Genomic DNA, 243,793 nt, shown 5'->3' on the forward strand with positions numbered 1-243,793 from the left:
AGTTGCATGTGCTGTGATTACACTAAAGTGGCTAATGCGAAGCGTGTCACAATCAAGTTCTAGAATTACTGTGAATGTAGTTCATAAATTCTGACTGACTGATGGATTTATCGTTTGTCTTAATTCACTTTTTTAAATGACATAAATTTAAAAAATACACAATTTACTGATGGTTAATCTGGAGCACCCCATAGTGCTGATTATATGGTAATTAACAAATAGACCAAGCTAAAATGATAACAATTATTATTTTAAATGAAAGATAAACTGTAAAAAAACAGTTTTCAGAAAAATTAAGAAACAGTGAGATGGATCACTCTTTAAAATGATATTTTGGGACTCCAGTGAACCACTCCAATTATCCACAAATGGTGACTGCATGGAACAGTCAAGCCGTTCAAAGAAAACGCCTCTTAAACAGCGGATGTGTCTCGCCTTAAAGTCTTTGTTTGTGGCTGAAATTGGACATTTGCTTTTGTGTGCCGTGCACTGCAGCATGCATAATCTAATTTTCCATCAAGAACCACACACACACACACACACACATGCAAAGAGTTGGTGTCATGGCCCTGAAACTGGTGAACCAGGCTCTCTTCAGATTTTCTTATAATTAAAATGGACTAATGGACAATTAGTTTGCTCTAATTTCTTGGACAGCACTGGTCCTCCAGTCACCTTTGAACCTCAGGGCTTGACACCAGCCTGACCAGCTCTGTTAAATGTAAAGCCGCCTGTGTTAGGGTCACCCCAGTGAAGAGTGGCAGCGCTTTATCAAACCTTTGATTTGCTAAACACTTTAATGCATTCATTCTATCATTGTTTGCCTTTTATATTACAGATATGCAGGTTTGCAAACCTTTGAATTGTAGTGTTAAAGAATTCTTTTTGTTTAACTGTGAAATGAATCATGTTTCCAGTCTAAAAGACGTGCTCAAATGTAGAGAAACTGAAAAAAACCTTCACCCAGAATCTTTCCTAATTTATTCTTCATTTTGCTTTTAATTATGCAAAGACCCAGATGAGATCCCGCAGCTGTCTTTGGTGTTAACCTTCACCCTGCAGAGGTTAAATCCAAGACTCGGGAGCAGGTAGCTTTTCTGCAGCCCATTTAATTCAGCTGTTTTATGCTTGAGAAAATTTTATTTTTAGCCTTATTATGGTCTTCACGTCAGCTCGTGTGTCCCATTATAAACCGATTTTAACTTGTTTATCGTATCATTCATTAAAAATGAAACCTACCTAACTCTGTGTGTTACATGAATCTGAAAGATGTGGCTTCGGCTCTTCATTTATTTGAAGCACTGTCCCACAAAGCGCACAAAAAAAATGCTCGTTAAATTTTCATTCGCCTTAAATCTTTGTCATTCTTCAGTGGAACCTTCTCATGCTGGTAGCCTTTCAAAAGACCCATTGAATAAATACAATAATGTATGTTCATGACGTCTGACGTTCAGTCTTTACGGTCACAGCACACAAACACAAAGCCAGTGGACCAGAAACAACGAGCATTGAACGACAAATTGAAGTAATCAGCGCCGTTTGTCGCACACGATTGTTTTAAATGCTTTTGAGGGAGATGATCTCAATTAAAAACAGCCCTGAGAGCGTTGGGTTAAGCACTACCTCCCTAAATATAAAACTTAATGGACAGGTTTGTCCTTGAATTTAGTCATAAACACATGATGTTGGATCAATTTAAGCAATGTTATTAGCATTTGTGTAACCCTTGGTCATCGCACCATGTCCTTTTAAGAAAACTATGAAATTATTTGCTGTTTCACAGATGTTGTTATCGCTGTTTCTGAGCTACAGCATATTCTGAGAAGGCAGGACCACATCTGGACAGCAGCTGCAGCATCAGGACTTCCGTTTTTCTTCATCACAGGGCACATGTGATGAAGGAATTCAGGGAATCCCACTTATATTCTTTTTAATGAAGTCAGCAACTCTGAAGCTCTGCTTCAAGATGCTCCAAGCCATGAGAACCAAATATTAAAATCAAATATTTACTTATACAGCTGCCAATCAAAGGGTTTTTCCTGTACGTTTTTAATTTTTAGGGTCCATACCGACAGTTCCTCTATGTGCTAACTCTTACTTGTGGATTACTTATTTTTCTATAATCACACTACAAAATACAAACTGTTTCTTGGTGTTGTCGGCATGTGCACATATATACATTTCTAATAGATATGGAAATATTGCAGCGAAATGTGTAAATAGGTAAATAGGACACTGAAACATTGAATAACAGCTGAAAGAGCTACATATTTTGTAGAAAAAGACAAAAATAAAAAATAAAAGTAGCTTGACGCAAGTCTTAGGAAAGTGCAACTTTAAAGACTCACACCAAAAATTGTAATTTGTTTTTTTTTATAATGTTCTTTTGGAATTTACTGATGATGGAGGATATTTATGATTAAAATCAAGCTCTAATTAATAATTTCTGAGTTTTGTTTTTGTTCAGGATTTAGTTTCCATTCCCATCCCTGTTCCGAACAGGGATGGGAATGGGGGCGGGGTTGCAACACCACAACTCGGAGGCTAATTTCTAATGAACTCCTGCTGCTCTGCAGAAACTACGCCTAGAAAACAAATCAGGTTTTTAGATTTGGGCTAAAAATGCCAAGATCATAATTAAAAGGCGTCAAAGAATGCTTTTGAAATAGTTAAAAATACAATTATGACAAAAATTTGTCAAAAGTGACGAAATTTATTAGCAAAATATGTGCAAATGTCGTATTTTTAAAGCTTCACTCTGTATTAGAGTAAATAAATTGCTGGGTTTTAATTCAAAGAGTTATAAAATACATAAATTGAAGTAATCTCATTTGTTTTTGTTGAGCCATGTAGTAAAATTTAAAGAAAGATGCACATTTGGTTACAAAAAGGACCAGAAGAACTTGCTTAATTGTCCTCAATATGACCCAGTAAACGTTTATTTTACCTAAAGAAAAAGTGCCTTCAACCCCAACAAATGCAAAAAAAAAGCAAGAAGTCATGTTAGAATTAATAACTGAGCCTGTATTGTCATTTCTACAAGGATAAATACAACAAAACTGTATTTAGGACGGCTTCTTTGGATGGAAAACATATCCAAACATGACATGATGGTCCATGATGTTTTTTTTAGACTCTTCAATCCTGTGCAAAAACAGGAATAAATCAACTCCCTGGAAGCCTGTTTTTGTGCTGTACTGCATCATAGTTATTGTGTACCAGCAGGACGTGTGGCTCATGTGTGCAGCGGACTCAAGTGGGTGGGACTTGTCAGTTGGAAAACCAAGAAGATGATATGTTTTTCTTGCATTTGTAATAACAGTGTCTATTTTTAACATAGGGCAAGATATATATCCCTGTTCCAACCAGGTTTTCTGCAGAACTTTGTGTTTTTGTGTAAAATAACTGAATTTTTGTGAAGGCTCAAATTGATTTGACAGTTCTTTGTGTCTGGAGTACAGAACTTAGAAAACCCACTTTTGAATGTCTATGTGCAAGAATAAAACTCAATGATAGAAATGTCACACACAAAATGTCCAAATCTGCATAAAAATATAATGAAAACATAACGAAAAAGGAACAAAAGAATGTATTTTGCATGCAAACAAAATATGAAAAACCTTAAAGATGCAGAAACTGTTATACAAACTTTGAAAACCGTTTCAATTTCATAGACATGTTTTACTAACAGTATTCTTGATCACTCTGGCTTCAATTTTTTTCTTATTACATTCACCAAATTCACTTTGGAAGTTGAAGCTTCATCGTGGACCCTTTTTCAATTTCTACCAAAGCTTTTCGATCAGTTTGACCATTTGTAAGCCACTGACATTTTTTGACTTCTTCAAAAGAGAGTTTTCCCACTTTTTACCCAATGGCAAGATGGATTAAAATTGTGTTATCACTAAATATTTTTTTGCAATTTTGTGTTCCAGCAGTGTGTCCAAGCACCCATATTGTTGTCTACTTAATTACAACTCCAAATTCCAGTGTCCAGTGGAAATTTCCTGGAAGTCTGTAAGAAAACTAGTCTCCATTGATGCATTTGACTGTATATGAGGACTGGAGCGAGTGAAAGTCACCCATAGACAATGACTTACTCTAACCAAATGATTCAGCAGTAATTGGTCCGACTTCCTTTGGGAACCACTTTCTCCTTTAGGAGTCTGTTGGAAGTATACAACACTAAAAATCAGGCTTAGACAATCTGTCAATAAAACCTTTCGTTTAACGTTGGATCACATACTTTTATTGAGGCGTCTGATCAGTCAGCTTGTATAACTTGTGCTACAGAAAAAATATCTTGGAAACAAAATTAGGATTATCAAGACCATGTTGAAAAAAACGTTACCAGAGCGAGAAAGGGTACTCTGGCCAATAGAATAACTGAGTAACATGCGGTTATTTCTCTGTAGAAGTCTATGGGAGTTTGGCTTCTTGGAGCCAGCAGATACTTCCTGTTTGGAACGCTAAAGGGGGAGGGGGGGGGGCATCGCTCAGTCCAGTTCTTATACACAGTCAATGATCGCTGCTCAGAAGATTGACGATTGTAATCCACAATAAAACACAATGCATTGCATTTGAAAAATGTATCATCTAAAAAGAAATTTTTATGTTTCTTTTATTTAAATAAAAAAACATCAGATCAGACAATCAGAACACAGTGGATTCATAAAAAAGTCTTTGCAAAATATTCACATTTATTACAGCAAATGAGTGACATCACATTTGCTGTTTAATGTGTCTGAATTGCATTGAAACCCAGGAAAGTTAATAGTTCAGCACTATATATATATCAAACAGTACATTTTGCACTTATTGGACGGATAAAAAATTGGTCATCCTTGAAAACACTTGGAAAAGTGAAAAACGTTGTGGTCTTTATGTGAAATTTTACCAGATGTATCACATATGAACCACGTTAAAACCATGACAGTTATACAAATGAACCACGCAAAGAACACGTACATCGACATGAAAGCCATAATTTCAATTTTATGTATGCCGTGTTCGAGATATAACATGCGTGAAAAGTCCGTTAGACATACGTGAAGCAGTCATGGAGAGCCACAAATTTGCATCCCGCCAAAGTCGAGCACAATTTGTATGTAATAATTACGTATAAACTATGTAAAATACACGTAAACTGTGTAATTCATAGCCCAAGTGTCCAACAGTCTGCTGTTTCCTGATGTTCAAACCCATAACTTTAATAACTGTAAGGTTCTTGTGCTGTTGCTTCTTCTGTATTTATCAGTAAAAATCAAAAGTTTTAGATGGATATAAGTAGATTTAATAGTTAAGAACATCTTTGATACTTTTCTGAGCACTAACTTAGTTCTACAAAAGTGTACTAATCTTTACTTTATCCCAACTTAAAAAGAATTTCACCTCCTTTTTAGAAAAAAAAAAGTAAAAGACAACAATCCTGATTGAGGGATCAAATAATCAACAGTAAGTGAGGAGAGCTAACAGATGATTGCTTTCAGCACAGAAAGTTAACGCTTAGATGTTGTTACTCTACGTTTAAATTACTTTTAAAAGTTCAGAATCGGCAGACAACAGAATTCACAGTGAACTAAAACTAAACTTAGAATTTCACATTGGAAAAATTTGGGGTTAATTGTCTTTGTATTCTAATATTTTGAATTTCTGAACTAAAAAAAGTGCAAATAAAAGTTTAAAATTGGAGTGAAACAGAATTCCAGAGTTAACTAAAACTAAAAATGAAACAGAGATCCATGTGAAAACTTCCCCACACAAGTGTGCTGCCCTGTGGCCCCCCACCCTCCCTCTGCAGCTGTGGACATGCATTTATGCGTGTTCAGTTTGGACAGCCAGGCTTACATCCTATGTGAGTTCTGAGAAGCAGCCAGGGTGTTTGGACTGACAGCTGATTGCACTACGGTTTAATCTTGTTAGGGATTTTCAAAAGTGCTGCGTCCACTCAGATGTGGAGATAGGAGCCTTTGTGTGCAAAATTTCAACGCTCCCAAAAAGGGGGACAAAGCGCTCCCCTGGTGATGTCATTTCACTGTCAGCACACAGGCCCTTGTTGGAGGGAAGAGGCCAGGACAGGACATACTGTGACCACCGTCCCACCCCGTGCCCTCTAGCATAACCTCCGCTCCTCATCCCCCACAGAACTAAGTCCTGAATCAAAATGTGAGCTGCTCAAATACAGAATCTAGGACCAAAATCCCCTAAACTGCACCCAGAACACCGGTTTCAGCAAATGATGCGGATGTATATCCGTTTTCTTCAGTTATGCGCTCTCCAGCAAGCTACCGGTCATATTCAATTACCATCAGTGTCATGAGAGAGCAGCTGTCTGTTTGGATACGATCCTCGAACTCCTATATTTATCAGAGGAATCTTTTATCCATGCAGAGCTGACAGCACGTCCACACGTCACCCTCCATACACTGCTTGTGTTGTGTTACTGTCTTGCATGGACTTGGTGGTTGTTTCATTTCTCTGTTAAGACTGAATGTTCTGTGCAGAAACATTTCTCCACTAGGGAATATATTTCTAAATAAAATAAATGGGATATGAGAAAAAGTATATTATCTGCACCTCTGGATGTAAACTGAAAAAAATGGAGTTTAAAAAAAAAGATTCCCTCTTTAATCATCTTTTGATTTATTTTGAAAGTGTTTTTGGCCAAACTCAATCAACCTGTGTTGTTTTTTAGGACATAGTTTCTGCAGAGCGGCAGTAGTTCAGTAGAAATTCACCTCTGAGTTGTGGGTGGGACTGCTGGAATGGAATAAGCCTTCCCTCTTTTCTCATCATTGCTTTGCTTAAACTCTCTCCCGCTAGCGTACAGCCCCTCCCACCCTCAACTTAACATTAGCAGCGTAATGTAAATGGGAGGCAATGTTGGAGCTTTCCAGCTGTACAGTTTTGGTCCAGATTCCAGCTCAGACGAGGAAAACTTAGATGTTCATGGCTCTGTTTGTGAATAATGGAGGGGGAGCAGGAAGCTTGTGGCCCAGTAACTGTAGCAACAACGTCACTGCCACAGGCTGTTTTCAACAGCTTTTTTTCCACCTGATCCAATACGATTAGAATAAAGCAACACTCAAACACAATTTGAATCTTAATTTTCTCCATACATGTCCTCCATCGTAGAAAAACACGACACAAAAACACGTTAAAAAGGCCAAAAACATGATTTTCATTGGAGTGGGTCTTTAAAGAAAGCAACCTACATACTGTAAAGTCACTGAGAAGCCCTTTGGATGTCCTGCAACATGTGGCATCGGTTCACCCTAATAATGTTTTAGCTTAACATATGCTGGGAGCAATTTTAAAGTCAGAATACAAACATAAATTAGCCTATTCACCCTATGGCGTTGACGTTCTTTGAACTGCCGTTACTCTTTCACCGTCAACTCAATTAATGTAATTCCAACAGATTCTAAGGTGCTCTGATATAGAACACTTTACTAAAGAATCTGTCAAAATTGTAGAAATCGTGTTATGATCAAAGAGTTACAACAAATGGTGCATACTTGTATAGCGCTTTACTACCTTCCTTGAAGGCCCAAAGTACTCTACAGTCACAGTTCCATGGCCTTCCCATGTATGAGCAGGTTCTCTCTGTGCATTCCAGGTTCCTCCCACAGTCCAAAAACATGCTTTGTAGGTTAATGGGTGAATCTAAAGTGCCCCTAGATGTGCATGTAAGTGTGTTGCCCTGCAACAGATCTGTTCGTGGTGGACCCTGCCTTCCCCCAACACTAGCTGTGATAGGCTCCAGCAACCCCGTGATCTGGAAAAGGATTCAGCGGATTCCAAATATGGATGGATGGATGGTTTGAGTGTCGTCACCTAAAGACTGTTATTTACTACTTCAATTGTAGATTCAGTTATTTACAATGTCAGCATCTAAAAGCGTAAATAATACTTGGAGAAATTAGCTGAAAGAGCAGCGTTTATTGACCATTTACCTAAAAGAAGATTGCTTTGCTATATTGCTTTAACTTTACTATCAGTGGAGTTACCAACATGCGTCAGTGCCTAAGTCATGACAAGATTCTGCCTTCAGAATAGATCAGCATGACTTTTGGATAAGAAAACAAAGCCTAAATCAAATACTGGCAGCAATGAATCTATTTAAGCTATATTTTGTTAAGTTTGAGTTATTGAATTTAAGATGTGACTAAATTTGTTTGGAAAGAAGATCCAGGAGTGATTTTTTCCCACTAAAAATCAAAGAAATTAAACTGACTCTGCAGGAATTTAACCAAAACTTCATAATAACTTAAGCCTTTGTTTTGTGAAACTTCTTCTTCCTCCCAGCTCCCAGTGAAGATGTGCAGAATGCACAGATGAAAAACACCACAGTCAACCTGAGACCCGTGGGTTTTTTGATTGAACAGAACTCTTTTAGCCTTTTGCAGCTTTTTTTTAAAGTTGTAACACGAGTTCTATGAACAAAGCTCAAATTCTGCGAAAACACACCTTCATAAATCTTAACTGTTTGTGTGTGCATATATGGAAGAAGATGTGCCCTGACTTAGCAAACAACTCTGCACAACAACCCTCAGTACCGAGAAATAACGTCACTAAAGTCAGACCATTTTTAGAGAGGGAATCTGGAGATGCACCACTGGCTTGAGTTTCAGTCACATATCCAAACAGACACACTCCCACAGAGTCATGCATGAAGGCGTGGACTTCCATCACCCTGTTCCTGTACAGTAGCGTACGTTTCCACGTGTTGTGGGTATTTATGGTCGCACCAACCATTCTTTGCTCCACATGTTTCCTGTTAAAATCTTTCCAAGTTACCATGAATCATTTTATGCCTCGCCACCATAAAGACACAAAGCAGGCAGCAATTTGAAATATCAGCCTTCTCCCCAAACTCTGTTTTTAATCACCCATGATTCATTTTTTCCTTATGCAAACATTGTGTTTTAGCTTGCATTGTTTGTTTATCCGATAAGAATTTTTTTTATCATTCGATGAGGCGATCTATTATCAAACACTTGAATATCTTTGAACCATTTAACAGTTTTCTGTTTTGGCAAGTTTTGCCAATAATCCTAGACCAGGGGTCGGGAACCTTTTTGGCCAAGAGAGCCATAAATGCCACATATTTTGAAATGTAATTTCAAAAGAGCCATACAATAATGTAGCGTCTCTTTCCCACACTGAGGCACTGAGACTTAACCTCTTTTAAGATTCTTTATTCTGGTTACTGCAGACCGCAACAAACGCCGTACAATTAATTCAGCAACTCCTGAATCTCTCCCGCCGAGACGAGAGCGCTTCTCCCAACTTTATATTCCCCTGCTCCCGCTCCGCCCTCCCATTTCCCTTATTCGGCCCATAGCTGAACCCCATTGGTCCAAACTACCTAACAACAGGCTGAGCGACAGAACTGAGAGCCAATCAGATCTCTGCTTGATCGATGCGTTCCATGAACTCCAGAACTTTTAACGCGGCCCAACAGCCATCCAACTCAGTCCGCGACAATTTGTTTAAAACTAAATATACAAATGAATGTGTGCATTTGATTTAATTTCAACATTTTTAAAGTACAATAAGTCTGTAGATTCTTTTTAATAACATTGTTATTCTGTTGCTAATAAATGATGAGTATTTCTCGTGGTAGTTTTGCTGATGGTCTAGTCTGGTTGATACGTGGTGAGTTTCTGCTTCGTGCAGGCGTTGAGACTTTAAACGTCATCGTAGGTACGAATGTTCTGTAGATGTGAGACAGACATGGAACCAAACACACACTCACACGCTGCAGTGAATGACGGGCAGCGGGTTTTACGTTTTTATAATCCCTGCGCGATTCACCTGCTGTCCCCACAACCCCTCACCCCCACCCTCTGCTTTCTCCCTCACACATCCCGTCCCCGCATCTGCGCGCTCTTTCTCAGACACGGGAGCGCGCAGTTTTAGGCACGTCAATTCACAAGTTTCCAGCTGGTACAAACTCTGTGAAATTATAGATAATAGTAACTGAGAGCGCTGGCGCAGATTTCTCTCTCTAAGCACCGCTACTACTGCGCGCCTCTGGCATCGCATCGCGCCCGAGAAGGACTGGTCTAATGAAAAAAAAAACTATAATTAAAGATTTGTCTGCGAGCCACATGTGACCATCAAAAGAGCCATATATGGCTCGCGAGCCATAGGTTCCCGACCCCTGTCCTAGACAGTATGGTAGAGCTGTGAGAACTAAATGAAGATTTTGACCTCAGAATCAGTTCAGATTCAAATTTAATGACTTCTTAAAATTTTGTATTCTATTTTTGAAAAATGTTTACCGTTTAGAATGTCTAAAGAAAACTTTTTAGTGAAAGAAAACTCTATTTTAATTTTGTATTTTCAAAATATGTCTTTATTGCCTCTATTTTTCAAAAATGTTCTCACTAAATAAATGTTTTTCCTTCTATTTTGAATAAAAGGCCTGGTTTTGGTAAATTTTTTTCTTGTCTCATTGTGCCGGCCATTTTTTTGTAGGGATTTTCATGCTAATTTGTATTGTTTTTAACAATTTTTGGATTTTAAAGGAAAATGTGTAAATTAATATTTTTGTTACCAATTTTTAGATATTTTGGGGGGAGGGATATAATGAAATTAGAATTTCTTTGTAAAATGATTCACTTTGATCATATTTGTTTCCAAATTTTTCTATAGCATAAACCAAATCCATACTACACTCTGGGGCCACCCACAGGATTCGAACTGAAACCTGGAGAGGGTGTGGCTTCTTGCCCAGGTCTAACTCCACCCACCTTAAACCTTGAACACCTGAGATGACTTCCGGGCGACATCTAAGTAACACACGCCCTTTGACCTACCGTAACTCCTCGACCTTTCACATGATCAAAGTGAATCAGCTGATTTTGACGTGGAGAAAAGCGGCAATGTGAAACATTGCGCAACGATACAAAGCTAACCTCCGGTGTTAACAACATTACAATCTTGTGCAATTGGACAGGACAAGGTAAACTGAGAATTATGTTTAGTGTCCATCAGTCTATTCCACATCAATATAAATGATTCAATCCTTATAGTGATAAAAGATTAAAAAAAATGTTTATAAGTCTAGTTATACAGTGAAGTTATTTCTTTTAACGTGGGAGTCAATGGGAAACTATTGTCTTTGTAACCAGTCGATAAGGAAGGATCTAATTGACTTGATGCTAATGCATAGAAATATTTACATCACTACAATTACACAGACAAATTTACCTTTAGGTGCAGAATATCTTTGTGAAACCCCGCCCACTTTGACGTAACCGGAGCAGATTGATGGTGATGGTGTCACTTGGAGGTGATAGCAAACTGTTGCTGCAAATATGTCTAGGACTGTTTTTTCACCCTAAAAATTTAGAGACAGCAAGAAAGTAGGACATTTTTAGGATCACTGAGGCAGTTTTTTTTCCACCACAAAGTTTTCTTGTGATGCATCTGGACTAAATGACGACAGAGCGCTTTAACTGGAGGCGTTTATTGACTGTAGACAAACTGATATATTGAGAAACGCGTCACGCTGCCTGAGCTTCTGTTAGCAATAAGGGCTTTTCATTTATATAGAGGGCTTTTGAAGTGGAAAAAAAACACTACCTCTGCTATGTGTTCATTAAAAACGTTATTATACTTTTCCCCTGAAAGTTCATCCTCGGGGCTACTGACTCACAGTTGCTTTAAGCAGGACCCCTGCACTGCAAGCTTACCTTCTACAAAGAGATCCAGCGAGGACAAAGCACACATTTTCCCATAAATACCAGAATTTGGCCCGTTAATGATGCCTGCACAAATGGCCCAACCAAACAAAATAGCCTCAATTGCCGGTTAAATTATTAGAGACAAGCACCACGCTGAGATCAAACGAGCTGCTCTCACTTGTAGCACCTTTTCTGCAGTGAATATGTTGACCCCAGCACCTCGTGTATTTTTCCATGCGGGGCTGAAAAAGAGAGGCCCTGAGGTAAAGAGGAGGCTTGCACACATGCGGTTTCAGGTTTGTAAGATGCTTGTGCAGCCCAATAAATCAGATGATGGGAGACTTTCTGAACATTCGCGGTAGCTGAGAAAATGCCAAATATCTTGAACGAAAAGGAAAGCTGTAGGGGATCAAAACACACGTGACTGGCAGATGTGTGCGCGTCATGTCTGGCCTTGTTCAGCATGTCGCAAAACAAGAACGTAGTCCTAAAAATGTCTACACCTAAGGACAACTTTGGTTATCCACAAACGCTTTCGCAGCATGTCCTGCTTGGCTTTGTTTTCTTTCTTTTTTTAGCTGGGACTGCCATTAAGCCAAGGTGAAGCTGGAGTTTTCATTTTCATTACTAGGTAGCTTTAATGACCAGGTTAAGGGCTTGGAATTCCCACAGCCAGAACATATGAGGAGGATTTAGTTTGGCTCTTTTGTTCCTGACATGAAACGGGACATAAGTCTTGGCCTGAGGCCACAGTTTCCAGAATGCAGGACAGCAGATGTTGTTCTCTACACAATCGTTGTGTTTTTGCTTTTTTTTTTTTAAGTTGATTCTAATGTATTGATGATTGTAAGAGCATTTTTCAATACTATATGTTTGCAAGAGTGCAGGTAAGAGCTAAAGTCACATCTGGAAAATAGTGTCCTTCAATGCATGGATCAATGCGGCGGCAGCAGTGGAGGCAATTAAAGTCGGAAAGAAATACAATGTCGGATAAAAAGTGTGAGAAGCATCTAGAAAAAAAAGTCCCTTTTTGCTTCAAACACAGCTTATTACATCTGGGCAGTCTAGATGAAAAATTTCCAGATTGAAGCGCGTTTTAAAACTGAAGCCAGCTGCAGTTCATTTAGTAACCACTAGGCTTTTGAATATTTTCAGAAAACCAACAAAACAAGCCTCAAACTGACCCAATGTCAACTTCATTTAGATAACAGTTTTCTCTAAAATAACCCATAGTTTACTGTTATGATTGAGGGCAATGTGGGTTTGGGTGTTTTGCTCTTGGACATTGTCAAACCTGGGAATTGAACCCCTACCAACAGATTTGCAGTCAGGCTGCAAACTTATCTGGAAAGAAGTGCTCATTTAAAATCCTGTCAGCATTTTTATTGGGGTAAAACAACAATAAACCATTCCTTAAAAATATACTCTCTCTAAATGGATTTATGTTGACACCAATGTTCCGAAAAAAGCAGCTGTGAAAAACTTTTTGCACCCCCATTTTTCAGGTCAAACTGAATTCTTCCAGCTTTATTATTAGTAATCAATAACATATGTTGTTTACTTTTTTTTTTGGGGGGGGGGGGTGCTTGTTATGCAAAAAGAAAACTTTGAGAATTTGTTTTAATAATGGTAGTAATAACCAAGCTAAAACAAAAGACAAAAAAATCAAACAGAGGAGATTTAATGAGAAACATAATAAAAATGTGCCGGTATGCACTTTCAGAATTTGACTCAACCTCTCTGTGAGTTTTGTAAATGACAGCAGCAAATGTGATCATTAATGTACTAAAATACGCAAAGATGGACCACAAAAGGTTAACTTATAGCTGCATCATACTAAACATGTTAGTAACATGTAATTCTGGTTAAAGCCAAATGTGTTTGATGAAGCAAAAACTGTTTTTCTATGAATTTCAGTTTTCATCTCCTGCCAAGTACATCCATTTATGGCTGATTGCAAAACAAGAACTTTAGGCAGAAAAAAATCTATTTACATGTAACTTTTCTTTAATTCTTTAATATTTCTCTGATTTAATCCTAAGCGATTAGTTATTGCTCTGTGATTAACTATGTGACCCCAAAGAATCATGGGATTGGATCATCCTCTCATTTTTTTAGAAATGATGGGTCGATGTTTCCCCTGGCGAATGAGATCTTTAATCGGTTTCTCTATCTGTTAAATTCTGTTAAATGAAATTATTTTTAGGGGAGTCAGTCATTTCACTTTGATAAGAGCATAAAAAAGGAAAAGCCTCACTCAGGCGAACCCAATGACCCCTCTGAGAATAGGACTGAGTGTGACGTCACCCACAAAAAAGGAAAAGTCAATTCAGTCGCCAGTTTTTGGCGATGTGGCACCATGTTGGAGCCAGACGTCAGTAAGCCGTGTTTGGTCTGGGTCGGTCTGAGTCAATGTTTCTATGGCAACCACTATCACCAATCAGTTCACACCCCTACCACTTTAAAGCGGGCTACTCTAAATCTGTCAATCAAACATTTCAAATGTTGGACATTTAAAAACTTTCACTACAGATGAAATATCACCCAAAAAAAAGGTATCAGAGCAAGAATGGTTATTCTCATAAAAGATTAAAAACTTGGTACGTTAAACTAGGAATGAAGGATGAGCTGAAATTGAAACAAAATAAACTAAAAACCAACTAAGCTAAAAGGCTTTAAAGTCCAATGTTTATATATTATTGGTTTTCAGATTTATACGGTGAAAACAAATGTTTACATTTTTATAAAAACAATTAAAAATTGCTGCAAACAATGATTACTGCTGAAAATGTGTCATTTTTAACTTGTATTTATAATAAAGTAATGCAAGCATAACTAACATTCCAGTTTTGATATAAATATGTTTAATTTATACTTTACCACACCAGGAGCCCTGGTATTGTCTGACTCTCCATTAAAACTCTTTGCACTGCTTTTTGTTATCATCTGCAAGATTCAGTTTTGTTTTCGTCAGGGTTAAGTATTTCTGTGCTCCAACTGCAAGAAAAGAAGACCGTCAAAGCGGTGAAATACTTCAGGGACACTGAAAAAGAAGAACACTTCAGCAGAAAAAGGGCGTGAGGCATAGATGTGTTCCACATCTCCTTCACATCTCCGACCATGCGATGGATCGTGGAGGTAAGCATGTGATTATCAAAGACAGGACGCCAAGAGAGAAAAACGCAGAGGCTTGACCACAGAGCTGCAACCATTCATAAGACTTGGAGGGAAGAAAGAAGCAAGGAGGGGGGAAGATGTTCTTCGAAGAGCTTCCAGATGTGAGGCACATTCAACGTTGTTACCCGAAAAAAATCATCAATACAGTTGTTACATCAAAGCCACTTGAAAAGGCTTCACTGAACATAAAATAACTGTTTCTACAATTTAGCTTACCGGAGACAAATTGCTTGATTGCGCTGTAAACTGTCACGGTGCCTCGGTCTGCCCCGCCCCCTCAGCTCTGCTCCTGACTTCCTCCAGCTGTGACCACTTCATCTCATCAACCTGCCTACTCTTAAGGAGATCCAACCCATTCATCGACGCCAGTTCGTTAACTCCTAACGGTGACTACGCCTGGTCAGCCTGCTCAAGTCCCATGTCTCTGTCCTGCCTTGCTCTCATGTTCTGCCTCTCTGTCTCAGGATTTACCCAAACGAAGGTCACCTGTGTGGAATTCTGCCGTCACTCATCTGCCGTCCTGAACCGAGCTCGGAGTCCTCCAGCCGCGGTGTTCCCTCCAGCCTCGCCACGAGCCACGTCCGGATTCCCTCCTGTCAAAGGATTTATTCTCTTCAACTTTTCCTGTGATTAAACTCACTTACCAAGTTACTTACCCGACTGATCATTCTGAGTTCCAGCATCTGGGTCTGTCTCGCCTGAAAACCATGACAGAACGAACTGGCCAAAACCCAGACCCAGCTGACTCAGATGGTCTACGCTACGCCGTGAGCCAACAAGGAATTATCCTGGGACGCCAAGCTGACGCGCTATCCCAAATAGCATCGGCTCAACAGGAACTTTTTCGGCGCCTCGATGGTATGTCACAAACATTAACAGAAATCACCAGTCAAGCCTCCGCTTCTGCTCCTACAGTTCCGGCCGCGACTTCCGGCAACAACCCCTCTTCCGCCGCCGTCACGACTCCTGAAAATTTCCGTCTCCAACCGGAACCTTTCCACGGCAACACGGAAGCATGCGGGGGCTTTCTCCTCCAGTGCCAGTTACTCTTCCAACAAGCTCCACGATACTACTACTCCGATCACAGTAAGATCACGCTAGTCATCAACTCTCTTCGCAGTAAAGCGCTACAATGGGCTCAGGCTTTCTTAGCCGCCAATCCTATATCATACTTACCTTTTGAACGATTCATTAATGAATTTAAGTTGGTGTTCGATCAGCCCCGTAAGCAAGACGAAGCAGCACGCAAGCTGAGCATATCATAGACTTCCGCATCCTGGCTGTGGAGGCTGGATGGTCGGATCCAGCTCTCCGTGGGGTCTTTTACCAGTCCCTCAACGAAGCTATCAAAGATCATCTATGTACCCAGCCGGAGGCTAACACTTTCGAGGAACTAGCGGCTGCCGCCTTACGCTCCGACATCAGGCTACAGGAACGTAACGGGAGTCGGAGTCATGTGACCAGGAAGACTACTACGCTAACCCCCCTCGTCACTCCCATGGACTGTAACACCACTCTTCGGTCTGATACTCCTCGCACCATCCCAGAAGAGCCTATGCAGATCGGGCATTCAAAAATCACCGCCGAGGAGCGGCTTAGACGTCGCAACGAAGGTGCGTGTTTCTATTGTGGAGAATTAGACCATCAGATTAATCAATGCTCCCGCCGTTTAAACTCCAGAACCCCCCGTTAAGAGACCGGTCGCGGGGGGATTGTCCCACTCATAATAATTTCTTGTTTGTTCCGGTCAAGTTATGCCACGAATCCCGAATTCTTGACTTTCAGGCGCTGGTCGATTCAGGCGCAGAACAGAATTTAATAGATCAGAGTATCGTTGAGCGCTTAGCGTTACCCACTGAACAACTCCCCTCTCCGGTCCATGCTGCTGGGTTGGGGGGACAGCATCTGTCCATTATTTCCCATCGCACCAAGCCGGTTATGCTTATTACCTCGGGGAATCACCGCGAGTTCATTCAGTTCTTTGTCACTCGCACACCCCAGACTCCTGTCGTATTGGGATTCGCGTGGCTTAAACTCCATAATCCTCACCTCGATTGGTGCCGTTTTACTATCAGGGGGTGGAGTGATTTTTGCATGGGTCACTGTCTCCAATCGGCCTTATCCTCCGTTTCCACGCCCTCGAGCAGTGAACCCGAAATTATTGACCTTTCCAATATTCCGGACCTTTATCATGATTTAAAACCCGTGTTCAGTAAATCGAAGGCTTCTTCCTTACCACCGCACAGACCTTATGATTGTGCCATCAACCTTCTCGAGGGCGCCACCCTGCCCAAGGGAAGATTGTTTAACCTTTCGGGTCCCGAAAAGAAAGCTATGGAGCTTTACATTCAGGAAGCCCTAGCTCAGGGTCACATTCGTCCCTCCTCTTCCCCAGCCGGGGCCGGATTTTTCTTCGTCGAGAAGAAAGACAAATCACTCAGACCTTGTATAGATTACCGCGAACTTAACCAAATAACTATTAAAGATAAATATTCTCTCCCACTCATCAGCTCGGTCTTTGATTCCATTCAGGAGGCACGCATATTTTCTAAACTCGACCTTCGCAATGCCTACCACCTCGTGCGTATGAGAGAAGGCGACGAATGGAAAACTGCATTTAATACTCCGCTAGGTCATTTAGAATATCTTGTGATGCCGTTTGGGCTAACCAACGCTCCTGCCACTTTTCAACGCTTGGTCAACGACGTCCTCAGAGATTTTCTAAATCAGTTTGTATTCGTGTATCTAGACGACATTTTGATCTACTCCAAAGATCCCAAGAACCACCAGAACCATGTGCGCCTTGTCCTTCAGAGGTTAGCCGAAAACCAGTTGTTCGTAAAGGCCGAAAAATGCCAGTTCCACACTACCAGCATCCCTTTCCTCGGGTACATTTTTGAAGCTGGCAGTATTCGACCTGATCCTGCCAAGATCACCGCTGTTTCCCAATGGGATTCCCCCACGTCACGTAAAAAGCTTCAGCAATTCCTTGGCTTTGCCAATTTCTATCGCCGTTTTATTCGAAATTACAGTGCTATCGCCGCGCCTCTCACACGTCTCACATCCACTGCTATACCTTTTCTCTGGGACTCCACGGCTCAAGCCGCTTTCAGTAATCTTAAGAAACTGTTTGTATCAGCCCCCATCCTCATTCAACCAGATGTTTCCAGGCAATTTGTGGTGGAGGTTGACGCCTCCGACTCCGGGGTTGGAGCTGTCTTATCCCAACGTGAAGAAACATCCGGAAAGCTAAAACCGTGTGCTTTCTTCTCAAAGAAATTATCTCCGGCGGAACGCAACTATGATGTGGGCAATCGGGAGCTCCTGGCAATAAAACTGGCTCTCGAAGAGTGGCGTCATTGGCTGGAGGGAGCGGCTCAACCTTTCATAGTATGGACAGACCATAAAAATCTGGAATACCTGCGCTCTGCCAAACGGCTCAACTCCCGCCAAGCCCGCTGGTGTTTGTTTTTTGACCGCTTTAACTTCTCCATCACTTACAGACCCGGCAGTAGAAATATCAAACCGGACGCCCTCTCACGCCAATTCTGTGACACCGAACACTCCAAGACTACCACCAGCATTCTTCCTGAAACCTGCATCATCGGCAATCTCATCTGGGACATCGAAACCAAAGTTATTCAGGCGCAAGGTGAGGAACCCGATCACCCCACTCCTCCTAACGGCACTCTCTATGTCCCCGCATCTGTAAGGTCGGCAGTCATCACCTGGGCTCATACCTCTCGCATCGCCTGTCATGGAGGAGTCACTCATACACTCCATCTAATACGAAGACGCTTCTTCTGGCCCTCCATGAATAAGGACGTCAGAGAATACATCGCCGCCTGCTCTACCTGCGCTCGTTCTAAAGCTTCCAACTCTCCACCTTCGGGGTTATTGCAGCCTCTGCCCACGCCGAACCGTCCCTGGTCCCACATCTCCATCGACTTCGTCACGGGCCTTCCCGTGTCTAAGGGTAACTCAGTCATTCTCACCGTAATCGACCGATTCTCCAAGTTTGTCCACTTTATTCCTCTCCCTCAGCTACCCACAGCCACTGAAACAGCAGAGGTCCTGGTAAATCACGTCTTCAGACACCACGGTATCCCTGCAGACATTGTGTCCGACCGCGGACCACAATTCATTTCTCAAGTCTGGAAGGCTTTCTGTTCTGCCTTAAGTGCCACCGTCAGCCTTACTTCTGGGTATCATCCCCAATCGAACGGACAAGCAGAACGGGCCAATCAGGAGCTGGAAGCTGCGCTCCGCTGCCTAGCCGCCCAGAACAACTCTGACTGGTCTAAATACTTGGTCTGGATCGAATACGCCCACAACACACATCCCTCCTCTGCCACGGGTGTGTCACCGTTTGAAGCATCTCTGGGTTATTTACCTCCTCTGTTTCCATCCCATGAACTAGATCTCACCGTTCCATCTGTCCAAGACCACCTTCAACGCTGCCAACTCATTTGGCGCCAGACTCAAGAGGCCCTCCGTCGCTCCAAGGAAGATAACTGCCGTACTGCCAACCGCCACAGGGTGGCAAGCCCCGACTACCAACCGGGCCAGAAAGTATGGTTATCTTCTAAAAATATTCCGATCCAGGCCACGTCCCGCAAGCTGGCTCCACGTTTTATTGGACCTTTCACCATAGATCGCATTATCAACCCCTCATGTGTCCGTCTTCACCTTCCGGCAGCCCTCAAAGTCCATCCGTCCTTTCACGTTTCTCAGATCAAGCCTGTTATGGACAGTGAATTGTGCCCGCCTTCCGCTTCCCCACCACCCGCCCGGCTCATCGACGGCGCTCCGGCGTTTACTGTCAGCCGTGTTTTGGATGTCCGGCGCCGGGGGCGCGGTTATCAGTTCTTGGTGGACTGGGAGGGTTATGGTCCTGAGGAACGATCTTGGATCTCCCGTTCCCTCATTTTGGACCATTCCCTCATTTCCGATTTCTACCGCGCCCACCCGGATCGTCGGCCTCGACCGCCCAGCGGCGGTCGTTAGGGGGGGGTACTGTCACGGTGCCTCGGTCTGCCCCGCCCCCTCAGCTCTGCTCCTGACTTCCTCCAGCTGTGACCACTTCATCTCATCAACCTGCCTACTCTTAAGGAGATCCAACCCATTCATCGACGCCAGTTCGTTAACTCCTAACGGTGACTACGCCTGGTCAGCCTGCTCAAGTCCCATGTCTCTGTCCTGCCTTGCTCTCATGTTCTGCCTCTCTGTCTCAGGATTTACCCAAACGAAGGTCACCTGTGTGGAAGTCTGCCGTCACTCATCTGCCGTCCTGAACCGAGCTCGGAGTCCTCCAGCCGCGGTGTTCCCTCCAGCCTCGCCACGAGCCACGTCCGGATTCCCTCCTGTCAAAGGATTTATTCTCTTCAACTTTTCCTGTGATTAAACTCACTTACCAAGTTACTTACCCGACTGATCATTCTGAGTTCCAGCATCTGGGTCTGTCTCGCCTGAAAACCATGACAGTAAACCAATATATACAATAAAGATTATGCACTCTCATTAAAACTGCATGAGTGGTGGGTGATTATATTGTCCGTGCACCTTTATAGTGTGGATTTATGGAAGGTGATCAGAACACTGAGCCAACGTTTTTTTTTTTTTAACGGCCTCCAGTCTGTCCTTAACGAAGCAGCGCAGCTCTCGGGTTTTAAAAAAGCGCATGGTGACGGTCCCGTCTGTGTCTGTGGTTTGATTTGATGTGGGTGAATGTGTCGGGGGTCACAGCGAGGAGGTCTCCACCCTGCTGGCAGTGGACCCCATTATTACGGAGGACCTCCCTCTGTGTTATTGAGACATGCTAGTCATCTCTATTATGGGATGTAATTAGGTTGTTGTGCTTATTAACTCCTATTATCGCAGGAGTGCTGAAATGTCTGCGTGCTGCTGGTGGAGCCGGCTGCTGTAAATTCATGTTTTATCACTGATGGGAGACGTTTTCTAAAATGTTTAAGAGCTCCATGAGACACTATTACTTATTAGCTTTTCAGTTGGAGATTTGCATTTCAAACAATATTTAAATTACACGCACAGAGGTTAAAAGAAAAGGGTCTGTTGGTCACGAATTCTGCAATATGCCCCACTTAATAAGCTGAGTTTGGTCTGTAATGTAGACGGATGTAAAGAAGAATTCAGGAAATCACACTGCTTGATTTTTAAAGGATTTATTTCATTAATGGTGCAGAAAATATAGTAAAAGTTCACCTCAGTATTTGATAACATTAGTGACAGAAGTCAAAGGTTTCTTGTCGGTCTTCAGCAGGTTTACAAACATTGTAGCTGCTGTTTTGGTCCATTCTTTCATGCAGATCTTCTCAAGAGCTGTGATGTTTTTGGGCTGTTGCTGGAAAACACGGACTTCCAACTCCCTCCACAGATTCTCTATTGGGTTAAGATCCAGAGACTGCCCAGAACACTCCAGAAGCTTGAAATTCTTTTGACATTGATACTTCTTTGGTGTCTATGGTGACATGTTTGGGATCAAAGTCATGCTGGAAGATCCACACATACTTCATCGTCTATGTTCTCACTAAAGGTAGGAGGCTTCTGTCTAAAGTCTCTCCATACATGGACATATTCATTGTTTTCTTAATCCTTTAGATGAAAGCAGCCCCAAACCATGGTGCTTCCACCGCTATGCTATACTGTGGGTTTGGTGTTTATGGGATGTGCAGTAATTAAGCGTCTTTTTTTTTCCAAACATGAGGAGTGGGGTTTATACCAAAGAGTTTCTTTTTAGTCTGACCACATGACCTTCTCTCAATCCTCCTCTGGGTCATCCAGATGGTTTCTGGAGAACCTTTGACATGTTCTGGTTTAAGCAGGAGGACCTTTGGAGATCTGCAGGATTTGAATCTGGGACAATGTGTTACTATAGTAACCTTTGTTACTGTGGTCCCAGCTCTCTTTAAGTCATCGACAAGTTTCCCATGTACGTAGCTCTGGGCTGCTTTCTCACTGGACTCAAGAGCATTTCTTCCACCAAGTGAAATCTTTCATGGAGCTCCAGGTGGAGGGAGACAGTTTTTCTTCCGTTTTCATAAAATTGGTCCAACAATTAATCTCTTCTCATCAAGCTTCTTTTTTTTTATTGTAGATTGGATCATCCTAGTCTTGTTCAGGTGAAGAATCTCGTCCCTAGTGTCCTTTGACAGCTCTTTGGTCTTGGTGGGGTGGAGACAGGTGTCTTCTTTACAGATAACCAATTCAAATAGGTGACAATAATACAGGTACGGTAATAGGTGGAAGACAGAAGAGTTTCTTAAAGAAGAAGAAACAAGTCTGCGAAATTCCTTCTTGGTTGTGGGAGCTAAATATGTATTTATGCACCATCACAGATGATGACTGCTAAATACTTTTTGCTAGCTGTATTTCCTGTGACGCTTACCACTGCTATCAGTTATGGTGTTAATTGTGACATTTGAGTAATGTCACCTTATTGGGATGGAAATTCGTTTGACACTTGGTCAAAGAAGAGGGTGGAGCTCATGATTAGGGGGGGTGATGAGCAGGTGGAAACCTGAACGTCAGTGACTCTGCTCTACAACCCCAGACAAAGGGCTGGAGCCACATTCAGACCTGTTGCAGACCCTTCGCTCTCCTCTACCCACCACTTTGTTGAAATGATGACAGAAGTGCTCCACCGGATCCCGCTGCTGACCGCAGTGGAAGCTGAGGAATGAGGAGCAGGTTGGCAGGTGAGGCGATGAGCCCATGGATCCTCCTGAATGAACTGCCTTCTATCTGGCATCATTCCCAACCTTCTAAAGAGGGAATGTGCAATCATGACATAGCTGGCAAGAGAGTGGTAACCTTAAACAAGCTTCTTATAGGCCACAGCTGTAAAAAATGTATCCATGTCTGTTGAAACCCAATGATGAAGTATTTGACATCTGAGAGGAGACGCTTTTAGTGATTTAACTGGACAAGTAAAAGTTATGAGAGATTTGAAAAAATCCTGAAACAAAAGAGGAAGTGAGAATTTAAGCAGTACGCTTTCATTTGTACTTTTTTTTAATTTCTACAACACAAGACGTTATCTACGGAGCCCGTGTCCTGACATTAAGATATAAAAATACATCTTGTTCCCACAGATTAATATCTTGTTCCCAGAGATTATTATGTCGTTCGCACGAAATACTATTCCGTTCCCACAAGAGACTATTGTGTTCCCTCAAAATATTATTCTGTTCCCTCGAAATGATCAACTCGTGCGAACGCAATAATTATGTCGTTTGAACGCAATAATTAATCCGTTCGAACGCAATAATTATTCACGTCATAAGTCATTCACGCGGATATGCTCTCTGTACGCCGGCAAAACTAAGCCGCTTTCAGCGGTAACTTCCGTGTCTCTGTGACCCATATTCGTTCGAAAAGGGAACATAAAAAACAAAAATGATCACTTTATTACCGTCTCAATGAATATAAGGAAAATATCAAAAGATTTATGATAACTAGGCTGCTTTGTCATACGATAGCTCCTGCTAGGCTACTACTAGCTCCGCCGCAGAGCTCTCTGATGTATGCCGGCATTTGGGCAACTGGCTGGTCTGTTGACAGACAGCTGATATGGTAGTTTAGGGTCGAATAGGAATAATAATATACAGGACTTGTCTTTTATTATCTTTAGCAGTCAGTCGCTTTACATTCGAAGGCTATAAGGATACATGCTAACTGACTAGCCGATCATATCCTGTTATTAATTTACGTCATAGATTTACAGCAGATACCTTCACATTTCTGTCTGTGTGTGTCTCATTACATTGCATTGAAGACACGGAGGATGTTTAGAGAACAGATTTATTTACGCATTCAGAATGGCGTCTTTCAATCCTTGTAGTCGAAGGTGACCCAAGAACTTGGTTTCCCATGGGTCATAGTTCTTGTCATCTCCGTCGAACAGAAGCCGGGACCAGCGGCTTGTATCAGCTGTTCGTCTGCTCATGGTGTCAACTTCCTCACAAAAGTGGAAAACCCACTTTACAGTCTCAGGTGTCTCCTGGGCCCATAACCTGTTAGCAGGTTGGTAACGGTGCGGTGCTGCTGTAACTTGGTGGACTTTTCTGCTCTGCGTTGTGTTCCAGTGAATAAAAGACCACGCTTGGATGCTGAGTCAATCTCTTTTAATCTTGGTTAACAGAAAACAAAAATTCACAATGCTGTCCAGAGTTTCTCCTGTGTTTTTCCCCCTCGGCCAGAGCTCGTAGCAGTCTCAGTGCGCATTCTCATTAGCACCTTCCCCCCACAGCATGTAGAGTAACACAAAAAGAACATGATAAAATGAGAAAACTGCATCGTACCTGGTTAACAGGAAAAAAAATGTAATTAAATAGAAAGCGCCATACTTTAGTGAGACGGAGTCGGAGATTTTAATGACGTCGTATGAAGATTATACTCCCATCAAAAAAGTAATATGGCTGCATCATCAGCAAATGAAAGAGTTCCTGCTTGGAGAAAAAGAACAAAGTAAACACACGAGTTTCTATCACACGCTTCACCAAAGCCTCCATCCACCCGTGATCCACTTTCAGGATGTGAACCAACGCTCTTTTAAGGAAAAAAACAAACAAAACACTTCCGGTGAAGCAGCAGCAACTGGTGATGTGAGGTCGTCAACTGTCAATCAAACTTCAGCTTCAAGGTTCCACTGATGGAGATGAAAGGAGACAGTAGAGCAAGAAGGTGCTGGTTCAAATCCCAGAAAGCACCAGATGGAGGAAAAATGGTGATCGACAAAGTGCTGACTGATGTACAGAATAGTGCGATGGAAGTGACTTGATCTCCAAAGCAGAGAAGCGCTGGTTCAATTCCCCGTCTCAGTTTTGTTGTTTTCGGTTTTTGCCGCTCCTTGACAGTCATCAGCTCAAAGGAACAAAGCAACACAGTTCTGCTGTAGACAGATTAGCACAGTGGGAGTGTCTCTGTCCTTGAAGCAGGAGAGTGCAGGTTCAAGTCCCAGTCAGGGACATCGAGGTGTTCAGTCGCTTCACAATTCAAGCTGCGGCTAGGAGGAGTCAGGACGTTGGGAAAAGGGGGCTTCATCTTTGCCCCCCCTCCCTGAGGAAGGAGGACCAGGAGAAGAGGATCCCAGAAGAAGATGTGCATTTAGATAGATCCATGCAGACATGCAGCTTGGATGTGTGGAGGGTCTGCATACTGTAGATGCAATACAGGTAGAGTAACACCTGGAGGTGTTGGGCAGGTGAGGGATGGTGGAGTAAGTAAAACTTTTATTTATAGACTATTAATTTAATTAACAGCATTATTAGCTTTTATATTTCTACAAATAATTAATAATGTTGTGAGCACCAACTTTCAAGAGTTAGAAAGACAAGATTTAGTAAGTATAGTACCATAATGTAGTGTTTGTACCGTGAAGGTACTATCATGATCTAGTTGCATTAGAAAAATCTACACCCCCCCTCCCTCCTGTTAATAGTTAGTCTAGTTGGTTTAGCCCTCCTGTCGGTTGCTAGTCTTCTAGTTACCTGTCTCACTACCAGTTAGCTGTAGCTCTAATATCAACCTTCATCACCTATCTTATAGCACGGAAGTTGTTGATCTCCTACCAGACTAAAGATGAAGCCACCCCCCCTTCTCAGCATCCCTGACTCTTCCTCACCACAAACATGAGTTGTGATGCAACTAGCCAGGACTTGAACCTGCACTCTTCTGCTTCAAGGACAGAGACACTCCCACTGTGCTAATCTGTCTACAACAGAACTGTGTTGCTTTGTTCCTTTGAGCTGAACACGCTCCACATGTTTCAAAAATCAACAATCAGGTTTAAAGACACAGACTATGACATCTACTTCCTAAGGACCCTTATTCTAACTGGGAATTGAACCAGCACATTCTCACTGGAAGCACAGAGACACTGCCACCACACTACTCTATCTGCATCAGAGCAGGGATTCTGGTCCATGAAGGATCTTCACGCAGAGTCAGCTTTTATAGCGACGGTTTGTTAACGAGTCGGGAATTGAACCAGTCACTCCCACTGCACTATTTAAAGCACCACACAGGTCCAAAAAAATGTCCTTTTTCAGTTTTTAAACTAATTTGGATTTATTACTACATGACAGTTGTTTAACTTACTGGTACATCCTTTTATCCGTTTGTAACGTCACACTTAAAATAAAACAAAGTCAAAGAGATTTCATCATTACACAGAACATTCTTCCAATGCTTTATTTCTGCTTTAGCTATAAAAAATGCCCTTATAAACTTACTTTGTAAAAATTTCAAAACATTTAAGGCACGACAAAATGTCCAAAGCTTTTATCAATTTAGTGTCTATCCATCTTCAGAACCAACTGAATCCTTTTCAGGGCCACATAGTTGCTGGAGCCTATCTCAGCTGTTTTTGGGCAAAGGCAGGATACGCCACGAAAAAACTCCCTTTTATGTTTTTGCTTTCATGTTGATGCTAAATGTGGGTAATTTTGGAGCCAAAGAATGCGCATTTATTTTTGATGCATATTTATATGCATTAAGGGATGAATGCATTGTTTTTGTCTATTATTCAGGATATATACTTATTTATTTACCTTCTGTCATGGTATATTTGGGATGCACGAGCAGCATTCCAAGGAAACGGATATCCAATCTTGGAAACGTTCTGAGGGTATGCACGGATTTCAGGCAGCAACACCAGCTTTACATGTCAAAATGTAAATTGTTTTCGCTATTCTACTCACAAATATCATAATGAAACACTCCAAAACAGTTTTTGGAGGTTAACTGTATATATTTCATACTGAAAGCAGTTTAAAAAACATTTTAGTATCCAGTTGTTCTCAAATAAAACACTTAAATTTTACTTCCGTTCAAAGTTTGTTTTTTTACTTGCTGGTATTTGCATTAAATGACATTCCAAACAACTCCTTTTTTTCCAATTTTATTTGAGATGTATGTACATAATATGCAAAGTTTGCTGAACAATAAGTAAAACTAAAAACAGAAGAATTTATAAGGATATGAAAATTACAGGCAAAAACAGTTGTATTAAAAGAGAAACAATTTTTAGTTTCCTCACAAACCAACAAGGGTTTTGTTTAATTCACACAAAGAATAGAGGATTAACCCCTGAGGACCAGACTGGGTGGACGACCTAGCAGCCCCTCCCTGAAGCTCTTAAATTTTAGTTCAAGTTGGAGACTTGTGTCATAAATAACCGGAAGACAAAAACGATTTTTAGAATGTTCTCTAAAAATTGTGTTAAGAGAAAATGGCCGTCCCTGGTACACATGATGCGCTGTCCCCTAATGGGTTAGTGCGGGGGTCGACAACCTGCGGTTCAGGAGCCGCATGTGGCTCTTTAGCGCCGCCCTAGTGGCTCCCTGGAGCATTTTCAAAAATGTTTGTAAAAAGATGGGGCAGAGAAATATATTTTTTGTTTTCATATGGTTTATGTAGGAGGAAAAACAAGACACAAACATTCTTAACGTTTTCCAATGCTGTAAGAATGTGTAGAATAAATATTACATTTCAACATTCATAGCCTGCGACACACGTTTCTACCAGCAGGGCAGCGCTCTAAGCAGGTGGCTGATGGAAATGAACCACCGTCAGTTCCGTGCATTGCTTTGTAACAATTCACCCTCTACTCTGTAGGGGAACGTCACAACGCCGTTCTACGGCTGGGGCATTAAATATCAAGACAATCTGCTCTCTAATATTACCAAGAAAAAAACTCATTACAGTTTGTTGGTGCTGCTGATCAGTTAGAGGGCCCACAAATTAAATTTCGCTTAGGGCCCCCGGAAGACCAGGGACGGCCCTGGTTACGAGACAACACAACAACAGAGTATCAAAGAAGAAACTCATTGAATTTTAATCTTTGAAATTTGATGGTTTTATTTTTTGTTTTTAATCGAATGTGCTAGTGTTGTGAAATAGGCAGTTTACATTACACAATAAAAGAAAGAATTCAGGATAAATTAAGATTATATTCTATCCCTTGTGCTATCTTGATGGGTCCAGATGACCCCACCCTTACATTGACGTGTTCTCCCTACCATGACAAAGGTGGATAAAGGTGGAGAGGATTTCATGTAATCCATGGACACCTGTGAAGATCACAAATCATTGAAGAAAAAAGGTTTAGTGTACTGTTTCGTGGGGTCCTGATGACCCCACTCCCAACATGCCTTGGAGGCACGTTAACGTTGGGAATGGGGTATTCTGGACCCCACAAGACAGCACAAGGTCTATTCAAGATCACAATCCCTACTATGCCTGGGTGCCACTTTGAAAATCAAGGGACGTCCATGGATTTGAAGAGCAGGTTTGTCTGATATATCAAGGCTGGTCAACCCTGGTCCTCAATAGTCTCATCCCTGCCTGTTTTCCTTCTCTTCATGCACTATTTGATGCTGACGACCTAAATCAGGTGTGTTCAGCCAATCAGGATGTGGAATCACTTGAGTGAGCTAATCAGCAACAAGCTGCTCAGGAAGGACTGGTTGTGGCTCCTGAAAACCAGGGTTGGCCAGTCCTGCTTAGGGTGATGTTTTGTAAGAATTTCAACTGAGCCATAATGCTTCTAACAATATTTGATACAAACCTCAGTAAGAGTTATGTACTTCAAGTACTTTGATATATTTAATTATTAATTATTATTAAGTATCTCTTTCCTGCATTGCCTTCATCCCAAAATGGATCTGACGAAGAGGAAATAAATAGATAAAGCTGTAAAGGAAAATGTAAAAGTTTATCTACATAAAATGGATCATCCTGTCTATTTTATTGCTGTTCTTTCCTGCTCATTTTGTCAACAGTTTTGCATCAATTTGACAAAATATTTTCAATAAAAAACCAACGATAACTTGTTATTGGCTGTTGTTCTTTACTGTTGTCGCATTTGTGCCAAAACTTAAAGATTCTCTCCTGAATGTGTTCTGACCAAAGCCTTTTCAGCTTGATGGAAGCTGCTCGGTGTCTCTTGTTTACATGTTAACCTACAGGATCTCCCTGCAGGCTGTGGGGATTGATGGAGACATCAATGACCACTGAGCCACTCTGAGGTAAATACTGCGCCTCGTGGAGCAAGTCAAGGTTAAATGACTTGTGGCACAGTGGGAGCAGAAGTTGTTGTGTGTGTTTGTGTGGGGGGTATTTGACAACAAGTCTGATGTGTCAGACTACAAGCAGACAGCATCTCCTCACCTCAATGATTTCCTTCTTACTGCAGAATTTCACAATATTTACAAAGCCACACCATTAATAGCAAAAAGTTGCCCCGAACTAAAACGGAGCAGGTTGTGGAACTCTGCTTTCATTGGCTGAAACCATTCAAAGCACCAGTTCAGCTCCACATTGACACATATCTAATCAGTGAAGGTCAAGGCAACACACAGCAGTTCAGGGGAGAATGGTAATGAGTGACTTTAGTGCTGTCAAGGTAGATTCATATTTTTATGCCATATAGTGACCCCACTGTCCAAAGGCTGCATTCATCTGCTCTTGTCAGAGCCTGACATTTCAATCCCACATCAAGATTTTAGTTTTTCCTCAGCTAAGCTCTAAAATAACTCCAAATGGTAAAAAAAAAGGGAAATTAACAGGCATAAATTAGAATTTTTGAAGAAATATGCTGAAATAAAACAATAAAAAATGTTTTAATATTTCAAAATATGTTTAAAATCCTCTTTTTAAAAAGGTGTTTGAAGATAAAACATATTTAAAAACGTCCACATTCTCCAGCAGAAACCATTACAGAATAAAAAAAAAAAACTTCTGAGGGTTCAGAGACTACATAAAGTAAGTATAAAGCTCCAGGCTTTATCTATCTTTTACAGATTGCTTTTTTCAGCCCCACTAAGCAAACACATTTGAAGACGTAAAGATGCCGACAGGGTAACCAAAACCTGCAGGAATGAGCCTCTCCCCAAAGACCACCGCAGACCGATGCCCCCATGCAATCTCCCCGTTCTCTCCCGTCATCCGCCTCGCCGAGCATCTTTAATGGGGCCGCACACAGACTTGAGTGGGCTCCTATTAGGCTGATGGCTTCCAGAGGTGGGATCTCAGCAAGGTAAAAGGGTCAGGAGATGCCTTCAAGTTCTGTAAAAGAAGGGGGGCTGGTGCGTGTTGGGAGGTGATGGATCCGACATCCCGTGTTTCCTGCTGGAATTTTTTGAGTGGAATGTTTGAAGGTTAAAAATAGAGCTGGTTTAGGATTTTTTGACAGCACTTAAGGCTAAAATTGAGCACAAATTTACTTGTTTAAATTTAAATACACTTTTTATTCATCCTTCTTGTTGGGTTAGGCTTTTTCTGCAGTCACAAACATTTCACCGTTTCCTCGGGAGCCCCCCAAGACATTTCATAAAGGGTTGCCAGATGGGACCAATGCAATTCATAGTGTAATACATCATACCAGATTAATCAGATTGGTTATAATTCAGATTCCGTTTGTATTCGTGCCCCTCGTTCCTATGCTTATTAAAAATGCATCAAATATAATTACGTCAAATAAAAAAATAAAAAACACGACACAACCTCAGGTATGTTAAAGAAAGATGTAGATGTTTCAATATCTTCTAATTTAAGACAAAACATCAATTAGTTGTTCATTAGCACATGAGAAATGAGATTTTGTAATTACCAGCATCTTTTGGAAGATCTCAAACATCCAAACAATCATTGAGACATGCAGTGTGTTTGAAAGTTTTACTGGTTGAACTTTAGATCTGTTGACAAAGTAAAATATTGTCAAAATTTACAAAATGTAATAAAATATATAGAAACAAGATATTCATTCATGTTAGTAGTCTAAATTTAGTTTGCGATGATGTGTTGTGGGTTGGAACTCGTTAAATGTCTCAGCTGTTTTATTTTATTTTGGTTTAAAAAAATGAAGGCTACAAAATATTTATCCTTTTTCTGTTTTGTCCAAGAATTTGCTAAAACTGTTTGGGGTTTTCGGTCAAATTTTGAATAAGATTGACATGAACAATTGATTAGAGTAAAATTTCTAAAATTCCTGTTTCCTTTGTTCTCCGTTTTCAAAGTCTCTGCTTTTGTTGTTGTGTTACTGGATTTGGTCATTTGTAATGGGGTTGCTTGTTGTGATTCAGCATTTTGTCATTTGCACTCAGATTTGCTGTTGTGTTTCAGTATTCGTAGTCAATGGCTGAATATTTTGTACGAAGAGCCCAAGATTTGACTTAACAACTTGCGTTGCAATGCAAATAAGTGAGAGTTTTGAACACGGAAGCCCAAAAATACACATATACCTGCGTTTCCAAAGAATTGCATGCATACTGCGCATTCAGCTGGTGGTGTTCACACCGCACAAGCAGGGAGCGAAAGGGGGATTCTTCTTCTTTTGTATTTTTTCTTTTTACTAGCGCTTGTCCACCACGTTACAGTGGGAGGAATTCATTCATTCATTCATTTTCTATTCCGTTTTTCCCTTTCGGGGTCACGGGGCTGCCGGAGTGGCCGGGATAGGCAGTGGGAGGAAACTTGACTGAAATGTCAAAGCGGTGCAAATCCCACAAATCTTGCTCCAGCCTTTTTATTTTCACAGCTCTGAACTTAAAAATGTTTGTCTCTGTGTCATTGTAATCCAACCAGGCACCAAACGTAATGATGAATTTCTCCTTTGTGGTATATCACAAAACACTTCCATGTTTTGAAAAGGACGCTACCCACACGCCACAATCCAATCCAAGTCCCTCATCAGTCCCATCGCTGTGTTGCTGCAATCAAGTGTCAAGAAGTTCAACCTCTTTGAACTTTTAGCGTGTGATCAATGGACGCCCGGATTGTACGTAGAGCAAGCAACCTGACGTAAAAAGTTGCGTAGCGATGCCCGATCACGACTGGTCTATTCTGGTCTACACGCCTTTGCTTAGAGTTTTCATTAGGGGGCGCTTGAACGTGTATTGCCAAGGCCAGTGTGAAAAGTGCATGACATGCGAGTCATATTTGCGTTCTTCCTCAGACTCTTCTGCTCCTTCAGGTGCTGACTGAAAAGGCATTTACTGGGTTTTGATGTAGGATGTGGTTTGCAAAGAAATGAGAGCTTCTTCCAATGGGAGACGGTCTGAAGGATGTGTCACAGACCAGAGGGATGGACAGGATAGTTTAAGCAGGAAGCAGGGAGCAGGTGAACCAAGACAAAAACAAGAAAAGATGAAACTTTAGATGACGATAAATAAGAAACAGCCATTTTAACGTATAGAAAATCCAGTTGAAAACCAAAAATGCTCATGAGACTTAGGTTAAAACTAACAAAAAATTCTTCTGACGTTTCTGAAGTAAATCTATGGCGTGCTTCAAAGATCCGCCTTTATATACAAACCAAAACAAACTATTTAGCTGAAATTTGAACAGTAAATAGCAGATAACAAGGCTACTAGGTCACTTATCGTCATCATTATTTATGAGGAAAGTAATAATTTTAGCTCGAAGGCTCATACCAGATGATTCGATGCTGGCGCCCACATACGGGATTACCCATGGTGCCCGGCAGAAGGTCAAAGCCTGCAAAGAGGCCAGGTCTGAAAGCTGCCTGGGCTCAGCCTAATGACCCACAGCACAATTAACACTCCGCTGCTCAGCAGGTCAGCATGCGGATGCCGAGGTGTTTATTGGATGCTGGCTTGGTTTTCCCTGGCCGAGCTCGACGCATCCCCGCTGATTATCTCCCAGACTGAAGCTGGAGGCGCTCCAGTCTGACACATGCACGGCGCAGCGGCGACGCTGAAGCGGGCTGACACACATAGCAGCACAGAGGGGCCACAGAGAGACCGGAACAGGGATGCCAGAAAGTTTTTTTCATCCTCAATTGATGTGCAGAGAAGAGCAATGATTCACCTTCTCCAAACTTTATATTCAGGTTGTGGCTAATTTACATCTCAAGAGTGCGTCTAATCAGAGCAATTCAATTAACGCTAAAACAGGGTGCATTAAAGCCAAACATCTTCCTTTATGATTCATTACCTCAACCTAAAGCCCAAATGTGAATTGACCTATTTACATAATAAAAACCCTCCATTTTTATGGACCTAATAAAACCGTGGCCTAAGACCACTTTAATAATTAACTATCTGTTTCACTTTAAGATGCTTTTTCTTTTATCGATTCACTGATGGAAAGCAGAGCACGCGTTTGGCAGGGGTGCAGAGGATACCTGCACTCTCATCCGTCCCTGAAGATCTGCCAATCCTGGCTCAGCGTTCGGATCGCCACGAGCGGGGCAGAACAGGCGGGAACTCCCCTCAGATCTGCGCAGCTTGTCTGCCCATGTGTTGATTGGGAAGAAAATAAATGTTCCCGGACAGAAGAAGCAGGTGCGTTTTGTCTCAGCCAGATTTTCAGACTCCCCGTCTCCTAGCAACAACAACAGAAGAGGAGAGTGGCTCCGAAGGCCACTGGTATCTGAGAAATGTCCTTTTGCTGCACGAGACAGTTTTGCTTCAAATGAGGAAAAATTCTATTTGACAAATTCAATTTTACAGTTTCCTGGTTAGCAGGTGGGGCGCCTGTTGGAGCTCATGAGGACAGATGTGGGGACAACGTTTCCCCCCAGCCTGTCCAATTACTCAGCTCATTATGCCTCCACTGCACAGCTTTGAACCAACATACCATCCTCAGTTTGGGGTGGACTTTCTCCGTATATGCAGAGTAAATGCTCACACTGATGGAAGAACAGTTTGCAAAACTGCAGCATTTTTTCATTCATCCATCTTCTAAGCCCGTTTTGTCCCCATCGGGGCCACGGCGATGCCGGAGCCTATTCCGGCCACTCGTGGGCGAAGGTGGGGGAAATCCTGGACAGGTCGCCAGTCTGTCACAGGGCAGAGTTTGTTCATGACTCACAAAATACAAGAACTATGAAAACTCATCAGTATATAAAAAAGAGTAAGCTGAGATGTTGAAGAAAGGAATGATCTTGTAAATACATCAGTGATGTCAGATATTACCCGTCCAATGCAAAAAAAAAAGATTTCGGTGAAACACTTTGACTTCCGAATTGAAGCTCCTTTAAAACTAAAAGTACCTGGAGCTAGAAGCAGTTCACTAAAAAAAAAAAAACTCTAACCACTGCACCATAGGCGTGTACTCACTGGATTGGCAATCGTTGACGTCAACTTTAAGACTCTAAACAGCTAAATGAAGGCTGAAGAGGTGGCGCCACACTGACCGAACTTTCCTCCTTTTACCACAATAAAGTGGAAATGTGGGCGAGGCAAAGAAGGTTTTGGTGACTCCACCCATCTGCCAGGTAAAAAAAGCCCACACAAAAAAAATGTTGAGTTCCAACCAAACAAAACAAAAGATTTAATCCTTTAACACCAGTCTTGGCATTCTTTCCACTAACGTAAATCCTTAACTGTTTGTGCAATAAACGTAACTCCAGCTGATTCTGTTGCAGAGAATATCTAATTCCGGCGACAGCTCTGGCTCTGCTATTCTGGCAATATTTCCGAAAATAACACACGCTCTTAGAACCTCTTTGACTGTTTGCACAATTAACGTAATTCCAATTACTGTAAAGTGTTGCATATCAGCAAAAAGCTGCTTTTCTCTATTAGAATGACTTTAAATACGTGAACGATTTAAGGCTTACGGTGGTCAAAAGATTGTAAACACTGGAGCTAAAGCTCCGGCTTTAGAAGGTTAAGCAAAAAAATCACATCAAAAAATTTTTCAGGTTGCATATACTTTTACTATGGGTGAAAAGTCAGACTTTCAAACAAAGTAATCCTTTTCAAAACCAGACCCTGATGGTCTTCCACTTTCTTATGTAGGACATCTGTGGTCAACATGACCTTTTAGTAACTAGGAAATTGTTTTATTTGCCTGCTCCGTCTATTTGATCATTTTTTGTAAAGGTTCCATATTCAGCCATTACAATAACTGCAGAAAAACAGGCTTCAAATCTCTAAAAGAAAAAAAAGGGAGTGATTTCCTAGTTTTATAAGATCAAACTGTTTGTGCTTCATTTTTTTCTACTGTTTATTTCTTGTCAAATATCGATTTTTACATGCACTAAAACAGTGGTGGACAAAATTGTTGGTACCCCTCAGTTAAAGAAAGTTCCACAATGCTCACTGAAATGACCTGAAAGGTTCAAAAGTAACAATAAATTAAAATTTATTGAAAATTAAATAATCAAAATCAGCCATTACTTTTGAGTTGTTGATTAACAGAATTATTTAAAAAACAAACTAATGAAATAGGGCTAGACAAAAATGATGGTGCCCATAACTTAATATTTTGTTGCACAACCTTTTGAGGCAATTACTGCAATGAAACGGTTTCTGTATTTGTCAATGAGCCTTCTGCACCTGTCCACGGGTATTTTGGCCCCCTCCTCCTGAGCAAACTGCTACAGTTGTCTCAGGTTTGATGGCTGTCTTCTCCAAATGGCATGTTTCAGCTCCTTCCACAGATGTTCAATGGGATTCAGATCTGGGCTCATAGAAGGCCACTTCAGAATAGTCCAACGCTTTTCTCTTAGCTATTCTTGGGGGGTTTCTGGCTGTGTGTTTTGGATCGTTGTCCTGTTGGAAGAACCATGACCTGCGACTGAGACCACCTTGTACCTTGCACAACTTCAAGACACCCTGAGCCAGATGCAGCAAAGCAGCCCCTAAACAGAACGGAGCCTCCTCCATGTTTCACAGTAGGGACAGTGTTCTTTTCGTTGGATGCTTCATTTTTGAGTCTACGAACATAGAACTGATGTGCCTTACCTAAAAGCTCCAGTTTGGTCTCATCTGTCCAAAGGACATTTTCCCAGAAGCTTCGTGGCTTGTCAACATGCATTTTTGCAAATTCCAGTCTGGCTTTTTTATGATTTCCTTTCAACAGTGGTGTCCTCCTTGATCGTCTTTCATGAAGTCCACTCTGGCTCAAACAACGAAGAATGGTGTGATTTGACACTGAAGTACCTTGATCTAGGAGTTCACCTTTAATGTCTTTGGATACTGTTCCAACTATCTGTCTCCTTAATTTGTCATCAATTTTCCTCTTCCGGCCACGTCCAGGGAGGTTGGCTACTGTCCCGTGGGTCTTAAACTTCTGAATAATATGTGCCACTGTGGTCACAGGAACTTCAAGCTGCTTAGAGATGGTTTTATAGCCTTTACCTTTAGCATGTTTGTCTATAATTTTGTTTCTAATGTCCTGGGACAATTCTCTCCTTCACTTTCTGTTGTCCATGTTCAGTGTGGTACACACCTTTTCACCAAACAGCAACGTGACTATTTGTCTCCCTTTAAATAGGCAGACTGACTGATTATGGGTTTGAAAACAGCTGTGATGTCAATTAAAGGACATACCTGAGTTCATCATGACCCTCCGGACCATTAGTTCTCAGTCTTTTATGGAGGCACCATCATTTTTGTCCAGCCCTATTTCATTAGTTTGATTTTTTACATAATTCTGTTAATCAACAACTCAAAAGTAATGGCTGATTTTGATTATTTAATTTTCAATAAATTTTAATTGATTGTTACTTCTGAACGTTTCAAGTCATTTCAATGAGCATTGTGGACTCTCTTTCTTTAACTGAGGGGTACCAACAGTTTTGTCCACCATTGTATGCAGACATGCTATTGTTTCTTTAATTCTAGAACATTATGTACCTGTAACTAAAGTTCAAAGAATTATATCAGGGGATTCAAGGACAACAAAATACTTTTATCAAATTTTGTTGAAATGTATCTATTGATATAAGATCTAAAGGCTATACTAAATAATGCAAGACTGTTTTTTCTTCTGTTTAACAGATGATGTAGTGTTTTTGCACTGATCTTACCAAAACACATAAAAGCTGGTGAAGTCCAGTTCTGTTAAAAAAAGAAAAAAATCCATCAATTACTGATGTGATTAACTGAGACAAACAGCTTTTTGTTTACAAACTAAAAATTAAAAATCATAACAGAAAAGCCATCCACTCAAATAATGTGTGTGTGGACTTTGAAGAAGTTGTGCCAAATAAAGAAACGATGTCAAAAAGTAACATTTGGAGAAATATTAGAATTTTTGTTTAACCTGCAGGGAACACTTTTGGCCAAAAGAAAAAGTTCAATTTATCACATTTACAGCAGAGTTTAGAGTGGATTTTGATCTTGATTCATAATTTAAATGGAAAAGGAATTGAAATACTGATTTATTTGACAAAAATGATGCCAAAAGGTCATTAAGAAAATGCAAAGGCACAATGATTACAACCTTGTGGGAACAGCCCGTGGTTTTGAAGCATTTCAGGCTTATTGAGCGTTGTGGGTTTCTAACAGCACACAGACGAGGCTGTCCATGCACCATGAAATGTTATCCATTGTGATGCCGCCTTTATCACCCAGGCTGGTGCTTGATGTGAGGGCCAGGCTTTCTTTCTCATTGTAGGCCGTCCCAGCAGAGATTAGGGGCCAAGTCTGCTGAATGGAAGCGAGGGGCAGCTCTTTTTTTTTTCCACTATGGATGCTTTCACTCATCGTGAATAAGGGGAAATTCTTGGAAAGGCGCCCCATGACCATTGGAGGAAACACCCAAATCCAGGAGAGCTCCTGAGGGGATCTGTCTTTGACAAACGACTTCTCCCATGCGGGGTGTGGATCAGATGCCAAATAAAAACTTTGGGAGGCGTCTTGCAATGCATGCGCCTGCTTTTATGGTAATGAGAAGTGATGCTGCAGGTGAAAGATGGTGTTTTAAAGGATGTTTGCATGGATGTGAATGTTTCCTGGCAGCAGCTGAAGAAAGAAAAAATGTCTGTAAAACAAACAGTCTTTATGGTTATGACACTTTCTCCTCTCAAAAGGTCAAACATCAAAAAGCTGCTGAATGAATGGCACTGACAGATGCTGTCAATCCTGGTAGGGGGGTATTAGCCGGGAGGAGGGGGTGTTTGGATGTAACGAGACAGCTGAGAGCGCCCGATGTTCTCCTCAACCTGAACAGCTGAGATCATTGGCAGCAGATCTTTCGGGATGTTTTACGAGGAACCCCTCCTGCAAAGAAAACGTGCGCTGAAGCTGCAAGAGAATCTGCGACATTAACCACAGATCGTGACAATTCATTTTTTTTAATAAATCTTACAATTTGAATGACTAAGACAGAAAAATGTGACGATTTGAGCATTCTGCACCACAATCCTGACCCCGGAGCTTCCAGGTTAATCTCAAAAGCACTTCTCTTTCACACCAGGCCCGGCACAGGGGTTAAAGTATGTCCCCCGGGGTGTTTTCTTTTTTTTTTTTTTTGGCCGCTGGTTGCTGTGGTGAAAATAGAGGAGGTCTAGGAAAGGAGCCCTGAAAGACCCCTGTTCCTGGAAAACATTCAACATTCTTGCTGATGTTCTTTAACTAAGCGGAACCCATAAACTTCCACAAAAGCTGACAGAAAGCTTAGCCCAGGAAAAAAAAAAGGATTACAGGCTGAGGGACAGTTGCACTCTAAACAGATGAGGCTCTGAATGGCAGGGAAAGAAAAACAATACCCGACTGTTATCACTGTCCTGCCTGCATTTCACCCAAATTCACAGCAACAGTTTACAGTTGAACAGCAGATATGAAGCGGTCAGGCTATCTGCTGCAGCAAGGACGTTCAGACACGATTAGGCAGGTCGCACGGTTTGGTTTAACTAATTGCAATCAGTTCAGAAAACCGGCCGAGAAGCAACAACCCACAAAAATTCGTTTTCAGTTGACTTTTAAAGTCCCGAGACCAGAAAGCTCCCCATGGCTGAGCATCAGAGGATCCATGGACGCAGTCGAATGATCAAGCTTTCATGTCCATTCTGCAGGTTAAGGGAGTCTTGATGGGAGCACTTTACAGCAAGAAAGCAAGAGATGTTCAATAGTTCCATGTTTTATTAACCCTTGTGCTATCTTAGATGAACCCACTCTTACTTTGTCGTGTTATTCCTACCATGACAAAGGTGGATAAAGGTGGAAAGATTTCATGTAATCCATAGACACCAGTGAAGATCACAAACCATTGAAGAAAAAAGGGTTCAGCGCTCTGTCTGCTGGGGTCCAAATGACCCCACTCCCAGCACAAGGGTTACAGAGCCAGTCCCATCAGCTTTTGATCTATTTTCAAAGCTTTCCTAGTGTTCTTTTAATTATGATTATGTTTTTTTAATCTTTTTTTAACGACATCGTTTTTGCAAACCGGCAGTTCCCCCGCTTCCTGTCACCCATAACTGAGAGCTCTCTGTTTACACACTCTCCTGCTAGCTTGTTGCCCCTCACATTCCCAACCTAACATTAGCGGTGCAACCAGCTAATGTCAATTTCAGTTAGGTTCCAGCTCAGATGAGGAAAACAAGGACATTGTTGTCGTCTACAAGTGGATGCATCAAGCCACGCCAACATCTGGAACCTGCGTATACGGTCTTCACACTGGACTGTTTCCACCCAATGCTAACTCATGCACAATTGGAAGAGGCTTGGTGTAAAAACGCTGCAACTCACAGCTCTATTGCAAAACAAACCGCAATCTTTACTTTCTCCTCCATGGACAACTTTCAGAAGGTTGACACTTCCGTGAATTGAAAAGGACGGCATCATCCATACGTCAATACCAAATCCAAGTCCCTGATTGGTTAATGTTCAGCTGGTTTAACTACTAACGTCTAATTGTCGCGTGTTTTGAACGTCGAGCCTAAAAGAGGACCTAAAAAACTTGCACAGCCATGCATGAACGCAAGAGTTTAGAATGCTCGTTTCACACATTTACATAAACTTTTCATTGAAAATGGTCATCTGAGTCCAACAATAAATGATTTAAAAAAATAAAACACAGAAGGGATTTATATTAATATACTCCTCATGTGTCAGAAAAACCCCTTATCGTTGCAAATAAGCAGTTTCTTCGTCTGCTTCTGATTGTCAACAATTTGAAAGAAGAAATACTCAGAAATTCAATTTTTGAGCCTAATTTTCTTTATTTTCCATCAACAGAAAAATGTCACAAGAAAAACACCAAAAAGACTGTAGTGTATCTTTACGTTAGCAGGAGAAACACACAGTGACTTCGGCTCAGGCTTTCTGCCTCAACACCCAAAGCTGCTTTGCCGATGCGGAGCTTCTCACACCACAGGTAGCGTGGGATGTGAGTGACCTGTGCAGAGCCTCCCTGCACACAAGACCACCCCAACACAATAACTCACAGAGGGTGGAGTCGTGGCTCAATACGATGTGGTCCGTTAGGCCTCCACCTCAGACATGACCTCTGTCAGCCAGGATCGCTCCGCTGAGCCTCCACTCCTTCCTCCAGATAGCGATCTAAGTGGCAACATCTGTTTTTGGAGCTGGATTTACTGAAGTCAGACAGGAGCATGGGGTCCCAGGAGGGTCCTTGTTGGGTCTAAAGGGCGCAGCAGCTTCCACAAGCCATAAAAGCAGGCATGTTGGACATAAATGAGCGCTTCATGGGCTTGAAACGAGGCTTTCACGGGCCGTGAAAAGCAAAACGTTTGATTTTTACTCTGCACCCTCATCAAAAAATATGTTAAAATGATTGTTTAAGAACTGCATTAGTGAATTTAATTAGAAATCCCTCAAATGAAAAACCTATATGCTACATAGGAGGCTGACATTTATTAAAAGAAATTAATGATTAACCTGCATGGAGAAGCTTACAGTGTTTTCCTCGACCTTGTTTTTTTTTTTTCCCGAAGTTGGTGGTGAGGCTGAAGGTGCGAGTTAACCGTCCGTCACCACTCGGATTGTACTGTTGGTTGAAATATTACTGACTCTCAGCTGCCGGTTAATGATTGTGATGCAGCAAAAGGGGAATTTCACAGCAACAACAGAGGCGGTGAAAGAAAATAGGACCTTCGACGTTTAAATTAGACTGTGAGCTTTTTTATTTTAATGTGCAAAAAGCTTCAAATTAACACGAGAATTCTGGAAATTAATTAGGTTTTTTTCTAACCGTGAAGGTATCAATAAGCAGAATTTAGTGAAAGTATTTGTTTATCCCTATTGGAAATTCATGTTAGTTTAGTGTTTTACAGAGTGAGTGAAAAATAGAAAAAAAAGTCTCATCCATCCCTTTCATCCCCATATTTCCATTCAATTTATTCTCCATCCGATCATCCATTGACTCATCCATTCCTTTTTTTGGTCCATCAATCCAAACAACCATCCTATTTTATATCTAACTGTTGTTTTCATCTTCCATCAAACTTCAATAGGCTTGTCCATACTTTTTTCCTTCATTCTTATTCTCCCTATCTATCCATCTATCCAATCAACCACTGTTTTTCCCATTCATTCCTCCATTCATTTTTTTATCAATTTCACCAACAATTGATTTTTTTAATTTAGCGTTTTTTATTGTTTATCATCCTTTATTCCTTTACTCTTATTCCCCTAACCTATCCCTCTATTCTCTAATTTTCCTTTTCTATCCAATAAATTTCCATCTATTCAGTCTTCCATTGCTTTTCCCATTCATTCTTCCATTCTTTTATACGACCATCCGTCCGTTTTTGTTTATTTTGTCATTGCTTATCATCCTTTCTTTCTTCATTCTTGTTTTATCTATCCGTCCATTCATTTTTACTTTATTTCATATTTTCTGTTTATTTTATATCTATGTTTGTCTGTCCAACTGTTCTTCTTTTTCTCATCTATCTGTGTTCCTTCCATAATTCCATAATCCTTAACCCCTTGTGCTATCCTAGGCACTTTACCATTGGGAGTTGGGTCATATAGACCCACTGGTGTCCATGGATTACATGAAATCTTTCCACCTTTATCCACCTTTGTCATGGTAGGGAGAACATGTCAATGGAAGGGTGGGGTCATCTATGATAGCACAAGGGTTACCCGCGTGTCGCCTGGATTTTTATTATTAGTATATATTTACTTGTTTTTATTGTATTCTACTTTCTTTTTATGATTACAAGCTGCTATGGTAACCCACAAATTTCCCATGTGTGGGATCAATAAAGTAATTCTGATTCTGATTTTATTATTTTCATTATTATATTTTATTATTTTATGAAGAAAATCTTATTTTCTTTTAAGGTGGCACTGTTGCTTAGAACTGCACTAAGTATTTGGTCTGTGTCATCATTGCTGCTCTTACCAATCAGTAGTGAGCTTGTTGGAAGTCAACACCCCGACCACTTGAAAGCAAGTTTGGGAGAATCTGTCCATCAAGCATTGTGGACTTGGGGAGCCACTTTTACTGAGGCATCTTATTAGTCAGTTTATAATTTGAATAACTTGCAATGAAGAAAAAAATGACATGAAAAAAATATGAAGATTATCAAGAGCATTTTAAAATAGGTAGCAGAGCAAGAATGGTTTTTCTGACCAGTAGCTGTTTATTTCTCTATAGAAGTCTATGGAATTTTGGCTTTTGGGTACTTCCTGTTTAAAAATAAAGGCAAGAGGGAGGAGTCACTCAGTCCAGGTCTCGTTTACAGTCAATGTCAGTGATGCTAATTTTCTGCAGCTGTCCTAGATTGGACAGTTTGTTGTGATTTGGTTATGGCATGAATAGGCTAAGTTATCAATAATGTATTTTTATCCATCTATACTATCACTCTATTTATCCATTTCCTGTCATTTTCTCTCCATCCATTCTTGCTTTGTTTACCTATTTATTCCTGTTTTTTCTATATTTCTGTTTTCCATCCATTCAGCTTGTTTCCTCTACATAAACTCTTCATCGTTGACCGTTTTTTTATCCATCAACCATTCTTCGTCCATTCCTCCACCCATCTATTGATTCTTCCTCCACCTTCATGTCCTTTCCAACCGCCTGTCCATGTTTTCTAGTTGGATACCTTTAACAGTTTGCTGTTTATGTGTCTTGTGTGTGTACACATGTGTGTGTGTGTTGTGTGTTTTGTCCACTAACAGAAACTGTCGTCTGCTGATGTTGAGCGCCGGACAGAGGGCCACGCCACCGGTCAGGAATGATGCAAGGCTGCAGTGTTTGTGAAACAAAGCTGAGAGTAAACTGTGCCGCTGTTTAGCCTAAGCAGCGGATGAGGTCGACTTTGGTGTTTTGTCTGAAAACAGTCTGCAGCCCGAGATACGTATCTGTGGACTGCAGGAAGTGGGATGAAACCCGGCACCCGCCCAGCCCCAAACACAAATGAACAACAGGCAAACACAAGCAGTCCATGCAGGGAGGTGTGCAGGTGTCACAAGGTAACAAATGGCTCCTCTGTGAACCGCCACCCCTGCTGACGCGGCCTCCGTAAGGCATGGCCGGCGGCGCTCCTGGGACCACGCCACCGGGTAATGAGAGGAGGCGATGGAGCTGGCAGATAAAGGCAGCAAAAAAAAAAAAAACTGATGTGGCAACAGCGTCTGTTAAAGCAAGGGAAGCGTGTTGTTTTCAAAACAGGAGCACAGGTGGCCGCTCAGGAGCGCATGCATGTTCATGCGATCCACCAAACTGTTGACTTTGCTCAACGGCTCACCTTCAGGGCAACAGGTCGACTCTTCTCCCAGCTGCTCTTTCACCTACAAAAACACCATGACGCAACTTTCCAAAAGCCCCACTGCCATCATGTTTTCATGTGTTTTCGAAGCGCTACCTGTGGTCTTTTAATTATGATGATGCCATTTAGTTCATTAGAAATTCACCTTTGAGCTGTGGGCGGGACCCTTTGTTTGTCACTCTCTCCCTCTAGCCCCCACACCCCCAACCTAACATTACCGCTGCAACATAAATATTGGCGCTATCCAGCCGTACAGTTTTGATCCAGATTCCAGCTCAGACAAGAAACCAAGGTGTATTTGTCTGCAAGTGGAAGCGTCAGTATGGAGCGGAGCAGGGAGCTTCAGGCTTCCAGCGTATTTTCTACGTCACAGATATGATCTCTTTCCATCATCTGCCTCTGATTCACAATCATTTACTCATAAATGCAGTTTTAACCTTCATTCTGTTTATAAATGTCCTCCATCATCCGAAATTTGTTGCAACAATATGTTAAAAATGCCAAAAACAGGATTTCTTTTTATTGCATTGGGCCTTAAGGATAAAACAGTAAACTATGGAAAAAAGGTTAGTGAACCTGGCCTGCAATCTCGGCTCAGAAACACCGACCTCTGCTTATCTCTATAAAGTTGCAACTTTATTGTTTAATTTATGACTCAAACAGCTGTAATTGGGAGAAAGCCAGGCTCACAAATTTTATTTTTGTGATGCTTTTTTCCCCTCTTTCAATCTCACAAATGAATGTTTGACTGAAAAGAGCCAGCATATGTGTTGTCCAAATCTTTATTTTGTGTGTTTTTCAAACCAAAGTCTGCACCAAATGCAGTGTTTAGCCGTAGTCTTGGGGGCTTGGAGCAGCAGAGGAGGACAGAGGAGAAGATAAAGGATCTTTTAAAGATGAATGGAAATGATGAGCAAACAAGACAGCGGTTAAATGGAAAAAGACGGGAGGTGAATCTGGCCGATTTCTCTTCAGCGGGGTGTGACGGGGTGTCAGGAATTAAGGGCAAATATTTACTCCCCGCTCTTCTGTCCTCCCATGGAAATTGCTGCTGCTGCTCCCTTGCAGGGATGCGCGGGTCAAGGACGCCCTTGTGAGACCGATCTGTCGTGGATCCAGTGACAGGGGGGTCTGTTGGACTGAAGTGTGAATAAAACATGCAGAGGCATGTTGGTGGTGACGATCGAGGAGGCTCCCTGCATTATTCATGCGTGGCAAGTGAAGATGAGGAGCTGATGGGGGGGGGGCTGAGGTTGTAAAAGAGGAAGCGTTGGAAGGAGGAGGGGGGGAAAGGATGCACACTGCTGGGGCACGTGAACGTGTAAGGGTGTTGGCGGCTCGTCTGGAGGCAACGGCTCTGCAGTCATCATCACCCTGAGGCTGCTCTTTCTCCCTGACAACAAACAGTCTTCCTCAGAGTGAAACTGACACCACAATTTACGGCTTCCACACATTCCCTCCATTGACGCACGTTAAAGGGAAGGATCAGGATGGAGTGCAGCCACATCCAACCGAAAATCAATACCTATTAAAAATCCACATGTGCCTCCTTCCGCCAGGGGATGAAGATGGGATGCATGTCGAGCAGCTCTTCGTGTTTTCCCAACCTCGCTAACCCTAGAGAGAGGTTCTCCCATAAGAGCTGAATCAGTGTTTTCCCTCCGCAGCGCCGAGCAGCAAAATGTGTCCCCGTCAGCAGCCCCTCTCCCAGTCAGGAGGGGAAGCTGACAGACTGCAGCTGCCAGCCAAAGCTGATGCTACTGCTCCACCTGCAGGCTCGCCGCCACATCGAGGCTGTAACGCAGTGGGCGTGGGGGGAACGCAAGTTCTGACACTGGAAAGTTTCCTGCAAAGAAAATGCAGATGAAATCTTCTCGTTTCTTAGGTGTGGACGTGTTTATGGGAGGGGGGTGCAGTGGCTGGTGTCCGTCCCTGCTGCATGTGACACACCCTGCAGAGGAGGTCAGCTCGATGAGGGCTCTGCAATGCAACACAACACAGCAGCTGCAGCCCAGAGCCTCCTTTAACCCCCAATGCTGTGTTGTGTTGCATTGATGAGTATTGAAAAATACAAATTATTTGATAAAATAATGACAGAAAATATGCATCAAACTAGTTTGGCTCCTAAATTACTCTAATTTGAATGCAAAAAAAAAGGTGAGTGATTCTTTGTTTTGGTTTTTTCATCAATGGAAATAAAAGAAAAACGTGTTTAACCCCAAAAATCTGTACATCTTAAAACTAAAATCTCTCCAAAGTAAATACAGAAGATCAAAATAGTATAAACTGCCCTAATGGACGACACCTTGTGTACCTTTCCCCTCAGTGTGTACCTTGTGTACCTTTCCCCTGACCCGCACATTTGGCTTGGCAGAGAGTTTTACGCCTGATGCCCTTCCTGACACAAGCCTGTATTTTATCCGGGCTGGGGACCGGCAAAGGGAGACCCAGACTTGTGGCTATATAGGTAGGCAGCAGCGTGAAGGGTCTTGCCTGAGGACCCACACTGGATTCAGCTCATTCTTTGGATGATTTTCATGCGCCTTTCCCACACGCAGCCCAACTGAGCCATTGTAAGTTACCCCTCTACCGGGGCAATAATCAACCGAGGCAGCCAATAGGAGCTGAATCTGAACTCCTCAAGGAACCACAATAAAACATCTAAATTTTCTCATCTATGTTACCAGAAGATGACTTCTTCATTAGCATGCTGATGGAAACCATTGATTAGCAATAAAACACCCAAAACTCTGCATGGAAAACAAACTGACTCCACTTCTTTAAGTCTGACAGAACAGAATAGATTAAAAAAGTTTTTTTTTTTAAAGAAAATATATTGTCTTCTACAACAAATGCAAACATGAGAGTAGACTAAAAGAGCTTCACTGAACCATGGAGGTCTTCAACTGAAAGGAAAGCTAGAAAACCCCAATGAAATTGTAGCTTTTGTGTTGTTTTTCTGACATAGTTTTAAAGTCGGCTCACAATCCATCACAACAATAAAAAGAGAAAACTTTTAATTCAACTTGGGAAGTTATTGGTTTTTATTTTCTACTTTTGTTGACCAGCATTAGGACAGTATTAATTTGGTCAAGCATGAAGATTAACTGTGACTTTTCATTCTACATAATTGTGAGAATGAAAGCTTATTTTAAGTATAATGTTCAAGCTTTTAATTATTAAAGCTTTGTGTGGAGCTTTTGTGTTTCGTTGTGTCATTTTTCCCGCGTTCACACCAGGTTTCGGTCGTCACAGCTGCCTTCTGTTGTGGCCACACAAGAGTCTATCCTCCATTCGGCTGCAGATCTTCTTGTCTTTACATTTTTATTCATTCATGATCCAGGTTTTTATGTCCAATTAAGCTTTTTCCTGTCATACTTTAGTCTTTTTTTTTTAAAAGAAGTTCCTGCATTTAGATCCTCCAAACAAACAGCGACAGACATGCCACAAAAGACTTGAACGTCAAGACTTTTGCAGACAATTTCTAGATGATCGCTTAAATCATAAACTGAAAGTGATCAATAAACTGCTTTTGCATCCAGATTATCAGCATTGCTTCCAGCATTTTTCGGAATTTTTGAGCCAACACTGGCTCATTGACTGTTGCGACATTCACAAATGCAGATTCCTCTGCAGATTTCAGACACAGTCAGCTTCTCGGACCCGTCGGATGTTACGAAGTGACAGGATGGTCGGACTAAAACCTCATTTGAGAAGACTGTAACCGCAGTTGCACAGTCATCAGGGCGCCATGATTCATAGCCCATGATTTATGGTCAGGCACAAGGCAGAAAACGGTCGACTTCCTTTGAGACCTCCATCTGAGGAAATTGCAACATGCAAAGTGGAAGTGAATTTGGCGCCAACAGTTGTTAACCTGGACGGAACTCAACTTAACTCTGATTTTTTTTTACTTGATTGTAGTATTTTTGCATGTTGTTTTTTTTTTACCAGGTTACATTACAGCTGCACACAAAACAACCTGCAAATAAAGAATAGGTTGATGGTGCAAATCTGTTCTAACGCTGCACAGGGTCCCTGTAGATGTACATTTGTTTTCCAATTCATAAAGATTGCCTGGATGGAACAGTTAAATAAGTTACTCGTGTTCCTGTCTGATTACATTTCAAAAAGAAAAGATTTGTTAGGTGAATTTAAAAGATATTTAAAAAGAGAAAAGAAGAAGAAAAATAGTTCCTTTGATAAAAAGTAGAATCATAGGTAACAACTTAAATACCTTATAAATGGGATAAAAAGTGGCTTTTATTTAATTCTTTTTTTCTGATTTAAGCACTTCTTGTTTTCCAGCTTCTTATAGAAATATCAAATTTTTGTGAGCTGATGGAATGAATGTAATCACATTTTTTATTCCTATAGTAAATAAGAAAATACAAAAACACCAAATAATCTAAAATCATCTAATAATTACTCCTATGATAAAAAGGTTATCTTATTTATTGGTGCTGCAAAAAACTTTAAGAAAAAGGTGTTGGCGTGACCCAAAGTCTTAGGATGCATTAAAAAAAAGATTCTGTGAGCAGAAATTTATCTTTGCATGAATCTTTCATTTCTTTTCTCACTTGTTTGGTGAAAGTCATTGGATCACTAAAGTCATCAGGAATTTTCCTCCAGGGATCATAAATATTTGAGGTGAATTTGATGGCAGCTTGTGGCGGGATCGCTGACATCAGCTGAGGGCAAATTACAGCTGACAGACATCATTGCTGTTGATGGACGTCTGCCGCAGAAGGGGGGCGAAGCGTCAGATCCTCCAGAACTTTGAAAAGCTTTTTTTCTTTGAGGGAAAAGGAGGAACAATGTGACCTTTAACCTTTAAAAAGCAGCTTTAACTACAAAGTGGAGGTCAACCATAAGAAATATTTCAAAGACAACAATAAACCACATCGATGAGAGCGTTACCCATTGATTATGGACTGAGTGACCCCTCGCCATTTTTGTTGCCCCGCTAATAATAGATTGGGAGGGGCTGCGAGCTAGAAAGTATAAACAGAGAACTCTCACGTATAAGTAATGGAACGTTTTTTTGATTCTTCCTAAAATAATTATAATTAAAAAAAAAAAACAACTGAAAAAGCTTTGAAAATAGATGAAAATCAATATTTTAGGTTTTGCTGTTTTAATTAAAATATTCATGTAAATGTTTTTTTTATTTAGAGCCCTATTTTTAATACATTAAAAAATAGAATTGAATTTCCTTGTAATAGTTTTTACAGTTGTTGTTTTTGGATTATAAATGTTCCAGCAGCTCAGAAAATTAAAAACAATTGAGTTCACTGGTTTAGAAAAAGTTTGTCAGAGGAAATAAAACTTTATTTAAAAAAACAACAACACATTTAACACAAAGGGCTACACATGAAAAAAAAACTTTTTCGACTTACAGACCAAAGTAAAAAACAAAGACCTTTTCACACGCCAAAAAAAATGTAAAAAGCACGTTATGCTCACACCCCCACATACAAAATAACATTAAATGGTTATTGAATAAGATGCAAAGTAAAAATCTGGCTTATTATATGACTAAATCTGAGAACTGGACTGACTAAGTGTGACGCCACGCGTAGAAAGTTGTTTACTTCCGGTTCCACCTGAATTAGGTCAAATCGGTCGCCACTTTTTTGTGATGCGGACGCCGCCGTATTGGAACCTGATATCGTCAATAAGCAGTAATTGGCCTGAGTCGGTTTGAGTCGTCATTTCCGTGGCGACCACTCATGCCAATCTGGTGTGAGATTGTTGCAGGAACGCCGCTCTGCTACCAATTAACATCGTAGGCTACACAAAGTCTGCCCATCCGATTTTAGAACGTTTGGCGGGAGACCACCTGGTGTCATTGAGGCATCTGATTGGTCAATTTCTACTTCAGAAAAATTATCATTACTGAGGAAAACCCTCGAGTTAAACCAAAATGTCAAAGGAATAAAATACACAAAAGGAAAAACAGAGATTATTAACCTAATAAACAAATAAATAAAAGTGTAAAAAAAAAAGTATATAAATAATGTAAATATTAAATACTTATATTTCTTGAAGAAAACCGAACTTTCTGAAAAAGTTTTCTGAATTCAATTTACTCAAAATAATAAATGAATTTTAGATTTAATGCATTTATTTGCTTGTTGCACACGTTTAAATGTGTCAAACGTTGACATTGTTTAGTTGGAACGGCTTTCACTGAAGCCCCACTTTCAGCGCCTCTTAGCTCCAGATAAAGCTCTGAAGCTCTGGCCGAGCCGACAGTCCTATCTGCTCAACGGACCCAGATGAGTGCACCCCCCCCCCTCGGATGAGCTCTTTTGGGCGTGAAACGGGATCCTCAATGAGCCGTTGATGTTTTGACACGACTGATTAACTAAGACTTCCCCGATTAAAGCAACGTGCAGGAGGAAGTGGGATCTGGAGGGGGGGGTTGCATCTGTGGCAGGGTGTTTGTATGTGTGTATGGGGGGGGGGGGGGGGGTGGTCTCAGAGGATGCCCGTTGTCTTTCTCAGAAAAGTGAACTTGTCTCCCCCATGAGACAGATGAGCAATGTGTTAGGGTCTTGTGGTTTATGGACAGAAGCAGGTTCTCAGGCTGGGGGGGGGCTTTCGCTGGAATAGAAGAAGAGAAGCCTTTACTTGGAAATAACTGACAGTTGTGCCAGCTCGCTGTGGTGCATATTGTGCTGCGAAAATTGAAGAATAAGGAAAAACACAGGGGGGGGAGGGGGTCTTCCAACAGCTTTGAAACTTAAACCTTTTTTGACAACTTTAAGGTTGGTTTTAAATCAAATCTATGGGATATTAGCAGGAGACGTTCACTGTCATGCTACATTCACACCACACTCCACAACCCGCGCTCAAGCCACCATTTCCACTTAAAGTGGCGGGAGGTTGCTTTTAAAACTCTCACGTTCAGGCGCAGCTGTGCAAGTTTTTACAACCGTTTTCAGGCTCTACGTACAAATTCACAGAAGTACCAGCCGGTTTGTACCTAAACAGAATTCCATGACGCCAAGACTTTCATATGTCACAATAGAGGTGTGGAAGACGAAACCAGATCAGAGCAAGATCTGCACCGCTACAGCAAGCGTCTTCCAACTGTAGGTGTGCTAGTAAACAGTAGCAAAGGAAAAACAAAGAAGAAGCCCCTCCCTGCTTGTCCAGTGTGAACACCATGGGCTAAAAAGGTGCGTTTAAGAATCTGTTTAGTTTTTGAATGCGCGTCACATGCCCGGTGTGTCCCTAGCTTGAGGTGAAACCAGCAGCACAACCGACGCCCTCATCCATGCAAATTCCCACGATGGGGACCTGAGTGTCCCCTAACCGGGGTTGAGAAGATCCCAGTTACGTCCCCCCAATACACACTTTATCCCACTTAGACCATAGTCACTTACAAAAGAGATAAACATTCAGATTTTAATACTTTATTCTTGTTATTTGTCCAGTTTAGATCACATTTTTCACAAAAAGCGGAATATTTGTTCCATGGTGCGGCGCGCACTTAGCAAAGGAAAGCGATATTTATGCTGGGCGTCTCAATGGGTTAAATAAAGCATCAGTGTAACCCTTGTGCTATCTTAGATGACCCCACCCTTACACTGACGTGTTCTCCCTACCATGACAAAGGTGGATAAAGGTGGAAAGATTTCATGTAATCCATGGACACCAGTGAAGATCACAAATCATTGAAGAAAAAAGGTTCAGAGCACTGTCTAGTGGGTCTAGATGACCCAACTCCCAATGTTAAAGTGCCTCGGATAGCACAAGGGTTAGGGGGAAAGTTCCCCACTTACTGCTTGTTTTTAGAGACCAGCACAGTGATAAAGAATATTCTTTTTTAGGTGTGCATTAACCCTGTGCGTCATGTAAGGGTTAATGGCCGACAAAGTGTGCATTATCACTTTTTAACGTACGCCATGGAATGCCTGATCGCGTCGGACGGTTGCTTCCGCGAAGTGCGTTAAAAAGTGATAATGCACACTTCGAAGGCCATTTACCCGCTTATACCATGGTCATTTAAAAAAGAAATAAATATTAACCAGTTTTTAGTCCTTAATTCTTGTTTTTTTTCCGATTTGGATCGCTTTTTTTCACAAATATCTGACTATTTGTTACGTGGTGCAGTCAAGATTCGGCGATATATATATGCTGATCGTCCCGATGGGTTGAATAAAGCATCAGTTTAGAGAGAAAGTTCACCTTTAACTGCTTGTTTTTGTCCAGATGATGAAGCTAAAGGTTGTTTTAGAGAAGCCGGCACAGTGATACAGAAGAGTTGAGTTAGGTGACCGGAACTTCTTTTTGGGGCGTGTGGTTATCACTGTGCATTATCACTTTTTAATGCACACCCAGCAGCCAATCAGAATCAAGTATTCACCCAGACCATGGTCTAAATGTGTTGAATTAGCAGAAGCTTCCCAGTTCTATTACATTACAAAGTCCCCCTGCATTCAAATTGTAGGCAAACCACACCAGAATTCACCTGTAGGCTGATAAACCATGAACCAAAGTGTCCAATTGGAGAGAACTTCAGTGCATAGAAATGCATCCCATAATGCTAAAACCATCCATGGTCACTGTATGTGACACCGCCCACTTTTCCTGCATTTGAATGGTCATTTTCTGTCTCATTGAGTCCTAAAATAAAGAATGGAAAAACAAAAGATACTTTATAAGTAAACCAGAGAACTCTATAAATTACCACAAATGTTTACATTATTTTTCACTGTTCACATTAGAACTCTGCGGGACAAATATTAGGATCTGACAGCATCAGGGTGGATTTCAGCGAGATCCCACTCTCTTCAATCAAATGTTTTGATGCATAAATACAGACGTCAAAGTGTATCTGTGTTCATTCAGCTTCTTTACTGTCTCAGTGAAGCAGCCTGTGAGTAAATAGTATTCAGCAAGTTCCTGCTGCAAACATTTCCCCCTGACTTTACGTAATGAGGATCGTAGCCGCACAGCGTTCTGCAAGCCTCTTAACAAGTTCTTTTTTTTTTTTTAACTTGTCCTGTCCAACAGCTAGGCAGGCAGATGAGAGCTGAGGGCCTCTTGTGTTGGACATATTTTACTTTAACAAGAGGGGTTATTAATCTTCAGACAAACCAAAGGTGTGACTGAACAAACCCCTTTTGTAATTGAGGCCAAACTTTATTAATTTCAACCATGTTTGGAAATCTTTGGTGTTGGACCGGACGGAAAAGGAAAGAAGGGAAGAAGAGGGAGGGATGTTAGAGAGGGGGGGGGGGGGGTGATAGTGAGAGGGGGGTAAGACCATGAAGCAGCATAGATCAGACAGGTTTACTGGTTGTTTATCATTACGGTTCAAATGTAGTACAAAAAGGGCGGGGCCTGTGCACACACACTCAAATGTTATCAACACACCTGCTAGCTGCAAAAATGTCCACATGTCAAAATGTACACAAAACAGATAGTGTTCACGAACGCATACCTATGCCTTTAAACCAACAAGTGTGAAATCTTTCATTCATTCAATCATGCAAACTATTAGTGCAAAGGTGAGCTAACACCTGTGTTCAGGTGAGTGTTTATGTTCTTCTAAAATGGATGGTGGAATGTGAAAAGAAGGAGGAGGAGCACCCAGCCACCCCCACACCCAAACCCCCGCCGCAACAGCAGCGGCAGCCGGAATCCCCCCAACGCCACACGGGAACAGGCAGGGAACAACCGCCCCCCGGGCGACCAAGACCGCCACCCAGGCCAGGGCCAGCAGGACCGCCGCGAGGCCCACAGAGCCAGAGAGCAGGGAGGCACGGAGGGAAAGAGAGCGCCGCCCCAGCCCAGCCAGGAAAGCAGCCCCCCGCCGCGCCGGGAGAGCCCAACGCAGGGCCCCACCGGAGAAGGACGCCCACAGCCCCAGACGAGCACCCCACCACCACCCAGGAGTTCCGGGCATCCCCCCGCCCCAACCCCAGGTATGAGCCAGGACCCCGCAAGGGAGACCCGCTCCGCACTCCAGGCAGCCACCCACCCGGCGGAGCAAGGCAGGGGCCCGCCGCCCCCGCCCAGGAGGGGGGAACCCCGGGGAAAAAAGGGGGCCCACAAGTGGTGTTGTAAATATGGCCCGACCAGGCTCGGCCACTGTTGGAAGTTTGGCGGGGCCCAGCGCTCAGGGGCAAGGACCAGGACCCACCCCCCAGGGACACGAACACCCCCGGCTCAGGTGTAATGTGAACCCCCCCCACAAGCCTCTTAACAAGTTCTACCCAACTTCACTCACTAACAAAGCAGCTGGGATCAGTCAAGTTTATACATTCTTTTCTAAAATTTGTGACCCTTTTAAATCCCTCAAATCCCCTTTGACCTGCAGTTCATGCTTTGCATGTGTGCTCTGATTGTCACGCCATTGCTCTCCTCCTAGATTTGTGTTTTGTTGAGACGTATAACTTACAGGACTGTAATGATTATTAAAATAAAAAAACCCAGCTTCTTTATCATGAAAAAATGTGATAAATGATCAAAAACTGAAGATCACACAAAGAAAAGCGCCCTGCGATGGACTGGCAAACTGGCATACTGTTCTAATCTTTCTAATCTTTCTAGTCACTGTGCTGCTTTTTCCTTTTTCCTATATGTATGTCAACCAGTGCTGTATGCGATGGAGTTGTCAATTTCCATGCGGGAACCTCCCAAATGGATAAATAAAGTTGTCTATCTATCTATCTATCTATCTATCTATCTATCTAAACCCTTGTGCTATCTTAGATGACCCCACCCTTACATTGTCGTGTTCTCCCTACCATGACAAAGGTGGATAAAGGTGCAAAGATTTCATGTAATCCATGGACACCAGTGAGGATCACAAATCATTGAAGAAAAAAGGTTCAGAGCACTGTCTAGTGGGTCTAGATTACCCCACTCCCAATGTTAAAGTGCCTAGGATAGCACAAGGGTTACAATACCCCGCCTTCATCCAACAGTTGCCAGGCAGGTTTCAGCATCACTGAACAAGCAGGTTTGATTGATGGATGGATGCAAACTTCCAATATCCACTAGCAAAGCGATTGAAACAAACCTACAGACGATTTTGAGTTAAATGGAGTCAGATCAGCGATGAGGTTCTGATGTCAGCGTGAAAACCAAACACGCTGCCTCTGAATCTGTAGCTTCCACCATGCACGCGCTTTGAGGAGCAGACAGGATGAACGGGTTTTTGTGTGTCGGATCGGTGCGTTACTTTGTGCTCGGCGTGCATGCCGGATCGTGAACAGCGGCTCTGCTCCTCCCATTCATTCATGAGCAGAGCTGCGCCCTCCCTCCCTGCAGCAGCCGAGGATGCAGAGAGAGGATGCGAGCGCTTCTGCAGCGAGTGGGTCACGCCGGGACACGAGTCATGGCGCGGCGCATGCTCTCCATCATCCTGCTCTCCTTTTTTGTCTTTTCCATCTCCCTTCTGCAAAAGCCACACCCAAAATGAATCCTCTCCATCTCCTCCTTCATCCCGTCGTCCGGATCTGCTGCAGAGGACACACCCATCCTCAGTCTGCTGCCTCTTTGACCCGAGAAGTTCTGCTGCAGTGGCAACGGAGGAGTGGCCTCCTCCTCAAAGTTGGAGGCGAGCAGAGAAAGGACAACCTTTCATGTGTGAGGAGGACATAATTGGACCATAAAAGGTTTTTTGCACAAATCGACGATTGTCAGAAACATCATGATGTCTATTTTAATGAGCCGTTAATTATAGACCGGCTTTTATCTTTCATTTAACTAAATGGGCAAAATGAGAATGGAAGGCTTGAAAGATGAATAAAAGGGCTGTAAATCCTTCCATCATCACTGGTTTGACAAATTGTTATGATTTGCTAATTTTATTGTGGTTTTTATTCAGTTTGCATTATATGAAATACATAAAATCCATGACAGCATATTTACGTCGTTCTGGAAACCGAAAACCAGATTATTTTCACAATTCTGTCTGCGCCTCACAACACCTCACCAGAATTTGATCCCCACCTAGTACCTGTGAAAATAAATGTTTGACACAAAGAATGACCCCACCCTCCAAAAAATGATGACAAAACCATAAAAAAATGATTGAGGTCAAAATTACTTATGGGGCTCAAAAAAAGAAAAAGAAAAAAGTAACCAAAACACTTGTATCAAGGATATCAAAAGGAAGTTTGAAAACGATTATGGGATGGCCACAGGACCTGGCAGTTGGTTATTTTCCCCACAATATGGGAAAAGAAAACTATTTCCACAAAATCTCAAAGGCAACCATGGTGCTGATGAAAGCCTACAACCACAAAGTTTCATTGACCTTTGACCTAAAGAAGAGGTTGCCATTTCGAATAAAAAAAAAGAAAGAAAATTTAGTAGCAGATACAAATTGAAACTCCTCCTAGGGATTTTGATCTATCCCAGCCTCATTGTGAAGCTGTTTGGGAAAAAAAATGTTGGTTTTAAGGTTTGTAGATTTTAAACATGCGTATAGCAAGCTTGCAAAAGTAGCGTTCCAACGTGGCACGCACATTTTTTACCAGAATATTGTGAACGTTTATTTTAACGTTGGTTAAAGCTGAACGAAACCATATAACATACGATCAGGACATATTAGGAATGTGAGCGTGGACAGCAAAATAACTCCGTTACCAAGGAAATCCCAAAATTTACTTTTGCAGATTCTTCCAAAAATAATACAGACCTGTTCGTTACCCCGAGGTGAGCATAAAATAAAATGGTTGCTATGGAGATAAAACCAACAGAAAAGCTGACATCTTAAAAAATATGTTTTTTATTTTTATGAATTCGTCACATGTAGGTCTGACCAGGGGGGCAGAAGGGCAGAGTGAGGGGCCACAGTAGTGTGGTGACCACTGCTGCTACCATGAAGCAAGTTTGTGCCCCCCCCCCTCAGCAAAAAAAAGCATCGTTTCTACAGATCATTTCATGTTTTGAGTTCCTAAAATGGGCGTGATATCCCACAATCTCACACTGAAACATACAGGACACCATGAAAGATTTGCAATCATAGTAAGTGTGGATTTGAGAGGGAGCAGTGAGGAGCGTAATGCTAATTTGAAATTCTGAACATCCTCAGAGGACGGTGTGGTTGTCTGGACGGATCCCAGAACAGGAAGAGGAGCGGGATGCACTTTCTGAGGAGACGGGCATCGTTTAATAATGAATGCAGGCCATGAAGGCCAGTGTCGTCTCTGATCGTGGTCTGATCTGTGTGAATGATGACTCTTTAGTCTAAATGTCCCACCAACAGCAAATGTTTAATTTAAACTTCATTCTTTTCTTTTAAATCTTTGATCAAATTTAAATTTTTGTTTCAAAATAAAAGCATTTCATCTTTCTTAGTGAAAGGTTTACGTCTGCATAAAACCATTGGGATATATTCTAAATTTAATATTCAGATTAAACTTAGATGATGCGTTTGATTTTAACACACAGAAACTCAACTTTATGCACAAACAGGTTTGCGTATCAGAAAACACAAAAAACAAACTTAATTTATCACCATAAAAATAATTTCAAAAAAATGAAAAAAATAAAGTTAAAAGGTAGAACGTGTTCATTTAAACTCAGATATAAAACTAAACCTTTTGGGCTTCTAAAGTTATTTTGATATTTTGATTTGGGTAGCAGCAATTAGCAGCAGCCAAACACAAAAAGATAAATATATACAAATTAAAATCAGCAGTCAAATTTGACCCTGTAGGTTCTTTAGGGTTAGTTCCCTCAATTTCCACTTTGACTTGTTAAAAGTGCTGCAGCTTTCAAAATAAAAGCTCACATCGAGTAAAATTCAAATGAAAAAAAATCCCATCTGCTTTATAAAAATATGTTTAAAAGGTATTGGACTTTAAAACGTTTTTTTTTTTTAGTTGGAAAAAAAAGCTTTTTTCCCCACACATTTTATTTTTGTTTTGAGAAGAAAAACCAGTCGGAGAATAAGAGACCAGAGGCGGCGAGTAGAAAATGAGTTCTCTTTTGTCTCCAGGCCACAACAAACTGCACGTTTTCAGTACAGACTCCAGATTTGAATTTGATTCTGCACACATCACAGTTCAAAGTTTTCAAATGAATGAAAATAATACTACAGAATCAAAGAAAAAAAAAGAAAAAAGACAAACTGCACAAATTAAAACCAGTAAAAAATATAAAAACAGTACTAATTTCATTTGCAAAGTACCGTTTCAATTACACATTTGATAATGCACAACAGATCAGACAAATTAAACCATTCATTTTTTTTAAATAGAAGGAAAAGACATGTTCATCATGCAGAAGACTTAATTAAATAACCAATCAAACAAAAATATATACTTCTATATTTATATATATATATATATATATATCTATATCTCTCTCAAATTTTCAAGTCCGAGCACTCCCATCCCTGAAACAGGGAAAAACAAGACCTATTTAATAACATTGGTGATGCTTTGCTCAACCGTCGCCGTCACGTGGCCTTCTTCTACACACAGCTCAGCAACGTCGGTTTGGCACAGAAAGACGTTCATGATGGCAGTAGCATTTTGCGTAAAAAAAAAAAAAAAAAAAAAAAAAGGGGGGCGGTGCTCTTTTTCTATTAAAATAAAAAGAAAAACAAGAAACTGATGAAAACAGGACATTCCAGAAAGTAACCAAAACTGAATATTCAAATTCTTAAAAACTCCGGGATTGTAACGTTTGGGTTCACGAGACAGCAAGGGGTTCAGGAGGGAGCACCCAGGCTCACCGGCGAAAGGCTGAGGCGCCTGGCAGAGATAAACAGATGGCGGGGAATGGTCCCAGGAACAGTAGCACGACAGACACCTCGTGCACCAGCTGTTCGAAACCTGGGGGCGAGAATACCTGTGGCCGGTTCGGACAATGCTGCAGTTTTTGCTCACCTCGTTGGTGCAGGAGGGCTCAGTCCGTGCATTCTGAGAAGGTGCGACATTGAGCCCTTTCCCCTCGAAAGGATGACCGGTAGGGACTGTGTTCATCACCTGGCCCAAGCCATGGCAATTTGCCAGATCTGGGTCTCTTCAAGAGAGGGGACCGACTTTCAATGATCTATCGCTATGGCTCGACAGGTTATAGCCGAAATGCTCGCCGAGTGTTATAATCAGGCGGAAGCCAGGGATGAATTACTCCGGATGACGGCCGACCCACGAAACTTCGGAAACCTCTAGTGGTTCACGGATGTCATAGGTCTCATGCCAGCCAGTCAGGATGGTGTCATCCAGGCAGCCTAAAATAAAAATACCTGGCAGTGGGCGGACAACATAGATCTCCAGGCTAGAATCACATTCTTCGTGGCAGTGGCAACCTATCCGACCAACCGATCGGCGAGTCGCAGTGTATATGTGCTGCCATTGTCTTGCCGCCAGTCGCAACGGCGACTAATGTCTGCAGAAAGACATCAGCGTGCTGACTGTCCGTGGTACCTTGTACGATGGGCCTATCCCGATGAGTGGGCAGCCGCTCGAGCTGGGCTACTGGCAGTTGGTGGGCGCATCTATGCCGGATTTGCGGGGGATTTAGGGGCAGTTCGTGGCTCGTTGTTGGTGGCGTGGGTTGCCAAAGAACTGCTCGTCTCCAATGGGAACGATACGCTTCGTAAGAGCGGATTACCACATATAATGCCTCCAAGAGTGAGGGGCCTGACATGGATGTTGAGGTCACAGAGGATGAGCATGACGACTTCTCCGGGTTCACTGAGGTTGCAAGAAGGCATCCCAACATGGCATTCCTCTTGCCAGCATGAGAGCACATGCCGATGCGGTCGTGAGAGGACAGGGAGGTGACCAAGTGGACCCAGACAATGAACCCGGCCCATCAGCGGTGGCTCGACCAGCCGCCAGAGGTGAGGGAGAGGATGACGACAGCGACAACTAAATGAAGGATTGTCACCAAGATTTTTGTTCCTAATTGTGGTTTTTCTGTCCAGATAGTTATGAAGAAAAACCAATAAAGTATTCAGTTCATTCCTTTAAAAAAAACAAAAAAAAAAACAGGACATTCTGTGCAGCGACATCAGTCAGGTCAGCGAGTGGCGTTTTCCCCGCAGCAGCCGCAGCGCCGTCTCACTGCAGCATGCTCTTGATCGTCTTGTTTGTAGATTCATCGTTCAGATGCTTGGTTGTGTACCTGCGGAGCATTAAAACATTCAAAATTTAAGCCCTATGTTGCAATTTTAGAGAAAATGGAACGATCACTCATCTGGAAACAGTTTTTTTCTGCTAAAAATGAGAAAAATTTAAAAACCCACTCCAATGAAAACGGGGGTTTGCTGTTCACATGTTCTTGTTTTTTGAAGAAAATGTTAAAAATTCAGCTTAAAATTGCATTTTTGAGTACATCTTTATTCAAATTGTTTTGAATGAGGAGCAGATGGGAAAAGTTTGAACAAGATTTTGGAAAAACAGTTGGACGGGCCACTAGCTCCGCCCCTTTCTGATGCTTCCACCGGCAGACAAACGGACCCATGAACGTCTTTGTTTTCCTCGTCTGAGCTGGAATCTGGGTCTGAACTGTAACGGATGGATGGCTGCAATATCGATCGCCATTTTTGTCACGCCGCTAACGTTAGGTTGGGGGTGTGACGGGCTGTAAGCTAGCGGGGGAGAGAGTGAACAGACAGTCCCCGCCCACAACACTGAGGCAAATTTCCAATAAACCCCTCCCGCTCTGCAGAAACTGTCGTTAAAAAAAATGGCGGATTTTTATTTTTATTTTGGGGGCATTATCATAATTAAATACCACAGAGAGCACAAAATAACTCAAAAGGCGATTGGAGGGGGTCCTGAACTTCAAATCTTCAACGTGAGAATCAACAGTCTTGTCAGTTGAAGTGTCAGAGCGGCTGAACTTAAGCACCAGAGAGAGAGACGAGGTGTCAGATGAAATCAGCCTTGGGAGGGCGAGAAACTAACCTGAGAGCGTTGAGAAGGCCTTCCACACTGTTTGGAGGCTGATCTTTGAGAACTTTGATGCAGCCTTTCATCTGTGGGAGCAGAAACTCCACTTTAGCTTAAAAAACAAACAAACAAGAGCAGCGCAGAGACGTCAACGCACTTACGTCAATTTTAGAGGACTTGGCGAATGCTCCGACAGGATGAACGTAGTCGTACAGGATGATCACCCCCACCATGACCCTGAGGCAGAAGGACACTGTGCTCTCGTTGATGAAGCGGCCGCGGTATTCCCTGACAGGGAGGAGGACGACGGATGAGGCAAAAAGCCGGAAACGTAAAGCTGTGAAGCCGGGCGTCACTTACGGCGTTTCCAACATGACTTTACACACGCTCGCCATCGTGCTTAGGCAGTCTGTCGTGTTCTCGATGGGCAGGTTCTTGTTCTGCAACAGAAAAAAACTGAAAGGTTAAACCTAAAAAACAAAAACATTTCTATAGTTTACAGTTCAATCAATCAATCAATCATCAACTTTGTAAGCGCACATCACCTTAACCCAACTCACAGGTTCATCTGGTGCTTTAATTATTGTTATAAAAGCCCTGAGTGAGAGTTCAAGAGAAAACCCTGCAGACAAACGGACTTTTCTTGAAGTTTCACCTCATCTGCAGAAAGTTTTCTTCACCTGTGGGGTACAGACTTTATGCATCTTCAATTGTTGGATCTTGCAACCGAAATCAAATGCCACTGTATTAAACGGTGAAAACTAAATAACTTCCTCTAAATATGCGTAGGGGTTACGTTCCAAAAATAACCTGCAATAGAAGAAATCTTTATTTTTTACAATATTTATAGAAGTTTTAAGGCTGTAAGACTCCTTATTTCACACTTGATAAACTTTCCTCAGACAGACGTGAACATTTTTTTTAATTTTCAGAGCTTTATAAAAAATTTATTCAGTCAACAGAATGAAAATAAATAATTGCAAGCTGAAAGCAATCTGTACAGGGGACACGGCATGGAGGCAGAACACAATTCACTGGAAAAAAAGAACTTTTTTTAAAATACAAAATTGCACTGAAAAACAAAACCCAACAGTGAAAGATGAACCGCATTATGGTGAGGGACCACGATAAATCTGCAAACTTCTCAGCTGAGTTTCATTTGTGTTTTCGTGCATCACAGCTCCGGAGATCCTACAAGTCTGGACTTTCTTTAGAGATGCACTCAGAGTAAAATGCTGTTCTTGTGGCATTTTTCTCATGATGGAGGGCATATATTAAGAAAATGAAGCTTCAAATGCATTTCTGAGCATTTCTTTATTCAAATTGTGGTGAATCAGGAGCAGACAAAATGCAGTTAGAAAAATATTGCATTTCTGACAGAAAATACGCTGAGCGAGCAGAGCTCTCAGCAACGGGGAGGAGGAGGCGGGCCCGCCCACAACTTGGGTGCAATTGTAATAAACGACTGCCGCTCTGCAGAAACTATGTCCTAGAAAATGAATTATTTTTATTTCAGCTAAAGAAGGCATAACAATAATGAAAAGACTCTTTGAAAATCCATCAAAAGATGATTGGAGTGGGACTTTCTGCTTCACCGGCTGTATCTCCACCCACAGAGGCGGTGGAAGTCTCACCTCCGATACAAACTTGGTTGTGGCGTCGCTCAGCGTCTTCAGCATGGGCGTGGCATCGGCGTAGAACAGAGATATCCGGTTTGCCAGCTCGTTGTTCACTTCATTCTCCAGCTCGGCCTGAACATCATTGGAAGCAGAAAAAGAGAAGGAAAAAAAAACGGCTTTTGTTTAAGAACATGAAGCACGAGTCTGACACGCAGCGAGGCGGCTCTGGCCGAATGACCTTCATCTAAAATTCAGATGAAGACCTTTAGCTGACCCCAGCCTGTTATCAGAACAGCTGCTCGGTGAAAGCGGCTTTATCGAAAATTCGAAAGGATAATGTCATGAAGTAATAAAACAAAGGTCTTCCCCACAGGTAATGTGTGGACTGACAGATATGCGTGGAGCTAAAAGTCATTTCCCGTTTGCATCTCTGAAACAGCTTTGCCATCTGCATGAAAACTATTTCATCAAATGACAGGAAAACACTGATATGAACCGGATCACCGAGCCCCCTGTCCCCCCCGCTTCCCAGCTGACTAACGTCCTGCAGCTTTGCAGCTTCAGACAGGAACACCTGCCGCCTGGCAGAACGCGGCGGCGCCTCATCAAGCCGCTTCTAAATTTAGCTGAGAATTAAAAAAAAAAGAAAGAAAACAAAAACGTTTCCCGTCTTCATGACAGGATAAGAATAATCTGCCCCAGACTTTCAAACCAATTTCCAGTTTAACAAATGACGAGAGAGGAGCTGGGAGACGGGGCGCAGCGTTTCATCTGGGACGTCGGAATGATTCAGCTGTCTGAGCTGCGACTAAACGGCGAGCGACTGATCCAGCTGCAGCGCCGGCGTCTTTCCACTGTGACAGCTCGCCTAATGGCATGTTGATGTCTGAAGAGGAGAAGCTGCTCACAGACTAAGCAGGAGAGCAGCTAAGCCAGCAGCACAAGAGGAGCAAAGATCAGGAATAAAAAGCAGAGAAACCTGAAGTTTAGGTTGAGCCCAGACCAAAAACCTGAAGTCTGATCTTAAGAACACAAACATTTCAGGGTTTTGCTTAATCCAATCCACATGAAAACATACATTTATTATAGTTTGACTTCTCCGTGTTTTAGGGAGGGACATCACAAGCTAATTTATTCCTTTGATTTTTTTTTTCACGAGGAAGCTCAAAAATAGACGCGGCTTCCACCTGGATCTGACACATCCGGGAGGACATGACAGAAACGGGACGAGCAACGCCGACTCTTCCAGTCTGACACTCCGAGTCCCAACAAGAGAACTCCATTAATGTCCAGCTACGGTGATGAACTGTGGTCATTCGGGTCACACGTACGATTTGACAGGACGTCACCATGGAAACACAGTTTCACACATGGACATACAAAGACGCTACACCAAAACAGAGAAATTTGAACTCAGAAAACGCTGCTGCTGCTGCTGCTGCAGGACCGCCGTGCCCGACTCAAAATGCACCACAGGATTTAACATTGAAACGCTCCTGACACCATAATTGCATTCTCTGAAGTGTGAAAAACGTAAAGACCCACTCTAATGCTGCTGGTGCTTCGGTTTCAACATGTTCTTGTGGCATATTTCTGACGACGGAGCACATGTATAGAAAACTATGCTCAACTTTGTATTTCTGGGTATTAATTGAAATGGCTGTGAATCAGGAGCAGACAAAGTGACGCAGATGGGAAAAGTTTGTAGTTGTGACGTAGAAAAATACTCTGGGCAGGCCACAAGCAGGAAGGCATGTAAACCGAGAGCTCTCAGCAACGAGAAAGAGGAAGGGGGCGAGGCTGCGCCGCACCGACGCACAACTCAAGAGACAAAATTCCTAATAAGCTCTACAGAAACTAAAGAGCGACACAGGTTTTTGGATTCCGGCTAAAAAAAAATGCCATAATCATAATTGAAAGACCACCGGAAACGCTCAGACAGTAGATCAAAAGATGATAGAAGAGTAACACAATATGAACATGAGTGTTTGAGAGTCTGTCATGTTGGACCGCATCTGTAGGAATGAACCGGGGGGGGGGCTGTTCCTCACCGGTACGTTGTTGATCCTCATCCGACTCAGGGTTCTCCTGTAGTAGCTGAAGTCATTCTGGATGGCAGGATTTGTCATCTGCTCAAAAACGGATGAATGAATAAAATAAAATGATTAATTCTGGCGTCCACAGAGGGCAACCGCTCCCTGATGTCATTTACACTTTGGACAGAAGGGGTTAAAATCTTCGCTGTGACTTTTTACTAAATGCAAAGCTTTGGTTTTTGGCTTCAGCCAATCAGGGAGCTGCTTCCAAATGATCCTTCCTGCCCGTCACAGTGGAAGCTGCGCTGGCAGCGAGCTAATGATGCGACAGAGGACTGGTACTCAGTCGGTGTCCAGTGTGTCCACCGGCGAGACAGCCGGCTCGGGGGGGCTGCATGGCACACAGACACTAAGTAGGTCAGAAGCCCATGCCTGGGTGCTAAAAGATTGATGAATAGGCCTGGCATGGCACCTTACACCCCCCCCAACCTCTGTGTTTTATCTTGCCAGGCTGGGCGGCGGGCACTAATTGGGTCGTTGTACGGGATTGCCTCAGGGGCTCTGGGTGGGTTTTTATTGTGAGTGGCGTGGAGGAGAACCAGCTGACCCCCGAGTACTTGGTTGTTCACAGACAATACAGAAGGAGCAGAAAGGTCTGATGTTTTCGTCTCTTCTCAGCAGTCTGTGGCTAACATGAGGGCAGAATTACTTCAAGTTTCTTGCAGATCAGCCAATCAGCTCACAGCACCTGCATCATGAGCAAAGCAGTAATTAGAGGTTTCTAATTAAACACTAAAGGCTTCCTTAAAACCCGCACTGAGCTCAATCAGTCTGAGGGCGTCAGTGGCTGGTTGGAGGGACGATAACGGCTGAAAGGCGACTCTCGGGGATTCGCCAAAGAGACGAGCGGTCGTACTTTGAGCTCATCGAAGCGCAGAGTGAAGTCCAGGATCTCGGCGAACTGCTTGGCCAGCGCCTGCTCCCGCTCCAGGTGCTGAGTGGAGTCGCTGTAGGTCTCGCTGGTCAGAGCTCCCAGGAGGCTGTGCAGCGCCGCTTCTGTTACGGGAAAGACAGGTTTGTAGGTGAGGGGCAGAAATGACAACATGATAAAGAGCACGAAGTCGGGTTTAAATAGACAAGTCTGCTTGATCAGATCTGCTGAGCTGTGAACAGTTTTATTCTGTAAAAAGGTCAGAGGACAGAAAAAACGCTCCATTTAGAAAACGTCAGGTAAAAGCGGAAAATGCAGAAATGATTGTCAATTCCGCCTTAAGAATGTGGACGGCTTTAGTTAAAATAATCTGAACTTCCTTTAGGGGATTTAAAGAGGTCTAAGTTGTTGTCAAACCTAAAGCAGTGGTCCCAAAACGCAGAGGAAAAAAAACAAAGAAACTAAAACCTACATTTTTTTCCCCGTATTATTTTCCATTCAGATTCTAAAGGAAATTTTATTTTGGAAAATTACCGGATTCTCTCCACCACGTCCGGTACTTCCTTAAAGCGACTGCACCGAAAGCTAAAACCGAAACTTTTGATGCTAGCAAAGTTAAGAAAATCGAGAGAAAGGGGCAAACTTTCTTTAGGCAGAAACGATCCAGTGAGGAAACAGAAGAAAAACTTTTCAGCTTAAAAAAATAAATAAAAGAAATCTGATTCAATATCCAAATATGGATTCATTGCAACAGTTGTTCCCACAGACCATAATAATAATGCAGAATATCAGCAACCGGTCGTCTAGTGTCAAGAGGATGCTGCTAATAAAGTTGTTCAAAACCTTTTATTTAATGTTTAGAAATTGACCCGTTTTGGTGACTTTTTTGCATTTATCTGTCGCACCTTGAAGGTCAGACGAGCCTAAGGTTGGCGTCTGATTTTTTAGCTTTCAGTTTGACAGCAATGGGTTAAGGGAGGGAAAACAAAAAAACAAAAATCTGACGGCAACACTTCAGCCTGTGAAAATATTGGCTGACATTAAACCGTTATGCGGCCTGAAAAAGGTTGGAGTCTCTGCTCTAAAGAACATCGTCCACAACAAGCAGTAAACAAGAACGGTGCTATTAAGAAATCCGCCAAACAAAGTATTTTTCTATTATAAATATCATTCATTTGATTTGTTACACAGTTAAAGGACTAAAATTTATAAAAACTCACTTTCTGACCAGAAATCAATTCTCTTCAAACTAAAGAAACAGAAAATATTTTTATTTATGGTCTCTAAAGTGAGGAGCGCTGCAGCTGGGTGTGTGAAAATACAGAAAAAAACGGATTTGAATGAAGACGGGGGGCAACTGGGATGCCCAAACTGCCCAGGGGGGGTGAAGGGCCCGGGATACGTGACGGGGGCCTTGTCATTCAGATGCAAATACGACATGGGACTAATTATCTTATTGGCATGGAAATGAACTGGGGTTGGGGGGGGAGTTAGGCATGATCCCATTCAAGCAGGATTACACTCATTGTTTTGACAGCGAGGAAACACGGAGCCTGCGCCATGCCTCCATATGACATACCCATGCAGTCCTAATTAGGCAGGAAGGAGGACCAGCAGGACAAGAAGAAGAGCGTTAGCTGGGAAACGTTCGAGCGCTTTCCAGGCAAAAATAAAACCGTTTCTTGTTGAATCCTAGATTTGAAAGAAAAGCAGCAGAAGTCCAGAGGGAGTTGTATTTATAGACGCAGACGGGGCGTCGAGTTCAGTCTGGGAGGCGGAGGAAGAAGGCAGATGAAACCCAGACAAGACGAGCATCGGATGCAATCAGCTTCAGGGGAGCAAGTGGAGTTGAAATGGATATATTTATATGAATGTTTGGGGGTTCTTGTTAATTACAAACGATGATGCACGCGTCAACGTAACCTCAGAGGCGGGCCGCTTCAGATAAGAGCGAGAGGACTTTCAGGAGAGACGGATGGAGAGCGCTGCGGTAAATTGCTCGCGTCTGCCAGTCAATAATGACTTCCATCTGCTTGGGACAGCATTTGCAGCGAAGCGGCTGATTAAAAATGGCCTTCGTGGCGCAGCGGCCCCCCCACCCACCCACCTCCCCCTCCCCGCCTTCGTCTCAGTCAAAACAGAAGTTAAGATGGAGCGGCTTTCAGGCCGTCAGAAATGAGCCACTCCGGTATGTGGGCGATCGAGGCGGGGGCGGCGAGACGTCCGATCTGATCAGGTCACGGCACGGCAGAGTAGGCGGGCCCGGTTTGGACGGCGGGTCGTTTTGACGTGAAAGACCAGACTTCAGGTTTTTGCCGTTATAACTGAAACAATCCTCCACGTTTGAACTTAACGGACATTTTTATGATCACTGATGCGAGCGTGTCATCACCCTTTAATGCATCCTGCCTACAGAAATACTAAAAAATTTCCATTGATGGCGTTCAATGAAACCGTGCATTAACACACAATCCTACACTTTTCTCTGCATTTGTGACTTTACTTTCGTAACATCATTTTTGTTACAGACATGCGTCTGATAATTACATAAGCTCTTCTTCTTGGTTGTCTTGCTCTGCATGTCGGCCCCCCGCCTCCACGAGGCTTTCGGCTCGGCGTGTGCGAGTCTGGGCGGCGAAGGCCAACATGGCGCCTGAAGCCAAAAGTCAAGGCGGTGAATTGGAGCAGCAGCCAAAGCTGGGAGATGACCTACTTTATTACATAACAGCCATCGCTGCTTCCATTCACTACCTTTCTGTAGCCACGGAGGCGGCGGGGTGAAGGGCTCCTCCCCCCTCCTCAGCTTCAGGGTCATAAGAAGATCAGGGAGCACGTGTCCCCCACCCCCACTCGCCTTAATGCTAATTGAACAAGCCACAAACATTTCTAACATGAGGGTCAGTGCACTGTGCAACGCAAGCTGCAAGTTGAGAAATGCACGGCGAGGAGGGGGGGGGGTGGGGGGTTAGACCTGCTCGTGGGAGATAAAACATGTTCTGTTGATGCGTCACACGGCTGCCAACATATCCAACTGAGCGCTCAATAACGCACAGGCGAGCAATTAAGGTCACGAGTGGGGGGGGGGGTGCATTCAGAAAATACCTTGACCAAAAACTTGAAAAGATCTCCTAACAGACTCCGATTTCAGATTCCCACCGCACACCGTTACAAACCTAATCTCTGGGAGAACTCGTAGAACTTCTTCAGCTTCCACACCAAAGGGACCACCGCTGCCCACGCCAGCTCCTGCAGCGCCTCGTCGCTGGGATTCTGGATCGCCTGCAGGTAAAGAGAGCGCAGCGCCAAGTCTGAAGAACATCCCAGTTGGAGTCAATAGATTAAGTGGATTTTTATGCAAGTTTGGAAAGGTAAAAACTGTAGGAACTCGACCGGACTGGTGACATTAAAGTCTGTTCACGGGTTCTGGGGGGCTAAAAACCAACATGAAGACTTTCATTAACCGGTAAAGCGTACTTTATTATGAATCATTTGTTTTGTTCAAAGCTTTTTAAATACCCAATAGGAACGTTTAGATTGATTCACATAACCTGCAGACATCATGGGTCTGCAGGTGTGCTCGTCTTTCAGGTGTTTGCTCACTCCATACCTCTCTGATCTCCTGGCCGGCTCCTTTGTAGGCCTGCAACTCGTCCAGGATCCCCTCCGAGTCCTTCAGCACGGCGTCCACCTGCCCCCACACCTCTCGCTCTGCGTCCGTGGGCTGTGCATCTGCGAGCAACAACAGTCAGCGGGTTTTACTGCACGGATGAGGGAGAGACTTTTCTAAATCTGTGCGTTTAAAACCCTAATTGCATCTAAAACACAGGATTCACATCAGCCTGTGTGGGCTGCTTCCTAGAAAACGGAAAAAGGTGGAAAAGAACCGTCCTCCAGGGGCTACTGGGGGGCTAAAATTGGATGCTTTATCAACCTAAAAAGGATTTCCTGCATCACAATGTCCCTGGGTTTGTGAAAATGGTACACGGCAGGTTGGAGTTGGGCTCAGAGGTCTTCAGCGCTTTATATTCTGCTGGGATTGATATTCTGTGCACGCTCTGCTGGGGAAAAGGCAGGTGGATGGAAAACTCCAGAAGCTCTGCAGCTGCTGGGAGAAAAGCGGCCTAAATGCTAAACCCGGGCTGCATAATTTAAGGAGAAAACATCTGTGTGATCAATATCAGGGGAGGGAGGAATTACTCTTCAAAGACGACTCACTTTCAAAATCGAGGAAAAAGTTGGGCTCCTGTTCCAAATCTGTGCACGTCAGAACTTTCAGAAGGTTCCCCATGATATGGAACCTGTTGAGAAAGAAGAGGGATTCAATACAGGAGGAGGAAGAGGAGCGCATCCCACAGCAGCTCTGCTTGAGCGCACACCGTGAACTCAGCGGCGCTCCACATGTGCCCAAAGCTCAGAGGCACCAGCGCTCCCCTCGGACCCCACCAGCGTGTGTTTCCTGTGCTCAGCCTCTCACTGCCAGATGTTAAAACCAAAAAGTACCCACACAAAAAAAAAAAAAGAACGAACAATTTTTCTGCTTTAGTAAACTTCTTCCCAGCATTGAAAACCTTCTTACGGGCAGCAGCATGCAAATTCAGCGCTCACCACTTGGAGAGTCGCGGTCTTCACAGAAACAACTCAGATTAAACCTATGAAACTGTCTAGTACACGGGGGAGGGGGGGGGGGGGGGTCAAGACCAGTTCATCGTTTTAAATTGCTCATTCCTGCTGAGCCTAAATGGCAGAAAGCTGCCCGTCAGTCTCAAAAAGCGGACGCAAAGCGTTAAAATTTCAGAGGAATAAGAAAGGAAATGTGTCGAAACGTCACCTTAACAAAAACAAAAGATTCAATGATTTTAAACCTAAAAACTGCACCAAAAAAAAAAAAAAAAAAAGATGTCTGTGATCAATTTTTTATTTTGAATGCATTTAAAATCAAGACATTTTCTAAATTTGAATCAGTAGCTATGTGAAAACATTTGGTCTTAAAGAAAATTTATTTTCGAAACAAAACTTACAATTGGTGTTTGTTATGACAATTGCGCTTTTGGTGTTATGAACATTTTCTTATGACAATTTTCTCATGGAGGACATTTATAAAGAAAATTAAGGTCAAAACTGCGTTTGTGAGCAATGCTGTATGAAAAATAGTGTATTTGTAATGTAGACGAAAACACTGGCCGGGCCGTAAAATCTTTACTCTGCTCTATTCTGATGTATCCACATGATGTACGTCATCTGGCTCAAAACGGCGGCATAGCTCCAATATGGCTCACCATTTCTGATGCACCTGTAACGTTGGGTGGGGAGCAGTAAGCTAGCGAGAGAGGAGACGGGAAGTGAGGGCAGGCTTCCTCTGTGCAAATGTTCCCGCCCACAACTCTGGGGCGAATTTCTCATAAACTCCTGCCACTTAGCAGAAACTATGTCCTACGAAACTACACAGGTTTTTTAGATTTTGGCTAAAAATGGCATAATGATTAAAAGACCACTGGTAAGGTTTAATAACAGATCCAAAGATGATCAGAGTGAATCCTTAATGGAATTAGGTTGAAATTGAATCAAGCTGAATTGTGAATTAACGTCGAATTGATGGCGTCGTTTAGCGGGGACTTGCTCTGGTGGGCAGAGGATGAAAAAATAAAATCATTGTCTAAAAAGACAAAAAAGACAGAAAATAGATTTTTTGTTTTAAAGTGGAAGGTAAAGCCAGAATGTCCTGTTCATTTCCTGTTCTCACATGCTGAGGTTTAAAGGTCTTCCAGCCTTAAGTGCAGATTAGACAAGTCTCAGTATAAACAAAGATTAGGAAGCATAAATGTGGGTGCAGTTTATTTGCACAGCTTTCTGTGCGTACGTTCACGCACAAACTCATGTCGCCCTCAGCCTGAGACGCAGTTTTATCTCTCATCTCTTTAAGCTCCGTTTTCCTGAAAAGCTCAGCCTGTTTGACTGGATTAGCGGACCCGCTTACAGGGCGAAGCGTTCCGAGAGGCGCAACGCTCCGAGAGCTGCTGGCTGCTGACGAAGCAGCAGATCTCACTGGTGCGTGTTTTAGCAGGAAAAGAAAAAAATGCGACAGAACACGGAGCCGCACTTTTCGGCTGCATCAACCGTCATTTTAGGATTTAGGAGTTGTAGAGGAGAACCGCTGCATGTGCAGCTCCAGCATAACCCGAGCTGGAAGTTGCTTCAGGTGAAGTGACGGCCTCCGTGATGCAGCAACTGCTCCAGCGGCCGGAGTCAGCCTCCCTCAGAAGGAAAAGGAAAACAGATGTGAATTGGCAGGAGCTGGGGCGGTTTGAGCGGTGAAACTCCGGTGACGGAGAGGTGAGGAACAGGAGCGCTCCAAACCGACAAGACGAGTTCTGCTGCAGCACTCACCTGGGATGAGTGGCAGGTGTGAAGCCAAAGTGACTGAGGGAACGCAGGAAACGCTGAGAGACGGGGAGCTGCTGTGATAAGGAAAGCACTTGCTCAGCATTTGGCGGCGCAGGGTCATACGGGGTCTTTTTAAAATGCATGAGATGCATGGTGTTAGAGGGGAGGGGTTGGGAGGGAAAGCCGGCAGTGGGTCATGTCCCCGTTTTGTGCACCGACGCTGAGGCTGTAAATATCAAAAGGCTGCATTGAAATAATTGTTTTCATCCCAAATTATTGTGTGCAGTCAGACCCAATGACCACCAGCAGAGACCCACCTGCATGTGGCACCTCGTCTGACAGCCCCCCCTCTAATGCGACCTGAATGTCTGACAGTGCCAACGCTGGCTCCTCACAGGCTGTCAGGAAGCAGCACATGACGCCGCCTCTGAAGGGACGGGAGCCACGTCTGACCTCGCCCTGCTGGAAGACGCGGGCGCCGCCTCCGCCGGTCCTCTGCTGCCACCTTTCAGCCGGGCGCCGGCTGAGCTGGCCCCTGCAGCCGGAGCTCTGACGGCGGCACTGGCACCCTTCGAGGCCGCATTGTTGTTGTTTTTTTTCTAAATGAGGTTATTTTTACGGTTCTGTGTGGCTCCAAAGTCCACCAAGAGGAGATTAAAGCGGGCTTTACCACCATAGGCGTTCCCAAAAGTAATTGGCCCGCAGAGTGGTTGGTTGGTTACAGAAACGTCCAGTTAAAAACTGGCTTTGTGGATTAAACAAACTCTAATGACTGATGAGGTGCTTTGATGGTCGTTTCAGAGAAACTTCAACCGGCTGTTGGGCGATGGAGCAGCAAGTGAAGGACAGCGAGAGGACCGAAGGCGCCCCCTCCCTCAGAGGGAGCAGCAGTGCTGGCATGTCCTGGGCGACAGCCTTGTTGTTGTTTTGAACCCCCCCACTGAGCATCGCGTGCTCCGAGTGAAGGAAGGGGGGGCCGATTCTAGGGGCTGGGGGCAGAATCTGACAAGCTGGAGCCCGCGCAGTGCTCCCATTGGCTGAGCAGATCTACCCCACAGCTCCCTGTATCCATGGAGTCTAAAAAAATTTGGAACCATTGAAAACATTGAAGCAGCCAATCAGCAGAGAGCACCGGGAGAGACGAGAGTACAGTAGTAGTGGGAACTGAGAGCACAGGAATACATTAATACAGATGAGGTAATGTGTGGAAAACAGCGGATTAGTCTGGGAGTGAAGTCAGACAAATGTTTAATTCCCTCCTCAGAGTGCTTAGTGAGGTGCTCTTTGAATAAAAGAGCATTTTCACAACGACCGAATAAAAATGTCCAAAGCATTTATGAAAAAGTAATTTCATGAGATATTTGTTTTGCCGTCACAAAATATAAGTTTGAAACTGTAACACGAAAATGAGCAGAAACCCCTGAAAAGTGCTGCCACGCCCATGCAGCAGCCTGACCTCTTAATGGCACTGACTTTCAGCTCCTCCAAGCTCTTCCCCTCTTTTTAAGTGCACGGAAAGCAGGGCACAGCTGAAACGGAGCACTGCGGCAGGGAAAGGGGCTCGGGGGCTGGGGGCGGGACGCCGCGCGGCAGAGATAGTGCTGACATTCCACTACTCGGCTGCAGCGTGAGGCTCCACGTGTCCTGATGCTTTTACTATGAAGGAAAAAACAACGCCCTCCCCTCCTCAGTCACGGCGGAGCGTCACATGGGCACAGACATGGACAGCGAGCGCTTGCCTCGGGTGTGGAGGGGGATGGGCCAAGACATCAGTCTGTCTGCGCCTGCTTTTAATGTCTGAAATGGCGTTTTAAGCTCCGGCCTCTGACTAAAAATGTCAGGAACGGGAATGCAGGTGTGTGTGCATTTCTAGGAGGAGAGGGATTTGGGGCGGCGCGCTGCAGCACAGCCGCGCACAGCCAGGCAGCTTTAAACTTGACCTAGATTCCCCGGGTGACATGCCACATCGCATTAGCCCACTCGGTCAGAGCCGGACCCGCCGGAGCTCGCTGACACTGTCCTGATTCGACAGCCTGAAAATGGGGGAGCACTTCCCAAATGGGGGTGTCCCGTTTCCTCCACTTCTCCGGTCCTACCCAGTTGACCAAAACCGGCGCAGGGAGGGGGTCTGCTACTTGTTTGTTTATGGGAGTGAACTGGATTTCCTTGAGGCCACGCCCCTTTTACTATTTCACCCGAGTAAACACGAACTAATACCCCCTCACCCAGATTCAAAACAAACCCAGAGGAGGACTGAATCATGGCAACGGGGCAAGAGGGCGTCTCACCTTACTCCTTACTCCAGCTAAAAATACCCCCCCACCCCATGAAAACACCACTGCCGCAATAAAGCCCATCAAAGTTAATGAGCACATGAAGCTGACAGACAGATCAGAGAGGAGGATGAAAGTGGGAGGGAGCGCCTCCTCCTCGGCTAAGCTCCTCTTTTTTGGACGGGCACCTGATGAAAGTTGGAAACCATGGCAACAGGCACATACACAAGCCTGCTAAGATGCTGGCTCCATTGAAACGGGCGCTCTATGGAGAGGCTCCCCGCGCCTCAGTCACACTCACACCAATACAACACTTTATCCCGTCAAGAAGGCATAAAGATGCCGACAGCCTTTAAATGAAACCCATTTGAATTCAACCGAGGAGAAAAGGCGGCAGAAAAGACGCCGCTTAGGCCTGAAAGCTGAGACATTTTTGAGTGAATGGAATCCAAAGATGAACTTTCCAGCAGAGCTGCTCCTCTTTCCTGACATTTACCCCTCCCTGCCCTTGAGAGTCCTCTGCCTGCTTCCTGGAATGTGTGAGGAGATCATTAAGAGGGGCACACTGACTCGCTGTCGTGGCTCCACGGAGCCCCTCCCTGAGGGGAGCTGCCTCCTGAATCCATTCACACACCTCCCCTTCTTCTGCAGCAGCAGCCGCCCTGAGCCATCATGACTTGCATGACCTTCTGACTGATGTGACTCACCAACGTCATCTCCAAACTCGCCTCTTGTTCTCATCAGAACTGGTGAGCATTGAGGTCTGACGGCTGTTTGTGCAGATTGACAGAACCGGGCTCATTTCCTCCTGTCAAGTTCTATTCTGACAGGATTTTTGGGTGGGGCACTGAGGATGTTAGCAGAGATGAACGGTGTCAAATTGAAGGGAGCTTACATTTTCCATTAGCAGGAGATGAGCGCCATCTGGAGGATAAAAACAGCTGTGTGCTTCAGAAAAAGCAAAAATCACTCCTAAAACCTTTGACATTTCCTTTTACAAACTGCTGGAAAAATACAAAATACTAAAAAAGAAAATTTACTGTAAAAATAATATTGAATGTTTCACTGGTGGTAGAATCTCGAATGGTTCAATCTACTTAAAGACCCACTGCAATGAAAATTGCGTTTGCAACATGTTTTTATATCACAACGAAGGCCATATTAAAAAGAAAATTAAGCTCAAAACTGCATCTCTGAATATTTCTTAATTTAAATCATTACCAATCTGGAGCAGAAGAAAAAAAAATGCAAAAGGAAGCGTCAGTGACGTATGTGCATCCACTTGCAGACAACTAGATCCATCTTTGTTTTCCTCGTCTGAGCTGGAAACCGTATAATAAAAAACTGTCTGGATAGCTGCAATATTGCTCACCATTTTTGTTGCACCGGTAATGTTCCGTTGGTGTTCTGAGGGGCTGTAAGCTAGTGGGAGAGCGTGAAAAAGGAAAGATACTCTACGCCAATGGCCCTGCCCAAAACTTAAAGGGACAAATTCCTATTGACCTCCTGCAGCTCTGCAGAATTTATGTCCTAGACATAAACCCGACAAAGTTTTTCTGACGCGTGTCTGAAAGGAGCAGCAGGAAGTCTGAGCTTCTCGCAGAGACCTGCACAGGAAGTCCCAGTGTCAAACCTCCACTCGCATCAATATTGGATAACCCAGAAGAACCTGAGAGCTTTTAGCTGGCATAACAAGGCACTCAGCATATTACATCCACTCAGACATACATCTCAAATTACTTGTTAGCTGGGTGGGGCTGAAAAGCTCAAAGAGTGGGGTCCTGGCACTTTTATTTATTTTAATAGGTACATTTGTTAAAAACATGTTCCATTTCATTGATATTTCATTTTTACAGCAAGTAATTTATTCTACACGTAAGAATGTTCACTGTGAGGATTCACCAGCAGGGGGCAGCATTTACCCAGAAATTAGAGTAAAGTGCAGCCTCACCTCGGAGGATATACAACACCTTCCCCCCCAGTTTAACAAATCTAATTCCTTCTGCATCTATTCATACAGCATTCTGTCTACTTAACTACCCCCCCCCCATTCTCTGCGTGTATAACACAGCTTCAATAGTGTTTCTGTGCACTCCCATGGGGCTGCTCTAAAACAGGACGTCACATTTAATGGCTTTAAGTCTTTTTCAAGAGCTGCGACGGCGGCGCAGCATTCACACGAACCCGCGCACACGCATGCGCTTCCTGCGGGGAAACACCGGCTTAGTCGTCCATGCATGCACCACCTGAGGCTGCGCTGTCAAAGCAGCGCAGCACTCCAGCATCAGCGCATGGCCAATCGCCTGGCAGCTTCGTATCCCGGCAACCGTATCCAAGGAGACGGAGCAAAATGCTAGGATGAACGAACATGCGAGCAACCAGGAAGAGATAGGATGCTGCAATAATGGCTTATGGAAAGGTGGTACTTTGTGTGTGTTTGAAAGCTCTTTTAGATCTCTACACCAGAAAGTGAGGACACTTTCTTTTTTTAAACAAACTCCATGTTCGTTTGAGGCTTTTTGTGTTTGATATTTCATTCAGACATTCTGATGTATTTAGTCGTCTTCTGTCCTGGGCAATCCTTTCTAGCTCCCTTCAGGTGCCAATCGGTTAGACATCAGCCTCCGGGTCTCTTCATGTGCTCCTTGGTCTTCGCTTTCTCTTTTCCACAGTTGCCTGATTTGTTCTTTACCAGTTTACGGCTAGCTTCTTAAGGATTCTTCTTATTGGAATTAATTCCAGTTTATAATCTCTTCATGGACGTTTTTGATGTCCTCTGTGATTCAGCTCTGTACGGCAGGACAGACTTGGTGTTTGGGGTGAATCTTAATTGCGATGAGTGGGGATCTTCAGATGTTGAGGGTGATGAAGGGTTACCAAAGCAGCTTTTTATATCCATTTCTCCCTTTTGGGTCACCCCACTGCCTACATGTGTGAAGGTCTCCCCTTATTCTACCTTGTCTCCTAGCTTCACTGGCTCTGGGCGGGTAGGACCGATCTTCAGGATCTTCTGAGGATGGACACGGATGCCAACTTGGAACGCGAAGGAAGCTAGACTAGACGTGTCGTCCTACACCTGATGCAAAATGTGCGAGAGTAGGGCAAGGTTGTCGGCAAAGTGTAATAAATAATTATTTTGATAAAATGGCACATCAAGCTGTAACAATCTGAAGTCTGAATCGAACAGACTCGAATTCCTTTGATCCAACCAGATAGATCTGTCAGAGAAGTTGTTAATCGAATCGACCTATAAAATTGCTTCAAAACGAAATATAATCGATCTTGGAAGACATCATTTGGATTGAGGTATTGGAGGTTGATTTTACTATAACGTAAAAACGACCAAGTGCATCACAGCGGACAACACACATGTGTGATGCAGCAAAAACTGATCAGTCCATCATCCCAGTTCAATGTGTGGAAACACTTTGAATTTAATAATGTTCCCTTTGGATTCTCTGGATGTGTAAAAACAACAGTGGGCTGAACTTTAGGGAACTAAAATGGGAATGGACATTAATTATGCATCGTTAATTGTTAGTGCTAATTAGAGCACAACTATGCTACCTTCCCATCTCCGTCTTCTGATCGTGTCACATTCTCATCATGAAACACAGCTAACAAAGTTAAAAGCTTATAGCATTTTCCTGGACATTTGTCCAGTCTGAAGTTTACATTTTCAGCACTAAACACACCATGAGGAGCAAACAGAAAGCAGACATTAAATAAAATCAATTAAATTAGAGAAGCAACAGGACAATCCAAGCCACTATGAGACATTCACAATATGAACTTTGACCCACCCAGCCCTTCTGTTGCTCAACAGTCCAACAGACTTTGTGTTCCGTTTGTGCAGAAATAAACTGAACTTGAGAGAACAGGAAGCTAGGAGATCCTTCATTACTCAACTCTCTTTGAAGACCCACAATGCACCTGAACCTGCATTACACATAGACCCACAACAGTTTGATGCACCACAGCCAGACTTCACAAACACGTCTACATCTGTGTAAAAGATTCACTGGTACTCATCTCACTGTGTACATTAGCAGGTAAGGAAGGTCAAATCAAGAAAGAAGATCCATGTTTACGTCAGACTTGATCAATAAAGATTGATTGAACAAAAAGCAAACGGCAGAAGAACCTACCAGCGGTGGAGCTGTAGCGATCAGGAGCAGGGAAACCCGGCCTGGCTGGTGGCTCCCAGTCACAGTCCTCCAGCAGCCGTCAGCCTCTGGAGCAAAAAACAAAAAGTTTTATTTGCAGAACCAAAAAAGCTGCAGGATTGGTCCCCTTTCAAAATAAAACTCAGCAAACATTTAGGTCATCCAAAGATATATAAATAGAAAGTCTTTCCTAAGCCATGATGTCCATGAATCTTTTCAAACAAACTCGACTCAAATATATGTTTAAACAAGCATGGCCACGCAAAAAACACGGCACTTCCTATCGTGCAACACTTCCTTCAATTCACCTCAGGTTTCTACAAGGCTCCCTGCTTCCTCCTGCAAAAACATAAAGCAGCAGAGATGTTTGGATTTCCACTGAAAGAACTAAAAACATGAACAAAAGTAGGAATTTCTGAGGGTACGAGCTCCGTAGACTACCAACGCCGCTTTCCCCTTTGCCAGCCTGCATGCAAATCCTGAGCAGAGGCAGCAGCAGGTCATGCATGAATGTGGTTCGTGCTTTTAGCCGCTGAAACTCCCGAGACCGCAGAAGCGGAGACAGCCCAGGTTAGCTTAAATGACCTGAAGAAAGAACTGAAAGGAGGAAGCTGACAACAAAGCAAGAGGTCGAGGTGCAGGAATGAGATACGTCCTTCTGACATGGAAAATGAGTCAACGAGCACGTTATCAATAGAGATGGAAGGACACAGGTGATACGCTGCAGGTTCAGCTCCCTAAAAGGAAATTATGAGCACACTTTAAAGTTGCACTGTAAAAAACAAACAAAAAACGAATTTTATTTTGAAAAGTGGCAGCACAAAGAACAGTTTTGTCTCATGGGTTTGTATTCCTGTAAGCAAATGCGTTTTCAAATTCTGAGGTTCTAATCAGAAGCTAACAGACTGACTGATGTTCTCTCCACACACATTTACATATTTCCTCAAAAAGTGTCCATCATGTTCACAGTCAGTCCAGGTGTTGCTGATAATGTAAAACATTACCAACTTCTGATGAGTCTGGGGTTTTAACCTTCTTTCTTCTTGATGAAAATAATAATTTTGTCTTTAAGGTGTTTATTAAACTATGGCTTGATCTTGTTTTCCTTTTTTCATTTTAAAGTTTTCCATTTTCAGTTAGGTCCTGGATTTTATAGCTCCATTCGACTGATTTTTTTTCTGATAACGGAGGATGTATTTGCATCAAATTAAGCTTAAATTAGCATCTTTAAGTATTTCTTCAAATCATTGTGAAATAAAAACCGATGCCATTTGAAAAAAAAATGTTCATTTGTGACGTACGACACGACTCTTGTAATGGAAAACTACAGTTTTTTTTTAATTTTGGATTAAAACTGTATCATCATAATTAAAAGATCCCTGGGAACGCTTTAGATTAAAAGAGGATCGGACTTAAGGCAAATACTACATCCATTAATTCTATTTCTAAACCTGCTAAATCCCTCTTGGAGTAACTGGGTTGCTGGAGCCTATCCCAGCTGCTGTAGGGAAAAGGCGGGGTTCACGCTGGACAGTTAGTCGCTTTGTTGCAGGGCCAACTGCTACTGCAGTCACTCCACAGGGAGTGCTTAGCATGTCTTCTGCTGCAGTAAAAATCCAGATGCTGGTTATTAAAGCAAAAGCGGTCCAGCTTTTTGTGATTCACTGCAGCAAACCTGCAAGAAACTTCCGCATGACACCATTCACCATTACTCACGTGTGCTCACTCGTTTAAGCTGCAATTAAGCTCTATGTGTCAGAGAGACACTATGTCTGCCATTGTTGCCGAAGTCTGGCATTGCAGTCACCACTGAGAATTAAAAAAAAAATGAAAATTTTCTAGGAAAAGCTACCACACCACCTTCCCCTTCCCATTGCTGAGAGCTTTCTGTTTACATGCTCTCCCGCTAGCTTACAGCCACTCGCATCCTCAAACTAACTTTTGCAACGCAACAAATATGGGGGTCAGTATCAAAGCTATCCAGACGTACAGTTTAGATCCCGATTCCAGCTCAGATGAGGAAAACAACGACGTACACGGATCTATTTGTGTGTAGGAGGATGCATCAGAATGGAGTGGAGCAGGCCCGCCCTGCAGATTTTTTATGTCACATCTAAGGTCTGCTCTGGATTCACAACAACAATTTGAATAAAGAAATACTCAAATGCAATTTTTAACTCAATTTTCTTTGTACATGTCAATCATAGGAAAGATGATACAATATAAACACATTATTTATTTGTATAATAGTGTTTGTTTAAACAAAAAACGGGTAAAAAGAGATCCTTAAAGATTAAATGATACTTCCTTACATTTGTTATATGTATTCAACATCCTGGTTTCCTGGCTTTTATTAAACCAGCTGGGATGATGAGCCAGGGGGGGGGGGGGGGGGGGGGTCCTGTTGCATAAACAGCAAAGCATGTTAAATCTGACTGCAGGGGGAGGGGGGGGTCATGTGGAGCAAGGGAGGATAAACAGGGCCATTAAGGAATATTTTCAGATTCTGGTTTAATCTACTACATAAATAATCTTCATGCCCTGAAAATGTGGATATTCCAAACACTGCATTCGTCCTCGGATTTTGATTATTTTGTGAGATTTTGGGCTGCAGGGAAAACATTTTGCAAAGAGATCATTTTGGATCTGGGATTAGCTGAGTTACAGGATGAATTAAAAAAAAATATTATTATTATTATTATTAGCTGAACTACATTTCACCACAACATGTCAGACTGACTGATATCTCCTCTGGTTGTGCTGGAATAACAAACTGACCTGATTTCATCAGCAAATCCTTCAACACGTTTCTCTTTAGTTTGGTTTGAACGCAGAAAAACTGGAGGTTGCCGTGACGACCTTCACTCTGTATTATGCACGAGTCTGTGGTGGGACTTTGAACGGAGTTACTGAAACCCACAGAGCGCAGTGGAACCTCGGTGGGGGGGGGGCTCCCACAGATCAGCTGGAGCTGTTCAGGTAGAACGCGTCCACAAAAGACTTGTTAAGGCCTTGTTCTCCACTGCCACGCTCAACGCCGTCACACTCCGCCAGCCAACTACCGCCACCACACTCTGGTACGGAAGTCCGTCATTTAAACATGACGGACAGAAAGGTTAAAGGTCTCTCTAAAGAAAATCTCTTTTCTTTAAGATATCAAACATGTTTTTATCTTCTGCATCTCTTTACCAACAAAACTAAAGATGTTTGATGCAAATTCAAGAAGAAAAAGTATAAAGACGGTGGAATATTTGCACAGAAACCTCTATCACAATAAAATGTAATCAATAATATCAATAATAAGATTAACCTCTAAGAAATGCTTTACATTAGTTCTGAATGGCAGGCAGAAGGTTCTCACCATTTTCTACGTAGTCCACTTTGTAGGACGCTCACCAATTTGGGTGTCCAAATCTACAATTCCTAAATCCAGTTCCCTGAACATTTTCCATTGAACCTGGTAGATCTCGTGATGGAATAGCCATAACCTCAGCTGAGAGACACCACAAGTAGTGACTTATACCCTATAGTAGGAGTGACCAGAGGACCAAGAGGAGCTTCATACCTTGAAGCTGGAGCAATAAGACGCTTCCTGAAGACATTTAAGTTAGCTTCAAGGAGAAATTCTTCCTTATTTTAAGGAAGAAGACGCAATTACTTTACCACCAGGATACATTTGGTGATGAGTAGAACAAGCAGCAAGTCTCCAAACATGTCTGTTAAGAGTGTAGCCTCAGCATAAACAGCGGCAAAGCTTAGCGTTGAGCGACTTGAAGCTCCATGCAAACCACCACATCTCAGTACGATGGACAAAAGCTCCTGAAGGAAAAGTCTTCTACTAGACAGTTGCCGTTAAGGTTTCCTGAGGGGAGGAAACAATCCTCGTTCTACCAAAAACCCCGTCCTCGTGGGGCTGGCGCTGGACTGGACTGAGATGGAGGAGAACTGAAAGTTGAAGCTCGCCAGGCGTCTCATTTACACCCAACAGGAAGTCAAGTGCGACTTTGAGGAGCCCAACCTGTCCGAGGGTTGACGGGTTTCAGTTGCAGTCGACTGAAAAGGGGCACAAAGTGGTGGTCCTGAATGCCTCATCTCTGCCCATTGCTCATCATGTAAATATGATTAAACATATATTAAGAATATTCTAGCTTTAAATCACTAAAAGGTCTGGACTGAAGCCTGGTCCTCCTCACATACGTGTTATCTCAGTTTTATCGGCATGCGTGGATAGAGGTTTGGTGCGGGGGCAGCACAGCAGCAGTCTGCACAAAAACTGAATTCAGAGCATGCTGATTTACCATCTGCAGTAACACTCCGGCTCCGTGTGCCCAACGACATGTGGGCGGCCACATGAGGAACACGCTTCAACACACCAGAGTACAATCATCACCAAGTCGCCTTAAGTAGAAGTATTTTATTTGGAAAAACCAAAGACTTTGCATTATACTAAATCTTTGAAGAACTAAAAGAAAAAAAAAAGTTTTTTTTTCTGAACTTTTTAAAAAAAAACAACCTTTAGTTGTTTGTTTAGCGTTTCTGCAAACATGAGGGAAGATCTTCAGACGTTCTCTGTTTGACCACGCTCAGAGATTTGGAGAAGCCACCGTCACAGCACGGAAGTGAACCAGCAAGCCGAATCCGAGACTGGCATCCAGATTCTTTACCCAACAGCCATCAAAGGTTAAAAACACAAACCATCACAATAGATTTCCTAACTGTGGTTAAAAAACAAACATCTTTCTGCTCAATAGTTCGTCCGCAAGTCATTAAACAGTAGTGCCTCCGTGCAAGACTCGTTTTTGTTCATCGACATTGAAAATGTAAGAAAAATAAATCGTAACACGAAGTCTTTGCAGCAGCTCATCCACACTTTCCTAAAAAAAATAAAAATAAAAAGCAGAAAGTCTCTTGTCTTCATCATGCCAGGGATTCACATGCACTAAACACACACATGAATTCAGATTAATTGCTGTACAAACAGAAACTATATTCAAAATGTATCTTTGGGATTAATCCCAATGAACACAATCAGTAAAATAGTCACATTAAAATGTACATTAAAATGTAATTATTTTAAATAACTACATTTAAAATAAGTAGTAAGATTTTGGAATCAGATTAGTTTTAGCCCACAAGCTGATTTGCTGTGTGACTCTCAGGCAGCACAGTTCAATGTAACGATTATAAAAGTAATGATCAAACTTCAATATCAATTTATTGATGATGCATTTGAACTTTTCAACAACACGACAACAGCGGTTTTTATTGTGATTGTGCTAAATGATCATCCCAAATAATAAATTCATGTTAATTTCATTAAAAGTCCCATTTCGATCATAATTTGAACTCCTCAATTTTTGGAGCTGTCCAGCTGTACACTCTTGAGCATGATGCCAGCTTGGACGCGGAAAACGTAGACATTCATGGATCTAGTTGATGCATCAGAATGGAGCTGAGCAGGAAGCTTGTGGCCCACCCAGCGTATCTTCTTATAAAATGCGTTTTCCTAAAACAGCATAATTTCATCTGCTCCTGATTTACAACAATCTGAATAAAGAAATACTCGGAATTTTCTTTATAAATGTCCTCAAACATCAGAAAAATGCCATAATGTTAAAAAACATAATTTTTGTAGGAGTGGTTTCTATTTTTTTACACTTTCCCGATGCAGGCTTTGTTTTCTTTAACAGCTCAGGGGTGAATAAAACAAGGGGGGGCGAGAACTTTTCTCCATGGAGTGACTCAAGTATGTCATCAAATCACCTCTGATCTGCCAATGAACAAGAGCGGACATGCAGAAGCAATGGAAGGAGGGAAACTGCCTGTTCTGAAGAGACAGACAACCTCCGCCAAGGCCATCATCTCATTCCTGCAGTCAATGTACAGATTTGAAACCGGATTTTTGTCCATACGGAGAAACAAATAGTGAGGTTTATGAAAATATAAATAAAAGCCACATCATATAGGGGGAATCAAACGGATATATTGCTGAGCAGAACAGAGAGGAACTGCATAAACTGCACTAGGACTCAAAGCGATCAATGCAGCTTCTTTCTGCAGAGACAAAGTCAGCAAAACCCGCAAACGCTCAGTTTACTTTAGTAGAACAAACGGCATCTGCAAAGGGAAAAGATCTGCAAACATATGCATAAATTTTCATTTTTGTAGAGATCCAACACTAAGCTTCTATTAAACAAGTCATGTTAATGCGTCCATTTGCTCAAAAACATGGAGCTTTAGACTAAAACGTTTTAGCAACAGAATTAATAGGCAGTTCAGTGACGTTTCCACTGTGGAAAGTACACAACAAAATAAATAAATAAATAAGCATTTGAATGGGAATGAAGCAGAGGAATCGGGCCGGTCCACAACCATCTACAGAGAACGGAGAGGAACCTGAAGAAGACAGCCAAGCCACATAATGCTCAAAGGAGAGATCCCTGAGAACACTCTGCAGACTATATAAGAACTTCTACCCCTGGATCACGATTCAGGACATTTTTAAAGCACAACAGCACTCAGTTGAGAAGACGATCAATAATTAAAGTGTCGACACTCATCCTAACGTGAGCTTTACCATTAGGTCTGAGCTGCACGTCACATTAGTTGGAGGCAGAAAGTGGAAAATTCCACCCCATTGTGGCAGTCCATACAAAAAAAGGCTATTTGTACAGAGTGTGTGGAGTGAGTTTGTCAAATTCATTTTTACTTTCTAAGAAGGGGTCATGCCTGAATGTACCTGCGTGTCTGTGCATGCACCTGAACTCAGATTTAAGAAGAATTTCGCCGCCAAGTTCCTTCATTTAAGCGGAGTTTTGCTGTGAGGAGGAATCGAAATTCACTTTTTGAAAAACACAACAACAGCACATTTCTCTTTTTTGTTTTCAGGTTTGACATAAAAACACCCAAAACAGACAAGTTCATGATGGCAGAACAAGTTTGACCTCGTTTGACTGAAACACCAGCCTGGAGCTGACGTGTTTCCCAATCAAAACAGAGAACACCTAATATGAGACCTTTCTAAAAATATATCGAAAATAAAACAAGAAAAACCAAATGATGCCCAGCTGCCCAGCTGTTGGACAGGACAAGTAAAAAAAAAACAAAAAAAAAAACAAATGATTCATGTTTTCTTCAATTTTAGCAGTTAAGTTTTCCAAAATACAAGTCTGCATTTCTAAAATAAGTACAATATCTCACAGCAAACCCAGGTTAGCGGTACCACATATGGTCAGCCGCAGAAGCCCCTCTTTATTGCTCTCTCTGCTGCAAACATTAAAAGAAAATTAAACCAAAACTGAGCATCCAGAAACTTTTAGACATGTCTGAAAAGGATGAAATAGGAGTAAAAGCTTTAAAAACTTTTAAATCTTTAAAGGCACTTCGAGGACCTTGAGAAACTTCTTTTTCTCCTCAGGGAAGACAATGAGAGCTTTTACAGACTAATTACACAACATGTGGTGTGCAAGTTTGTCTGGGTGTTTCACTTCCACCTTCAGCCTTTTTTTTGCAAAACAACATCAACTTTTTCTTTTAATGGTTCTGTGGCAAAGAAGTAGCTGTAAATAGGAGCTGCATTTACCGGTCCATATTTGACTAAAATGAACAAAAAAGGCATATTTCCAAATGAATAGACTGATGTATTACAAGTCATAAAGCCTGTTTACATGCATACTATGAACAAATGATCATTATCCGATTTAAGTTTTAACTTTCTTCGACAGGATAGTCAAATGAAGTTACTGAAACACTTGGTTTCCTGGTTAAATTTATATCAGTATTAAATATTTTCCCACATTTACTTTTCATCCATTTATTTTTTAGCTTCAAAGATATTCAAAAAAAAAAAAAGAATTACCATGTTTGCAAAAAAGCGAAGCCAAAGATTTGTACTAAATGACCCTACATAGAAAAACAATCTAGGGGACATGCAAAATAATTAAAGTTTAACACTTCAGCCTCTTAAATACATTTTTTTGATTGTTGAATATCTAAAATGCATATAAAAAATATCAGACCTCAATATTTTTTATGATTTTAAAGTCATCTAAACAACCTAAATGGAGAATTTGATGTACTTTGACCTATTTTGCAATTTCTCCCTGGAAAACCCACAGTGATAAATTCTAAATATGTTTTTTACATTTTTTTATTAATGTAATTATTCTTCTATTTCAAAATAAACTAATAATAATTTTAAAATTAACTTTGAAAACCCAGAAAAAATTCGTTCTTGGGTTCTCCAGGGTTAAAAGGAAAAAATATATATATATATTTATATATACACACACACTTTATTATGATAGGGCGGAAGTTTATTTTCCTTCACCCCCAACTACCGAGAAAATAAACTTCCGTCCCTTCATAATAAAGTTCCTTAAAGCCCTTTATTACAGGACCACTATTGTGAAGGATTACAGTCAAATCGTGGCAGCGATCAAAGTACAAACCATCAAAGGCACAGCAGCCCCACACACACCCCAGCTGTCACTGTGTGTGCGTTTCCTCTGATGAAGCATCATTTGCTGCTAATTCAACACGGACAAGTTTGACCCCGTGATGGCACGAAATGAGGGCAAACGCGGCCGCGGGGCGAGCCGCGAGGAGACGGTCAAGTGGGCTCGCGCCTTCGGCCAAAATACAAAAAACGTTATGCTAGCAGTGTAGCCGCTCCGAAGAACGGGAAGTTAATGGTCCCCACGCGCGACAACAAGTTCCACTACACCTAAACGTTTACATTAATTTACTTTTACCCGAACGCCTTTTGACTCGTTTTTGTCCCCTCCGGGGAGGAAAATATCCCTAGTATCAAAATGAAATCTTTGAAGAGCCGGCGAGTGAATAACGGCGACGAGAAGCCGGGAAAGGGCCCAAGGAAAAAGTCGTAATTTGAAATGAATAATAATTTATTTATATGTTTTACCTTGATACTCGTTGAGAAACTGTGGTCTGGACACCACGCTGAAAGCAGCGGCACGGACTCCACGGAGAAGAAAAGCGACGTGCTGCCGTTTCCGGGTTACTTATCTAGCGTCACGGTGGCCGGGAGGACAACTTGGTTTGTTCATCCACAGAGCGCGGGGAGGGGCGGCTCAACCTCTCACACCTTCAGATCTAACGGAAAAGACCCGCCCTTCCCAGCCGGCTCATCCGCAGTCCTCCAACGGTCACCTCTATCAGATTCCTGCTGAAGTGTGCTCTAAAATAATCTTCCCATTGCTGTGGTCAGGATTTATTTACTATGTTAGGACCCTGATACCAAAGCTGGGATTTTTCATCATATCTAGATGAATTTTCAGTATATTAAGTTTATCTTTTTCAAAACATTAGAATATATCATGCAGGAACAATACATTTAATATCCGAATCCGAAATTATCATTTAATAAGAGAATGTTTGAAAAGTAAAACGAATTGTAGAAAAAAAAAATGTCAGCAAATAAATATTGCGACGTAAAACCTACTAGAAAAAGCACTTCTGAGAACAATTTATCTGCATTTTTTGTTACATATTTTTAAAATGTGCAATTTCTATTCATTAAATTCCTGTTTAAGAAAAAAAATTGGTTTAAACAAATATTTGTTTAATTATATACATTAATTGTCAGAGAAAGTTATGGCAACAAAAGATGTATTAATGTGAAAAACCTGTTCAGTTGGTGATTTTTCAGTACAACTTATCATGAAAAGTCAAATATTTAATACATATAATAATATGGAACTAAAAAGTTTATTTTATTTTTGTCATAAAATACACATATTTCAAAATTGTTATGTTTTTATGTGAATTTAAGTCACCTCTGATGCAGAAATTTAAAAGATAATTTAAAAAGAACTTTAAAATGGGAAATTCTATTAATTTTTTAACATTTTTATGTTTTTTTGAACCGTAAAGTCAAAATAGTTTGGGTTTTTCAAAATAACTGAAATATTTCATAAAATGTTGACATTTGAGACAAAACTGTGCTGCTTTTTGTTAAATAATTATATTAACTTAGTAGGGGTTAATTAAAGGGGGGACAAATAGAGACATTTTCACGATGACATACCTCAAAAGGTGGCTCTTTTCAGATGTATGACCGTTTTCATTTTGTCTGATCAGTGTTTGATGAGCACAGAAAATCTACCCATCAGCTCATGTTCAAAGGCTCCAGCGTTTCCACGAAACACCTGTTCGTAACCTGAGATCATTAGAGATCCACAGTAGAGCAAGTGCTGCTCACTGATCAAACATCAAGCTCAACCTTTTCTTTTTCATCTGCCTTCATTCACTACATGAACATTCCTCTTCTTTGCGATTTCATTTTTTTACTGTCTTGGTTTCTGATGAGCGTCAGACCCAAACTAATCAAGTCTCATCAAGCAGCACACCTGTCTTCACTTATCCACAGCCTTTAAAGGAGATCCCAGCTCCCTTACCTGACCATTTGAAAGCACATTTTGGAAAGCTTCAGTTGGTAAGACGTCAGTGGCTCACATTCACCTACAACCATGGCGAAGGAGAAGGTTCACGTCAACGTGGTCGTCATCGGTCACGTTGACAGCGGTAAATCCACCACCACTGGACACCTGGTCTACAAGTGTGGAGGCATTGATCCCAGAAAGCTGGAGAAATTTGAGAAGGCTGCAGCTCAGGTAAGCCAGGAGTACTAATGTGAGCAGCTGGTCGATTTCTGAGCGTGTGACCTGCTTTTACAAGGTTTCTATGTTTTTTACAGTTGGGAAAGAGTTCCTTCAAGTTTGCCTGGGTGCTGGATAAGCTCAAAGCTGAGAGGGAGCGAGGGATCACCATTGATATCTCACTTTTGAAATTTAACACTCAAAAGTACACCATGACTATAATTGATGCTCCAGGGCACAGGGACTTCATCAAGAACATGATAACTGGGACGTCGCAGGTATATGCTTGTCTTATTATTCTTTTGTACTTTAATGTGAAATCTCTAATGGGGTTCCGTTTCAGGCAGATGTGGCCCTCCTGATGGTCTCGGCAGCCAAAGGGGAGTATGAAGCCGGCGTTTCCAGGAGCGGTCAGACCAGAGAGCACGCCCTGCTGGCCTACACGCTGGGGGTTAAGCAAATCATCGTCTGCGTGAACAAGATGGATCTGACCGAGCCCCCTTACAGCCAGAAACGCTATGAGGAAGTGATGCGCGGCGTGAGCGGCTTCCTGAGGAAGATCGGCTACGACACGAATGCCGTGCCCTTCGTTCCAGTTTCTGGATGGACTGGGGAGAACATGATCAGCGTAACCCAGAAGGTCAGGAGGTTTTTAGACTTTAACGCTGTGTTGTAGAGTGGTATCTAAAAACATGGCTGTGCAGATGCCCTGGTACCAAGGCTGGAAAATCAGGCGGAGGGAAGGGCCTTCAACTGGGAAGACTCTTCTTGAAGTTCTGGACTCTATTCAGCCTCCGGTGCGAACAATCAACAAACCTCTACGGCTACCTCTGCAAGACGTCTACAAAATTGGAGGTAAAAACCAGTCCTGTTGCCTAAAGATGTTTTTTTTTTTTTTTTTCCAAAGCTTGTCTCTAGTTGTGTAGGGGCAGCAGAAACTAATGAGTTCTCCCCTTCAGGAGTTGGGACTGTGCCAGTGGGGAAGATTGAAACAGGCGTCCTCAAACCCGGCATGACCTTGGTGTTCTCTCCAGCTAAGCTCACCGCAGAGGTCAAGTCAATTGAGATGCACCACCAGGGCCTGCAGACGGCTCTGCCGGGGCACAACGTCGGGTTCAACATCAAAAACGTGTCAGTCAAGAACCTGCGCCGTGGGGACGTGGCCGGCAACGCCCAACAGGATCCACCTTCAGATGTCCGCAGCTTTGAAGCACAGGTGATCTCTGGGCAATGGGGGAGGGGGTGTTCAGCTCATGCTGGCACCAAACTAACACTGTTACTCTTGAAGGTGATTATCCTGAACCATCCTGGGAAGATCAAGGCGGGATACTCTCCTGTCCTTGACTGCCACACGACACATGTCACATGCCGCTTCACCGAGCTGAAGGAGAAGCTGGACCGGCGCACCGGCAAGAAGCTGGAGGAGCAGCCACAAACCCTGGTGTCTGGAGATGCTGCCACTGTCAAACTGGTTCCCGTGAAGCCCATGTGTGTGGAGAGCTTCTTCACATACCCTCCTTTAGGTAGAGTACAAGACGCACCATCGTGAGTTTTATTATTCCTGGGGTTCATGTTTGCTTTTTGTCTACAGGCCGCTTTGCGGCAAGAGATCTGAAGCAGACAGTTGCTGTAGGAGTCATCAAGTCGGTGGAGAAAGACCAGGGGTCTAAAGCTCAAAAGCTTCAAGTTTGTAAATAAGTGCTCTGTAAATGTATGCTGCGAAAAAGCTTTTTATTTTCCAGTGAATTTCAGTTTGTTTAAAATGTATAATTTGACCAGAAAAGATGCAGCTGGTATATTTCTGTTAATTTAAACAAATAAAAACTGGTTTGGAGAAGGACTTCTGCTTAAATGGATGATTGGGGGGGGGGTGCTCATGGATGATGGACTTAAATAAATCTTATTGAAATAATTTTGACTTTACTCTTCAATGATTATCTTGAATTTGACCTTCTCTAAAATTAAACGAACTTGAGGCTCTCTAAGAAAGTATCTCGCTTCCAAAGTTATAAGTAAAAGGAGTTACTTAACCTGGAAGTATTCTGTAAATGCTACAACTTTGCCCACTTTGAAGATACTCTGGTAAAATATATTAAATCTATCCCCTGAACAAAGGAACAGTTGGCTAAAAATTGAAAGATGGATTGTATAATTTTAAACTTGATCTTTTCCTTTTTAGATCTAAATTGGGAAATGTTAAATTAAGTTTGGATTCCTGTAGACAAAAAGGAACTTGAGGCTCTTAAAATTTACTTTTAGTTCCTGTATTAAAAACCTTAAGGATGGCCTAAGAATTGTGTAAATGCCACAAATGCTATAAAATGTGCCTCTGAAAATCAATCCTGACAATTTTAAACTTGGATTAGATCTTGGATCTTTAAGACTAGAACCCAGACTTTTTTTTTTTTAACTTGAGTTTCACTTGAAAAAGGAATTTGATGCTCTTTAAAGTTGACCTTCCTTTAAAGACTGGAAGTATTTAAATCTTTTTACAAAATGTGCAACTAAAAACCATGTTTTAAAATCCTTATTGACCATAAAGGAACTAATACATCTGTTAAATCTGAACCTTAACTAGAGTTTAAGCTTGAGTTAAAAATGTCAGCTTTTCCAAGAGAAGACTCACTCGTTTAAGTACAGCACTTTAATGATCTGATGGGTTTGTTCCTTAACATGGGAAGGACTGCAAGTCTGTGAAGACCAGGTGAAAACGGGTCAGTTCTCTGCCCTTCATCTAGGAGATGGTTCACAGGTAAACCTTCATGAATCCAGTAACATGGAATGATTAAAAAAAAAAAAAAAATTCAAGCTCAAGGTTGACAAGACACTGAACCGTGAAGAAGTGAAGCTTGTCACACATCAGAAAATCAAGTTATTGCTCGGCTGTCCTCTGGAGTTTCCCATACTTGATAGTGGCTAAAAGAGCAGGATGTGTTTGAAGTCCTGCTTAATAGTGGCTCTTCAAACCCTGAGGTGAGCGTGTTCGAACGCAGCACTTCACTCGATTCCAGTCGTCGTTCCACCATGCACAGGAAGGGTCAGGACCGTGGAGATGAGCTCACACACGAGGCGCACACAGTGAACAGTGCAACGGGGAAATTAGTGACCTATAGTGAACCACGGGCTTTGATATTCCACCACACAGTAGCAGCAGGTTTCTATACGGTAAAACAACCATAATACACACAAAGCAAGCAAGAACAGGGGGAACGCTGAACGGAAATTCTTCATCAGTGGGGAGACTGCTGCCTCTTCAGTCCACTAAAAGGGATGCAAGACACAGATAATGACGTTTCACATTTCCTTTCTCCAGAACTATAAGCTGTCGTCGACTGGAGGGCCGGGAAAACGAGTGCAGGTAGAATCCGACCTGACGCTTAAATGTGACGGGCAGAGAGCAGTGGTACATGTTTTGTACAATCAAACATGTATGTACACTCACACAAATATATTTACATACATATATACACAGGGACACCATAAACATAGACTTTTTAGTTAAGTGCTAGGATTTTTGAGAGTGGCTTGGTCTCAGCCATGCTATGCGGTTAAGATAATACTGGTAGAGGAAAAATACACACATTCTTTGTACAGCATGGATGTCTTCATCCACGTCTTAGACGAGTTTTGCTTCTTTTTTTCTTCAAGACGCTTGTCGTTCGACAAGGGGTGTGATTCTACGATAGGGATTTACAAGATCTCCCGATTCTTGGAGAGACGTAGTGCAAGTCTGTGGCGCCGTCAGTCACTCAGGATGTGCACAAAAGACATGGGGAAGACCCCCTTTCTGTCCGGATGGCCTTCGATGTGCCCGATCTGCAGGGGGGAGGGACAGTTCAAGTCAGTCCAGCGGGTTCTGCTCTTCAGAGTAGAGTGCGGGACGTCCGATCTAAAATAGGGCGACACTCACCCACCACTCCTGATCCTCCTCTCCCGTGACTATGATCACCTCTCCTTCCACAAATGTTAGCTCGTCATCGTTGTCGGCCTGGCAGTCGTAGATCGTCTTCACCCGACGTACTTTATTCTTTCCCTGCAAAAATTACAACCCGCTGTCAGCCCCAAAAATCTATACGTTGCATTTCTGTGAATGTAAACAATAATCCATGCACTGACGGTTTGGGTCAGAGAAGAGGAAAGCAGTGGATTTTATTGCCTTAATTTATCTTTTGGGTTGAGATGTGAGGCAATACATATAAAACTAATTTAACACAGTCATATTTACTGCAGACTCCAGTTCTTTGAACATTACGTCAAGTTAGCAAGATGTGAATTTGGGCAATTCTCACACTTTCGCAAAATATGGGAAATGAAGACTCTGGTTCGAACGACCTTCACAAAGTTTCACTGCAACCACAACCAAGTTTTTGTTAACCTTTGACCTCGGGAAAACGCTGCAATCTTGTATTTAAGAGAGAGAGAAAAAAATCGCCTTTACCAGCTACAAATTTAGGATTTTTTTGCATTTTTCTTTTTACTTGTCCTGTCCAACAACTGAGCAAACCAATGACAGCAGAAGGCCTTTTGTGTTGGACAGGTTTACTGGTACAATAAGGGGTTATGTATCTTCGGATAGCAGGGTGTATTTTTGTATAAACCCCCCCTTTTTTTTTTTTATTAATTATTTTTTTAGGGAAATTTAGGGATTTTGACCTATTGCCTCCTAAGGCTACGGTCACAAATACAACTCCCACTGGGGAGGCTTAGGCAGAATCTTCAAGATTTCATGGCGCCGCTAGATTTTTTGAAAATCCTTGGCGCTGTCCCGAAGGTAGACAGTGGCAGTCAGTCAGGCGAGGATGATGCAAATATGAAATCGGGTGGCAGCCAGATCGCCAGCTCTGATTGGACGACGTGTAGATGTCTCCGGATGGCGGCCTTCCATATCAAGTGCCACCAGCCGCCCGGTAGCCTGGGGCTACGTAAATAGCGGGCCGTCCTGCTGTCACTGGACTGCCATCGTGCGACCTTGAAATGTGCCCAGACGGCCACTGGCCAATGTCAACTTTAGAGAAAAATTGTCCGGCCGGCGTAAAAGTTTTACTTTTTCTTAAAACCTCCCTGGTTACCATGCGGCGTGTGAAAATGCGACTTCCGATTACAAATGCAGCCGCGCGGCCACCAGCCGAGTTTGCTCAAAAACGTGCATTTTGGGATAGGTGACTGAACCATAAGTCTTGGAGCATCATTGGGAAGCTACTTAGTAAAAAAAATGTAGGTCTTAAAGTTTATAATTTTTGAATGAAGTTAGAGTGGCGAGTTTACAAAAGTTGCGTTTCCCTGTTGCTCGCACTTTTTTTGTTTCTTTTTACCAGAATATTGTTAAAATTAATACATGAATTCCTGGCTCAAGCGGAAAACTAGGATATGATATACGACATGAACATATTAGGAATGTGGACGTGGTAAACAAAAAGTCTCAGTTGCTAAGGAAATCCAAAATATTACTATTGTAGACTCTTCTAAAATTTACATAGACGTGTTCGTTACCCCCGGGCGACCCAGATATAAAATGGTTGCTATGGAGATAAAACCAACAGAAAAGCCACTATTTTGAAGGAAAAAAAGTGTGTTTTTGGCTCTGTGCACTGTGGGGATCGTTTATTTTTTATTTAAACTTTAATGTTTGGCATGCTCCTTTCCAGTCGTGAAGATGAGCGGCCTTATATTGCCTTAAATATATTCAAGTATTGTGGTTCTTTTCATGAAAGGGACAAATACACAGAACAGTCAGTCTGTGAGAATTCACAGGTAATGCGAACCTGTTCTGATTGATGGTAGCGATCACAATGTTTTGAAATCAAAAAATAAATAATAAAAACTTGTTTTAATTTTCAAATGTATTATTGGAAACGCAGGCTCATAGGTGTGAAGGATGTGTGGAATTTGAATTTGAATTTGAGGTGTTTCCTGCTTTCAGAGGCCTTACTGTGTTGATCTTCCTGGGGAGGGGAACCGGCATCTCGGCGGTGCTGGGCGACGTCCCGTTGGAGTCCTCTGCAGGCTGCTGAGGTGGGATCACTACGTTTGCCTGCTGATTAGGTGACGGCGAGTCCTGAGGCTGCTGATGGGGCGGAGGGGGCGGCTGCGTTTGAGGCCTGGGTGTGGTGGGCTCTCCAGGAGGTGGCCTGGGGGAGGGTTCGGCCGGTCCAGGCTTCGGGGGCATGTCGGCGAGATGAGGCTTGGGCGGGAGGTCTTTGAGCTGCGGCTTGGGCGGCAGGTCTCCGAGCTGAGGTTTCGGGGGCAGGTCGGAGAGCTGCGGCTTTGGAGGAAGCTCTCCGGGTTTGGGGGGCAGTTCGGACGCCTGCGGTTTTGGGGGCAGGTCGCCCAGCTGAGGCCTCTCTGCCAGCGGAGCCTTCTGCGGGTCTGCTGGGGGGGACTTCTGGAAGACCTCTGGAGGGAGGCTGGGCTTGTCCACAGACGGATGATGGATGGTGTCGATCTTACGCAACGCCACTTAAGAGGAAAGCGGGCAGAAGTGAGATTAATCCCACAGATTAACACTCACAAACATCTGACCAGGATGGTACCTTTCTGAGGTAGTTTGGGAAGAACCCTTGGACCAAGTGTGGACTTTGTGTTGCTTGAAGTAGTGCTGCGAAAATATACATTTTTAATTATATTTAAGGCTCAAAAATCAATAAACACATCATTGGGAGCCTTTGTTGAACATTCAGATGTTGTCGGAGGTTCCCGTACCTTTGCTGCTGAGGAATGCCCTCAAACTTGTTGGAAACGGGAGACATCTTACTGGCCGGCGGAGGCGTGGAGTCGCTCCCTAAAATAATAACCACCACAAACCCGTTACTCAGCACCCAACCACGGCAGCGGGCTGGCAAATGATTAAATGTGAAAGTAAGTCAACATGCTGTGATGATTCAAAATAAACAGAACGATGAGAGCGTCGCCCTCTGGCTGAGCTCTGGGAGCTGCTGCTCAGGACTGTTGGCTTTTTGTGTTAAAGGAATGCGTGGCGGCAGATTTACGTCGATTTTATGCGACTTAAAATCCCTGATTAGTAACATAAACATGTGCAAATGTATGTTTCTAGGAACAGTTCATCTCCTTGTGAAGCTAAATTGAGTCGTTTTCCACTTTGGAATGAACAAATCTTAAATCTTATATTGTCTAAGTTTCAGATAATTGTTCATTTTATTTACATCAAAGATACAGAATTCACTTTGATCGATTTTTTGGCATCAACTTGTCTATATAATTGGCATTAAGATGACATAGTGACACCCATAGGACGAAATTCTTTAATATGGCTCCTACACTACATTATGGAGCCTGTAAAGGGACATTGAAGTGAAAATTTTAGCGTTAAGTTTAGCGTTATCGCGATATCAAGCTGTACTATACAAATATCGCAGAAGTCTGCGAAATTAAGATAAATATAAACCTTAAATGTGCTAAAACTATCTTATAGCAGCTTAAAGTATTTAATGTATCACATAAATCCCTTTATGCATTTGATAAATCGGATGGAGCCCTTTGATGTTAGACGCCCGCCTCCAATCTAGACGAGGGTCATTTGGAGTGTAATTTGTTATGTTGACTTTGATTAAAAAGAAACTGTTGCAGTGAAATGGAAGTGATGCATTTAGATTTTTTTCTATTTGTTTATCTATCGCAAGTTATATCGTCATCGGAATATTGACCACCTATATCGCACGTTTTCCTCATATCGTGCAGCCCTAGAAAATGCTAACAAGTTTTTGGTCTAATTTTATGAAGACTTTACTTCCTGGGGCTGCTGCTCATGTGTGCTTGCGGCTCACCCCCGGATAAGCCCCCTTTACTGTGTGGACTGTGACAGAGAGGGCCGGGTGGGTCAGACAGGGTGCGTTTGTGTCCGGGAGGAGGGGGCGGAGGTCTCTTCTTGGACAGGGTGGAGCTGCCTCCTGTCGTGAGTGTGGAGAGAGGGCCGGATGGGGGAGGAGCTGGAGGAGCGACACATAGGACAGGTGAGGCGGTGAGGTCCAAAACAAACGGAGAAAGTTTCACGTCCAGAGCAGGTAAAGGGGGGAGTGCCGAGGAAGAGGAGTGACAGACAGCAGGAGCAGGGCTTTGTCCGCTGGACGTCTGCCGACGACTTTTGTCATTTATGAAAGATAAGGTGAAAGCAGCTAGCAGAGAGCTCAGCCAGAGAGGTATCAGCTGTGGCTAAGAGTTTACAGCTCAAAGATGGCGGGTCGTCAATCTAAATACATTAAAAAACTGAAATCATCTCAGAAAGACAGCTTCAGGTCTCAATAACACCCCGTCCATCTGAGCTGTAAAGAAGGAAACAACCGAGGGGTAAAGGGGAGAACTTAAACAAGATATTCACTGATGTATGGTCGAGTGCCAGCCAGTGTGGCGTAGTGCGAATGAGAGCCAAGGAATGCCAAGTGAGGAGCTGAAAGAATAGAGAAACAAAAAAAGAGAAAGAAAACAGAGCGAGATGAGGAGTGTGGGAGACAATCTACAAGCATGTCAGTCTCAGAAAGAGCTGCTCCCACACACCGGAAAAATAACAAGATGAGATTCTATCAGTGACAAGTGAAGCAAAAGACAAAAAAGAAAAAGAAAAAAAAGGGGAAACGGTGTGAGGCTGGCCCCCGGGGGGGCCGGCTCCTCGGCACTGAGCTGCGCCAATGCAGAGCCGTGAAGAGTTAGCCTGTCATCCGTGTTTTTATCCACTCTTTTACTGCAGTACAGCTTTGCAACTGGAAGTGGCAGGCCTGCAAAGCTTTAGATTTACACACATAGAAGCAAGAATAAACAGCAACAACAACAACTTTTCTCATCAACAAAGGTTACACGTGCAACCCTCTGCTGCAAAGGTTGTCCATCGCCAGCCTTCCTTTCAGAGAGAAAGTAAATGACCGGCCAGACTGCAGGTTGTTACGCTGAAGGTCACAAATTCACATCCGAGCAGCACGATTCGAACAGATAACAGATTACTGGTTATAAGACATGAACAAGCATTAGTAATGCCTTTATAAGCATCTTATTACCACCTGTAGGACAAAACATCTATAAATGTTCTATAAGCATCTAATATGTTTGTAGAAGATCTACAAATGTTATTACATGTCTTAAAAAATGTCCAATGAAGGCTTATAAACACATTACTAACAGTTGTTAATGTTTTATTAAGACTTTACAAGTAATAAACTTATTTTTAAGCATTATGGTGACACCTATAAGGGATTAAAATCATTTATACTGTCCTATAAATGTTTTATAAATGTTTAAAAACATATTATAAATTCCACATAAAGACTTTAAAAATGCTAATAAATCTCTTTATAAGCATCTTATTACCACCTATAATAAGACCTAAATAATAATTAATGTCTTAATCAATTTCCAATAAAGGTCTACAAACACATTACTAATAAATGTTTATGTCGTATAACTAGATTATTAAGGGATCTTATTATAAAGCGTTGCCACTACACCCAGCATAGTTTCCTTTAAATAAATGTTCATATTTCTGTGCATCTATAACAGAACTCAATCTGTCTGTTTACAACCTCAAAGCTTTCTGAAAATGCAGAAAACGAGGACACCTGTCAGAGCACGGGCACGGACAAATCTGTGCTGGATCTGCCCGAGTGCTTTTTATTTGTGATAGGTCGGAAAACTGCTAAGGTAACTGGGAACTGTGTTTTCTGCGATCGTCTCGGGTGATGGAGGAGTGTTGTCTTTAACCTGAACTGCAGAGTCAGCGCCCTCACTGTGTTCTCTGCGTCCACGCTAATAAAGGCGTATGACCGAATCACAACTGCCCCCTCCGCCCTGCAGCCGTGTTTTCTTTAGTTTGCTATGTAAGCTAGACTGCATTCCGCCGCTGCTGCTAGTGGTAATGGAAGCCGGAGTAAAGTCATTAGAAATCTCTCCTGAAATAATCAAACATGCGCTGCGGTTACATGTGCAGAGTATCAGAATTGAACTGCAAAATAATGGCATCCGATTACAATAAAACGTTTACGTACGCCACACTTTCGGTCGGCATAAATCATCGTGACATGCGCAGAACTCTCTAAAATACCGGAAACGTCCGTAAAATACAATTAATATGAATAAAGTTTAGCTTAAATTACAAAAGGAGTTTATTCAAATATACCTCTGGTATGTCAGAAGACTCATAACCTCTGTTTTAACAGTAAAATGTGTCCAACACAAGAGGCTTTCAGCTCTCATCTGTTTGCTCAGCTGTGGGACAGGACAACTTTAAAAAAAATTAAAAAAAGATTTATTATTGTTATGATTATTATTAAGTGGCTGTTCTCCTATAATTATTTTAATTCTGTGCGGCCGGCCGGTCCTGTTAGCCTCCTCTGGAGCGCCACACCGTCTATGCCTGACTTAAAAGCCAGCGCCATAGTAACCCACAATCGGAATGAACTGTTTACATGCACCACGATCGGATCAACCATCGGCATAACCCCCCTCCTCAATCGGAAGGAAATTCTGATCCGAATGAGTCTGATCGGGGCAGAATATTCCAGACGGCGTGTTTAGATGACGCATTTTTATTCCCATCAGGCGTTTACTCCGATTACTTTTGTCCATGTAACCGCAGCTACTAACAGACGTACTGGTTTCCAGGTGTTCTCCTAACACAAGAGCTTCTCTTTTGCATCTCCCTGTCATCAGCACGTTTGGATCCACCAGACAGTTACTTAAACCGCAGCCGCCCGCTCCTGCACAGCGTGTCTGACCTTTGCCCTGGTTCCTGGGAGGCAGTGGCGGCCCGTCCGCCACGGGGGAGGAGCTGAGGTCGGTGGAGGCGCTGTACATCTGGTTGGTGAAGGCGCTGTAGGACAGGCGCTGCTGCTTGTCCCTCTGGCTGATGAAGCCCGGCAGGGAGAGCTTGTCGTGGGGGGAGAGGCTGGAGGAGTGGCAGAAGCTCTGAGGCCTCGGGGAGCGGTCCTTCTTGATGGGACTGGGCTGGAGGGGACATGAGAGTGATAAGTTGACTCAAAACTAGAACTCTATGAAAAAAGTCCACTTTTATCAACGTGTCGAGTCCAGAGGATGTTTTTTCTGGATCACACCGGCCTCCTCACCAAATTTTACCTCATTGAGGACAAACTCCTTTTGGTATCTACAGAGGACATTTGGGACTTTTCTATTATATCAAATGGGAAGGGGTGGGGCTCTGGGAATTGAAGTTTTTGCTACATTTGTTTTTTCAGAAAGACAACAGATTCTGTGCACAACAGAAAAAAGTTTAGGCTTCTGTTTTGCTAGTTTCCGCTAACATGCCACCGCTCAGGTCTTTACAGAGACAATGGCATCAAGACTCCAAGACTCCATTTTTAAGTTAAGCCTTAAAAAAAAAAAAAAAAAGGAAATCATTTGTATCAGTTCAGATTATATTTAGGAGATTTTAACTAATAATATTCTAAAAAACAAAGTTATCATGAACCCCTTTACGCAGATTGATGCAAAAACGTACTTTAATTTAGCATCTATCTTAAAACCAAAAAGTTAAAATAATTTTTTTTCATAATTGGAAATAAATTCATGTATCAAAGATTTAATATTGTATCAAACAGTTTAGTTTGAAGTTGATTAGGAGATGAAAATGAGCAGAATGCCATGTTGTTTACTTTGATATGAACCCAAATAACAAAATTAAATGTGCTTTTTCTTCCTTTCAACAAATCCCTCTGGAACTACTTAACATTGTATATATATGTTCTATATATCTTAATGATGCATCTATACATAACTAAAAGCACATCACGAACATCTGCCTATCTAAGTTCTCTATCTATGTTTGTTTATCGCTCTGCACCTAAAATCATGTTAAAGTATGTCTTCAATATTCTTCATCTGCAGTTGAGATGGTTAAGCCTTTAGGACATTTAAAAGGAATCTGAAATAAAAGCATAATTGATGCTTTGGTGAAGGAAAATATCATTTTGAATTGCTAGATGAGCTGTGGAATCGGTCATACATATAAAGAAATTTAATTTAAATTTAAACTGTAGCAGACTTAAACTTCTTTCAGAAATCTGATCAGAATAAATCTGTTTTTTTTATACTAAGTTGGTCTATTTGAATTAAATTTAATGATTAACAGCAAGACGAAGTCCTTCACTTTATCAGCTTTTGATTACATTTTTACAAAAATAGGAATTTTCCTTTCAATTAATTGTCACAAAGAGCTCCAATTTTTAGAATGACAGCTCATAAATACTGATTTTGTTTATGAATACACATAAACAAAACATGAATGAAAGACTTTTTTTTTTTTTACAGAAGAAGTGATGATGAGACATTCGTAAAACTGATAACTGCTTTCTGATGACGTATAAAGGCGCTTTCCTCAAAGATCTATCATCTAAAGCGCTCCAGCTTAATTCCTGCAGGACTAGAATAAGCGCCTTCGCTCTAGGAGGCGGGGCTTTCAGAGAACCGCTGATGAGATAGACAAAAGAGCTGCCTCTGTGCCGCTACTTTATACTTTCAAAGTGCTGTATTACTTAAACTAAGTATGGAAATACTTTTACTTTTCTGAAGTCGGAAGGTTTGTTCTTCCTCTGCTTTGAGTGCTTTCTTAAGCAGCCACATCCATTTCATCACATGCAGTGGTAAAGACCTTAAAAACCCAGATTGCATTATACTGTTGTGTGTTAACAGTGTAAGACTGATGCAACGCACAGCTACTGCAGGTTGTGTACCCAACAGCAACAGTCCAACCACAGCTCAGAGTGAGGTTCGCACCTTATCGTCAAGGTCATCGTCGCTCTCGTCCATCTCCTCCAGCCTGAGGCTCCACTCGTACTCCACGTGGATGTGAGGGTTGAACTTCCCCTCTGCAGCCTGCATAAGCTGTCACATGGAAACAAACACGTCAGCACCTCTGCCTGTTTACCGCGTCTAAATCCAAACGTGCAAACACGGAAAACAGCACGGTTTATCAATAACTGTCTAAATGTCAGCTACTGCTTTTATTTCCCTTTAGTTTGCCTGTTTGTTCATGTCTGCATTAATACCAAACATGTGAGTAATCACTTCCACTCTGCCCTCCTCGTCCCCCTGAGGCAGACCCTTCATTGCCATCTAGTGGTCAAAAGACATTCAATAAATGTCTCTTTCAATAAGATTTAAGCTCCATAACCTACAGCTGAATTAACGCTCAATTATTTTGTGTTGTGATTGTTTGGGTCGCTTTGATGTTCCCTTTGGCGGCCGCGGCCAAGCCGCCTGTACTTACTGCCTCCTCGCACTGACTGTTCCTCAGTCGCCTGGCAACATCCAGAGCCGTCTCCCCGTTCTGATTGGCTGGAAGGTGAGGAATCAACAGTTAGCGAGTGACGCGGCACTCAGACAGCTGGGACGGGGAGGACGTGTCACTCACTGATGTCGGAGGCCGGCTTGCCCCTCAGCAGTAACTTGAGGCACTCTGGCTTTTCATACATGCAGCAGTAATGCAGGGCGGTGTTCCCGTACTCCGTCTGTTTATCCAGGTTACCGCTGCAGTGACAAAAAAAATAAGAAATAAGGCCAAACGCTCACTGTAGAAACACAGTCACACAATTCTCTCATTGATCAGAAGCATGAAAACGCAAATTGAACGTGAAAAACAAGCTGCATGTCTGATAATATTCCAAAAAACAGCAGAAAAATGTGCTTTCATTCATGAGGATCCTGCTTCTTCTGGGGCAGATGGAACAGCGGTGGGTAAACAATAGGGGAAAAAAAAGAATAAATCTAAGCAAATGCTTGACCCATTTCTGTTTGCCTTGTGGGAACGTGAACTCGGCTTTCCACACGAAGCCCGACCCCATCTTGCCTTTATACCCCCCCCCCACACACCAATTCTGATGGCTTCTGAAGCCCCAGCGGAGCGCCGGTACCTGTTCTGCACCAGGAAGTCCACCAGGTGCAGCGAGGTGTGATCCGCCGTCCGTACGGAGTAGTGGAGCGCAGTCTCCCCGGCTTCCTGCAGGGGGCCACCAAACACAGCACAGGGATGGTGAGGCGGCGGGCAGCATCCATTCTGTTTTCTGTTGTGTGCGCATGTGTGTGTGTGTGTTTGTGTTTGTGTGTGGGTCTTTCAGCATTTTAACAGGGAACATTCAACAAAATGGCTCCTAAAAATCATACTTCTGATGCACAAAACCGGTCGTTTATGGATTAATGGTCTACAAATATTTTAATCTGGATCCCAATTTATGAAAACCAAATGGAATTGATTGAAGCTTATATTTAAAACAAAATCAATGGATAATTAGATTTATTAAACATTCCAGTAAATATTCTCCACAGGCTTCCCTTAGTCATGCTGTGAATGTTGTATTGAGTTTCACTTTGCTGCAGCTGGGATGCTCTGACAGCAGAAGATCAGATATCGGTGAGTCAGACAGCAGCAGCAGCAGCAGCAGCTCCCCCTGTCACCAAACAATATCCCGGTTTATCCTTTTATTCTGCCGCAGCGCCGTGCGCTTCCTTTTTCATCCCAGGACTTCCATGTTGGAGTTACAAAACCCTGACCCATTTACGTCAGACTAAGTCTGATCTCAGACTAAGGCTGTTTACGCCGCAGCGTCTTCACCCTCCACTGCCTGATATTTAACTTTCGTTTACGCCTAAAGCGGCGCCACAAAAGGAGCAGAGACAAAGAGGGGCGGCGGAGGGGGAGCAGCGCTCCAAAGTAAGAGCAGACACACGAACTGAGTCGTCACAGATGTCGGCGTCCCTGTAAATGCGGGCCGACGATGCTCCGCTCCGTGGCCGAGGTTTTCCGCCTGCCACCACCTGCGGGTGAATTTTCTCGGATGACTCAGAGTTTACCCAACGGCTACGCCCGTTTCTGTCCAGAAACCGGTGGAAATGTGTCGAGTGGGAGAGGCTTGTTGCACATGGAGTGTCAGGATGTGCATGTGGTCTTTAAGAGGCAAATTGTCATGGAAACCAGATTCCAGGCATATTTTCACACTTCCTCCGAGTGATTTCAAGACAGTTTCTTCAGAAATCTTTGGGGGAATCCTTTAAAAGAAAAAGAAGGAAATGCTCCAAACAAGGCTGGTGTTATTTAAAACTCACTCAGTCAGTGGAAAATCAAAGCATAGATTGAGCTCTGTGCTTTTAGAAAAGCTTCTGTCGTTGTGTAATAATGAGTCCTAACTGACAAAAATAAAATAAATGTCTCTTATTGTATTTTTCCTGCTTTTAACACTTCCTTTAAAGTGTTAGGTCTTCAGGAACTGAAGCAAATGTAATTTCACATGACATAGATAACATGTACATAAAAACTTGGGATGTCCCAATCAAAATTTTTTGTCTTTGATCCGATTCGATTTTGATCTGAACCGATGAAAAAAAATGTTAAAAATGTTATAAACTGATCCAGGTTGGTCCTTATTTTTATTCTATACACCTTCTTTTGTTATTTAATACATAAACAGAAAGTGTGTGAAGTAGCTTTTAGTAAAAACGGTGCAACAATTATCTAGAAAATGCAAACTATAAACCAGTAAATAGGTGATGGTCATGTGAGAAAGTTTGTACTATAAGTCTTTTTGATTCTTTATGATGATAGATGAAAAATAGAAGTGATTTTCTTTTTGCTGCAGAACACTATGGTGATAATTAGTCATGTGAGAAAGTTTGGTGACTGAAGCTTTAGGATCCTCAGAACATTTTTGTGATTCATGTCTTCATTAAAAATTAAACGCATAAACCATCTGCCATCATCCCTGTTGTCGCATGAATGTAGCTCTTATCAATTTAATAGTATTGGTTGTTTTTGAGACATTTTGGAAATATGATCGACAGATTTTATCCTTCTTGATAAAAAAGGAACCAAAATGCGATCTTTTTTTCTGTAGAGGTGCCTTTTGTTTAAATCAATGCGAAAAAGCAAAAATCTTTTTTTGTGCACATCTTGCTAACTTTCCGGAGCTGCTTTTCTTAGCCTCCTGCTCAAACTGCTGCACTTTACGGCCATAAAATGTCCTGATCCCTTTCTGACATTTATTTGAAATAACAAGATTGACGTGTGATCAAAATAATGACATAAAAATAAATATGCTGATAAGAAGACAACATCCAATGTCGATCAAGTCAGAAACTACGTGATCGAATCGTGACATCCCAAATAAAAACCCTTAAAGAGATTTATGCATTTCACATCAGATGACAGTGCCATTGTGGGCTGTGTATCAGGGGGGGATGAGCAGGAGTACAGGGGGGTCATCACTGACTTTGTTAGCTGGTGTGAAGTTAACCACCTGCTGCTTAACACCAGCAAGACAAAGGAGCTGATCCTGGACTTCAGGAGGTCCTCACCATCACAGTCACCGGTGAACATCCAGGGTTCAGACATTGAGGTCGTGGACACATTTAAATATCTGGGTGTTCACCTGAACAACAGACTGGACTGGTCCAACAACACGGATGCTCTGTACAGGAGGGGCCAGAGTCGCCTTCACCTGCTGAGGAGACTGAGGTCCTTTGGCGTGTGCAGACAGCTGCTGAGGACCTTTTACGACACTGTGGTGGCCTCAGTGGTCCTTTATGGAATTGTGTGCTGGGCGGGGGGCAGTGCAGGCAGAGACTTGAAGAGGCTTAACAAACTGGTTAGGAGGGCCGGCTCTGTCCTGGGCTGCACACTTGAGTCCATTGAGGAGGTGGCGGACAGGAGGATGTTAGCTAAGCTGACATCCATCATGGATACCCCCTCCCACCCCCTGCACAAAACTGTAGAGGCGCTGACCAGCTCCTTCAGCACAAGACTATTGCACCCTCAGTGTAAGAAGGAGCGCTACCGCAGGTCATTCCTCCCCACAGCCATCAGACTGTACAACACCATGTCAAAGTGACACTCCACGGTCCCAGGGGTGTTTTTCTGTTTAGTCATTGATTCATTTATTTTTGTTGTAGTTGTTGTTTTTCAATTTTAAATTGTTTTTTGTTCCTGAACAGTTGTGTGTTTTTGTGAACTTCATTAGTTATTTCTGTATTTTGAAAAAATTTGTAATGTTTTTTTTACAGTTTACATGTTTTGCAGACCGCATGTTTTTTACACTTTTGCAGCTGTATTTATTTAATATTTATTTCTTTATTTAATAAGAATCTCATTTTTGATAATAATTTTTCATAATAATTTTAGTAATATTTTTAATTATCTAATATAAATGTAATTTGTGATGTCCTTTATTGATGTTATATTATATAAATTATTTCTGAATGTCGTGTTGCTGCCACAGATAAATGAAATTTCCCCATTGTGGGATTAATAAAGTCATCTATCTATCTATCTATCTATTTAAGATATGTCAACAACCCAGACTGTTACGATCATTTTAGCTGACTTAGGTTTTTGTTAAATAAAAAATAAACCTATGAGACAAATATCTGTTTATGAATCATTATATAGATGGACTGAGTGTTGTGTGTGTGCTTTAAACATAAGTGCAAACTTGATTAGGAGCCATTATAATGTCAAGAAGATAGCATCTTTTTTCTTCTATTTATTTTCTAACCAATTTATGAATAATAAATTAAACAGATTTGACATACTTGTTTGTTTTTTTCTCTTGTTTCTATTGCAGAAATTGCTTGAAATAAACAAATCAATCAAATTGCTGTCAGTTTTAGATCAGTTCATTTGTAGAGCAGCATTTTTAAAATGTGAAGCAATAGACTCAAGTGAAAATCCCCTCCGCCCCTTTCTGCGATAAGGTCAAGTCTTGGCGTGAAACGCGCTTTCTGACTCACCGGTCCGGTCTCCGGGAGGGGCTCCATAAGCTCCACCCCCTCTGCATAGACCTGAATCAGAGCCAGCAGGTCTCGAGACTGGACCGCCTCAAACAGCTCGATCATCTTGGCCGACGCGGACGTGCAGGTCTTCCTGGCATACTTGTGGTCCACGTACTTGGTGGTGATGAACTCCTTCCTCACCGTCCTGCAGGAGAGAAGCGTTTTGTTTTTCTTTTCTAACGTTCGTTGGCATCAGACGGTAACGGTGAAACTCAGAGTACTAACATGTCACTGGAGGGGGTGGGCTTCGGTGAAGGAGAGGGGAGGTTTCCCTCCATGATCTCGTTGAAGCTACTGTTCCCAACGTTCTTAGCCAGCTGGAGGACAAACAGGAGATGGAAATAACTCTCCTGTTCCGCCCTTTCGTTGGTTTGGTCTGTCGTGCAACTCACCAAGAGTTCTGAGGTCCCTAACTTGTCGAGCTCCATGGACTGGATTCGGGAAATGTGCACCCCCATCTCCCTGTGGATGCCCGAGCACTCGATGCAGGTGAGGATGCCCAGGTTGGTGGAGAGCCACTTAGGATCTGCAAATACAACAAGAAATTCCTTTTTGGTTGAGTCATTTCCAGATCACAACGTCCTCTTAGGATTTAAAAATAAGTAAAAAAATATTTTGAAACAAGCGACAGAATTGGCCAATAGGGTAAGAACGCTTATTGTTAAGTTTTCTTAAACTAACCTTGTTTGAAAAACTTTCTTAATATGATTATGTTTCTTGTAAGACAAAAAAAGAAACATTTTCTTGAAACTACAGGGGTTGCAAGCCAGTTGCCTCTGTGCCGGTCCCAAGCCCGGATAAATAGAGAGGGTTGCGTCAGGAAGGGCATCCGGCGTAAAAATTGCCAAAATAACCATGCGAATCATCCACACCACTTTAGACATACCGGATCGGTCGAGGCCCGGGTTAACAACGACCGCCACCGATGCTGTTAACCTACAGGGTGTCGGTGGAAATTTGACTACTGTTGGTCGAAGAAAGAGAGGAGGCAGAAGGGTCCGTGGCCAGAGAGAGAAGGGAAAAGGCAGGAACATAGGTTTGAGAATAGGGACTCTTAACGTTGGCACAATGACAGGGAAAGGCAGAGAGCTGGCAGACATGATGGAGAGAAGGAAGGTAGATGTACTGTGTGTGCAGGAGACAAGGTGGAAGGGCAGCAAGGCACGTAGTATTGGAGGAGGATACAAACTGTTCTATCATGGTGTTGATAGGAAGAGAAACGGGGTAGGTGTGATTCTGAAGGGGGAGTTTGTAAACAGTGTTCTAGAGGTGAAAAGAGTCTCAGACAGGATGATGAGCCTAAAGTTAGAAATTGAAGGGGTGATGGTGAATGTAGTCAGTGGGTATGCGCCACAGGTTGGCTGTGAGTTAGAAGTGAAGGAGAGATTCTGGAGTGAGTTGGATGAGGTCATAGAGGGTATCCCCAGAGGAGAGAGAGTTGTTATTGGAGCAGACTTTAATGGGCATGTTGGTGAGGGCAACAGAGGTGATGAGGAGGTGATGGGCAGGTTTGGTGTGAAGGAAAGGAATCTGGAGGGACAGATGGTGGTGGACTTTGCGAAGAGGATGGAAATGGCTGTAGTCAACACTTACTTCCAGAAGAGAGAGGAACATAGAGTGACATACAGAAGTGGAGGTAGGAGTACTCAGGTGGACTACATCCTATGTAGACGAGGTCATTTGAGAGAGGTTAATGACTGCAAGGTGGTGGTAGGAGAGAGTGTAGCCAGACAGCACCGCATGGTGGTGTGTAAGATGACTCTGGAGGTCAGGAAGAAGAAGAGAGGGAAAACAGAAAAGAAGACCAAGTGGTGGAAGCTACAGAATGAAGAAACTTGTGAGGAATTTAGGCAGAAGTTGAGACAGGTCCTGGGTGGTCAGGATGAGCTTCCAGATGACTGGGAAACTACAGCAGAGATTATCAGGGAAACAGGTAGGAAGGTGCTAGGTGTGTCATCTGGAAAGAGGAAAGACGGTAAAGAGACTTGGTGGTGGAATGAGGAAGTACAGGAATGCGTCCAGAGGAAGAGGTTGGCTAAAAGGAAGTGGGATGTAGAAAGGACTGAGGAAGGTAGACAGGAGTACAAGGAAGCGCAGCGTAGAGTGAAGAGAGAGGTGGCAAAGGCCAAACAGAAAGCTTACGATGAGCTTTATGACAGGTTAGACACAAAGGAAGGAGAGAAGGACTTGTACAGGCTAGCCAGACAGAGAGACAGAGATGGGAAGGACGTGCAACAGATAAGGGTGATTAAGGACAGAGATGGAAAGGTGCTAACAACCCAGGAGAGTGTACAGAAAAGATGGAAGGAGTATTTTGAGGAGCTGATGAACGTGGAAAATGACAGGGAAAGAAGGGAGGAAGATGTGGTTGTTGTGGAGCAGGAAGTAGCAGAGATTGGAAAGGATGAGGTTAGGAAGGCTCTGAAAAGGATGAAGAGCGGAAAGGCCGTTGGTCCTGATGACGTACCTGTGGAGGTATGGAAGTGCTTAGGAGAGACAGCAGTGGAATTTCTAACGAGTTTTTTCAATAGGATTCTAGAGAGTGAGAAGATGCCTGAGGAATGGAGGAGAAGCGTTCTGGTTCCGATCTTTAAGAACAAGGGTGACACGCAGAACTGCAGCAACTATAGAGGAATAAAGTTGATGAGCCACACAATGAAGCTGTGGGAAAGAGTAGTGGAAGCCAGGCTTAGGGAAGAGGTGGAGATTTGTGAGCAGCAGTATGGTTTCATGCCCCGTAAGAGCACCACTGATGCCATTTTTGCTTTGAGAATGTTGATGGAAAAGTACAGAGAAGGTCAGAAGGAGCTGCATTGTGTGTTCGTAGATTTAGAGAAGGCGTATGACAGGGTGCCGAGGGAGGAGCTGTGGTACTGTATGAGGTCGTCTGGAGTGGCAGAGAAGTATGTCAGAGTAGTTCAGGACATGTATGAGAGAAGTATGACGGTGGTGAGATGTGCTGTAGGTCAGACAGAGGAGTTCAAGGTGGAAGTGGGACTACACCAAGGATCAGCTTTGAGTCCTTTTTTGTTTGCTATGCTGATGGACAGGCTGACAGACGAGGTAAGACAGGAATCTCCCTGGACAATGATGTTTGCGGATGACATCGTAATTTGCAGTGAGAGTAGAGAGCAGGTGGAGGAACAGCTAGAGAGGTGGAGGTTTGCTCTGGAAAGAAGAGGCATGAAGGTCAGTCGTAGTAAGACAGAATACATGTGTCTGAACGAGAGGGATCAAGGTAGAAGCGTTAGGTTACAGGGGGCTGAGGTGAAGAAGGTGCAGGAGTTTAAGTACTTGGGGTCAACAGTTCAGTGTGATGGGGAGTGTGGAAAAGAGGTGAAGAGGCGAGTGCAGGCAGGTTGGAGCGGGTGGAGGAAAGTGTCAGGAGTGTTGTGTGACAGAAGAGTGTCAGCAAGACTCAAAGGAAAGGTGTACAAGACAGTGGTGAGACCAGCTCTGCTCTATGGGTTAGAGACGGTAGCAGTGAGACAGAGACAAGAGGCTGAGATGGAGGTAGCGGAGATGAAGATGTTGAGGTTCTCCTTAGGAGTGACCAGGTTAGACAGGATAAGGAACGAGTACATCAGAGGGACGGCTCATGTTGCCTGTGTTAGCGACAAAGTCAGAGAAGCCAGACTGAGATGGTTTGGACATGTTCAGAGGAGGGATAGTGGATATATTGGTAGAAGGATGTTGGAGATGGAGCTGCCTGGCAGGAGGGCAAGAGGACGGCCAAAGAGGAGATACATGGATGTCTTGACAGAGGACATGAAGTTGGCTAATGTTAGGGTAGAAGATGTTCATGATAGAGTGAGGTGGAAAAGGATGATTCGCTGTGGCGACCCCTGATGGGAAAAGCCGAAAGAGAAAGAAGAGAGTCTTTTTACTTTCGTAGGAGTTCATTTTTGTCCCAAATGCAGCCGATACACATCCAAGAAAATCCCAAGGTACTGAAGAACCGTCCTTTGAACTAGATAGAACTAGGATTAAATGCCTCAAGTCTTAGTCACTTTTAGGGGTGAAAACCGGCCGTCTGTGGGTGAAAAATGGCCAAATTTGTATGGGGTAAAAAATATCAAGGTCCTAAACCGCTCTGTAAGCCTGTAGTTATAATAAAAGTTGAGCTTTTAAATGAACTTTTCTTCAAATCAACCTAATTCTTTTGACTCTTCATTTTCTGTCAAATATTTTTGCAGCCGGATTAAACCTGGACTTTATATAGGACCAATTAAAATGGGATGTAGATCTTCCTTGAAACATCAAAGAGGCTAACAATCGGATGCTAACTTTAGCCATGACAGATAAATAAAGCAAAATAATATAATACTGTCATAAAACTACTATTTTATAAATACAATATAAATGTAAATCCACTCTGTCCACAACTTTCAAATCAGTGTTGGTGTAACATTAGAGAGTCAATCATGCACAGCAGCTTGGTACATTGGAACAACTATCGCAATAAATCCCTATTTTGAGGAAAACCTCCTAGTTTTTGTTTGTTAATAGCAGATTTCTTTTTCTTTTAATTCAAAGATTCTTCCTCCATGGCTCCTTTCTCCCCAAAGAAACTTTCCAAAGACATTTGGTTTTTTTAATTGTTGGCTCGGGATTTTAATTTAGCGGTCGGAGCAGCCGCTTTAAGAAGGAAGCACACGTGATTTAGACACTCGGGTACCCAAGATGTGGTGGACAGATTATGGTAGTTTTCCAAAATACAACTTCCTCCCCAACAGAAATAATCTATGTTACCCTATTTGCACATAAACTCCCTTCAGAACTGTCAGAATGTCGGTGCTTTTCACGCAGAACTCGCCGCCAAGCAAAGAGCAACAAGAATCATGACGTGAAAAATCAGTGAGTGAAATGAACGCAGTCTAAACCCAGGAGTCAACCTGCCGTAACAGTTTCACTTAAACACACGTTTGGGCCGTCTGGAGCCAAAAGGGGGTTAATGGAAAACACAGGAGGTCAAGCCCCGCATGGACCAGATGGGAACAGGTCAGGAAGAGCTTGTTAAGCACGGCGAGGGAATGTCGGCTGGCCTTCATGTCTGCAGAGACGGGAGCAGGGGTGACCTTTCTAAAAGCACGACGTTCAAATGATGTGATGAGCAAAGGGAACCGCAAGCACCGCAAGAATAAACACCAACGTGACCAGTTACCCCCTCAGGGGTAACAGAGAGTTGTGACTTATGTAAGAAAAAGGATGAAGCCTAAAACCATTGTTTCCTCCCCTTTAGAGCATCAAAATGAGTCGGTGGTAAGTTGGACAGCGGTGTGTGTTTGTTCAGACTGAGCAGTGTGTGAGTGTGTGTGTGTGTGTGTGTCAGAGGGCCTGAATGTCCACAGCCCTCCTGGGTGCTGACTCCTCGCTTCCTAATCTGGGGGAGGATCAGGACGGAGTTTGGTCTTGAATGCTAACAGTACCGACACACATTCACACTCTATCACGGGGTGGGGGGGGCTTTGAAGTGTCAGTTACAGTCTGAGCGGGGGACGGTGAGTTCAGGGCAGCCGGGACGCTGTAAACAAACCCGGACTTGGAGAGGAAGTTTCCTCCGCAGTCAAGTCCCAGAGCGCAGAGGTAAAAGTCGACTAAGCACACGAGCACCGCGGCTCTGCGGACTGCGGCAAAAACACACCTGCAGCTCCGCAGTCGCAGCACACCTCGTTGCCTGGCATGCGCAGCACTTCTTCAATGATGGCTTTAGTCAAGTCCTCTAATCCGTCCTCGCCGCCGCTGCTCTGCTCGCCACGAAACGCCATGTTTAGCGCCTCCTCCTTACTGTTGGTCAGCACTGAGATCCAACTGCAAAAAAGAACCCCTTTTAGGACAAAACATCAATTTCACGCCAAATTAAACAACATCTCAATTCTACACACCCTAAACCTTTCTATTTATTATGTTAATCGCTGCTTTAGGGGTTTTCCTTGTACCTGTAAGTTTATTTCCCCTGACAAGGTCAAACACAGACTTTGGATGATGGGAAACACTGAAGTCATGTTAGACATGCCCCCTTGCAGTTCTCCACGCAGCACAATCTGCTGCAATCTGCCCCGTCATCACCCTCTAACACGTACGTGCAGAAGCTTCTCTGAGGCGCGTCAGCACCTCCTCCAACTCTAGCGTCCTCTATGCCAGCCGAGCAGACGCAGCACATAAACGCATGTTTCTGCGCGTGTGAAGTTCAGGATGAATCAGGTGTAGAACAAAAAAACGCCAAAGTGATTTAGTTTACTAATAGTATGTGATAATCTGCTTTAGTAGGGGAGGGGGCTGAAAAGATGGATTGAAGAAAAATTTTGAGACATGCTAAAGCAGCACTAAAGGACAAAACAAAAAAACAGGAACTTAGTTCAGTCCTTAAAGACCCACGCCAATAAAAATCCTGCTTTGTCCTTGTAGCATTTTTCTGATGATGGAAGACAACACCGGATTTTTGATTTTGGCTAAAAACGGCACAATCATAATAAAAAGGCCACTAAGAATGTTTTAAAAAAAAGATGATTGGAGTTATCAGGTTTAAATGAACCCAGTCATTATTAGCGACCGACATCTAAGGTTAAGAACGCCTGTTAGACGCGGCGTTTATTTGAGGTCGGCGTCCATCAGACACCGGGGCCACTATTGGTAGATATACAGTAGTTTGCTCGTTTTGCTCTGAAACACAGCTGACAAACCCCACAATGGAATTAATTTAGATTCAGGTTTTTGATTAAATACTTTGCAGATTCGAAACCTATTTTGTTGTGAAAATTTCGTTTGTCCCAACTACTGAACTTAACAGATGTGCCACGTTCAACACTGACTGTTAATAATAATTAGTTTTGAATCCAGCTCCACTACTTTCTTATTTTTAACGATCAGTTTTCCGCTTTTGTAATTCGGAGGCATCCCATGATCACATCTGTGCAGAAAATCTTCCATGTGAGCTGGACTCTCATCGCTTGATGGTTTTCCTCAAGGAGGCGGGACAGGAGAATGAGAATCCTCTGGTCTTTAATGAATTGAACTCACATGACAAACTCCTGTTCATCTTCAGCCTGGAAGTGATATGTCCGATTATCTGTTGAGAAGAAAACAAGTAAATCCTTTGTTTTACATTCTATGACAGTAAAATCGGCACCCTGTTCAGGACAACATATGTAAACAAACTTACGGGAGATGAGATCGAAACATTTCCTGTCCTCAGTGCTTGGCTTCACCTGGCAGGTGAGCAGGTTGAGTTTGACGGGCTGCCTGTTGGACTGAAGGCAAACAGGCGTTAGACTCAATTTACAAGAAATTTGTCTTCAAAAAAATCACCTTCAAAGGTTTTTAGGAAATACGGGACAGAACTAAACAATTTATAAAACTAAAAATGAATGCTTTCGGTCTCTATGCATTTGCTTATAGGTGTTTATATGTTTGTTGTATCTGTGAATGTTGGTTTGGGTTTGAGGCTGTGTGATTGCGTATTTGTTTGTGTGTTTGTATGTGTTTGTTTTTGTACTTTTTCATATCTGATTCATTATGTTTGCTTGTATTTGTGTGCCCGTTTGATTGTTTGTTGTGTTTGGGTGATGGATGGAAGGATGGATGGATGGATGGATGGATGGATGGATGGATGGATGGATGGATGGATGGATGGCTGGATGGATGGATGGATGGATGGATGGATGGATGGATGGATGGATGGATGGATGGATGGATGGATGGATGGATGGATGGATGGATGGATGGATGGATGGATGGAAGAACAGATAAATGGATGGACGAATGGTTGGATGGCTAGCATCATGAAAAGGGTTCTTGTCTTTTGCTAGTGTAAACAGTTACGTGGTGGTTGGTCTTGGAGCATAAATCTTTGGCTCATAAATAATGACACAGCATGCTATAGAGTGAGGAAGACCCTACAGGATTGTTGTCGTGTTTATCTGTGTGTGAACCCCACAGAACAAATGTACATGAAGAGAGTAGGGAATGGTTTCAGCCTCGTTGGAGTTTCGCAGTCTGTCTGACAGCAGGTCAGGTGCCGTAACATCATTACCTCCTGAGCTGTGGCTGCAGCTGCTGTAAAGCAGCAGAGGTGCAAACACATCATGTAAAAGACAGGAAGTGATGGCAACACGTCCTCTACGCGCTTCACATGGATGCCCGCCGTGACCCCGCTGAAGAGTCTCTGTTCTCTACAGCTGCAAAAAGGCATCCGTCTCCAAAACACACTTTTATTTATTTCTGATCTATCTCGACCATCACATCTGTGTTGGAGGTCACAGTCAAGAATCTGTGCCGTCTTTTTTTTTTCTCATATCAAATCGTAAATTCCTTAAAAATTCAAAAGCTTTGTTTGTCGTCTTTGGGCATTTTTTCCAGTGACTTCATGAGATTTTAGATCAAGTGGCGGCTTGCTGACATACCAAAAAAAAAAAACAAACTTCAAACTTCAAACAGCCACCATAGGAAATCTGTTCAGGGCATCTAAGATAAAACAACCTATTTTGACGGATAAAATCCAGACGTTTCTGTCAGGAGAGTTAGAAGAGGATCCATTCCAATAACAAACACAACCTGAGAACGTTCGCTTACAGAAAACTATTGAAGGATACTTCAGCAAACTAAGCAACTAAACCACCACTTAGATACTAAGCGGATCTCCCGGCCCCCCCATTAAGCAAATGGACTATGCTTTGGTCTGTAATGATGGATCCAGTTGGCACATGCTCACTGAGCCCTGCATCCAGGCAGAGGCACGCAATAATGAAAGGCTAACGCGCCGAGACGAGCCCCGGAGTCCGGGCTGGCCTGCTGGCAAGGCGCCACGCCAGCTAAAGTCACCTGAAGTTCAGCCGGTACCAAACACGGCAGGAAAAAGTGATCCCATTCATTCCCCAAGTTTTCCCTGGAACTCTAAAGCAAAAGCCCACAAAATGGTTGTAAAACAAACATTTGTTTTAAAATGAACACATAGCCCAATAAAAGAGCAAATGTGGAGCGTAAAAAAACGCAGAGCTGGACCTCCCTGCTGTGTTCCAGCTGGCTAAAAAAAAAAAGCTCTTTCAGCAAAATCAACCCTAAACGCTCATGTAAAGGGAGAACAAACATTTTACCAAGTCATCCAAGAAAACAACTTACAGATGATTGAAGAATACAAACAAATACTTTAACTTTCTGTTAATTTGCTTGTTTTAAGCTCAAAGCTTAAGGTCAGACAATAATTTCACGGACTGTCAGAGGCTGAAGAGGGGGGGTCCGGTTTTTTTAAAACCTCCACTTTTCTTTACTTTTTGAGGGTAAAGTTGATCTTCACCCTCTGTAAAATATATGGAGACGGTTTAACCTGGGTACAAGATTTCATGTAGAAACCATTAAAACAAGATTTTCCCTAAATCCATGACTGTTAAAGTGGACGCTGAAAAAAATCAGCTGTCGACTTCATTCTACTTTTGAGGTGCAACAGATAAGAACAAAAGGTCACTTAAACTATTACAGATGAATCCAGCCTTTAGTAGCAGGATGCTGGGTTTTTAATGTTAGATTGAGAATTTGTGTTGTTTGTTCATCAGCAGCCAAAATAAGAAAATAGAAACAAAAAGAAAACTCCAGAAGCCAAATTTGATTTAGCGGGTTTTAATCCCTATTCTTAACCCAGTTTAAACCCCATGCATGTTGCTAATACGTAATTATATACCTAATTATACGTAACTTAATTTAGCCTCATGTTGAAAGAAAAAAGCACTGAAGAATATTTTTTATATATTATGATTTTTTTACATAATTATCATGAAGTTTGATGTATATTAATTGTCAACTGCATTTACTAATGTGAATAAAATGACGTTTTTTTCCTTCATTTCTAGTGTTAGAGGGGTCTTCCTGGCAACGCTGTGGGGTATTTCTCTGACAATGTCTCTCTTATAATCAGGAGTCAATTATCTGTGATCTAATTACAGATAATGGAGGGATAATTATTTCACGGAAGCACGTCGGATAACTTCATCCGATCTCTTTCATCTGTGTTTAACAAAGTGGCAGAAAATGTGATTTGCATAAATCCTTCCAAAAAATCCTCGTTCGATCTGAACCTTTCCTGGTTATTAGGTCGCCAAATTGGATTTGCCGCTGGAGCTAAACCCTTGTCCGTCCGGTTGCTCTCTTTGCGTTGAAGCTGTGTGGGAGGATGGGATTCGGCGGCGGCGGCGCGCTCGGTGACGGGGATTTTGAGCGCAGCGCCGCACTGCAGGGCAGATGCACTGAGCGGACAAACCGTGTGATGCTGAAGACGAAGGCTCGCACGCCGTGTGAGATGAGTCAGCGGGCTGCAAGGGGAGGGGTGCTGGCAGGGAGGGGGAGCTGTTGCCATGACAACCCATCTATGTCAATTCTGCTCAGCCAGGCTTCCAGATTGGAAAAAAAAAAACCTGACACACAAACTCTCCGGGTGATGTTCACCCTTTGATTGGCTCTTCGGGGTGAGTGCGGACATGTGGTCGTGTGGTGCGCTCACCGTGGCGTGGGAGATGGTGAGGATGCCCCCCTTCACAGAGCACTGCCTCCTCTGCCACACCTTCCTCAGCCTGAGGAAGAAGGGGTTCGTTATGTTTTGCCGTTTAAACTTCAATGCGACCCGTCCTGCAGCGTTCGGCGGCGGCTCACCCGTCACTCTTCTTCATCAGGTAGCCTTTCTTCTCGCAGCCAAACTCCTTGTTTCCCTGCAGCTGGTGCATGCTGTAGCCCCCCTGCTTACTCTGCGAGTCCTGCACAGACGCACGCGTTCTTTAGGGACAGGTTCTGGTCGAAGAAGCTACTTTTGCAAACACATGCAACAGGCACAAACACAGAAAACGCACTATGCACACACACCGGGGGCCTTTACAAGAAAATAACCTAGGGGGAATGCTCTGCAGCACCCCCACAAAGAACTCTACAGTCAACAACTGCATGCTCAACATGCACCAGCACTTACTCTTCTAGACTTGATTCCAGACAAGCAGAAGGAAGGCAGAAGGGGGAGATAAGGGGAAAAGGTGTGAAACATCTGACCCAGGCGAGTGACGAGTGCTACCTGACTGTGTTTAAGTGTCTAAAAGCGGTATCTACGGGTGCATCCTTGCATGCGGTGGAGTGTGTGACCGATGAGTTTTGGAGGTGTGTGGTTGGGGGCAGTGAGCGGTCAGCAGCTAAGCCTACCCACACTCTGGCTCCCAGCATGCCGCAGCTCTGCTGCTGCTGCAGGAAACAAGCTGCAGCTGGGAGGCCGGAGTGCAAGGAACGGTGCAGTGACAACAGATCCGTTTTGCAGGCGATGCCGTTGCTTCAGGTGGGCTCTGACTTTGTGTTTGAATCTAACGGACTTGGATCAGCGTACCTCCTTCTGGTCCAGCTGGAGGGAGGACTTGATCAAGTCTCGCAGGGCGGTCAGCTGCTTCTTCTCCTCATCCTGAGTTTGTTTGATCTGTGAGGAGCAGAGAAACATTCATGTTTTTTGATATGTACATTATATAACACTCCACCAAAATAAGCCCCTATATGCAGTTTTCTGCAGCTTTTCTAACCAAAAACAAAAGTGTCCTTCTTTATTGGTGCTTTAACACAAATATTATAAAAGGTTTGATGATGAAACTATGCCATTAAGCACAAATTCCCACTATGGTGCGCTGCAAACCCTCGCCAAGTATTTTTTATCTAGTTTAAATATCCTATTGATATGAGACAAAACTAACTTACTAGCAACTTTTCAGTAAAATCTAAAGACTCTATGAGACAATTCCGTCTTAAAAACATATTTTTTTAAGCCATATCTGTACTGAAACAAGTTACTGTTTTACCTCACATGTTCTTAAAATAGAAGTTTGGTTTTATGGTTAGTAGTTAAATACAAATAATTTAGGACAAATAAATCTTCAAATGTGTAACTCTATGACTATTGTTTGAAGAAAAAAGAGGAGTTCGATTCTTTTAGCATTTAAAGCAAGATATACTTTGGGCATATAAATATTAAAACTTTAGAGAAACAAAATGCTTATTTTAAGCCATAATATTTGTGAGCAGAATACCTTAACATGAGTGTCTATAGCTCACGTCAAGATTTAATTTTGTCCTCCTTTCACAACCTTTTTGAAGAAATGCTACCAAGACAAATTTTACTAGATTTTTGAACTTATAACAAGGACATTCAAGATATTTTAGCAGGTTTGAAGTTCTTTTAACTTCTTTGTGATGAAGAAGTTTTTGTCACATTAAAAGCGAGGATTCATAGATAAGGAAATCGTGATTAAATTGAGTCAAAATGCTTTTGCTTCATACTCTTGAAAATAGAAAAACCTGATTTTAAGACTCAAAGAAAGTCAAATAGCAGTAGTTTTTGGTTAAGGGTGTTATTGTGAAGTTCATCAAACATTCATAAGTTTTATCATATGTTTGTTCTAAGAATGAGTGCTCGTTTTAGAATTTATGAGGAGCTATTAGGATTAAGATCGTATTACCACTTTGTAAAGATTTTGTTCTAAAATAGTTTATTACGACTGTAATCAATATGGACTTAAATGAATTACATAAAAACTCAAAAATACAAAGCTTGGAACTATTAAAAAGTTCCTAATATTGGGCTATAAACCATTCAGCTTCAAGTAATTTTATCTAACAGTCAGCTTTTTTAGCTTATTTTCCCTTTTGTAAGGCTTGTGTGGAACTCCTTATTTCTAGATTGTGATATCTTATTAAATGATTTCTCGTTAAGTAAAAAAACTTACTGCGAGGATACATAATTGTACTACTTTTTAGCGATTATCTTCTTAAGATTAGCGTTCTTTTCCTCATTTTAGGATACCTCTTGGAGTACAATAATGTTTCCTTTAGGCCTCTTCCTAAAAATCAATCCTATTTAACTCTAAATGATCTCAAAGTTACTGATCAGTGAACTAAAGGTGACAGCCTCCAAGTATTACATCCACCTCCATCGATGGACAAAAACAGGACCAACAGCTCAAGACAAACACCAAACATGGTGGTGGTGGGGGCATAATTGGGTTTGTTTCACTGAGTTCATCGTGAAAAAGGATGGACACCAGATATCTCTGGAGTCCATCTGTCAAACAGCTAAAGCTCGGCTCAAACTGGGTCAACGGAACCTCCATGGCAGCAAATCCGCACCAGATTGGGGGAAAAAGGAACAGACTTTTTGCACATTCCCGGTCAAACTGCAGAACCGAAGGAGAACCGAGCGGTTCCTTTGAATTAACAGATGTCTGTAAATGTCAACGGCCTGGAGCTGGTGTACCGCAGGCTTCCTCCACAACTGCAGGTCGATGCTTCTGGAGGGGGTTCCAAAGCAAACTGGAGCATCTGGTGCCCTTTGTTTTCCCACATCACTTCTGCATTTTGTCTGAGCTGCAAACCAAACAATGCTTTTGAAATGTGTTTGTTTTTTTTAACCCGCTGATCCATGAAAGGGAAAAGTTTGTCAGGTTAGGGATCACGGATCCTTCTGGAAGATGGATTAAAACACAAACCCAAGGACAGATTTTCAGCTCCATGCTTCCTTCTCGCTCCTCCACCTCCACCAGCTGCAGTTATGCAACTTCCTCAATGTTTGACAATCAAAATAAAGTAAAGACAGATGTTCACGCAGGTATCTGACTAATTTTCATCACATCTAATTGACCAATGAAACCTGGTGAGTGGCTAAGTTGGATCAGATTGCAATTTTTGAAAGAAAGCAGAGTGGAGATCTTTTGTCTTGCTCATTTTTTCAGGGTTCTCCCTTTTTTTTCATTTCCAGCAGATTTTAGTTCATGTTGGAGCAGATTAGTCAAGTTTTGAAAATCCCACTAAGATTGTTTTCATGGAACTTTAGATAAAGCCGGCTGTGCTTCCTAAAGGTTTGCCCTGAACAGCAGTTACAGCTCACCAGTCTCTTTACTGCTTGTTCAAGTAGAAATCCTTTTGCTTGGTTTTAGAAAACTAATTTACTTTCACTCACATGGAAAAGTGACGCACAGCTGTTCATTCTTTGTGGCTCAAAGTACCAAAAGAGCAAGAAATATGGATTTCATTGTGCACTTGAGGCCCAAAAACTATCCAAAACATGAGAAAAACTCCAGAAAAAGCAGAGAACTTAATGCATTTTTTTTAAACAATGAAAAAGTAGAAATAACAGACTGTTTTTAAAAAATAAAACGTGAAATTCAAACCAAAAAACATTGACTAAATGTGTACAGAAGGGAATATTTACATTGTAGAGATCAGCTGCCAGCTTCTCAATGTACTGCTTCAGCTTATCTGCTGTCTTCAAGCCATCCTGGAAGAAACTGTGAAACAGAAAGAGAGCCATTATTAACAGAGCCCAGCGGTCTGTCGTTTGGGACGCACTGCTTCAGCGCCACGCGGCCTTTCTGAATGTCGGCCAGCGGTTTCAGTTTAACGGACAGCTCTGCAGGTTCCGGCGCCTCCTGGCACCGAAACGGCGTCTGTCCGAGCCCTCAGCAGATATGCAGGGGTGTTCAGCACATCCTGTGATCCATTACAGATCTGTCAGCGGCACACACCTCCATGAAACTGCAGCCGCTCATCGCCACTAATGACCTCCCACTCTCTCCTCCTCCTCCTGCTCCACGCTCTCCTCTTTCTCGACACAAACATCTCCATGTTTCCTGCATCCCACTCTATCCCTGCATTAGGGATTGAAGTGCTGATGTTGCAGATGGTCTAAGCACACCATGGAAGTGTTTTTATTTATTTATTTGTCACGTTTCGACATCTGACACCATCGGTTTTTATTTCTAAAAAAAACTTAAACTGACACTTTAGCTGCAAACATTACAGTGCGACAGACAGACGCCACCTTGGAGGTCTTTAAACCCAAAAAAGGTCGTCGCCAAATTCCCTCACCACTTAGAAAGGGCGTTCGTCATTTTATCGGGGTGTACAATTCTACAATTCCAAAATCTAGGGCTCTGAAAAATTTCCCAGAAGTCTCTACAAAAAACTAGTGTCCATCAAGGCTCACTAGGTTGGTGAATATAGACCACAATGCATTGTATTCAAAAACTTTCCGACTTTTCATCATCAGAACACAGGTTATGTCCGAATTTCATCACTCCTTTCTAACCCAAAAGACTATATAGTGCTTGTTTATCTGTAGTACCCTGGATTTTAACGTCACACCAATTTTTTTCCTAAACAGCAAATATGCCGTCACCCATTTGTTGAAGTGAAAAACGGAATAAGTATGAGCAATCATTAGGTTATGAATTCTTTGTGTTCTGATGATGAAAACTTGGGTGATTGATAAAAAATACATCAAATCATTTTATCAAACACAACGCATTGCGGTCTATATTTGCCAATCTAGTGAGCATTGATGTATATTCGTTTTTTGCAGAGACTTATATGAAATTTTCCAAGGCACTGGATTTTGGAATAGTACATTCGGACACCCCAACAAAACGGCGAATGCCCTCGGTCGTGCACTGTAGTCTTTTAGGGGTTGTAGTGAGGGAATTCAGACAAAAACAAAGTGAACTTAATCATTTTAAGATGAAGAGAGGAAAAGATGAGGTTTTGTCATAAAAAACGCCCAGGATCAAACTGCACATAAACTGTTTCGTCGTCTCCTCAAGCGGCAGGAGGTCCTGCTTGCTCCTCAGCTCTCTAATGCTTCTTATCCATTCACGCTACAGCCTCGCTGTCCGGCGCTCCCAGGTTGAACAGATTAGCGGGGCACCGCAGTGTTTTGCTACAGTGTTATGACAGGACATAGCAACGCTGGGAGAAAACCCGTCATTCTGTCACGGGCCGTAGTTCTGCCGTTACCCACCAAGCCCAGAGCGGTCAGAACCCATCTGTGCACTGCCCCGTGCACATTTACGAGAGATCCGGGGAAACAAAGTGTTGCTATTGCATGCTGGGAAGTGTAGAATGAGAGAAAGAAACGTGCCGCACATTTGGGTTAGGGGGATTATGGCGGTACTTACTTGCACTGTGCGTGGTAATACTTAATCAGGTTCTGCAGGAGGTCCACTCCTTTCTTGGTCTTGATCTCATTTACTTTGATCAGGTACTGCAAAAGGAGAAGAGTGCAGCCATTAAGCTGCTGTTCAGGACTGCTGGGGGTTTAATGAAGGGAAACCAACCAGCAGCGTCACCCACTCAAGAAAAAGCTTCTACTTTTTCACAGAAAGCCAACATTTGCTTTCCTGACGATGACATGTGAGTGAACGTATCATTCATGAGAAGTTTCAACACTGCAGGAGAGAAGTTTTAACATATCCGTGTGACATTTTTCTGATGATGGATGTCAAATATCAATTTCTGAGTATTTCTTTATGATTTTTTCAATACAAACAACAACAAAACCTCTTCTTTTTTTGCTAGTACACAGGTAACAGTTAGGAAAAACCTTTCAGTTTGCTGCATTGACTGCATCTGAGAACTGACCCCTCCCCCCTGGCGTTCCAAACAGGAAGTACCCACTGTCTCCACAAAATCCCGTAGACTTCTATTGAGACATGAACACTTGTTTTTCTGTCATTCTATTGGTTAGAAGAACCGTTCCTGCGCTGATGCTGTTTATTTCAACGTGTTCTTGACAGTCCTCATTGGTTATAAACTGACCAATCAGGTGCCTCAATAAAAGCATGTGGTGCATACTGGCCCTCCACGTCGAACTTTCAAAACATTTGACAGATTTCATGTAGCCTGCTTTTAAGTGGTAAGGGTGTGGACGTCCAACACTCCTGATTACGGAGAATGGTTACCATAGAAACATGGGCTTGCAACCTCCACTTCTTAGAAAATGGCGACTGAATTGACTTCCTTTCTCTTATCCGATTGGCTCATACTAAGCCGGGTGTGATGTATCAAAACAATAAATAAACACTAAATCCTTCACTTTCTCCACGATTTGGTCAACTGGTGCAACATGCGGTTTGGTTTTTGATGCAAAATTGTTATTTGTGAGGTAAAGAAAAATGCTCCAAACTCTCAGCTACAGCAGGGGGAAGGGGGGCGGGGTTGCTTGATGCCAACAGTCCCACCCACAGAGGCAAACTTCTAATGAACTACCACCACTCTGCAGAAGCTATGTCTTAGAAAAAGACAGGTTTTTTATAACTTTGGATAAAAGCAGCAAAATTGTAATGAAAAGACTACTGGTAGTGCTTTGAAAATAGATCAAAAGATGATCGGAGTGAGTTTTTTTAGGGTGCGTTTTGGATGTCTGATCATTCAAAACAAATATCTTCAGACAGAGCTTCCGTTGAACAAATGGATTCAGGATAATCTTAAAGTAATCCCACAGCAAGCTAATCCACACACGGCTACAAAGAGTCACAGCTAAAGACCACTTTCGGCTCTGCAGTCAAATTTCATCTCGTCTTTGAAGCCGTTTATCCCAGAAGTGCACTCCTCGTTCTGCGCGTGGATGCATGCGAGTTAGCATACACATGAGTGCATGTATGTGTGTTTTCACGCATGTGCGCCCTTCTTTGTCTCCCTCGCAGACGTTGTCGGAAGAGAGATTATCCACATTTTGTCTGGGGGCCCGTGTGGGTTCTGTGTTTTTGGACGGCGGCGCTGCATGCGCCCGCTATGGCCCCCTTTTTAGTGTGAATGAGCATTTTCCCGCTGCTGCTGCTGAAAATAATGCGACCCGCTGAGGCCCTGCCTTTCCACACTCCTCCAACTGGCAGAGCGGGATGAAAAGAGTGAGAGAGTGAGAGCATCCAGTAATCTGCCGGTTGAGTAACATGGCGAGAGTGCGAGAGCGGCGGAGTGCACGCCACAGAGAGAAACGAGGTTAAGTGGGATGAACAGATTGTACCACTGACATCAGAACACACAACTGCAGCCTTTCCCGACGTTAATGACTCGTGATTTAATAATTGTGATTATTCTGATTCTGTGTTAGAATACCTAAATATAACTAATCCTTCCTGACTGGATTAAAATAATTAGTTAAACAAAGATGGGATATGTGTTCAAACACAGTAAAAATAGCTTTGTGTGATTCCTTCACTGAAACATCAATCCTTATGGGCCTGTTATTCATAAAAACCTTCATGTTTAGATGCTGATGGTCCATAAAGTCCTTGTCATGACTATTAGTTTGACACCAGTTTAGGTATGAATGTAATTGCTGCTTCAAGCTCCTGCATTAACCACAGTTTTACTGTAAGACCCACTCCAATGAAAAAGGTGTTCTAAACATGTTCTTCTATGATGAATATGTCCACATTGTACTTCTGAGTACTCCTTTCATTAAAGGGGCTGTGTTCGTCTTTGAGAATAAACTATATCACTATATATTATAATATATTACCTTTGGCACACTAAAGAACCAATTTTTAACGAAATATTAGTTATGTTGCAGCTAATTTCCCTACCAGGAAGTACGACGGCTCGATCTCTGAGGCTCCACCTTTCGCCCATTTCATGACGTCATCCCAGAGTCGGCCTCAGCAGTGCGTCTGCGTTTCACCCACGAAAACAAACAAGGTCCGAACTTTTCCAACGATGGACGCTCATATTGGGCATATAAAAGAAAAGTAAAAAACTGTGTGTGTGTGTGGGGGGGGGGGTGTTAGCCTGGGGGCGGGGCTGGCAGTGGCGACTCCTCCTGGAAGGGGCTGTTCTATTCATAGAGTGGGAGGGGCTGCTGCTGGGAGCACAGGGTTTTAGAGGAATGCTCAGAAATAAATAAGTGGAGATAAAACCACCATGAATTAATATTATAATACACTTAAAAGCTCAAAAAGCTGATTTTGCATGATGTAGGCCCTTTAAAAGACCATTAAAAGATGATCGAATTGGGACTTTAAACAGCTTATTTGTGTTCGGTTGTGTTTTCAGTTTGAGAAACTTCTTACTCCTGATGCGTTCTTTTAAATTGAGTATTTCAGCAGAGACGGAAAGAAAAAACTAAAGCCACAAAGGTGTCTTCTGCTCCTGGACCAGCCAATGCGGCAACACAAAAGTGGAAGCCAGCGCTAATTTGACGTGGGAGCTACAACTCCATCTTTTTTTTTTTTTTTGGCATCAGGCAGCTACTGAAGGCGAGCTGCTAAAACCAGGAAATGTAATTACTGACTGGAAGATACGGTGAGATAATGCTGGACAAAAAATGTTTGTGGAGAAGGTTCAAGCATATGACAATGTTTGAAATGTGAAAACAAAGCAGGAGGAGACGCAGTTCTCCACAAATAGATGGAGAAGAACATGGAGAAGAGTTCAGTCAGTGAGGAATGAGTAGGATGTGCACAAACACCAGTTCAGTTGACAGAACCAAAAACTTCTAGATGTGTAAAAAAATAAAAAAGTGCAAACACCAAAATAAGAGCTCATCATCAGCTACAATGCAAGAAGCTAAGGATTCATGGAAAACATGACAATTATCAGACTTATTAAAAAAGTGCTTCTGTTGGTTAATAGAGTTTTAAAAAAGCTGCTGAAAATTCAAATTTCAGTCATAAGTTTTGTATCTAAACAATGATTGGCTCCAAAAAGCTGCTTCTCTTAAATGCCACAAAAACCAGACCAATTTCATGAAAAAATGCTTCTGATATCAATAATTATGCATTTAAGAAACTCATTTCTGGAGTGAAGCACACTTCACTATAAAGCACACACTTCACGAAGTAACCACTAGGGGCTGGTTCCAAAAACAGACTATTTTATTCTGTTTTTCGTTTTGTTGATCCATTTAATGCACATTCATGAACACCAATCTAGACAGTAATAGCTGTGTGTAAATAAGCCAGAATATAACAATAATGGTAATTTCTTTAGAACTTAGACAGGTTAAAACAAAAACATAATGAGACACTGGATAAGACATTAGATCACAATAAAAGCCTATCAACAAGTCTGTATCCTAGTAGAGGATTTAAAGTCACTGTTTACTCCAGCGGTTTGTTGCTTTGAATCTAAAATGGTCCAACTTGACAACGGTCAAATCAGTCACCAATTTTCCGTGACACGTAGGCCGCCACGTTGGAGCCAGTCCAGCGATTGGTCCGAGTCAATCTGGGTCAACGTTTCTACGGCAACTAATCTGGCCAATTAGGAGTGAGCTTGTTGGAACTCCACCCCCATACCACTAGAAACCGGGCGACACCAAATCTGTCAATCAAACGTTTGGATTGTTCGACTTGAGAACGCCTACTTTTATTGAGGCATCTGATTGGTCAGTTAAAAACTTGAATAAAAATATGAAAAATGTGAGGATTATCAAGAACGTGTTTAAAAAAAAAACATAGAAAAGCAAGAATGGTTATAGGTAATAGCTGTTTATTTATCAATAGAAATGTATGGGATTTTGGCTTCTTGGAACCAGCGGATACTTCCTGTTTGGAACGCCAGTAGGGGGAGGGGTCACTCAGTCCAGTTCTCAGATACAGTCTCAACCAATAGATCACACGACCCGAGATACTTTAGTCACTGATTTATACTGAATTAAGATCTTTTACAACAAGTTCTGAAGGCAATGCGTCTGTGAGACGCTGAATTGGGAGGGTGAACAGTATACACCTGACTAAAAGAAAGCAAAGAAACAAACACGGATGCAGCAGCGTTCCCATCGTTTGCATCCTCCCATCCTTCACAGTTTGCAGAGATGAGAGTTAAAATGTGGGGAAGAAAATGCATCAGCGAAAGCAGGGAGCCTCAGACCAGCGGGGTGTAAACGGAGGCAGTGAATAATTCATACGACTAAAAGCAACGCAGTGACCGTTGGAACATTATGTAATTTGAAAAAAAAAGAAGCCAGGATAAAACAGCGAACGAGGCGTAGGCGGCGCCACCCACCACCAACGGATTTGGCAGAGTGGAGAAATCTCCAACAGTTTGTACTGACTCTCAGGGGAACGCAAAGTTTGCTTTGTTTTACTCCCTTTTCTTTAGAAACAAACATCACAAGACGTTTGGATAAAGTACTTTGACAATGGTTTATGGTAAACTTTTCTCATTGCATTTTCAAAATATGATCAATATGTTAATAAAAACAAACTAAATGGAACATTTTGTTAAACTATATTGAAATAAATTACTTTTGCTATTAATTATTCAGACTTTTTTTCAAATAAAAAATGTCTAAATCTTAAAAAACGAGATGCAGATGGACAGATTTCATAATAGAAATAAGCTTTGAAGTTGATCAGAAAACCAACAATGCGGTTTTGTGGCTCCATCCATGCGGAACATGGCAGTTACGTTCTAAAAATAAAACTTCCAAGTAGTCAGCTTCATTTTTTTACAATAATTATAGATGTTTTAAGGTTGCAAAACCCCTCACTGCACACTTTATACACTTTTGAATGTTTTCGCACATCCCTATCTTGTTTCAACCGTCGAAGTTCAAACCTTCAAAGAAAAATAAGTCCAGTGTTGTAAAAAGAAAACAAAGATCTGATCGAAGATGTGTGCAAACGCAGCACATTCTGAGGAAATTGACGATCAACGGTCTACAGCCAATCAGAATGCGAAACACAATGTGCTGTAAAAAATAAACATAAAATAACATGCAAAGTTGCAAAGAAGGCAGATTTGAAAATATGAATTGCGATGTATACCGTCTGTCCATTCGTTCAATAGAAGCGCTTTTTTTTTTGGATAAAAAATATCTTAAAGGCCCACCTTTTGATGTATTTTAAAAGCGTTCCCAGTGGTCAATGCTGCTTTTAGCCAAAATCATGCAACCTGCGTGGTTATCTAGGACATCGTTTTTGAAGAACAGCAGAAGTTCAGCAGAAATTCATTTTTTGATGTGCTCCTGATTCACGTTTTGAATAAAGAAATACTCAGGAATACAATTTTAAACTTAAATTTCTTTATATGTTTGCTCCATCATTAGAAAAACACCACAAGAACAAGTTGAAAACACAATTTTTAATCATATTGGGTCTTTAATTCTGTCTGCAATTCAACTAGATTACTGCAAAAACCAACGTTTTTTTTTGTTGTTCTTTAACATCAAACATAAATTTCTGTTTCTGTCCCGTTTTTTCTTATCAACCTTAACCCTGGAGAGCCCACAGGGTTAAATGTGGCCACTGTGTTTGTTGTTTTTTGTATATTGATGCTAGCCAAAATGAAAAAAAAAATTAACTTTAAAAGCCCAGAAAATTGCTATCGGGCTCTCCAGAGTTTTGATTTCATTCATCCATTTATAAAGAACTTTCTACCACCATTCAAGGAGGCCTAAAGCGCTAAAGCAAGAATTAAAAACATAATAAAAGTTCAAAGCAGACCCAGTTCAAATGATCTGATACAAAAATCTGATTACAAGTGTTGGACTCCAATGAGTTGCATTGTGATCAGCAGATACAGTTTAAATATAAATTGATAAAACTGTTTTTTAATTGTCGTGTCATCAGCTGTTTAGGTCTTCCACAGAGGGGCGCGTCTCAGACTAACTGATTTACTGTCCTTAAATCCCTAACTCTTCACCCTCTATAGAGCTAAGAGGTGTTTTGAATGAGACACTGACTCTGCAGACAAAAATATCTAATGATAAATACGTGTGTGTCTGATTAACGTGAATATGTTTGCAAACATAACCTGTCTGACCTCACACATCTGGAGTTGAAACAGGCGCCGTTCCTTTTCCATCTCCTCGGCGATCTCGGCCCCGGTGATTTCGGTCCGGATCATCCCGTGCTGCTTGGCGTGCTCCCGCTTCTCCTTTTCGATCTTTGTGCTGCCACGCGAGGAGAAGAAACGTCAGCTCTGTGGCTTTCTCTGCTAAAGTGCATTTGTATTGTGAGCAGTGAACGCCTCGCATGCACCAAAGGGGCTCAGACAATTGCAATTCAGTTCTGTATAACAGGACGGCAGATGCAGTGTGCAATCATCCACTTACAACTTGGCCTCGTAGTCTTTCCATGCTTTGTCAAAGGGCTTCTTTATGTCCTGTGAGACACAGAGGGATGAGACTCAGCAATCAACAACAACAGAAAAAAAGGTCACTGTGGGGACAGTGGTACTCATGAAGTTAGCCTCTGCTCGAGGTCCCGCAGCTGCCTGGACACCACGCCCCTTCTTGAACCTCCAACATTAAGGGTTCACGACCCAGTTCCATGCCAGTCGCCTCAAGCGCAACACAAAGGCAGTGTTTACGCCGACCAGATTTACAGTTTCAAAGGAGCAGCTCCTTTCATCGCAGACAGAGAAGAGACGGACAGGAACACCACGGCGAGGAATCTTACCCCCTTCACGCCTTTCAAGTCCCCCTTCAGGAGCGAGTCCAGGGTGAAGATCACATTGTGGCTGAGACTCTGAAGCTGAAGGAGACCAGGAAACACAAGAAATATGTCATTTTCAGGAAAAGATCAAGTCGGTGAGAATCTAACAGGAAGCTGAAGATGTATACATTTGTCAGAGCTGCTCCTCAGAGCTTGAGGGTTAAAGTTCCTCACTTTATAAAACAGTTCAGTGGTTTTACACCTACCGCGAGTGCGGAGAAAAAAAACCATTCAGAAAAGGAAGTGAAAATACAAAACAACAATAGCTCTGAAGACGGACAATCCCACCAAACAAAGGTCAGCAATGCTTAATGTAGCGCTTAATGATAGTAAACCAACATCTGACAATGCCTGCCATTGAATGCACCGCTTCCCCTTTGTGTGGCGTGCAGGAACCACACAAAATGAAACCAAATGAAGATTTAACTGAGCTCTTTCCATCTGAAATGCATCAGATGGAGCTGAAGCATCTCCACTTCTGCCAACCCGAAAAAAAGACTCAACTTGAAGGACCTTAAACCCGCAACGCAGCAGAGGAGCTAAGTGTCTGTGAAGGGAGGTGAAGGCAAACGTGTGAAAAGATGATGGGCGGCGTGCCAAGGGTGCAAGCTCTTCGCCAACTGAAGAGGGGAACAAGATCCACCCCCTCATGGTGTTTTTCTTTTAACTCCGTGCCGCCAAACAGACAAAACTTTAAAGCTTTAGCGTACGGGTGCTGCGGGTTTTTGGGTTGTCCGGTCCTGTGGAGGGTCGTACAAAGGAACCGTCACACCTTAAACGTCTTCCAGTTTCTTTTGACCTAAAGGGACGTTGTTGCACGTGTGCTACATGTATCGTAAAGTATTTAAAATGATAATGTAAGCTGCACGCACTAATGACCTACGGGTGATGCCGCACTTTAGCCATTAGTAAGGTGCACGAACTGGACCCTTACTGCACATTAAAGGCTGTATGCATGGGTGTGCACCTGACACGTGTCTGTAGGACGCCTATTGGACGTCCACACAATTATCTAATTTCCTCATTTCTATCAGCCAGGCTGCCTGCAGTTACCGCGTGATTATGAGCTCCTTGCGCTGTGCACAGAATTTTGGGGAGGTTGAAAAAATGAAAGAAACCTCAACGGCACGCCTGCGTCTTACCTACTTCATTACGTGTAGTGCAAGTGTTCACTATAACCTTTTGCCTGCGGCGTGCCCCGTGCAGAAAACCTCCAGAAACATTTTCTCTCCATAGGCGGTCCTCAATGTTTTGTGTAGGACACCTGTACTAGTTTGCCCATTTTATGCCTGTATACCCCTTGTCCTATCTTAGATGACCCCCCCCTTACATTGGCGTGTTCTCTCTACCATAACAAAGGTGGTTAAAGGTGGAAAGATTTCATGTAATCCATGGACACCAATGAGGTTCACAAATCATTGAAGAAAAAAGGTTCAAGGCACTGTCTAGTGGGTCTAGATGACCCAACTCCCAACGTTAAAGTGTCTAGGATAGCACAAGGGATACACCAGCTAGCATAGTTACAAAAAAGGCTTGCATCAAACACACAAAAAAGAAAAAATAACACAAACAACATCTGATGTAAGAATTCCTCTGGTTATGAAGTGATTCTACGTTTTATTCTGTTCAAATCACGTATATCTGTGAAAGGAACCAAACTAAATGGATTCTTTGAATGGAAAAATGAACCTTTTAATCAAAAGGTCGTCTTTCTTTGAGCAGCGATCTGGTGCTGTTTGGTATAAACAATTGAGGCGTTACTGTACTGGCTTTTTCCTGCTGTTGGCGGTGTTTTTGAGCTAGTTTTGTTTTGCTAAAAACACCAAATAAGCTCAGAATTCAAAGAGCCTGCTGTTGAAACCAAACAACCTCATGTCTGGAGTCTCTTTTACGTTAGCTAGCGGCTAAAAAACAACAAGGTAACTGTTAACCTTTATACTAAATGTATAATTAAAGCAGTGATGATCGTCTTTTTCTGCTTTATTCGAGTTATCTAGTCTATCCCCATTAAACATCTTTTCTTTTTTATTTCCATTCAAAACCAATTTTTTTTGGTGGTAAGAAATCAAATTTCACATACTAGTAATAAACTGAACACATGTATAAGTCAAAATAAAGACATTTACGTAAAAAATTAACTGAAAACAATATATTTTGCTCAAAAAAAAAAAAAAAGCATCGTGGATTTGATGCATCGATATTTTTTTTTTTTTATGTTGACAGAAGAAGTCAAACACAAAATCTTGCAAAGCCAACAGAGGAATTAGTAGAGCATGTCCTGCAGCTCTGATTGCCCCAGCTTTGCTCAGCAGCTCTAACCGTCAGGATCAGTGGGGTCATTTGCAGCAGCGCTAAGCGTTTAAGCCCCTGTTGTTGTTGGCCAAGTCCACATGGACGCACAGCAGCAGTCGAGGAAGTAAACAACGCTTTTAACAGCCACTAATGTGCTTCTTAAGTGCCCATCTTGCATACCGCCAACATCGGGATCAATCTCTGACTGGCTGACTGCCGCCGAGCTCTATCGGTCCATCTTGGACGCTGCCACCGTCTCTTCTTGCTTTCTCTAACCTCTCTATTCTCAAAGAGAAAGTAAACGGCGAAAGCGGGCCAGACCTGTTAGTGCGATCAGTATGCTTAAGCTGAAAGCACAAAGAGGACATCCAGGGCACGTGCCGCTCATCAATACTCGTTCGTGGTACTTGCACACACCAGCAACCCTCGGGCTGCAACTGTCGATGCACCAAAACCCCCACTGATCTGCTCCAACTGGCAGACCGGGGTCAAAGATGCATTCATTCTCTGAAATCAGACAGGTGGAAGGACACAGAGTGCCAAACATGGGGTCTTAATCAACGATCAGAGTCTCTGGCTCTTCTTCCAACCACCATCCATCACCGGAGACATTCAAACACAGAGGAAACCCACAAGATGCAGAAGAAGGGAACAGAAGCCTCAGAGTGAACCGTACATGCAGTCAGGTTTACCCACCAACTCTGACGACTGCTTTAAAAAAAAAAAAAAAACCTACACTCCACACAGGTACGGCGGCTGATTACAAACGGTCCATGCTCGACCCCTAAACTGAATGTAATCCTAATCTCAGTCTTAAACCCAAATCCCAAACTACTTATGCAAACAGGAGAAAATGGGAATGGGGGTGGGGGGGGGGGGGGGGGTGTGTGAGATGCTGCTGCAGCTTTATTCTTTGATTTTGCTGGGAGTGCTGGGCTCACCAGGTTCTTCAGCAGCGCCGACAGCTCCTTGGTGAGGGAGGAGAACTTGACGAAGGCCGTGCCCAGGTCGGGGTTGTCCCGGCTGATGAAGTTGCTACCAAATTTGTCCAGAGCTTGGGCGTAGTTTTCTTCATTCTGGACGTGATCTGTGGTGAAAATAGAGAAGAAAAGCAACCTCTTGAGTGACTTTATCTGCCCTGAACTCTGTGGTCCATTAAGGCATGCTGCTGGAGTCAAAGACGACACAAAGCAAGCTCGAGAAAGTGAGGAGGAACCAGGGAGGGGCGAGACTTGAAGGCTCTTCAGCTGTGGCTGGCGTGGAGCCTTGATCAATCGTGGCCCAAAGCCACGTCGTCCGTCTCCCGCCTGTTAAAATAGCGTCCCAAAATGCTTCTCCAGCTTTTATGCCTCGTTCTCTGCATTTTCTATTAGTCTTAAGCCCTGAAATATAAAAAAATTAAAAAATTCCCCCTAAATTATCTCATAATCTAAATACAAACTCATGAAATCCTTAGAATGGAAGCAGAAAATGTCAAATATTTATTCTAGAAATGTTGATTTTCTGTATTTTTGACCAAAATGTGGGTTAGTAAATATAATTTTTACTATTTTTAAATGCTTTAAAACATACTCACTAAAATGATAAAAATAAATATGTGTGCTAAAAATGATGCAAGTTAAGAAATGTGAAAACAGCTTAAATTAATCTTTCAAATTGATTCCTGCCATAATGTAATTTATATGTTGCAGTTGCAAAAAGACATATTTATCTTAAAAATGAGTAAAACCCCATGGAGTTGAGATGCTTGCAGTTGTCCAGTGGATTCTCCTCCGTCTTTTCTAACAGAACCGCAGACCTAAAACAAAGGCTCGGCTCCGGTGACATCCATAAAAACCCACATATGGCAGACGTAGGAGAAGCTGCAGTGGAAAGTTCCTCCCTGGGAGTAGGAACATGAGAAAGACAATACCAGACACCTGAAGCCACAGCTGCTGTTTTTTTTACCACATTTTTGGTCACGTGAATTGAAGAAAAACCCGCCATGCAGGCTTTTCAGTCAAACCAGACATCAAATGTGCTCGTCAGTAAAGACGAGGAGGTGTCAGTGTTTAGATTATTACCAGATGTACAGAAATGACCTTTCAAGGAGTTTTATGGGTTTTTTTTCATTTCATCATCAAGTTCATTATATTAAGCTATTTTCTAATATAACTCACAGTCTCTGTATATCTTTAAATTCAGTTGTTGGCTTTCTGTAAAAAGGATTACACAGGGTCTACTTTTATAGAACAATGTCATTTGGATTGTCTCCTCTTCATGACCTGCTTTAAATAAAACTTCCAAGTCATTCCAGTTGTTCAAGATGTCCCATTATTCTGGCAGTAAACCATAAAACCAAGAAGAACTTTTCCACACAAAAAAAACATTATTTTTTTTATTTGTATGGCGCTAAATAAAAAACAGAGTGTAAGGCACCCTGATCTTCTGCTCCAACACAAATATTTGTCAGGAAATGTCTGTTAACACTAGCAACACGTAACGTTAGAAAAATGTAACTTTATTTTTGTATTATAAATTCAAAATACCACAAACGAGGCTTTAATGAACTATAAGAAAACCAGTGGCCAACTATTGGTTCCTACTGGTTTATAGATGCTCGTTCTTGTTTCTTACAGAAAAATATATAATAATAAAAACAAAGATAAATCGAAATCAACTTGAAGAAATTGTGTCTTGTGGGTGAGATGGATGTTTTCTGGAGTTTTCCCTTTGGTTTTGGCAGATTATAAAGTCAGACTTGTTAAAAAAAAAAAACATTTGGTATTTGACCAAAATTTGCTGTAATATAACATCACATTATTTGTAATAAAAAAAAAACAACTTTTTAATTAATTACTCTGTGGGCGGGGCTTTTTTGAGACCATAGGTCTGGTGGAAATATTGAACTGCCTGCTCTAAGTCAGTGTTTTTCAACCAGTGTGCCGCGGCACACTAGTGTGCCGTGGGAGATGGCCAAGTGTGCCGTGGGAAATTGCCCTCATTAACTGATCTAAAAACATTTCCCATCTCCAGGATTTTAGCTCTATGTTCATCCAAACAGGCCCTGATAAAACACTGAGGAGTTAGGAATATAAAAAATCGTAAAATACCTTTTCTTTGCGTTTATTTTATTTTATTAAAGACATTTTGATAAGAATGACGTACCGCGATTCAGCTGCACCTTCGGCTGTATTTTGGAAAAGTCCCGTGTTGGGGGGGTTAATCACATGTCATCGGTCTGACCAATCAGAAGTGCTTAAAGTCTTCACTTCCTTGTCCCGATTTAGCTCGTAAAGTCGCTCAGTTCTAACAGAAATACCAGCTAAAGCTCGTCTTTATCGGTGCAGCTTTCCACAGAATCCGGTATCAGACCGTGGAACAAGTGAACAAAACAATGAAGCTCCGAAAACCGATCTTCGGCCGTTTTATGCACTACATTTCCCATGATGCATTGGGTTGTGAGAGTGACAGCGCAAAAGGAGATCTGTTGTTAAACGTCTTGAAACTAACGAACACACAAACTGTTTTTAAATCTTCTAACTTAACTTTTATTGCATCTTTTAGAAAAAAACAGCTGCAGTTTCCAGCTTTTTCTGTAACAATTATCTCAAAAATGCATGTGAGATTGTGCAGGGGCTGTAGATAAATACAGACTATGAGTTTCTCCTTTTTTTTAATTTTTGGATGCTGGTGTGCCGCGGGATTTTTTTTAAGGTTAAAGTGTGCCGTGGCTCAGAAAAGGTTGAAAAACACTGCTCTAAGTAATACAACGGGTTGTGAAATTATACTTTGATACCAAATACCAAATCATAAAATTGTGTGTTTGATACTCATTCTAATACATATTATCATAAATGTAAACGTGTGACATACGAACTCCTTTTAGTGGTTAAAATATTTAGATACAAGTACAAACAGGATTCATTTTTAAAGCCTAATATCTCAGGATTTAGATAATTGACGGCAAAACAAACGTTTCTTTCTGTAAGTGTACTTACCAGTATAAGTAATTCAATAACTACAATACAGTAAACAATCTACAAAAAAGTATTTTCCTGTAGAAAGTACAACTTTCTTGTTACGCTGAAGATTACTGACAAGAAAACGGGTAAAAGTGACAATACTTTTGTGTGGAATATTTAGTGCAAAGGACTAAATATAACGACTTTTTGAACTAAATGCACTTTTTTCTTTGCATTGGAAGTTGCTATAGTTCTTTTAGCCTTTTTAAATATTATTGACAGTCCATATTAACCATTAAACAAATAAAATGACATGTTTGGGGATGCACAGCGTAGGTTTATGCCAGTATGAGACATTTTCAAAGACGATATTCAAATCTATAATTTTATTTATTAAAACTATAACATTGAATCCAGACAATTCTAATTTCCACCTTTGGTTTTGCCAAATCAGTTTTTAGCAAAAGAATCAAAATCCAGATAGTCTACAATTGGTTCACTTCCAATCTAGTTTATTAAAGATATGATTGTTTTATTGTCCATTAATTCAAACAATCAGTCGTATTCAGATTACATTTTAGCGTTTGGTAACTGCTGTGACCCCCACAAATGTAGATTACTTAAATAATCTTGAGAGGTGCTGGAGCTTTAGGGTTATGTCTGTGTGGAGGCTTATGTTTTAACTGCTCCTGTTTTTCACTGTAGCAATGTGGAGGTTCCTCCTTATAAAACCATTTTCCAAGAACTGTGAGTCAATGTGGGCACCACAAGTAAAACTAAACTAAAGCGCTCACACTCTTTATGGATGCATTGTCACAGAATAATTATATCAGTGAGACTTATTGACATTGTTTTTATATTGAACAACACAAAAAATACATGTAGTTTTGACAATCAGCCGATATTGTCAGGCATCCTGAGTCAAGTTGATAGGATTTGTCCAAAAATTACAAACAAATTACATTTAAATAAGACACAACCCCAAAATGAACTTTTTTTTTTCTTCCAGCCACTGACTTTTCGGATACATTCTTTCCAGCTGTTTTACCCACTTTTCTGTGGAGACCGAGCAAAGATCCCAAACTGTCAAACTGCAGGGAGGAGGCGGCTCTCACAAATATGTTATGGAAATTACTGAGGATTCATGTCACAGCAACCATCAAAACGAACTCGGGTGCTGATTTCAGGAACGGCCCGGGTGCATGTGCTGCACACCGTCTGACCCATAAAAGGCAAGCTCAATGTCACAAAAAACAATCCCCCATTTGGTGGAGGAACTGTAGAAACTGACTAAAGGGCATAAAGAGAAACATCAGAAACATCCAGCTTTACCTAGACCCGAGTTGTAGATCGCCTTCACTGACTTCTTCACCTTCTGAAGAGACGTTCGGTCCTGGTCAAGAGCCTGAGAAGACACACAAAAAACAACCCAGTTAAGGACCGGAAGAGACCAAAATACATTTTTAATGTCTGAAGAAAAAAACATTGACATGTTGAAACAGAAAAACTAATAATAATAACTAATTCATTCAGCTTTATGTGAATGTTCACAAGCTAGAAAGCTCTCAATTGAGTCATTTTTATTGTTAATAATTAAAATAAAGTAACTAAACCAATAGTTGGTTTTTTATCATTTGCTCAAGTGTTTGATAAATAAAGTTTGGTCTCCTTACTTTTCTTTTTGGTTAATATTTAACAAAGAAAACAGGCAAATTAACAATATACAATTCAATGCAATACCATTAGTTGTCCATCATTTATTACCGTAATTTCCGGACTACAAGCCGCTACTTTTTTCCTGCGCTTACAGCCCTGCGGCTTATTCAGTGACGCGTCTAATTTATGGATTTAATTGGCGGCCGCCATGTACGTACTTTCGAACTCAGTGAATAGTTTGAATTCTTTATCTAACACCAAGCACAAGGCATTTATATTCAACACACCTCTAAGCAGCCAAACAGCATGGACTTGACTTCAGGTCTTAGACACTTCAGTCATGGTTCAACAAAATGAAACACGCATGCCCGGCCGCATCCCAAAATCCTTTGATGCCCTTAGACCCAACGTGCACCAGATCGCCGCTACAATATGATGAAGCTTTCAAGTTAAAAGCAATTGTTAAAAGCAGCGTAAAAAAGTCCACCGTCACCAACGGGTTTGGAAAAGCCGGTTTGCTGCGTGACGGAGAGAACAGCGCATGGAGTGAATTTACACTCCATTTACGGTTTCTAAGGAAACCGTAAAAGCGGAAGTTTGCTTTGAAAAACTCACAGCCTCCGTGTGAGTTGGAGACATCTTCTCCTGCTGATTGAGCTGCTGGGCCGATGGCAGTCTGAAGGCTCCCACACGTAACAACGCACCCGCCCCTCATACACAAAACGTACAGTATTAAGTCCGATTGCTTTGCACAGAAACGATTTGCTCCATCCACCGGCGCAATGGGGACGAAGTGCTCCTCCTTGAAGCTGCCCTGGCCAGAGGTGTCGGAGTAGATAGGAAGGGGAGACAAGGAGCGCGCGGGGCGGGAGCGGAGCGCAGAGGCGTCCGCGGAGTGCAGAGGCTTCTGAATTCTGACGCACTCGCCGCACTGAGGCGCGCGTATCACGCTGAGGCGCGCGCTTTTCAGTCGCCGCTGCTTTATTTTACCGGTGTGTTTTTTAACCAGCCCTGTTACTCCCATAACGCTGCCGCGACACAAGCGGAAGGAGAGCTGTACCCGTTCACCCCTCCATGCACTGCTGCTACTTGCTCATTCTTAAACACGTACAACAGAATGGCGAGCCGGGCGTTGGCCCCGCCTTTAGCCCCTAAAGGCCCGTACACACCGGGACGAATATTCGCCAGGCGTTATTCGCCAGCGTTTTTCGCCACGTTTTTTGTGTTCACACCCAGGCGATTTTCGCTGACGATGAGTGGAGCGAACATGCAATTTCATTCCCTGACATTAGATGGCGCTTAATGTAAAACCGAAATACTCCCGTACACAAGGTGGCGCTGCGCAACTTTACGCTTCTTAAAGTCGCTTTTCACTCAGAAGAAGAGAGCAAGTATTTACACGCTTGTCAGAATCAAACAAAGAAAACATGAATATTTCAAGCACCAGTAGCTCCAACTGGTGCTTGGTTCGGGGATGTTTTAGAATGTCCGTCATTATTGCTTCGCGGCTGTGTAGACGCTACTTGGCGTCTATCTTCTTCGCTGGTATGTGTGCTCAGCAAGGCAGTTTTGTTTGAGCGCCCCCAAGTTGTGTTTTACTGTAACTTCAGAAGCTCCAGACACGTGAGCAAAAGCGCCGTTCTCATTGGTCGAGTAGATTTCGACGCGACGCGTCGAAAAAAAAAAACGAACCCGAGGCGTTTTTTTTTTTTGACGCTTTAACGCCTGGCGTTTTTTCGCGTCGGTGTGCACACTCTCATTGGGGCCCTTTGTTTAGTCACGAGGCGTTAAACGTCGGCGAAAATCGCCGGCGAAATTCGTCCCGGTGTGAACAGGCCTTAAGACTCATGGGAAATGTGGAATCGCGGATGTAAATTTCCTCATCATAACTGAAGGATGTAATGTTGATTATATGGTTACTGTTTGTAATTTTATGTATGATACCTAGATTGTCAATAAGTAAAAAAAAAAATGAAATAAAAACACCATAACTGAGGAACTTGTGAACAGAATAGAGGTCCATGCTGTTTGGCAGATGTCGATACACTCAAATACATGAGCCAGAGGCAAAGCTGGCACCACCCACAATGTGCTAATGAATTGCACTCACTCTGGGATGCTGGCCGTGATCTGTCAGGATGACAATATCGCCTAACACATGCGCGGCTTGTACTCTGACGTGGTTTGTGTATGTATAAAACTAATTAAACACGTGAAAATGGGTGGGCTTATAATTGGGTGCGCTTTGTAGTCCGGAATTTACGGTAATTTAACTTGTCCTGTCCAGCAGCTGAGCACTTCGAAGTCCTCTTGTGTTAGACAGATTTTACTGTTACAATAGGGGGTTTATTTGTATTAACTCCTTTTGTATTTGAGGCTACACTTGATAATGTTTGTATACTTTTTGTAGTTGTTCTCGTTGGACAGGATGGAAAAAGTGATTAGAGAAGAAGAGAGTGGGTTTACGCCCTGCTAGAGAAAAATGGTAAATGGCGTGTACTTATGTAGCGCTTTTCTACCTTCTTCGAAGGCCCAAAGCGCTTTACAGTCACAGACCCATTCATCCATGCCGAACACTGGCGCCAACCTATCACCGGAGGCAAGGTGGGGTTCAGTGTCTTGCCCAATGACACTTTGACACATGGCTGAGACGCAAGGCCGGAATTGAACCCGCAGTCTTCAGTTTGGAGGTAGACTGACCTACCACTGCACCACGGTGCACTGTTGACAACTCCATCTAAAACTATGCTGCATTCAAACACCCCTCGTCATTCACACAGCAGAATTCACACAACCGACTAAGCACAGATTTAAAGTAAACATAGTGATGCTTTTGGGACAAGTCGTTGGTTAAACTAAATAGTCCAATCAAAACAGTTAAACACAACAATGAAGTGTCTCTAAAAGTTTGTCTTTATTTCTCTAAATTATGTGTTTCCAGTTTTCTTTTGGCCCTTTCCGTGCACTTGTCGCATACCGGACGATCTGGTTGGATGGTAAATGGTATCTGATTCTGCAGATTTATAAGGAGAAGCTGCAAAATAACAGCATTACAATAACTTCTTGCCCTTTATTTTAGGCTTTTGCGACATCTATTATTGGTTCATTCAATGTATTAAGTTAGTTGTATCCTGCAAAGTGACTAAATTGTGAGTTTGTACATACATGACTTTGAGAATAATTTATTCCAAAACACAGCAAGTGTCCAGTGACTTTAACCACAGGGAATAGAACCATAACTCTGTCATGTTCGCCTACAGTAGATGATAAACATGTGCAAAAACACCACTACACCAAGGTCAGCTGGTGCAAAGCAGAGACACGCACACAACAATGGCCTAATTAAATCTCACATCATAATTAAGCAGTCCTCGGTTTCCGTCTGACAGCTTTACGTGGCTCTTTTCCAATAATGAGAGCGTGAAGGGCCGCTCTGCCAGTGCCCAGGCCTTTGATCGCCTGCACACGGAAGGAGACCCCGCTGCCACACAACCTCTTCTTCCACTTTCGGCTTCTCCCATCAGGGGTCGCCACAGCGAACGAGTCGCATGGTAAATTTGGCAATGTTTTACGCCGGATGCCCTTCCTGACGCAACCTTCTCAAACCGGGCTTGGAACCGGCAGAGGTAGAGAAGGGAACAGGGAGCAGCCCGGAGTCGAACCCGGGTTTCACGGACGGAAGGCGCCGCAAACCAGCACGAGCTAAAGGCCAATGTGAAATAGGCCACCTTTTCCTCAGGAGTTTAATCACAAATTGTTGTTGAATGAATTAGAACTTTTAAACTCTGCCAAGTCATCTACAAGAGAAAAAGACATTATAGGACATAATATTAAATAACCTTGAATTAGATCCACCTGTTTTAAAATACAAACACCTACTATTATAATTACATCTGTGGCATTTTAAACAGGAAAAATAACAAACTACCTCTTTGTTGAATATAAATTCATGGCAGTGCTGCTGCATTAGACAGATGTATCTCATAAACTGGAAGCTGGAAGTCTAAACAGTATTTTTTTATGTACTACACACAATTCTCTACAGCCTGTTTTATTTACAATATAAAGTTTATAGGGTAAATTTGAAAAGCTTAGGCGAACAAACATTTTTATAAGTCCCTGCATATTTATTTACAATAAAAATGATTCTTAATTAATAACCCCCCCTCCCTGCGGGTTTTTGGCTTGTTCTGGTTCACATGGGGTCATAGAGAGGAGCATGTGGGCAGGCGTGTCTGGCAAAATGGAGCATACTACTGTTGGGTAAGTTTAAAGTCAAGTATTCGTATGAGTGTACGTGACCCACACTCATGACGTATGGGTAATGCTATAATACAAGGGGACCTACACCACTCTCTAGTCCAGGGACGGGCAACTCCAGGCCTCGAGGGCCGGTGTGTCTGCATGATTTCCAGATTTCCAAGTTCTACTCATGACTGATTACCTGGTTCAGGTGTGTCCAGCCAATTGGAACATGCCAGAGCAGGGGTATGTTGGAAAACATGAGGCCCGGAATTGCCCATCTCTGCTCTAGTCGTTAGCAAGGTGTGAGTACTGGCTCCTTACTGACCATGTGCAAATGGGCAATACGTAGATGCCCGTAAGGCATCCGTGGGATTGTCTAACTTACTAAATTATAACAGGCTGCATCGCAAGGAAACAATGAACAGCACTAATGAGCTCCTTGTGCAGTCCACACCTGCATCTTACCTACTTAACAATTACTGTACCCATAGGTGTTGTGTAGGCGTTCGCTACAACCTGTCACACGCACCATGGAAAAACTGTGCACGAACACAAGAGCAGTCTTCACATTTCATGCCTGCCACCTGCGCGCCCCAAACAGGTTAGCACAGGTTTAAGGTTTGCCCAATATATGCTATAACACAGGTCTCATTGATAAAGAGAACCAAAAAAAGACAACTGTTTTAGCAAATTTGACAGACAATGTAACTGCTAAAGGCTGGAAAATGATGTTTGTATTCTACAACATCTTAATTCATGCATAAATAAAAGCTAAACTTCCCAACGAAGATGTAACTACCGAGCCAGGTCAACAGAAGAGACCCTACTGTCTTTGAACGGCACCAACAGTCAGCTGTACAAAAAAAGACAAATCCTCCTCCGCCTGAAACAATCGAGACAACTGAGGTAAAAGCCAAACAATAAGATGACCTCCATTCTTTCCCATCAAAGGTTTTTGTGGGCTTTCAGTTCCTGTGTGTGTGTGTGTGTGTGGGGGGGGGGGGGTAGATGAGGGGCCAGAAAGACTCTTCCTAGTTCCTTCGCTCAGCTATCATCCAGCTCAGACAGAAAATGTATTTCAGTCCAAAAAGGGAAAATATGCATAATTTAGTTCACGTCCTCAACACTCAACATGTCGCATTAACACAACAGTTGGGATCTCCAATAAATGGTAAATGGTAAATGGCGTATACTTATATAGCGCCTTTCTTCCTACAAGGACAAAGCGCTTTACAGTCACAGACCCATTCACCCAGTCACACACACATTCACACACACAGTCACACACTGGTGGTCGCTCCGCTGCCAAACACAGGCGCCCGCCTACCACCAGAGGCAAGGTGGGGTTCAGTGTCTTGCCCAAGGACACTTCGACTCATGGGCGTGCAAGGCGGGAATCGAACCTGCAACCTTACGATCATGGGACGACCGCCCTACCGCTGCACCACGGCCGCCCCAATAACAGTTGGCATCTTCACTAATGAAACAACACAACCTCCAAACCAGAGTCTGGTCCAGTTGGAAGTGGTCTCATTCAAAGGTTGTGGTGCTGATTAAGACAAAGAGCACAAACAAATGGTGAGCTGCAGATCGACCTTGTTGAGAGCAGCTGCCTCTTAAGGGTTCTGCATAATTTATTCCGCTGTACTCTGAATTAAATATTCTGCTATGATGTGCACAGGCTTTTGCATATTTTATCCTTTTTCTGATTTAGTCAGAAACCGTTTGATTCTACAAATGTATCTGATGCAGCTTTATTCGTTTAATGGATGGCACGTTAAATCTATTTATTTCTCTATTCTTTAGGCAAAAAAGAAAATCGAGGTCTCTTGGCAGACTCTGAGCAAAGCCTTGGCAACAAGCAAGAATGCCTCACCAAAAGGCCGAGGAGTAGTGAATAGATTTAAAAGAGTTTTTTTTAGTGAGCTCAGTTTCAGCTCTGGGGAATTAAAAAGCACTGCAAAGGCAGAACATATGTGGTCACTTGTCTTTCCACCCCAACAGCAAGTGATACATATATAGATCTAATGTTTAAAAGGAACGTATGGACAAAAGAATTCAGGACATTTTACGTAGGCAGTGTGCTATCCCACTGATAAATACCTACTTTGAAGAGCCATCTGCTCAACAAAAGTGCATGCTTGAACGGCCCAAAAGGAAAGTTTGTCGGAGATGAAGCTAAAGAGGTCAAGGGCAGATGTAGGGGAAGTACAGGGTGGAGACCACAAACGGTGCCTCAGCAAGAACAGATTTCACAAGATCCAGAGTCTGCGAATGTCTCTGAATGTCCACGACGAGAAAAATGAGATGGAAAACATTCAGTTTCAAAATAGCTCAGGACTAAACATCTGAGACAACCGTTCACGCTGATCTTTACGATGCACTTAAATAACAAGCCTTTCAAATTCCTGAAGAAAACAGGTTTTGAATTGATGTTTATGCAAATTTTTGAAAATAAATATAATTCAATAAAGTAAATTAGGCCTGCACAATATACCGCAAATTTATCGTTATCGCAATATCCAGCTCTGCAATATGCATATCGCAAAAGACGGCGAATATCGCAATAAATCGCAAACCCAAAATGTATTAAAAGCATCTTCTAGCAGCTTGAAGCATTTAACGAATCAAATAAATCCCTTTATGCTTTGACAAATCAGATGGACGCCTTCCCATTGTTGACCAATCAGATGGAGGCCTATTATGTTAACCCTGGTCCTGAAGAGCCTCAACCCTGCCTGTTTTCCAGCTCTCCTTAACCAGCTTGCTGTTGATTGGCTGACTCAAGTGATTTCACATCCTGATTGACTGAACACACCTGATTTTGGTTATCATTATCGAGCAGTCTAGGGAGAATTGGAAAACAGACAGGGTTGAGGCTCTTGAGGACCAGGGTTAGCCACCCTGACGTTTGTCCCCCATGTCGATGAGGGTCATTTGGAGTATAATTTTTAAACTGTTGCAATGAAATGGGAATGATGTTTTTGTTTATTTTTCTATTTGTTTATTTACCACAAATTTATCGTTATCGCAATATTGATCACTAATATCGCATATCGCAAGTTTTCCTCATATCGTGCAGCCCTAAAGTAAATTGTTAAATTGAAAATACTACTCAACAAGAACCAAAGCACTGTTCTGTTACAGGCTCATAGAACGTATGGACATCATCTTGTTTTGTCGGAGTTGTCACACATCTATTGTCCCACATCACACCTGAAACCTTCCTCCACATGTCCAACCAAAAAACTGTTTCTTTAATGCTGCTAGGAAAATTGTTTTTTAATTTTTCACATCTTAAGTGTCGTAACCTAAAGATTTTAAGGGGAAAAACTCTACTTTAAAATATTGCTTTAAAATTAAAGTTTTCTAAGAGTTGTTAGACTTGACAGCAATGCAACAATTAAAAAATCTATATCAAAGTAGTCATCACAATCGCTAGTTTGACTGTTCCCTGTCCATGGCTTCACTGAAAACATCTTTTACCATTCATGCCTGAGCACTGGGTCTCATTTTTAGTCTTTACTATGAAGCAACCATGAATTTTAACCCACCCCATTCAAGATTCAAGGTGGATGCTCTACCATAAAGCCACTGAGTTGGTGTGAAGCTACAATACGTGGCACAATAGGTATGTAGTAGCGTTCATTCCTTCTGTCAGCAGTAAGACAAGGCACAGTTTGTCTCATTATCAACATGTGACAGTTTGTGGCCTGTTCATATGATGTATTACCTGTTTTTCCAAAATCCATCCATCTATATTCAGAACCACCTGAATCCCTTTTGGGATCACAGCGATGTACATCCTAATACAGGGTCTATTGCAGGGCACTTTCCAAGTATATTGGGGCAATGTGTTGCAGATTATGAACTATTGCAATGTATTGTTGCACTGTTGACATCATAACGTATTCTGTTATATTTCACATAATAGCAAACTGATTAGTTGACACTGTTGACACTGTTGAGAGAAGCGGAGAAAGACGTTTTGTGCTGGTGTGCAGCACTTTAGGGTAGAAATGGGTGTACGCAATCAACGTAAACCAATTTATTTTGATGTGGATCAAACCGGCTTTTCTCCACGACAAAATCCATTGGAATTACGGAAGAAAAACGATAGAAGAGTTACGGCAGTAGAGCGTGTTTTATTTCATGTCGCCAGTAACATCGCTGGTGTTAAAGGGCTGAATTAATTGTCGGCAGAGCTTAATCAAGAGCAAATTATTCTCCAACAAAAAATAAAATGTGGAATGAAAACAGAAACGACAGAACAGAGTAATTTCCGCTAACAGGACAATCTTGTCTGGTTAGATGCCCTGCTGCATTTTTCCATCACATAGTTCCCTTTTATGCAGCACAACATTAAACACCACATGGAATGTCATTTCAGATGGACTGTTCCATTTATAAGTGCGGTCCTCCAACCAAAGGGTGACCAAACTGACCTAAGAGGTTAATGGAGTTGACTTCCTGGTTTCCAAACACCACACAAACACTCATGCCTGGGAGGTCAGAGCTTAAAGGGATGCTGGCGGCTAAAGTGACAAGGCATGACTGACTGGAGGCTGCCTGTGCTTCACGCTTCCTGCCCGAGGCCTTATCCTCCGCACGCAGTCCTGCCGCTTCCCCTGCAGCCATCCTTTGGCAGGAAGCAGGAAGCATCCAGGCTTGTCAGTGTCCTGTCAGGGTCAGCGGCATTCCGTCTAATGGCACCAACTGCTCTCTACTGACAGCTGCAGAACAAAACAAAAAAAAAAACAACCTTTCTGGCTGTCTTTCCTTGATTTGCTCTTTGAACCAATGCCCTCCCCTTCCCAACATTTGTCATCACTTTGGTGGATGGTAACGCGGTTGCCATGGAGATGCGATCCGACCCCTTTGTGCGTCAGCATTCTTCAGCCCTCCTGTTTGTCAGCAGCTCTTTGGGACTCAGGAGATGCTGCCACAACACAATTTGTGGGAACATCAAATTTCTCTACATGAATAAGACCAACATTAACCAATTCTTTCCAAGAAAAACTAAAAACAAAAAAGACTTCCTATGGTTTTTACTTAGAAAGTCAAAAAAGCCCCTGTGGTTTCTTTTTTTTCAGCCAAAGTGGCAGAAATGAATTTTATTTCTCCTTTGTTTCAGTTCTGCTTTTTTCAACACATATTGACTTCCATTTCCTTTCAAATAACCAAACACATTATTAAGAAGGGGTACACACAATACACACATTTAAAGCTTTCCTTGCTTTATGCTGGATTGACAGAACCATAAAAGACAAATGGGTTTAATCGGTTTGTTTGTTTGTCTGTCTGCTGGTTAAGTCTGTGTGGCATGACTCAGGCAGGAAGGGCGGGGTGCCGTTTTCATTGGCAGAAAACAAATGCACATCCCTTTCTCTGGCCCTGCCACATGACACGCCGTCATTTCTTTTTCATTTATTTATTTCAGCAGGCGAAACCGAGCCGTAACCGGTCCAGAAAACAGTTCAGGTGACCCATTTCCCCTCGGCAGCGCCAGCAGCACCATCGGCTTGAAAATAGTTTGAGTCAACTGCAAAGTGGTTGCAATAAACCACAATATGATGTAGTGTCTTTCACAAGAGGCATGTTAACCAGTGTTTAAAAGAAGAAACGTCCCGAACTTAGAAGCTGCAAAACATTAGTTAGTTTTTAAAGCAAGCTAATAGCAAAACTAAAATGTTGTATTTTGGCAGAAAAACGTTAAGTATTTTGCCCTAAAAAAGCTCAGTAAACTAACTTTTGTCATTTCTGTACGCCCTTTGTCACATTTAATGCCCATTATGAGTCAACCACACTTTGACTTCCTGTTTGAAAAAACAAAGAAACTGGCCCTGGGTTAGTTCACCAGGTTGTTTTAATGTAATAATGCCATTTCCCATTCAGTCCAATGTAAAACAGTTCAACTTCATAGCAAAGGTAAACATACTTACATCCTTATTTTATCAACTTTTTTTCAACCATTTAAATATAGTTTTAGAACCAAACTGCCCTCAAATTATGCTTTGGCGTCTAGTTTATTGAATCCTTAGCTCTAGAAAATATTTTCTAGGTATTTCCCAAAAACTGGGGCCATTTTCTCCCACTTATTTGCTAATTTTTGTGGTTACATCAAGGTGTTATTGCACCATATTGGGCCGAAACAGATAAAACCTCAGAGCTGAAAAACTGACTTCAAACCAGCCAATTACTTTAGAATACAGAAATTATTCAGTCATCTGTGTCAACTTCCTATTAGCAACCTCTACACTGAAGCCTGAATGCAACTTCTTCAACATTGGCTTCCCTTTAAACAAATTCTTCTGCGTCGATTTCTCTCAGATTAAACAACTTCATGTCTTCTCTTATGGTATCTATAAATTTCATCCTCTTTTCCTGTCTTCCTGCATTTTTCTTTTACCCATACCGGTGCAATTTAAACAAGCATCATGTCAGTGTCATTCTCCAGTCCTCGAGGGCCTGTGTTTTGCTTATATTTTTTTCAAATGTCTCTCCATTTCCTGCTGCTGTGTACCTGATTATGTGTGTTCCTGCAATAGAGAGGCAAGTTTAGATGGCAAAGCAGGAGGTAACTGGCCATAGCAGATAAAAGTCTGACATGTGCAGTTGTTCTTAACCCAGGTAATATGTGATCCAGTGTTAAAGTCAAATTTTAAAAGTTGTGTTGGTGATTTGCACGTTTGTTTAAGCTAGAATTGTACGTCAGATGCTTTTCTTGACTTACCCTGCACAATAAATTAAACATAGATCAATAATTTATCACATTAGCAGCCTGTCCGATAGGCATATTGCAAAAGACGGTGTAAACTGCGATAAATGGTTACCTTATGCCTTAGTTTTATGCACCCGTAAGGAGGTTGGCGTGTACAGGCGCAGCTGCATCTTAACTCTTGTGCTATCTTAGATGACCCCACCCTTACATTGATGTGTTCTCCCTACCATGACAAAGGTGGATAAAGGTGGAAAGATTTCATGTAATCCATGGACACCAGTGAAGATCACAAATCATTGGTTCAGCGCACTGTGTAATGCAGTGTTTTTCAACCAGTGTGCCGCGGCACACTAGTGTGCCGTGGAAAATTGCCCTCATTAACTGATCTAAAAACATTTTCGATCTCTGGGATATCAGCTCTATGTTCATCCAAACAAACCCTAATAAAACACTGAGAAGTTAAGACTATGAAAGATCGTAAAATATTTTTTTTGTGTGTTTATTTGATTCTATTAAAGACATTTTGATAAGAATGACGGTACCGCGATTTAGCTGCAGCTAAAACTGTTTTAGGAAAAGTCCCGCCCCTTTAACTGTCTCCACCAACCATTTTTGGAGTCTTAATCACACGTCATCAGTCTGACCAATCAGAAGTGGTTAAAGTCTTCACTTCCTTGTTCTGATTTAGCTCATAAAGTCTCTAAGTTCAAACAAAAATACCAGCTAAAGCTCGTCTTTAGCGGTCTAGCTTTCCACAGAATCCGGTGTCAGACCGTGGAACAAGTGAACAAAACAATGAAGCTCAGAGACGCTAGTCTGTCTGCGGTCGGCGGATTTTTCCACTACATCTCCCATGATGCATTGGGTTAAAGTGACAGCGCACAATGAGTTTCTCCTCTTAACGTCTTAAAACAACAACAAACACGCATCAAACTGTTTTTGAATCTTAACTTAACTTTTATTACATCTTTTAGAAAGAACAACTGCAGCTTCCAGCTTTTTCTGCCACAATTATCACAAAAAAGCATGTGAGATTGTGGAGGGACGGTAGATCAATACAAACTATGAGCTTTTCCTATTTTTTTTTTTATTTGGATGCTGGTGTGCCGCGGGATTTTTGTCAAGGTTAAAGTGTGCCGTGGCTCAAAAAAGGTTGAAAAACACTGGTCTAGTGGGTCTAGATGACCCAACTCCCAATGTTAAAGTGCCTAGGATAGCACAAGGGTTACAGGTAGCAAAGGGGTGTCTGGAAGTTCCCCTTCAACAGCCACCTCAAGGGACGTCATGAAAATGGAACATACCATAGTTGTGCTTGTGGTAAGTGCATCGTGAAGTGTTTGTAAGGCTAAAGTAAGTTACACAGACAGATGTGGTACGGATGGTGCCCTTACGTCACACTCGTCATCAGTAGGGGCGAGTACTGGGTCCTTACTTGCAATGCTTCGTGCAAGAAGTGTGCAGGTGATACGTGAGTGCACGTACGATGTCCACACAAACTGCTAGATAGCATATACCTTTGTAGCGCTTTGCTACCTTCTGAGAAGGCCCAAAGCGCCTTATAGTCACGGTCCCATTCGCCCATGCGCACACGCATTCACACATTGATGACGGCTCTGCTGCTGAGCACTGGCGCCAACCTTTAACCACCAGACACAATGTGGGGTTCAGTGTCTTGGCCAAGGACACTTCGATACATGGGCGAGCAAGGCGAGAATCAAATGGATCCCTTTTATGTTAGATGATATATTAGGGTTTTTTTTACTGTGTGTTTATGTATCGAAAGACATATTGCCATTGCAATATTGATCATAAATATCCAGAGTCTTCCATATGTTGTGTAGCCCTAATCTCAACACAACAGTCTTCAATTTCCAGGATTGTCAAATAAAGATGCTGAATTGTGTCTGTTACCAGAGCAGCCAGTTTGACTATTTCAACTTCTGGACTCCCCCTCTTTTAAATCTGTTCCCATGCGGTGTCTATATCTGTTGCACACTAACTCAATCGAAATATCAGTGATACAGAGCCTCAATGCTGAACAGAAGATAATCTGGTAAAATCCATAATCCAGCAATCTGTGAGAAACTCAGTTAACACAGTAGGCTCCATTTGGCTCAACTTGAACTGAGTCTTTTCTGTAAGTCCAATTTTTTAAACAAAACATGACCTGCAAATGTCACTCCTGCTGTTTGAATCCAGCTTTAGCCTCTCAGAGGGAGAAACGAGCTGCTCAGCTGTGAGATTTTTTAGCACACGGCAGATAAAACAAACTGTCTAAACGGCAAAGATGCTGCTCATCTCCAGAGATGCTGTGCAGAAACTTAACACAAATGCGCACGTCTGGTGGGCAGCCAAGCTGTGTGCGCAGCAGCAGTATTCATTAGATTCACACATCATTTGACGGCTTCCTCTGCTGTGTTCGTTCCCACTCAGCCCACTGCTTCTTTCGAACGATGTTGCGTGTTTTCACAATCTCACCCACATGCTGCAGCATGAGAGTCCCACTGCATCAGAGACAGCAACCCCCTATCTATACTTTCATTTTCATTCATCTATTTTTATTCTAGCTCTCCGAGATCATTTACAAAACCATCAAAGAGGTCTGGACCGCAGGTCCACGGGAAGATACTTGTGTTTAATCTACAACATACAAAAAAGGCAGTTTTTAATGATACCTTTTCTATTAAAAAAACACAAATGAAAGGAGAATATCTGATGATTCTTCAGCTGCAGTTTAGGAAGTCTGGAATATGTCATAAAAGCAGAAAAAATCAGCCCTGCGTGTCTACAAAAATAACAGCAAACACCACCTCCTTCGCCTCATTCTGTTATCGGCTTTACAAGCTGTTCGCTTCTCGTCTCCACTGACACTTTTCTTTCCATTTGTTACACACAAAATTCTGAAACGAAAACAAATCCACCTAACTAAACCGATGAAGTCGGAGCCCGGAGTTCAAAACAAAAATGGTGGCTCCAGCTTTCGTCTAATGCAGATGTCGTCTAATGCAGCGGACTGTAAGTCACACTTGTGACTGTTTTACCCCTCTATAGTGGCTCTGAGGCTGAAGAAAATGAAATAGCAGATCTAACTTTTAAAAATGACATATTTAGCATTCATTTAATTTAAATTAGTTAGATTTATACTAGTGCTGTCATGCGATTCATTTTTTTTCTTATTACAACAGACTTCCCACCTTTACTTTTACACCAACAAGGGAATTTTATTTCATCTTGAACAATTAGGGGGAAAAACAAGTAACATCTAAACAAAATGTGCTGGTTTCTCCAATGCCTTGTTTCCACGGAGCACTGCGTAATGCTAAGATGTTTTGAGCGGTATTTTGAGCGTTTCTATTATAAAATGGAACCATTAAGCTGGACCGATTCATACAATTTTTGGGCCCCTGTTGGTTGTAGATCAGTAGAAAAATGGAACGGATCGGTTAGGGCGGAGCTTTTGTTGAAACTCGTTGATTGGCTGAAGGTCATAACGACAAAAGAATTCCTGTATTCGTCTTTGCCGACTGCAATCTTCTCTCAATAAGCTTAAATGGTTTGTATCTAGAAGATACAAAAAGCCAAGCGGAAAGACTAAGCTGCTGGATGACGTCCATTGTTGTTGTTGTTAGTTACAGCCAGCATGCGCCGTGACGGTACAACTTTGAATGTAAACACCCACCTGAATTGTCTGGACCATTCTAAATCGGACCGGACCATACCACTCACTGAAAACGAGGCTTAATTTAATACATAATAACAATACGAAACAATTTTCTGAGCAATCCAAAAAACATTGACCACAAATTTTGTATTAATACCGTTATACATGTTACCCATTAATTTATGATAACGAAAACATCATCTGGCTTTATCCCTTAAAAATCTTGATACTGCTTTGCAAGGGATAAAGTCTTAAAGAGTTTTTTTGTTATCCCTTGTGCTATCTTAGATGACCCCACCCTTACATTGACGTGTTCTCCCTACCATGAAAAAGGTGGATAAAGGTGGAAAGATTTCATGTAATCCATGGACACCAGTGAAAATCACAAATCATTGAAGAAAAAAGGTTCAGCGCACTGTCTAGTGGGTCTAGATGACCCAACTCCCAATGTTAAAGTGCCTAGGATAGCACAAGAGTTACAGGGTTTTCAAAAGCAATAATGAAAGAAAATATCCGATAACTTATTCGTTCATAAATCCATGAATTCTCTTTTCTACCAGCTATAGCCACAAATGCAAATCTGTGAGGCACCATAACTAGAGCATGTGCTGTCTCAAATGCTTCAGCTGAATGCGATGCTTTTGTAACCTCCAGCGTCCCAATGCTGAAACGTGAGTCCCTGGGCAAAGTCACAAGCATTGGATTCTGCATCGACTTTAACAGCATTCCTTGAGTTTTTTTGCAGAAAAGTCTCCAGTTTCACACTTTATGGGACTCTGCTGGGCGAGACTAAGACCATTGAAAAACCACAGGTGCATCCACTCCCACAGATCCGCTTGGATTCCCCGACACCACAACAACTGGACACATTGAGCACAAGAAAACCGCACCGCTGCTGGGACTTTACACAACTGCCATCCATGCGCTCTTCACTCTGATTTGTAGTCTGGCAGTTGCCGACATGGCATGTTAGGGGAATTCACGAAAAAAAAAATTCAAAGCCTCTTTCAGTTGTTTGACCAATATAGAGTGCGAAGCCATGTCTACCCAAAAAAGCCTCGTCAGGAGAGACGACCATCACAGGACAGCTCTGTCTCCCGGCTCAAACCTTCAGGAAAACAACTGGGAAGCAAGAACAGGAAGATCAGGAAGATCCCAAATAATTCAGGTCTATTTTAGCTCTGAAATGTGAACAGTTTGATGGGAGAGAGGATTTGTATGAATGGGCTGCCTGAACTGTGTTCTGACTTGTCAGAGTCACTGAGTGTCTGGACCTCCTCTTGGTCGACAGTCAGTCGACTGTGTTTGATTGCTGAACACCCAAAAAGACAACCTTGGCTACATTCTAAAAATAAAATGCCACACAAGCAGCCATGACTTGCAGAGTGAAGGTCACCCAAAGTGCGAGGCGTTTGCAGGAGGGGCCGTATCACTTTTAGCCAAATTCATGTCTTGGAACATTGTTGACAACCAAGTAGAAGTTTTAGAACAGCTCAGTCATTCTCCTCACAGGGGTTTGAAAACTTACTACATGGGTTTAACCTTTTTTGCTGCATGAGCTTGGCAGCACCATGCCTAAAATGAACATGCACAGTACAGACCAAAAGTTTGGACACGTCTTCTCATTCGAATGAATAGGGAAGTCTGTCCAAATTTTGGTCTGTACTGTAGTTCAGCTTCAGCAAATTTGTTTAACTCTTTAATCGCTCCTGAGATATCTGATTTCTGCTTTGCCTTTTTCATGTCTTGACAATGCGGACTTTAGGTGATGCAAATAAATCCACAGGTGGAACAAAATCGACTGGAGACTACAACAAGGTGGATGTTGGAGGCTAAAAGGGCGAGTGATGAAGTAAAGGTAGAATGTTGGGTTTTAGGTAGATAGACGAGGGCTCAAAATGGACATTTTGATTCTATGGGGAGGACTCTGGTCTGGAATCACCTGATCCAGGTAATCAGCAGAAGGAAGTGCACAGGAATGCAAACTGGGTGTTAGATTTGGAGGACCAGGGCTGGTTGGCTCCAAAAGATACAGCAGGGAGGCGTTAACGTCTTTAGATGGAGTAGAATGGTTTGCTGTGGCGACCCCTGAAGGTATATCCAGAAAAAGAAAAAGCTGCAGTAAACCTCTGTAGAACCTAAAGGGCGTGTCATACGGCCCCTACGTACATTTGGAGCATTTTCCACCAATGCAATTTCGGCCTTTCCACGACCGTTCCACGCATGTCTAACAGACTTTTCACCCATGTACCACTGATGCATAACTTTTATATCATGTATCTCACGCACACATCACGTTCAAATTACGTAATTGACGCACAAATCACTAATGAATTCCATGTAAACAGGGCAATAATCACACACGTTTTAATGTTCTACGTTGATTTGTGTTTTTTTGCGTAGTTTGGTTGTACTTCTTCTGTGGTTTTACTATGGTTCATATGTGATACATCTGGAAAATTTCACGTAAAGACCACAACCTTTCTCACTTTTTCCATGTATATTCACGTGTGGTTAATTGTCATCCGTGCAATATGGGCAAAATGTATTTAGTGGCTGTGTGACATGGCCTTTAACTATATGTCTGACCAGTGCCACAGAATAAAAAAATAACTCTTCTTTATGGATTCTAATTCAAAGGAAGACATTCATGTAGTATTTGCTCACAAATAGCAATGTATTTTCCAGAAAAGGTTCTTTGCAAAAACAAAAATATTTTTGAGTTCCTTACTCAACAAACTTTCACACACAGAGAATAGAATTGGGCAAAAATTCCCTGTTTCTAACTTGTTTTTAACAGAGAGATACTAGATTACTGTGTTTCTTTTACCATAAAGTACACTTAAAATCCTTATATTTTCTCAAATATCGACAGTCCAATAGATGAATTGTGGTCGTGCTTTCTGAACTCAAACCGATTTTCTGTGATCCACAATGCTTTAGAATCTGTTCAAATGGTTTTAAGTATGACTGGTAAACTGCAAAGCCGCACCACTTAACGGCTTGTTTAGGAGCCTGGCAGAGTAATATACATACTAAGTATTAATAGGTAGTAATAATACATACTGTGCTTCCTCACAATGGACTGAAAAAGAGTACTGCTTTGTTGTTTATGTGTTACAACTGAAAAATGTTAATGTGAATAATGGTCGACTTTTTTGTCGTATTTTACGACGTGAGTAGGGAACGATTGGTCAGAGTCTGTCTGATTGAAGGTTTCTATGGCAACCACTCTCGCCAATCAGGAGTGAGTTTGTTGAAAGGCCACAGCCCTTCCACTTGAAAGCAGGCTCAGGAGAATCCGTCAGTCAAATATTTTGAATATCGGATGTGAGAGGACATGCTTTTATTGGTCGTTTATGACTTGAATAAATTGCACCACAGAAAAATTATGATAGAAAAATGAAGGATAATCAAGAACAGGTTATAAAAAAATGTGTAGGAAAATAATGGTTATTCTGACCAATACAATGACTGAGTAACAGCTGCTTATTTCTCTATACAAGTCTATGGGATTTTGGCTTCTCTCAGCCAGCAGGTACTTCCTGTTTGGACCGCCAGGGGGGAGGAGTCACTCAGGCCAGGGTTCTTACACAGGTTATGAATTCCGTCACTACTCACTATGTAGTGCGTTAGCCATTTTTTTTTAGCTTTTCTATGCTACAATTCCAAAATCGAGTCCCCTAGAAATGTCCCCGAAGTCAACGCATTTGAATAGTTTTTGGAAAAAAAATGTATTTCCGTTTATTTTTACATAAACCATCACGTTTTCATCATCAGAACACAATGATGTCTTCTTAAAATGCTTGTATTTCATAGGTTTTTACTTAGTTAGATCCGTGACGTCATATTTGACGTCCAAAACAAGAAAAAAATAGTGAGCAAAGTGTCCGAATTGCTTTCAAAACTCCAGAACACTAGATAGCCCTGCACTTGATAGTTTTTTAGTTGTTAGAGAGTAGGAAGGGATTTAGGACATAGCCCATGAGTTTAATAGAAAATAATAAAAACTTCCCATCAACCCCTTTGACCAATCGCCTGCCTTTTGCCAACTCCAAGCACTTTGGTTAGTGTAATCAGACCATGTTATGGTCCAAGTAAAACTGTAGTTTTCTCATCTTTGAACAAAAGCTTTGCAAAATTAGGAAAATATAAGATATGCACCATCCATGTGTGCACTATGAATACATACAAAGATGTCTCGATTTGTGGTGTAATAGTGTTTTGTAACGGGGTTCAAATAAACCCAAGACTAACAAAAGCTGCTTTGGGTGAAGTGCGTCATTTCTATTCCAAACGCGGTTTTATTCACAGCAGCACAAATAATGACGAAGTATGCACTCAGACAGCAGCACAGCCTCTGGATACTTTCAGCTTCGCTCTGTGTGTGCACCAGCTGACATACGAACACACGCCCTCCATCTTTTCTCTGTCCTTTTGTCCGCTTCAGTGTTGAAATGCGTGTCAGAAACTCATACGGCGAGCAATCTACAGCAGTTTTCACAGCATGATGATGCTGTTAAAGATAAGCATTCATCTATCTAGGTTTGTGAAGTTTCCATTCACAAGTTAACGACAAAACAAGAAACATATTCTGTTAGGGCTATCTAATGCTGCAGCAGAGATTATTACACGTTAAAGTACATTTTGCAGCCTCATTAGCATAACCCAAAACCTCCTGGGCTAAAACCCTCAAACACAGAGTCAACTTTCACGTTTTGCTTATATTTTGAGCAAACGTTGGAGGGTTATTGATGGAAGGGAGCTTCCAGTCCATTCATCCAGCTGCGGACAGATGTGATCACCGACCCACCCCTCCTCTGCTAAAGCTGAGGAACAGCAGAGGATCAGAATGCCAAAGCGGAGCGGTCCGCGGCTAATCCGCTGCCAGCTATCCGCTCGCCGTGATATATGCGGTGCAGCTGCAGGATGAAGGTGGGTCACAGCTGCGGCCCACAAAACGATGATTAGATTTCAGTCTGAGGCGTCGCATAAGCCAACCGACAAGCGACGCAACGACGACTTCCCTCCTGCTGTGACCGACAAACACATGATTGAAGCTTTTGAGGGTTTACAGAAAGAGGAACGCTGTGCTTTGTCTGGATGTCCTTTTATTGCACAGTCATTCTGCATTACTGAGTCATTCTTGGATTACACGTCACACAGATCTTTAAATTACAGCTGCAGGAATGAACACGTTGAGGAAATTTCCTATAAAGCTACACAAGATATCTGTGCATTGAAGGGCCCTTTTTTTTTCAAATGTTGGTAAAAATAGTCAGCAAACCAAAGCGTCTTTCAGCCACGTTTATGGTCAATGTTTAGGGTGTGCATGGAACGACTGGTCCAAACGCGGCGGGAATTTCTTGTGACGTCATTGTAAAAATTCAAAGTACACAGAAAGTAGGGCTGCACGATATTTTTTAAAGACTTCAAGCTGCCATAAGATTGTTTTAGCACATTTAATGATAAATTTGCTGTATATTGTGCAGGGCTATCAGTTAGGAAGATCCCCCAAAATGCAGATTTCCTCAATTTTTTAACGTCAAATTCTGTATCCTTGCAATCAATTTCCAAAACTAAACAACTATAAAATAGAGATTACAAGTATCTGAAGGGTTTTGTGTTTTAAAAGAAATAGTTTAATAAACTGGTATATGTTTAAAAATGTTTAATACATCTCCTTGAATCTCCTTCAGTATCTAAAATATACAAAAAGACATGTTTGGGTAAATGTACCAAGAAAATGCAAGAAGGTGCATTGTGGCAAACCTGGCTTCAATTGCAAAATTATTTTTAAAATATGTTGAGATTTTAAACATTTCTTTGTGAACCATTTGATTGATTTAATTTTAATATTTGATTTAATTTTTTAAAATAATTTAATTAAACATTTTTTAAATTTACAAATATGATAGCAAAAGTAAAGACTTAAAGTAAGACTTTCAAAATAAAGGCATAATGGAGCCAAGTTAGTTCACTAAATAACCTTTAGGGGGTTCACATTTCACGTAAAATGGTCCAACTTTATAAAATGTATAAACAATTCCGCTGTCTGAATCGTTTAATAAATTTAATAAACAAAATAAGGGGGCTGGGGCTGATGGATGCGTGGACAAACGTATGGACGAGTGGATGGATGGACAGGCTTATTGGGTCCTAAATGCTTGTGTCTTTTTTTTTAGAAAGTTGGGTTTGATCACACACGTGAATTAATTATTTGTCACCACATGAATTATCCTTGTTTTGTTTTTAATACTTCTACCTTTTTAGTTTTTTTTTATCTCAAATCAGCAACGTTCATAGAAAGTTCCGTTACAAAAGACTTAGATGGGGAGCCTCAAAGTGACATAAGGAATTTATTTACTTAAAAAATCTTTATAATGTAGATGGACTAAAGATGGAGTAAAGACGGACTTAAGGCCCGTACACACCGGGACGAATATTCGCCAGGCGTTATTCGCCAGCGTTTTTCGCCACGTCTTTTGTGTTCACACCCAGGCGATTTTCGCTGACGATGAGCCGAGCGAACATGCAATTTCATTCCCTGACATTAGATGGCGCTTAATGTAAACAGAAATACTCCTGTACACAAGGTGGCGCTGCGCAACTTTACGCTTCTTAAAGTCGCTTTTCACTCAGAAGAAGAGAGCAAGTATTTACGCGCTTGTCAGAATCATACAAAGAAAACATGAATATTTCAAGCATCAGTAGCTCCAACTGGTACTTGGTAAGGGGATATTTAAGAATGTCCGTCATTATTTCTTCGCGGCAGTGTAGACGCTACTTGGCGTCTATCTTCTTCGCTGGTATGTGTGCTCAGCAAGGCAGTTTTGTGTTTGAGCGCCCCCAAGTTGTGTTTTACTGTAACTTCAGAAGCTCCAGACACGTGTGCAAAAGCGCCATTCTCATTGGTCGAATAGATTTCGACGCGACGCGTCGAAAAAAAAAACGAACCCGAGGCGTTTTTTTTTTTTGACGCTTTGGCGCGTGGCGTTTTTTCGCGTCGGTGTGCACACTCACATTGGTGCCCTTTGTTTAGTCACGAGGCGTTAAACGTCGGCGAAAATCGCCGGCGAAATTCGTCCCGGTGTGAACAGGCCTTTACAGTCCTCAGTCATTTACTGAGTTGTGAGGGAGAGATGAAAAACTCCCTCTATAATTGAACGTGACACAGATGTGTTTCTCATTGGAAGATGTTACAGAATGGGACCTTAAATAACCAGAACTCAAAGCCAAGAAGGAAATTAAAAAAAAGAAAATACACATCCTGTCCTTTTGAATTATTTACCCGTTTAAGCCTCCTTCCTTATGGGGGAAAATTAGAAGCAGTTTGACAGATCCAAATGGCGGTCCAGGTCAAATGAGAAGATCCAAAACCATCTATATTTGGTGGAAAATTATCTCGTTTTCTATTTTCCATGAAGCGTTGATGGCTTCTGCAACAGACGGTCAATGCAACATGTCTGGTTATCACATGTGCAGTCTGTGCCGTCCCCAGACGGTCAATGAAAGCCGCCAACTCTCTCTGAAGCTGACCAAACCCAAGAGAAGAAAGCAGGAATTATCTGTGATCTGTGCTGCCATTGTTGCAGCAAACTCCCTTCTGGTGGACTGGACGTCACATGTGGCGGGGCTGAAGCCTCACATGACAGCGTGTCAACCAGGATGTGCCCCCAGGGGCTGCTGGGATCTTCAGACCGTTAGCATAAATGTTTGGTTTTTGGTTTCTCTTCTGATCTGAAGGACCTAAACAGCAGATTTTGTCTGAAGGCACCCCGTGGACATTTTATTGTAAACAAGCACAGCTCTGTTGTTCATTCACAGCTGTTTTTTTGCCAAATCAACGTGTGGACCCAAAAAGTGTTGCAACATGGAAAGCATTTCCTGTTTTATTTCGACAAACTGTGGTCTTTTAGTGCAGAAAACACAATCAATACAGCCCTATTATCGCCTATTATCCAACCCCGGTTAAGGTCCATTTAAAATACTTTTAAAACGATCCATAAAAGGCGAGGAATTTCTGAAGGCTTTCTACTTCTGTGATTCAGTCATTGGAAGATTTAAAAGAAAAACACAGATTATTAATCGGGGGGGGACAATCAGAGGGTAGATTATTGTAGTAACAGAGCAGCAAAAGCAAGCAGTGAAGAATACATTTAAAGAAGGCTTGACTAGAGAGTTTATCGAGTAAGATTAGGGAACGTTTATTTCCTAAAATGAACAGCCAGTTGACTTGAACAGACTGGATACAAGAAGGATGGGGAGAAGGTCTGTGATGCAGCTGGTTGGGTTGTGTTGGATCTTTATGAAGCCATTTTTAGACGACACGTTTGTAAAATTATCAGTTAGTTGTTAGAAGGGATCCATTTAACCCTTGTGCTATCTTAGATGACCCCACCCTCACATTGACGTGTTCTTCCTACCATGACAAAGGTGGATAAAGGTGGAAAGATTTCATGTAATCCATGGACACCAGTGAAGATCACAAATCATTGAAGAAAAAAGGTTCAGAGCACTGTCTAGTGGGTCTAGATGACCCAACTCCCAACGTTAAAGTGCCTAGGATAGCACAAGGGTTACAAAGTTTAAATATGAGTATAAAACAACCTGAATGTTTAAGAAGCCATCTAGTGGCTACACTGTGAAGTAAATCGGCTCCAGTTACCTCCAGATTAAGGAGGTGAAGGTTTTGCCCCTCAGCTGGTCCAACAGTCTACCTTCTCTAACTCTTATTGTCCGAACATCGACAAGAACTTTCTTTTAAACGTCACAAATAAATGACTTTAGGTGGAAACTTTAGAATTTACACTTTTGAATATCAGAAGCGGCATTTCCACTGGAGGGTTTAGCTCAGGTAAGTTGAAGGTATTGCGAGTTTCATAGTCAAAAAACTGTCAATCATCAAAGAAAAAAACATGTGTCTTTCTGCAAAAAAAAACAACTGTGTACGACTTTCACTGTTTTTGAGCTTTCAGAACAATGATTGGTGGGAAAAATGAGCACGTAATCCATTGTTGGGACGAACAACTAGCGCTGCAACCCAACCCAAGGCATTTGACACCAACAGTTTGTTTACAGGACCGGCTAGGAACAATCGGTGCTCTTACAAAAGGTTTCTTAGTGTCACGATGCGGGAGGGCTCGAAAGCCGGTAGGACCCAGATGCAGAGGCGGAGGCACGTGGTTCAAGGGCAAGGGGTTTAATTATAACAAAAAGCGCTGCAGAGCAGGATTACAAAACAAAAACGAAAACTTACTTGGCGTGGCATGAAACATGGAAACATGAGCGTGGCAAAAACATGGAGACATAAACACCATGACAAAAGGTAATGGACCAGCACAGGAGGAAGGCAGAGACAAGACTTAAATACAGACAGGGTAGACAAGACACAAGTGAACACGATCAGGGCAGATGGGGACCAAAGGAAGTAAAACTCAAGAAACAAGACAGGACAGGAAACCTTTCAAAATAAAACAGGAAACAGAAACAAACAAGACAGAACAAGGACGAAAAACAAGACAACAAACTCAAACCATGACACTTAGAGTCACATGTAAACCGTAACTGTTGGATAAACCAGCGTTTAGTGCAGAACAGATCAGTGACGTTTGTCTTTCTGTAGCTTTACAGAGAGGCCTTCTTTTGGGAGAATTTGGATTTTCTAACTTCTACTTTTCATGCCACATCACCACCATTATTATGGTGCAGCTAAATGCAACACTGGAGCAGAAGAGATAATATGCTAATTGTTAAAAAAGGATGACGCAATCCTAAGCATGTCTGTTTGAATACACAGAAAACGAGATGTGACATAAAGGAAAAGATTTTTTTTTAAATGTCTCCGCCTGGTAGGACCCGCTCTGCTGTGAGCGACGGGGAAAAGTCAACATTTTGCTGGTACGGCCCATGTGATGTGGTGCGAGAGGCGCGCTCAAAGGAATGTCAGAGCGGCGAGGGTTTCCTTTAACTGCTCGTATGGCTTTCTGTGGTTTTTGGAAACCAAAGCCAGCGATGCAAAGTGCCATCTGTGGGGGTAAAGGGACAGGCAATCCATGTCCCTCAGGGAATTACATGTAGGCGCTGCTAATATTATCAGATAGAACACGGGAGAACGTTTATGTTGTGTCCTGGAATTTAGTTATTGGCTGAATAAAAACCGTCTTATCTGTGACGTTTTAATGAAAGGCTTGAAACTATTGAAGTAACTGAATTTGATGAATTCGATTCTGATGATGAACAAGAAAAAAACGTCACATTTAATTGACAATGTAAACAAAACAAGCAAATGATTTTTTTTTTTTTTACAAATGCATGCATTTTTCTGGTTTTTGTTTCCTATCATTTAAAGACGAGTAATAATGTTTTAACCAAGTTAAATACTAAACATTAACATCAAAAAAATGATTTTCCTTCAACTTTATGGCAGGACAGTGATTACAAATGCAGAAGTTAAGGACCCATTAGGATGAAAGTTGTGTTTTTGATGTTTTAACATGTTCTTGTGGCATTTTTCTCATGATTTAGAACATATATGTGTAAAATTAAGCTTGAAACCGCATTTCTGGGTCTTTTTTTATACAAATAATTAAGAATCAGGAGCAGAAAATAAAATTATTTTGAAAAAGATCATATTTGTGACGTAGAAAATACGCAGGGCGGGGCCACGAGTTCCCTGCTCCGCTCCATTCTGATGCTTTTGCAGAGAAATAGATCCATAAACGTCTTGGTTTTCCTTGTCTGAGTTGGAATCTGGATCTAATTTGTACATCTGGATCCCTCTGATATCGCTCGCCATTTTTGTGGCAGCGCTAATGTTTAAGGTAAGGGGTGGGGAGGGGCTGTAAGAATGTAAACAAGGGGATGATGGGAAATTGGACAGGCTTACTCTGTACCAACAGTTCCCCCAACGATTTAGAGGTGAATCTCTAATGAACTACTGCCGCTCTGCAGAAACTATGTCCTATCAAAAAAAAAAAACAGGGTTTTTTTTATGTTTTGGCTAACAACAGCACAACCATAATTAAGAGACCACAGGAAGCCCTTTGAAAATAGATCATAAGATGATCGGAGCTGCTAACAATTGGGTATTTTTAGCGATAACTTTCAGTTCATGACAAAAAAGAAGCATTTAATAAAAACAATCAGAGCTGCCTGCAAACACCGTTTTTGTGCCAAGTGCTTTCTGGGAAACGCAGTGCAAACAACAACACAACAAAAGCTGCTAGAGGGGACAACAGAATGGAAACACAAGACAAAAAACAGGCAGGAAGCTGGTTGTTGTTTCGGCCTGCCACCCACAACGCAAAAAGCACATTTCCATCCTCTACGTATGAAGCAGACGTTGAAGTTTCTTGTTTCGCACACTCCATAAGTAAACATTTTGACCCTCCTGAGGCTAAAGCTGGCAGGTTATGAATTCTTTTGTGGCGTTAACGGGCACAGATCAATAATTAACTTGCTGCCGTGAATGAAAACCACATAATGCTGCAGTGGCCTGCCTCTTTTGCCAAACCCCTTCTCCTGACGTAGTCGAAGCCCACGGGAAGTGCCGAGTCTCCTGCAGGCTCACATCTTCCCCTCAAGTTACAGAATTAAACATTCATGCTGTACCTTTGCATTATTTATTCTGTCAACACACAAGTAAATGAACAAAAACGACTTTACGCTGGAGTCCTGAGCTCTCAGCAGAACCCACTTCAAAGTGGCACCAAAGACCTTCGTCATCTGCTGCAGTTTTCTGTGTGATGTAAGTGCGTCTCCACAAGCAGGAATCAACTGAGGCAGGTCATTCCCTACAATAAAAAATAAAATAAAATCCTGTCTTCATGTCTCCATTGTGTGAACTGCAGTCTGAATGTCGGATTTTTCTCACGCTTTGTTTTAGGCGGATCTTGTCTTTGTTTTTTGTAACACTGAGCATTATAGTCTTCCTCGTCATGTGATCCTTGCAAAAAAAATCCACAGCGGCGTCCCTCTCCAACAGATGTTTTTCGTTTGTGCTGCAGCAGCCTCTCGGCTCGAGGGCGCGGAGCCAGGGAGGTGATTCATGATGCGAGCCATCTCCTCGTTACAGTCAGCCGACACCGAGCGCGCTCCACGTTGAGGGGGGTAACCACGGCTCCGGCTCTGTTTTGGTCCATCGTTATGAAATCAAAAACGTGGATTCAGGAGGGATGATGGATGTGCGTCTGTTTTAATATTTGTTTGGATGCAGGTGGGAGCCTTTACCCCCTTATTATCCTGTTTACACAACATTTAGAGGAGTTATTTAAATGAATGGAAGGTTGAACGCCTTTGCTTCACACGACACAACATTCAAATCTGCAGATGAATGAGCTTCATAGCAGGAAAAGGTGAACCCTCCGGGGAGGTGGAAAACACTTTCCCACCTTCCTGACCTGATTGCAATCCCATCTGAGGGTTTTGTCTAACTTGGGAGTCTAAAGGAGGTCTTTCTGTGCCTAACACACATACCCAGGAGTTATGTAATAGTGCATGAGCAGGGCCTGAGTGCACATCCCTCTATGTTCCCTGCACTCTCCCAACAAAGCCATTTCTATTATGACTCCACATATTCAGGCAAGAAAGAGCTGCGAGATCTCTGCAACCTTCAAGCCTGCATGAGTGCAACACAAAAATAATATGCACAACCACGGCAACAGGTGTGGTTATTTCTTCACCTGCAGATGCAGGGAAATGTGTGTTGTTTTTGTTGTGTAATGCCCCCTTGTCGTTGTGGGGCTGAGCTGTTGGCCCTACCTCCTCCAGCACGTTGACGGTGTTCCTGCAGCTCTGCAGCCGGGTGGTGAAGCTGGACGTGGTCGGGGAGTTGTAATCCTCTGTCGTTTCCGAGAGAAACTCGGACACCGAGATTTGATCCGGCATCCTTTTCACGGGGGGAGGGGGGGATAAATGCCCACGGAGGGTAGGTGTGTTGAATGATCAGAAAGACAAAAACATGTAAGGCTTGAAAAAAAAATGTCAAAAAGTAAAAGGGTTTTTTTTCTTCTTCTTCCAAAACGGTGAGACTAACGGGATGATTCAGACGTGTCTTCTTCTTCTTCTTCTCCGGTGACTTCTTCTCAAATGACTTCACTGTTCTCCGGGGGCCACGGGAGGAGGGATTTCGCTGGTTTTCCACGGGCTCCTCGGTTTTCCTGGCGAGGATTTCTAAAAGCGACGCATTTAAAAAAAAAAAAGTTAAAAAAAAAATAGTGTCACCTCGCGTCTCGCTACAACTTGGAGGAAAAAGCACGGCGACGAATAGCGGGTGCCCTCATTATGCTCTACAGATGTGCCATACGCCTCTTGTCGTCACAACAGCGGACCGTTAGCAGCCGGAGTTCGGGTTCTATCATAGTCCAGAGTGAGTCGGGTTCGCCGGGAACAGCAGCAGGGGTGGTTCGGTCGTGTCTCTGTCGGTTCTAGTTTGTGTGTGGGGGGGGGGCTGTTTTTCTTGTTTGTTATGGAGGCTAAATGCTGCCGCAGATACATTCACTGCCACTCTCTCCTGCTCGGCCGCGCTCAAAGCCGAGCAGACGCAAAGTCAAGCTAACAGGAAGAAGCGCGACTTCCGGTGGGACTTTCAACATAAAAGCATCTCCTCCCGCGTTCCCCCCCCCCCCTCATTCTTTCCAGTCTCTGACACTTTTATCATCAAATAAACTGTTTGTCACCAAATCGATGACCAAAACATTTTCTACAATATTTGTACTGTTATTTTGCAAAAAATAAGGAGCCCCTGTAAATAGAGTAAATAAACACACCCATTTATGGATTCTAGGATATAAAACAAATAATCATCTCAGAAATAAAAAAGCTAAATTAAAAAAAAACAATAACTCAAACTCTTAAAACAATGGCACAGATTTTACAATTAAATACATAATTAAGAATCATAGTTTAACACAAAATCTTGCTGTACTGCATGCAATACGCACTTGATTGAGTTAAATGTGTTCCTATTTGTTTTAAAGGTTGCATTGACTTGATTTTTTTTTTTGCCTTTTTATAGGTTTAGTATGGGAAAAGGTAAAGGAATTACAATGGATTTATCATCATTATTAAAATCATTATTACATTTTCGTGTCTGTTAAGCACCTTATGATGCACATTAATGTATAAAGAGTGTTCTATAAATTAGGCTTTGATTTTATTTGCTTTCCAACACAGGGTGAGTTGCATAGGTTATTATTTCATTTTATTAGGTTTTCATCCGCATTGGAAATACATTTTTTAAACTTTCTATGAGAATACAGCTTTAGCCAGATTTGATAGCGTGTTCCTAGCAGTAAAATCACAAAAATATAGTATGCCTTCGCCAATCACACTTGAAATAATAAACAAATTGTTCTTTAAATCAACATTTCTTTTAAATGTCATCTTTTATTTTGAATTTTTTATTTTCCGCTTCTTTGAGTTTATTGTAGCTTTACGTCCTGACGCAATTTGCTCCCACCCACCTCGCCGAGCACAAGGAGCAAGTGTGCGCATGCGTGGTTTAGAGGTTGCAGAGTGGTCAGCTAGATTCAGGCCTGAAACAGAACGACGTCAAACGGTTATAAAAGGGTTTATTTCTGTGCTTTGGTTTGAGACCAACAATATTCAGACGCACTATTTGTGCATTTTCTTAGTAATTGTGCCAAAATAAAATCGTATCAAAATGATCTTTTTATGTCCGTCTAATCATTTTGCACAACGCTATAGGCCTACAGCTTTGATAGAATTCATTTGATCCAGAAAACATTTAATAAACGATCAGGTAGGATTCAAGTCTCGTAGACTTTTTGTAAAATTAACCATTTAAATTTCACTTTAACCTAGTTCTCTTTCCTGCTTGTTTATATTTCAAATATTCAGCTTCATGATCTTTGATTAGATGTTCTCAAAATGTCAAAAGAAAAAAAGTTGAACAGCCTTTTGTACCATGTAAACAACGTCTTGATCAGGTTTGGATATAACTGCCAAAATACATAATTAATAGGATTTAGACTCATAGGCATATTAATGATTTAATAAAATAGAAAATTGTATTAATACCAAGTTTTTTTCACTGTAGAAAAACAATTTTCAGATGTACACAAATCCAAGCATAGGAACTTTTACCAATGAAATTTTTACACAAAAAAACAGCAGAGAAGTTTTCTGCTTAAAATGTTGAATAAATGTAAGAAAACGCAATTAATAGGTATCTATCTATCTATCTATCTATCTATCTATCTATCTATCTATCTATCTATCTATCTATCTATCTATCTATCTATCTATCCATCTATCTATCTATCTATCTATCTATCTATCTATCTATCTATCTATCTATCTATCTATCTATCTATCTATCTATCTATCTATCTATCTATCTATCTATCTATCTATCTATCTATCTATCTATCTATCTATCTATCTATCTATCTATCTATCTATCTATCTATCTATCTATCTAGAAAAACATGAAAACTACTCCTCGACTCTAATAAAGACCTGAGAATAATTGCTATTTATTACCCCAGCATGTCTTTCTTTGGATGATCCTTATTTTTCTGTTTCTTGGTTATTATATCCTTTTTTTCACCCCAAACTGTCTGTTTTAGATTTGTAAAAATATTGCTGTGTTGTATGACCAGCAAACCTTTTTAATGTTACATTTAGTGTGTTCAGCAAAAAATAAAATAAAATAATGTTATCAGGTCTCATTTGGCCTCCACTGTTGTCAAATTGGTCTTTACCAAGGTCATTCTTAGAACACAACAATATCTAGTGGTGTTCCCCAAGGTTCTGTTCTGAGACCCATTTTATTCATTCTCTTTAATGATCCCCCGTGGGAGATCTGCAAATGTTCCCACATTTCTTGTCATCAATATTCTGATGACTTTCAGCTTTATTGCTCATTTGATGAAAATAATTACAAAAATATTTATCATGACTGCTTGGCCAGCATTAAAGTGTGGTTAAGTGACAACCATTTACTTCTAAAACCTTGGAAGTCTTGTTTTGACAATAGACTCTCATTCAAAGCTCCTAGTTAAAAACTGTTTTAATCACCTGAGAAACATGGCTGAAAACAATGTTATCCTTGTCTGATCTTGAGTTGATCATCCATGCTTTTATCTGTTCTCGTTTAATGTATTTCTCCTTTTACTTGTTTTAACAGAAAAGCCCTTAAACATCTCCAATTGGTCCAAAAATTCTGCTTCAATTCTTTTAACTGAAACCAATAGGCGCACTCATGCCACCCCTCTGCTTTTATCGCTTCATTGGCTTCCCACTGAATTTAAAATAGAGTTTAGGATTTTAAATGTAGTTTTTAGAGCCTTACACGGAGATACTCCGAACTATATTTCTAACCTCTTGACTCCCTACACTTCTGCACGTTCATTGGCTTATATGCCTGGGTGTGTTTTATTGGGTTTTACCTGTTTAAGACCTTCTGTGCCATTCTGTGTTCATTTTCTTATTTTATATTGTTTTAACATTGTAAAGTGAAAAAAGTGCTCTATAAACAAAGATTTACTTACTTTAAAGATTTACTTTTTTTACTCAACTTTAAAACTTTTATTAAAGTCACTGTTCACTTTTCTTTACGAACTGCCACCTCCTTAGATACATGGAGAAGGATGCTGCACAAACAGACACATACAGAGGATGTTGCAGTCTCCCCCAATCCCTCTACATCATCAGGAAAGTCATCTTCTCTCTTTGCTCTCCAAAAACTGTAACCATGGAGCGCCACCTTGTGGAGATTGGTTTTCAACTTTTTGGCAAAAACAGGAAAAGCTGAATACTTAACAGTTCACAAAGTATGTAATAAATCCCACATTTATATGTTAATTGGGAATTTTTTTGTTTTATTTGGAAGGTTTTATCTCTGGAACTTCTAAAGTGTGATATAATGTCGAAAATATTCCTCTTGAAGGCCCCTCTTTTTGTCCTGAAAAGATGCTCATTACCAGATTTAGAGGTCAAGACATAATTCAAACTGATATTCAGTTCTCAAATCACAATTCAGTTTGTAATTTGATCATGCAGTTTGAAAAGGCATTTTACAGTTGACATTTCAATACGAAAATCAGGCTTGCAATTTGGAAAAATGCATTTTCGCATTGCGTGATCAAATTGCGAACTGAATTGTGATTTGAGAACTGAATATCAGTTGGAATATTGTGTGAAAAAATACTTTCCCTACGCTGGCTGAAATGTGACAGGCTTTCTTTAAAAGTGATTGTTGCTCCAGTCCCATTGGGATTCAGTGTAAGTAAAAGTTGACTGTTCATTTTTAAGGTAGTTATGCTAATAACTTGAGTAAAAAATGTCAAATTCGAGCAAAGATTTTTGCATTATAAAAAAACATTTTTATAAGGTTTAGAACTGTAGATGTTAATTGGCCTAAGGTTATAAATTGTCAACATTTATTTTTGGCATTGAACTAAGCTCAAATAACGTGGTAGAAGATAAAACAAAATCTCAAATGATATTTTTTATTTGCTTTTACTTTGAAAGGAGTTAACAACATGTAATACGGTGTTAAATACCTGCTGGTGACATCGTCATTCACTCCTCCTTCGCTTCTATTTATTTTTACCCTTTTATTTTTACATGTTAAAAAATATGTATATGAACCTTTTTTCATACAAATATGTTTTAAAAAAAATGTTATTTCATATTTTGTTCTTAAAACCTCGAATGGGAGTTTTATTTTAAAAATACAAACCGGAAGTTCCGGTCTGGGTAAAAAACCGTACGGCGTTAGCTAGCGTTTAGCTACAAATCGGTGGCAGGTGAGCTCACTTCATGAGTAAATTATTACTCATAGTAAAGAGGTTTTCTAACTACCTTATTAGTCATAGCACAGATTAAAACTGTGATAAATATATTAACTCTTTCGCTAAACTTGTCATCTCTTTTTAAAACAGCCTGCTGTCGCCAAGCGAAAGAAAGAAGAAGAAGTAGCAAGAGCCTGAATGGCTGAGGGCTCCTCAGGTGAGCGACCAGCCATAAAATCATTTCCAGATATCTTACAGCTGTCTTAAACCGTTCATAGAATTAAGTTAACTTTAAATAAGGGTCTATATGTAATTTTGTTTTAGCTTTTGAGCTAGTTGTGCTAACCGGCTAATATTAGCTAACAACAAAGTTTACTAGTTCGTGGACTAGATCATTTGTTGGTGATTTTTCTGGTTTTATAATTTATACGTCTGTCAACCAGAGACAAAGTTACGTAACATCATCATGTGAACTTAGAACATTATTCTGTTGACCTGTGACAGGAGCTAAAGAACATGTCACTCCTTTAGCTTTATATTTAGGGACTTTAAACTTTTGTTAACCAGGTTTTTCACACGTTAGTGTCTGATTCTGGTTTATTTGTTTTGATATTCAATGTTCCAAATCTTTATTTAAAACAACAACGTTTCCATTCTGGGTTGAGGATTCATCCGAATCCGTTAGTTTTCCTGATTAACTTTTACAAAAGTAAAAGTACTCTACAGTGATGGCATACTTTATACTATTACTTGGATATATTTATGTTTAGGGGAAAATTAGTGTATTTAAAAAAATAAAAAAGAATTCTTTTTTTTTTTTTGCATGAAATGTAGTATTTATTGTAAACATCATTAAAAGTCATATTGTTACAAAGAAGTCCTTCTATCCAGTATCTTAGCAAATGGACAGATTTTACGGTTACAGCCGAGCTTATGCAGTGTATTCATAAAAAACTCAACACGCATGTCAGTATAAAACCTCTTTTTTTGTTTTGTTTTTTTTGTTGCTTTTATTGAAATTTGTTTTTCTTTATGCTCCAAACTGGATGAAAGATTGTGAGAGATACAGTATATATAGTTATAGAAAAATTGAGGGACAGAAAACAAAAAAAGGACGACATTCATAAATTTCATAAATCCACAACAGTATTTTAATTTTTTTAAATACATTTTAGGCTTTGATATATATAGTCAGTTATCGCTGTGGGCTCAAATGGTCATATTTTCGATTTGCAGACCCACAAAATTTCAACCAAGATGGGTCGTCCCTTCAGAAAACGCACCAGCAAAGATCCAGAAGAGGCCGCCCTCGAAACAATGGTAGAAATCTGAGCTGTAATTATGAAGAAACATCCCAACACTTTGGACACTTTTTTGAAGGGTTTGAACATAACTCTAATTATGTTGAAGCCCACAATCCTCCATTTCGAGGGGAGGATACAGCTCAAAGGAGAGGCAGAGGTCGAGGAAGGAGAGAAGGAGACAGAGGTTTGAATGGAAATCCGGATGCCTCTGGTTCATGGTGGCAAAGATCTGGTCATGAGTTTGGACAGCATGGTTCAGGCAGCAGGTATGCAGGTAGCCATCAGTCTGGTGCACATCCTATGGATGGATCTGATGGATCCAACAGGCGGGGTGTTAACAGAAATTTGGAGAAAGGCTATGAACAGTGGGATTCTCATTTTAAAAAGAACAGAAATGTTGAGCAGAGGAGAGCAGAGCAGAGGGAGAGAGGCGATCATTTTAAAGCAGCTGATCAAAGGCACGGCACCAAAGGAGAAACCACTGAAAGGACTCAGGAGAGCAAGTCGGGCCCTAAACGTCACTATCATGAGACCCAGAAAAAAGAGGTTGAAGTTAAACGGCGCCAAGGACCAATCAAACCCCCCAAACCCCCAAGTCAAGAAATAGATGGCCGTGAGAGGGGGGCCAATGCTCGGCTCGACTCCGATCAGAGCCGACCTGCTCAGGATTCAAGGGGTCCACCTCCTCCGGCCAAAGGGGGTAAAAGATTTAACCAACGAAGCCACAAGCCAGGCCGGCAGAGCTGGGAGCAGGTGCCAAAGAGCAAAGAGACTCAGACTGGTGAGATTGCAGCTTTTGTGGTTGTTTGGTCTTAAATTCGATCAAAGTTGTGCCCGGGTGGATCCACTCTTGAGAACGTTTTTCATTGGTTTAAAAAATCTGCTGGTCTGAGCCGCTGGAGTCTCCTGACCCCGATGCTCTGGTTCCTCCACAGGCTGCCTGATTGAACAGCTGACAGAGGAGAACTACGAGTGCATGGTGTGCTGTGACGTCATCAGGGTCATGGCCCCGGTGTGGAGCTGCCAGAGCTGCTTCCACGTCTTCCACCTGAACTGTATCAAGAAATGGGCTCGATCCCCGGCCTCACAGGCGGACGGTATGACCGTTACCCATGTGTGCTCTTAGTCTGCGGGGTCAACTGTCAACATTTATTTCTTTTCACTTTTTTAAGTGCAAAACATTTTGTTTCATGGTTAAAAATGCTTGTTGGAATTGATGGCTTTCAGATTCGACTGAAGGCTGGCGCTGTCCAGCCTGCCAGAACGTAGCACTGAAAAGCCCTGCGTCCTACACCTGCTTCTGTGGTGAGTGTTAGTTTCATTTATGCAAATGAAAACTCTTCTGGCAGCCCATTATTCAAAAACGCTCGTTTGAGCATCTGAGCCTCAGAGCGAAAAGCAATTGAAAGTGATTTTGTTGTTGTTTTGGCAGGTAAAGTGACAAACCCAGAGTGGCGTCGCAGTGAGATTCCCCACAGCTGTGGGGACATGTGTGGGAAGAGGAGGGGCGGCGACTGTAACCATCCATGTAACATGTGAGCTGAGAAAAAACAAGACAAAAAACCTTCACAAGGAAATGACTGAGGCAGTGATTCTTTATTCTGTAGTTACTACGTCCCACTCCGACCATCTTTTGAGCTACCGTCGAAGCGATCTCATTGGTCTTTTAATGAGGATTATGCCGTTTTTAGCCAACATAAAAAAATAACCTGGGTTGTTAACTAGGAGATTGACTGTTGGCATGGAACAACCCTGCACCCTTATTCCCGTCACCCATTCTTGTGAGCTTTTAGCACTGAGCTTGTGACCCGCCCGGCACATTTAAATGAGCTCTTTTTCAAACAATTTGAATAAATAAATACTAAGAAATGCAATTTTAAGCCTAATTTTATCCATTTATCCATCATCAGAAAATGCCAGAAAAAGGCCATTTTCATCGGACTGGCTCTGTACTGGCAAAGATATAATTTTTAGTTCGTTTATTGTTTTATTAAAGGAAACCTGTTCTGTCAGTGACTTCTAAAAGATATATGTGCAATTTGTGAGAACGTTTGTCTAAATAATGAACCTACACACTTAGTGTTTTTTGTAACATTTGTGTTTCTGTCCAGTTTGTGTCACCCTGGACCCTGTCCTCAGTGTCCCGCCTTTGTGACCAAATCCTGCATCTGTGGGAAAACGAGGTACTTTTCAGTGACGTCTTCATCGTTTTTCTGCATCCGTTCTTTTGTTGGGGGTTTTGATCTCCTTTTTGTCGTTGATCCTCCTGAAGTCAGCCGATGCGCTGCGGTCAGGCGGCTGTTCTCCGCTGTGACAGAGTCTGTGCTGCTCTGCTCAACTGTGCCGTGCACACGTGCATGCAGCTGTGCCACGCTGGGCCTTGTGAACCCTGCCAACGGCAGATCAAGCAGGGTGAGTCTGAACTTTACACACATTGCTGAAGATGAGGTCTGAAATGTTCAAATCAACCTTTTTTTTCCTGTTTGGGTTCAGTCTGCCACTGCGGTGTCGCCACACGGGAAGTCCCGTGCGGCACAGATAAAGACGGATCTGTTGGTTCGGGACATTACTCCTGTCGGAACACATGTGGGAAGTGAGTAGTTCCGCAAACGATCTGGAAAATTCCGACCCCCTCACGGGGCTCAACCCACGCTGGTCTCCGTTTAGGAAGCTGTCTTGTGACGCACACGAGTGCCAGGAGGTCTGCCATCCCGGGGCGTGCCAGCCGTGCCCACGCTCGCCCAAGCTGGTGAAGACGTGTCCGTGCGGACAGACCGCCCTGACCAAACTGCTGGAGCTGGGCTACGCCGAGCGAAAAATCTGCTCCGATCCCATCCCGTCCTGTGGAAAGACCTGCTACAAACCTCTGGCCTGTGGCTCCAGCGGTACAAAAGGGGACAAAGCTTTACTTCATCATGTTTTGTCAAACTCATCCAGGCTCAAACCTTTGTACCTGTTGAGGCACCATTCTCATAAAGTGGCCTGAATGTCCAGCAATGAAAGCAGAGTTTAGGCTTTTGGATGTCCAGAAAGGATGTAAATTCTGTCAGAACCTAAGCTTTTTAAGAAGAAAAGTCAGCGTTCAATAATCAACAAGTTCTCTGTGTTTTCTTTCAGACAGAAACTTAAATTAGTCAGTAAAAGTTGTGATCTCAAATTCACTTCAAGGATTTTCTGCTGTTTGTTCACTAAATAACATTTTTCTTTTGTATTTGTTGTCGTTTTCCATTTCAGACACAATTCATTTGTGTCAGAATTTGTGTCACGAGGGCAGCTGTGGGCCCTGCTCCCTGACCTCCACGGTCAGGTGCCGCTGTGGCTTCAAAACAAAGGTAAACAAAGAAACTATTGTGGCAATTTCTTCCTTTTTGACACAAATATCAGTATCATAAATGTGTTTTTTTTTTCAGGACGTTCCATGCTCTCTAATCCAAAAGGAAGGTGAGATTTTAGACCATTAGGATCCAATGAGTCGTCTCACATCAACGGATTCCTGACTTTTTGGAGTTCTCTTTTTTTTTAATTTTCCCTCAGAAGAGCTCATCTTCACGTGTGACAGACGCTGCAACAAGAAACGTTTGTGTGGCCGACACAAGTGTGGCGAGCTTTGTTGTGTGGTGAGAATTCCTCTCAGTTGGGAGAAAATGTTTGTCGTACAGATCCACTCCGAGCCACTTTTAAAACAGCTAAAGTCCAAAAAAGCTGTGTAGTTTCTCCAGAATGGCAGTACTTTGTTAGAAATTGACTGCTGAGTTGTGGGCAGGACCAATGGCGCACACGGCAACCCCACCGCCCTTCCTCTCCCCGTTCTCTGTTTACATGCTCCCCTGCTAGCCTACAGCCCCTTAATCCCAACACTGGAGCCATCCAGGCGTACAGTTTTGAGCCGGATGCTAGCTCAGACGAGGAAAACAAAGACGAACATGGATTTATGTGTCTGCAAGTGAAAACATAAGAATAGAGCAGAGACATTGTAAGAAAATACTGAGAAGTGCAATTTTAATCTTAATATTCTTTATATTTATCCTCCATCATCAGAAAAATGCCACAAGGACATGTTAAAAACACAATTTTTATCATTCATTCTTTAAATGAAAAATCTCCATACATGAAAGTGTACAAGTTACTTGTTCCTTTTTATATATACATGTTGATATATTTATATAAAATGTTCTCAGTCTCCAGCATTTTTTCATTTTATATTTGCCAAATCCTCTGTGCTTAAATGTCTATGGTAAACATTTTTCCCTCATTTTGTCTGAGTGACGTTTATTCAAGTATGTCATCCTTTAAACACGTTCTTTTGGACTGAAATAAGGCTGGTCACACATTCGCTAACGTCCCTGTGTGCTTTCCTGCAGAACGTGGAGCACAAATGTCTCCTGATCTGTGGCTACAAGCTCAACTGTGGCCTCCACCGCTGCCAGGAGCCCTGTCACCGTGGAAACTGTGAACCCTGCTGGCAGTCCAGTCAGTTCTCCCGAAGACCCAATCAGTTCCAGGTCTAAATGTGCCCCTTTATTTAGATTATGCGGTAACAGCTCTTTGTTTTGGTGTGCAGGTTTTGACGAACTGTCGTGTCACTGCGGGCTGACTGTCCTGTACCCCCCCATCCCCTGCGGCACGAAGCCGCCGGAGTGCAAAAACCCGTGTACCAGAAGACACGAGTGCAATCATCCAGGTAAAAGGATGCAGCTAAAGTAATCAGTTTCTTTCTAAAGCTTTTATTTTAGTGGTATTTGCAGAAACAGCCATTCAAACAGAACCATTGTTTGTAAAAAGTAATGTGAGAAAATGCAGTCACATGCTTTAAAGGAGTGTCAGTTCTTGATTTTAATAAATATACTGTATTAAGGGAAAAATACAATTCAGGCATTTACAGAATAATGTTGGATTTTAGGTGCATAAACTAAACAAACCCAATGTGCTACTGTCACAGGAAGTAAATCAATTTTCAAAGTAAAGTGTCTGGAAATGAGAAGCTTTTACAAAGACTTTTTTTTATCCACGAAAAAACAATTTGACTCAAGTTCATTTTACTGAATTCTGAATAAATAATTTGCTTTACATCTAGCTGACAATTTAAATAAGTAAATATAATTTTCAAAAAGTAGGAAAATATCCTGTCGTCATGTGACCGTCTGCCACCGGAACACGTTTGTCAAATGTTGATCTGGCTGCTCAATATTTTGGAGTTTTTTTTAAATATATTTTTTATGTTGGAAACAATGTTGCCAGTTCAGATAAACGACTGAGTGTTTTCTAGTTGATCTATTTCTATCGAGATGTTGCTGCGTCTTCATTTCCTGTCGTCTCTTCGTTCATCAACTGGAACTTTAGTCACTTGTTAAACTTGTCAGTTTCTTGTTAAATGATCCAAAACAACAGCGGTGTTTATGGTTTGTTTACTGCTGAAGTTTACAGAAAAACTGAAAATGATTGAAAGTGATGAATATCATCTCTTTCTTTCCAGATCTTTGTGTTTTTATCTGTTATGTTGATTCTGATCTTCTAAGTATTTCCATTTTCATACATCCAGTAAAGAGACATACATGTAGCAGCCATTCAAACATAAAATATTAAATAGTGAAAATCATGGTTTGATATGTGAGCCGTTGATGTTCATTCATGAATTTTACCAGAATCCACAGCCCTAATCAATCTATAGATTTAATGATCATTTTCTGATTTCAGGATTTTTTAACCCTGCAAAGTTATTTATTCTTGTTTTCCTCTGATTAAGTGTTCCACAACTGCCACAGTGAGGACAAATGCCCCCCCTGCACATACCTAACTCAGAAATGGTGCATGGGAAAGCACGAGGTAACGTGTCGAGCGCGCGCGACGAGTCCCCGCCTTTGTCTGTTAGAACTTGAAACCGTTTCCTTCGACCCAACAGCAACGCAGCAACATCCCGTGTCACCTGCAAGACATCTCCTGCGGCCTGATGTGCAACAAGCCTCTGCCGTGTGAAATGCACCGCTGCAAGCGGCTCTGCCACCGCGGCGAGTGCCTGCCGGACGGCGGCTGCTGCCAGCAGCCCTGCGCGCTCCCGCGTCCCGACTGCGGCCACCCGTGCTCCGCTCCCTGCCATGAAGGCAGCAGCTGCCCACGCACCACCTGCACCGCCAAGGTACGACGCGCCGCCGCCCGAGTACAGCTGAACTGAATTCTCTGAAGTTCAAACTCTGTTACTTGTGTCAAAATGCCGTTTCTGTGTTTGAGGTTTGACTTGGAAGGAACTTCTAGGAACAAAAACCTAGATTTTTTTCATGCACAGGTGGCGCTACAGTGCGACTGCGGTCGAAGAAAGGATACGGTGGCGTGTGCCGACGCGGCCACTTCCTATCAGAGGTCGGTCGCAGCAGTCAGATTTTATTTTTAATTTTCTACCAACATGTTCCAGTGCAGAGCTCCTGTTTCCACGCCGCAGGTATGCAGCCATCGCCATGGCGAGTAAACTGTCCGACATGCAGCTCGGCGACTCCATGGACATGGGCCCCCTCCTCACTAAGAAGGAGGCGAAGCAGACCAGGTGAAGCTGGAGGAAGAGCGACGCTTAAGCTTTTATTCCACTTTTTAAACACCTTTGAAATACTTGTTGCCTCTGAAGGCTTCTGTCTGGGTTTCATCCAGACTCAAATCTTTTCACGAATCCTTCCCAGGCTCGATTGTGACGAAGAGTGCGCCACTTTGGAGAGGAACAGGCGTTTGGCTGAAGCCCTACAGATAGACGCGACCTCTGACCCCTTTAACACCCGCTCCACCTCCGTGTACAGCAGCAGCCTCAAGGAAGACGCCAGGTCTAAAATGCTCATCCGTTTTATAAATGAGTTTGTTTTGAGGTTTTGCTCTTCACTGAAATCTTCTCCGTCTGTCTCCAGGAAAGACCTGAAGTTCGTCACAGAAGTCGAGGAGGAGATGAGGAGTCTCGTCGAGCTTGCTAATAAGGTGAGTTTATTCTTTTATAGTATCTAAATAAGCCTTTTTTACTTTCATTTTCTCCCTAAATATTATTTAAAAAGCTTTGCTTTTGGGTTCTGTTCATGACACATTTACTCAGATTTCCCTTACAGTCGTATGTTTTAACGCAGGGGAGGGAAGGGTGGGTTGGGTTTTTACTGTAATATTGTGTGTTTTTTGTTTTAAATGTTGAAGCGCTTTGAGCTGCACATTGTTTTTATAAATTAAGTTTGATTTGATTTATATTTGTCAAATAAAACTGAATCTTAACATTTGGGCTCTTCTTAAATTGCTCCAGACTGAGGTCTTGATGTGGGAGGGCAGCACGTAAACGTCAGTGGGTCCCTGCAGGCCGCTACAAGAACACAACTCACAATTTATCCACTTTATTTCTAATCTGATTCTGTAGGATAATTACTGGATTCTGTCCCCCACATCCGACTCGTTTTTGACGCCTGTCACGTCAAAAATCTATCCGCTACTTTTTTAAAGCAGCTGCTGAATTAACCCCCCCCCCCCAAGTTAGCAAAGTTAACAAAAACACGTAGTTGAAAAGTTTCGAGTCACAGAGGAAACGGAAGACGAGCCTTCGACTTTTTTATTCCAAATATGGATTTATTATCCCCACAGACCATAATAATATTCAGCAGCCGGCTGTCTAATGTTATTAGGATGTTGCTAATAAAGTTGTTCAAACAGTGGGTTCATGTTTATGATTATATTTGGAAAAGATGAAGCTAAATGGCGAATTTTTTATTTTTTTTATTTATAATTTTTTTTTGTATTTATCCATCGCACCTTAAAAGTCAGAAGAGGCCGACGCCCACTCCGTGAAAATGTCGTCTGACATCTGTGGCCTGAAGACAGACGTCTACAGTTGTGTTTTCTGGACAGTTTCTGTGGTCTCTAAAGGAAATAAAACTAATTTATTTGAGTTTTAGTTTGCCTCTTTAGCATCAATTGGATCCAGTTCAACCCCCCCCCCCCCTCATCCTCCGTGTCACGTTGGCTGATTTGCAACTTTATTTAAACTATTATAATTGACAAAGAACTCTATCTGTTTTTTGTAAATATTAACATTTTAAGAACAAATAAGTTAAATCTACATTTAATGCTTTAAAAAAGGTAAAAGACAGAGACTGGTGGATGATTCAAAACAACAAAAACTTTGATCCTGATTATGAAACATGACGGATATCTGTAGGGAAAGCAGCCCAAGAGGAGCCACTGCTTCCCCGCCATGAACCGGGAACACCGGAAAATCATCCACGAGCTGGCCGAGGTTTATGGTGTGGAGAGCGCGAGCTACGACAGCGAGCCCAAACGCAACGTGATCATCACGGCCCACAAGTACGGCACCCCGCAGTCAGGAAAGAACCTCCTCTGGCATGACAGCGATGATTGAGGCTGAGAGGCTTTTCCTTGTCCGCAGAGGGAAGTCGGCCTGTCCAAACTCCAGTCTGACTGCAGTGATAGAGCGGGAGACGGCAGCCAGGGCCCCCCCTCCCATCGCTCATATCAAACAGCAGAGCAGCAGGTCAGTGTTTGTCGGGGAAGACGCTCCGACGTCATTCCCGTGGTAAATATCTTCTCATTGGTTCCTGCAGAGCGGCGGGCGGAAGCGCCTGGTCCAAGATGCTCAAAGAGGAGCCGGCGATCGACTACTTCGACGTCCAGGACTGAAGGTTCCTGAAAACGTTCAAATAAAGAACTGCATTCTGGTCTCAGATGTCTGAGGAATCGGCTGCTGCTTCATTTTTTTCTTTCTAACGGATCAAAACGTTGATGTTTCAGTTAGTTTTTCCTTCACACTTCAGTAATAAAGGTGGATTTGCGTTTGAGAGCTTGATGTCGGTACAATCCTGGCTTCCAAACGGTCGTAAATTTGAAGCGGTGGGGGCTCAGTCGGGGGTCCAGGTTGTTAAACAGTCTGCTGTTTCTTTCAGGCTCTGGAAATCTTTTTGTTGGTGCAGAGCCAAAGCTCCTGTAGTAAACCTTTGCTGCAGGAGGAGGTGGGCGGGAGTGGGCTGCAGTGCAGAAAGAAAGCATTGTTGAAGACGCCGCGTTGACCCAGATGTGGCGCCGCTTTCTGCAAAACTCCTCTGCAAAAGAGGAAAGTATTTTCAGATCAGGCCGATCTGATGCAGACTCGCCTAGAGCTGCTTCTGCAGGCCGGCGGGTTGTTTTTTTTCTTCACGCTTGTTTCAAAGTCCTGGGAGGTTTGGAGTTTCGATCGCTGTGTCGTGTTATGCTGACACGCAAACGTAGGACCATCAGAAAGTTCTCCGTTTCTACGCAATCGTCTTCTGAAAGTGTTCCACATTTAGCACTGAAATGTTTCTGAAGGTTATTCAAATTTATCAGATGTTTAGGCAAAAAGAAAATAAGACTTTTTGCTGTTCATGAGAAAGCTGAGTTTGTTTTCTGTGTAGAATATCCAAAAAATCTGGATAAATAACTTTCACAAATACATAAACATGTTAAAAAGAAATAACTCAACATTTTATCTGTATTTATCTATTTTTAACGGTTTCTGTGGAGATATACTGTAAGCTCCAAGTCTTCTTCGTACTTCAGTCTTTAGCATGGTAGAATAGTTTCAAAATAAAATGCTGGTGTGGCACTTCCAGGGAAATTATTTTAGTGAACATTTCAGTAAAAAAAATGTACAAAAATTGTATTCCTGTCTCAATGGTGTTGCCCAATGTAAATTTTAACATATATAAAAACATTTGAGCACCAACGAAGGAACGATAAACGTCAGCATAATTTCAAAATAATAGCTTTCTTTAAATTTCTAGTTAAGCTTTCTAAAAATCTGAAAATTAAACGGAATTTACTAATTGAAAGTGGAAAAAGGCGTTCAATGAGGGGTATTTACATTAAAAAGTGTAAAACCTAGTTTACTAATTTTTTTATTGAATAAACTTAGGTTTTATTGTTGTACACTTTTGTCAAGAGCAAAACAGGATATGTGGACGGCACCTGTCAAAATAAAAGCTTTTATAAATCTTTTTCTACAGGAAATCCTATATTTGTAAGCCATTATTTTAGAAACAATACTGCAGAATAATACATTTTTAGTGCTACAATTCATTCTATTTTCTGTGTCTTAAAGATTCACCTCCTTTTATCAGTTCGTTTTGAGGTTTAAATGATGTTAGTGCTGCCTAAGTTTTTTGTCTTGTGAAGAACATTAAATATCACCGTTATATATAAGAAGCAGAACCAAAAAAGATTGATAAACACGGCATCAGTTTGGTTTCTACATTCACATGACCTCAGTTCCCACCTCAAGAGGTAAGAAATATGTTGACGACAGGAACAGTTCTGTTTTAGGTTTAGTTAATCTTCCTGGTTGATAAAATAGTAATGAATAGCAAGTGTTTATAGTAAAAAATTAAACCAAAAAATTATTTTATTTGCAGAATGTTTTCTACAATTATCCTGAAAGGGTTAAAAGCAAATATGTCTGTCTGTGGGGTTTTAGCAAACACAAACATCCCATATAATCCAGTGCCTGACCAGAAAAAAAATGAACAATGTCAGTTGTTCAAACTGATGGAAGAAATGGGGCATTTCTGTCCAGTGAAGCACTTATTTTGAAGGGCTGTTCATTCCTCCCCTTCAAAGTAAGAGAGGCTGCTCTTTAAAATGGGCAAATGTTGGAATTCGTATTTTTTTAAATAACATTTTTAGGGCATCTCTAGATTTTAAAAGGGCTTTATCACACATAATTGCAATCAGAAACCATTTCCACTAAGGGTTCAGTAGAAAAAGATGTTTTTGACTAAACTGCTGTTTCTGCTTTTCTTTTGGAGCTTTTTTTTCCCTGAATTCTTGCTCATAAATGAGCAGCCTGAAGTCAGTTTTCCTCTCTGATTTTTTTTTTATGTTAATATTAAACAGATGGAAATGTCCGCGCACGCTCGGTGGGGGTAATTTGACGACGCTCCCTTGCGCTGGTGATTTTTCATTACAGCAGAGACCGCGCCTGCGCTCCAGCTCCCTCCCGAACGAGGCTTCACCAATCCCGGCTCTGGCTCCATCCCCGGCTCGGCGTCCCACAGGCCGGCGCTAATAAGTCGCTTAGCTGCCCGGTGATGATGGGGGAGTGATCGCCGCTGCTGCCGTGTGGAAAGGAAGTTCGGGGGAAGCTCCACGCCGCGCAGGACCACGCCACAGACGCAGACATCCACAGTTGCTGTTGTTGAGTCGCCCCCCAAAAAAAACAAAAAAGCGCAGAGTGATGGAGAGAAAGGTAGGGATGCTCGTGCTACCCCTCTGATGCATTAGCTCGCGTGTTTTATTCCACATCTGAGTGTCTGATGTCGTGGATCCACCGTGAGTGGGTCTGTAGATCTGTTCTGTGGGCGCGCTGCCAGCCGGATCAGTGCGTACCAGAGTTTTTCCTGCGTTTTCACGATTACGCGTCTGGGGGGGGGGGGGGGGGATTATGCTCCTTTTTCGTGGTTCATATAGAAATGAAATACATTGAATCCAGAAGGGTGAGGGAGTTGGACATCTGAGGGGGGGGGGGCTTCAGCGGCTCAAACACCCCCCCACCCACCCACCCACGGTCCGCAGCCGCAGACACCAGCGCGGCTTGTTAACCTTGACTGGTGTGGGAAGCAGACACTTGAAGGGATGCGCGGTGGATCCATTGAGTGGATCCCTGCCGAGAGTGTGGACTGTACCTTTATTTTGCACCCCCCCCCCCCCCCCCACCTCTTCCCATCCCTCACCCCCTCCCCTGCCCAAGCGCACCAAACAATGAGGGAACACCGGGAGCGCGCGCGGCCAGCCAGGGCCCCACAAGTGTTTGACATCCTGCAGGAAAAGTTTCAGTTTCAGCGCTGAAGCTGCCTGCAGTCTGCGCTGCGCTGCGCTGCGCTCAGCAGTAGGTGAGGAATGTGGGCTTCACGTCTGAAACCGCATCTGCTGCTGCTGCTGCTGCTGCTGCTGCTGCTGCTGCTGCTGCTGCTAAATCCCAGGAAAAAAACGGAAAAGAGGGGAAAAAATGCAGCTTGAAGCTCAAAAATAACCAAGAAGTTGTGACAGAAAGGATTCTGTGGCTAACAGGAGGATTATTTACATGCTTTGCGCCAGATTAAATCTCTGTTTGCTCATTTACTTTAAACCAATTTACATATATTCATAATATAAAACCAAAACACTCATATAAACTCATATTTAACTCATAAAACTGTGCAATAAGACAATATTTAGTGATAGTACCTTAAGAAAGTCAGTCATTCTGCTATTGATGACAGAGAACATGATGCTAAATTCTGTTTTTTTGTTCCTTTTTCTGGAGATTTGTTCTTCTCCTTCCCCCAAGAACTATTTTCTTATGGGCTTTTAAAGTAAATTTGACGGTTTGATTTTGATTGTTCATTTTGGGGAGCAGCAATTGGCTGTGAAAATGTAAAAAAAAAAAAAAAAAAGTGTAATGCATATAGAAAAAATAAATGAATCTGAAAGATTTGAAATAAACCAATAAATAAACTGCAGCCAGATTTGAGCTCAGAGGTTCTCCAGGGTTGAAAAGTGGAATTCCCAAAAGGCTTGTTTGATGATTCATTGACATCCAGGTGTTAGTCACCCGCACAGTCAAAACTCTATGAGTGATTGGTTGATTGATTGATTCCACCCCAGCTCTGAGGTCAAAATAGGGCTAAAAAAATGTCTGGGTTACTTTTTAACTCAACAAAAAAGCAAAAAAAAAAAACTTATTGGATTAAAATGGAACCAATATAACAAAAAAATGAGTATTTTTCTAAAATGTATCCCAAAAAAATATATCCCAACATGAATAACCCAAGAATTGAGATAAATAAATAACCCAAATGTTTTAAGAATGCATCAAATCCAGAGTTGATAGATGTATAATCAAGCACTATGAATGAAATGAAGACTTACTTTCTCAAAAAAAAAAATCACTTTTTTGCTTTTGATAATTTATCAAAAAACACTTTCAAACAGTTCAAAGGTCTTTTCTTAATCGGCAGTCAAGACTTCTTCCTATTTCCTGATCTTTATTCCTTTTGATTTAATTTGATCGACAGATTTATTTCAAGCATTACAAAAGTTGAATTCCGGTTATACATTTTTTTTAAAAAAAACTGTAAATATCAAACGCGTTTCCTGTTTTACGTCGATCAAAAAATACAGAAATGACGAACAAATATGATTCATGAGAACGCCATCCTCTGAACAGCACAGACATTTTAGCAGTGATGCATACGGTACATAAACACGTCACATTTATTGATTATCAAATAAAGTCAATTGGAGTTTGATTTGTAGCTTGAAAGGGAAAAACCAAACTTGCAGCCTCTTGTCAAATCTGGAGTCTTTTATGTTTTTTTTAACGTTAAGTTCTGCAGAATTTGATTTTAAAGTTTTCCTGTTGGAGGCTTTAGTTTACAAACAAGATGTTTATCCCTAGTGGCTATAACATAACATAAACCCACATTATCATCCCACCGCCGCCGTGTCTCAGAGTTCGTTTCTGAGCTGAACTGCTGCAGGTCAACATTTTCCATCAATCCTTCTGTGTGTTTGGTTACAGCTTTCATGTTCAGAACAGGGAAATCTGAAATGTTGGATTTTGGGTTGAGCTGGAAGAAAAAATGTGGCCGTTTCTTCTGTTATTGCTGCAGATTTTGAGAACATTTGCGCAGATGTTTAACTGTGATTAGATAGCATTAGCTTCACAGCTTTAATTCTGTTTCTCTTCCTTTTTTTGCGTGTTTTCTTCATTATGTCACATGATGAATATGTGATTCCTGCCTTAGCGATGTGTGCTTTTCTACTTTTTTTATGCTCTGGATCCTTACACTGTTTTTGAGAATTTACTCTAAAGAAAATAGGTTTAAAAGTATCATCAACAAACCCTTGAAAAGCCCCGCTCATAACACCTTTTGATCTAGTAAAGCGTTTTAATTATGATTATGCTGTTCCAGCCAAAATCAGAAAAACCTTTCCTAGGACATAATTTCTGCAGAGAGGCATGAGTTCTGTGGAAATTCGCCTCTGACTTTTGTGGCGGTGAATAAAGAAATGCTCAGAAATGTAATTTTAACCTTAGTTTTCTTTATAAATGTCCTCCATATTCAGGAAAATCCCACAAGACGATGTTAAAAAGCCCCATTTTCATCAGAGTGGGTCTTTAATACTACACTCTCTTTGCTTTAGTGGTCTTCGTTTTATCCATCTATGTAAAATGCTGCAGCTTTAAGCCTGAGTCTGCATCCTCTGCAGTGATGCACAGCACTTCCGACTCATGCAGGACTTTGTGACTCAGCTGCTCGCCGACTCTAAAGAGATGTTCTCCATTCTGATGGCCTGTATGAAATAACGCCCATGTTTGCTGCTTTTGGGATGTTGCATAACTGCTATGTTTGCAGAAAACGCCACCCTGCAGGTTGCATCTCTTTAGCTTTAACATTTGCTCTGAACAGGATTGTTTTGGTCCTTGTTGGTGCAAAAACTGCAGTCTTGTCCATCCGAGCTGCCGGCTCGGAGATTCTCCTCAGTGTAGAGAAAGAGGAACAATCCCATTAGTGTGCAATGTGCCATCACAGCTCGAAGGTCTGATGGAGGATCAGGGGATCAAGTCCTTCTCCAGTCTGCCGAGCGCTTAGCCTCCTTTAGGAAAAGCCTGGACCAGGTTCAGTCTTTATCTCCAGAGTTTGTGCAGCTGCTTTCGGAGCAGAATGATCAGAGAAGCTTTGTTTCCTCAACAGTCAGTCACCCCCGGCTTTGTGTTTGCGGTTATTTTCAGGGGTAAATGCACAATGGAGCGCTTCCTTTCCCGCCTGGAGAGGAATGCGTTGACTCAAAGGCCGTTTGTTGCAACAGAAACAAACAAGCTTGCACTTATTTATTTATTTTATTCCAGCTGAAACAATCAGCTCATGGTTAATGAGAGGCTTTAATTGATTGGGTTTCAGTTTTCCATCGTTACCAAATGGCAGGCAAGATATAAAACTGTTTTATATTTCCAGGAATTATTGAAATGATCTTTTAATAATTCAATTGCAGCATCACTTATGAAAATGTTTATGGTTTAATATCTCTTTTTCTGACTAAATCTGAATAATATTTGTCCTTCTCAGTGCTGAAGCTTCCCTGAGTGAGTTTCTGAGCTTGTGGCAGGGGTGAAATTTCTGCTCAAAAGCACAGAAAGTACAAAGAATCGTGAAATAATGTGGTCCTTGTCGTCCAGGACAAGAAAGAAATCAAAAAAGGAAAAATCAAAGAAAGAAATCAAGACACGAAATCAAAAAAAGGAAAAATCAAAGAAAGAAATCAAGACACGAAATCAAAAAAAAAGGAAAATCAAAGAAAGAAATCAAGACACGAAATAAAAAAAAGGAAAAATCAAAGAAAGAAATCAAGACAAGAAATCAAAAAAAAGGAAAAATCAAAGAAAGAAATCAAGACACAAAATTAAAAAAAAGGAAAAATCAAAGAAAGAAATCAAGTCAAGAAATAAAAAAACGGGAAAACCAAAGAAAGAAATCAAGAACAGATTTTAACCAGTGAGAGTGCATTTATTTGTTTATTTTTCTTAAGTTGGAGGGAAATGACAGACGGGTTGGTGGTTTGTCATTAACCACATCAGCTGCAGTTTTTTCCGCACCAACAAACAGATTTTGGTTTGTGTTGTTTCCTTTGAGTCCCACAGCGGATCGCTGATTTCTATAATAAATAATGTTTTTGTTCGTTTCTATTGATCTAAGGCAGATGTGAATGTTTTTATGTTGTTTTGATGACCTAAAAAAAGACAGAGGACCACTGAGCTGCGACTCCGGTCCTGCAGGGTTTAATTCTTTCGGCTGCCTCCACCGACGCCGCCCCGGTTCTGTCGCCTCGGCCTCTCATCCGGCTCAGGCAGAGCGGTGCTGAAAGATCGGGGCTGACTCAGACCTCTCCTCGCTTCTTTTTCCTCCGGTTTCAGCTGCAGCATCGATCCTGAATCGGGTCACCAGCTGCTGCTCCACTTTCCAGCTCGTTAAAGCATGGCTCTCACGCGATTGGTTGCCAGAGTTGGGTGCAGAGCAGATTATCCCGTTGCCATGGCTACAGCAAACAGGAAATGCCTGGGGCAGGTAGAGCCGCAGGCTCGCCCCAGTCTGTCGGTTCTCGCAGGCAGACAGGGAAACTTTTTTTTAAAAATTTTTCTCTGCAGCATCGTCTCCCCATCTGCTCCTCTTTACAGGGGCTGCAAAGGCTCCTGGATAAAAAGGTGCTTTGTCCCAAACAATCCCTGAAATCCAAGGTCGACACCGGACTCCCTCCTGGGTTTAATGCCCAAAATACCTTCTCAACAAAAACATCAATTTTCTCAAACTTTAACCGCCAAGTAGCAGCAGATGCTCTTTTCTTTTCAGCCTCAGTGGGACTCTCCTCCTTTTCTCCGCTGGTTCCTCTTCATTGCTCTTGCCTAACTGTGAGAAATGGCCGCCCAAACGTCCCTCAGCTCCTCCTAATCTCCTCGGCGAAAGTGCTTTGTCGACTCCCTTTGACGGCTATTGAGAACGCCGGCCTTTAACCAGCCTGAGCGCAGTTTTGTCTGCAGCTCTTAAACCCAAGACTTGAGGGGGCCCATGCAGCCCGGGAAAGGGGGAATCCAATTTTTTGGTCCACATTCCCCCCTCGCGCACCCCCATCCCCCCTGCTGTAATCGTGTTGGCGAGGGCAGGTTCTGGCCGGCTGCCGGGGTGAAGGCGTTGCTACGGGAAACAGCAGGTTACTGACGGGATTTTATTCCTCCTGCCGCCTCCCATCAGAGTTCAATGATCAACCGGAGGCTCCATCTGTTTTTACGCTCCTCGTCATCCCGCCTGTGATTCCTCAATGGAGCGCAAGATCTTCAAGGTTCAGTGGAATTAGGGATTCCAGGACTCTGCTGCAGAAGTGGAGCTTTAAGGGTGAAATATTTCAATCTTTCCAACTCTTTTCTGTTTTTAGTCTCAAATTTTGATGCATTTGCTGCAGCCTTAAAAGAGGGAAATCGCAGCACTTTACACTGTTTCTGTTTTTAAAACTACATTTTCCTTCTGTCATTAGAACCTCTTAACATTTTGAACATGATCATTTTTCACCGTGATGCTCAAAACGCAGCCTGATGACATCAGACATATCCTCATCCTGCGATTAGTTTGGGTGTTTACTTTTCCTCCCCTTAAAAGACCCGCTCCAAAGAAAGTTTGAGGCATTTTTTCTGATGACGGAGGACGTATAAACAATTAATTAAGCTCCAAGTTGTATTTCTGAATACTGCTTTAATCAAAATTGTCGTGAGCAGATGGAAAACACCAGCTGTTTCCCTCATCTCTGTTGGCATCTGTCGCAATATTTCTCGCCAGCAGTTAGCTTAGCGGGATATTTTGTGTAAACAGACAGCTCTCGGCAACGGGGTTGCTCCGGTTCAACGTTCCCGCCAACGTCAACTTTTTGATACCTGAGTCGTTTGATGAGGACATTTCCAGACATAATAAGGTTTATGGTGACTTTCCTAATAGATTTAGAACCAAAAATAACATTAAAAGTTAAAATTATTGTATTGGAATCCACTTAAACTGTAACTGAATGCAATTACTCTTGATCTGTAATCTAAATACCAAATATCTGCCTGCTTTCTGTTATTAGCTAGCACCGAAAACAGATATTCAAAGGTTATAAATGTTAATTTTTTATCTTAACTTCTCTCATTTGGAAAAATGTGTCTATTTCACTCAATTTTAAACACAAATATATTTGTTGTACTTGTTTCAACCCATTCAGACAAACAAAGCTGGAATCTATGGTGGTGAGTTAAGCCTGAATTTGGACCCGTGAGCAAAAAACATGTCCAGATGTGGGATAAAACGGTTTTATTTGTTCATATACTTGTCGTGGTTAGATGAGCTTGTCTCTTTAAAAATGGAAAACTATTTTTCGGCCCAAGTTATACTGATTTTTAAATGGAGGAAATGGAACTCCTAGGGTTCAAAAACGTTGTTCCACATCAACTGGCACTGAAATAAACATTTTATTAACCCTCCTTTAAATTCTATGAAATCCCATCAATTATATTTGACATAATTAAATGGCAAAAATAGATGACTGTGTCAGACAAGAATTAAAGAGTATAGATTTTTCTCTTAAAATCTTAAATTTTCCCCCAAAAATGGAATTTTAAAACATTTCTGTACTTGATGGATGATTATTATATTTTAAGTTTAATTTTAGAGCTTAAACACGCCCCCTGAGGTAGTTTGCGCCCCCTCGTGTTCAATAGTGGAACTACTGGTCCCTCTAGCCCCTCCTGTCTGTTTCTCTCAGGGATATATATTACCATTTGGTGAGACTGATTTGCCTCGGTGAGGTAGATGGTGGGGGTTTAGCAGGGGGTACTTCTTGCACGGGTGTCTTTGTTACCAACAGTGTCGCTGGAGAGGCAGCAGACGGACACTTTCTGCAGATCTGCACGAAAAAGCTTTGACCTTGCAGAAAATAAAGACGAGCGTTTGTGGGTCAGTTTAACTGATGTAGGAAATGCAAATGTAATTTGTTTATGGCAAATATAATACAACATCAGATCATTTTTTTTCAATTGAATGAAACACATAAAATTGTACACCGAGGGAACGGAAAAGGACTTTGCAGTCAAGGTTGGGGCTCGGCTGCAGTTTACTCATCTTACCAGCAGGGGTCGCCAGCAGGCAAATAAAAAAAACCGTCAGTGGAGTAAATAATTCATTTTAGAGCTGAAGTTTATCCTGAACTTTCTAGTAAATGCCTTTAAAATAAAATGTTTTTACAAACTGACACAAAAAAAAACACTTTTAGAAATTAATATAATGATTAATAATCGTTTTGTCCACTCAAAGACACTTCAACCCCTTTGCCATTCAGATAACCTCATGAATATTTTACTGCTCCGGTCTGACGGCGGGGGTCTGGTGGTGGTGGTGGTGGTGGGGGGTCCTGCTGCTTCAGATGGGGGGGGGGGTTGAACGTCCCTGCAGTCACCTTGCTGTTGGTTGGCCTGACTGTGGCCCCTGGCCTGACAAGTGGGTGAAAGGTAAAGGCCGATGAAACGCGAGGAGGAAGTGATGGAGGAGCAAACCGGAAGTGGAGGTGCTGTGGACAGGAAGCCCTCACGTTCATCCTCCGAGTGCGGCGCCTTTTATTTCATTTCATTTTTTTGAGAATGAGCTCGTGTGTTGGTGGCCGGGTGGTGAGCTGCAGAGCGGGAACCGGCCCTCCCCAGCTCCCGCTCCACGGCACGCGGCGCTGCATACCCTTATCCACCAATGGAATGCAACAGCTGTGTGGGGGTGCGGCCGCGTGGGCTGGCTGAAACCCCCCTGCCAGACCCCCCCCCTCCGTCCCTCCCTCCACACACCCCACCTCCGAGCTGGCGAGCGACGTGCCGGGGCTCCTGAAAGGCGGCTCGGCTCGGAAGGGGGGGAGGCAGATCCACTCCGCGTTCCGGGAGAGGGAGGGAGGGAGGAGAGAAGGAGTCGGGGACAGGCAGTGCTGAAAAGGAGAGCACAAAGAGAAGGAAAGTGGAGCAGGGGAGGGGAACCGGAGGCTGGCTGAAGGGAGAGACAAAAGAAGGAGAGGGGGAGACGCAGCGGGGTGAGCGGAGGGGACCGAGGAGCAAATGGCTACGGAGGAGACGGCGGGGGGAGCCAGGAAAGCCACCAAGAGCAAACTGTTTGAGTTCCTGGTCCATGGGGTGGTGAGTGGCGCTGTCCGTCATTCCTGCGAGGCGAGCGGGGCTCCGGCATGTGTGAGAGCGCGCGCGAGGGTGCGTGCACGCGGCGGTCTGCGCGCGGGATCGCTGGGTAGAGTGAAGGTTATTTCCAGCTCCCCGGACCTCCGCCTGGCAGGAGGAGGTGGTCTGAGAAGTGGAGCAGCATGGATGGATGGATGGATGAGCTGCAAAAAGGCATCAGCTTTTGGCTAACGGGGCTGAGGGAGGGAGGGAGGGAGGGGGGGTCAGAACGGGGAGGGGGGGGGGGGTCTGCTTCCAGCTGCCGGTTGGTGGTGGATGAATTTGAACCTGTAAGGTCACGAGACGACCGGATGTAGTATTGTAGACGGAGCCACTCCTGGAAATCATGCAGAACAATCGGCTCATTCATGTGAAGACTGCAGGCGATGTCAAGCGTCGCTCCCGGTTCACCGTTTCCAGGGCCGCGCGCGCACATGGACCGGTTTGTTTTGGTTCGGAGCTGCAGGGTGTGTGTGCGCGTGCGTCTGTGTGAATGATCCACGTTTTTCCACGCAGAGCCTCACATCCACACCACGTTCTGGATTTGATTGATGATTTCAAGCAATCACACCTAGAATCTTAAGCATGAAGACATCCAGCTTAGTATGTCCGATGATAATAAATCAAGAATTGATTTGGGAAATAAAAACTCACAGTTGACATGCAGTAAGAAAATCCTGCTTAACAAGAAACTATTTTGAAATTTTGTTTGAAATAAATGTGAAAAATCTTCGTTAGAGAAGAAATTAGAAGTAAAAAACCTTAATTAAAATATTTTTTTTTAGCAAACAATAGAATTTGTTTAAAAAAATTCCCATCACTATTTGAAAAATTGCCCTCTGATTTTGCTTTGGTTTACTCTTTTCAAATAAGTTTGTGGCTTGAAACTGTGTCAAGGTGAAATCCTCAAAGGTTTTAGCCATTTTTCTACCATTAATATTTATCCCTGCAGAACACAAGAACAATTTTTCTTCTGGGCTGTTACAGTTGTGTGTGTTTTTGTTTTGTTAGTTCATTTTGATCTTCGGCAATTAAATACATCCACAAAAATAGAAGACAAGAAAATACAAATAATTTAATAAAATAAATGAGCTGTGACCAAATTTGACCCCATGGATTCTCCAAGGTTCTTTTAGAAACAACACATTTAGAAACTAGACAATAAATTGACTTTTTTTAGCAGCTAAAAGACAAAAACTCTTTGATTTCACTTATTTGTAAGTTGATAACTCACAATAACAATCTGATATTATTATTACTTATATATATATATTATATTAAGATAATCTTTGTTTATATTGATCGACATTAATCAGTTCTTCTAAACCTATCGTCAAAGCGTTCTTTCTTATAATTATGATTATCAAATCAAAAACGCTTTTTAGCGCTGTCTTTTGTTTACTAGGACATAGTTTCTGCAGGTTTGTGGATGATTACCCATCATCCATCTGTTTACCTGCTGGCTTACAGCTAAAAGACAGATGTAGTCGTCTACAAGTGGATGCATCTAGCTTGTAGCCCACCAAATACAAGCTTCTTCCACAGCATTTTTTCATCTGCTCCTGATTCACAATAATGTGGCTACAGAAATACTCAGAAATGCAGTTTTAAGTTGAATTTATCAGAAAAATCCCACAGGAACATGTTAAAAACACCATTTTCATGGGAGCAGGTCTTTAATTGCAGCACTTTGTCTTTTTAAAGTGTATTTTTCTTTTTTTGTCACTCTTTTCTGAAGATCACGTTTGAAGAGAAAAGGTTTTTTGGTTTTGTTTGGAGAAAATATGAAATTTAATGGTGGAAGAATGGAAAAAAACAATACAAATGATAATAATCTTATCTAATAATAGTAGAACTTTAGTTTTTGTTTTTTTTTCTGCATCAAAAATTCCCATCACTTTAGAATAAAAAAATTAAAAAAAACTCCCAAGTTTTTCTTTGTGCTTTTTGGAAATGGGAAATGCCCCCCTGCCCCCCAAGGAGCTCCTACCTCCCCACTGAAGGAGTTTTGGAGAACTTTCATGACGACGCTCCTCTCCAAGACCCGGCCGCCTGGTCTAAAAGCGTGGGCGCTGCGACGCCGGCGTGGAGGATTTGGATTGAGGCATTGTGCCTCTGACAGGAGCGGTCACGACGCGGGTTCGAGACCCTCTCTGGGGGAACAATGGAGCAGGTGATGGATGAGCCGGACCAGCGTCTCCTCTCAACAGACCAATTAACCTTGATGAGACTCTGGCTGCTCCAAGCCAAATATTTCCCTCTGCTTATTTTCACTCGTGCCGTCCTCCCCCCCGTCTCCCCCCCCCCCCCCCCCCCCCCCCCAGAGCAGGAGATGGAAAAGTCTTGTTATAATAGTTGCGGCAGGTTTCTTGGTGTGCGTACAGCAGGACGGAGAAATATTTATACCATGGGGTATGGGGATGATGTGGGGCGGGTTGCGGCGGGCGGTGACCACGTCTTTCCTTTCATGGGCTAATAGAGCCCAAGTCCAGATGTGCAGCCAGCGCAGCTCCTGAAGGTCGTGGCGTTCCAGCCTCCCAGCAGCGTTTGGCTGAGCTCCTCTTGGAGGGCTGATGGGGGAGACTGAAGTCTCCTCCTCATTATCTGTCTTACCCCCCCAGCTGCCTGGAGCTGGTGTGAGTGTGTGCGTGGAGGTCAGCGATGGCCGCGGCGAAGGGAAAATCCTTCCAGCGCTCTGCGTGGGAAACCCGGAGCAGCCAAAACATAAAATGACACGCTGTATCCGAAACCTTCTGAGAGAACTTCTCCCATCCTGCACCGATGCTCGGATGTTTCCCTATTTGGAGAGGAGATTGGCACAAATTCATCAACTGTTTATCTCTTTATTAAATAGTTTGAGGGATATCTTGGATAATCCTCTGAGATTTCCATGATAAGGAGGGATCAAATGGCTCTTTTTTTTTTTCCTCCAAAGAAATATTCCTTTGAAGAGTCTAACCTGTTTGGCTAACGTTGGGGTTTTCTGTCCAATTTGATCTGATAGGACCTAATTTTCCAGAATTGAGAGCTGCATTCAGTCAAAATATGAGTAATTCTGCAAGCGCCAGTACTTTAAACCAAGTAAACTGCTGTGTAAAGTAAAGAAAACGTCTAATTTCTGGTCCAGATTGTGAGGGTTAAGGTTATACGAATCGGATGCATTCAATCTGCGCTTCCTGGAATGACCAGCAGGGGGTGCAATGTCAAGATTTTCTGCGTATTTACTGAAAAAGCTAGGAAAGATCCACACATTATTTAAAAGTTGTTTTATTGTATTTTTTAAAATTTTCTTCTCCGCGTTCTCAGCCACAGGGATGGGAAGGGGGGTGGGGCTAATCTCGTCTTTATTAACAAGATATGATGTCATCAAGTTCTCATCTTCCTAAAATAAAGCAGATGGAAAAAAGTAGGGTGACAATTATCTGGAAAAAATAATCACTTTTTCGTGCATTTTTTTCCCTAAAGCATAGTAAACTATAAATGCCGCCCTAAAATGTACACCATGTATCTGACAAAGCAGCAAAAACATTTTTGTTATTCATTCTTGCTATCAAATCAGATCCAGTAACATTGGAGCCAATGGGACGGCTTTGTGTCGGTGTGAAGCCCCTTGTGGTAGCTTGGAAAACTGCACCCGCCTGTCTTCACTATGTTTTTTAACGAGCTTCAATCTGGAAGTCAGAGCTTCTCCTTAAACTGTTGTTCAGTCTTTCTAATATTTTGTTAGTTGTTAAAAAATATATGATTTTAATTAGATGCATTAAAATTCAGGGGTTAAAATTCAAGACACCTTTCTGGTATTTAGGGTCATCTGACAAAATATATTTAATTTATGATAGAAAATAATTGATTGAAAAGCGAAATTAATGCATTTTTTAAAAAGATGTTTGCTTTTCTTGAGCGCCCTCAGACAAGCAAGAACGTGAGCAGGAGTTTTATTTAAAACTTTTTGACAATGACCTTTAAATGTCATAGTTAAGTCACTATAAATAATGTTTTCTGACATTACACGGACATTGATGTCTTTTTTTTAAATGTTGTTTTACTCAGTGCAAAGTCCCACTTTGTTCATCTCTTGATCTATTTTTAAAGCGTTCTCAGTGGTCTTTTAATTCTGATCAGGCCGTTTTTAGCCAAAATCAGAAAACCCTATGTGGGATTTTAGGACTTATAGTTTCTGCAGAGCGGCAGTAGTTCGTTAGAGATTCACCTCTGAGTCCTGGGCGGGACTGTTGGCGTTCAGCACCACTTCCCGCCACCCATCTGTTAACACGCTCTCCCGCCAGTTTAGAGTACAATTTGAATAAAGAAGCATTCAGTAATACAATTTTGAGCTTACTTTTCTTGATCTCCATCATGATATGATCTCCATCATGAATAAAATGCCACAAAAACACCATTTTCATTGATGATTAGGAATAAAAGGGTTTATCTGCTTCTCCGGTGTTTGCTAAATGTCTGTGCAGGAGTTGGACCTGCTGCGAACTCGCAAATGAGGCAGGATTGTACATTTTTAAAACAGATGTTGGATGGAGCTGCATTCAGGAGCGTGGTTTTTTGGTGGGGGGTCACGGAAAGAGCCCATAACTCGGATGTCTGGGAAGATCCTTGGGAAGCCTTAGAAGGACTCGTGTGAAAACAGCCATCATGCCGGCGTGTTTAGGACTGCGTGGGTCAAGTTTGGCCTCTTTCAATCCCTGCAGCCTTCCCGGGGATACCAGCACACGTCTCAGTTATCGGCCCACATGGCAGATCCGATCGCTTCCCGGCAAGCGTGTTGGAGACGGTTCAGAAGGTCAGATTATAAAGCGCCGCTCATTGTGTGAGTGGATTGCCTTAATCTTCCCCCTGCATCTCTTGGATAGGATTTTCTACCATGAAGATCAGCAAAGGAAGCATTTCCTATAACTCCTTAATGTTCGAGAGGGGAGGACCATATGTTGTTTTATCCCCTCCTGTTGCTGTGACCCCCCCACCCCCAACAGAGTGACAGCAGGGTCTGCTCGGGCCTCTTATCGCGGCCTCCCTCCGACTCTCAGAATAGTTGAAGCAGTTTTAATCTCTGGTGGGTGAACAAAACGCGCCCAAATGTCCCCCCAGTCCGGCCTCTGTCTGTTTGCTTTCAGTGTTTGTGGACGGTCTAAAGATTGCTGCAGACATGTGCGACGCGCGGCACACATGACGTGACACATGTTGGAAAAAATGTGAGCCTGTGGTAGGGTTTATGTCCCTCAGCTGTCGTCTTTCACCAACATTTGCTTGTTCCTCTGGAGGCTGAAGGTTTTCCGGCCACACGTTAACCTCACTTTTCTAATAATTTTGCTGCCACACACCTCAGACCCACTTTATTGCAATAAACCATTGTGGGTAGCTATTAGTAAGAAAGATTTAAGTCAGATTATGCTACTACGGGTGCCTTAAAGTACCACAATTGTTGCTACTTTGACAATATTGCATTAAAGTATCCAGAAATGTAAATTCTTTGAGTATTTCTAGGTTCTTAATGAGAAAAATAAGTCACCAAACCTTTAAAGTACTGTGTTTCTACAACATTTACATTTATTTATTAGTAGGAAGTTATTTAAATAGTCATTTGATTGATTATTTTTAGTTTTTTAGGGGGTTCAAAATTAGGTTTCCAAAGGTGAAAATGAACAAAATCTAATAAGAATAAATTGACTCAAACCTTTGGCAGACATTGTTAGCTTAGCATAGATAATTATGGCTCAAAGAATGTGTAATACTTAACATTAGTTGACGTTTCTTGTTTGATGTTTCATTATTGAACAGGTTGAAAAAGGCAGTTAAGGTCTAACTTTCTCAGCATTGCTCCAGATTCACATGATTATGAACGCATTAGCGTTTACCTTCAGTCAATGATCATTTTGGAGCAGTGAAATAGGTTTGTGACTCAAAAAGACTCGCCTGGTTTTTCAGCAGACTCCTGGCCAGTTCAAAACCATCGGTTTCCATGATGGTTAAACCGTGAGGACAACGGTCCCCCTGTGGGTTTGGTGTCTTTGTGTGTCCATAAAAGGGTTCCAAACTTATTTGGGGTCGCCTTGCCTCCCACCTCCAGTGTTTAAGGCATGTAGGGAATGTTGCAGCTCATCAAATGACCACTGGAAGTTGGCTGCAAAATTTTCCTTTTGTTTCGGTCTAACTTCCCCCCAGAATGAAACATAAATGCAGCCTGGTCTCACAAAACTTTCTATTTCCTAGGGTTTTAACATTGGGAAACAAGAATAACATGGACAACCTTTACAAAGTCATTATACGAAAGCTGATACTATCATTAATATGTAACATTATAGCACAAAAATTAGGGATGGGCCGATACTGATATCTAAGTGTCTACGGTCACGCAAAGTTTAGATTTCCTTTTTGCTTCATTATCAGAAACGTCAGAAAGTTTTCCTTTACCGTACAATTACAGCGTACTTGACCTTTTTAACATACAGCAAATGATCTCAAAGGAACAAGTACCACTTTAACACTCTAAAATATATCTGAAAACAGACCATTTATTGAACATTGGGCACAACTGTAAACCGTAAGCTCCCCATTGCCAGAGATCTATTAGGAACAACATGTATCCCTATCAAAAATGTACCTGAAAACAGTCAATTACTGACTATGACTTTAAACATAAGCTTCCCAATCTATTAGAAACAAGTATACATTTAAAAAAATAAGTGAATCTCAAAGCAGTTAGAACAATATCTGTAGATTTTTTAATACCGGACGGATACTTGCACCGATATATCGCCCATCCCTAACAAAAGTACAAAAATATTGATAGATCTTCTTTCAAGAGCCTATGTCATGCTTTTCTTAAGCCTTTGAGAGTAAACTATATCCATATATATGATGATATTATACCTTTGGCACACCAAAGAACCATTTTTCTCTGAAATGTGTTATTTTCTCAGCCCCTTTTTCATACCCGGAAGTAAGACGACTTGATTTCGGAGGCACCGCCGTTTGTTCCTTGTGGATGCTGCCCATTTTGTGGCGTCAACCGAGAGCCGGCCTCGGCAGCGTTTCTCCCACGAAAACAAACAACATCCAAGCTTTTCCAAAGACGGATGTGCAGACTGTACTTATAAAATGAAAGCGTTTAGCTGATGAGCACTGGGGATGGTACCTCCGGTCTCTGGATGTCGTGTAACACACCTTTGTGACATCACCTCTGCATTGCCAGATCCGGGTGGTGCTCCATCTTTTAGGAAGGACTACAGGGTGTGGGCCAACCACAGGAGGGTCACACTATTCTCTTGGGAATTTTACTCCAGGGTACTGGAGGGGAGAATTTGGTCAGTGTTTGAACGGAGGAGGACTTTGTGTTTGTGTCCCTGTTATGGCTGTACACCGTACAGAGAGTGTGTGAGGGTTTGAGTGTAAGAGCTGTCCAGTCTCTTCACAACGATTCGTATTACAGGCGGTCAGTTGAGGCCGTTCCAAGAGCTTGTTGGATTCCGGCAGGGATGCCCTTCGTCACTGGTTCTGTTTATAAATGTTAAAGCACAGCCAAAGTCTGGGAAGGGGTTTGGCTTGGGGACCCCAAAATTTCATCTCTGCTCTTTGCAGATGATGATGTCCTGTTTGCTTCTCAGAACCAGAACCTTCAGTGTGCTCTGGGGAAGTTGAGTGTGAAGCAGCTGGAATGAGAATTGGCACATCCAAGTTGGAAACCATGGTTGTGGACCGACAAAAAGGTGGTTTGCCCTCTCTGGGTAGGTGGAGAGCTCCTGCCTCAACTGGAGTTAAGCTGGGTTGGCCTGGGAACTAAAGGAAGTTTCTGTAGTTGCCTTCAGAAGATGGATGGAGATGACTTGACCCGGTTCTGCAGAGCAGATGTGTTCTGCAGTTGTTCTGAACAAACACACAGAGGTCTCAGCCCAGGATGGGCTCTGACCTTCTCCTTTTTTCCACACAAAGCGTTGCTTGGTTTCAGGCAACAAGCAGAGGCAGCTGTTGCCAGGGGAGTGACAGGCACAGGTGAGGGCCCCCCCAGTTGTTCCCAGACGTCTGTTGGAGTGTGGCTTTGTGTGCGTTATTGCGTGTTGAACTGCATACGTAACACAGATAGAATTTTAATCTGGTGTTTTGTGGAAGTTAACTTTTTTAAACGTGCAAATTTCTAAAATTTTTAAGGATAAAAGAGGCGGAATGCATGCTTCATATTTCATGTTGTTGATCTACCGCCACACGCTACACAAATGGGGGACTGGGTGCCCTGAAATTGCAAATTCTGTTGGAGAAATGTTGATGTTTGGATGAGAAGAAACATTCGGTTTTGTATCTTTGCCCCTGCAGCGTCCTGGCATGCCGTCTGGAGCAAGAATGCCCCACCAGGGTGCTCCCATGGGCCCCCCAGGTCCCCCGTACGGAGGGAGCCCTGCCGTGCGACCCGGCCTGCCCTCCCCGGTGATGGAGCCCAGTCGCAAGAGGCCCGCCCCCTCCCAGCAGGTCCAGCAGCAGCAGCAGCAACAGCAGCAGCAGCAGCAGGCCGTCCAGAACCGAGCCAGAAAGTAAGCCTGAGTCTAGTCCAGAGCCAGACGCTGCATGCGCCACTCGCTTTGTGTGGCCCCGTGTGGGATTCTGAGCCCAGAGGACGACGACGGCTGCACTTTGAACAGGATGACTTAAGGAGGGGACAGAAAAACCGACAAAATAGTGATAGTTGTTGTCAGTTTAAAACACCTTTAAATTCACACTAATATAATCAGGTTTGAAAGCTATAAAGGGAAACTAACGTTACACTCATCAAAACACTCATCTATGAAAAAATTTTAACTGCAAATTGACGTTCATCATTCCAGCTTCCCAGGATAATCTCGATTTCCACACATTTCTACAGATAGATTAGTCAGAAAGAAAAGATCTCCAAAATCCTGCTGAAGTGTAACTTGTGTCTCCGTGGTTTTCATGTCAGCCTTGTTTTGTCAGATCCTCCAGTTCTTCCTCCGCCTACATGTTTTCTCCTTTCCTCTCTTTTAATTTCCCTCCTCACACACGTGTGACGTCCAAACGCGTCCATGCCAAAACTCACCGACCGGTCACCAGGCGCGGTCGCTTCTGAGGCGATCGATATGCACGCTCTGTTTCATCTTCTCGCCTTCTGCAGCGCGATGGATCCACTTACATTTAAGCGAGCTTGTGGAACAAGTCAGAGGAAATGTTGTCCTGCAAACGGGGGCTCGACCCGGGGGCTCCGATCGATGAGCCGGGGGTCGGCGTCACGGCCTCTTTGTGCATTCCTCCGGCGAGCCGATTGATGCTGGAGCTCCGTCATGCAGCTGAGGGCGAGCCACCGGTGTCACTGAGACCGTCCGGTTCCAGCTTCAGGCTGCACAGAAACTGCTTTTGATGGCCAATCTAGTTAGAAAAACATCAACTTTCTGACTCACTGCATTTCTTTAATGCAATAAGTCAATTGTTGCATTTCTTTAATGGGCTTTGTAGATAAATGTCGCTTTGTTCCTAAATGTTTAATGTGAAACGCTTTGTATTCGAGTAAAAATTAGGGGGGGAAATAATAAATATTTAACTGGATGTTATTAGGCTAAACCAATTTAAAGGTTAAATATGAATTTAATGGTCTAATCGCCATTTAAAATCCATTTAATTCAGCTGTCAATAACATTTTGCACATAATTAGTGACAAAAACTGAACAAATATGAATTTTTGTACATAAATAACTAAAAGAAAAGCAGCTTTTTGTCCAGAAATAGAAAATCCATCTTTGGATTCAATATTTATTCACAATGTTAAATCTTTTCATTCTAATTTAATTCAAATGTTTTTTTTTAATCCCAGCTTTAGTTATATGGTATAATAAAATTATTAAATCCTGATGTCAACGAACGAAAAACACAAACAATTGTTTTTCCAATTTATCTTTTTTTGTTCAAATCTTTTTTTTTGTTTAAAGAAAAGACAATTAAAAAAACAAAATGAAATGAGTAGTTTTCTGATTATATCAAATTTATTTTACTATGAACTTGACAGTTATATATATTTAAGTAAACTATATTATCTATTCTTACCCATTTTATTTTTAACAAAGCAATTATAAAATGCACTTTATCCGAAATTTAATTCTCTCAAGATTTTGATTTGAACTCAAGAAACAACAAAAATAACAACTTATTCTCAGTTTCTTATGCTTTTGGCCATTTTAAGCACGTTAATTTATAAATATTATTTACATTTCTTTTCCTTCAGTAGCTGCAATTCAAGAAAATTTCTTTTATTTTGAAAATCCACCACTAGATCAGTTCCTATAAGGGCTGCAGACGTTGGATTTGCTCTTTTTCGTCGTCGCTTCACTTCCCCACGTTTTGTGTTGCGTTTGTTGGGCCACAGCTCTTCGGCGGAGCTTCTTCTTCTTCTTCTTCTCACGGGGGTCATGTATTTGTCTGTGAGAGGACGCACGGGGTCGGTGAGCTCAGCCCCTCCCCTCGTTGTGGTTCTTTATCGTTGTGTTGTCTGTCTCTGTGTGTGAAGCATGTGTGTTTTGGTTTCCCCGAGGAGTTTTGTTGAACGAGCGTGTCCCTCAGACGAGCGGGACGCCTCCCGGCCCTCCTGTGCTGGATCGCACACCCATCGCAGAGCCCGGCCTTGTCTCGCACCTCCTAACAGACCCTTGAACCTAACACGAACGCAGCATACACACACACACAAACACACACCCAGCGCCGCCAGGTGCTTCCCCTCTGACATGCTGCCGGTGGGGGGGGGGTGTCTCGCCACAACTCTAATCGGACAACCTTCGAATCCTCGCCAACTCTTAGGAAGCCGGTGGGATTCCCCGGAGCCAGTGAGATGCCAGCGAGGCAGATGGACATGCGAGAGCCCCAATCAGATCCCACGCTCGGATCCAAGTAGGAGTTCACTCTGCTGCATGCCCCTTTCCTTTGGTTTGAAGGCCTCTTTCACCCCAGCCCAGTCCCTCCCCTCCCCTGAATGACCCGCCACACGTGAAGGCCACGTGGCGGCGCGCCCCCCCCCCCCTCCTTGAAATGTAGTGATGCATGCTTTGGGCTGGAGCATGGCATGATGGGAACCATATTTGTGCAGCTAGAGCGACAAACAAAAAAAGAAAGTCTTGAGTGAGTTCCCTGGGGGGGGGGAGTTAGTTGTCAGTGCACCCCAGATCCTCCTGTGGAAGGCTTGTCGCACTATTTGGCATGCAGACGTGGCCCATGGATGTCGAGGTGCTCTCTGTGACGGGATATGTCTCAACACTGCAAAAAACAACAAAAATACGACCAATTACTTATTTATTTTTGCATAAAAGTGCTGGTTGGTTTGGGGGATATCACATAAAAAAAAGACAAACCGTACGCATCACATTTAGATAAATGTGGATCACAATCAGGCCTTTGCAGGGGTAAATTCAGATCATTTTCTGCATCTAAATGAGCTTCATAGAGCTGAAGTAGTGACAACTATATGAAAATAATATGTAAATGCTAAAATGTAAATCCAAACTTTTGTATATTTTAAAGGTTTGAACACACACAGCAGCGTATTTACTTAAATTCCTTCAATAATAATGAGAAATCATAAATTGTTTATATTTTTAATTTAAATGTAGGTTTGTTTAACTATAAATTGGGTTTCTTCATTTTTCTTAATGGATCTAGTGGGATAAACACAAAATAATCAATTAAACTTGTTGATAAAATGAAAATTAATTACAAATGTGTGTATTTTTGCACCAAAAAAAATGGGAAAGACAAAAAATATTTTATTTCATTGATAACATTTTTATGGATTCAACACATCTTAAAAATGAACTTTGTTACCAAAACGCAAACAAAAGGAGGTTTTATAGTCCAAAAACTTTCTAAAATAATGTTTCACACATGAGTGTCTCATACTAGTAGTTATTTCTAAAAATATATATATAAATGGCAGTAAAATTTCAAAATAAAAGCATTAGTTTTGCTTACATTAACGTGAGACCCTGAAAGCCTCCCTGAGCGAGGAGCTCTGTTTGCAGTGTGGAGGATATGAAGTCGCTGTCAGGCAGCAACAACAGCATGATCCGACTGCTCGCATCGCTGGCGCCCCACAGATGATGAGCAGATGTTCAAGGAGATTCTGCCTCAGTGGAGGACGGCGTCGGTTTGTTTCTGTCACCTTGAACAACTGTTGTTTGCAGTCTGTGTCTTCTGTCGGTGTGCGTCCGTTAAGATCAAGACGCAGAGATGTCCTTTGTGTGTGTGTTTTTTTCTCGCGTCACGCCTGGGAATTCGCGGATCTAAATAAGACACGTGGTGAGAATCCTGCATCCCTGAAAACACGTCGGGGATGTAGACGTGGGGATGTGACGCTACCTTGGCTGTTGGAGCTGCTCTCCGGGTGGACCGCTGCATTTCAGAGACACACAAAGCGGTGCACGCACACACACAGCTGGGATGCTGGGGTACTGGATATGGCCCAGCATTTTAGCAGATGGCCTGGGTGCTACGCTATCAGTCACCATAGTAACATGCTCTCTTTTTTTCCTCTTTCTCTCCCTGTCTCTAGTGCTAAGAGAAGGAAAATGGCAGACAAGATTCTTCCGCAAAGGGTGAGGCTGTAAATTTTATGCGTACCTTTGTTGCTCTGATTGTTTTTTCTGTGTGGCGTCCTGGATGAAGCCGCCGAGCGCAGCGCGGTTACCGGCTAAATGACAAGGAGGTTCTGGAGGGTTTCTTTAGGGCTGTCACTGAAATGACAAAACTGAAACGAAGGCGCCGTTAAAAGAGGCGGCAGGTGAGTCGGGCTTCCGCTCCTCCTGAGCGTCCAGACCCGCTCTTGTCCTCTGACCCCACCCAGACGGCGGATAATCAGGAGGGGGGCGCCGCTCCACAGCAGTGAGTCAGACGCTAGGAATGTCTGCAACAGTCCTTCATCATCAGCCCGATGAAGGAGAGGACGGGGGGGGGGGACTGGAGGAGGGGGGCTCCGCTTGGAGAGCAGAGATGCTCCGAGGACGCAGATCTGTGTCGGTCAGAGCAGCATCCCTGAATTTCAAGAAAAATCTGAGATTTCAAATTTTTACTTTTATTTTTATTTTATTTGATTGGTTACAAATATATTTGTAACTGTTTTGTTGAAAAAATCCCCATTTTTTTTCTGTTCCTTTTCATAGAAGAAGATGCATTAAGAGTAAAATCAAGAGTTTCAGGAAGTAAAGGTCAAACAGTTTGTTCTTTTTAATTGCATAAAAAGACTTCACAGGGTTGTTTCTGTATGAGGAAGTTTATAGAAGTTTATTAAAAAATAATTAGGGTGTTTTTTTTAATATGCTTTGATTCAGTAACAGTTTTTTAATAAAATGACACAGACCAGCAGTTATTGTCCACTTATATTTTATGGAAGCAACATAAATTACTTTTTTTCCACCCTTTTTAAATTAAAACTGTCATATAAAACTGACCCACTTAAGTAAAAAAAATATATATATATATATATTAAAAGGATGAATTAAAGTGAGACCAAAAGGTTATCTGTAAAGTTTTACACGTTAAAATCCCTAAAATGTGTTGGCAGGATCAAAGAAAGCGGCGCCGGGGGGCCCACAAACCAAAAAATGTAAATCTGGTCAAAAAATTTAAATATTTCAAATAGAAAAAAGGAAAATCCTGAAGGGAAATGGGGCAAAAATGTTTGGTTTAGCCCCCTTTTTGAAAATAAAATTCAAAATCGTCATATGAACAATCATTTAAGTAACAAAATATAATAAGGAGTTATTAAAATGAGATTAATAGATTATCTTTAAAGTTTTAAATATGAAAGATCCCTAAAATTTGTTGGTGCGAAAATCCTTAAAGATATATCAAAAATTCTTTATAAAAACCATTTAAATAAGCTTTTTTTGTGCCAGTGGGGTAAGAAAAACTGTCCTGACAAGAATTCCTATTGCAAGCAAAATATTCTAGTGACAAGACATGTTTTCTTAAACTTTTAAACAGTTTTTATCCTCGGCTCCTAGTTCACAACGGTTCGACTAAAGAAATATTCATTTTATTTCTAAATATTCAAAGATTTTTATTGTCAGTGTATTTCTACAGCGAAATTCCCAAAATTCAGTCAAAAAGAAGTAAACATCAAGAATAAATAAAAAAATATAAGAATATAAAAGTCCGTAAGAAAAAGACAAACAAACGGACAAACGCGATCAAAAATCCACGGAAAGATGGCGAGTGCACGCGCCGCCGCCATGATCAACTATGTCCTCCACCAGGAGAAAAAGGCCACAAAAAAATGTTAAAAACACATTTTCATCAGAGTGGGTCTTTCATTTCTGTTACTATTTTAGATAAATATTGCATTTTGAATTACTTTTCTGCCATAAAGTTTAGTATTTAACTTCGTTGGAAAGATGTCGGTTGAGTAAACACTGATAAAAGCAGTTTTTAATGATGGAAATTTAGTCTAAAGAAGTATTCAGTTAGTATACCTTCTACACTACACATGCACACTCCACAGTATATAATTATACTGGTACGTACGTAACGTCGAGTGTTGTACTATTTGCTCAGGGGAGGACCAGCTTTGCTTGTTGCTGGTCTTTGTCGTGCACAAAGGAAGCGTAAAATATTAAAAATTTCCTAGAAGTGCTGAGGGTTTGGCTTCATAACAGCCTCCAAACTTTCTCTGGACAGGCTTTGGTGTTTTATAGACGCCTCAGAACAGACCGCTCATCTTTTGAAGCTGATTGGATCTGCTGAGAAGATCACGCTGCTTCATTCACGCTGTCTAATCCCAAACGGCGGGCTTCTTTCCGAGCAGATCCGTGAGCTGGTCCCGGAGTCCCAGGCCTACATGGATCTGCTGGCTTTCGAGCGCAAACTGGATCAGACCATCATGCGCAAGCGCGTGGACATCCAGGAGGCCCTGAAGAGACCCATGAAGGTAGTGGAAGCGGCCCCGGCCGGCGCCGGCAGGTCCGTCCGGTCCGGTCCGCCCTGATCCGTGCGCTTTGTCATGTTTTCGTGTCAGCAGCAAAAACGAAAACTGAGACTTTACATCTCCAACACCTTCAACCCGGCCCGGCCGGACGCCGACGACTCGGACGGCAGCATTGCATCGTGGGAGCTGCGGGTTGAAGGGAAGCTGCTGGATGATGTGAGCTTCTTTTTCTAATTCAGGCGTTAAATGTCGGACTAAACGTCTGAAAATAACCGATTGCAATCTCACTGATCGCCGTGAAAGTGTGTCGCTCTTTGATCTGAGAGTTCTGAGGCGTCTGGGTCCACAGTTTGGACTGAAAAAATGTCTTCTGGCTCAAAATATCAATGATTGACGCTGAGAAAACAGATGAAGGGCAGAAGGAGCCGTCTGATGTTTGACAGCCGGCGGAGCCTTTCAGGTGTCAGAAGCCACAAATATTTCTGGTTAGGTTCGCAGGAAATCCAGTTTCTTCTTTGTGTTTCAGCTTCCTATGAGTCATTAGACGTGGAGGAAGGTCATGAGGTGAAAATTAACTATTGCTTTGTTTGTGCAGCCGGGGAAACAGAAGAAGAAGTTCTCCTCCTTCTTCAAGAGCCTGGTGATTGAGCTGGACAAAGACCTGTACGGTCCTGACAACCACCTGGTGGAGGTCAGCACACACACACATGCACACACACGTGCACGCTCCACCCTGAACACAGAGGAAGAGCTTCACTTTTATCTGATCTGAAAATGCGCTCGCGGGGTTCCTGAGATGACGCGGCATCTACAGTTTTAGCGCGTCTGTAAATAAAACGATAAAAACAGAGAAGCTCTCAAATTCAGTCACACGGAGGCCAAACACCTGAAGAGAAAACAGACAAAGGAAGGCCAAAGGACAGAAAAGCAAAGAGGAGGAGGAGGAGGAGGAGGAGGAGGAGGAGGAGGAGGAGGAGGTCCACTTTTGGAGTGAAGATGATGCTCTGATGTTTCTAGAGAAACCAGAAAAACTGGATTGGAAGGAATAATGTAAAAGAGGAAACACAGATGCAGATGACCTGATGAGGAACAATTTGGCCTTAAAACTTAAAGTTTCTCTAAATCAACGAGTAACTAACATATTTGTTATCATTGTCTTTTTGTGATTCCTCTCTGTTCTCAGAGTCTGCATTTTTAAATTCCAGTTAAACTCAGTAAATAACCTTTTTTCTTTCGTCAAATACAAATGAAATGATCAGAGCGTGTGAGAATATTTGCGTCTAAAACACATTTTTGGTGGATTTATCAGATCCTGTTTTGTTTCAGAAAAAAAAAAATCCCTTTTACAGAACTAGTGATACAAACTGAATAAAAGCAGAACTTTTGTCAATTAAATTGTGATATTTTTTACATAAAATCCGAGCTTCTTAAAGGGTTTGATGAATAGTTGTTTATTCTTCAATAAAAAATCAATTCATTATCTTTTCTTTTTTTAAAACCAGGCAAAATCAACAAAGCAATCTCCCCAAATGAAGAAGGAAAATCTCCTTGTAAATGTAAATGAAAGGTATCCAGACATTAAAAAGAATTGAACTGGCTTGTGTAACAAGCCACCTAGTGGTGACTTGGTGAACTGACTGGTCTGTGGTTTCAACAGCAAACAGGACGTCTCACCTAGAATACGTTTTTTTATTTTATTTCAATCCCATAAGCGGGTTTATTCAGATTTAGTCAGGCGTTGCTTAATCCTCTTGCCTCTAAGCATTAAAACTCAATGTGCTTTTCTTTGTTTTGCTTTCAGGGCAATAAAATTTACCAGGAAACGTAAACTTACATCGTCTTTTTGCAAACCTATTTGTAATCTACGGTAATATTTTAATTTTTTTGCTGCATGTTCCCCATTTAAGGTCACAGGGTTGCTGGAGCCTGTCCTTGCTACAGTTGGACAGAGGCGGGGTACGCCCTGAACAGGTCGACAGTCTTTTATTTTGAAAATTTGAACGGATTTGGTCTTCCTGCCTGAAAGACATCAAACAGTGGTGATGCACCCTTTCTAAGCTTTCAGCTTTTGTCTTATTTAAAGACATTTTAAACTTTTACATTTTTACATGTTTTGATTTTATTCTTTTATTTATTGGCCGCTTTTAATTGCTGCTACTCAAAATGAGCGAACCAAAAAATAAAGCTCTAAAGAGTCATACGAACATTGTTCTTTGGTTCTCCAGGGGGGGAAAAAACATTTTTATTATCAATCACAGTGGATTAAAATAAATAAACAACACTTAAAAACAAATACCTGAAAGAGTTTTATAAATTATTCTTAAACTTTCAGACAGATCAGATGTTGGAACAGATTTGATCTTTAAATCAAATTTGTGGCAAAATAAATAAAATGATAAGAATCAAAAGCTTTTCTGTGCGGCGTCTTCGAGCGAGCTGGACTTCCCCGCAGCGCCGTCACGTTCCACGACCTTTTCCTTTCTGGAAACATTATTTTTATCAAGTTTCGTCCAAACCTCCCCAGTTACCGCCGTGGAGGCCGGACCGACCCCTCCCCCTGATGAAGGCAGACCTTTTTTTCCATTAACACCGGAGCGAACGGCTGCATACAAGGCTGTTTAAGCGTGAGTCTTTTAGAAACAACCAGCGGCTGCCCTTCACTCCGCATCACCGCAGAAATCTGCTTTTTGTTTAAAAAAAATCCACTGGAGGAGTTTCAGAGCGAACGTGACGGCTTCTCAAGGTTCCTCTTTTCAGCCGGCCGCTCGGGTGCTGCTCTCTCAATGACTCAGTCCAAAGAATGTTGTTTCCACCTTGAGATACAAATAATCAGCAGGCCCCCCCCTATAGGCTGAAGAGCCGGGTCCCCCCCTCCCCTCCTCTGAATAGACTCATCTTCAGAGCTTTATTAAAATGTTCTTTTTCATCATTTTCTCCCCTCTTTGTCAGATAAACAAAGATTTGGCCGACGATCCCGCATGCATACATACAAAAAATATCTAATATTTAAATAATATATATTTAAATATATTCCCTACATAAATCAAGGTTTTTGTCTTTGTTATAAACTTTTAACCTTACCCAAAATGGGATAATTCCAAGTTTCTCTGATGGAAATATTAGGATATCTTTGAAATTTAATCTTCAAATTCAATTAAAATAAGTAAAAAATCCTTTATTGAGGATAAATGTTGCAATAATTCTTTTATTCTTGTCAAATAATTAAAGAATTTTAATTTGGATTGATGGTAAACGCTTGGCACATGATATTCTTAATTGGATTTTCAATTAGTTTCATTTTATAGTTTGTGGGTGTGCGCCAAAGCCTCCCAGCCAGCTCTCGTTTGAAAAACAGGGACTTCCTGGTTAAATAAATATTCAGCCAAAAGGAACTCGTCTGATGTTGCTTGAATTTGTCCTACAGAAGTTCTTTCTTCCTCTTAATCCTCCCGTTTCTGGCTCAGGCTTAACCACGTCTGTTAATCTACATTTTGTGTGTATTTCTGTGAAAAACACCCTAAATGTAAAGCAATATTGCTCTTTTTGGTGCTTAAATTTTCCAACGTCATGGTTTTTTTGTTGTTGTTTTTGTTATTCTGCTCTTAAAAATGTATAAAAATATTTCATTTTAAATTGCTTTCTGATCTGATCATCGTTTACTCTCCTAAACTTCCAAGTCAGTCCTTTTACATTATGATAAATCTAAAATATTTATGTTTAACATCTGACATTCTGTTAGGATTTTCTGCTCGATTCGTCTCAGTTTGTAATTTTTCTTCTTCCGCATTGCGAGAGCTGTTGGATCATTTAAATCCGTTAAAAATGAATGAATTTCTCCTAATTGGTGGAAAAAAGATTTATCATGGCCGGGATATCAGCTCTATTTTATTCCGACTTTTTCCTTTTTGTTTATTTACTATATTTGAGATTCTTTAATAGGAATGACTGTATATTAATACATTTATGTACGCTTTTGGTTGGTGGGATACCTTAGGAAAAAGTGAACTTTGGTTGAAAAACATTGATCTAAATAGTTAATAAGAGGTGATCTGCCTATATTTTCTAACTTCTTTCTAATCTCCAACATTTAAGTCTTCATTTTTTTTAGTGAAAATGGTATTTTACTCCACAACTCAGAGATGAACTTCTAATGAACTCCTCCTGCCGCTCTGCAGAAACTATGACCTTGAAAACCACACGTTTGTTGATTTTGCTAATAATGGTAATCAAAAGACCTTTGGGGGTGGTTTGAGAATAGATCCAAAAAGGATTCAAGTGGAACTTTGAAGAAACGTAACAGAGTTTATCCTGTTCGTAATGAATCCATTAGTTGTAATCACTTTAATGCAAATGTCTGCTGGCAACCTTCATGACAAAAACCGCCAAACGCTCCACTCCAGCTCACCTGCTGGTCGCCTACCTGCCGTTTCAGTGGCACCGCACGCCCACCACCCAGGAGACGGACGGCTTCCAGGTGAAGCGGCCGGGCGACGTGAGCGTGCGCTGCACGCTGCTGCTGATGCTGGACTACCAGGTGAGGGGCCGCAGACTCCACGCCGCCTGCATGTCTGAGGGCGCCGCGCCGAAGGCTTGAACGTGCGTGAAAAGCCGAGTAACGTGATGACCTGGCCTCCACAGCCCCCCCAGTTTAAGCTGGACCCTCGCCTGGCTCGCCTGCTGGGCATTCACACGCAGACCCGCTCCTGCATCATCCAGGCGCTCTGGCAGTACGTGAAGACCAACAAGCTGCAGGACTCCCACGATAAGGAGTACATCAACTGTGACAAGTACTTCCAGCAGGTGCGTGACGTCATAATGCAACAAGATCCCACCAGTTTGACCCTTTTTTAATTGTTTTTCATGAATTTAACTGATATTCCTCAAGACAAATATGCAAAAAGCTGAACGTTTTTTGGCTCTGCTATCATCCGTTATGGATAAATGATTTAGAGGATCTGCAGAAATGGCTGTTTGGTGGTTTTCCTGCAGTAAAAAAACATTCATGATTATTAATGAGCACAGAAACGCACTAAAGCGGATGGAGACCACCAGGAGGAAGAACTCGGTCTGGATGGATGAAAACAGGGCTAAGAGTCCTTTTTTTTTTAACTTCTCAGAAATCTGGGATGCTGCATCCTCTACAGAGAAGAGACCACCCAGCCGGTTATCAGCCTGTGATTCAAACTCTTGAAGGACACAAGCTCCTCGCACAAAGATTAGATCAGGGACGGCTAATTCGTTTTTATCAACAACAAATTTCAATAGAGTTGCTCCATAATGCTTTTAAATGAGGATCCAGAAGGTTAAGAATCACATTTATTTTGTCTAATCAATGAGGAGACGCATCACAGGAACAGTAGGATGATGTGGAGCAGGTTACAGCCAACATTTGACTTCCAGGTTGAAGTGCATTTAAAAAGCAAAAAAAAGTCATTTCAGATCCCCAAGTAACCTTTAGGGTCATTTATTGCCTGTTCTGTTTTCATCTCCGTGGTTTAATATATTATCCATGAAGTGGGGATATATTTATAGTTTGGGGGCATTTATGAGCGTTTTTTACTATTTATTTATCTTGAGAACAGTTTGTTTTTTCATGTTTTCTCTTTTTTAATAAATATTTTTTATAAATACTTTTTCTTATATTACACAATGGATCTGAAAAAGTACAATAACTTTAATGTATATCATTTCTTAAAAGAAAATTTTACTGCAAAAATTAAGATCAAACTGTTTTTTAAATGTTTTATAAAGAAATGAAAAGTGTAAAGACAAAATTAAAACGTAGAAATCTGGAAACAAAGCAAAGGCCAAGTCAAAAAAGTGAAAAATTTCATTTAAAACAGGCGAAACTCCACTTAATATACAATAATAACAATAAACAGTGTTCTAAGGATTTATTCCAAAGGATATCCCAACTATGTGTCATAGATTTTAGACCAAATAACTTTTTTGAAACCTCCACGTTCAAACTAATGATCTCATTCCTTCTTCTTTGTAAACTGCAAACTCACTGGTGAGGTTAGAGACCTCTCATGAGCGCCATTCGGGAGTTTTTTTCTTCCCTTTTTGTCGATCAGAATCTGAAACTGTCCTGATTTCTACCCCGCCGGGTTTCCTCTCCTGGAGTCGTTTTCGGAGTCACAATCGATCACAGGACTCTGCTGTTTTTAGACCAACTGTCTGGCGGTTCTGAAATTACAGTTTGATGAGAGTCTTTGTTGCTTTTCCACAGATTTTCGACTGCCCTCGACTGAAGTTCTCCGAGATTCCCCAGCGCCTCACCAACCTCCTGCTGCCCCCCGACCCCATCGTCATCAACCACGTCATCAGGTAGCCTCCCATCTGATGCGAAGCCGAAGAAAAATCTGCTCTGCAGCACGAAAGCTGGAAGCGTTCCTGTATTTGAGAACTCCTGTGAAAGAGCTTCTTGCACACATTTACATCTGATCTTTTTCACGCCGGCTCCCTCTCAGCGTGGATCCAAACGACCAGAAAAAAACGGCGTGCTACGACATCGACGTGGAGGTGGAAGACCCCCTGAAGAGCCAGATGAGCAGCTTTCTGCTCTCCACCGCCAACCAGCAGGAAATCGCCTCGCTGGACAATAAGGTGAGAGCCTTAAAGTGTGTCATCCAGCAGTGGAGCTGCTTTTCGTGGCTGCACGGAGGAAATCGGACTGCAGCTGAGACGTTTTTTCACCAATGAATTCTTTGGTTTTGATTAGATGATTGCTCTTGAAAAATCTGTTTGAAAAAATGTAAGAGATTTCTGCACAAAGCAGCTGGAATCCAGTCTTTTATTTACTAAAAATGTTTTTTGAAACTACTCCAGCCACTTCATTTTTTTAAGTATTTAATTTTCCCTCCTAATGTTTTTTTTCTAATATATTTGGAGCTTTTAAAGCCGACATGTAATAGCTATTCCCTTCAGAGGTTGCTATAGCGTCAGTCGGCCACCAGATGTCGACAAAGCTTTAAATGTTCAGTTACATAAAAATGACAGCTTTAAATTTTCATTCGTTTTCGTTTGCTAGCAAAAGTGGTAAGATGCAAATATAAGAAAAACCTGTTGGGTCAGAGTCATTGTTCTATACTTTAAGGTTTTATTATGATGCATTGACACGAAAACAGTGTCTACACTTAATTTTAATGTGATTTTATTTGTATATCGATGCAAAGAATTGTCTCTTGCTTGACGTTTAAACACATTTAGACCCAAATATGCCTCAAACTGTCGGTGTTTATTTTCCAGTTTTAGGGTGTGTTCAGACTGGACACATTGGGTCACGTGCACCCTCTTCCGGGACCAGGAACCGCTCTCTGACCCACCTTTTGGAGGTGGTCTCGGTTTGTTTCCAATCGGCCTGAGCTTCGGTTCGCTCTGAGGTTCCTCAGTCTGAATAAAATCCGTCCTCGGAGCGGAACAATTGAACCAAAACAGCCACCGTAGCCGATGTAAGCCGAGTAGGAATGTAGCAACATCAGCGTACCTTCTTAGCCCTTGTACTGTCTTGTGGGGTCCAGATGACCCCACTCCCAACGTTAACGTGCCTTGGTTAGCCGTCTTCTTGTTAGTAACCGCCCTGCAGCATGATGCCTCCACCTGACCATAAAAGCGAGTAAAACGACCCAAAAACTTTGAACCGCTTTACTGAATGACGTATATCACGCATGCAGCACGCAAAGACCGACATTTCATATGTGGAACATGTGGCTGTGCGTTAAAGGTGTTTTTTGTGTGTTTTTTTCCTGTCCTATGATGTCGAACCTTTTTCACAGCCGTGCTTTTATTTTGACGCTGCGTTTGTTTCCTGTCCAGATCCATGAAACCATCGAGTCCATCAACCAGCTGAAGATCCAGAGAGACTTCATGCTCAGCTTCTCCAGAGATCCCAAGGGCTACATCCAGGACTGGTTGAAATCCCAGAGCAGAGACTTAAAGGTTCCCCCCTGTGTTCATGGTTCATGTTTGCAGGTGAACGCACAAAAGAAGCTCAACAAATCAAATGTTGTTGTTTTTTGTTGCAGTTAATGACAGACGTGGTTGGAAACCCCGAGGAGGAGAGGAGAGCGGCTTTTTACCATGAACCCTGGTCCCAGGAGGCCGTCAGTCGCTATTTCTACTGCAAGGTGACCAAACGGCTCCTCTGCCGATTTCAGTTTCGTCTTCTTCTTGGTGGTTTGACCTTCTGTCTCCTTGTGGCAGATCCAGCAGAGGAGGCAGGAGCTGGAGCAGGCTTTGGCGGTTCGCAACACCTAAGCCGAGGCCCGTCTGGATTTCTGCGTCTGACCTCCATCCGTTGTGTGTTTTCAGTGTGTGTGTGTATGTGTGAGTTCCTCACAGGTGGAAGAACCAAATTGAAAAAGCATCGATCATTCGGGTTCTCGCCACGTCAAATCAGCACTAAAGGGAGAATTTGTATCCCACGAATGGTGGAGCTACAGAAGTGAGACGCACGCCTGAAGCAGGATTTGAACTGCTCCCTTTAAAAGACTTGTTTTTTGCCAATCTGCTGGACTCTGACATGTTTCTGCAGCTTCTTCTTGTTAGTCCTTTTTCCTTTAAAATGTCCCACCAGCAAAGCTGAGATTACCGTGTGGCAGAGGATCGGATCCGTCCAGAAACCTCGTGATTCCGTGTGCTGAACACGTCCCGTTATCAGCCGGTTCTGCTGATGGCAGCGCTTCAACCAAGGAGAAACCAGGATCACGGCTTTTTGCCTTTTATTGGCGTCTGGAACGGATGAATCGCTCGCTGCCTTTTTCTGCGTTTTGCAAGTTGATGCTCTGAAGGTGTTTTACCAAAGTTTGCAATATATGAAGAAGAAGAAGACGGAGTTGGCAGACGTACAAATCTAGGCTTAAAAAGGTCCAACTTTGAAAGTTTACATTTGTAGGATCTTGTCAAATTCTCCGCTTTGCTGTTCTGTTCCTCCTGCCTAGAGATGTGAATGTAAATACGTTTTCGTTGGGCCAGTCGTAACAGACTGCGTTTCTTCCTTTTGTCCGGGGTCGTACGCTCCCCGCCAGTTCTGAATTACCGCCTCGGCTTTGGGGGGGGGCCGGGTCATTTTGGCTCCATCCCACGTCCGTCTTGGGAGCTGCAACGTCAAAGATCCCCTCACTCTGTAGCTGTAACACAGAATCCGCAGCGTTCTGACGGCACTCGTATGTATATGTTGTCGGATCCGGTTCCTTTGTCGTCCGTTTCAGCAGTTTTTTTTGGATGGAAGCCTCGCGGGGGGTTTCTTTGCACTGTGCTGTAACTCTTCGTCGGGACTCGTCGCCCCTTCTTCTTCATCCTCCCAAGGGATTTCACGAAGACCTATGCATGCTCCACGGAAGCTGGTGTAGATATAAGAAGCCGGCATAGCAGCGTGTGACGGGCGCATGGCTCGGCTCAGTTGTGGAAATTGCCTTCTGGAAACTTTTTTTTGCCAAAAATGGACATACTCTCTACCAGCAACTAACTGTAGGTGTGAGTTTCTTTTTCTAGAGGTGTGTTTTGTTAGAACTAAGTTATATCCACTGCACTCGGTAGAGAAGAAAATGTAGTCATAGGTAGTGTTTTAGTCCTGTGTCTGACTTGGGGTAATTTTTGTTTTTTTGTTTGTTTTCCATGTACGACCAGGGCATTCATATTGTTGCCACTGAATCACTAGCACCCTCTTGTGGAGGAAGCTTTGAGAAGCTCATCATCACCTTCAGTACTACTGTCTTCTGTTGGGAAGTGGTTGGTCTCCACCCCTGCATGTCATTTGGAAGAGTTCTTCCTCTGTTTACACTGAGGGTCAGTGGCGAGAGGATTATCGTCAACATGCTGTACTTCTGCGAGGGTTTGATCATTTCCCTCTACACGCTAGAAAAGAAGGGAAATCCGCTGTGACATCCAGAGACAGCCCGGATGTAAATAAAGAAGCGCTTGCCAAAGTTTGTAAATGTCACACCATCTGAAGTCTCTTTCTTTTATCACACAACGCTTTTGGTCCAATGCAAACTTTAACCTACATATTCTGACACCATTTCGTTAAAAGCCGTGTCCCACTGCCACGACGGACGTTTTGTGCACGGATGAAAAATAGACGTGGAAAACATGAGAAAAGTCTGTAACCCTTGTGCTATCCTAGGCACTTTACCATTGGGAGTAGGGTCATCTGGACCCACTAGACAGTGCTCTGAACCTTTTTTCTTCAATGATTTGTGATCTTCACTGGTGTCCATGGATTACATGAAATCTTTCCACCTTTATCCACCTTCATCATGGTAGGGAGAACACGTCAAAGTAAGGGTGGGGTCATCTAAGATAGCACAAGGGTTTAAAAAAATTTTCACAGATGTATCACGAATGAACCACAAAAGAATAACTCGCGCAAAGAACACGGAAATCAAAATAGAACATGAACCGTATGTGAATATTGTGCTGTTTATATGCAATTGATTAGAGATTCGTGTGTGAATTATGTCATCTGAGCGTGATATGTGCGCCATATATGCCATACAGAAGTTATGCATTGGTGTGCCTGAAAAGACACAAATTTGCGTCATAATTGCATGTAAATTATGGAACATACACATAAACTGTGTAATTCTCAACCAACCAAACATTTAAAACAGCTCAAAACCGAGACCTGACGGCCGAAATCGCGCATCCATTGCCAATGAAGAGGAAAAAGTGGCTGAGGGACACGGCCTTCAAGGCACTTAGGATGTAGGAAAAATGCTCAACTCAACGTTCTCTTTAACCCGTTTAACCCTCAATCATTTTCCACGCTGCAAAAACAGCCCCCCTAGAAAGAAGTCCAAAAATTTTCAAGAAGAAAACACGGAAAAAATCTAGTTGTTTGTTTAATTAAGACAGAAAATAAGTGAATTTTTCCTGAAATAAAGGCCTTTTTTACTTTCTGAAATTTGTACTGTAATAATGTAGAATAAACCCCTCCCCTTTATTAGTATTATTTTTATTCTACATTTAGCATGAAGGTTTTAAAAAGCTTTGAAATTATTACTTTTTTTTTAAAAGAGTTATAACAAATAATTATGGATCAAAAATTTTTTAGCCATTTTTCACATAGTTGTTTGTGAATTTATACCTTTTTGTTTTATCTCTACTCATCTGAACTTTGTTATAAAACATTTAAAAAAACTGCTTGATCTCAAATTTTTTTCAGAAAAAAAATTACAACTTGAAATTTTTCTTAAGTTGATTGTGGAGTTTTTGTGTGACATAATAATATCTAAAAAATCAAATAAAAAGCAGGGGTTGAACGAAAATAATAAGAATTGCTACAAACAAATTGTTTTAAAGATAAATTAACAAACTGTAAAGAAGAAATAAGGCCTCACATGATTAAAGGTTAAACTCCATTCAACTGCTTATATATACATAATTAGAGATTTTACAGGCAAATTTCTCACGATATTGCATCCTGGCTAGAAGCGGTGGTTTCATAGTAAAATGTATTTTGTGTTGTCATTTGAACACACAAATGTGTTGTCATTTCAGTAGGTAGTGATTTCAAACGGTGAAGCTCACTCTAAATGTTCGTTCGATTCCCGTTTTTCTCTGCATTTGTTAGGAAATATCAGAATAAAACTTTCTGTAAATCCTCAAAGAGGAGAATTTAAAACTGATCTTTACTGAGCAACTTGAATGGATTTAGCTTTTGATCCAAACTATTTTTTTTGTTTGTTTTTTTTAAATAAAAAACTCTTCTGAGGCCTCATAAAGATGAAACCTTTTCACAGTGGTACATCCTTTGAGCGTGACAAATCCTAAAGTACTACAGTAGGACTGTGAAAGTACTCTGACGTGCTGCCTGCCTTTCACTGGTTCTCGTGTTTTATATTTGACTTTTTCTGATTATAAAATAAAGGTGGAGTGGAGAGTTTGGCTCTGAGGAGCAAACTTTCCAAATTCTTCAGCTCCACAACAAAGGAGGACTCTCATGCTCAGCAGGAGCAAAGCGTGGAGTTTTAGCTGCGCCTCCCTGGTGGGTTCTGTTTCCTGCAGGAGCGAGGTGTCGCAGACAGACGTCGTATTGTTCGGCGTGTTCCCTCCGAGGAAGCAGGTAGAGGCCTTTTCCTCTGCGAGCTGCAGAAAGAGCTCCTTTCAGCGTGCGGCGCCCACAGCTCCTGAGCCTTCCAGCTCGCCAAGCTGAGGATAAGCGCCTGGGCTGGAACGCACCTCAGCTGCACGGCCCTCCTCCTGGGCACTGGGACCAGTTCTCGTCCTAAAGCGTGCAGAACATTCGCCAAATCTCCGGGAGGCCCGGGTAAGGTGGTGGTGGTGGTGGTGTGGAGGGAGGGGACATGCTGCTCTGGAACAAACCATTCAGGGCTTCCAGGAACACGGACTTCCCATCATCCCTTGCTGTTTCTCGAGCGGCACAAAGAAGAAAACGACTCTGAGGGGAAACGTTTCCCTTTAATACTTCTTTAGAAAAAGAACACGTCTGAATGAAAAGGCAGCCGAAGGCTTCAGCGATGCTTTTGTTCTGTAAGACATCTTCACCGAGGAAGACTTATGGCTCATTAAATTAACTTCAGGATGAAGGCATTTGTTCGTGTGTTACAATCAAACACTGAAATGTTCCTAAAAACTGAATTTCAACACTGCAGTTCGCCTCGTGTGTGATAACCTCAGCTTCACGGGTTACAGTTCCTCATAGCCGGCTGGACGCGGCGCCGTCTAGACATCAAACATTCAGAGTTGCATGTTTTTGAGGTCCAACATTCTGACAGGAAGGAGGAAAAAGCGTTGGTTTGTTCTGCTGCTCTCTTACTGTTTTTGGTCGATCGTCTCACCGGGTTGGGCGGTTCCCTCTACGTGCTGTTGGCCTGCTCCTGCTCAAACAACGCCATGGCGAGATGCGAGCGTGACCCCAGACTCTCCAAGTTGCTGAGGACACAGCGGTGGTAGACGTCCTCGCTGAAGCGAGGGTTGCACGTTCTGCGTACGTACTTCTGGATCAGAGCGGGTTCCATGGCTCTGAAGACGTGGAGGCCCGAGTACCGCACAAAGATGTCGTACACGTCCATGCTCTCCAGCAGCTCCTCGTTGTCCAGGATGTCCGCGGCCATGGTGGTGCGGGCGCTCATGTAGTCTGCGTTGTAGAAGCAGGCCTCGTCAAAGACGTGGCGGTCGAATCGGCCGTCTCGCAGAGACTCGGATGCGAAGGAGGAGGGGGCGGAGGGCGGCTGGTCGCGGTACATCACAGCAGGGTTGTACTCCTGGAAGTGGATGGGGAAGAAGACCTGCCAGTTGCTGATGGCGTTCATCCTGCAGCGGTTCAGGAAGTCTGCGTTGACCTCTGTCCAAACGCTCCCGAGGAAAAAGAGCGTATCTACCGGGTGCTTCTTGGAAATGATGTCCATCAGTTTGACCTGCGAGGGAACCTCCGTCTTCACGCTAATCCACGGGATCTTCACGTCTCCGTAACGTTTCTCTACTTCTCCGATCATGGCCTTGACGCCCGCAAACACGTCCGTCTGGCTGACCCGCTGTGCGTCAAAGGGGTCGTAGATGAACAAGAAGGTCAGCAGGACGTTGTCATGAGTGTCCAGGGTGTTCATCACGTACATGTCCAGGAAGTTCCCGACAAAGTCCTGGTCCTGGACCGTGACGGGCAGGATGACCTGCACCCGTGTGGCCTCGGTCACGTAAGGCATAGGGATAATCTCGACCGCGCTGAGGGGTCGCAGCAGGTTGACCCGCTTGGCAATCACCTGGCTGTGGCCTTTCTGGGTCAGGGCCTCCAGCGCCAGGTCCAGTATATACTCCATACCGCGCGTGGGATCGAAGCGGCGGTACCCGTTCAGGAGGCGCCGTTTGAGGAAGCGGAGCTGAGGCTGGTAGCGCTCGTTCAGCCGCTCCACGGCCGTTTCTAGGACGGCGCTGACGTCGGCTCGATCGGCTCCCCTCATCTCGCATTTTGGCGCGCCGTCGACGCAGAAGTACACGTGGTCCTCTGTGAAGTAGTCCCAGTTTATGACTTCAAAGCGGGTTTTGGGTTTGAACGGAGGGTTGATGCCCACAGGCCACGTTATCCCGGCCTTACCCTCTGGAGTCAGGTCACTTAGGTTGCTGATCTGCATCTGGAAAGCACAAAAACATCAGTGAAACACCTTTCAAAGGAGCTAAAGCTTTCTTCATGCTGCTATAGTTGATCCACATTCGGTCAGTCAGGAATTTCCGGACCTGCAGCTGCTGAATGTGCTGGTACGTCCACTCCAGCTCGATGTGGCTGAAGCGTTTGTGCAGACGGTACATGAGGTTTGGCTCGGAAACGGGATGAACGGTGAAGGCATTTCTGAACTGAGCGCTGTCTTCTCTCTCTGGATCGGCATTTTTGCCAAGCTCAAAATAACGGAACGTCATCTCCTGTGGGTCAGAGAGGATAGAAACTCTTGACGTTCTCGTGCAAGAACCCAGCAAACATTTAAATATGGGCTCCATGTGGTTTACCTGCAGGCTCAATCAGGCGGGTTTGACTTTTTTATAGGGATTTTCTAAAATGGTTGTCAAACGGGAATTGTTTCCCTTCAAAACCAGCCTCCAGTGGTCATTAGAGGAGCTAAAACATTTAGTACTTCTGGAATTTTGTCAAATAAGTCTTATAATGTAATTTAGCCAATCACAAGTGCTGCATATTATTGGTTTGATGACCGGGCCCTGCAAGCTGGTGAAAATCACATTTGGCCCACGGGCCAGGCTTTGGACACGCCTGATTTAGAGAGTTCAAATATAAAAAAAACTCTTCAAGTTTAATGATTACAGCTTCTAAAAGAATACAAAATATTACAAAAAATACTAAGAAATGTTAATACTGAGCAGAGCAAAATCTATCCTAAGATCTTTTAATCTGCACATTAGAAGTAAAATGTAAAAACTTGATTATGAGACTTAATTGACACCCTTAGAAAAAGTTTCTAAGGGCTGATTGGGGTGAAGGGTCATCGGCAACAACTGGTTCCATATGGAACCCACATTGTAGATGGAACAGGCCTCACCTGAGTCCTACCTATACAAGAATATAAGAATACCTGGGTCCTATATGGGAGTAATATAAATTACAGGCCCCACTTGGTGGGAAACATTTTGGGCCACCCATCAATTCAGCCCACAGGCTGAATTGATGGGTGCACATAAAGCACATGGATCCCATTTTGAAAGTGAGGTGTGTCTTTACCTGGTGCACCTCCACACAGCTCAAACCCAGATAGTCGATGATGCAGCGGCCCAGCCACTCATCCGGTCTCACGCTGAGGATGTCGTTACGGCAGGTGTCGAGGTGCGGCTGCAGGCGTGCCAGGAGGCTGCGGGACAGCAGGTAGCCGTAACCCCCATGGCAGTACCGCGCCTTCTCCTCTCCCCCGATGAACTCCTCCGCTCTCCCCATATACAGGTCCTGCCCCGCGCTGAGGCGGCCCACCAACCCCGACAGGCGCTCTGCATGCATGTAGGTGTCGTCCTGAGCCAACAGGAACCAGTCGTAGTCCGAGGCGTAGTGCTGGTGAAGGTGGCGTATCGTCTCGTACATCAGCCACACCGGACGGTCGTCTCCATGGGCGACCACGGTCATCCCATGAGGCACCTTGGGGCTGCGTAGGCCCGTGAAGAAAAAAGTCCGGTGGAAGTGATGTGCCACTGTGCGGTTCACGGCGACAGCCAGTGTGTTGAGGGTGGCCCGGGAGGTCAGCACGCCCACCAGCAGACGCTCTCTGATGCCCAGCTCGGTGTGGATGTATCGCGTTCTGAAAAAGAAGACCAACTTTGAACTTTTTTACTTTAAAGACCCATTCTTATCCTTGTGTCAATGGTCTTTAACTAGGATAATTTCGTTTTCAGCCAAAATATAAAAAAAAAAAAAGTCATTTTCTAGGACATGGTTTCTGCAGAGCGGCGAGCTGTGGGCTGCACTGTTGACGTGGAGCAACCCCGTCTCCACTTCCCGTCACCCATCTTTTTACACGCTCGTCTGCTACCTTACAGCCCCTCACAACCCCGACCAAGCATTAAAAAAAATGACGAGCAACACTGGGGCTGAACTGAAAACGAAGAAGTACGTGGATCTAGTCACATACAAGTGGATGCATCGGAAAGGAGCAGAGCGGGGAGCTTGTGGCCAGGCTAGCGTGTTTTTTATTCGTCACAAATCGGCTCTTTTTAGACTTTTTTGTCTCCTCCTGATTCACAATGATTTGAATAAAGAAATATTTTAGCTTAATTTTGTTAATATATGTCCTCAGTTATCAGAAAATGCCACGAGAACATGTAATAAACACCCAAAAAAAGTACTTTTCAGTGCAGCCCAACGTGCTTCACAGTCTCACACACATTCACACATTGATGGCAGCTCTGCCACGGAACACTGGTGCCAAATAATAACCACCAGGAGCAATGTGGAGTTCAGTGCCTTGCCCAAGGACACTTTGACACATGGGCGGGAACCTACGATCAGAGGTCGACCACTTTACTTCCACAGCCCCACAAACTCAAATGAATTGAAACTGTCTCTTCAGTGGACGAGAACAAAAAACAAAGGAAATTTGATCTCCAAATCCATCATTTATTTAATAAAATCAGATTTCATGTATTTCTGACCATAAAAGAATCTCTTCTCGTGTCGTTCACGGTGATTGTGTTTCAGCACACTGTGTATTTTTCTCTCTGTGTCATTTATTTTACAAACCAAAACAAATCTAGTACATTTGCAGAAATATTCATTAACATATATCAAGTTTAGAAAAACAAACTGTGACATCTATTTAGATGTGACTCTATGAAAAAGGTGCTGGCTCTCACCTGAGGACTTTCTTGTGTGGCTTGTTGGGATCCTTGTGGTAGGGCACTATGCGCGGCTGGAAGTCTTCACCCCCAGCTCCGTCTCTTGCTCCCCCCTGGGCATCCCTGTTACCCAGGAAAAACCTGCCTTTTCCCAGCTCGCTTTGACAGGAGTCGTCGGTGTCTCCTTGTGTCCAGGACACCATCAAAAGGCTGAGACTGCATCCCAAAGACAGGCCAAGGATGAGGGGCAGAGCGGGCCTGAACAGGGCCAAAAATGGGGAGAGACGCATGTCTGGCACTTTTGCTGAGAGTCTTATTTTTGGGGTGGAGGTGGGGAGGAGTTCACCTACTAATGCGTCAATACTTTTGTCCCAACTCGGACATTTTCATTTCAACGAGAAGAAAAGGAAAACTACTTTCGCTGGTTGACAACTTCAGTATTTCAGTCCTGCTGCTTGCAGACGAACGAGCGTTAAATTATAAGTGAACACCCCACTTTTGTGTACATTTTCCACCCATAAAAGATTAAAAGTCGCTACCGGTATGAATAACTTTGCTGCTGCAGATCATATAAATGCAAAAATCCGAGCATCTTTAGCGACATAACGACTGCTTATCAAGCTCCGCCGGCCGGGTTAATCATTAGTCATAAGCGCTCTGTAGCTTAGCAGCTAATGTCATATTAATTGGCTAAACTAATTTCGGCTAAAGCTAACAGCTACATTCAAATATAATGTAGCTTGACGCTAAAAAGACATTCATTAAGTGGATTATTTGAGATGAAAATAGTCTAGTTTGTTGCCCAAAAAAATTAATTCAAGCGAAAATTCTTCAAAGTTACACAACACACACACAAAAAAAGGATAACCTCCGAAATTTGCCGTTAGAAGAAACATCAAAGAAGCTAGCGAGCTAGCCCCGGATCCGTTGTTTTAGACTCGATCATCATCCACCTCCGCTAACTGTTACACGGAAGTAAACATCCCATACTTTAATCATCCTGGACGGTGGAATAATTAGGTTTCTTCTTCTTTCAGTCGCGCAAATGTTGTCGCTTCTTGACTTCCTCAAAGACTGAGTGCCACACATACATGTAGAGACAGCTTCCCTCTCCAGCCTCCTCATCCCTGCGCGTGCCGCTACAGCATCACCTCTGATCGGGTTTCAACCAACCAGTGCCGCGCGGCTGGAACCAACCGGATGTTCAAATAGAAAAAAAAAACGTTTTTATAAATATTAGTGTTATTTTTCAACGCCAGAGATTTGTGGACATGATAGAATCTTTCTAAGTAAGTGAAGGAAGCAGTGGCGTTCAAAAGATTATATCTGGGGTGGCCACGGTGGGCGACGTGACGTCATATAGTACGTAGCGCTCCTCCTAGAGGCCAGAGAGATCCCTGACCCCAAAAATGGTATTATTAATTAGGCTCACTGGGCCACCATGAAAATAAATAAAATCTTAACAAAAAATAAAGTAAGGAGAAAAAAGTAATAATTTTATCAGAATAAACTTTGGAAAAATTATGTGAGAAAAGTCGCAATTTTACAAGAATAAAGTCGCAATATTATAAGGAAGAAAATGTAAATATTTAGAAGAAAGTTGTAAAATAATTTTAACCCAACATTAGTCAAAGTACAGCAGTTGAAACTTAAGCTGGTTTATTATCGTAAAAGATTGACTCTTACTCATAATTCTACGAGTTAATTCTCATAAATATTTTTATTTTTTTCCTCAAAATGTTACAAGTTTATTCTCAAAAAAGTACAATTCCTTTTTTTCTGACTTTAGTCTAGTAAATTTTTTTCTCCTAATGTTATGACTTTGTGTTTTTAAATTGAGACATTTTCTCTTAATTTTACCACTAAATTCTTTAAAATTTATTTCTTTTTTGGTTTTCATTTAACATAAATGCTGACGAGAATGGCATACATTAATGCCATGAGTCAATTACCACTCAAAATAAATTGAAAAATGTTGCATGGTTGTTGGGTTTTCGTTAACATCAGTAGTCTGAAGTGGAAAAGAAAGGTTTCTTAATTGAAAATTAATTTTGGCAAGGAATTGGATTTAGTTTTTAATGGCTGCCTTTGCATTAGTTCCTAAAAAACTTGAAGAAGCAGAAATTCATGGGCAATTTTCTCAAGATGTTGTGGATTCTTCTATGAATGGAAGTCTATTTTGAAACAATATTAATAGAATGCAAACCAACATGTGATGAATGTCAGTATCTTGCAACTGACCTAAATTAATCTTGTTCTGTTCTTTTAATTCTATATCATTATTAGTTTCCAGTTTTTTCCAGTCTTTCGGTCCCTAAGACCAAAGCAGGGCTTTTTTCCTTGCCCATACAAGGAGTGTTACCGCCCATATCAACTCATATTTGCGCCGACACCGCCCCTTTTACCATATTTGGAGCGTCACCGCCCCTTTTAAATCAGACTTTGGCCGACACCGCCTACATTACCATATATGGGCTGTCTGGCGGTCTGCTGGGGCTCCGTCCACCCGGCAAAAAGTGCACGAGTACTTGGTGTGCTCTGGAGGCTCCTAGTCACGTTCTAAGTAAGATCTTTGTCAGCGATTACTTATTAAATATTTTATTTCTGATTTTAGTCGTTAAACTGATAGTGGTGAGGAACCCACCGGTTTTGGACGTTTTCGTAGCAAACCGGGCCTTTTGCTGAAAGCCATCATCAGGCCTATCCGTCTAGTATTTAGCTTAGCCGGAAGGCCGGCGGTTATGGTGTTCGTTTATTTGAAGAGTTTATAGCTTATCCTTATTTCTAAAACTCTAAATCTATGGCCCAATGTTGCTCTCGAGATATTTTGTTGGAATTTGTCCATTTTCAATTCTATTCTTTTGGGTTTAGCACACCGGTACCGTTAGCGGTTTTTGCTACTAGCTAACTCGGCTAATCACGCGTCACATTATGGAAAATTTTTACGAACACTAGATTGAAATTTGTATAAATCGAATTCCGTAATTGTTAGTTTGGGTGCCGTTATTTTTGGGGGCACAATTGTCGTTCGCGACAGGGTAATGTTTAAATGAACAACAACGCGCAACACTCGCGTTGGTTTACCGGCATTTTAGCGAGCAGTAGCGTGCTCGTCGTCGTAGCAGTTTCCTTATGTAAGCTATTAGTCATCTTTGCTCTGATTCATATTTACAAGAACTGTTATGGGTTTGTTATACCGGGCTTCAATGTATTTTGTTGATGTTATTATATGTGAAAATGATTTTTCTAGTAATCTATTGTGTTGTCCGGCGTAGCTTTGCGCAACCATGCCGTCAGATCTGGCTAAAAAGAAAGCAGCGAAGAAGAAGGAGGCCGCCAAAGCCCGCCAGCGCTCCAAAAAACCCGAAGACGCGAACGAGGAGAATGACCAGGCCGAGCCTCAGGAGAACGGAGCGGACAGCAATGGTAGGAACAGCAGTCGTCATGCTTTAAAAAATAAAATAAAAAATGTGGCCCCAGGCGCCGGAATCTAACTGTGCGCTTGGCTCCTCCGTTTGCTTTCAAGGGGTTGCCAACTTGACCAAAGAGCTGGATGAGTTTGAGCTTCGGAAGACTGAAGCCAGAGCAGTGACTGGAGTTCTTGCCTCCCACCCCAACAGCACTGATGTCCACATCAGCAGCCTGTCGCTCACCTTCCACGGTCAGGAGCTCCTGTCCGACACCAGCTTGGAGCTCAACTCGGGCAGGCGGTATGGTCTCATTGGCCTCAACGGCACAGGTACTGGAGTATTTTTGGTTTTCATTTTAGACCTACACTTGTTTTAACTCCACAAACTCCTCGACTGTGGTTCAAGAGGAGCAGGAGGAAGTGTGCCTTTACTATGGTCTGATGGGATCATTTTGGCTGTGAAATAATGTGCGATTAACTTTTTATTTTGGCCTCATGAAAGGGTCTTTGAGTGTTAACTTAAAGGATGATGTTTAGTTAATGTACAATTAATTAAACTCGATCGAGTCAAACTAATGCGTTTCTGGACGTTTTTCTCTCAGGGAAATCCATGTTGTTGTCAGCCATTGGACACCGTGAAGTTCCCATACCAGAGCACATAGATATTTACCACTTAACCCGGGAAATGGCCCCCAGCGACAAGACGGCTCTACAGTGTGTCATGGAGGTGGATGAGCAGAGGATCATGCTGGAGAAGGAGGCGGAGAGGCTGGCCCACGAGGACTGTACGTTTTATTTAGATTAGATTAAGCAGAATATGCAAAAAAAAGTTTATATTTGGCCATTTTTGGAAACCCTTAATATGTTGGCTTCAGTGTAGTTTGATATCTGAAGGACCCAAACCCCACAGATTGCAGTGATTTGAGTCTTTTCTGCTCACAGCTGAGTGTGAGAAGCTGATGGAGCTGTATGAGCGTCTAGAGGAGCTGGACGCAGACAAAGCACAGATGAGAGCTTCCCGGATCCTCCACGGTTTGGGTTTCAGTCCTGCTATGCAGCAAAAGAAACTACGGGACTTCAGTGGAGGCTGGAGAATGCGGGTTGCTTTGGCCAGGTAAAGGTCGGATGTGTGGCCTAGGTCAACATCCTTCATTATCATGATTCCCTGAACCTTCTCCTTGCAGAGCTCTTTTCATCAAACCATTCATGCTGCTGCTGGATGAACCGACCAACCACCTGGACCTGGACGCCTGTGTGTGGCTGGAGGAGGAGCTCAAGTCGTACGTTCACACCACCAAAAATTGTTTTGTCTGGAGCCGTCACACTGCACTTATTTATGCCCCTGATCTCGCTTCTAAGGTTCAAGCGAATCCTTGTGCTCATTTCACACTCGCAAGACTTCCTGAATGGCGTGTGCACCAACATCATCCACCTGCATCAAAGGAAACTGAAATACTACACGGTGAGAACGGAGTTTTCGCCAAGCTGAGATGTTTGGCGGTAGGGTGACTTGCCGTAAAAATGATCCTGAATGAACGGAGCCGCATGCGGCTTCATGCCGCTAAATATGGAGGTTGGAGTGGGCACTAATTTGATCCGAGCTGACGGATGACCTTGCATTTCTATATTTGTTAGGGTAACTATGACCAGTATGTGAAGACCAGAGAGGAGCTGGAGGAGAACCAAATGAAGCGCTTCAACTGGGAGCAGGACCAGATAGCACACATGAAGGTAAATGGATGGAGATGTGAAGAGGTTTGGGCCGTTACATAAGTTATGACTTGTCCTGGGGTGATTATTCCTAGATGGGTTTTGATTCTGCAGATACTTCAAACAAAGTAAGAAAAAAAAAAGTGAAATGATAGAAAAAATGTTTCTCCGAGTGTCAAAATCTGTTTATATACAAACTCTGTTGTCGTCGGTTACAATAGAGGGTTGTTTAGCCTCTACATCGCTGTGCTCCTTCCAGAACTACATCGCCCGCTTTGGTCACGGTTCTGCAAAGTTGGCCCGCCAGGCTCAGAGCAAAGAGAAGACGCTGCAGAAGATGGTGGCGTCGGGTTTGACTGAGAAAGTTGTGAATGACAAGGTGCGGCGTTCTCACTGCTAAAAGCTGCTGGTTGATCACATGTGGTGTGTGTCACGTTTACCTGTTTGGGTTTTTTTCTTCCAGACTCTGTCATTTTATTTTCCTCCCTGTGGGAAGATTCCTCCCCCCGTTATCATGGTTCAGAACGTGAGCTTTAAGTACAGTGACAACACGGTGAGTAGAAACGCAGCCCCTCCATGCATGCACCTGGATGAACAGGGGAAAAAAAAGAGAACTGACATCTGGCTTGTTTCTGCAGCCGCACATTTACAAAAACCTGGAGTTCGGTATCGACTTGGACACCCGGGTGGCTCTGGTGGGGCCCAACGGAGCGGGCAAATCCACGTTACTCAAGCTGCTTATGGGGGAGGTCGGTTCTCTGGAGGCGAGCGTTTTTCTGCTCCCGCGTGAAAATACGATCACTGGACTGAAGGTTTTTGTGTTTTGTAGCTGCTCCCGACTGACGGCATGATCCGCAAACATTCTCACGTCAAGATCGGCAGATATCACCAGGTAAAACCCGGTTTAGTCCGTGGAACTTGGCACTGCTGTGTAAACATGAACTTGGAACTACGGCTCTGTTTCTTCAGCATCTTACGGAGCAGCTGGAGCTCGACCTGTCTCCACTGGAGTACATGATGAAGTGTTACCCTGAGATCAAAGAGAAGGAGGAGATGAGGAAGATCATCGGCCGATATGGTCTCACGGGGAAACAACAGGTACGGTAGAAACCCATCGGGGATTCTCGTCAGCTGTTCCAGCGCACTGAAGGTGAACGTACGGCTTCCAGGTCAGCCCCATCCGGAACCTGTCGGACGGTCAGAAGTGTCGCGTTTGTTTTGCCTGGCTGGCGTGGCAGAACCCCCACATGCTGTTCCTCGACGAACCCACCAATCACCTGGACATCGAGACCATCGACGCTCTGGCAGACGCCATCAACGAGTTTGAAGGTGGTATGATGCTCGTTAGCCACGACTTCAGGCTGATTCAGCAGGTATGCGGGCGGTCCGGATGTTTACAAGTTCTGTTTTTAAGATTTACATTTGACCCCCCGCATGTTTGCTTCCAGGTGGCTCAGGAGATCTGGGTGTGTGAAAAACAAACCATCACCAAGTGGAACAGGGACATCTTGGCATACAAGGAGCATTTGAAATCAAAGATTGAAAAACAGGCGCATGATATCTGACGCATCACTCCCGACTCTTCTCCTGGACACGCCGTCAGAGGACGAGCGGTAAACGCCCAACTCCAACAGAAACAGTCTTATGCATCTTCATGGACTTGTCTCTAGTACGTGTTCTGTATTCTCAGTTTGACATTCGGTCTATCCTGCTCTCTGATTGGCTGATTCTCCTGGAGCATCTTTATTTTTGAATGCATTCCCTTGTGTTGTCCTAAGACATTTTTTTTTGGCCCATCATGTATACAGCAGCTTTTAGGTCCTATTTAAAAACAAACTTTTGCGTATTCAAGAAAACAGGTCTGCCTTATTTAACAATGTAATGCAATAAAAATGTCTGAATAAACAGAACAGAAAAAGATTCTTAAGACTTTAATTTGACTGTTTGCATGAAAAGGAGAAAATAACCTTTAAGAAATTCAGAAAATGTGATTGGATGATGAATCTTTGGGTTTTGTTTTCACATTACAAGTGAAGTAAAACGGATCAGAATGAATAGAAAATCCAAAACTAGGATGGAGAGAGGCATGAGGCCAAAGAAAACCAGAACCTAAATACAGGAGACGTTATGACAGACAAGAACCTTCAACTGCCTTTAGAACCTGAGGACTGCCTTACTTTCCCTCCTGCTCACATTAAAAAGCATATTTCTAGCAACCACTCTGCAAATCCATGCCTTACAATCTACATGCACCAGCTATTTCAGCGCTTCGCTCCAAACCATCGCAGAGAAATTCATCAGGCGGAAGAGGCTGCATTCTATGCGAGTGAGTACGACGTCCCTAAGCTAACCCAAAACGGGATCCGACTAGAGTAAAAGGCTCCGGTTTACGCTCCAATCTTGCCATGCGTGATTGTCGGCGGAGCAGCAACGCGTTCCGGCCGCTCAGTCCTCGTCGGAGACTTCGTCTGGCGGGATGGTGCGAGTGTTGCTGGCCCGAACGCTGCCAATGTTGGTCAGAGACAGCAGGCTGGCGACGCCCGTCCCGCTCACGCCGGTGCCGTCCAGGTTTACCTGAGACAGGTGCATGCGTTTCAGGTGTTTCAGACCTGGGGAGGGCAAACGTGGCGGGTTAGTTTGGATGAAAGGCTGCTTATAAACGAGCAGATTAAGGACTAGTTCAAGGCTTACCGTGGTCTGTGATTCTGGTGCGGCTGAGGTTGAGTTTGACGAGCTGCTGACAGAGGATCAGACCTTTCCTCACCACTGTGTCGCCCACCTGTGTGCTCGCTAGACCCAACACCTAAGAAAGAGAACACTACGCTGAAATGACTTCCACTGTTATGAATCCTCAGGAAACTGACCTCACTCATCCCATCAGTCGCTTAAAATTTAACATGAATATTTAACATATTTGATCTAAATTTTCTGAAATTATTGCAGGAAAAAAAGTTTTTTTTGACAGTTTATGGTCTTTGTGTCGTGTCAAAATATTCAAAAATAAGAAGCTAGGGTTTTATCTCCATGGAGACCATTTTATTTTTTGATGGCCTGGATGTCGAAAGGACGCATAGAATATTTGGAAGAATTTGCAAAAGAACATGTTTGGATTTCTACAGCAACGGATGTTTTTTGCTGACTACAAATACTAATATGCTCATATCGTATCTTATATTGTTTTGTACAGAGTCAAATTTTCCATAAACACCCAACATTTTTTTCCCCAAGTAGCTTCCCAATGATGCTCAAGAGGTAAAGAGGCGATAAATCCCAGGATGAGTGTAAATTTGTAGCTGGGCCTGAAGGGGTTTTATTTACTTTAATTCAAGAGGGCGGCCACGTGTCGAGCTCATAAAGTGAAACCCCGTGTCTGTGCGCGTATCGCTCCAGGCAAAGTCATGTGACCGATGCAGCCACTGGCAGTGATTTTTGATTATATTGCAGAGAAAACTTGCTTTGGGCGAGTTTTGCGTCAATTTGGCGTGTTCTAGCTAGTTTTTATCATCTAAGCTATCTTTTATTTTGAAAAACATTTTTGTTTTGAAAAATCACCGGATCTTCTCTGATACATTTGTCATTAGGGTGCGAAATCAATCCAGCGGCGAGTTTAACAGGGTAGAATTTTTTTTCTTCTTCTCTGACCCGAATACGCGCCCAGCTTCCAGCTGTTCTCACGTTTTCCCCGCCAACCTGCGTTTGATGTTTTAATAATTAGGCTTGTGGAATTATTTCATAGTTTTAATTTTGTTTTAGGCTTTTTCCATTTCAAACTGACTCATTTGAAATTTGTTTTGAAGCTCTGAAACGCTTCACGAGGCCTCATTTGCCCATCACTAGGAGTTAAAGCACTTGAAATGTTAATGATATGGAGTAGGGTTGGGCGATGTCCCCTAATTTGGCCGTTGACGATGTTTGCCGTCAACCATCGGGATGGACGATGACCTCGTCGGGGGGGGGGGGGGGGGGGGGGTATTTTTACATTTTTCGTTCTTATATAACTGCTATTCGTTATTTTGCTTTTTTCATTTTATTTCCCAACTAATGGTTAATCCGCGATTATCCAGTATAAACGGAGGGAAGTGACTTTAACAGAAAAAGTAACAAGCAAGATAGAAAAGAAGTGTAGTCGCTCCCGCACTTAATTAGTGAAGTGGACCGGCGGACCGGTCCACGCGGACTTAAAGCTTTGCGTTTGATGGGAAGGGGGGGGGGGGGGTACATGAGCGGTATGTGTGGGAGATTTAAGACTGCGATCCGTCCCGCAGCTCTAGGGGTACAAGCAACCGAACTCAGAACCGGGTCTAAACGTGTGTCGGAGCACAGCTCGGATCGTCAGCACACACAGCGGTTTGAGCTTCAAAGCAGAAATGTCGCTCAGTCCTTAGAAAACATTCAAACAATCACGCGGATTTGTGTTTCCAGTCGTGTCCCGACTATATAAAGGCTGATGTTATTCTTACATGTTTACGTGCAGCCAGCAAGCAGCGTCACCCAAAGCTAATGTTGTTAGCCCGTGTTAGCATACTGCTAATCCTGGCTCCGTTCAGAAAAAGCACTGACCACACGGATTAAAATTCAAATGATGAGCGAACAGGTGTTTGATAATAACCGTAACATTATTAAAAGCACGAAGATCATCTCGTATTTTACCGAGCTGACATGTATAGCCGCTCGGTGCTGTTATGGTTTTGTATTGAATTGTTACATTCAATAAAGTTTGGAAAAAAAGCCGCTCGGCGGAAGTTGTATCCCCTTCCGGTTTTCAAACTGCGCATGTGCGAATACTGCGCATGTGCGAATGATTTATTCCGACCGAAATTGTGACCTTAGTGAACGTTTTTATATTCTGAAAACATTTTTCTGGGCCCATCTACACGGTTGGATTCTAATCCGACCATTGATCCCATCAGGATATTTTGTACATGTAACCGCGGCTTATGGTGTCGACGCGCAACGTGGCGGGGGCGTGGCATCACGATGGTGGTCTCTCCATCGGGATGTCAGTCACCCATCACGATGGACGATGATATCGTCCATCGGCACAACCCTAATATGGAGCTCCATCAATAACAGAATTACTCTAGGGCCGGTTCTTACAGGTAGAAGACAAAGATGTATTGGAGTGTCACCATTAGAGACTTTCACCTAATCCAAACCAACCAGAACCGATCCACATGAACTTTATCTCCCTGTATCTACTGTGGCTCCAGCTTCGTTCTGTTTCCACAATCCCTGAGTGATGCATATTTACAAAACCGCACATTTATATGAGATTTATGGTATAAAATCTCGGCGGACCTGAAGGTGCGGCAGCTGCGTGATGAGCTGGGCCACTCCTCTGCTGGTGACCGCAGTTCGATCCAAACAGAGCTGCTGCAGCTCCTGCATGCCAAGCAGGGAGGGAAGACCCACGTCTGTCACCTGTGTGTTGCTAAGTGACAGCTTCTTCAACCTACAAACAGTGGGAGGAAAACGCAGGTTAGTTCTCGTGTGAAAGGAGAGCAGCAGTGGAAATAACGCTGAGGCGCGAGGGACCAACCTAGTCAAGCTGGAGAGCTGGCGGACTCCCTGGTCTGTGACGTGGGTGTAGTCCGTCAAGTCCAGCTCGCACAGCAGAGACAGCCTGGAAATGAAGGACAGCCCGCCGTCTGTCACAGTATGGCGTCCAGGGAGGGTGAGATGAGTCAGCTTCAGACCTAAAGTAAGAAAAGACTCACTTTTATTTCCTGCTGCTGCTGCTTCTTTTTTCAGATCCTTCCCACTGACGAACCTGAGACTATTTCAAGGGTTCGATTTCCATCTTGAACTGGGATTCCTCCTAAGCTTAGAGAAGACAAAGCGGGATGGGCAGCGAGGTTCTCCAGAGTCTCCTCTGTCACTCCTGTCCCATCCACACTGAGAGTCTGGAGACTGGACATCTCCGCCAGCGCGGATACATCTTTCACCTAAACAAAAACACACCAGCAACACAAGTTTAAGACGACAAACAACTTCCAAAAAAAAAAAAAAACTCAAGCCGTCTGAATTACCTTCGTATGCTTGATGCTGAGCAGTCGCAGCTGTGGGACGCAGGCGGGCAACGCCGCCAGCGTGGCTTCAGTCACTGCCGTCTGGTTCAAGCTGAGCTGCTGGAGGCAGGACGGAGCCGACTGCAGGTATGAAACCATCCCAACATCCGTCACTTTGGTCTGATCCAGAGACAGGAAACACAAACTCTTCAAACCTGGAGGACACAGACGGAACAATTCAAGAGGGGTTTTAGTGGTTACCCAGATCTGTTGATTAAGGTCCCACTCCGATCATCTTCTGATCTGTTTTCAAAGAATTCCAAGTGGTCTTTTAATTAGGATTATGCTGTTTTTAACCAAAATCTTTTCTAGGACATAATTTCTGCAAAGCGACAGGAATTCAGTAGAGATTCACCCCCCCCCCCCCTCCCCCCAAGTTGCAACCCTGTCCCCCTTCCCCTCCTTGCTTCTGAGAGCCCTTTGTTTACATGCTCTCCTGCTAGCTCACATCCTCCAAACTAATGCTACGTACACAGCAGGCATGTCATGAGCGTTCACACTGGACTGATACCAGCAGATGTCCTCGCAGTTAACACTTGGTGTGAAACGTTGCAGAGGTGAAAATATATAATTTATATATAATTTCAGCCAGGCACATACTGCAGTTCTTAAATTCTCCTTCATGATCAATTTTCAAACTGTTGGTCCTTTCTTTAATCAAAAAGGGAACGTCACTACCAAATCTGGATTGGTTAAAGTTCAAATGGTTCAACAGCACGTTTTGTACGTGGAGCCCAAAAACGGGCGTAACAACGGACGTAGCGACGCGTAAGTTTTGAGTAGACTTTGAATAGACTCGTTTACATAGACTTTTCGTTGGAAGTGGTCGCTTGAACGCGCCGTGACCGTAGCGTACCATTGCTGCTGCGACAAAAACGGCGAGAAATATCGGAGCTATCCAGCTAGTTTTGATCCAGACCCCAGCTCAGACGTGGACAACAAAAACCTTCATGGATTTCATCGTCTACGAGTGGATGCACCAGAATGGAGAGGAGCAGGGAGCTTGTTCAAACTGGGTCACAACGATTGAAATAAAGAATAAGCGTAATTTGGTTTAACCCTTGTGTGGTGTTCATATTGTTGTTACTCAGCCAGTGTTCGTGGGTCTGGTGGACCCGTTGCATGTTGTGGTTTTTAATGCCTCACAATCAAACACTTTGATGTTAAAATACTTGACAGATGTTTACCTCATCCATTTACAATCAGTATATTTGGTTAATATTTGCCCTTTACCTTTGTTAGATCACATTCATAACTTATTATTTAAAACGTGATAAAGAAAATCAATTAAAATCAAGATATGAGTGGAAACAAATTTTCAAGTGAAGCAAGGGTTTTTCAAAACTACTGACTTTTATTTATTTGAACACAGAAACTGAACCCATTCAGGTGCACAACACAAGCTGAACACAGAGTAAACCTATTAGTCAAGACAACACATCAGCCCCATTGAACACATGGCCTTCTAGCCACTAGCCAATACAACACATGGTCCTGCTGCTGACGGCCTGGTCCTGTGGCTGGGTGCTGATGGCTTCGTTTTGGAACTGGCTGATACTCAATCAAATGGTAAATGGTAAATTGCGTATATTTATATAGCGCCTTTCTTCCAAAAAGGACAAAGCGCTTTACAGTCACAGACCCATTCACCCAGTCACACACACATTCACTCACACATTCAGACACTGGTGGCGGCTCTGCTGCCAAACACAGGCGCCCGCCTACCACCAGAGGCAAGGTGGGGTTCAGTGTCTTGCCCAAGGACATTTCGACTCATGGGCGTGCAAGGCGGGAATTGAACCTGCAATCTTACAATCATGGGTCGACCGCCCTACCGCTGCCCCACGGCAGCCCCAATCTAATCATCTTCTTCAGAGACACTGTCAGACTCTGAATTTTCAGAAATGTGATCCTCCAATTCTGAAACCTCCTCTTCTGAATCGTCTCCCTCTACATTATCATCAAAAACGTCTCTCTCTTCTAAAATCAATTCCAGGGCCCTCTGCGCAGAAAGTCTTTTGGCCATTTTGATCAGTTGTGATAAGAAACCACACTGGCAAAGCTATATTTAACGTGTCCCGCCTCCAATTTGTAGCAAATGAAGAGCGAGATATTAAAGATTCCCGCAAGAAAGTCAAATGGTCAAATGTGCGGGAGAACGAGAGCAAACAGAGTTGATGCTTGAATTATTCTAACAATGTTGCAACCATGTGCGGGAACCGCAGGTGCAGAAACAGAACTCACATTTACAGTGAATGCTTCTCTCTCTGCCACTCTCTCACTGGTCCCACCCACCCACCCACCCACCCACACACACACACCCCCACCCACCCACCCACCCACACACACACACCCACACCCACACCCACACCCACACCCACACCCACACACACACACACACACACACACACACACACACACACACACACACACACACACACACACACACACACACACACACACACACACACACACACACACACACACACACACACACACACACACACACACACACACACACACACACAGGTGGAGGACAGAGTGTACGTACATAAAACATCAATTTCTACACTTCTATTAGCCCCGGGTCCAGTGGACCCAAACATCTTATATGTAATAGAAATGTGTTGGGGGGGTATACGGTGTGTGGTCATTAAAAATGTATTCTGATATATGTTCTTCACAGAAAATGAGCCAAGGCCAGTGAGTCTGAGTTTGAAAAATTAATTAATTGTATCATTTTTCTTTTGATAAAAAATGAAAACGGGTCCCACAGACCCAAACACCACATAAGGGTTAATATATCGCCTCCACCATCAGAATAATGTTCAAAACACAGTTTTCCTCAGAGTGGTACTGTAAAGTGTAGCAGGAGTCGGACCTGTGATGTACTGCAGGCAGGAGTCCGTCAGTTTACTGCAGGAGGCCAGGTTGAGGTACTGGAGTTTGACGAGGTTGGAGAGGATGGACAAACCTGAGTCTGGGCAGAAATGATTTACCAGATCAAAGCATTTGAAGAAAACATTTGGGAGAAGTTTGAATCATTGAGGAGCAGACAGAAAAGTACCTGTGATGAGGGGAGAGCTGACCAGACTCAGGTACTTTATGGCTGTGAAAGCACGCAACTGTCGCAGGAGCTCGTTGGTGGAATAAGGATAGCAGTTTAGGACAAACTTCTGTAGCGGGCAGCCGAAAAACAGCTCCAGGGTGCGCGGGCGGAGCAGCTTCTCCCGGGCCATGTGGTTGAGCAGAAGCTCCACCAGCTCCGGGGTCAAGCATGCCAGGCTGCTGCTGTACTGCATGCAAGGAGCTGAGAGACGACAAGGGCTGCGGTGAGCCGCCGGAAACGCTCCAGGGACGTTTGACAGAACTTTCAGACGGTACCGGTCATGAGGTGGACGGCCGCGTGAGTGGCCAAGGCACAAAGGGATGGCACGTTCGGTGTCCTGAAGGGCCTCTTGGGTGGAGACGGTTGTCCCTGGGAGGAGCTGTGGTCCTCCTGCTGTGCAGCTCTCTGAAGTCGCTCCACTGCGGCCAGACCCGCCGCTACGGGCGCCACAGGGCCCGTCCCATCCTCAGGGTCCTCTGCGTTCTCCTCTGGAGCATCTCTGTAGCAGAGGACAAGACAGATATTTTTCATCGGATATTTAACTGTTACACCCTTATCTGAAGGCTAGTAAAATGATGTAACATAAAGATAAAAAAAAAACAACTTAAGTAGGCCAGCATGGTAAATCGCAAATTGAATGTAAAATCAAGCTGTGCCATATCGCAAAAGACGACAAAAATTGCAATAAATGGTGACCTTTAATGTGTTAAAACAAATGTTATGGCAGCTTGAAGTATTTAAGGAATCAAACTAATCCCTTTATGCATTTGATCAATCAGATGGAGGCCTTTATGTAGACGAGGGTTAACTCCTATTTCAATTAAACTGTTGCAGTGAAATCGAAATTATGTTTTGCTGTTTGTTCATGTATCGCAAGTTTTATCGTCATCGTAATATTGATCACCAATATCGCGAGTTTTCCTCGTATCGTGCAGCCCTAAACTCAAACATCCCAACGACCCAAAAACTCCCACAGAGGCCCAGGCTGGAAGTAAACTGAGATTTATGTGCAGAAAAAAGAAAACTAAAAATAAATAAAATAATAAAATAAATAAATACAAAGACCAAAAATAAAGAGGAGAAGAAAGACAGACATCCTCCCACTCCAGCAGATACATTAAAAAAACAATCAGAAAAACACTCAAAGTACAAAGAAACCCCACAAAAATGACGAACTTAGTTGTAACATTAACAAACGACAAAAAGGTAAAAAATCTTTGACATTTTCAATGTGACCCACTGAAAAATGTTCAAACATGTCACTTGAATTCTTTGTGTGCGTTACTTTCAGACCATTCAATTTTAATGTTATTTATATAGCCCATTATTACAACAATAGTCGTCTCAATGGGCTTCATACCAGTAATTGTATAGTAAACATGAAGTCATAGAATTCAATAGGTAATGCCTAACTAAGAATATTTCATTTAAGGCCAAACCAGATCATCTAAATGTTTGTTTTCACATCAGCTACATTTCATGTTTGCTTTTCTTACGGCGCGTTTGAGCGAAAATGTCCCCACCGCCTCATCTTCATCAGTGAAAATGAATTTTGGCCAATGCGAACTGAGGTTTCCGCCAGGACTCTCACCTGAGTCGATTTCCTTGCTCAGGCCAGTGATGCCGTGGCTCAAATCCAGGCCGAATCCTGTTCTCCGGAAATAACGGCAGCCCGGGAATTCCTTAAAAAGAAAGCCCAAGAATCAAGCAGACGAATGTTTTAACACTAGTTCAAATTCACTCACTCTGCAATACTTTAGATTGCAGATACGAGATTCTCTCCAAGGATAAAATCTCTTCAGAATAAAAGCAGCACATATTCCAAAGGGCTGAATAGGATTGGCTAAGCCGCAGCAGTGGAGCTAAGCCAGGGGTCGGGAACCTTTTTGGCCAAGAGAGCCATAAACGTCACATATTTTTAAATGTAATTTTGAAAGAGCCATACAATAATGTAGTGTCCCTTCCCCACACTGAGGCACGGAGACTTAACCTCTTTTAAGGTTCTTTATTCTGGTTACTGCAGACCGCAACGAACGCCGTACAATTAATTCAGCAACTCCTGAATCTCTCCCGCCGAGACGAGAGCGCTTCTCCCAACTTTATATCCCCCCCCCCTCCCGCTCCAGCCCTCCCATTTCCCTTATTCGGCCCATGGCTGAACCCCATTGGTCCAATCTAACAACAGGCTGAGCGACAGAACTGAGAGCCAATCAGATCTCTGCTTGATGCGTTCAATGAACTCCAGAACTTTTAACGCGGCCCAACAGCCAAGTTAAACTCAGTCCGCGACAATATGTTTAAAACTAAATATACAAATGAATGTGTGCATTTGATTTAATTTCAACATTTTTAAAGTACAATAAGTCTGTGGATTCTTTTTAATAACATTGTTATTCTGTTGCTAATAAATGATGAGTATTTCTCGTGGTAGTTTTGCTGATGGTTTAGTCCGGTTGATACGTGGTGAGTTTCTGCTTCATGCAGGCGTTGAGACTTTAAACGTGATCTTAGGTCTGAATGTTCTTTAGATGTGAGACTGACTGCTCACATGCAGATACGGAGCCAAACACACACTCACACGCTGCAGTGAGTGACGGGCAGCGGGGTTTACGTTTTTACAATCCCTGCGCGATTCACCTGCTGCCGGTCCCCACAACACCTCACCCCCACCCTCTGCTTTCTTCCTCACACCTCCCGTCCCCGCAACTGCGCGCTCTTTCTCAGAGACGGGAGCGCGCACTTTTAGGCACGTCAATTCAAAGGTTTCCGGCTGGTACAAACTCTGTGAAATAATAGATAACAGTAAACTGATGGCGCTGGCGCAGATTTCTCTTTCTAAGCACCGTTACTACTGCGCGCCTCTGGCATCGCATCGCGCACGAGAAGGACTGGTCTAATGAGTAAAAAAAGTATAATTAAAGATTTGTCTGCGAGCCACATGTGACCATCAAAAGAGCGTGCCATAGGTTCCCGACCCCTGAGCTAAGCAACACTATACCTAATGTACTTGAGAAAGGAGAATTTGCTCACGTTTCCGGATTACTGAGGGTTATTATTAATAATCTAAATGTCAGAAAACTTGTCTAATTTATCATTTTTAAATCCTTTTTTAGGCTTAGTCGACTGTAACTGACCAGAGCAATTTAAAACAAAAATACTTCTGCAAAATAAAGACTGGAAACAGAAACAGGAGGATAGAAGAGGTCTAAGGAAATAAGAAGTACCATTAAGTACTTGTTCCTCTTCATTTTGCTCCTCTTCATCTTCTATGTCAGGCTCTTCTGGATTACCTGGAGTCAGTCTCTGTCCTCGACCTGCACACATCAGGAACACCACAACGTCCAAGTTTTTTTATTTTTTTTATTTTATTTACCAAGGCTGTGTCCCACCAAGGTGGGGTAGCCTAGACAAGGCACACAATTTTAGCTCCCTCTGTCTCTTCCCCAAACCCTCCTCCTTCAGTGTGTGAGTGTGTGTGTGTGTATGTGCGTGTGACTGGTCTGAGGTTAGGGGGTCGTAAAGAATACTACCAACGTATTCCCCGAAACTTCTGCAGCATATGATGAGTTCTGTAACCTTCTATTACAGCATTATGGATGAGATTTAACTGCTTGTGCTATCTTAGATGACCCCACCCTTACTTTGACGTGTTCTCCCTACCATGACAAATGTGGATAAAGGTGGAAAGATTTCATGTAATACTTGGACACCAGTGAAGATCACAAATCATTAAAGAAAAAAGGTTCAGCGCACTGTCTAGTGGGTCTAGATGACCCAACTCCCAACGTTAAAGTGCCTAGGATAGCACAAGAGTTACAGGGTTAAGTACTTGCCCCAAAAATGAGAAGGTCCAGACTGTGACGGTCCAGGCGGAGGCATTCCTGCATAGTTTACCGCCTCCTCCCACAGATGGTTAGGCAGAAGTGGTGGTAAAGGAGGGTCCTGCTGTCCTGCCGCCACTTTTTCAGGAATTTGAGGTTCGGGAGGCCCGGCACACGGAGATGGCTCACTGGGACTTGCTGCTGGGGGTTCTGCAGGACCGGGCAAACTCTGAAGCGTCTCTGGAGGATTGGTCTGAATGCACAAAGCAGCGTTAGGCGTGAGCCCCAGGGAGCGCAGCGAGCACGCAAGCTCCGCTTCCCCAAAGCGTTTTCGGGGAAAACCCTGAAGGAGAGAAAAGGAGGGTAGGGAAGGGTGACGTCCGGTGATGTGCTCCACAACGCTCTTTAGGGGGGCATCAGCTGGGAAGTGTTCACGCATGGACTCACCAGAAGGCAACCGAATCTTCAAGAAAAACAACAACAAACAAAAACACAGGTGTATAAAAACTGATCATTGATTATATTTGCATCAAATTAAACTGCAACAAGCATTTCCTCACCATGAGGACGCAGTTGCTATCTGTATTTGTCTGAATCCTTTTTTCAAGTTTCTCCCCCTGACAAGGTGGCGCCTCGGTAGCAGCACTGGAATGATTTTTCTCTTGCAAGCTCCTGCGGTCTTCAGCTATCCTTTTTAACACCAGATCCCGCTCCTAGCAGATGAGATCGAGAAAAAAAAAAAAAAAAAAAAAAGATTGGAGACCCGACCGTAAAGGACAGGTTATGAGTTTTTAGTATGAACTGACCTGTTTCTTCTGTTTTCTTTCTGCTCTGGCTTTCTGAGCAACACGCAGTCTTTCCTTCTCTTCAAAGTCACTCTTGTCTTGTTTGATCCGGGACTCTATTGGAAGTGGATCTGGGGACTCGCTGCGTGACTGTGGTGGCTTCAGAACCAAAGAGGGACCTGCTGTTTAGGACAGAAATAAATCAAATCTGATGAGATTAGTGAGCATATTTGGCATCCAGTCGTCGTTCATTAATCACAGGAAGTATGTTTTAATAATACGGTAGAATCCACGAAGTGGGATTATAGGCTGTAAAACTCTTCACTACAGGAGATCTAAAGCCAGTCAGGTTGCAGAACAAAATCTGCTGTTTAAAAAAAAACATACAAAATTGCACTATATAGCAATGAATCACTGTAAATAATAACGGATTACCTTCATCATCAGGGGTGTCTGAAACGGAGGCGCTCGCCACATCTTTGGGAGGATTGAAAGCAGAAAAGGCTGAATCGGCTGGCTGTGAGGATTGCTTGACCAGCGTGTGTCGTGGATGATGACCCTGTAAGAGCCTATCGGCAACAAAAGAAAGGTTTTCGCAAATATATTCAAGACTAATTGAAACATGGCACTTCAGTTTCTGAAAAGCCTTTGGATTACTCACCACTCAGCAGCCTCTGTCACAGAAAAATGCCCTGACTGAACAGCTGCCTGGATCTGTTCTTCTGTGAAGCCCATTTCAGTGAGGGTGAGAATCAACTCCCCAATCGTCTGCAGAAACAAAAAAACCTGTCACCCCAGGTGACCCCAAAAGACTCGACAGAAACTCACAGGAAAGCCTCTTTAAATCATCAACAAAAAACATTTTTAATCAAGAGCTGCACGGTCTATAAATGTACTTTGTTATATTCAGCTTTTTCTTGTTCAGTTGTTTCCTTCCAAGAAGTCTAATAAATGAGTTTCCCACATTTTTGTGACACTATTGGACACAACATTACTAATATTTTATGTTTAACTCCTAGAGAACATTCAAAAAATCATTTATAAAGCAAAAATGTAAAATATATTTATTTATTTTTTTCATTTAATTTCTATGTTTTCTCTTACATTAGCATAAATAACATGTCCAGGCTTTTTATAAATTAATATTCGATCAACAATTTGTTGTCCTCCAATTAGGTGGAAACACAGAAGATGTTAAACATTTTACATTCTCTTCACTTCCATGGTATAAATATGCACGTGGACACATTAGGTCTCGTGTTATAACTGTTATGGACGTAGATTTAGTTCAAAATAAAATTGTTTTAACCAGATAAATGAATGTAGACCGGATTTTTTTTCTTATTGGTTAGTTGGTGTAAGTGATTAGTTTAAAGTAGGGAAAGAGCGAGTTTAAAATGATTACTAAATCAAAAAGTGATGAAAAGTTGACGTCAACAAGCTGTCATTTCAAATAAAGGATGTCTACAATCAACGTTAGCACAGGAGCTAGCTAGCTGAGGCTATAGCTCAAAGTGTTGGCTAATAGTGCTTTTAGGAGCGCGTGACGCCCACGGAAGGCTGTAAGGATCTTACCGAAGAGGCCGCAGAACTCATGTCGCTGTCTCGAGACAACCGAAGAAAAAGCAGAGGGAAACACGTAAAAAATATAAACTTTGTTTACTGCTTGTTTCTGTTAAGAGAGCAGACTGCTATGCTAGTTTACGTGACCTCTCTTGTAATGGATTGTGGAGACAAAACATCAACACGGAAATTAACCAATCAGCACACGAAGAGTACAACACACGCCCACTCCTTGATGATTGACAGGTATAATAACCAATTAAATTTATTTTTTTCAGAACAGCGTGAAGGGGGATTTTCTTTTTCTTTTTTAACACCAAAGAGCCAAACAAACAGCAATTGTAACAACAATTCCTGATAAGAATATTTAAATAGATAACAGAAAATAAGTACTTTCAACGATCATTTAACATCAATCTTCATTTTTTTTATTTACACAAAAAGAAAACTAGTAAAAAGTAAAGGAAAAAATAGCAATAACGAAGAACCAAACAGAGACGTTTAATTATTTAAAAAAAAGAAAGTTGAACTTTATTGAATGTCAATAAGTCTTGTACTTTAACTCATTTATTTGCAGCAAACTGCCAGCAGGGGGCAGTCTTCTTCTCTAAATGAAACCACAATGTTGCGGTGACATAAACTGTAACCACATTGCCCACCTGTTCTGTTAAATTGCATAGGCACGTACTTCATTTTTATTCACACTCCTTTTAAAATGTATATGCTAATGCTAAAAGTCAAATATTGCTCTTACCCTGTAAAATAATGAAAACAACGAACAAAATTTGAGACTGAGAATCGATTAGACCGTAAGTTAAGTCACTTTCCTAAATGTAAAATAAGATGAATAAATTAAACACAGACGAAAAAAGTGAAAAATGTTATTACTAATTTCAATATTAACTGTATAAACGAAATGGTAGCAGCTACAAATGCTAAGGAAAGTTAAGCTGTTGGGGGTGGAATACAGTTTTTCAACATCTTTTTCATTGCGATAGTGAATGTAACGGAAAGACACCCTGAGGATAAGAGGTAAACCATAGTTTACGCATGCGCACGAGTGGCGAAAGTT

General features: G+C 42.4%; 8 protein-coding genes and 1 long non-coding RNA gene across 29 annotated transcripts; 5 read left to right on the plus strand and 4 right to left on the minus strand.

The window, feature by feature from the left end:
- Positions 1-19,988: 19,988 nt before the first annotated feature.
- Positions 19,989-20,356, plus strand: LOC105356699. The gene is made up of 2 exons (XR_910789.2): positions 19,989-20,029; positions 20,108-20,356. It is a non-coding gene; the product is annotated as an uncharacterized LOC105356699 (long non-coding RNA).
- A 37,873-nt stretch (positions 20,357-58,229) lies between these two features.
- LOC101167518 (protein FAM49B) lies at positions 58,230-87,821 on the minus strand. Of its 2 annotated transcripts, none has more exons than XM_023950205.1 (12): positions 87,670-87,821; positions 77,604-77,689; positions 69,017-69,099; positions 68,409-68,530; positions 67,975-68,080; positions 64,787-64,926; positions 63,886-63,963; positions 61,850-61,966; positions 60,576-60,655; positions 60,377-60,503; positions 60,231-60,301; positions 58,230-59,445 (listed from the first exon to the last, which is right to left on the minus strand). In XM_023950205.1, the coding sequence occupies exons 3-12, from the start codon at positions 69,087-69,089 to the stop codon at positions 59,382-59,384; spliced, it is 978 nt and encodes a 325-aa protein (XP_023805973.1). In that variant the 5' UTR covers positions 69,090-69,099; positions 77,604-77,689; positions 87,670-87,821; the 3' UTR covers positions 58,230-59,381. The 2 variants fall into 2 exon arrangements, with proteins under 2 accessions (XP_023805973.1, XP_023805972.1); XM_023950204.1 differs by lacking the exon at positions 87,670-87,821 and adding an exon at positions 86,545-86,671.
- Positions 87,822-88,062: 241 nt separating this feature from the next.
- Positions 88,063-90,075, plus strand: LOC100049338 (42Sp50). Its single transcript, NM_001104752.1, has 7 exons — positions 88,063-88,255; positions 88,339-88,518; positions 88,584-88,880; positions 88,945-89,095; positions 89,200-89,456; positions 89,529-89,763; positions 89,832-90,075. The coding sequence occupies exons 1-7, from the start codon at positions 88,112-88,114 to the stop codon at positions 89,936-89,938; spliced, it is 1,371 nt and encodes a 456-aa protein (NP_001098222.1). The 5' UTR covers positions 88,063-88,111; the 3' UTR covers positions 89,939-90,075.
- Positions 90,076-90,864: 789 nt separating this feature from the next.
- asap1 (ArfGAP with SH3 domain, ankyrin repeat and PH domain 1) lies at positions 90,865-165,289 on the minus strand. Of its 5 annotated transcripts, none has more exons than XM_023950199.1 (29): positions 164,513-165,288; positions 136,800-136,872; positions 132,465-132,610; positions 129,196-129,270; positions 128,850-128,899; positions 128,558-128,687; positions 121,969-122,054; positions 120,228-120,303; positions 117,363-117,449; positions 116,961-116,969; positions 116,651-116,751; positions 116,502-116,571; positions 113,175-113,262; positions 113,033-113,081; positions 111,657-111,823; positions 106,405-106,538; positions 106,238-106,329; positions 105,971-106,157; positions 102,106-102,191; positions 101,607-101,722; positions 101,463-101,530; positions 100,970-101,077; positions 98,956-99,184; positions 96,022-96,183; positions 94,940-95,018; positions 94,771-94,835; positions 94,170-94,696; positions 92,151-92,273; positions 90,865-92,056 (listed from the first exon to the last, which is right to left on the minus strand). In XM_023950199.1, the coding sequence occupies exons 1-29, from the start codon at positions 164,636-164,638 to the stop codon at positions 91,982-91,984; spliced, it is 3,384 nt and encodes a 1,127-aa protein (XP_023805967.1). In that variant the 5' UTR covers positions 164,639-165,288; the 3' UTR covers positions 90,865-91,981. The 5 variants fall into 5 exon arrangements, with proteins under 5 accessions (XP_023805967.1, XP_023805969.1, XP_023805968.1 ...); XM_023950201.1 differs by lacking the exon at positions 96,022-96,183 and adding an exon at positions 96,573-96,641; XM_023950200.1 differs by lacking the exon at positions 116,961-116,969 and having other exon boundaries at positions 164,513-165,289.
- A 4,170-nt stretch (positions 165,290-169,459) lies between these two features.
- On the plus strand, positions 169,460-179,620 carry nfx1 (nuclear transcription factor, X-box binding 1). Of its 5 annotated transcripts, XM_023950315.1 has the most exons (25): positions 169,460-169,527; positions 169,663-169,729; positions 170,749-170,832; positions 170,923-171,597; positions 171,752-171,913; positions 172,044-172,121; positions 172,249-172,351; positions 172,928-172,999; positions 173,089-173,228; positions 173,310-173,409; positions 173,484-173,701; positions 174,051-174,148; positions 174,227-174,257; positions 174,351-174,433; positions 175,178-175,286; positions 175,378-175,497; positions 176,560-176,639; positions 176,716-176,949; positions 177,097-177,170; positions 177,250-177,351; positions 177,482-177,619; positions 177,701-177,767; positions 178,984-179,129; positions 179,212-179,316; positions 179,387-179,620. In XM_023950315.1, exons 2-25 carry the CDS (start codon positions 169,711-169,713, stop codon positions 179,460-179,462), a joined length of 3,114 nt encoding a protein of 1,037 aa, XP_023806083.1. In that variant the 5' UTR covers positions 169,460-169,527; positions 169,663-169,710; the 3' UTR covers positions 179,463-179,620. The 5 variants fall into 5 exon arrangements, with proteins under 5 accessions (XP_023806083.1, XP_023806079.1, XP_023806082.1 ...); XM_023950311.1 differs by having other exon boundaries at positions 170,749-171,597; XM_023950314.1 differs by having other exon boundaries at positions 170,749-171,597; positions 174,354-174,433.
- Positions 179,621-181,760: 2,140 nt separating this feature from the next.
- Positions 181,761-215,414, plus strand: smarcd3 (SWI/SNF related, matrix associated, actin dependent regulator of chromatin, subfamily d, member 3). Of its 11 annotated transcripts, XM_023950317.1 has the most exons (16): positions 190,161-190,521; positions 198,877-199,091; positions 201,358-201,447; positions 203,102-203,144; positions 205,352-205,474; positions 205,562-205,687; positions 206,067-206,162; positions 209,904-210,005; positions 210,110-210,271; positions 210,589-210,696; positions 211,704-211,801; positions 211,945-212,080; positions 213,290-213,412; positions 213,499-213,600; positions 213,677-213,772; positions 215,102-215,414. In XM_023950317.1, the coding sequence occupies exons 1-15, from the start codon at positions 190,444-190,446 to the stop codon at positions 213,728-213,730; spliced, it is 1,656 nt and encodes a 551-aa protein (XP_023806085.1). In that variant the 5' UTR covers positions 190,161-190,443; the 3' UTR covers positions 213,731-213,772; positions 215,102-215,414. The 11 variants fall into 11 exon arrangements, with proteins under 11 accessions (XP_023806087.1, XP_023806092.1, XP_023806088.1 ...); XM_023950319.1 differs by lacking the exon at positions 190,161-190,521 and adding an exon at positions 181,761-182,040 and having other exon boundaries at positions 213,677-215,414; XM_023950320.1 differs by lacking the exon at positions 190,161-190,521 and adding an exon at positions 186,238-187,720 and having other exon boundaries at positions 213,677-215,414.
- Positions 215,415-217,873: 2,459 nt separating this feature from the next.
- Positions 217,874-223,549, minus strand: chpf2 (chondroitin polymerizing factor 2). Its single transcript, XM_004081149.4, has 4 exons — positions 222,275-223,549; positions 220,659-221,223; positions 219,668-219,850; positions 217,874-219,564 (listed from the first exon to the last, which is right to left on the minus strand). The coding sequence occupies exons 1-4, from the start codon at positions 222,544-222,546 to the stop codon at positions 218,293-218,295; spliced, it is 2,292 nt and encodes a 763-aa protein (XP_004081197.1). The 5' UTR covers positions 222,547-223,549; the 3' UTR covers positions 217,874-218,292.
- Positions 223,550-224,688: 1,139 nt separating this feature from the next.
- Positions 224,689-229,136, plus strand: abcf2 (ATP binding cassette subfamily F member 2). The gene is made up of 15 exons (XM_011489041.3): positions 224,689-224,819; positions 225,532-225,682; positions 225,783-225,995; positions 226,268-226,450; positions 226,608-226,779; positions 226,850-226,945; positions 227,025-227,127; positions 227,301-227,396; positions 227,635-227,754; positions 227,839-227,928; positions 228,014-228,124; positions 228,205-228,267; positions 228,345-228,473; positions 228,545-228,748; positions 228,824-229,136. Exons 2-15 carry the CDS (start codon positions 225,544-225,546, stop codon positions 228,938-228,940), a joined length of 1,836 nt encoding a protein of 611 aa, XP_011487343.1. The 5' UTR covers positions 224,689-224,819; positions 225,532-225,543; the 3' UTR covers positions 228,941-229,136.
- A 154-nt stretch (positions 229,137-229,290) lies between these two features.
- On the minus strand, positions 229,291-242,900 carry LOC101165183. Of its 2 annotated transcripts, none has more exons than XM_023950053.1 (17): positions 242,734-242,900; positions 241,820-241,926; positions 241,594-241,727; positions 241,180-241,337; positions 240,934-241,086; positions 240,386-240,836; positions 239,777-239,866; positions 238,144-238,234; positions 236,828-237,051; positions 236,511-236,753; positions 236,325-236,423; positions 233,405-233,598; positions 233,146-233,320; positions 232,915-233,071; positions 232,674-232,827; positions 230,067-230,178; positions 229,291-229,984 (listed from the first exon to the last, which is right to left on the minus strand). In XM_023950053.1, the coding sequence occupies exons 1-17, from the start codon at positions 242,752-242,754 to the stop codon at positions 229,821-229,823; spliced, it is 2,727 nt and encodes a 908-aa protein (XP_023805821.1). In that variant the 5' UTR covers positions 242,755-242,900; the 3' UTR covers positions 229,291-229,820. The 2 variants fall into 2 exon arrangements, with proteins under 2 accessions (XP_023805821.1, XP_023805820.1); XM_023950052.1 differs by having other exon boundaries at positions 241,180-241,340.
- Positions 242,901-243,793: the final 893 nt, after the last annotated feature.

This window comes from Oryzias latipes, chromosome 20 (genome assembly GCF_002234675.1).
Source record: "Oryzias latipes chromosome 20, ASM223467v1".
NCBI lineage: Eukaryota > Metazoa > Chordata > Actinopteri > Beloniformes > Adrianichthyidae > Oryzias > Oryzias latipes.

Excerpts from the sequence above, each read along its gene's own strand:
- LOC101165183 (XM_023950052.1), bottom strand. The coding sequence starts at position 242,754 with ATGAGTTCTGCGGCCTCTTCG. Across the intron at positions 241,728-241,819 it reads GTGACAGAGGCTGCTGAGTG|GCTCTTACAGGGTCATCATC; the intron begins GTGAGTAATCCA and ends TGTTGCCGATAG. Across the intron at positions 236,754-236,827 it reads GGCCGTCCACCTCATGACCG|CTCCTTGCATGCAGTACAGC; the intron begins GTACCGTCTGAA and ends GTCGTCTCTCAG.
- LOC101167518 (XM_023950205.1), bottom strand. The coding sequence starts at position 69,089 with ATGGGGAACCTTCTGAAAGTTCTGACGTGCACAGATTTGGAACAGGAG. Across the intron at positions 68,531-69,016 it reads CTTTTTCCTCGATTTTGAAA|ATGCACAGCCCACGGACGCA; the intron begins GTGAGTCGTCTT and ends TGTTGCTCGCAG. Across the intron at positions 64,927-67,974 it reads CGAGTTCTCCCAGAGATTAG|AAGCGGCGCTGCACAGCCTC; the intron begins GTTTGTAACGGT and ends TTCCCGTAACAG.
- chpf2 (XM_004081149.4), bottom strand. The coding sequence starts at position 222,546 with ATGCGTCTCTCCCCATTTTTGGCCCTGTTCAGGCCCGCTCTGCCCCTC. Across the intron at positions 221,224-222,274 it reads CCACACAAGAAAGTCCTCAG|AACGCGATACATCCACACCG; the intron begins GTGAGAGCCAGC and ends CTTCTTTTTCAG. Across the intron at positions 219,565-219,667 it reads AGCACATTCAGCAGCTGCAG|ATGCAGATCAGCAACCTAAG; the intron begins GTCCGGAAATTC and ends TGTGCTTTCCAG.
- LOC100049338 (NM_001104752.1), top strand. The coding sequence starts at position 88,112 with ATGGCGAAGGAGAAGGTTCACGTCAACGTGGTCGTCATCGGTCACGTT. Across the intron at positions 89,457-89,528 it reads TCCGCAGCTTTGAAGCACAG|GTGATTATCCTGAACCATCC; the intron begins GTGATCTCTGGG and ends TTACTCTTGAAG. Across the intron at positions 89,764-89,831 it reads CTTCACATACCCTCCTTTAG|GCCGCTTTGCGGCAAGAGAT; the intron begins GTAGAGTACAAG and ends TTTTGTCTACAG.
- asap1 (XM_023950199.1), bottom strand. The coding sequence starts at position 164,638 with ATGCCGGATCAAATCTCGGTGTCCGAGTTTCTCTCGGAAACGACAGAG. Across the intron at positions 120,304-121,968 it reads TATTACCACGCACAGTGCAA|TTTCTTCCAGGATGGCTTGA; the intron begins GTAAGTACCGCC and ends TCTGTTTCACAG. Across the intron at positions 96,184-98,955 it reads TCCCAGGAACCAGGGCAAAG|CTCCTCCCCCATCCGGCCCT; the intron begins GTCAGACACGCT and ends TCGCTCCTCCAG.
- smarcd3 (XM_023950317.1), top strand. The coding sequence starts at position 190,444 with ATGGCTACGGAGGAGACGGCGGGGGGAGCCAGGAAAGCCACCAAGAGC. Across the intron at positions 205,688-206,066 it reads AAGGGAAGCTGCTGGATGAT|CCGGGGAAACAGAAGAAGAA; the intron begins GTGAGCTTCTTT and ends TTGTTTGTGCAG. Across the intron at positions 212,081-213,289 it reads TCGCCTCGCTGGACAATAAG|ATCCATGAAACCATCGAGTC; the intron begins GTGAGAGCCTTA and ends TTTCCTGTCCAG.
- nfx1 (XM_023950311.1), top strand. Across the intron at positions 172,122-172,248 it reads GTCCTACACCTGCTTCTGTG|GTAAAGTGACAAACCCAGAG; the intron begins GTGAGTGTTAGT and ends TTGTTTTGGCAG. Across the intron at positions 179,317-179,386 it reads ATCAAACAGCAGAGCAGCAG|AGCGGCGGGCGGAAGCGCCT; the intron begins GTCAGTGTTTGT and ends TGGTTCCTGCAG.
- abcf2 (XM_011489041.3), top strand. The coding sequence starts at position 225,544 with ATGCCGTCAGATCTGGCTAAAAAGAAAGCAGCGAAGAAGAAGGAGGCC. Across the intron at positions 227,929-228,013 it reads TTAAGTACAGTGACAACACG|CCGCACATTTACAAAAACCT; the intron begins GTGAGTAGAAAC and ends TTGTTTCTGCAG. Across the intron at positions 228,474-228,544 it reads GTCTCACGGGGAAACAACAG|GTCAGCCCCATCCGGAACCT; the intron begins GTACGGTAGAAA and ends TACGGCTTCCAG.